The sequence below is a fragment of the Nomascus leucogenys genome, chromosome 8, assembly GCF_006542625.1.
Source record: "Nomascus leucogenys isolate Asia chromosome 8, Asia_NLE_v1, whole genome shotgun sequence".
NCBI classification, from domain to species: domain Eukaryota; kingdom Metazoa; phylum Chordata; class Mammalia; order Primates; family Hylobatidae; genus Nomascus; species Nomascus leucogenys.
In genome coordinates this window covers 43967781-44170375 of record NC_044388.1, presented here as the reverse complement: position 1 = coordinate 44170375, position 202595 = coordinate 43967781, and the positions used below count along the sequence as shown (strand labels likewise).

At 37.7% G+C, this 202595-nt stretch overlaps 1 protein-coding gene and 1 pseudogene across 6 annotated transcripts; one reads left to right on the top strand and one right to left on the bottom strand.

Moving 5' to 3' along the window:
- Positions 1-34831: 34831 nt before the first annotated feature.
- Positions 34832-201075, bottom strand: LOC100607260 (disintegrin and metalloproteinase domain-containing protein 32). Of its 6 annotated transcripts, none has more exons than XM_030817161.1 (23): positions 200810-201075; positions 179051-179112; positions 168536-168611; positions 165883-165959; positions 164681-164852; positions 155279-155347; positions 151404-151475; positions 151043-151209; positions 146246-146327; positions 130864-131000; positions 114743-114923; positions 104354-104446; positions 102816-103014; positions 87702-87810; positions 85764-85947; positions 73695-73778; positions 65337-65439; positions 62484-62640; positions 45100-45138; positions 43579-43617; positions 38565-38603; positions 36074-36112; positions 34832-34950 (listed from the first exon to the last, which is right to left on the bottom strand). In XM_030817161.1, exons 1-23 carry the CDS (start codon positions 201065-201067, stop codon positions 34944-34946), a joined length of 2445 nt encoding a protein of 814 aa, XP_030673021.1. In that variant the 5' UTR covers positions 201068-201075; the 3' UTR covers positions 34832-34943. The 6 variants fall into 6 exon arrangements, with proteins under 6 accessions (XP_030673021.1, XP_030673026.1, XP_030673022.1 ...); XM_030817166.1 differs by having other exon boundaries at positions 164681-164729; XM_030817162.1 differs by lacking the exon at positions 43579-43617.
- Positions 157538-158723, top strand: LOC100607611 (annotated as a pseudogene).
- Positions 201076-202595: the final 1520 nt, after the last annotated feature.

Below are 202595 nucleotides of genomic sequence, written 5' to 3'. Positions count from 1 at the left end.
CAAAAAAGAGAAAAATCAAAATAGGAGGAAATATTTAAAGAAATAATGGAAAAAGTTTCTGTACATTTAAAAAGTTAGAGAATGACCTTAGATTGAAAGAACCCAGAGATTGCAACTGGGCATTGAAGAGGAAAACACACACACACACACACACACACACACACCCCTGAAATTTAAAATGATACCAAAGAGAAAATCCTAGAATCTTCTAAAGGAAAAGAACAGGTTGCCTACCAGGGAACAAGAATCAAATCAACATTCATAGCCATACTGAACACATGAAATCGATAGGTTGATATTATTAAATTGTTAACTGAAAAGAAATCTGAAATATTATTCAAATGTGAGGGCATGAGTTTTAAAATTTTCTTCAATATATAAATTCAAATAAAATTTGATGTAAAGATACATATCAGAAAGGCATTTCATAGAAGAAACCACATGATAAGGAAAACAAAAGATTATATTAAATGATGTCACAGTAACAGCAATCAAATATCTTTCCAGAGTTTGCTTTTATGTGAGAGAAAAATACTACATCGAATAATGAAAACATATATATCTAATAACCTAGAAGCATATTTTTAGACAATATCTATGATGGGAAGAATGGAGAGGGGCAATGTCAACATGATAATGTTCTCAATTTGAAACATTCTAACATGTATTTATATAGCTAAATAGCTTTAAAATATATCAACAAAAATTGATAGGAATATAGGGGAAAGCTGGCAAAAGTATCATCAGGATTGGAGATTGAAACACATCTCTTATAATTATTGATAGATCAAGCAGGCAAAATTTAACAAAAATATATGAGAGTTAGATGACTCAAATAAGCATGATCTAATAAACATTTGTACAATTCTAGATCAACTATAGAGAACACACATTCTTCCCAACCACCCACGAAATATTTACAAAATGATCATGTCCTAGGTTTTATAATATTTCACCAATTTTAAAGAATAAGCATGTAATTGAGTTTATATGTTTTCAATTATATTGATAATCACTATATATTAAGTGAACCATTTAGTCAATTTAATATTAAGGAATTATTGATATAGTTGGATCGTAATTAACATTAACTTTCCATTTGCCCTATCCTTTTTTTTCTCTCCTTTCTTTCCTTCTTTTGGATTGATCATTATTATTTTATTTTCCTACTTTATTGACATGACAGCTATGTAGTTTTTAAATTTTTCTTTTAGTGGTTACCTTAGAATTATAGCATTTACTCAAGATAATGTCCCTATCTTAATGTCTACTGATTATCAACCTTAATTACATTCACAAAGTTCCCTCACAGAAATACCTAGTTTTGTGTTTGATTGAATGAATAACTAGGGAACAGGAATTTTGAAGGAACATCTTTAGAACTCTGCCTGCAATAATGTCTTCCAGTCCTTCGGATCCTTATCAACCAGGTTTAGATGTGATTCTTCAGGTGTCATTCTTTGAGGATGAGGTGGTATGGTGTTTTAACAGATCTTTTAGGTGGTAAAAAGGTACAGTCCCCCCGAAACTGCCATAATGTATACAAACTTTGAATTTCTGTTGCTAGGTGTTGCTAGAGTGGCAAACAAATTTTACCGAGTCTTTCCACAACCCAAGATGCCTAACCTGAATTAGGTCACCTGCAACCTGAAAACCCCTAAAGTTATACAGGGAAATGAGAGTGACGTTGAAATGATGCATAAGGTTTATCTCTCCATACAAGAAGTCGCTGGTATCCTGGAACCTCACCTCTTATGAAATGCTTTCCTAGGACCTTAAAGCTGCTATATGATTTATGGCTGGCTCCATCACCCTCACATCCAAATGCATAAGGATGGCAAGCACATAGAACACAGTCTGTTGGTACAGATTTAAAGAGAAAGGTGAAGGAGCCTAGTCAAGTAGGTAGAACTGTCAAGTACAGTACTCATGAAATGTACCTGGATGCTAAAGTTTCATCAGGCTGCTCCTTATAATTTCTGTTACTTGTCTGTGCCAAATAGTTTAGCTAACCTGTCTGGCATTCTAATGGTTGGAGAAATTTGATCAGCATTGAGCTGGTCTAATTCCTATACATTCAAGTTTCTGACATTTCTAATAGAATTGAAAAACTAATTTCCTATATGGATGCCCACCACATTTCTAGAATATATTGACCTTGAACAATACTGTTGATGTGCAGACAAAACCTATAGACTCTCTGACACGACAAACACACTGAAAACAATGAAGAAAAGGAGTGAATAAAATGGACATGAAGAAAAGAATATTGCCTTTTGTGGGGCCCAGCCAAGATGATTCCTATGGCAGCTTGAGAACACCTTCAAGTAGCTCATGAGTGTGAAGTTAGCTACAAATTAGTTCTTGTTCCAGACATCCTCTGTTTCCTAAAATTATTGACCCATACTATCACTGACAGATAGATTGCAATGGGTCACTCTTTGTTATATCCATAAAGCAGAAAGTGTGTTATCACTTTAGCTAATTCTAATTTGGTTTATGCAGAAAGCAAATTCTTCAGCAGCTAATTATCCATGATTCCACAACGCCTGTTCAGAAAACACATTTTTGCACCTGTTGTCTGTCTTTGGAGAAGGCATATGTATGCCTGAGGTTGGCAGGGCTAGACGAAGGGTCTAGGCAGTTCATCTGGATTCAGGAAAGTGAACCTGCATGGCTAGGCCAATAAATTGGAGAGAGAGACTTGCAAATGTAGTGGTTGGAAAAAACAAAATTCCTCTCTTTAATTCCTCCTGGAGTTAACCTACTGCATGCAAATAGCTGTCATTCTAGCTGAAATGTATTCTAGACCAGCACTAGCTGGTTATAATGTTGGGTGTGAAATCTCTCTTCATCTGTGTCCACAGAGAACAACACGCCAGCAAATAAAACATAAATACATGGAAACATCTCATGCTCACAGATTGGAAGATTTAATATTGTTAAGGTGACAGTACTACCAAAAACTATCTACAAGTTCAATACAGTCCCTATCCAAATCCCAAAATGGTTTTGTTGTTGTCTTTTCTTGTTTCTTTTTTGGGGTTTTGTTTTTTGTTTATTATTTTTGTTTCTTGCAAAAATAGGAAAATCCATCCTAAAATCCAATTGGATATTTCAGGATTCCTTCAAAGAAGTTAAAATTTATACCAAATATGTTTGACTCCATTAAATGTTGTGAAGAAGCTACTTCTAAAATACATTAGTTAAATATTCAGCTCCCATAAACGGAATCTTCTATCACCATTAACTTACAGAGGGAAATAATTAGAAAACCGATAGAAATGTAAAAGACTGGGATCTGAAAAGCTTACCTTAGATTTTCATCACTTAAAGATAGGATTGGACACATTCTTACAGAAAGCATTTCTGAAATGAGAGACACCAGCAGGAAACTGAATGGAAAGGATGCCTTCAGCCTCACGGCCTCCTCCGGAGCATCCAGCAACACATAAGAAGCCCGTGAGACTCTTGGCCTTTTCTTGAACTTATGAAAAAAAGAAAAGTTCTTGGATATTATGAAATGATGAGGCTCACTAAATATCCGGATTTCCAGAAACCATAAGCAAACACCTTCATGTATGTGTCAAAGAAGTTACTCATGACAGTCTTTACCAATTGCAAAGAATATAATCCTCCTGAGAATGAATCCTGCAAATGATAAATGCTTCACTGAAATTAAGGAAGATAGATTGACAATCTGTTATTTTCTTATCTTTCTTCAAAACTAACTCGTGTACTTACTGAATGGTGGCTTCATTTTAAAACAAAATTGGATACATAAAAGGAAGATCATTGCACGCTGTTACAGTTATCACTTTAAAAAAGAAATGTATTCTAGATTTTCAGATATACATTCAAATTAAAGCCATAGAATATTTTTATTAAATAGATTAAAATACACTTACTATTACTATAAATTTTCTATGGCATATCCATTAGCTGAATATTTAATACAAAATGATCATTGAATAATAGATTATAAAACCACAATCTGAGAGACTGAGACAAAATTACCATACCAGGAATGTTTTCTAATGGAGTGTGCACGTTTATTTCTATTCTATTCTAGAAGAATTCAGGTAAAAAAAATTAAAAGTCCTCAAAAACATGAGATAGGTACATTTGAAGTATTATTGTATATATTTTATAAATACTTGTACAGTTGAGGTCCTTTGAGCAATTCTCAATTATTCAATTCCCAGAAGTCAACTGCTTTGGTTACTAATACATCCTGAAAAAAATGCAGAATTTCATAAATACCCCGGGTCTTTTTTTAATTTCGTTTTTTTCTTATTATACTTTAAGTTCTAGGGTACATGTGCAAAACATGCAGGTTTGATACATAGGTATACATGTGCCATGTTGGTTTGCTGTACCCATCAACTCATCATTTACATTTGGTATTTCTCCTAATGCTATCACTCCTCCCTCCCCCCTCCCCCCAACCCACGACAGGCCCTGGTGTGTGATGTTCCCCGCTCTGTGTCCAAGTGTTCTCATTGTTCAATTCCCACCTATAAGTGAGAACATGTGGTGTTTGGTTTTCTGACCTTGTGATAGTTTGCTGAGAATGATGGTTTCCAGCTTCATCCATGTCCCTGCAAAGGACATGAACTCATCCTTTTTTACAGCTGCATAGTATTCCATGGTGTATCTGTACCGCATTTTCTTAATCCAGTCTATCATTGATAGACACATAAATACCCATTTTTTACAATGTTATATAACATCAATTTGTGGATGTATAACCATTATGTTAACATAAGTTTTTCTCTAGATAAATATGTAATATATTTGATTTTGCTTCTGCAAGATATGATTTCAAAAATTAACTTCCAAGTCCATACAGCTGTAAATCTGAGTCTGAAATATAATCACATGCTTTAATAGAAAGGTGTACATTATCTATAGGTGAGTTCTTATTTATTTTTCCAATAAATAAGGAACAGTTTTGACATTCTTAAATATAAGAAACATCTTAATGGCATCTAAATTCCCAATGAAGAATGACAACATGACTTCTATTAAGTATGTTGGAAATGGTTTCTAAAGATGTATCACATCAGATCTGCTTTTTATCCTCTGAAGTTCGTTTGTTTAATTTTTAATTGTCTTATTGAAGTGGCATCGTTGTCTGGGGTAAATACCTGAGGTTCACCGTCTTGCACCAAGGAAATTGAGTATGCAGACACAAGAAGCAGGTTTAGGAGTGGAGGTTTAATAGGAAAAAGGAAGAGAAAGGAGAACAGCTCGCTCTCTCTTTTTTTTTTTTTTTTTTTTTGAGACGGAGTCTCGCTCTGTCACCCAGGCTGGAGTGCAGCCGCGCAGTCGCGGCCCACTGCAAGCTCTGCCTCCCGGGTTCACGCCATTCTCCAGCCTCAGCCTCTCCGAGTAGCTGGGACTACAGGCGCCCGCCACCACACCTGGCTAATTTTTTTGTATTTTTAGTAGAGACGGGGTTTCACCGTGGTCTCGATCTCCTGACCTCGTGATCCGCCCGCCTCAGCCTCCCAAAGTGCTGGGATTACAAGCGTGAGCCACCGCGCCCGGCCCCAGCTCTCTCTCTTATGAGGCGGGGGAAGCCAGAATGGGACTTCCGACCCACTTTGGAGTGCGCAGCGTTTTATAAACAGGTTTGAGGTGGTGTGTCTGATTTACATAGGGCCCAAAGATTGGTTGGACCAGGTGTGATGTTTACATAATGCACTGGGAAGCTAGCCACCCCACCCTAATCTTTTATTATGCAAGTGGAGTCTCTACTTGGCCTGTGCTATGTTGCCTGCTCCTTACTGTGCACGTGGCTGACAAGGAAAGGGGAAGATGGAGCCACCATTTTGAACATGCCTAGTGCCCAGTTAGCCCCTTTCCTATTGGCACATCTGACAGCATTCACCTGTGCAAGCTTCTAGCTTGCCTTTTTATGTTTGCATTTCGATTTTACAGGCTGCTCTTTGTTAGAAAAGAAAATGATCTGGGGGCTGCTTTTCGTTAAAAGGAAAATCTTACTGAGGACTTCCTTACCGTTACTATTTGCCTAAATAATTTCTTCTTTTTTTCTTTTTCTTTTTTTTTTTTCTTTTTTTGAGACAGAGTCTCGCTCTGTTGCCCAGGCTGGAGTGCAGTGGTGTGATCTTGGCTCACTGCAACCTCCGCCTCCCAGGTTCACGCCATTCTCCTGCCTCAGCCTCCCAAGTAGCTGGGACTACAGGCACCCACCACAATGCCCAGCTAATTTTTTGTATTTTTTAGTAGAGATGGGGTTTCACCATGTTAGCCAGGATGGTCTTGATCACTTGACCTCATGATCCGCCTGCCTAATAATTTCTTCTTAACTCCTATGTCACTATGACCTGATTGTGTCCTCCCCAAATTCACATGTTAGAGACTCAATTCCCAATGCAATAGTCTTGGAGAGGGGGAGACCTTTTGGAGCTGTTTAGGTCATGAGGGCAGCCCTCAAGAATGGGTTAATGCCATTATAAAAGGGCTTGTAATAGAGACGGTTTGCTCCTTTTATCACTCCTTTCATCCCTTCTGCTAAATGAGGACACAGCATTTCTCCCACTCAGAAGCTGCAGCAACAAGGCATCATCTTGGAAGCAGAGAACAGCCCTCACCAGACACCTAAACCTTCCAGTCTTGGTCTTGCACTTCCCAGCCTCGAGAACTGTGAAAAAAATACATTTCTGTTCTTTATAAATTACCCAGTATCTGATATTTTGTTACAGAAGCACTAAGGGACAAAGACAGAAATTGGTACCAGATAAGTGGGGCGTTGTATAACAAGTGCCTAAAACTGGGGGAGCAGCTTTGAAACTGGGTAATGGGTAGAGGTTAGAACAGTTTTGAAGTGAAAAATATATAAGCTAGAAAATATAGCCTACATTATTGTAAATGGAGCATTAAAAACATTCTAGTGAGAGTTCGAAAGAGAAGAGAGGTAGGAAAAAATCTCGTTCTTCATAGGTAGTACTTAAATTGTCATGAACAAACTGCTGATAGAAATAAGGATAGTAAAGACTATTCTGATGAGGTCTCAGATGGAAATGAGAAACAAGGTATTAGAAACTAGAGGAAAAGCCATCATTGCTCTAAAGTGGCAAAGAATTTGGCTGAATAGTGTCTGTAACCTAGGACTTTGTGGAAGGCAGAACTGGAGAGTGATAAACTAGGATTTGTGCTGGAAGAAATCACAAAGCAGCAAAGTTTTGAAGGTTGCTATGTGTCTTCTGGTAGGTTGTAGTAAAATGCCAGAGGAGATAAATGAGTTAAAGGTGAAATATATAATCAATAGGGAAGCAGGACATAAAGATTTGGAAAATTCTCAGCCTGACCATATAAAGAACAAAGGCTTATTTGGGAGAAAATATCAAGGGTGTGGCCAAATGAAATGCTTGATAAGGAGATTATCGAGGATAGAAGGAAGCAAGATGCTATCCATTGAAACAATGGAAAATTCTTGTAGAAATTCATAAATGGCTCTGAAAGCATTTTGGAGATCTTTGACGCTGCTTTGCTCATCACAGGCCCAGAGTGCCAGGGTTTTGAAGGCAGGATGGTTTTAAGGGAGAAGCCTAGGACACCCATGGGACCTCAGGGCTGGATACCCAGGGCCACCTCAAATTTCCACTCCCTGCATTCTGGTGCAATGCTCCATGGCCACCTCAGCTATGACACAAATGGGCCCGGGTGGAGCTTCAACCACTTGTCTGGAGGATGCACATAGTAAAATCCGGCAGCCTCCACATGGTGGTAATTCTGTAGGTGCACAGCGTGTATGAGCTGTGGGAGCATGGCCATCTGCACCTGTATTTCAAAGGATGCCTCAGAGATCCTTGGGGCCCAGGCAGAGAACTGTCACAGAACCAGGGGTGCTGAATAAAGTCCCTACTAGGGCAATGTCTAGCAGAGCCATGGATTTAGGGCCACTGCAGAGGGTCTTTGCTAGGGCAATGTCCAATGGAGCAATGGGTATGAGGCCACTCTAGAGAGCCCCCACTAAGCAATGTCTAGTGTAGCTGTGGGGACTGGGTCACCCTCAGGCCTCCAGCACTGTAGAGTCACCAGTGTACAGCATCAGCCTGGGAAGCTGCGGGAATGCACCTTCAGTGTGTGAGAGCTGAAACATGGGCTGCACCCAGCAAAGTCAGAGAGATGGGACTTCCCAAGTCCTTGGAGGCCCAACCCCCCACACCAGTGTATCCACAAGGCAGGAAATGGAGTCAAAAAGATTATTCTCAAGCCTTAAGATTTTATTATGTTTGTCCTTTGGACTTGTATTTGTATTGTATTTGAGCTTTGGACTTACTTGGGACTTGCTACCACTTTCTTCTTGCCTATTTCTCTCTTTTGGAATGGGAATGTCTATCCTATGCCTGTCCTACTATTGTATTTTGAAGGCAGGTAACTTGTTTAATTTAAACAGGCTCACAGCTGCGGGTAAATTTTCCTCAGGCTGAATCATGCCTTGAGTCTTATTCATTTCTGATTAAGATGAGACTCTGAACCTTAAACTTTTGAGTTGATACCTCAAAGAGTTAAAACTTTTGGGCCAGCACGGTGGCTCATGCCTGTGATCTCAGCACTTTGGGAGGATGAGGCAGGCAGATCGCCTAAGATCAAGAATTCAAGACCAGCCTGGACAACATGGTGAAACCCTGTCTCTACTAAAAATAAAAAATTAGCTGGGTGTGGTGGTGCATGCCTCTAGTCCCAGCTACTGGGGAGGCTGAGACAGGAGAATCGTTTGAACCCGGGAGGCAGAAGTTGCAGTGAGCCGAGATCACACCACTGCACTCCAGCCTGGGTAACAGAGCGAGACACCAGCACAAAAAAAAAAAAAAAAAAAACACTTTCAGAGCTATTGAGATGGAATACATGTATTTTGCATGTGATAAGAACATACATTTTGGGGGTTAAGAGCAGAATGCTACAGTCTGAATGTGTCCCCCAAAATCCATGTGTTGCAAACTTAATCCCCAATGCAACAGTGTTTAAAGGTGGGGGCTTTTGAGAGGCATTTAGGTCATGAAGGTGCCCCTCTCATTAATGGATTAATACCTTAATAAAAGGGCTTGACAGAGGGAGTGTGGTCCCTTTTTGCCCCTTCTGTCCCTTCCACCATGTACGGACACAGCATTCCTCCTCTCCAGAAGATGGAGCAACAAGGTGCCATTGGAAAAAACTGAGACTGGGCCCTCACCAACCAGCACCTTGATCTTGTTGGATTTCTCAGCTTCCAGAACGATGAGAAATAAATTTATTTTGTTGATATGTACAAATTTTCCAGCTGGTGACATTTTGTTGTAGCAGCACAAGTGGATTAAAACAAATGGATTTTACTATAGAGTATTATCTTTAAAATCACATTGGCTCTTCTATGTCAAACGCATTGTTTTCTAATTTTAAAAGTAATATTTTCATATAAATATTGTGCAGTAAAGTTGAAGTAGTTCTTTTTTTTTGAGACAGAGTCTCACTCTGTTGCCTAGGCTGGAGTGCAGTGGCGTGATCTTGGCTCACTGCAATCTCCACCTCCCAGTTTCAAGCGATTCTCCTGACTCAGCCTCCTGAGTAGCTGGGATTACAGGTGCCCACTACCACGCCTGGCTAATTTTTCTATTTTTAGTACAGACGGGGTTTCACCATGTTGGCCAGGCTGGTCTCAAACTCCTGGCCTCAGGTGATCCACCTGCCTTGGCCTCCCAAAGTGCTAGGAATACAAGTGTGAGCCACCATGCCTGGCTGAAGTAGTTCTTTATCACTGTTTAACACATTACCCTAATACTAGTATCTGAAAACATTAACAGTTATTATCTTAATTTTTGTAAATCAGGAAGTGATATATCACTTAACTGGATCCTCCAATTTACAGTCTCTCATAGGCAGGAATCAAGGTGCCAGCTAGGACTGCAGTTTTCTCAAAGTTTGACTGGGAAAGTATCCACTACCCACTTATTCTGGCATTGCTGGAAAGATTCTGTTTTGCAAGAGCCTTCAGTTTCTTCCTGGCTGTTAAAAGAAGGCCAACCTGAGATTCTTCCCACATGGACTACTCTATGGGATATGTCACAGCTTATGGTTCCAAAAGAGACCCCTTCCCTCCACTTTAGGAGAGGAAAGAAAATAGTTGGGAGGGCTTTGTCTTGCATCTTGGATACCAGTTCATCCATAGCAGGATAGGACACTGGTCAAAGTCGTGAGGGCCCCTTTCCAGGTCATGGCTCCTGATGACATTTCTAGAGACACCCTGGACCCTAAGGGAATCCACTACCTTAAGGGAAGGATCCAGTTCTGGCAAGATTCATCACCTTCTAACTGAAGAGCCTTTGGACCCTGAATAATCAGCAGTGATACCAGGTACTACATTGAAGGCCTTGGGTGAACCTCTGAGACCTCCTGGCTTCATTTGAAACTCAGCACATTGCCAGCTGTGGTGACTATAGGATGAGATTTTGTCTGCTTGAGAAATGTGGAGGGAAAAGTAAAAAGGACTTTGTCATGCACCTTAGGTACCAGCTTGACCACAGCAGGTAAAGCATCAGATGGGCTCCTGGAGTCCCCAGTTCCAGGACTTGCATCTTGGATAGCATTTTTGGACCTGCCCTGAGGCAGTCAGGGGGCATTGCCCTAAAGGATAAATCCCAGGCCAGGTAGCATTCACCACAAGCTGATGGGAGAGCCCTTGGACCTTAAGGAAACACTGGCAGTATTCTGGCAGTACTTCCTGTGGGCCTGTGGTGGAGTAGCCATGGAATGAGGCTCCTCTGCCTTTGGAAAGGGGAGAGAAGAGTTGGAAGGACTGTGTCTTGTGATTTGAGTCTCAGTTCAGTCACAGTGCAATAGAGCACCAGCTGGACTTGTAATATTTTTGACTCTAGTGCCCGGCTTCAAAACAGCACCTCTGAACTTGCCTGGAGTCTAAGGAAACTCACCGCCCTGAAGGGAAGGGCAAAGATCTGGCTGCTATGCCACTTGCTGATTGTAGAGTCCCAGGGCATTGAGCAAACATAGGTGGAAGCCAGGGAGTAGTTACTGAAAACATTGGATGAGGCTCAGTGCTGTGCTGGCCTCAGGTCTGACCCAGCACAGTTGTACTGGTGATGTCCAAAGGAATGCTTGTGTCACTCCACCACTAGCTCCAGCTGGCTCAGAACAGAAAGAGAAACTCTATTTGGGAGAAATTAAAGGAAGCAACAAAAGTCTCTGCCTTTTAATCCAGAGAATTCTCTCAATCTTGTCCAAAGCCATCAAGATGGTACCTCTACGAGTCTGCAAGAACTACAGCATTATTGGGCCCCTTGAAGCAGATACAGCTTAGATTACAATACCCAAGTTCTTTAGAATATCTGGAAAGCCTTCCCAAGAAGGAATGGTACAAACGAGTCCAGACTGAGTAGCCTACAATAAATACCTAATTCTTCAATGCCCAAACACAGATGAACATCTGCAAGTATCAAGACCATCCAGGAAAACATGACCTCCCCAAATGAACTAAATAAGGCACCATGAACAAATCCTGGAGAAACAGAGATATGTGACCTTTTATAAAGAGAACTCAAAATAGCTATTTGTGGAAACTCAAAGAAATTCAAGAGAACACAGAGAAGGAATTCAGAGTTCCATCAGACAAATTTATTATAATGAAGAGATTCAAATAATTAAAAAGAATCAAGCAGAAATTCTGGAGCTGAAAAATGCAACTGGCCTACTCAAGAATGCATCTTTTAGTCTTTTAGTAAAAACTGATCAAGAAAAAAAATAATTAGTGAACTTGAAGACAAGCTATTTGAAAATACAGCCAGAGGAGGCAAAGGAAAAAGAATTAAATAAAGAAGCAGGCCTACATGATCTATTATAGAAAATAGCCTCAAAAAAGCAAATCTAAGAGTTATTGGCCTTAAAGAGGAGGTAGAGAAAGAGATAGGGGTAGAAAGTTTATTCAAAGGGATAATGGAGAACTTCCCAAACCTAGAGAACAATCCCAATATCCAAGTATGAGAAGATTAGACAACAACAAGCAGATTTAAGTCAAGGAAACTGCCTCAAGGCATTTTATAATCCCTTAAACTCCCAAGGTTCTAAGATGAAGAAAGGATTCTAAAAGCAGCAAGAGGAAAGAAACAAATGACATATAATGGAGCTCCAATATGCCTGATAGCAGACTTCTCAGTAGAAACCTTCCATGACAGGAGAGAGTGGCATGACATATTTAAAGTACCAAAGGAAAAAAGCTTTTACCCTAGAATAGCATATCCAATGAAAATATCCTTCAAATGTAAAAAAGAAATAAAGGCTTTTCCAGGCAAACAGAATCTGAGAAATTTTAATAACACTAGAACTGTCCTAATAGAAATCATAAAGGGAGTAGTACTTCAATCAGAAAGAAAAGGATGTTGAGGCAGTTCCAAGATGGCCAAATAAGAACAGCTCCAGTATAAAGGTCCCAGCATGAGCGACACAGAAGATGGGTGATTTCTGCATTTCCAGCTGAGCCTTGAAGAGAGTAGTTCTCCCAGCACAGAGTTTGAGATCTGAGAATGGACAGACTGCCTCCTCAAGTGGGTCCCTGACCCCCAAGTAGCCTAACTGTGAGGCACCTCCCTGTAGGGGCTGATTGACACCTCACACGGCCAGGTACCCCTCCGAGGTAGGAATATTTGCTGTTCAGCAACATTCACTCTTCTGCAGCCTTGGCTGCTGATACCCAGGCAAACAGGGTCTGGAGTGGACCTCCAGCAAACTCCAACAGACCTGTAGCTGAGGGTCCTGACTCTTAGAAGTAAAACTAACAAACAGAAAGAAAATCCACACCAAAACCCCATCTGTACATCACCATCATCAAAGACCAAAGGTAGATAAAACCACAAAGAAAAAAGAGAGAAAAGCTAAAATCAAAAAAAACCACCAAAAAGATGGGGAAAAAGCAGGAGGCCAGAGAAAAGGCTGAAAAATTCCCAGCAAAGAAGCTAAAAACCTTGAAAAAAGATTAGACAAATGGCTAACTAGAATAACCAGTGTAGACCTGATGGAGCTGAAAACCATGGCACAACAACTACATGACAAATGCACAAGCTTCAGTAGCCAATTCAATCAACTGGAATAAAGGGTATCATGATTGAAGATCAAATGAATGAAATGAAGTGAGAAGAGAAGTTTAGAGAAAAAAGGGTAAAAAGAAACAAACAAAGCCTCCAAGAAATATGGTACTATGTGAAAAGACCAAATCCATGTCTGACTGGTGTACCTGAAAGTGACGGGGAGAATGGAACCATGTTGGAAAACACTCTGCAGGATATTATCCAGGAGAACTTCCCCAACCTAGCAAGGCAGACCAACATTCAAATTCAGGAAATACAGAGAACACCACAAAGATACTCCTCGAGAAGAGTAACTCCAAGACACATAATTGTCAGATTCACCAAGGTTGAAATGAAGGAAAAAATGTTAAGGGCAGCCAGAGAGAAAGGTTGGCTTACCCACAAAGGGAAACTCATCAGACTAACAGCAGATCTCTTGTCAGAAACTCTACAAGCCAGAAGAGAGTGGGGGCCAATATTCAACATTCTTAAAGAAAAGAATTTTCAACCCAGAATTTCATATCCAGCCAAACTAAGCTTCATAAGTGAAGGAGAAATAAAATCCTTTACAGACAAGCAAATGCTGAGTGATTTTGTCACCACCAGGCCTGCCCTGTAAGAGCTCCTGAAGGAAGCACTAAACATGGAAAGGAACAATCAGTACCAGTCACTGCAAAAACATGACAAATTGTGAAGATCATCGATGTTAGGAAGAAACTGCATCAACTAATGAGCAAAATAACCAGCTAACTTCATAATGACAGGATCAAATTCACACACAACAATATTAACCTTAAATGTAAATGGGCTAAATGCTCCAATTAAAAGACACAGACTGGCAAATTGGATAAAGAGTCAAGACCCATCAGTGTGCTGTATTGAGGAGACCCATCTCACGTGCGGAGACACACATACACTCAAAATAAAGGGATAGAGGAAGATCTACCAAGCAAATGGGGAAAAAAAAAAAAGGCAGGGGTTGCAATCCTAGTCTCTGATAAAACAGACTTTAAACCAACAAAGATCTAAAAAGACAAGAAGGCCATTACATAATGGTAAAGGGATCAATTCAACAAGAGGAGCTAACTATCCTAAATATATATGCACCCAATACAGGAGCACCCAGATTCATAAAGCAAGTCCTTAGAGATCTACAAAGAGACTTAGACTCCCACACAATACTAATGGGAGACTTTAACACCCCACTTTCAACATTAGACAGATCAACGAGACAGAAAGTTAACAAGCATACAAAAAATCCAATCCAGGAATGGAACTCAGCTCTGCACCAAGTGGACCTAATAGACATCTACAGAACTCTCCACCCCAAATCAACAGAATATACATTCTTTTCAGCACCACGTCGCACTTATTCCAAAATTGACCACATAGTTGGAAGTAAAGCACTCTTCAGCAAATGTAAAATAACAGAAATTATAACAAACTGTCTCTCAGACCACAGTGTAATCAAACTAGAATTCAGGATTAAGAAACCCACTCAAAACCACTCAACTACTTGGAAACTGAACAACCTGCTCCTGAATGACTACTGGGTACATAACGAAATGAAGGCAGAAATAAAGATGTTTTTTGAAACCAATGAGAACAAAGACACAACATACCAGAATCTCTGGGACACATTTAACGCAGTGTGTAGAGGGAAATTTATAGCACTAAATGCCCACAAGAGAAAGCAGGAAAGATCTAAAATTGACACCCTAACATCACAATTAAAAGAACTAGAAAAGCAAGAGCAAACACATTCAAAAGCTAGCAGAAGGCAAGAAATAACTAAGATCAGAGAAGGACTGAAGGAGATAGAGACATAAAAAACCCTTCAAAAAATCAATGAATCCAGGAGCTGGTTTTTTGAAAAGATCAACAAAATTGATAGACTACTAGCAAGACTAGTAAAGAAGAAAAGAGAGAAGAATCAATAGACGCAATAAAAAATGGTAAAGGGGATATCACCACCGATCCCACAGAAATGCAAACTACCGCCAGCGAATACTATAAACACCTCTAGGCAAATAAACCAGAAAATCTAGAAGAAATGGATAAATTCCTGGACACATACAGTCTCCCAAGACTAAACCAGGAAGAAGTTGAATCCCTGAATAGAACAATAACAGCCTCTGAAATTCAGGCAATAATTAAGAGCCTACCAACCAAAAAAAGTCCAGGACCAGATGTATTCACAGCCGAATTCTACCAGAGGTACAAGGAGGAGCTGGTATCTTTCCTTCTGAAACTATTCCAATCAATAGAAAAAGAGGGAATCCTCCCTAACTCATTTTATGAGGCCAGCATCATCCTGATACCAAAGCCTGGCAGAGACACAACAAAAAAAGAGAATTTAAGACCAATATCCCTGATGAACATCGACGCAAAAATCCTTAATAAAATGCTGGCAAACCGAATCCAGCAGCACATCAAAAAGCTTATCCACCATGATCAAGTGGGCTTCATCTTTGGGATGCAAGGCTGGTTCAACATATGCAAATCAATAAATGTAATCCAGCATATAAACAGAACCAAAGACAAAAACCGCATGATTATTTCAATAGATGCAGAAAAGGCCTTTGACAAAATTCAACAGCCCTTCATGCTAAAAACTCTCAAAAAATTAGGTATTGATGGGATGTATCTCAAAATAATAAGAGCTATTTATGACAAACCCACAGCCGATATTATACTGAATGGGCAAAAACTGGAAGCATTCCCTTTGAAAACTGGCACAAGACAGGGTTGCCCTCTCTCACCACTCCTATTCAACATACTGTTGGAAGTTCTGGCCAGGGCAATCAAGCAGGAGAAAGAAATAAATGGTATTCAATTAGGAAAAGAGGAAGTCAAATTGTCCCTGTTTGCAGATGACATGATTGTATATTTAGAAAATCCCATCATCTCAGCCCAAAATCTCCTTAAGCTGATAAGTAACTTCAGCAAAGTCTCAGGAAACAAAATCAACGTGTGAAAATCACAAGCATTCTTATACACCAATAACAGACAAACAGAGAGCCAAATCATGAGTGAACTCCCATTCACAATTGCTTCGAAAAGAATAAAATGCCTAGGAATCCAACTTACAAGGGATGTGAAGGACCTCTTCAAAAAGAACTACAAACCACTGCTCAACAAAATAAAAGAGGACACAAACAAATGGAAGAACATTCCATGCTAATGGATAGGAAGAATCAATATCATGAAAATGGCCATTCTGCCCAAGGTAATTTATAGATTCAATGCCATCCCCATCAAGCTACCAATGACTTTCTTCAAAAATTTGGAAAAAACTACTTAAAGTTCATATGGAACCAAAAAAGAGCTCACATTGCCAAGTCAATCCTAAGCCAAAAGAACAAAGCTGGAGGCATCACGTTACTGGACTTCAAACTATACTACAAAGCTACAGTAACCAAAACAGCATGGTACTGGTACCAAAACAGAGATATAGACCAATGGAACAGAACAGAGCCCTCAGAAATAATACCACACATCTACAACCATCTGATCTTTGACAACCCTGACAAAAACAAGAAATGGGCAAAGGATTCCCTATTTAATAAATGGTGCTGGGAAAACTGGCTAGCCATATGTAGAAAGCTGAAACTGGATCCCTTCCTTACATCTTATACAAAAATTAATTCAAGATGGATTAAAGACTTACATGTTAGACCTAAAACCATAAAAACCCTAGAAGAAAACCTAGGCAATACCATTCAGGACACAGGCATGGGCAAGGACTTCATGTCTGAAACACCAGAAGCAATGGCAACAAAAGCCAAAATTGACAAATGGGATCTAATTAAACTAAAGAGCTTCTGCACAGAAAAAGAAACTACCATCAGAGTGAACAGGCAACCTACAGAATGGGAGAAAATTTTTGCAATCTGCTCATCAGACAAAGGGCTAATACTCAGAATCTACAAAGAACTCAAACAAATTTACAAGAAAAAACAAACAACCCCTCAAAAAGTGGGTGAAGGAGATGAACAGACACTTCTCAAAAGAAGACATTTATGCAGCCAACAGACACATGAAAAAATGCTCATCATCACTGGCCATCAGAGAAATGCAAATCAAAACCACAATGAGATACCATCTCACATCAGTTAGAATGGTGATCATTAAAAAGTCAGAAAACAACAGGTGCTGGAGAGGATGTGGAGAAATAGGAACACTTTTACACTGTTGGTGGGACTGTAAACTAGTTCAACCATTGTGGAAGACAGTGTGGCAATTCCTCAAGGATCTAGAACTAGAAATACCATTTGACCCAGCCATCCCATTACTGGGTATATACCCAAAGGATTATAAATCATGCTGCTATAAAGGCACATGCACACGTATGTTTATTGCGGCACTATTCACAATAGCAAAGACTTGGAACCAACCCAAATGTCCATCAATGATAGACACATATCTCTCACTGATGGACATCTACACCATGGAATACTATGCAGCCATAAAAATGATGAGTTCATGTCTTTGTAGGGACATGGATGAAGCTGGAAACCATCATTCTCAGCAAACTATCACAAGGACAAAAAACCAAACCCTGCATGTTCTCACTCATAGGTGAGAATTGAACAATGAGAACACTTGGACACAGGAAGGGGAACATCACACACCGGGGCCTGTTGTGGGGTAGGGGGAGGGGGGAGGGAAAGCATTAGGAGATATACCCAATGTAAATGACAAGTTAATGGGTGAAGCACACCAACATGGCACATGTATACATATGTAACAAACCTGCACATTGTGCACATGTACCCTAGAATTTAAAGTATAAAAAAAAGAAATAGAAAGCAAAAATAAATAAATAAATAAAAATAAGAAGGAATAATAAAAAAGAAAGAAAGAAAAGGATGTTAATGAACAATAAGAAATCATGTGAAGATACAAAACTCACTGGTAATAGTAAGTGGGCAAAAAAAGGATATTAGAACACTGAAATTGTGGTGTGTAAACTAATGGACTAAAAAATAAACCAACTGAAAATGAGAACTACAACTTTTCAAGAATAGACAGTGTGATAAGATATAAATAGAAACAATAAAAAGTTAAAAAACAGGTGAACAAAGTTAAGATGTAGAGTCTTTGCTTGTTTGTTTTCTTGTTTATGCAAACAGTGTTAAGTCATTATCAGATTAAAATAATGGGTTACAAGATAGCATTGGCAAGCCTTGTGGTCACCTCAAGGCAAAAGCATGTGAGCACAGAAAAAAATAAAAAGCAAAAGACTAAGTCATGTCACCAGAAGGAATCACTTTCACTAAAAGGAAAACAGGAAGGAAGGAAAGAAGGAAGAAAAGACCACAAAACAGCCAGAAAACAACAAAATGGCAGGAGTAGGTCCTTACTTATCAATAACAACATTAAATGTAAATGGACTAAACTCTCCAATCAAAAGACATAGAGTAACTGAGTGGATTAAAAATCATGACTGAATGATCTATTGCCTACAATATATACAATTCACCTATAAAGACACACCTAGACCAAAAATAAAGGTATGGAAAAGATATCCCATGCCAATGGAAACAAAAAAAGGGCAGAAGTCACTACACTGATATTCAGGAAAATAGACTTTAAGACAAAATGTGTAAGAAAAGGCCAAGAAGGTCACTATATAATGATAAAGGGGAAATTCTTCAAGAGGATACAACAATTTTAAATATATATGTACCCAATGCTGGAGCACCAAGATATATAAAGCAAATTTTATTAGAACTAAAGAGAGAGGCCCCAATATAATAATAGCTAGAGACTTCAACACCTCAATTTCAGCAATGGACAGATATTCCAAACAGAAAATCAACAACAACAAAAAAATCAGACTAAATCTGCATTATAGACCAAATGGATCTAATAGATATTTACAGAACATTCAAGCCAAGAGCTGCAGAATACACATTCTTTTCCTCAGCACATGGATTATTCTCAAGGAAAGACCATATGTTAGCACACAAAACATTCAAAATATTGGAATAATATCAAGCATCTTCTCTGACCACAATGGAATAAAACTAGAAACTAATAACAAGAGGAATTTTGGAAACTATAAAAATACATGAAAATTAGACAATATGCTCCCCAGTCACCAGTGGGTCTATGAAGAGATTAAAAAGGAAATTGAAAAATTTCTTAAAACAAATGATAATTGAAATACAACATACCAAAACCTATGAGATACAGCAAAAGCAGTACTAAGAGGGAAGTTTAGAGCTACAAGTCCATACATCAAAAAGGAAGAAAAATTTCAAATAAACAATCTGGCAATGCATCTTAAAGCACTAGAAAAGGAAGAGGAAACCAAATCCAAAATTAGCAGAAGAAAAGAAAAATAAAAATCAGAGCAAAAATAAATGAAATGAAAAAAAGACAAAACAAAAGATCAAAGAAACGAAAAGTTGGTTTTCTGAAAAGTTAAAATTGACAAACTTTTAGCTAGACAATTTTAAAAAATGGGAGATCTAAGTACATAAAATCAGAGATTAATAAAAGATATTAAAACTGATAGCTCAGAAGTTCTAAGGATCCTTAGTGGCCACTATGAGTAACTATATGCCAATAAATTAGAAAATCTAGAAAAAAAAATGGACAAATTCCTAGAAACATGCAACCTACTATGACTGAACTGTGAAGAAATTCAAACTCTGAACAGACCAAACAAATAATGGGATTAATACCATAGTGAAATGTCTCCCAGTAAAGAAAAGCCCAGGACCCAATAGCTTTACTGCTGAACTCTTCCAAACATGTAAAAAAAAAAAAAAGTTAATACCAATCCTACTCAAACTATTCAGAAAAATAGAAGACAAGGGAAGACTTCCAAATGCATTCTACAAGGCCAGTATTATCCTGATACCAAAACCAGACAGACACACTAAAAAAAAGACTACAAGAAAATACCTCTGATGAATATTTGTAGGAAAATCCTTGACAAAATACTAGCAAATGGTAAAGCAAAATACATTTAAAATATCATTTATTATAACTGAGATTTATCCCTGGGATGCAAGGATGGTTCAATATATGCAAGTCAATCAATGTGATACATCATATCAACAGAATGACAGATAAAAATCATATATTTCAATTGATACTGAAAAAGCATTTGATAAAATTCAACATCGCCTCATGATAGAAAACGTTAAAACATTGAGTATAGAAGGAACATACCTCAACATAATAAAAGCCATAGACAACAGACCTATAGCTAGTGGGAAACTGAATGGGAAAAACTGAAAGCCTTTTCTCTAAGATCTGGAAGATGACAAAGATGCCGCTGTCACCACTGTTATTCAACATGGTACTGAGAGTCCTAGCTAGAGCAATCAGACATGAAAAAGAAATAGTGGGCATCCAAATTGGAAAGGAAGAAATCAAATTATCCTCGCTTGCATATGATGTGATCTTACATTTGGAAAAACCTAGACTCCACAAAAAAACTACTAGAACTGATAAATTAAGTAAACTTGCAGTACACAAAATCAACATACAAAAATCAGTAGCATTTTTATATGCCAACAGTGAACAATGTGAAAAAGAAACAAAAAGAGTAATACCATTTACAATAGCCACAAATAAAATTAAATGCCTAGGAATTAACTTAACCAAAGAAGTGAAAGATCTCTATAATGAAAACTATAAACACTGATGAAAGAAAATGAGGAGTACACCAAAATTTGAAAGATATTCCATGTTCATGAACTGGGAAAATAAATATTGTTAACATGTCCACATTACCCAAAGCAATCCGCAGATTCAATGTAATTCCTATCAATATACCTATGACATTCTTCATAGAAATTGAAAAAAATCCTAAAATTTATATGGAACCACAAAGGACCCAGAATAGCCAAAGCTATTCTAAGTAAAAAGAACAAAACCGGAAGAATCACATTACCTGACTTCAGTCTATGCTACAGAGCTATAGTAACCAAAACAGCATGATACTGGAGTAAAAACAGACACATAAACACATAGACCAATGGAACAGAACAGAGAACCCAGAATCAAATCCACACAACTACAATGAACTCGTTTTTGAGAAAGGTGCCAAGAACATACACTGAGGAAAAGACAGTCTCTAATAAATGGTGCTGGAAAAACTGGATATTCATAGGCAAGAGAATGAAACTAGACCCCTAACCCTCACTATATACAAAAACCAAATCAAAATGGATTAAAGACTTAAATCTAAGGCCTCAAACTATGAAACTGCTACAAGAAAACATTGGGGAAACTCTTCAGGACATTGGTCTGTGCAAAGATTTTTGAGTAATGCCCCACAAGTACAGGCAACCAAAGCAAACATGGATAAATGGGATCACATTAAGTTAAAAATCTTCTGCACTGCAAAGAATATAATCAGTAAACAGTGAAGAGATAACCTCAAGGATGGATGGGAGAAAATATTTGCAAACTACCCCTCTGACAAGGGATAACCAGAATATATAAGAAGCTCAACACATGACAAACATCACATGTTCTCACTTATTTATGGAATCTAAAAGTCAGAACAATTGAGCTCATGGAGACAGAGAGTAGAAGGATGGTTAACAGAAGCTAGGAAGGGAATGGAGTGTTGTGGGGAAGTTGAGGATCATTAATTAGTACAAAAATAGAACAAATGAATAAGACCTACTATATGATAGCACAACAAAATGACTATAGTAAATAATAATTTAATTGTACATTTTTAAATGACTAAAAGAGTATAATTGGATTGTTTGTAACACAAAGGATAAATACTGGAGGGGATGGATACCCCATTTTACATTATGTTATTCCATGCCTGTATCAAAATATTTTATGTATCCTATAAATATATAAACCACTATGTATCCACATATTTTTTTAAACTTGATAAAAATTAAAATGGAAACACTACATACCAAATCTATTGAGGTGGAGGAAAATCACTTATAAAAGGAACATTTATCCAATCAATGCCTACATATAAAGAAGAAAAATATGAAATAAAATTTAACGACATTTCTCAAGGACATAGAAAAATCAAGAATAAACTAAGCTGGAAGTTAGGAAAAGAAAAGAAATAATAAAGATCATAGCAGAAATAACTGAAATAGAGAATAGAAAAATAACACAAACCATAAACAAAACTGAGTTAATATTTCAAAAGGAAAAACAAAATTAATAAACCTTTACCTATATTAAGAGAAAAAGAAAGAAATCTCAAATGAATAAAATCATAAATAAAAGAGGGTACATTACAACTGATACCACAGAAATAAAAAAGATCATAAGGGACTACTATGAACAATTATATGTCAACAAATTGGATTACCTAGAAAAAAATGGATAAATTCCTAGACACATACACCTACTCAAGACTAAATCAAAAAGAAATAGAAAATCTGAGCAGACTAATAATGAGTACAGAGATTGACAGTAGCAAAAAGTTTCTCATTAAAGGATAGCCCTGGACCTGATGGCTTCACTACTGAATTCTACCAAACTTTTAAACAAAAATTAATACCACTGCTTCTCAAACTCTTCCAAAAAAAAATCGAAGAGAATACTTCCAAACTCTTTCAATGAGGCCAGCATTATTCTGATACAAAAGCCAAACAAGTATATTATAACACATAAAAATTATAGGCCAATATTTTTTATGAACGTGGATGCAAAATTTTTCAACATTAAGGGATGTCAAAAATCATAGAAAATGGAATTAAATATTAATAATAAAAATAAAAAATGTAAACTTTATTTCTCAAGAAAAATTCCTTCAAGCTCAAGACATTTTTGTTAAGTGATGATACCAATCATTTAGTCTATCCCTAAAGAACTGAGAATCCTGGGAATTTAACCATGGTAATACACTCTTTTTAGCATTACTAACTGAACAAAAATTATTACATTTTAAAGAGTTTTTAAAATTAGGGAAAAAAGAGGTCAGAAAAATCCAAGTCAAAACTGTAAGGTGGATATCCAATTATTTCTCTTCTCACAGAATTGCCCTTATTTGATTAGAAGAATGAGCAGAAGCATTGTCACAGTGAAGAAGGACCCTCTACTGAAGCTTTCCTGGGCATTTTTCTGCTTAGTCTTTGGCTGAGTTTCTCAAAACACACTTATAATAAGCAAATGTTATTCTCTGGCCTCCTAGGAAGTCAGCAAACAAAATGCCTTGAAGATCCCCCCAAAACATTGTTGTTGTAACATTTGCTGTTGATGGGAATATTTCCACCTCTTGGTAGTCATTGCTTTTATTGTGCTTTATCTTCAGTATTGCACTGGTAAATCCATGTTTTATCTTCTGTTAAAATATTTGGAATAAATATTTCAGGATCTTGATCCTACTTGTTTAAAATTTCCATTGTAAGCTCTGCTCTTGTCTGCAGCTGATCTGGGAATAATTGTTTTGGCACCCGCTGAGTGGAAAGTTTTGCTGAACTTTAATTTTTCAGTCAGAATTGTGTAAGCTGAACTAATTGAGATGGCTATTATTTCTGCTGTTAATTATCAGACGTCTTCAATAAGGACACAAACAAGATGCATTTTTTTCTTCCAAATTGATGTGGATAGTCTGCTGCTACATGCTTTATCTTCAACATCATCTTGTTCTTTCTTAAAATGAGTTATCCGGCCGGGCACGGTGGCTCAAGCCTGTAATCTCAGCACTTTGGGAGGCTGATGCAGGTGGATCACGAGGTCAGGAGATTGAGACCATCCTGGCTAACACGGTGAAACCACGTCTCTACTAAAAATACAAAAAAAAAATTAGCTGGGCGTGGTGGCAGGCGCCTGCAGTCCCAGGTACTCGGGAGGCTGAAGGAGGAGAATGGCGTGAACCCAGGAGGCGGAGCTTACAGTGAGCCTAGATCACGCCACTGCACTCTAGCCTGGGCGACAGAACGACTCCATCTCAAAAAAAAAAAAAGAATGAGTTATCCATTTGTAAATTGATTATTTCTTTTGGGAATTGCACCCCAACATTTTTCATAAGTATCAATTATTCATCATTCTTTCCATCCAAGCTTTACTATAAGTTGATGTTTGTTCTTGCTTCAATTATAGCAGATTTCATGCTACTTTGATAGGGGCTTTAAAAAAAACTAATGTCTTCTCCTTCTTAGTGCCTCAAATTTGCTCCTGTTGAAATATGTTATAACAAGTTAGTATGAGTTTAATTTGATGCAAAAAAATTGGAAATCCATGTAGAGCTATTTCATAATACACATTTTCCATAAACTTCTTGAAGTTCCCTCATACTAGCAAACTGAATTCAAAAACATCCTAAAAGAATCATCCACTATAATCAAATGAGATTTACCTGAGTGGTGCAAGATGGTTTAACATATGTAAATCAATAAATGTGATATATCACATCAACAAAATGATAGACAAAAAACCATATGATCATATCTTCAGATGCAGAGAAAGCATGTGAAAAAATTCAACATCCTTTTATTATTAAAAAACTTTCACCAAATTAGGTATACAAGGAATACACCTCAACATAATAAAGACCATGTATGAGAAGATCACAGCTAACATTATACTCGATGGTGAAAACTGAAAGCCTTTATCTAAGATCTGGAAAAAGTAGACAAGAATGGCCACTTGCATCACTTCTATACAATATAGCATTAGAAGTCCACATGAGGGCAATTAGGCAACAGAAAGAAATAAAAGGTAAGGCATCCAAATAGGAAAAATGAAGTAAAATTGTCAGTTTGCTGATGGTTTGATCTTTTACATAGAAAACGCTAAATAATCCACGAGAAAACTGTTAGAACTAATAAATGAATACAGTCAAGTTGCAGGATACAAAATCAACGTTCAAAAATAAGTAGCATTTCTGTATACTAACAACTTTTCAGAAATAAAATCAAGAGAACAATTCCATTTACAATAGCTACAAAAAATAAAATATTTAGAAATAAATTTAACCAAGGAGATGAAAAACCTATACACTAAAAACTATAAAATGTAGGTGTAAGAAATTGAAGAAGACACAAATAAATGAAAAGAATCCTGTATTTATGAACTGGAAGAATTAATATTGTTAGAATGTCCATACTACCAAAATCAATCTAAAAATTCAATGCAACCTCCATACAAATTCCAATGTCATTTTTCACAGAAACAAAAGAACAATCTGAAAATTCATACGGAATTAGGAAGAAAAAAGCCAAATAGCCAAGGTAGTAATGAGCAAAATGAACAAAGATGGAAGTATCACACTATTTGACTTCAAATGATATTACAAAGTTATAGTAATTAAAATAGCATGGTACTGGCAAAAAAAATAGACACATCAATTTATAAAAATTGATATAGCTCAGAGAATAGCTCAGAACTGAACCCATGTATTGGATTCATTGCTTTTCAACAAAATTGTCAACAATGTACACTGGGGAAAAATAATCTCTTCAGTAAATAGTAGTGGGAAAACTGGATATCCACATGCAGAATAATATTAGACACTTATACTGTATACAAAAATCAACTCAAAATATATTAAAGAGTTAAACACAAGATGAGAAACTATAAAACTAATAAAAGAAAGCATAGGGAAAAATTCCAAAACATTGGTCTGGGCAATGATTTTTTGATTTGACCCCAAATGTACAGGCAACAAGAGCAAAAATAAATTAATGAGGTTACATCAAACTAAAAAGCTTCTTCACAGCAAGAACATATAACAGTGTGAAGAGATAATCTAAGGATTTGGAGAAAATATTTGTAAGCCATGAATCTGAAAAATAGTTAATATTCAAAATACAGAAGGAATTCAAAGAACTTACAAAGAAACAAATAAAAACTGGTTTTAAAATGGGCAAGGGATCTGAAAAGACATTCTCAAAAGAAGACATACAAATAGCCAACAAATATAATTTAAAATGCTCAACATCATTAATAATTAGGAAAATGCAAATTAAAACCACAATGAGATATCATCTCACACCTGTCAGAATGGTTATTATCAAAAAGACAAAAAATAACAAGTATTGGCAAAGATGTAAAGAAAACGGAACACTTGTCTGGCGAAAATGTAAACGTGTACAGCCTTATGGAAAACTGCATAGAGTTACCTCAATATAGTAAAAATCAAATTACCATATGATATAGCAATCCCACTTCTGGGTATTTACCCAAAAGATTTGAAATCAGCTTGTTGACGAGATGTCTGCACTTCCGTGTTCACTGCAGCACTGTTCACAATAGCCAAGGTATGGAATCAACCTAAATGTTTATTAACAAATCAATGGATAAATAAAATGTGCTACAATTGAATGCTATTCAGCCCTAAAAAAGAAGAATTCTGTCATTTGTGACAATATGGGTAGAATTGGAAAGCGTTATGCTAAGGGAAATAATGAAGGCACAGAAAGACAAACATTGCACCTTCTCACTTATATGTGGAATCTAAAACAATCAAACTCATAGAAGCAGGGAGTAGAATGGTGGTTACAGAGGCTGGGGGTGGGGGAATGGGGATATGATGTCAAAGGATACAAAATCTCAGTTACACAAAAGGAATAAGGATTTTTTTGAGATCTATTGCACAGTATGGGAAATTAACAATAGTGTGTTGTACATTTAAAAAATTGCTAAGAGAATAAAGTTCAAACATTCTAACTACAAAAAAATGATAAATATAGGTGACAGACATGTTTTTTTGTTTGTTTGTTTGTTTTTTGAGACAGAGTCTCGCTCTGTCGCCCAGGCTGGAGTGCAGTGGTGCGATCTCGGCTCACTACAAGCTCCACCTCCCAAGTTCACGCCATTCTCCGGCCTCAGCCTGGTGATGGACATGTTAATTGGATTTATTTATTGCACATTGTATTCATGAGTCATAACATTACTCTGTATCCCATAAATATACAAAATTATAAGTTGTCAATTTACAGTTAAATACATAAATTCATAATCAGTGAACTTGAGACAGGTCAACAAAACTTATTCAAACTAAGTAGCAAAGGGAAAAATTAATGAAAAATAAAAAATAAAACAGAGCAAGACTTCAGAGACACATGAAACAATACTGAATGAACAAGAAGTTGTATAATTTTAGTTCCTTAAGGAGAATGAGGCAAAAGAAAGATTCTTAATGGCTGAGAATTTTCCATAATTATGGAGAGGCGTTAAGCAACAGATCAAAGAAGTTAGGTAAACACAAAGAAGGATAAATTAAAAGAAAACCATACATAAGCATATCATGATCAAATTTTCAGAAGCCACAGCAAAGGGAAAACATTTTATAAGCACCTGAAGGGGTGTGATGGAAGGTATATTACAATCCAACATACAAAAACAAGAATAATAACTCATTCTAAGCAGCAATAATGAAACCAAGAATAAATAAAGTGTCAAAGGAAAAAAATGCCAATTTAAAATTCTATGCACAATGGGGAGTGACAGGTGAGGGCACTATAGTTGAGTGCTCACCTCTAGGAGGAAACATTTGAGTGGGACATGAATTATGAGAGGAAGACAGGCATGACAGGAACTGGTGAAGAACATTCCACAGTGAAGAAACAGCAAGTGGAAAAGGCCTCAGATGGGCATAGAGGCCAGTGTGACTGGTTGTTATAGAACAGAAAGAAGACTAGGAGACATGCAGGAGACAGGGTGGGCCTCACAGGCCATGGGAAGGCACAAGAGGGAGCAAGAAAGCAAAATAAAAATGGTGTGAAATACTATCAATGAAAGGAATGTTGCCATTTGAGTGTCAGGTAGAGGATTTTCCTGAAAATGTGCAGATGTGGCCTTCCTGTCCTACAATTTCCCCTTCTAGAGGCACTTGTCTTAATCCATAAGGCCACAGGCAATAATTGGAAAAACATGGGTTTGAGTAAGTTGTTGTTCTTTTTATAAATCTCTTATCTATCTTTAAAATAAAAGTGGTGCAAGATTGGATTACAAATTATAATAACTGTATCTTACCAAGATGAAAGTAAATAAAATTTTTCTAACAGAATAAAAGTGTACAGAATTTGCCACCATCCAAAATACACTGCACAGAATACCAAAAAAAGTTATTCAGGGTGAGGAAAGTGATTCCAGATGGAAGCACAAAGGTACAAGAAGAAATCAACAACACCAGAAAGAATAAACATGGAGTAAATGTAAAAGACTATTGAAGCTTTTTCAAAGCACTACTGACTGTTTCAAGTAAAAATAATAGCAGTATGTCAGAATTTATAACACACATACAATTAAATGTAATAATACAAAGGGTAGAAGGAAGTAATAGGAATCATACTGATATAAAATTCTTTTGTTGTTTGTTAAGTAGGATAATATTAATTCAAGGTAGACTTTGATACATTAAGAATCCATACTGTAATCTCTGGAGTAAACACCAAATATTATTAATAATGAGCTACAAAGCCCATAGAACAGAAAAAAGTCAGATTAGCACTCAATTAACCTGAAATAAGTACAGAAGGAAAAAGCAAAAGAACAAAAAAGATGAGAGAAATAGAAAAATAGAAACTGGTAGACTTAAAATCAATGATACCAGAAATTAATTTAAATATAAATGCTAGAAGTGATGTCAGCAAGATGGCTGATGAAGTAAGAAGTCTTGAGCTCCACTACCCACTAGCCCCACAACAAAATTTAACCAGCAACATCCATAGATTGGAAAACCCCAACACCTGAAAACAAGCTGGAGACACCTGCATGATAAGTAAAACTGAACAAAGTCTGAATTAGAAGGGTAAGAGGAACAGTCTCACTCTGACTATGCCGCCACCTCGCCCCCCAAATTGGCATAGCACCAGACAGAGAGGGTTTCCCTAAGCTCACAGTTTCTACAGGAGAAAAAAGAGAATAGGAGGCAGACATCCAGCTTCTCTAGCATACCAAGACACTTCTCAAAACACCCACTTGGGACTCACTTCAGAGGGAACACTAAAGGAAATTACATGACTTGAATGCCTGGGAGTCATTTAGAAAAAAAGAAAGCAACCAGCACATGGATCCTGGTGGTACCTCTGCATTCTTGCCAACTGCAGTGCTCCATCAGATATCTGCCAGTCCCATAGCACATGTGCAAAACTGAGTTAGTCACCTTTAGAGGCATGGAAGGAAGCACAATCTAGCTTCAGCTCCTAGACTGGTTGTTTCCCTGCCCAGCCTCAGCACCCATCCCAATAACCCCACCAAGGCAGAGAGACTGCCACTGCCATGGATCTCAGAAGCAAAAAGACTACACTGGCTTGGCCCAGGAAGGCAGGCAGTAGCTCCACACAGCCAAAAATCCAGAGCAATTATCCCACCCAATCCAACAGACTCATACTTTTACAGATCTCAGAAAAATAAAGAGGTTACACCACTTTGACCTACGAAGGTAAGCAGTGGCTCCATGCAGCCAAACAGCTTGCCCAATAACCACACCAAGGCAGGAAGACTCCCACCTCCAAGGACCTCAGGCAAGCAAAACAGCTACACTGGCTTTAACCAGGAAGGCAAGCAGTGGCTTCACACAACCAAAAAGCCTACCCAAAGACCCTGCTTCAGCAGGGATATTTCCACCTCCGTGGTTCTCAGAGAAGCATAGAGGCTATAACAGCTTGACCCAGGAAGGCAAGCAGTGGCTCCACAAAGCCAAAAAATCCTCCCAAAGACATCACCCATGCAGGGAGACTCCCACCTGTATGTATGCATTTGGAGAAATGTAGGAGCTAGTCCTGCTTGAGGTTGAACAGCCACTCAACTCAGCTAAAGGTTCATCCCACAGCTCCAGCCAAAGAGGGAAGCATATCCCCCCCAGTCACACATTGTTAGGGACCATAGCCTCAGATCCTTCCTCTCCAGAGCAGCAACACCACCTAACCTCAAAACACACCTGTAGCCCTGTCCAAATACAGATAGCAAATAGCAAAATTGCCCAGCCAGGGAATACATCTTGTGACCAGCCTGATCAGAAGCCATCAGAGTACCTGGCCAGCAGCTCTGCCTAATAGCAGAGCCCAGCCAGTGGTCTCACCAGTCACTGGAGCTCAGATAGTAGCCACCTCTGATATTGGAGCAACAGCAGTAGCCCAGGCAACTTGAAAACCTACAACAAGTCTTACCTCTCTGGTGTCACCACCAGCTAGCCCTTTCAGAATCACAGACTAGATAATTAGTGGAGCTGTATGCCTGGCAAAGAACACATGTAAGGCCAGAAGATATGAATCTCTCCTCAAAGGTACAGAAAACAATGTAAGGATAAGAGAAGTACAAAAAAATCATGGAATCATAACACCTTTAAAAGAAACTAATAAAGCTCCAATGACAAACCCCAAAGATATGGACAGCTATTAAATGAATGCCAATTCATAGTAACACTCATAAAGAAGTTCGGTGAACTACAGGAATATATATAGAGAAAAATTAAATGAAATTTGGAAAACAATAACATGGAAAAAGCAAGACTGACAAATAAATAAAAAACAAAAAAAAAGAAATCCTAGAGATAGAGAATAGAAGCACTGAGCTGAAAAATTTAAAACAAATCTTTAATAGCAGAATTGATCAAGTAGAAGATAGAATCAGTGAGATGGAAGGCAGAGCTTTTGAAATTATCCATTCAAATGAGCAAAAAGAATAAAGAAAGTATATGGACATATGGGACCAAGCTTTTGCACAATAGGAGTTGCAGAAAGAGAATAAAGAGAAAAGGGGCCAGAATGCATATATGAAGAAAAATGGCTGAAAACTTCCCTAATCTAGAGAAGATACAAATACCCAGATGCAAGAAGCACAGACATCTCGGTCAAATTCAGACCAACGAGGAATTCATCAAGACATATAATAATTAAGCTATCAAAAATCAAAGATGAAGAAAAATTCTAGAACATCAAGAGATAAAAACCAGATTAAATACAAAGAAGTTCCAATACGACTATCAGCAGATTTCTCAGCAGAAACGAGCCAGGAGAGAATTGAATAATATATTCAAAGTGCTGAAGAAAAAAACCAAAATGTCAACTAATGCTTTATACTGCAAAGCTTTTCTTCAGAAATGAAGGTGAAAGATTTTCCCAGACAAAAAGAAGCTGAGGGTATGTATCACCACTAGATATGCCTTACAAGAAACACATAGGGAGTTCTTCAAGTCAAAAGAAAACGACACTAATAGTAACACAAAAGCATATGAAAGTATAAAACTCACTGGTAAAATAAGTACACAGTCAAGTTCAGAATACTCTAATACTGTAATGATGGATTGTAAATCACACTTATACATTTAGTATAAAAGTTAAAAGTCAAAACTATCAAAAATAATTATAATAATTTGTTAAGGGACATGCAATATAAAAAGATGTAAATTGTGACATCAGAAATTCAGAATGTAATGTAAGGGGGGTAGGTTTAAAATATACAGTCTTCGTTTTATTTAGATCAAAGTTAAGTTGTTTTCAGCTTGAAATAATTTATTATATCTCCAAGATTTTTTTTTTCAGCCTCCTGGTAACCACAAAGTAAATACACACAAAAATAAAAAGCATGAAATCAAAACATTCTCTTAGAGAAAATCATTCAATCACAAAGGAAGACTGTAAGAGAGGAAGGAAGGAAGGAACTATAAAACCATTTGAAAAAATTGACAAAATGGCAGTAGTAGGACCTTACCTTGAATGTAAATGGATTACATTCTCCAATTAAAGACACAGAATGGCTGAATAGATTAAAAAAGAAGATGCAACTATATGCTGCCTACAAGAGACTCACTTCACTGATAAGGACACAAACAACCGAAAGTGAAGGGATGGAGAAAGATATTCCCTGCAAATGGAAATCAAAAGAGAGAAGGAGTAGCTATACTTAGATAAAACAGAATTGGAATTTAAAACCATAAAAAAGGACACACAGAAGGTCATTACATAATAAAGGGGTCAATACAGCAAGAGGATATACAATCACAAATATATAAGCACATAAAATTGGAGCACCAAAATATGTAAAGCAAATATTAATTAATTTAAGGGGAGAAATTGACTGCAATACATTAATAGTAAAGGATTTTGAAATCCTACTTATGTCAAAGGACAGATCAGCCAAACAGAAAGTCAACAAAGAAACACTGAATTTAAACTGTAACTCTAGACCAACAGACCAACTCTGGACCTAACACACATTTACAGAACATTCCCTCCAATAGCTGCGGAATACACATTCTTATCAGCACATAAAACATTCTCCAGGTGGATAATATATTAGGCCACAAAACAAGTCTTAACAAATTTACAACTGAAATCATGTCAAGTAATGTTTTCTGACCATGACGGTATAAAACTAGGAAACTTTACAAATTATGCAAATTAATCAAAATGCTCCTGAACAACCAATGAGTCAATGAAGAAGAGACACCTGCACTCCTATGTTTATTGAAACACTATTCAAGACAGCCAAGATATAGAGTAAACCTAAGTGTTTATCAATGGATGGAAGGATAGAGAAAATGTCATATATATACATAATGGAATACTACTCAGCCACAAAAAAGAAATCTGTCATTTATGGCAAAACATAGAAACCCGGAAACCCATGGATGTGGAACCTGTAGATATGGAGGACCAATTGTATTTGCAAACAGCTAGATGAGAGGATTTTGAATGTTCTCACTGCAAAGAAATGATAAATGTATAAGGACATAAATACGCTAAATATACTCTTTTTTTATGAAATGTGCATACGTATTAAAATGCCACACTTATGCCATAAATATGTACAATTATTATGTGTCAATTAAAAACAAAAATAAACAGATATGAATGCTTTTAAGCACTCCAATTTAAAAACATTGTCAGACTGGATTTTTTTAAAAATAAAAGAACCAACTGCATACTCTGTACATCAGATACACCTTAAATATAAGAAAATATGCAATGGAAGTAAAAGAATGAAAAAGATACCCCGTGCAAAGACTAACTTTAAAAAGCTGCTGATAAAAAAAAAAAGCTGCACAGCAATACTCCTATCACAAAATCAGAATTTGAAATCAAGAGTATTACTAGAGACAACGAGAATTGCATAATGATAAACAGCCAATTCATTAGGAAAACATAATAGTCCTAAAGATGCATGCACTAAAATATAACTCCAAAATATATGAAATACAATTAACATGTCTAAAACAAGTAACATAACAACAATAATAAAAAACGATAGTTGGCACTTCCAACACATCTCTCTCAAGAATTGATAGAACAAGAGGAAAAAACAAGATTTCAAGAACACTGTCAACAAATGACTTAATTAACATTTATATACTAAGCAACTGCAAAATACACTTGTACATATTTAGTACACACAGAACATTCAACAGAATATATCATAGGCTAAACCAACTCAAGAAAATAATTTCAAAAAATTGAGATTATATAAATATGTTCTCTGGTCACCATTGAGAAAATAATAAGGAAAATATGAGCTAAAAAATACCAATATTTGGATTTAAACAGGCTTGTACATAACCTATAACTCAAAAGAGAAATCAAAATAAAAATTTGAAAATATTGTGACCTGAACTATAATGAGGACACAACATAAAATATGTGGAATGCAGCTAAAAATGTACATAGGACAAACCTTTAAATGCGTTAGAAAAGAAGATTTAAAATCAATGATCGAAACTTTCACCTGAAGAAGGTAGAAGAAAAGCAAATTAATAAAACGTGTAGTCAATGAAATAGAAAACAGAGATGTAATAGAGAAAAATAAGAAAGTCAAGAGCAGTTCTAGAGACAGTCTTAAATTAATTAACTAGATAGACTCTTCACAAGACTGATGAGAGGAAAAACAATCTTAATATTACAAGGAATGAAAGAGGGGACATAACTATAGACCCTATAGACATAAAGAAGAATATCATGAACAACATTAGGCCACAAGTCTAATCATTAAATAAAACGGATAAACTTTTTTTAAAAATACAGTACCTGAAAAAAACCTATCACAAAAATAAATGGAAAATTTGAATAGTTCTCTATTTAATAAATTGAATCTGTAATTTAAAATCGTCCCCCCACCAAAAAAAAAAAAATCTCCAGTCCCAGAGAGCTTCACTGGTGAATTTTGACAAACATTTAACTGAAAATCTAAACAAGTTTTTCAGATTATTTCAGAAAATGGAAAATGAGAGAACCTTTCTCTAATTCATTTTATCAAGCCTCATACCAAACTCTAATCAGGGTTTAATATTTGCCTTTAAGACCCATGCCTAAGGGTCCTTCAGAAGCTGCCTCTCTGTCTTCTGGGCTTGACCCTGTGGGTCACTTGGCCAAGGGACAAGAGAAAGGTTGGGGGTAGAGGGAAAGGCCTGGATGGGAAGTTACAACCCCTGAAAACAGTCCTCCCTCAGAAACCCAGGCTGGGGTCATGGGGAGGATGAGGTGGGCAAATATCTGGATATATTGGACCTGTGTGCAATCAGCCAAATCGCATGAGAAGGACCAACCAGAAGGAGGAACACAGTACACTGCCCAGATCCTGTCATGGGTAAGACTGAGTAGGTGATGTATCTGGGGCCCCAGGCAGCACATCAGAGGGGGTGGCATGGGGCATGGGGCAGGGGGCACAGGGGCAAGAGTCGTGGAAGAGCTACAGAGAAGACAATGGGAAGAGCTCACGCGGAGTCAGGTGGGGATGGGGACAGCTGAGATGAGTTTGGAAGACTGTTTTCAATTAAGGGCCCTGCAGCTGCAAAACTGCGGTCCCGGGGGTAAACGAAAGGGAAGAAAAAAAAAATGAACACGTTGGCATGCAAATTGATTCACACTCAATTTATTGTTTCTTTCAGCTGTGACCACAGAAGGAAAGATAGAATTTTCATTTCTTGGCAAGACTCTCGATGTTATCTGTTGCCTTCTGAAGGAATCACTAGTTACTGTGGAAGAGAACAAAAAACACGTGTTCAAAGTACTGACAGCAAACTACCTCCCACTGTACAAGCAGCTGGGGTACTGCCAAGTGGAAAATTCATGTGGCACGAAAAAAAGAATTATTGAAAAGGATGTTGACAATTTTGCCTGTGAAATTATTTGATCATGAGCCACTTATTTACTTTATGCTTTTCTTTGATTTCTGAGGAACCATCATATTTAATCAGCAGTACTTGCAAATGAAAAGCTTAAAATGTTTTCATATAAAATGAAATGTTTATGAATTTAACAATTAAGTTAATGTCTTTATATTTTTTAGAAATTTAAGTTCACATTAATTTTCCTTTTTTCATACCTTGCAGCCAATTATTTTGTGTGTGTGTGTGTGTAACAGTATTTTGGCCTTTTGGTCTTTGAAAATTCATAGACCTGAAGCATTGTAGCCTATGCTGCCTAATGAATAGAATGGTCCTGATTACAGATTTGTTTTATAAACAAATTTACAGATCTTACATCTTGTTAGGTACAACTCTTTAATTCTATTCTATCAACAAGAGCCAGTTCTCAACAAACTTAAGAGAACTTTACTAAACTGAAAAAAAAAACCAGACTAAGTTATTTAAATACTCATTAGTAACAAGATTAGTAAAGATTGGTCATTTGAAGCTAGGTCATTTAGGCTGGACATGATGGCTCACGCCTGTAATCCCAGCACTTTGGGAGGCTGAGGGGGGCAGATCACCTGAGGTTAGGATTTCAAGACCAGCCTGGCCAACATGGCATAACCCTGTCTCTACCAAAAATACAAAAATTAGGCAGGCATGGTGGCACATGCCTGTAATCCCAGCTACTCAGGAGGCTGAGGCAGGAGAATCGCTTGAACGCAGGAGTCTGAGGTTGCAGTGAGCTGAGATCGCACCATTGCACTCCAGCCTGGTCAACAGAGCAAGACTCTGTCTTAAAAAAAAAAAAAAAAAAAAAGAATAAAAGAAAGATAGGTTATTTATTGGTGCAGTACTTTACCAATTCATCTACCCAATCCATACTTAGGAATTAATAGTGGATTATGAATTTTATTTTAATTTCATACGTGTATTCATTTTAAGAAACACCTTCTAATATACTTACCTACTGCTTTGTGTTTGGGTACTTTCCTGTGATTTGGATCTAAGGAAATAAGGAAATAACATTTTTAGGCTGATATAATACAACCTGTCAAAGTTATGTATTTATTTGTTATGGCAATTTCTTCCTCTTTCCCTTCAAAGTTGTACTAAAAAAGAAATATTTGCCAAATTTCTACATCTTTTCCATTTTTTTTTTTTTAGAGATGGAGTTTCACTTTGTCACCCAGGTTAGAGGGCAGCAATATGATTGTGGCTCACTGCAGCTTCAACCTCCTGGGGGCTCAAATGTCCTCCTGTCTCAGGCTCCCAAATATCTAAGGCTACAAGCATGCACCAACATGCCCAGCCAATTTTTTATATTTCTTTGTAGAAATGGGATTTCACTTTGCTGCCCAGGCTGGTCTTGAACTCCTGACCTCAAGCAATCCTCCCACCTTGGCTTCCCAAAATGCTGGGATTACAGCATTTTGTAATGTGAGCCACCACACCCAGTCTTTTCCATTTTTATATCCACAGATTCCTTATTTCTAATCCCCCAACTAAAAGAATGGGAGAGAAAAAGAATGAACTGGAGACAAATTAATCAAGATTAATTCACAGAGAAGATAATACAACATGAGTGAGAGTATTCAGTGATAATGTATAATTTTACTTCTCTCGTCCTTTCCCTTTGCTATTTTATATCTTCAAAACTTACTGTTGATTTTTCCTACTACTCTGACCATGAAACATTCTTATTTAATATAATTAGTTATCTCCCAAACCAATAAAAAGATCTGTATTTATAGACATATGGGTCTACTGACATGTACACCCATTAGATTTCTGGCTTAAAAAATATATTGTTTCACTGTGTTTACCCAAGGAATTGGCTTTACCAACATCTCCCACTGGCTTCCCAATGGCAACAAAAATACTAAAAATATAAATGTAAAAGGAACAGAAATACAAGAAAATACAGTAAATGCTACAACAGTAAAGGACAGCAACTGTCTCTGCTTAGCTTACTAAGTTTAAATGAAAGAATAATCACAGAATACCTTTCTGGGTATGCTAAACACAAAGTTAGAATAATGGGTTAACATTCCAAATTATACTCCCCAAATCCAGTGTATATTATCCTATAGATGATGTCCTTGTCTATCCCTCAATCTAGTTGAATTTATTACTTTTAAAGAGCATGATTTTGATATGATTACGGCATATTTTATGAGGAGAGATAATGTAAGGGGACAATTAGAGTAGTTACACCACTAAGAATTATACGTGCATATGTGAACTTCAAGAGTAACCACTCATTTGTTAAGCAAGTATTTATTGAATGTTAACCCTGCAAGATGCCACCTATAAATAGGTAAGGAAAATAAACAGGGACATGACCCTCAAGTGATTTCAGAGCCTAAAAGGAGAGTAATGCTTCCAGGTGAGCAGAAGATTGGGAGGATTACAGTGTTTGAGCACTCTATCCCAACTCCCTTGGTGACAGTGACAGAGAGTGGAGACAACAAAGAAAATCAGCTTTTTTCTCAAACATAGCTTAGAGAAAGTAACTGATTCTGTAAAAGGGTGCTTATGTTAGGAGACAACCAAGAACAACAGAAAGGATAAAGGAGACAGAAATACTGTAGCTTTCCTAATGGATGGGGTGCCTTCATTGGGGAAAATAGAAATTATAATGTTGTGGTGTAGCCTAGAAAATTTAATCTGTATGTATAAAGGATATTTTGGAATAGCAGTGGGTTGAATGTAACTCAAAGAGGTCACTTTAAGGAAAAATACTAGGCAATACAAGAAAATGAAAACTCCACAATGGAAAAACATTTTATATAATTTTTTTTTTTTTTTTTTTTTTTTTTTAAAAAAAAATTCTCCACAATGGAGAAACCATGACAAACATAGTAAATATTTGATAACTTCAGAAGGATCACAAAGCCACAACTGTGGGGTGTAGGAAACTAAAAGCTTCTCTAAACGAGTTCAGAGAACCCTTGTTAACACAGGTGTGGGACATTGAGGATCTGTGGGAAATATAGAATTTTAGTGTGTTTATAATACTGTCTCCTAAACTCTTCCTAAGTGGAAATAATCATTCACTCAGTTGTTCACATTGAGATTTTGTGGGCGTAAATGCAACCTGAAAAAGTACTATTTCCCCTTTGTGTATCCCAGAATAAAGGATGCAAAATATTCAGCTTATGATTTAGTTTCACAAAGTAATCATAAATATTTGTCTCATTAAATTTCACTAGCTTATTTCTTATGTACCACAAGAGTAGGCAATCAACAAAAATTTAGTCAACTGAAGAAAAAAGATTAATGGAATTAACTAATAGTTGTTCCAGAATGGGAAATATTAATAAGTTGGGTTTGGTGTAGACTTTATCCATTGTGGCTGCTCAAAAAATGTTGAGCAATTATTTGTGAATTATCAATTTTTTCATTCTGAATTTTCAACATACTTATTTATAAGTAACACTTTCTATCCTGCTTACCTGCTAGTATATGCTTCGGCACTATCTTCTGATTTGGATCTAAAAATAAATTAAAAACAAAAACAATATCTATTAAATATCTATTATTAAAAATAAATTAAAAACAATACCTGAAAGTTAATACTAAGAGCTTGCCTACTTTGAGAATGAAAAGCAGGCCATTTTATAGCCCCAAAACTGATTATTTAAATATTTGGGGCATGCAAATAAATAGCAATCTTTTTTACTCAAACACCAAATGCAACATATAGTACAAAATGTGAATTCTCTAGTAGAGAATCAAGAGTATCAAGATAGCAGAGGTTTTTCAAATTACTTCAAAGTTAATATAAATTTAACTGTAAATGTCTAAACCTGTCCTTCAGCCTCCAAGTTAGTTTTGTATTTGTTAATATATAAATTGCAGCAGTTTGTAAATTAAAACTTACATTTACTTCTGACCAGTTTGGCAGACTAGGCTAATAGGAAAACTTATCCTTTCTATTAGATACATAGAGAAAAACTGAAGAAAACAAAAAACGTATGCATAACTAAGATTGACAGTCACAAAGTGTTTTCCTTCTATCATTTAAAAAAAATAGAGAAATTAGAAGCTCAGAGGGAAAACAAGAGCTAAAGCTGAATTACTTATACCCTAAAAGATGTGGTTTTCATAACCCTAGCTTGGAAGGAGTTGAGGGCATGGATCTTCACGTGTTAGAAAGCTGGAATGGAGCAGTTTCCCAAGCCTGGTAGTCTTTAATGGAAATATTATAAGCTATGACCACTGCACTTCAGAACACACAAATTTTGTCAGCCAAGTGAAAAGAAAAGGATCATCTAGAGATGCAGAAATCACAGGCCTGCACCATGCAGTGCAGACCTCAGCTGCTCAGTTCCACTACCCACAAATCTGAAAGGACAAGCATGGAAAACATTACAACATTCATGCCCCAGGAAAGGCAAACCTGAAATACCCTCATCCTCCCAATGCATGCCTCTACAACTCAGGGCATGCAGAATTCCCAGGAGAACAATCACTGCCCTTGAGGGTGGGCTTATCAATCTAAATTGCAAAACAAAAATTCACACATCAAGATAAACAGATAATATAAAAATCTTCAAAATTGAAATATTTAGGATCTCCACACAAATCAAGGCAGGAATGAGGCAAAAAAAAAAAAAATAGCTATTAAGAAAATGGAGGATTTGGAAACTGATATAAGGAAGTGAAACAATGTCAGATAGAGAGGTAGAAAGGCATAATACGTGAAGACTCCCGTTAAGAAACATGGATGCTAGGCTGGGCGTGGTGGCTCACGCCTGTAATCACAGTACTTTGGGAGGCCGAGGCGAGTGGATCACCAGGTCAGGAGTTCAAGAAGAGCCTGGCCAAGATGGTGAAACCCCCATCTCTACTAAAACTACAAAAATTAGCCAGGCGTGGTGGCAGGTGCCTGTAATCCCAGCTACTTGGTAGGCTGAGGCAGAGAATTGCTTGAACCCAGGAGATGAAAGTTGCAGTGAGCTGAGGTCGTGCCACTGCATTCCAGCCTGGGCAACAGAGCAAGACTCCGCTTCAAAAAAAAATAAAAAAGGAAAGAAACATGGAGGCTAAAATGAGAAGACCCTCCTAAATATAATCATTTCCAATGGAGAAAAGAGAAAGAATGAGAAAGAGTCAATAATTGAAGACATAATGACTGAATTAATTTTTTAGATTTAATGGCCGGAGTCCTGATATCTAAAGACTATATTGAATCCAGAGCTAGACAAATAAAAACAAATTCTATCAGAATATATAATCATAAAATAACAAAACATTCGAGACAAAAAGGAAATCTTAGAAGCCACCTAGAAAAAGCACATTAATTGAGGGGGGAATAAATAATGATACAACTAAGGTCTCATCAATGACAGTACATGGCACATTACAACAACAGAATATTACAAAACGCTTTCAGAAAAGTCCTTCTCAGCTAGGAGTAACCATTTAAGCTATCATTCAAAATTGAGCGTGGAATAAAAAAAGCATGTTCAGGCATTTAACACAAATGTTGATAATACAGAATCACTAAACTGAAACTAAAAGGGTTGTACTTGAGAAAAAAGGAAACTAAACCCATAATGAAAAAATCAATGGATTCAACAATAAATAGTGAGAGCAAAGCAATTGATAAATACGTTTTAAGCTCTTAGCAGGTATTAATTTAATATAAAAATGATTATAATAATAGTAATAATAATAATGGAGGGTAGGGTTCTGTAGGTAAAAACCTGGAAGAAGCTAAAAGCCAAATGACAATAATATGGGAGAGTCATGTTTAGAGTTTGCTGATAAATTGTCAAAGATTCCTCTGTTGCTTAGGAAAAGACTGGAAATATTGAAAGAATTTAGACATTTAAAATAATTACACTAAAGTAGTACTAATGTGACCCATACTGGTGATGGGAACAGGTGGCAGAGAAATTATAGGCAGAAAAGGGTGCGTCTCTGGCGAAAGCACCACCCTCAAGCCGAAAAGCCTGAAACCACATTCCAAAGAGAGAATTTCTATCACTGTTTTCCTGCTCAAATGTTGCCTTTTCCTAAACTACCCATGGCCCTGCCCCATCCCATTCTGTGCCTATAAAGACCCCAGACTCAGTTGGCAGAGCGGAGAGGCAGCTGGACGTCGGGGACTATGGCTGGATGTTGGAGAGAAGTGGCTAGACTTCAGAGGGACAGCTTGATGGCATAACTTCAGAGAAGAGTCCAGCCCGAGGTGGTTGGACTTGAGGGAAAGATTTCCTGTCCATCCCCTTTTCAGCTACCCTTCCCGCTGAGAGTCACTTTCATTATTCAATAAAATTCCTCACATTTATCATCTTTCAATTCATTCATGCAATCTCATTTTTCCTGGATGCCAGACAAGAGTTTGGGAGCCGCAAGTGTAGATTCAAAAGGCTGTCACACTGTCCCTTTGCCCTCCCTGGCGGAGAGCAGCAGCCTCACTCGAAAAGGCAGAGGGCCTACTGAGCTGTTAACACTTTAGCCATCCAAGCTAAAAGAGCACTGTAACACGCCCTCTGGGGTTTTCGGAGTCACAGGCACCCCGCCTGGATGCCGCTGCAGGGCCTGCACAGAGTTCACTCCTGCCGGCGCCCAAAAGTGCTGGCTCTGGCTCCTGCACCTCCTCACCTGCATGCTCCCTCCCGAGTGGTGGAATGCAGTGGGTCCCAGTGAGTGGAGTTTGATCTCGCCCAGCCAGGGCTGAAATGGCTGGTTCCAGCGCTCCTGCACTCCAGCAGTTCCCACCTCGTTCACCCATGCGCTCCCTCCGATAAGGAGTCAGAGGGCTGAGTAAACGAGGCACCCCTGTCATGAGTCCCCTGAAGGGGTCAGGGAAATATCCTGCTTCACTGGAATTCATTCCACTTCTCTGCTTTCTTTGGCTTCAACACCCTTTCCACTGACTTCCCAACAGTTAAAGATTACTCCAAAGATAAATGACATGAAAACTATGGTGGATGTTATATCACTAAAGCACAGCCACCATGTCAAATGATGTCACTAAAATTCAAATGAATAATTATTCTAAAACGATTCCCTGGTGCACGCTAAACCAGATGGCTAGTCCAGTGGTTTAGCATTCCAAATTAAACGATGTCTATTGAAATGTACATTTTCCTATGGGTGACGCTATCACCCCTCACTGAATGGAGGTAAATAATCCTGGGAGACATGAATTATGTTAACAGGGTTTCAGGATGAGAGATGATATATTGAGCAAAGAAGAAATGGAGGAAGCGACAACATCATCATGGATATATGAATGTGTGTGCATGCATGCATGTGCACACATGTATATAGATTTGTCTATGTACCTTTGTGTTTGTGTTTTTGTTGGTTTGGCTGCCTCTGTGTGAAGATCAAAGGTAATCATTCATTCATTCCTTCAACAAATATTTATTGATCACTTATAATACAAGCCGAGCACTCTGCTACATGCTAGCTATACAATGCTGAGCAAGATAGACATAGCCTTTATTATCTGAGATGACAGAATATAATAAGAGAAAAAGGTCACTGAGGCTCGCTGGGCCTGATCCCTATACGGTAACTCCCTTGGTCACAATAGTAAGAACAGACATGATAATAAAAATCAAAATTTTAAAGATAAACTCATGACTCCAAAGTGTCACTGTAAGGAAGAAAAATAATGAGACAGATTAAAAATGAGCAACGCAGGCATTCTTATTGAAGAGGTAAATTTCTTCTGGAACAAAGGAAATCATACAACCTTGTTGTGCAGCTTAGAGAGTTTGCCCTGTGGATTTGGATGTGTTTGGGAACAGCAGTGGGCTTGGAGGAACCTAGAAAGAATAACACCAGCCCCCTATAAATGTATATAAAAACGGTAACTCAGAGAGGGAGCAGTAAAAACTTCAAAGCATTTTATATCTGCAGAAGGACCCAAAACCCACAATTGCTGAGTGTGAGGAACTAAATACTTACTGGATTATTATAAAAAGACATCACCTTTCAGGAAATGGAGGGGGACATAGTAATGCTGAGAACAATAAAAGATGTGGAATTTTTGTTCCTTTGTGATTTTTTTTTTTCAACAAATTCTTCCCAAGTGATCTATACGAGCATTCACTCAGTTATTCATCAGCATACATGTTAGTTTCTAGTTGTGCCATCTCCAAATAAAAAAGTAAACTTCCCCTTTGTGTACTCCAAGAAAAAGAATACAAAAAGATCCTTTTTATGAATTAGCTCCTTAAACATTTCACTAAAAATGTTTTCCTTTGTTTCCCAAAAATAAACTCCCAACACATATTAACTAAACTGCAGGAAAGAAGATATTGTCTTGTTTAGACAAATACTTGCAAGTTACTAGATCAGCAAATAGGTTGTTTTAAGGTATAGTACTTTACTAATTGTGGCTACTCAGTTAATAGTTAGCAAGTAATTGTTAATTATCAATTTGTTCATCTCAATTTTTAACATATACTTATTATATAAAAAAATGCCTCCTAATTCACTTACTTGCTAGTATCAGCTTGACTGCTGCTTTCTGATCTGGTTCTAAAAGAAAGCGAAAAAATAATGCTTCCATATTAATACTAAACACAAATGTGCCTCCATAATGAATGAATGTCGGATCATTTTATAACCTGTGTTAATTCTTCTATACCAAGAATCACCACCGAAGAATAATTTCAAAGGCTACTAAATTAGCATATGCAAACAAGTAAAGTTTTTATTTATTCATATACAATGTCCATAAAAAGTTTAAATTTCAAATCTTCAACTAAACAGAGGAACAAGAAAACTGATTTGTTTTTCTCCTTTCACTTTCTGGCACAGAATATATGCTTTATTTTAAACCCCTGATTCTGGCCTTCAGAGTCTATCCGTTGATAAATACATTGCTGTAGGTTGTGATTCAAAATCCACACTAATGTCAAGAAGACTGAACTGATGGGGAGGGGTGGTAATTTCCCCTCCTATCCCACACATAGAGAAATAGTGCAAAAACAACACATACTATTTACTAAAACTTTATGAAAGAAAAGGCCATTTCTAGTGACAGTAAAAGAGAGAGAGAGAATTGAAAATGTGAAAGGTAAATTCAAACTAAATCTGAATGACTTTGGGGGTACATAAGTCAGTTTCATAAGCCACATCAGCTTAGCAAGAGTTGAGACTTCCTAGAAAGATGAAGCTGACCTCCTTCTCTAAACCTGGAAGCCCTGAAAGGCTGTACCACCCATGAAATGGGGATAGTAAAAGCTGTGGCCACTAGACACAGAGATGCATCAGGGAAATTGCTTCAGAAGTAGAGATGAAAAATGAACACCAGGAGGCACGGGAACCCTGAGCACTTAAATTGGCTTAGGAATTTGGATGGAAAAATCACCACACAGAGAAACAGTAGCCTTAATTCTTTACACGTATAGGATAAGGACACCACTCCATGCTTCCCATGAATTCCAGTGTAACAGTTAATGTAAAAATTTATCACACGGGAGGGTAAAACATGACCTCCACAAGGAGTCTTCTGCAAAGCACAGTAGGTTTGTTTACACCAGCATCACCACAAACAAGTGAGTAATGCATTGCTCTCTGATGTTGTGATGGCTACAACATCACTAGGCTGTAGGAATTTCCACCTTCATTATAATCTTGTGAAACTACTGGCATACATGTGGTTTCTCATTTACCAAAACATTGTTATGAAGCACATGGCTCTCCGTGTAACACCAGCTGGGTAACGTCTAGGCACTATACATTCTTTTTCTTTACTAATTATACTTGTCCTGTCTCATTTTAGAATCAGCTATTTTATTCCTTGTTTCCTCAGAAGAGACCTCCAGTAAATATTTATTAAATAAAGAAATGACTAATTTATTAGAAACTAAATTCGACTGTATATTAGCAGTCTGGATTTGAGTGTGTTGCTTTACCGATTGACATTGTTCAAAAATATTTAGAAATAAATTGTGAATAATCAGTAAATTCTTAATTTTCAACATGTATCTTAAAAACATCTTCCAAACTACTTACTGGCTGGCATATGTCTGAGTGCTGCCTTCTGAGCTGGATCTAAAAAAAAAATTGAAAGCAATGTCTCAAGTTAGTACTAAGAAAACTTGCCAACTTCATGAATGAAAATCAGGCCATTTTATAATTAGTATTATCTCTTTAAAAGACTAATTACTAATAAATAAAATGATGTCCAAAGGTCACTGAACATAGATGCAAATAAATAACATTTTCATTTACCCGTATACCTCATCTATAAGAAGGGCACATTTCGAATCCTGCAATGAGGAGAGTATCTAAAAAACACAGATTTGCTTTTTCTGAACATAGAATATAGATCTGTTCAGAAAAAAATGCAGATTAGCTATTTCTAAACATAGAACATAGGTTTGACTTTGAATGATTCTCACCTTCATACCCCAACTTTTGGTTTTTTATTCATTGTTTAAAAAAAGACAATATTTTGTAAATTAAAACCTATACTGCCTCGCAGGCAATCTAGCAGAGTGAGCTGGCAAAACAATTTTCCCTTTCCATTCCTCACAAAGAGGAGTGCTGAAAAAAAAATCACACACACAAACATTTGATACACAACTGAGGCTCACAGCAAGGAAAGACTTCTCCTGTTGCCAATAAAAACGATAAAACTGAGAGCTCACAGGGTCAACAGGAGCTGAGGCTGAATGACTTCAGAAGTATCTAAACCTACAGTGCTGCCAGTCATATGAAAGTACATCACATACAATTATGTACAGTACAGAATACATGATAATGATAATAATAACTGATTTTGGTTTATGTGTTTACTATCCTATCCTTTGTTTGTTTGTTTGTTTTTTGAGGTGGAGTCTCGCTCTCTCTCCCAGGCTGGAGTGCAATGTCAAGATCTCGTCTCACTGCAACCTCTGCATCCTGGGCTCAAGCGATTCTCCTGCCTCAGCCTCCTGAGTAGCTGGGATTACAGGCACGTGCCACCATGCCTGGCTAATTTCATTTATTTATTTATTTTTGTATTTTTAGTAGAGACGGAGTTTCACCATGTTGGCTAGGCTAGTTTCGAACTCCTGACCTCAGGTGATCCTCCCGCCTCAGCCTCCCAAAGTGCTGGGATTACAGGAGTGAGCCACCACGCCAGGCCTATACTGTCTTTTTTATCGTTATTTTAGAGTGTACTCCTTTTGCTTATTTAAAGAAAAAAAAGTTAACTGTGAAACAACCTCAAGCAGGTCCTTCAAGATATATCCAGAAGGTGGCATTGTTATCCTGGCCGATGACAGCTCCAGGTATGTCATTGCTTCTGAAGACCTCCCAGCAGGAAAAGATGTGGAGATGGAAGGCAGTGATATTGGCTGCCTTGACCCTGCATAGGCCAAGGCTAATGTGTTTGTGTTTTAGTTTTTAACAAAAAAGTTTAAAAAGAAAAAAAAATTAAGACAAAAAAGCCGATAAAGATATAAAGAAAAATTTGTACAATGTGTTTGTTTTTGAGCTAAGTGTTATTACAAGAGTCAAAAAGTTTTATAAAATTAAAAAGTGTATCAATCTGAAAAGTTATAGTAAAACATAAGGTTAATTTGTTATTGAAGAAATAAATTTTTAAGTAAATTCAGTGTAGCCTAAGTGCACAGTGTTTACACAGTGTATAGTAGGACTCAGTAACGCCCTAGGCCTGCACATTCACTCACCACTCACTCACTGACTCACCCGGAGCAACTTCCAGTCCTGCAAGTTCCATTCATGGCAAGTGCCCTACACAGACATATCATTTTTTATCTTTTATATCATATTTTTACAGTACCTTTTCTATGTTTCAATACATAAATATTTAATCAGTTACAGTTGCTTACAGTATTCCATACTGTAACATGCTGTACAGGCTTATATATATAAGGTTATAGGATATAACCTAGGTATATAATAGGCTATACGATCTAGGTTTTTTTAAGTACACTCTGTGATGTTCGCACAATAACACAATCACCTAACAGTGCATTTCTCAGAACGTATCCTTGTGTTAAGCGACTCATGACTGAATTAGTATACTGCTTGGGTAAACAAACAAATGGATGGAATTTTATAGATTGTGACAGAAGTCATGAATCTAGATGTATACATTCCTATAATAATTATGGGTTGGGGAGAGCTAATTACATTGACCTAATTGTTCTGTTCTTTTAAACATCAATAAATTGCATTTTGTCCCTATTCATCCTACTTATGTTTCTTTTATTTCTTTTTCTTTCTTTCTTTTTTTTTTTTTTTTTTTTCTGGAGCTCATGGCTCACTGCAGTCTTGAACTCCTAAGCTAAAGGAATCCTCCCACCTCAGCCTCCCAAGTAGCTGGGACCACAGACTCATGCCACCATGCCTGGCTAATTTTTTAATTTTTAATTTTTCAGGTGCTCCTCACACCTCAGTCTCCCAAAGTGCTGAGATTACAGGCATGACCCAATACACACAGCCCCTATTCATATTTTTTAACCATAACTTCAGTTCTCGCTATTTTCTAACAGTCTGTGAACTGGACTCCATATTCTCTTTCAGTGTCAAGACACTTAACTGCCCATCTTCAATTTTGTAAAAGTCCAAGACCTTATTTCTTCAAATATTGACTCTTCCCCACTCTAAATTTTCTGTCTCTGAATTCTTTTGTTTCTTAACTGGTCTTTTATATGTTATTATTCTGTTTATGTTGTATTCTGAGTGATTTCCCTAAACAACTTAAAAATAAGAAAATCTTTTTTCAGCTCCTTTATTTCTTGTTTAATGGATTCTATTTGTTTTTTAACCTCTATGCAGATCCTAAGCATTTTTTTGAGGTTTTTCAATTACCTGTATTTCTTTAGATTGCTTTGGCTGTTGGCATTACCACCTTTAGTAGCTTTTTTTTTTTGTAAGGTTAAGTAGCATTGATTGTCTCATGAGAATTCTGCATATTTTGCTTTGCGCAGTAGGTTTGCTTACACCACCACCACCACAAACAAGTAAGTAACGCATTGCTCTCTGATGTTGTGTTGATTACAATATCACTAAGCTACAGGAATTTTTCACCTTCATTATAATCTTATGGAACCACCATTATACATGTGGTTTATCATTTACCAAAACATTATTATGCAGCACATGGCTCTATAACACAAGCTGGGTAACTTCTAAGCACTATATATTCTTTTTCTTTACTAATTATACATGTCCTATCTTATTTTAGAATCAGCTATTTTATTCTTTGTTTCCTCAGAAGAGACTTCCAGTAAACATTTATCAAATGAAGAAGACTAATTTATTAGAAACTAAATTAGACTCTATATTAGCAGTCTGGATTTCAGTGCATTGCTTTACCAATTGATGTTCAAAAAAATATTTAGAAATAAATTGTGAATTATCAATTAATTATTAATTTTCAATATGTGTCTTAAAAACACCTTCTAACCTACTTACTGGCTGGCATATGTCTGAGTGCTACCTTCCGATTTAGATTTTAAAAAAAAATTGAAAATGTCTCATGTTAGTACTAAGAAAACTTGCTAACTTCATTAATGAAAATCAGTCCATTTTATAATCAGTATTATCTCCTTATAAGACTAATTATTAATAAATAAAATATTGTCCAAAGGTCAATGAACACAGATGCAAATAAATAACATTTTTATTTACCCATATACCTCATCCATAAGAAGGGCACATTTCAAATCCTGCAATGAGGAGAGTATCAAAAACACCTAAATTTGCTTTTTCTGATCCCTTCTAAATATATAGATTTGAAGAATATAGATTTGACTTTGAATGTCTGATTCTGACCTTCATAATCCAACTTTTGGTTTTTTATTCATTTTTAAAGAAAAGACTACCTCTGAGGCCAGAGTTTTAATAGCACTGACCTAGAAGGAGCTGAAGCCCCAGGCCTTCGGATGCAGAGATGCTGTAAGTGAACTCTTTAACTAAACCAGGAGCCAGAAGGGGCCATCTCACCCGTGAAACAGGAATAATAAAATTTCTGACCAGTGGTTTTTGGAATGCAAGAGGGAAATATGCATAAATAGAGAGAAAAATGCATCAAGAAGAGAAGTAGGACTCCCAAGTGTCCAAAAAGTGCAGTTTCAGGACCCCAGTTCACATTCCCACAAATTCTTGAACACCATGCATGGTAAATTTTAAAAAATATTTTTTCTTTAAGAAAGGAAAAATTAAACAACTGGTATGGTTAGGCTTCATGTCCCCACCCAAATCTCATCTTAAATTATAATCCCCATAATCCCCACGAGTCAAGAGAGAGACCAGGTGGAAGTAATTGAATCATGGTAGTGGTTTCCCCCATGCGTTTCTCGTGATAGTGAGTGAGTTCTCACGAGATCTGATGGTTTTATAAGAGGTTCTTCCCCCTCTGCTCGGCACTTCTCCCTCCTGCCGCCTTGTGAAGAAGGTGCCTTGCTTCCCCTTCGCCTTCCGCCATGATTTAGGTTTCCTGAGGCCTTCCCAGCCATGCTAAACTGTGAGTCAATTAAACCTCTTTCCTTTATGAATTACCCAGTCTTGGGCAGTTCTGTATAGCAGTATGAAAACGGACTAATACAACAACCTACATATATGTCTCCGTAACACAGCACACACAGAATTCTCATGGGAAACATCAAACACACTGAAGATAAAAGAGTCTATCGTTATAAACCACTAAGAGTTAATGTCAACACTACACTAAAGCATGAATTCACGCAGCAAGAGCTACAAATGATTTGCTTAAAAAATGCTTTAATCTGAGAATATTTAGACTCCTCATAAAGATCTTTGCAGGAATAGAATCCATAAGTCTAAATCAGGACAGAGAGGAATGAAAAATTAGAGAAATGAAAGAGTGAACTAAGAAAATTAATCAGAATGTGAGATGCAGAGATTAAAAATATGTGAAAGTTGCAAATACTAAAAGCATACTTCTAATTCTGGCCAAGATGGAGTAAGACTAAATTTACCCTCCTGCCAGAATGTCTAAAAATACAGACAAAATGTATGAAACAATTGATTTCACACATTGGCTACTACACAGCACAGTGCAGTGAACTTTGAGAGAAAGAAACAAGGTGAGCTCTATGATTGACTCTTCTTACTGCCTAGGGAGAGTTTTCAGGCTGTAGTGCAGTGAGGGAAACTGAGGCAAATCCCAGTAGTATCTCTGAGTTGAGGTGATAGAATTGGGGGCCTAGGAAGGGCAAGGCAGCTAGGGTTCTCAGGGCAGAACACCACAGAAAAAAAGAAAATGCTTAGAAGAAATCCTGAGATTGGCAGAGGGCCCCCCCTCCCCCTTGCATCTTCTGCAGAGTATTGATGAATGCTTGCCAGTGAGGGAACTGCCTGAGCCAGAGTAAAACTATTTATCCAAAATGAACAAAGGGAATAATTTCTTGTGCTCACAGAAGGACAGGAATAGTTTGAGTTCCCACTACCTGAGTTGAATATATAGTAATTCAGAGTAAGATGGATAGAGTTACTCAGAATGGTACTGTCTTTTTATGGGTGACTATTCTGATCCTACTTAACAAAGTTTAAAATCAATGGTGTAAGAATAATTAAAAATTTTTATGCAAAATATACTATTTCCATACTTCTTAACATATATAAAAATTAATTCAAATTAGATATAGATCTAAAGGCAAAAGCTAAAACTGTGAAACTTTTAGAAGAAATCATAGGAGAAAATCTGTGAACTTGGGTTAGGCAATTATTTCTTAGCTACAGCACCAAAATTATGATCTATAAAAAAAAGAAATTGATACACTGGTTTTGTTAAACATTTAAAACATTTGCTGTTTAAAAGATTGCTAAAAGTATTAAAAGACAAGCCTTAGACTGAGATAACATGTTTGCAAATTACATATATAATGATGGACTTATATATTCAGAACACTCAAAATACAACAAACCCATTTCAAAAATCATCAAAAGATTAGAAAAATATGATAAAAAGGAAAATAACCCCATAATTTGAATAGACATTTCTCCAAAGAAAGTATACAGATGGCAAATAACCATATAAAACAATTGTCAACATGATTAAACATTAGAGAAATTCAAATTAAAATTATAATGAGATACCACTACACAATATCAGAATTGGTAAAGTTAAAAAAAAAGAGACCACATATTGACAAGAATGTGGAGAAACTACAACTCTTATACACTAGTGGCTGGAATATAAGATGACAAAACCACTTTGGAAAACATAGCTCTTTCTTTAGAATTTAAACATACACTTACTTTATTACCCAATTATTCTATTCCTGAGTATTAACCAAGAGAAGGAAAGCAGATATTCACATAGAGACTTGTACCTGAATATTCATGTTAAATACAGTAAGAAATTCATCTTTGAAGGTTTAGTTGACTTAAGTTTGCTTGTCCTTTGTTCCCTGCTTTCAAGGCCAGACTTTACTCACTGTGTCCCCCTGCCCTGGTAAACAACCTTCCTGCCAGTCCTTAACTATAGAGCCCACATTCCACATCTGCTACCCACTCTGTAAATTACCTCTCCCATCGCAATGGCTACTCTTGCCAAAACTGATCTTCCCACCTTCCCACCAGTGTAACCTCATTCCTGCACTTTTCAAGTTAGCCAACCGGATTCAGCTTAGATTGTGCGGTCCAACTCCAGCCAATGGAGGCAGGACAGAGTAGCAGGGACAAGCTGCGTTAGAAATAAAAACCCCTGCTTTCCTTTGTTCGGGGTGCTCTCATGGCAACCAGACCTATGAGAAGCACCCTTCTGCAGAAGTAAATTTGCCTTGCTGAGAGATCCTTTGTCTCAGTGCCGGTTCTTCTTTGCGGCACCGAGCATTTGTTTCCAGCGGTTCACAACAGCTTCATTTATAACACCTATAAACTGGAAATAACCCAAATATTCATCAACAGATCAATAGATTTAAAAAAATTCAGGTATATTCATACAGCTGAGTAATTCTCAGCAATAAAAAGGAACAAACTATTGACACACACAAAAGCATGGATAAATATCAAAATAATTATGGTGATGTAAATAATCCAGACAAAGTATATACAATCATATGATATGATTTCATTTATATAAAATTCTAGAAAAGGAACCGTAAATTGTAGTGACAGAAGAAGATTAGTAGTAGTCTGGGACACCAGACTGCAGCCTTTCCCCACCAGCACAGCCTCTCTCCACCCCCTTACCAGTGTGCATGGGCACATAGAACCCTCACCACCCTGCCAACATGCACAAATGGGAGAACCCCGACCTACCCTGCCTGCATGCACATATACATGGACCCACCACTGGCCCACCCCAGTGCTTTTGCTGGCAGCCCCCATTGGAGGGTTGTTGCCAGCAGACCGCGAACACGTTGGCCTCTCCAGTGCAGCAGGGGTTTAACCTTAAGGGGACAGAGAACAAAGACACAGGCCAGGTCCCAACCCCCCAGGGATAGAGCACATGGCCCAGGAATGCTAATTTGAGCCTTGGCCCCCTGAAAGTATCCAGAAATGAAGCCAATTGCCTGAACCTAACTTATACCACAGTGAAACCCTTAAGGCATCAGAGAATATAAAAGCAGAAAGCTCCATACAAAAGACAGCAATTTCAAAGATTAAGGGAACATCAGCACACACAAATGAGAAAGAACCAATGCAAGAACTCCGACAACTCAAAAAGACACAGTGTCTTCTTACCACCAAATAACCACAGTGGCTCTCCAGCTATCATTCTTAACTAGACTGAAATGGCTATAATGACAGACATATAATGCTAAATCTGGATGGCAAGGAAGATCATCGACATACAGAAGGTCAAAACTCAAGCTAAGGAACACAGCAACATGGTCTAAGAGTTAAAAGATGACATAGCCATTTTAAGAGAAAAATAAACTGAACTTCTGGAAATGAAAAATTCACTACAGTAATTTCATAAAGCAATTGAAAGCATTATAACAGAATAGACTATGCTGAGGGAAGAATCTCAGAGCTTGAAGACCATTTCTTTGAAACAACACAGGCAGACTAGAAAAAAGAAAAAATAATTTTTTAAATGAACAAAATATCAGAGCAATATGTGATTACATAGAGACCAAACCTGGGACTCGTTGGCATTCCTGAAAGAGATGAAGAGAAAGCAAGCAAATTGAAAAACATATTGGAGGATATTTCCACGAAAATTTTCCCAACCTCACTAGAGATGTTGACATGCAAATTCAAGATATTCAGGGAACCTCTGTGAGATACCATAGAAGATGACCATCCCCAAGACGGTCATCAGATTCTCCAAAGGCAATGTGAAAGAATAAATCTTAAAGGCAGCTTGGGAGAAGGGGCAGGTCACCTACAAAGGGAACCCCAACAGGCTAACAGCAGAATTTTCTGCAGAAACCTTACAAGTCAGAAGAGACTGGGGATCTATATTCAGCATCCTTAAAGAAAAGAAATTTCAACCCAAAATTTTATATACAGCCAAACTAAGCTTCACAAGCAGAGGAAAAATAAAATCTTTTTCAAACAAGCCAATGCTAAGGGAATTTGTTACCACCATACCTACCTTATAACAGGTCCTTAAGGGAGAGCAAAACATGGAAAGGGAAGACCATTACCTGCCACCACAAAATCATACTTACATGCATAGCCCCCTGATACTATAAAGCAAATATCTAATCAAATCTATATAACAACCAGCTACCTGCCACCACAAAATCATACTTACATGCACAGCCCTGACATTATAAAGCAAATATATAATCAAATCTATATAACAACCAGCTACCTGCCACCACAAAATTGTACTTACATGCATAGCCCCCTGACACTATAAAGCAAATATATAATCAAATCTACGTAACAACCAGCTAACAACATGATGACAGGATCAAATCTTCACATAACAATATTAACATTGAATGTAAATGGGATAAATGCCCCACTTAAAGACACAGAGTGGCAAAGTGTATAAAGAAGCAAGATCCAACTACATGCTGTCTTCAAAAGACCATCTCACCTGCAATGACGCCCATAAGCTCAAAGTAAAGGGAAGGAGAAAGATCCATCAAGCAAACAAAGTAGAAAAAAGAGCAGAAGTTGCTTTCTTATTTAAGATAAAACAAACTTTAAACCAAAAACAATAAAAAGGACAAAGAAGAGCATTTCATAATGATAAAGGGTTCAATTCAACAAGAAGACTTAATGATCCTAAATATATATGGGCCCAACAGTGTAACACCTGGATTCATAAAACAAGTTCCTAGAGACCTACGAAGAGATGTTGAGAACCACACAATAATAGTGTGGGAGACTATTTCAGTGGGAGACTTCAACACCCCACTGAAAGTGTTATGCAGATCATTGAGGCAGAAAACTAACAAAGGTATTTGGGACCGAAACGCGGCACTTGACCAAGTAGACCTAACAGACATCTACAAAATACTCCACCCAACAACACTACAATATAAATTCTTCACATCGGCACATAGCACATACTCTCTAAGAAAGACCACATGTTCAGTCATAAAGCACTTCTCAAAAAATTCTTAGAAACCTAAATCATACCAATGACAGTCTCAGACCACGGAGCAATAAAAACAGAAATCAATGCCAAGAAATTTCAAAACCATACAATCACATAGAAATTAAACAACCTGCTCCTGAATGACTTTTTGGTAAATAATGAAATTAAGGCAGAAACAAAAAAATTCTTTGAAACTAATATAAACAAACATATAACAGAAACTCTGGGACACAGCTAAAGTAGTATTAGGAGGAAAGTTTATAGTGCTAAATGCATACATCAAAAAGTTAGAAAGATCTCAGGTTAACAACCTAACATCGCACCTAGAAGACCTAGAAAAACAAGAGCAAACCAACCCCAAAGCTAGAAGAAAATAAATAGCAAAATCCAAACTGAACTGAATGAAATTGAGACACAATAATCCAGAGAAAAGATCAATAAAACTGAAAGTTACTTTTTTAAGGAACAAATAAGATTGACAGACCACTAGCTACATTAATTTAAAAAGAGATGATCCAAATAAACACACTAGGAAAGGACCAAAGTGACTTTACCTCTGACCCCACAGAAATTTTTAAAAATCTTCAGAAACTATTACAAACACCTCTATACATACAAACTAGAAAATCTAGAAGAAACAGATAAATACCTAGAAACACACAACCTACCATGATTGAACCATGAAGAAATTGAAACCTTACACAGATAAGTTACAAGTATTATGCTTACTACCTGGGGGATGAAATCATTTATATACCAAACCCCAGTGATACACAATTTAACCCTGTAACAAACATGCACATGTACCCCCTGAACCTAAATTAAAATTTGAAAAAGAAAAACAAAGTGGTAAGCTGAGGATAGACAGGAAATAGGAGGGAAAGGCCAAGGAAAGGAATTACAAAGGGAAATAAGAAATTTCTTGAGGGTTACAGATACCTTTACATCTTGATTATGTCGATGGTTTAATGGGTGTTACCTTTCAAACTATCAAAACATCAAATTATACACTGAAAATATGTGCAAATTATTGTATATCAACATATATCAATAAAACAATATATTTAAAAGAGAGCAAACTATTGATACACATAACATGGATGGATTTCAAATATATTAGCTATGGTATAGAAACCAGACTGGAAAGACTGCATAATGTATTAATCCATTTATACAAAGTTCTGATGGGCAAAACTGCAGGCACAGAAAACAGATCCACCAGTGCCCAGAGCTGGAGTGGGGTGAGACAAAATTTTTTGGATGACAGAACTGCTCTATATTTTACTGAGCTAGTGGTATGTGTATATATTTGCTAAACTCGTAACACTGCACACAATAAAAAATAATGAATTTCATGATATGTAAATTATACCCCAGTTTTTAAAAGCCCTATTCCAGTCGCAAAAGAAAAACAATGAAAAGGAAGAAAAGAAGATGAAGAAAAAGGAGGAAATAGAGAACATCCACCACCACGACCATGGGGGCTAGAATGGGGACACTGAAGTACAGGAAGTTCAGAAGGAGAAAAAAAGGCAGAATAGGGAAGTCAATTATTGCAGAGATAAGGGCTGAAAACTTTCATAACTTATAGAAAAATAAAGTTTAGGTATGAAGATAAAAATGAATTGATTAGACTGATAGCAGACATCCCATAAACAGTACATGCTAAAATTTAAAGGCATATCCTTAAAAGGCTTACAAAAATAACTGTTCACCTAAAGTTCCATACCAATATAACCCATAATTAAATATTGAACATAAAACAAAAAAATTCAGTAATAAACATCAGATTATTACACATAGAACATCACTGTAATGTACTTCCTCCAGAATAAAATGGAACCTATAGCAAATATATGCAAACTGAATAAATAGAAGAAATGGATAAATTCCAAGAAAGATACAACATATCAAGACTGAATCGTAAACAGAACACCTCACCAAACCTGGTGCCTCACACCTGTAATCCCAACACTTTGCAAAGCCAAGATGGGCAGATCACTTGAGGCCAGGAGTTTGAGACCAGCCTGGCCAACATGGTGAAACTCCATCTGTATTAAAAATTAAAAAAAAATAGCCAGGCATGGTGGGGCACACCTGTTGTCCCAGCTACTCTGGAGGCTGAGGCCCGAGAATCACTTGAACCTAGGAGGGGGAGGTTGCAGTGAGTCTAAAACACACTACTGCACTCCAGCCTGGGCAACAGAGCAAGAGAAAAAGAAAGGATGGTAGGAAAGAGAGAAGGAGAGAGAGGGAGTGAAAGAGAGAGAGGGAGAAAGAGGGGAAGAGAGAAAGAGGGGAAGGGAGGGAGGGATGGAGGGAAGGAGGGAGGTAGGAAGGGAGGGGAACATCTGAACATATCAAATAAGAGGTAGAAGATTGCATGAATAATCAAAAATTCCCAACTACAAAAGGCCCTGAATAGCCAAACAATCCTGAGAAAAAAAGAGTAAAGCTGGAAGAATTGTACTACCAGACTCAAAATATACTACAAAGCTGAGAAACCAAAACAGCATGATACTGGCATGAAAACAGACACTTACACTAATGGAACAGAAAAGAGTATCCAGAAATTAATCCACATATCTACAGCCAGTTGAATTTTGACAAGGTGCCAAGAATATTCATTGGAGAAAGGGCAGTCTCTTCATTAAATAGCCCTGGGGAAAACTGGATATCCACATGCATAGGAATGAAACTGGACCCCTACCTCGCAATCTATACCAAAACCAACAACAACAACAACAACTCATAATGGGTCAAAGGCCTACATATAAAATCCAAAATAATGAAACTCATAGAAGAAAACATAGGGGAAATGATAGGGACATTGATCTGGGAAAAGATTTTATAAATAAGGCTTCAAAAGCACAGGTGACAAAAGCAAAAATAAACAAATGGGATTATATCAAATTAAAAAGCGTCTGCACAGCAAAAGAAACAATCGGCATAGTGAAAAGACAACCCTCAGAATATGAGAATATATTTGAAAACTGCTGGATTAATACCAAGAATATACAATGATTTCAAATAGCTCAACAGGAAAAAGCAAACAATTAGATTTAAAAATGGGTAGATAAACTGAACAGACATTTCTCAAAAGAAGACACACAAATGGCCAACAAATATGAGAAAAAATGTTCAACATCACTAATAATCATAGAAATGCAAATCAAAACCACAATGAGGTAATCTCTCACCCCAGTTAGTATGGCTTTTATCAAAAAGACAAAAAAAAATAACAAATGCTGGCAAGAATGCAGAGAAAAGGGACACTGTTGATGGGAATGTAAACTAGGATAGCCACTATGGAGAACAGCAGGGCAGCTCCTCAAAAAACAACAAATACAACTACTATATGAACCAGCAATCCCACCACTGGGTATTTATCCAAAGGAAAGGAAACCATTGTATCGAAGAGACATTTGCACCGCCATGTCTACTGCAGCACTATTTATAATAGTCAAGATACGGAATCAACCTGTTTCCAACAACAGATGGATAAAGAAAATGTGGTGTAGATACACAATGGAATATCATTTAGCCATGAAAATAAAATCCTGTCATTCACCACAACACAGATGGAACAGAAGTATATTGTTAAGTGAAATAAGCCAGGAACAGAAAGTTAAACACTGCATGTTGTCACTCATATGTGGAAGCTAAAAAAAAGTTGATCTCAGAAGTAAAATGTAGAATAGAAGATACTAGAGGCTGTGAAGGTTAGGGGGAAGGGAGGAATAAGGAAAGATTTGTTAAAGTCTACAAAGTTACAGTGAGATATGAGAAAAAAGTTCTAATTCTTTATATCACTGTAGGATGACTATAGTTAGCAATAATATATAGTTTCAAATAGCTAGAAGGAGGACACTGACTCCTCCCAATACAAAGAAATATTTAAGATGATATATCTGCTAATTACCTTGATCTGATCACTATACATTATATGTACTGAAACATCCCTGTGTGCCCCATGGATATGTACAATTATTATTTGGAAAATTTAAAAATACATGAAAAATAAAACTTGCAATTAAAAAAAATCTCCCAGCAAAGAAAAAAAACAGAACCAGATGGTTTAACTGGTAAATTCTACCAAACTTTTATAATAGAATTAATACTAATCCTTCTCAGACTTCTCCAAAAAACTGAAGAGTAGGGAACAATTTCAAATACATTTTATAAGGCCAGCATTACTCTGATACCAAAGTTAGACAAGGACATTACAAGAAAAGAAAATAATAGGCCAATATCCTTGATTAACATAGATATAAAAATCCTCAACAAAATACTAGTGAACTGACTTTAACAGAACATTATAAGGATCATATACCATGATCAAGTGGGATTTATATTTGTGATGCAAGGATGGCTGAAAATACACTCAATAGATACAGGAAACAAAATTCAACATACTTAATTAAAACTCGCAACAGTTCGTCATGGAAAAAATATACCTCAACATAACAAAAGCCATGTATTACAAGCCCACAGCTACATTAAACTTAACAATGAAAAGCTATCAATAAAAGTTTTGGTCTAAGATCAAGAATAAAACAAGAAGCCCCTCTCGTCATTTCTATTCAGCATAGTACTAGAAGGCCTAGCCACAGAAATTAGGCAAGAAATAAGAAAAAAAGGACATCCAAATTGAATAGGAAGAAGTTGTCCCTGTTTTCAGATGACATGACCTTATATGTAAAAAACTTGACATTTGCTAAGGGAGTAGATCTTAAGTGTTGTCACTACATACACAAAAAGAGGTAATTATATGAGGTGATGGATGTGTTAATTACAGTAATTGTGATAATCATTTTACAGCATATACATATATCAGGCAAATCATCAATTTTTATTTGTCAATCATACCACAATAAATCTAAGGGAAAAAAAGATAATTGAACCTAGAATGAAAAAGTAGGATTCCAAAAGGAATTATGATTGTGGTGCTGGTAAACAAATCACATGATAAAATGTGGTAATACTATACACACACATAATGAATGCATACAAACACTAGCAAATCTGAATAAGATCTTTAGTTGTATTAAAAATATTGTACCAATACCATTATACTGGCTGTGGAAATGCAGTGTGTAAGATGTTATCATTGGAAAAAGCTGGGCAAAGTGTACATGAGAGCCCCATGCAATTTTCACAACTTTTTGTCCTTAAATTATTTCAAGACAAAACAATTTTTAGAAAAGGAATAGTGAGGCCGGGCGCGGTGGCACATGCTTGTAATCCCAGCACTTTGGGAGGCCGAGGCAGGCGGATCACAAGGTCAGGAGATCGAGACCACGGTGAAACCCTGTCTCTACTAAAAATACAAAAAAATTAGCCAGGTGTGGTGGCGGGCGCCTGTAGTCCCAGCTACTCGGAGAGGCTGAGGCAGAATGGCGTGAACCTGGGAGGCGGAGCTTGCAGTGAGCCGAGATTGCGCCACTGCACTCCAGCCTGGGCAACAGAGCCAGACTCCGACTCAAAAAAAAAAAAAAGAAAAGGAATGGTGAGTAAGACTGAGAAACATACTGGAAAATCCTAGTATTCACTGACTAAACATAAAGATGATAATAACAAAAATAACACTGACTTATTTGGGAGAAATTTGAAACTCAAATGACAAACATTGAAAATGGAAGGAGTTAAATGACTAAAGTCCTTGGGTTATTTCCAAGAAGACTATACGTAATGATTAAATTTAGACATTATATAATATTAACCACAAATACTAAAATTTAAAGAAAATCACTAAAACAAAAACAGAATACAAAAATATCCAAAGAGTTAAAGAAAAAAAAGAGAACAGAAAAATGAAACCATTTGAGACCAGCCTGGATGACAAGGAGAAACCCCGTCTCTACTAAAAATACAAAAAATTAGCCAGGCATGGTGGTGCACGCCTGTAATACCAGCTTCTGGGGAGGCTGGGGCAGGAGAAGCACTTGAACCCGGGGAGCTAAGGTTGCAACGAGCCGAGATCGAGCCTCTGCACTCCAGCCTGAGCAACAAGAGTGAAGCTTTGTCTCAAAAAAAAAAAAAAAAAAAAGAGAGAAAAATGAAACCAAGAAAATAGATTATAGAAAAAGAAAAAAATACCAAAAAACATGGTAAATAGGAAAAAAATAGGATGGCAAATTTCAGCCTAAACATATGTCATCATGGATTAAGCATATGAGCATAACAAACTCCATTAGTGCATTTCATATAAAGGCTGTTTATAAGACACCAGCTAAATGCAAACACAGATTGAGAAAAAAAACGAAAAAAGATGTACCAGGTAAACGTCATTTTTAAAGAGAAAGTTGATATAGCAATCTAAAACAGTGAAAATTGTATTTAAGATATGATTAGTAACGATGAAAGGAAAATACACTAAGAAAATTTAACTAAAATAAACATTATGCATTTAGTCACTGCCTCAGAATATCTAAAGCGAAAATTTCAACAATCAGAGGGAAAGCTATAACCCAGTGAAAATTTTACTTTTCCTCTCAACAGAAGACAAAGTATCAAATGGACAGGAAAAAAAACCCAGTATATATAAAAATGATTTGAAACAACACAATTTAAAAGTTTGTCCTAAAAACATTGGAGGACACATATCAAGCTTACACATTTATAAAAATTTACTTCATTTTTTGTTTCAACATTTAAGAGAATCACATAGACAAGTTGCTCAAAATAAGCTAATAAAATTAGAAAATTATTTTTAAAACAATGAAAATAAATCATATAATTGAAAACTAAAGACTACAATTGATTCATCACTTAAACAGAAATCCTGCTAGATTTTTCAAATTGTTTTTAACTGAATGTCGACTATAATTTAAAAACTGCAGAGTGTAAAGAAAATGACATATATAAGGAGAAGGTTTTTGCTATTAAAGTATTTCTTATTTTAGAAAATAAGAAAAGTTGAAAATTAATAAAGAAAGCCTTAAAATCAAGAAATCTAGAGTTACAACAGAGCAAAGGTAAAAAGACCAGAAAGGAGGAAAAAGAGCAAAACTTGATATAAAAAAACAATAGAAATAGAGACCTCAATGAAACCAAAAGTTATATATTTCAAATTACTAATAAAATAAAAACACCTCTGAGCAGACTGCTCATGAAAAAGAAAAAAAAAGACAAAACAAACAAACCAAAATTGAAAAGGAAATGCATCTGCAGAGAAAGTATAGCTATTTAAAATTATACATAAAACAATACTAGGTAGGTTATGGGATATGGATAATGCCACATGTATTAAAAACATGTAAGATACGCAAACACTCAGTGTAGACATCCTCTACAGGGAGGGAAGGGGATCATACCAGAAGGAATTGCAGCTGCAAATACAGTGGCTTATTTTATAAGAGAAACAAGAAAAATATTAACATCTGTTTATTTCCCATGGTGGGCAAGAGGATGTTTGTCATGTTGTTCTCTGTCTTAGTGTTTGAATTATTTCTTGAAAAATAAAAATGTAATAATCTAAATTATAAACTTCCCTTCTGAAAATTTAACCCAAAGAATATTTTTAAAATTATTTCTTGTATGAGCCAGCAATGTGAATTAAAATATTTAGTCTGTAGTAAGGCCCAGAAATCTGCATTTTTAATATTTATGTTGTAGATGATACAGATCATCCCCTTTGATAAGAAAAGAACAGATATTACATATTTGACTTCTTCCTCTCTCAACTAACAGTTCAACGACTTTGGCAAACTATGTAAACTACACTTCCAAATCTTTGTGTCTTAAAAACAGGTATCCATGGCTACCACATAAAATTAAATGACATATTGATGTAATACTCAAAATCCCAGTGATATGTAAAGTATTGCTGCTGCTCGTGATATTGTCTTACATATAACTAGATTCTAATGGTACTAATGTTTAACTTCAGAATACAAATGCAATTTACTCGCTACTTGGGAATTCCTCTTCCTTGGTGAACCACTTTTTCAACTGTTTCCTTGCCAAAACTATTGCGGTTGTTACAATGAGAATAGGAAGAGCAATGAGGAAACCTAGAAGCCAGGTGTTTTCAGTCTTCGCAGATGCTCTTTCCATGATTGAACCTAAAAACAGAAATACAAAAAAAAATCAAAATAAAAAATTAAACTATCTACTTTTACTTTCAAGTTGCAACACATTCATTAAAATGTTCTGAATTTGTATTGTTATTCAAGGAACATGGAAAAAATCATTATAGAATTGTAATCATAATCCTTGGGGCTATCTCTACAACCTTTCACTCTAAAAGCATGGAAACCAAGTTTTGGAAAGTTCAAAAGTATTCAAGTCTCACAGCAGCTACAGCAAAATCTCACTATAACCCTCTAAGTAGGGATAAAAAAATTCAGTGATACACAACGTGGGATTGTGTAATTGCATGGTTATCCAAAAATGCAATCTTACAAGGTGCATTATCAAAGGAATTCAGTGTATTTGTGTATATCCTATTTTTCTTTGGTAGATTGTTGGCTTTTGGCCTTGGGGATCATGTTTATAAATGGGGTCATTGCAATGCTACTAAAAGGGCACTGGCATAAAAATTAGAAGAATTGATTCCTAATCCTAATTCTGTCCCTTGCTATCACTGGATACATAGACCTAAACATATTCTCTAAACTCCATGAGGAGAAGAACTTCATTTTGCTCACTGTACATCCCCAGTGTGTAGACTAGCACCTGGACCTGGTGTATATTAAGAGTTCAATAAACATTTGCTAACTCAATAAATGAATTAATGACAGAAATGGAAGCTGTGGGGCACAAATAGAATAACATGCCAGCATCACTTCTGTCATCTCCTAAGCAGAAATTGATGGATTTTTCTGATTTAAATGATAAACTCCTTCAGAGTGAAATCTTGTCTTCTATTTCATTTCTTCTATAACAGAAACACAGTAACAGTACTAGACACAGAGCAAATGTCATTTGTTTAGAGCTGAGGTCACAGGATCGGTCATAAAGCTGAGGAAGAGAGGTTGAAAATATTCTAAAAGATAAAGTCAATGACATCAGTAAAGAGAAATTTTAAAAAGTATTCAGCTTGAATTATGCTATTTTAATGTTAGAAAAAAAGAGCAAGACAAGATCGGGCACATTCAGGCTGGTATGGCCTTAGACAATAAGGCTGTAGTCACCAAAACAGCATGGTACTGATAGAAAAATAGACACAGAGACCAGTGGAATGGAATAGGGAATCCAGAAATAAAGCCAAGTACGTACAGCCAACTGATCTTCAACAAAGCAAACAAAAACATAAAATGGGGAAAGGACACCCTATTCAACAAATGGCACTGGGATAACTGGCAAGCCATATGTAGAAGAATTAAACTGGATCCTCATATCTCACCTTATACAAACACCAACTCAAGAGGGATCAAAGACTTCAATTTAAGACCTGAAACCATAAAATTTCTAGAATATAACATCAGAAAACTATTCTAGACATTGGCTTAGGCAAAGCGTTCATGAGCAAGAACCCAAAAGCAAATGCAACAAAAACAAAGATAAATAGAAGGGACTTAATTTAAAAGCTTCTGCGAAGCAAAAGATATAATCAGCAGAGTAAACAGACAACCCACAGAGTGGGAGAAATCTTCACAAACTGTGCATCTTCCAAAGAACTAATATCCAGAATCTATAAGGAACTCAAATCAGCAAGAAAAAAAGGAATTCCATCAAAAAATGGGCTAAGGACATGAATAGGTAACTCTCAAAGAAGATATACAAATGGCCAACAAACATATGAAAAAATGCTCAACATCACTAATGATCAGGGAAATGCAAATCAAAACCACAATGCAATACCACCTTACTCCTGCAAGAATGGTCATAATTTAAAAATCAAAAAATAATAGATGTTGGCATGGATGTGCTTAAAGGGGAGCGCTTTTACGCTGTTGGTGGGAATGCAAGCTAGCACAACCACTACGAAAAACAGTATGGCAATTTCTTGAAGAACCAAAAGTAGATCTACCATTTGATCCAGCAATCCCACTATTGGAAATCTAACCAGAGGAAGTCATTATATAAAAGTCATTACAAAAAAAGACACTCACACAAATGTTTATAGCAGCACAATTTGCAATTGCAAAAATATGGAACCAGCCCAAATGCCCATCAATCAGTGAGTGGATAAAGAAAGTGTGATATATATATATATATATATATATATATATATATATATATATATACACCATGGAATACTACTCAGCCATTAAAAGGAACAAAATAATAGCATTTGCAGCAACCTGGATGGAGTTTGAGACCATTATTCTGAGTGAAGTAACTCTTCACTTGGAGAATGGAAAACCAAATATCCTATGTTCTCACTCATAAGTGGGAGCTAAGCTATGAGGACACAAAGGCATAAGAATGATACAATGGACTTTGGGGTATTGAGGGGAAGGATGGGAGTAGGTGAGGTATAAAAGACTACACATTGGGTACAGTATACACTGCTCAGGTGATGGCTGCACCAAAATCTCAGAAATCACCACTAAAGAACTTATCCATGTTACCAAAATCCACCTGTTCCTCAAAAACCTATTGAAATAAAAAAAATTAATTGATTAGTTAATTATAAAGAAAAGAGAGCAAGACTAAGATGGCATGTTTGGTTTCCATTCCTTGAGAGAATTCTGATAACCTTTTCATTACAAATATCAGTTGTGTTGTAAGTGGCAAAATCGAACTTTGTTTTAGTGAAGATAAGCAATTCGAGAATTTTATTAAATGGATATTTAAAGAGACAGATACTTCCCCATATCTTCCTCCGGAAATATGGAAAATCCTTTGGAACGTGTTTGGCAGTTTGGAGGCTTATAGCCTGGCGAACAATGGCACTTGTTTCTGGAATCACACACCTAGGATCATTTTGAAAAATTAGATTGTTTTAAAATATTTTCTCAGAGAAGGTGATCATCAAGCTTACTTTTGTACCATAATCTAGTGTAATTTTGTTTATTTAGAGTGACAGTCTCACATATCAAATGTTTGGTTTCTTAGACTAAAACACAGACACACACACACACAAAGCAAAAAAAAAAAAAAACTATAAAGTGAGGCTCTCCATATTTGCATCAAGAAAATTTGACACCTTGAAATGTTTACCTACAAATTTACCATGCAATTTCAAAAATGCATACTTAAATTCTAATGAAAATGTGACCCCTCCAGTGACATGCTGGAGCCAGCATATATGAGTCTTATCTTTGAGCTATTTTCATCCATTGCTTTATATGTCTCTATTTTATGACAGTAACATACTGTTCTGGTTACTGTACATTTGCACTATATTTTGAAAAGCTTTGTTCTTCTTTTTAAAAATTGCTTCTAATTATCTGGATTTTTTTCATCTTATATAATTTTTTTATTTTCTATTTCTTTGAAAAATAACATGGAGATTCTGATAAGGATTGCATTGAATCTGTAGATAATTTTGACTATTAGGGATAGTTTAACAATATTAATTTCTTCAATCCATGGAATATCTTTCAATTTTTTGTGTCTCCTTTAATTTTTTTCATGTTTTATAGTTTTCAGTGTACAAGTCTTTCACTTCCTTGGTTTGTTTTAAACCTAAGTATTTTATTCTTTTTGATGCTGTTGTAAATGGGATTGTTTAACTAATCTCCTTTCCTGACCGTCTGTTTTTGATGTATAAAAATGTAACTGATTTTTGAGTGTTGTTTTTGTGTCCTGCAACTTTACTGAATTCATTATTTCTTCTACTAGTTTTATGGAACCTTTATGGCTTCCTATGTATACAATCATGGCATTTGCAAACAGAAGCTACTTTATTTCTGCTTTCTCATTTGGATGCCCTTTATTTCTTTTCCTTGCCTCATTGCTTCATCTAGGAATTCCAGTACTAAGTTGAGTAGAAGTGCAGAGACTGAGTATCCTTGCATTGTTATAGATCTTAAAGTAAAGGCTTTCATTATTTCACCATTGAGTATAATTTTAGCTATGGACTTTTTACATATAGGCTTTCTGCTATTCCTAATGTATTGAGTTTTTATAATGAAAGGGTGCTGGATTTTGTCAAATGCTTTTTCTGCATCTTAATGTCATAAAGTAAATTTATCTTTCATCTTCTTAATGTGGCATACCACATTAATTGATCTGTGTATTTTGAACCATGCTTGCATCCCAGGAATAAATCCCATTTGGTCATAGTGTATGATTCTTTTAGTGTGCGGCAAATATAGTTTGTTAATGTCTTGCTGTAAATTTTTGCATGCATGTTTGTAAATATATTAGCCTGCAATTTTATTTTCTTGTTTAATTCTTCTGTAAATGTTTAACAGAATTCATTTGTGAAGCCCCCTAGTCCTGAGATTTTCTTTGCTAGAAAGTTTTGTTTACTGATTCAATCTCTTTATTTGCTGTTGTTCTGTTCAGGCTATTTATTCTTGATTCAGTCTTGGCAAGTTGTATCATCCTAGGAATGTATCAATTTCTTCTAGGTTATCCAGTGTGTTGGTGTATAAATATACACCACAGTATCTTCTTAAAAAATTTCTGTAATATCAGTTGTAATATCTGCTCCTTCATTTCTGATTTTGAGTCTTATTTCTTTTTTTCCTTGCTATTTTACCTAAGAGTTTGTCCATTTTTTTATCTTTTCGAAAACTCAACTCTTAATTTCCTTGATTTTGTCTATTATTTTTCTATTCTCTATCTTATTTGTGCTCTAATCTTCATAACTTCCTACTGCAAACTTGGAGTTTGTTTGTTCAATTTTTTTCTAGTTTCTTGAGGTGTAAAGTTAGAATGTTTTTTTGAAATCTTTATTCTTTTTAATGTAAGAATTTATCACTATAAATTTCCCTTTAGTACTGTTTTTGCCACATCCAATTATTTTTTTCATTTTTTGTTTGTCTTGAGATATTTTCTAATTTACCTTTTGATTTGCTGTTTAGCCCAATGGTTGTTCAATTGTGTGTTATTTAATTTTCATGTACTTTTTAAGTTTTTCCACTTTCTTTTAATATTAACTTCTAGCTTCAATCTAATGTGATCAGAAAATATACTTGGAGTGATGTCAGTCTTCTTAAATTTGTTGAGACTTGTCTTGTGACTTAATATGTGGTCAGCAATTCTGAGCAAAAAGAACAAAGCCAAATGCATAACATTATCTGACTTCAAGTTATACTAGAGCTATAGTAACCAAATCACCATGATACTGGCATAAAATCAAACACATAGACCAATGGAACAGAAAAAAGAATCCGGCTACAAATACATGCATTTACACCAATTCATTTTCAACAAAGGCACCAATAATGTACAACAGAGAAAGAACACTCTCTTCAATAGATGGTGCTGGAAAAATTCGATAACCATATGCAGAAGGATAAAACTTGATCATTATCTTTCACTGTGTACACAAAATCAAAATGTATTCAAGACTTAAATCTAAGAACCAAAACTATAAAACTACCAGGAGAAAATGTAGGAAAATAGTTCTAAGACATTGATTATGTAATTTTTTTTTGGATATAACCTCAAAAGCACAGGAAACACAAGCAAAAATAAACAAATGGGATTACACCAAGCTAAAAAGCTTCTACACAGCAAAAGAAGCAATCAACAAAGTGAAGAGACAACCCACAGAATAAGAGAAAATATTTCCAAACTATCCATCTGACAAGGGACTGACAATCAGAATATATAAGGAGCTCAAATAACTCAATAGGAAAAATCTCCACAAATTATATGATTAAATAAACGGGCAAAAGATCTGAATAGACATTTCTCAAAATAAAACATACAAATGGCCAATAGTTATATGAAAAAATGTTCAACATCACTAATTATGAGAGAGATGGAAATCAAAATTATGAGATATAATCTCAATCCAGTTAAAATGGCTTATAAAAGCCATTTTTTTTTTTTTGGATAACAAAAAGACGGAAGAGCCAATGCTGGTGAGGCTGTGGAGAAAAGGAAAGCCTCACACACTATAGGTGGGAATGTAAATTAGTACAGCCACTATAAAAAATTGTGTGGAGATTCCTCAAAAAAACTAAAAATAGAACTACTATATGACCCAGCAATTCTACTACTGAGTAAATAACCAAAAGAATGGAAATCAATACTTCAAAATGCTATCTGCACTCCCATGTTTATTGTAGTACTATTCACAATAGCCAAAATATAGAATCAACATAAGTGTCCATGAATAGATGAATAAATAAAGAAAATGTGGGATACATACACAATGTAAAACATAGGCTACAAAAATAATGAAATCCCATCACTCGTAGCAACATGGATGGAACTGGAAGTCATTATGTTAAATGAAATAGGCTAAGCACAGAAAGATAAATATCACATGTTCTCACTCTTATGTGGAAGCTAAAAAAGTGGATTCATGATGATACGGAGTAGGTGGGTGGTTACCAGAGGCCAGAATGTGTAATGGGAGGAAAGGATGAAGAGAGGTTGATTAATAGGTACAAATATCCAATTTGAAAGAATAAGTAAGACCAAGTGTTTGACAGATCAGTAGGATGACCAGAGTTTAAAATAACCTATTGTATATTTCAAAAATAGCTAGAAAAATAAATTCAAATGTTTTAGCATAAAGACAAATATATAAAGTGATGGATATCTTAATTATACTGATTTGATTTTTATGAATTATATGAATGTATTATCATTTATACCCCCACAACAGGTACAACTATTGCCAATAAAAAATAAAATTAAAATAAATAAATAAAACAATTATACTTCATATGCTGAAAGCTCTAATGGATAAAGGAAACTGCATGTAAGAACAGATGGGCAGTGTAGGCAGAGAGATAAAAATTCTAAGAAAGAATCAAAAAGAAGTACTAGAGATCAAAAACACTGCAACAGAAATGAAGAATGCTTTTGATGGGCCCGTAAATAGAATAATTATGGCTGAGATGAGAAAAGATCTCTGAGCTTGAGGATACCTCAGTAGAAACTTCTAAAACTAAAAAGTCAAAAAAAAAAAAGGTTGAAAAAACAGAACAGAATATCCAAGAACTGTGGGAAAACTAAAAAAATGTATAACATACATGTAACGAGGATACCAAGAGGACAAAAAAGAATGGAATAGAAGAAATATTTGAATGAATAATAGCTGATAATTTTCCAAAATTAATGTCTTGCAACAAAGCACAGATCAAGCAACCCCTGCCACAAAAAAATCAGGACAAATGCCAAAAATTTATACCTAGACATAATAACTTTCAAACTACAGAAAATCAAAGATAAAGAACAAATTTGGAAAGAAGGCAGAGGGAGAAAATACCATATCTATAGAGGCAGAAAGATAAAAATTATACTGGACTTCTCTTCAGCAACCACGCAAGCAAAAAGAGTGAGGAGTGAAATATTTAATCCTTTGAAATTATCTTGCAAAAGTGGAAATGAAATAGAGAGTCTCAGACAAGCAAAAATTGAGAGTATATATCACCAGTAGACATGCCTTTGAAATAAATGTGTCAGAAGAGATTCTTCAGAGAGAATGAAAATCACAAAGGTCAGCAAATGTTATTTACATAAAAAGAATAGTATTAGAGAAGGAATTAAGTGAAAGTAAACTAAAAATTTTTATTTTTCTCATTCTTAATTGATGTTACAGATAATTGTTTGCTGAGATGGGTTCACTATTAAATTCTACCAAACACTTAAGGGAGAAATTATACCAATTTTCTATAATCTCTTACAATCTCTTTCAGAAGACAGAAGCAGAGGGGATGCTTCCTCACGCATTCTATCAGGCCATCCTTACCCTAATATCAAAACCAGAGAAAAATATTACAAGAAATGGAAACTACAGAAAAATGTCTGTAGATGCAAAGATGCAAAAAACTCTCACTATACATTAGTAAATCAAATTCAACAACGCATAAAAAGAATTATACACCACAACCAAGATTTATCGCAGGCATGTAACTGGTTCAACATTAGAAAATTAGCTGATGTACTTCATCTCACATCAATAAGCTAAAGAAGAAAAATCACATTATCATATCAATAAATACAGAAAAAGCATTTAACATTAAAAAGCCGACACTCGGGCGGGGCATGGTGGCTCATGCCTGAAATCCCAGCACTTTGGGAGGCCAAGACGGGCAGATCACGAGGTCAGGAGATCGAGACCATCCAGGCTAACACGATGAAACCCCTTCTCTACCAAAAATATAAAAAAATTAGCCGGGCATGGTGGTAGGCGCCTGTAGCCCCACCTACTCGGGAGGCTGGGGCATGAGAATGGCGTGAACCTGGGAGGCGGAGCTTGCAGTGAGCCGAGATTGTGCCACTGCACTCCAGCCCGGGCAACACAGTGAGACTCCCTCTCAAAAAAAAAAAAAAAAAAAAGCCAACACTCATTTGTGATTTAAAAGTAAACTAACAGCAAACTAGGAATAGAGGGAAATTTTTTCATCTAACAAAATATCAAACAAAAAAACCTACAGCTGACATCATACCTAATGGTGAGATATTAGACACTTTCCCACTAAGATAAGGAGCAATGCAAGGACGTCTCCTCTCACCACTCCTATTTCAATATCATACGGGAAGTTCTAACTAATACAATAGAATAAGAAAAAAAGGTATACTGATTGGGAAGGAAGAAATAAAACTGTCTTTGTTCATATATGACATAAACATCAATTTAGAAAATCTAAAAAGAATTGAAGAACCCTTGGAACTAACAAGTGATTGTAGCATGGTTGCAATATACAAGATTAATGCACAAAAGCCAATAATTTTCCTATACACCAGCAATGAACAAATGAAACTTGAAATTAAAGACATAATACTATTTGCATTAGCCCCCCAAAAAAATGAAGTACTTGGTATAAATCTAACAAAATATATATAAGATCAATATGAGAAAAACTACAAAACACTGATGAAGGAAATAAAAAAGGACTAAATAAATGAAAATGCATTACATGTGCATGGATAGAAAGACTCAATATTGTCAAGATATCAGTTCTTACTAACTTGATCTATAGATGGAACACAATCCCTGTTAAAATCCCAGCAAGGTGTTTTGTGGAAATCAACAAACTGATTCTAAAGTTTCTATGGAGGCACAAAAGATCAAGAATAGTCAAGTTACCATTGAAAGAAAAAGAACAACATCACAAGACTAACACTACCCAACTTCAACATACTGTAAGTCTGTAGTAATCAAGGCAATATGATATAGGAGAAAGAATAATCAAATGGATCAATGAAATAGAATAAGGAGCCCAGAAACTGACAAACATAAATCTAGTCAGCTGATCTCTGACAAAGGAGCAAAAGCAATATAGTAGAGAAAAGAAAGACTTCAACAATTGGTACTAGCTAGACATCAAAATGCAGGAAAAAAAAGGAATCTAGACACAAACTTATCACCCTTCAAAAAGTTAATCCAGAATGGGTCATAGGCCTAAATGTAAAATGCAAAGCTAAAAAACTCCTAGAAGATAACTCAGGAAAAAAAAAAACATGGATGACCTTGGGTATTGCATAGACTTTTTAGATACAATACCGAAGGCACAATCTATGAAAGAAATAATTAAGAAGCTGGGCCTCATAAAATCAAAATATCTCTGTGAAAAGCACTGTCAAGAGAATAGAAAGATAAGCCACAGAATGGAAGAAAATATTTGCAAAAGACACATCGAATATGTGACTGTTATTCAAAATATGAAGAGAAAACTTAAAACTCAACAAGAAAACAAATAACTTGATTTAAAAATGGGCAAAAGACTTTAAAAGGCCCCTCACCAAAAAAAATATATAGATGGAAAATAAGTATATGAAATATGCCTCACATATGTCATCAGTAAAATGCAAATTAAAACAGCAATGAAATACCACTACACACCCATTAGAACTGCCAAAATCCAAAACACTGACAACAAAAAATGTTGGCTTGGATGTAGAGCAACAGGGACTCTCATTCACTGCTGGTGGGAATGCAAACTGGTACAGCCACTTTCGAAGATGTTTTGTCAGTTTCTAACAAAACTAAGCATACTCTTACAATATGATACAGCAACCACAATCCTTGGTATTTACTCAAAATAGGTGAAAATTTATGTCCACACAAAAACCTGCAGAAGGATGGTTATAGCAGCTTTATTTGTAATTACCAAACTTGGAAGCAACCAAAGTGTCCTTCAGTAGATGAGTGGATAAATAACTATGGTACATTCAGACAATGGAATATTATTTAGCACTAAAAAGAAATAAGCTATCAAGCCATAGAAAAACACGGAGAAACATTAAATGCATATTACTAAGTGAAAGAAACCAATCTGAAAAGGCTACATACTATATGATTCCAATAAAATGACATTCTGGAAAAGAAAAACCTAGGAAAACAGTAATAAGATCAGTGGTTGCCAAGGATTAGTGGAGAGAGAAGGATGAACTGATGGAGCACAGAGAATTTTTAGAGTAATGAAAATACTCTCTGTATATCATAATGATGTATGTATATCATTACACATTTGTCAAAACCCATAGAATGTACTATGGGTTAGTGAGACACTAACAGTGAATCCTAATGTAAACTGGACTTTGGGTGATAATGATATGTCCTTGTAGGTCATCAGTTATAACAAACAGACCACTCTGGTATGTGATGTTAAAATTGGGAAAGATTGTGCCTCTGTAAGATGAGTGGATATATGGAAAATCTCTGTACTTTCTACTTTCCAAAGTTTCTGTGAACCTGAAGCTCCTCTAAAAAATAAAGTCTATTTTTAAAAGTAGATAAATAAAACAATAGATTTTTATGATCCCTGTATATTCACAGACACAGGAATTACAGCATAATTATCTTTCCTTTGAGAACCAGGTTAATGTATTTATCAGAAAATTTAACACCCTCTGAAAAGTACCCAATTATAACAATATATATTTAGGTCATTAGCAATTTAATTCTACTCAAAATATCTTCTGTAACTAATTATGGCTGCTGAATTCAATGACTTAATTCAGCTCTCAACTGAAGCTAGATGCAACACAGTCTGGCACATGGTAGTGACCCAAAAAATGTCAGTAAATTAATGAGTGATGCAAAAAAGTGTCCAAGAAATGTGATTCAGGGAAACATGTGGTTACTTACTCCATGTCCAGAACACTGTTGTGAACAAAGATGTGCTGAAGCCTTAATTATCCTTGATTCTACACATTCACGATTTACACAAACCTAAAGAAAAACACATACAAAAAAAGTTCCCATGTCAGAGGGGTACAGTCATCATAACATTACAGTAAATAATTATATAATATAAAAGCATAGCCATTCAATGATACAAATTTTCCTCTAAGTACTGTTTTTGCTGCATTCCAGAAGGGTTTTTTTTTTTTTTGCAAGAAAAGACATTTGTGATTTATTTGCATTTTAAATTGACATTATTATTACTATGTTTCTTCATGTAGTTCTAAAGCAGAATAATTTAAAAAATAACAAAAAGCCCAGTGTTTAAATAATAAGAGAGTTTTAGCAAACATCTAAATAAGGATATTATATTGTCTGCTTAGGCTGACATCACAAAGTACCATAGCTTAAGTGGCTTCAACAACAGTGATTTATTTTCTAACAGTTCTAGAGGCTGGAAGTCCAAGATCAAGGTGTCTGCAGGGTTGGTTTCTCCTGAAGCCTCTCTTCTAGACTTGCCTTCTCCCTATGTCCTCATATGGCCTTTCCTCTACATGCACAAGCCCCTGGTGTCTCTTTGTGTATCCAAATCTATTTTTTATAAGGATGCAAGTCAGATTGGAACAAGGCCGTGGTTTCATTTAACCTTAACTACTTCTTCTTTTTTTAATTTTTATTTCAATAGATTTTGGGGAACAGGTGGTGTTTGGTTACATGAATAAGATTTTTAGTAGTGATTTCTGAGATTTTGGTGCAGCCATCATCCTAACAGTGCACACTGTACCCAATGTGTAGCCTTTCATTCCTTACGCCCTCCCACCCTTCCCCCCAAGTCCCCAAAATCTATTGTATCGTTCTCGTGCCTTTGTGTCTTTGGAGATTAGCTCCCACTTGTGAGTGAGAACATATGATATTACGTTTTCCATGCCTGAGTTACTTCACTTAGAATAATGGACTCCAATTCCATCCAGGTTGCTGTAAATGTCATTATTTTGTTCCTTTTTAAGGCTGAGTAGGATTCCATGGTATTTATATACCACATTTTCTTAGCCACTGTGGGTTGTCTGTTTACTCTGCTGATTATATTTTTGCTATGCAGAAGCTTTTTAGTTTAAATAAGTCCCATCTATTTATCTTTGTTTTTATTGCATTTGCTTTTGGGTTCTTGTTCATGAACTCTTTACCTAAGACAATATCTAGAAGGGTTTTTCTGATGTTATCTTCTAGGATTTTTATAGCTTCAGGTGTTATATTTAAGTCTTTGACACATCTTTTTTTTATTATTATACTTTAAGTTTTAGGGTACATGTGCACAACGCACAGTTTTGTTACATATGTATACATGTGCCATGTTGGTGTGCTGCACCCATTAACTCGTCATTTAACATTATCCCTCCCCACTCCCCACAACAGGCCCCAGTGTGTGATGTTCCCCTTCCTGGTCTTTGACACATCTTGAGTTGATGTTTGTATAAGGTGAGAGATGAGGATCCAGTGTCATTTTTCTACATGTGGCTTGCCAGTCATCCTACCACCATTTGTTGAATAGGGTGTCCTTTCCCCATTTTATGTTTTTGTTTGCTTTGTCAAAGATCAGTTGACTGTAAGTACTTGGCTTTATTTCTGGGAGCTCTATTCTGTTCCATTGGTCTGTGTGTCTATTTTTATAGTGGTACCATGCTGTTCTGGTGATTGTAGCCTGGTAGCATAGTTTGAAGTCAGGTAATGTGATGCTTCCAAATTTGTTTTTTGGGTTTTCTTATTTTGTTTTGTTTTTTGTTTTTTGTTTTTGCTTAGTCTTGCTTTGCCCATGCAGCTCTTTTTTGGTTCCGTATGAATTTTAGGATTGTTTTTTCCAGTTCTCTGAAGAATGATGATGGTATTTTGATGGGAATTATATTGAATTTATATATTGCTTTTAACAGTATGGTCATTTCCACAATATTGATTCTACCCAACCATGAGCATGGTATGTGTTTTCATTTGTTTGTGTCATCTATAATTTCTTTCAGCAATGTTTCACAGTTTTCCTTTGTCAGGTATATTCCTAAGTATATTGGGGGGTTTTGTTGCACCTACTGTAAAAGGGGTTGAACTCTTTATTTGATTCTCAGCTTGGTCACTGTTGGTGTATAGCAGTGCTACTGATTTGTGTACATTACTTTTGTATCCTGAAACTTTACTGAATTCATTTATCAAATCTTGGAGCTTTTTAGATGAGTCTTTAGGGTTTCCAAGGTATATGATCATATCATTGGCAAGCAGTGACAGTTTGACTTCCTCATCATCAATTTGAATACTCTTTCTTTCTTTCTTTGTTTGATTGCTCTGGCTAGGACCTCCAGTACTATGTTGAATAGAAGTGATGAAAATGCACATCCTTATCTTCTTCCTGTTCTCAGGGAAAATGCTTTCAACTTTTCCCTATTCAGTACAATGTTGTCTGTGGCTTTGTCATATACAGCCTTTATTACCTTAAGGTATGTCCCTTCTGTGCCAATTTTTCTGAGGGTTTTAATCATAAAGGGATGTTGGATTTTGTCAAATGCTTTTTCTGTGTCTATTGAAATGATCATATGATTCTTGTTTTAAATTCTGCTTATGTGTTGTATTACACTTATTTACTTGTATATGCTAAACTTGCATCTCTGGTATGATACCAATTTGATCATGGTGGAATATCTTTTTGATATGCTGTTGTCTTCAGTTAGCTAGTATTTAGTTGAGAAAATTTGCATTTTTGTTTACTAGAGATATTGGTCTGTAGTTTTCCTTTTTTGTTCTTTTCTGTCCTTGATATTAGGGTGATATTGGTTCCATAGAACAATTTAGGAAAAATTCCCTCTTTCTCTATCTTTGAAATATTTTCAGTAGGATTGGTACCAGTTCTTTTATTAATCTCTGACAGAATTCCGGTAGGAATCCATCCAATTCTAGACTTTTTTTCCGTTGGTAATGGTTTTTATTACCATTTCAATCTCGCTGCTTGTTATTAGTCTGTTCAGAGTTTCTATTTCTTCCTGATTTTTTTTAGGAGGGTTGTATATTTCCAGGAATTTATTTATCTCCCCTAGGTGATCTATTTTGTGTTCATAAAGGTGTTCATAGTAGCCTTCAATGATCTTGTGTGTTTCTACGCCATAAGTTGTAATATCTCCCATTTCATTTCTAATTGAGCTTATTTAGACCTTTCTCTTCTTTTCTTGGTTAATATCACTAATGGTCTATCCGTTTTGTTTATCTTTTCAAAGAACCAGCTTTTGTTTCATCTATTTTTCCTTTGATTGTTTCCATTTTATTTACTTCTGCTCTGATCTTTGTTACTTATTTTCTTCTGCTGGATATGGGTTTGGTTTGTTCCTGCTTCTCTAGTTCCTTGAGGTATGACGGTTATGGTTTGGCTGTGTTTCCAGCCAAATTTCATTCTGAATTCTCACATATTGTGAGAGGGAACCAGTGGGAGGTAATTGAATCATGGAGGCAGGTCTTTCCTGTGTTGTTCTTGTGATAGGGAATAAATCTCATGAGATCTGATGGTTTTCTAAAAGGGGGATTCACTGCACAAGCTCTCTTCTCTTGTCTGCTAATATGTACCTTTCACTTTCCACCATGACTTTGAGGCTTTCCCAGCCATGTGGAACTGTAAGTCCATTAAACTTCTTTCTTTTGTAAATTGCCCAGTCTCAGGTATGTCTTTATCAGCAGCATGAATAAAACTAATACAGTAAATTGGTACCAGTAGAGTGGGGTGCTGCTGAAAAGAAACCCAAAAATGTGAAAATGACTTAGGAACTGGGTAACAGGCAGAGGTTGGAACAGTTTGGAGGGCTCAGAAGAAAACAGGAACATGTGGGAAAGTTTGGAACATCCTAGAGACTTGTCAAATGGTTTGGACCAAAATGCTGATAATGATATTAACAATACAATCCAGGCTGAGGTGGTCTCAGATGGAGATCAGGAACTTGTTGGGAACTGGAGCAAATGTGGCTCTTATTATGTTTTAGCAGAGGCTGGCAGCATTTTGTCCCTGCCCTAGAGATTTGTGGAATTTTTGAACTTGAGAGAGATGATTTAGAGTATCTGGTGGAAGAAATTTCTAAGCAGCAAAGCATTCAAGAGGTGACTTGGGTGCTATTAAAGGCATTCAGTTTTAAAAGGGAAACAGATCACAAAAGTTTGGAAAATTTACAGCCTGATAGCACAATAGAAAAGAAAATCCCATTTTCTGAAGAGAAATTCAAGCCAGCTACAGAAACTTACATGAGTAATGGGGACCCAAATGTTAATCACTGAGACAATGGGGAAATTGTCTCCAGGGCATGTCAGAGGCTTTGGTGGCAGCCTCTGCAGTCATAGGCCTGGAGGTTTAGGAGGGAAAAAATGACTTTGTGGGCCAGGGCCAGGGTCCCTCTGCTGTGTGCAGTCTAGGGACTTGGTGCCCTGCATCCAGCCACCCAAGCTGTGACTGAAAGGGACCAAGGTATAGCTCAGCCTGTGGCTTCAGAGGGTGGAAGCCCAAGCCTTGGCAGCTTCCATGTGGTGTTGAGGCTGTGGATGCACAGAAGCCAAGAATCAAGATTTGGGAACCTCTGCCTAGATTTCAAAGGATGTATGAGTGTCCAGGCAGAAGTTTGCTGCAGGAACAGGGCCCTCATGGAGAACCTCTGCTAGAGCAGTGTGGAAGGGAAATGTGAGACTGAAGCCCCCACATAGACCCTACTGGGGCACTGCCTAGCGTAGTTGTGAGAAGAGGGCCACCATCCTCCAGACCCCAGAATGGTAGATCCACTTACAGTTTACACTGTTTCCCTGGAAAAGCTGCAGACATTCAGTGCCAGCCTGTGAAAGCAGCCAGGAGGCTATACCCTGCAAAGCCACAGGGGCAGAGCTGTTAAAGGCTGTGGGAGCTCACCTCTTGCATCAGCATGACCTGGATGTGAGACATGGAGTCAAAGGAGATCATTTTGGAGCTTTAGATTTCACTGCCCCACTGGATTTCAGACTTGAATGGGACCTGTAGCCCCTTTATTTTGGCCAATTTCTCCCATTTGGAATGGCTGCATTTATCAATGCCTATACCCCTATTGTATCTAGGAAGTAACTAACTTGCTTCTGATTTTATAGGCTCATAGGTGGAAGGGACTTGCCTTGTCTTGGATAAGACTTTGGATTATAGACTTTTGAGTTTATGTTGAAATGAGTTAAGACTTCAGGGGACTGTAAGGACAGCATGATTGGTTTTGAAATGTGAGGACATGAGATTGGGCTGAATGATATGGTTAGGCTGTGTCCCCACCCAAATCTCATCTTGAATTCCCATGTGTTGGAAGGTAATTGCATCATGAGGGCAGATCTTTCCCGTGCTGTTCTCATGACAGTGAATAAGTCTCACAAGATCTGATGGTTTTACAAAGGGGAGTTTCCTTGCACAAGCTCTCTTCTCCTGTTTGCCTCCATGTGAAACATGCCTTTCACCTTCTGCCATGATTGTGAGGCCTCCCCAGCCACATGGAATTTTAAGTTCATTAAGCCTCTTTCTTTCGTAAATTGCCCAGTCTCAGGTATGTCTTTATTAGCAACATGAAAGCAGACTAATACAATGACAATGACCTTAGGTTGTCTATTTTTGCCTTTTCAGACTTTTCAATGTAGGCATTTAATGCTATAAACTTTCCTTTTAGCACTGCTTTTGCTGTATCCCAGAGGATTGGATGGGTTGTGTCACTATTATCATTCAGTTCAAAGAAGTTTTTAGTTTCCACTGATTTCACTGTTTACCAAAAGATCATTCAGGAGCAGACTACTTAATTTCCATGTATTTGGATGGTTTTGAGGGTTTCTTTTGGAGCTATTTCCAATTTTATTCTGCTGTGGTCTGAGAGAGTACTTGATATGATTTCAATTTTCTTAAGTTTATTGAGGCTTATTTTATGGTCTATTATATTGTCAGTCTTGGAATATGTTCCATGTGCTGATGAATAGAAATATATATTCTGCATTTTGGGGCAGAATGTTCTGTAAATATCTGTTAAGTCTATTTGTTCTAGGGTATACTTTAAGTACCGTGTTTCTTTGTTGACTTTCTGTCTTGATGACCTGTCCAGTGCTGTCATGAAGTATTGAAATCCCCCACTATTATTGTGTTGCCATCTATCTCATTTCTTAGGTCTATCAAGAATTGTTTTATAAATTTGGGAGCTCTAGTGTTAGGTGTATATGTATTTAGAATTGTGATTTTTTTCCTGTTGGACTAGTCCCTCTATCATTATGTAAGGCCCCTCTTTGTCTTTTTTAAGAGTTTTTGCTTTAAAATCTGTTTTGTCTAATATAAGAATAAGTACTCCTGCTCACTTTACACGTCCATTTGCATGGAATATCTTTTTCCACCCCTTTACCTTAAGTTTATGTGAATCCTTATGTGTTAGGTGAGTCTTTTAAAGACAGCAGATACCTGTTTGGTGAATTATTATCCATTCTGCCATTCTGAATCTTTTAAGTGAAGAATTTAGGCCATTTATTCTCAATGTTAGTATTGAGATATGAGGTACTATTCTATTTATCATGCTGGTTGTTGCCTGAATATCTTGATTATTTTTTCATTGTGTTATTGTTTTAGAGACCCTCTGAAATTTATGCTTTAAGGAGGTTCTATTTTGGTGTATTTCAAGGTTTTGTTTCAAGATTTAGAACTCCTTTTAGCAGTTTTTGTAGTGCTGGCTTGGTAGTAGCAAATTTTCTCAGCTTTTTTTAGTCTGAAAAAGACTTTATCTTTCCCTCATTTATGAAGCTTAGTTTCACTGCACACAAAATTCCTAGCTGATAATTGTTTTGTTTAAAGAGACTAAAGATAGGATCTCCATCCCTTGTAGCTTGTAGAGTTTCTGCTGAGAGATCTGCTGTTAATCTGATAGGTTTTCCTTTATACGTTACCTGGTGCTTTTGCCTCACAGCTCTTAAGATTCTTTCCTTCATCTTTACTTTAGATAACCTGATGACCATGTGCCTAGATGATGATCTTCTTGTGATAAATTTTCCAGGTGTTCTTTGAAGTTCTTGTATTTGGAAGTTGAGATCTCTAGCAAGGCCAGGAAAGTTTTCCTTGATTATTCCCTCAAATAAGCTTTCCAAACTTTAGGATTTCTCTTCTTCCTCAGGAATACAAATTATTCTTAGGTTTGGTTATTTAACATAATCCCAAACTTCATGGAGGTTTTGTTCACTTTTTTATTCTTTTTTTTTTTTTGTCTGTGTCAGATTGGGTTCATTCCAAAGCCTTGTCTTAAAGCTCTTAAATTCTTCTACTTGTTCAATTCTATTGTTGAAACTTTCCAGTGTATTTTGCATTTCTCGAAGTGTGTCTTTTATTTCCAGAAGTTGTGATTTTTTTTTATTTATGATATCTATTTCTCTGGAGATTTTTTGTCCATATTCTGTACTTTAAAAAATTTCTTTAGGTAGTTTTTCACCTTTCTCTGGTGCCTCCTTGAGTAGCTTAATAATCAAATTTCTGAATTCTTTTTCTGGCAGTTCAGAAATTTCTCCTTGGTTTGGATCCATTGCTGGTAAGCTAGTGTGATCTTTTGGTAGTGTTATAGAACCATGTTTTTGTCATATTACCAGAATTGTTTTTCTGGTTCCTTCTGATTTGGGTAGACTATGTTAGAGGAAAGATCTGGGAATCAAGTGCTGCTGTTCAGACTCTTTTGTCCCACAGGATAATCCTTTGATGTTGTGCTCTATCCCTTCCCTTAGCGATGGGGCTTCCTGAGAGCCAGACTGCAGTGATCGTTACTGCTCTTCTGGGTCTAGCCACCCAGTGGAGCTACTGGGCTTTGGGTTGGTACTTGGGAATGTTTGCAAAGAATCCTGTGATGTGGTCCATCTTTAGGTCTCTCAGCCATCGATACTAGCACCTGCTCTGGTGGAAGTAGCAGGGGAGTGAAGTGGATTCTGTGAGAGTCCTTGGTTATAGTCTTGTTTAGTGCACTGGTTTTCTCCAAGGCTGGTTATGCTAGCAATGAAGTTGTTACGTGGACAGACTCAGGACCTCTGGTTAGCCAGAATGTTGTAGGCAGTGGAATTAGCTGTTGTTTTTTCCTTCCTTGGAGCAGAGTCGTTCTGTTATGAATTGCTGTAATGGCTTGAGTTGGCTGGCCTCCCGCCAAGAGATAGCACTTTCAAGAGAGCATCAGCTGTAGTAGTATAGGGGGGATACAAGCTTGCCCTAAGGTCACCCAGGTAAGTATTCAAGTTTTTCAGGTGATGGGTGGGCCCTAGAGCTCCCATGAGTTACTGTCATTTTTGTCTTCGGCTACCAGGGCAGGTAGAGAAAGACCATCAGGTGAGGGCAGAGTTGGGCATGTCTGAGCTCAAACTCTCCTTAGGTAGGGCTTGCTATGGCAGTTGTGGTGGATTGGGGGAGGTGGTTCTCAGGCCAATGGAGTTACCTTCCAAGGGGGATCATGGCTGCCTCTGCTGCTTCATACAGGTTATCAGGGAAGTGGGGGAAAGCCGGCAGTGACAGGTCTCACCCAGCTCCTATGCAGCCAGTAAGGCCAGTGTCACTCCCACCATGCTCCCCAAACAGCCAACAGAGCCCAGTGTATATCCAGGCCTCTGGTGCACAGGGCTGAGACCTTGCTCCAGGCTACAAGCCTCCCCACTGAGAAAGCATACAGAGCTCTCAGGCCTTGCTCCTACCTGCCTGCCATGGCTTCTGTGCTCATATTTGCACTTCTCGTTCACCCCACCACATTCTGCCCAGGAAAATTCACACTAAGTCGAAATTTTTACAAGGTTGAGCTGGAAGTCTCCTTATCCTTGTGGCCCTTCCCCAATTCCACTGGCTGTCCTCCCCAGGGACCACTGTGAGATTAAATCAGAAATGGCTTCCCAGGGCTTCCCTGAGAACTGGGAGTGCCTACACAGCTCTTCCTGCTGCTGCTTCTACTTTTATGGTTTGCTCAGCTCTCTAAATTCATTTCAGCTCTAGGTAAGGTTAAATTCTTCTCCTGTGATCTGGATTTTCAGGTTCTCCAGTAAGGATGTGTGTCCAGAGCCAGAATTTCCCCCATTCAAATATTGGGCATTTACAGTTTTATGGGTGTTTCACGAAGTTTGCAGTGGCAAGCTTCTTCTTTCGAAGGGTCTCTGAATTCTTTAAGTTTTCCTGGTATGTTCCTGCAGTGGTTCTTGGAGCAAAAGTTCATAATGTGAATCTTCACACGCTGTCCATCCAAGTGGGAGCTGCAAGTTAGTCCTGCCTCCTATCTGCCATTTTTCTCCCTGTGTCCTCCACAAGTTTTGATAAGTTATATTTTCATTTTCACTTAGTCCAAAATATTTTAAATTTTTTCTTGAGAATTTTTCTTTGACCCATGCGTTATCTAGCCTCAAAGAGTATGGGGATTTTCCAGGTAACCATAATGTAAACTATGAATTTTGGGTGATAATGATGTGTCAATATAAGCTCATCAATTATTACAAATGTACCACGCTGATGTGGGTTATGCATAGTGGTACAGGTTTTGTGGGGGAGTAGGGGATAAGAGTATATGAATACTTTTTTGTATTTTTCACTCAATTTTTGCTGTGAACCTAAAATGGCACTGAAATATAAAGTATATTTTTTAAAATAATTTTTTTAATGATTCAGGGCAGAAAAGTAGAGGATAAAATAAGATTGGCTATTAAATAAATAATTATAATCAAAGAACCACTTTTCATTATAATACCATGAAATCTAACAAGACTATCCCTGAGTACACAGTTCAAAGAATATCTTGTATTAATTGTACATATAAAAGTTTTACATAGTAAAAAATTAACTCCATATAATAATGGCATATATTGTTTTCATAAAATATGAACTATCATTAGAGTCTCATAAGTAGTTAATGAAGATAATAGAAATTTTTGTTAAAATGTACCAGAGGTGTCTATTATTATATTATGGAATGTATAAAAAATTCTGACATAATTCTTCTAACTTTAAAGTATAATAATCAGAGGGCTGAAGATACATTCCCAACTCCATTATTTATGGCAATCTCAGTTTCCTTAAGTTGCAGTTTTTACACGAGTACAATAATACTTTTTTAAAAAATGTTATTTTAGAAAAAGCAAATAACATTAGAGATTGTTTTTAGTTTAAAATGAGATGACATATGTGAAAATCATTTCCTGTTAAACATTAAAGCACAGCATAACCTTCTTCAAATAAGTGGCCTCATAAACCTCTTCTAAATACAAACAGTCTAACCCTTTTAAACTTTTGATATGTTGAGCCTTCTCGCTGGTCCTTGGCCACGATGATGTGTCTAACAAGTCTTTTTGTAATATAGTATCTATTGTCTGCCTGGCTTAGTTGAAATTGAGATAGATCCCCACTGAATAAGGACACTAACTTACAGAAACAATACTAAGAATGTTTCATCATATATAATTTATACTATCATTAAAAACTGCCTGGTAAAATTTGTTTTTACACATTATTTCTGAGAAGAATTGTCTGGGTTATTAAAAAGATTATATTCTTATTAAATTACTTATCAAATCATCTCAAAGAATTTATTGGTTGTGTTGCATTTTTTAGGTTTTTTCTTTTCTGCTCCATGACCTAAATATATCTACTGAGCTCCCTGGCCTAAACCTCCATCAAAAGGGCACTTATGACTCGAAGGCATGAAAATAAATCAACATTAATGAGTCTATATACTTTACCTACAGTAAACTTTATTTATACTATAAAACCACTAAAAGTGGCTATTAAAATATACATTTCATATCTAAGGATATCACGGCTTAATAATATTAAATTATTTCTTAAAGATCATCTATCAAGTAAGTGGCAGAATCAGAATTCAAATCTATGAACATCTATCTTTAAAGCCTACACTTTACACTTTTTATATTTCCCTATGAGCAAAGATCTGGTCAGGAATTAAATAAGATTTTATTTTAATTACTAAATATTTATTTATTTATTTTATACATTCAGAGATTTATTATTTACAGATCCTGGGCAGGGAGAGCACACTGTACCAGGAGGGCAGTCCTCCATCCCCAGGTCACAGGACACAGGAATGAAGAGTCAGACAGAGAGGGGCGGGGGGAAGGAGAGAAAGAACTAACAGTATACACATATATGGAAGAATAGGGTATGGATTGCTTTAGGTTTGCAGACAAATTTCCTGAATGGTCCACTTAAGAAATGCATGGGGAAAGTTGACAGCCCAGTTCCCCAGGAAGGAGAAATGCCTTTAAGTTCTTATCTCTGGCTGGCTTGAGCTATTTGGATGTTGTGTTCTACTTCCAATGCCTAAGCAGGAACCTTTGCTATGTTATTCCCTCTAAATGACATGTTAAAGTAAATTTATTTGCTCTGTCTTCTCCAGATTTGGGTTAGTTTCAAAGATGACAAAATATAATGATAACAGTCGACAATAATAGCCAAACTATATTTAGTTATTACTATGTTCTGAGCATTGTGCTAAGCACTTACACTATTATCTCATTTAATCTTCACAGTACCCTGTAGAGTAAATGCTATTATTATCCCTACTTTATGTACAGTTGAGATATCTCAGACTAGCCAGATAACTTGCAAAATGTTAAACAATATTTGATTCTATCTAAGCAGCCTGATCTAAGTTGTGCTGTTATTCATGGGGCCACAAAGAGATATATGTTACTAAGTGAGATTTCTTCTTTCTTCTCCCAGAAGAAAAGCAAGTTCCCATGCTATGAGGTTCTTAACTACAATATATTCCCAAGACTCTCTCCCAAGGAAAGCTCCAAATATTTGGAGTTTCCTTGCTCAGAACACTGAAATTCTAACAGGCGGTGGGAGGGGGTGGGGTGCGATGTTCCCATTTCCCTCTTACTATTTGGAGACTAATTTAAGATTATTCATTTTGCCTGCAAACATTTAAGATTACTGAATACTAGAACTAAATTAAAATTTGATACTTAAATAAAAAGATGAAAACAATGAATAAAACTATATTTTTAAATAGATTTTAAATTATTTACCCTCCCAGTATCACACTGAGAGCCATTTTTGACAGCCAGTGGATCTGGAACTGTTCGAGGCAATTTGTAGTCTACAGTTATGCATACAGAATCTCGTACGAAAGCATAAATCACATCACCATTTTCTTGATGGAAAGGCTTTCGAGTAGGGTAGGTACAAACTAATCTTCCACATATAAGATTCCTGAAAACATAAAAAATATATATGATTATTATACATTAGGAATGCTTTGGATTTGCTTTCTGTGATGAAAAAAGAATGGTTTTCCACTTAAGGCAATGTACCTACAGAAAACGTTAATGTTTTCACGGTAACATTTAAAGTAAAAAGTAAAAAAGTATAAATCCACTGATGCTAGCTTAACTTTCAAAGGTACTGCCAGAGGCATTTGAACAAGAATGACTCTATCTTGAATAGAGTCTAGGTAAAATAAAACTAAGACCTACTGGGCTGCATTCCCAGGAGGTTACGGCATTCTTAGTCACAGGATGAGATAGGAGATCGGCATAAGATACAGGTCATAAGCTGATAAAACAGCATAAGATAAAGAAGCCACTCAAATTTTACCAAAACCAAGATGGCGACGAAAGTGACCTCTGGTCATCCTCATTGCTCATTATACTCTAATTATAATGCATTAGCATGCTAAAAGATACTGCCACCAGCACCATGACAGTTTACAAATGCCACAGCAACATCAGGAAGTTACCCGATATGGTCTACAAAGGAGAGGAACCCTCAGTTCTGGGAATTGCCCACCCCTTTCCTGGAAAACTCATGAATAACCCACCCCTTGCTTGGCATATAATGAAGAAGTAACAATAAGTATAAGCAGCTGAGCAGTCCCTGCTGCTTTGCCTGTTGAGTAGTCATTCTTTTATTCCTTTACTTTCTTAATAAATTTGCTTTCACTTTACTGTATGGATTTGCCTCAAATTCTCTCTTCCACAAGATCCAAGAACCCTCTCTTGGGGTCCGTATTCAGACCCCTTTCTAGTAACAATACTAGCGATCTGTTATTTACTGGGCAGATTATATATTTACTGTCAAATAATCAACTCACTACAGTATTTTATATCACCCCTTAGAAGGAAAGAAAGATGAAAAAGTTGTAACCCCTACACTCTAAGGACTTTACAGTCTAATACTCTTACTATGGCTTATGATACTAATATGATTCAAATTCCATTAAAAATGTTACAAGTGAAATAAATCATTACAGAGGTTTAAGATTCTCTTAAAAGCTCTATGAAGTTTTCCTTAACTGTGAGGTTAGAGGGCACATTCTAACTTCACGGTTAAGGAAAACTTCATAGAGGAGACACCATCTGAGTCAAAGCTCACAAATTAGTAAGCTTTCAACAGAAACAGTGAAGTATTTCTAAATAAAAGTAACAGCATAAGCTAGTCAAGGAAGCATAAAACTTCATGGCGTGTTTATAAGTCTACAAATTCCATGAGTGTATGAGTATGATTTGCTAACTAGGATTTAGCCCAGTGTCTGGCATATAGTAGGTTCCTAAGAGATGTTTTGTAAAAATAAACTCATGATCAAAATATCAAAAACCTGGCTCTTCAGATTCAGGAGGAATTGAGCTGCATTTTATAGACACTGAGCAGTCTTCCTCTTAGGCAAGTAACCAAGTGGGATGGAAAGGAAAAATGAGCAGGAAAGGTACAGTGGGTATCATGAATTTCAACTTTGGATTGGATTTAGAAACATAATGGCAATTCACGTATAAATGTTTAGAAATAAGATGAAATTTTAGCCTGCAGCATAAAAGAGGTGTCAGGGCTGGAGATTTTGATTTGAGGTTCACTCCCATGCACATGTAATACTTTAAAGCACTGGAATCAATGACATAGGAGAAGGGGGCAAAGTTTTTAAAAATCTAATAGAATACAAGAAAAGTATGATTTATACTTGTAGAGCATACCTCCATCCACAGAACACATATTTGTTATTTCTATCCCTACCACAGTTCCCAAATCTGTCTGATTGAGATTGTATTTCTTCATAGCAGGCAAATGGAGCATTTCTTGAACCTGTTAAAGTTAGAAATACATTCGCATTAAAATGTTTATTGGTTTTTCATCTTCCGCCATTTCTTCATATAATATTCCCTTTATCTCTCCATTAATATCTAATTGAAACATTTTTCCTAGTGAGGTTGTAAGGAAAGAGTAAAAAGTAAAGTGAAAGGCAATGCCCACTGTTACTGCTCCTTTTGCTTCATTTTCATCAATTTCCATCACAAAAGATAATATAGGTGGAAGGGAGATGTTATAGAAGTGTCAACTAGAAGAGGGCTCTGTGAAAGAAAGCAATAGAGAGATAAACCAAGAAAACTATACCATTCTTCTAGATTCTGAGTGTGAACTCATAAAAAACCAAGTCTATAACAAAATCAATCAAATTCCTTCAATGAGAAGAAACTTCATTGTATCTTCAGGTAGTCTAAATTGAAGGGACTGAAATTAGCAACCTATGTATTTATCTATTTTTTCCTTCATTATATTGGATTTTTTATTTCTCTGTAAAAAAATTAGAAAAGATTTGGCAGCTTAAAACAACACCCATTTATTGTCATGGACTCAGTAGGTTAGTTCAGCAAGGCATACGGGTTTTCTCTGCATATTTTCTCTATGCTGAGATCAAAATACTGGCAGGGGCTGCAGTGTCATCTGAGGTTTAAATCCCCTTCAGAGGTCACTGGTTGTTAGTAGCTCAGTTTTTTGCAGTTGTAGGTTTACTAGCTGTCTGCTAGGGATTGCTCTTGGCTCTTAGAAGTTCCTCACAGGTCCTAGTCACATGGCACTCTCAGAACACAGCAGCTTTCTTCTCCAAACCCACAGGAGAATCTTTCTGACATTTCCTGTATTTTAAGGGCTCACATGATTAGTTCAGGTGCACTCAGAGTGACCTCCCTTTTGATTAACTCAAAACTGACTGATTGTAGACCTTAACTACATCTTCAAAATTCCTTGACCTTTAGTATAGAAGCTAATCACAGGATTGATATTCAATCATATATTCACTGGTTCTACCCCAACTCAAAGAGAGGGAATTATCCAAGGTGTGTCTACACCAGAAAAATTTTGGGAGTCACTTTAGGATTCTACCTAGCACAGTTACCTTCTCCAAAATGAACCTCTCTAAATCTCCTTTATTGACAAAAGTAGCTAATAATATATATGTCAATTAATTGTTATAAGAATTAATATTATGGCTATTTAGTCACTCTTAATTCCCATCTAATCCCTCTCCATTCTCTTTCAAGATCAAGAAAGTTTCTCCTGTTTACCTGCGCCTTCTATGATACACATTTTTTTTCGTTCTGCTGTTCTTTTTTGGTTTTTTGCTTTCCCCTCATCTTATCCCTTTCCACCATCTTTGATATTGGCCCAACACAGGAGACTGTATAGATTCCATGAGGATAGGCAATGCTGGTTCAGATTATTCACAGTGTTTAACCAGTTCAATAGTGAATGTGAGATACCAGGTTAGGAATCCCAATGCAGGGCTTGTTAAACACTGAGAGATTATCCAGAGAAAGAAATCTGAAAATTCAGTTTAGTTTAGAAAGATAATATAAAGAATACGTTTGGTCACCAAGCAGTCAGATGAATTCTGCTGAAAGTATAGTCTCCAACCAACTCGATTTTATTAGTCTACGTATGGCATCTAAAGTTACCAATAACCCCCTATCATTAATTTCTCCCTTAAACACTCTCTCCCATTAGTATTAGATGATCACTTTCTCTCAGACTTGTCTTGGTTTTCAAAAGTGAAATGAAAATACTAATAAAAAGGGCAGCACTTTGCGAATGTGAAGTCATATGTTAAATATTCCCTATAATCCAGTATATTGACTAAGTTTAGTAAGCAATAGAATTTGCTCTTCCACGGTCCAAATGGTGTAATTAGATCCCCAGTACCCTATTATCAAATGCTTTGATGTGCAGTAGCCTATTATCAAATGCTTTGATGTGCAGTAGCCTATTATCAAATGCTTTGATGTGCATTAAAATAGTGGATGCATTTTCATAGATAGTTGTGCATGGATGGCACCAGGGCAATAAATGTGGGTGTCTGAGATAAATGTGGTCTGAGAGAGTGCTTGACATAATTTCAATTTTATTAAATTTATTGAGGCTCGTTTTATGGCTTGTCATTGGGTCTATCCTGGAGTGAGTTCCATGCATTGTTGAATAGAATGTATATTCTGCAGCTGTTGGATGAAATGTTCTGTATATATCTGTTAAGTCCATTTGTTCCAAGGTATAGTTTAAATCCATTGTTTGTTTGTTGACTTTCTGTCTCGATGACTGTCTAGTGCTGTGAGTGAAGTATTGAAGTCCCCCACTATTATTATGTTGTTGTCTATCTCATTTCTTAGATCTATTAGTAATTGTTTTATAAATTTGGGAGCTCCAGTGATAGGTGCATATATGTTTAGGATTGTGATATTTTCCTCTTGGACAAGGCCTTTTATCATTATATAATGTCCCTCTGTCTCTTTTAACTGCTGTTGCTTTAAAGTTTGTTTTGTCTGATATAAGAATAGCTACCCCTGCTCGCTTTTGGTGTCCATTTGCATGAAATGCCTTTTCCCACCCCTTTACTTTAAGTGTATATGAGTCCTTATGTGTTAGATGAGTCTCCTAACGGCAGCAAACAGTTGATTGATGAATTTTTATACATTCTGCGGTTCTGTATCTTTTAAGTGCAGCATTTAGGCCATTTACATTCACTGTTAGTATTGAAATGTGAGGTACCATTGCATTCATCATCCTCTTTGTTGCCTGTGTGTGCATTGGGTTTTTTGTTTTTGCTTTTTAACTTGTATTTTTGTTTTATAGGTCCTGTGTGATTTATTCTTTAAAGAGGTTTTGTTCTGATATGTTTCCAGGATCTGTTTCAAGATTTAGAGCTCCTTTTAGCAGTTCTTGTAGTGGTGGCTTGGTAATGGCGAATTCTCTCAGCATTTGTGTGTCTGAAAAAGACTGTTTCTTTCCTTCACATATGATACTTAGTTTCACTGGATACAAAATTCTTGGCTGATAATTGTTTTGTCTGAGGAGGCCGAAGATAGGGCCCCAATGCCTTCTAGCTTGTAGGGTTTCTGCTGAGAAATCTGCTGATAATCTGATAGGTTTTCTTTATAGGTTACCTGGTGCTTCTGTCTCACAGCTCTTAAGATTCTTTCCTTCATCTTAACTTCAGAAAACCTAATGACAATGTGCCTAGGCAATGATCTTTTTGCAATGAATTTCCCAGATGTTCCTTGTGCTTCCTGTATTTGGATGTCTAGGTCTCTAGCAAGGCCGGGGAAGTTTTCCTCCATTATTCCCCCAAATATGTTTTCCAAGCTTTTAGAATTCTCTTCTTACTCAGGAGCACCAATTCTTAGGCTTGGTCGTTTAACATAATCCCAGACTTCTTGGAGGCTTTGTTCATATTTTCTTATTCTTTTTCCCTTGTCTTTGTTGGATTAGGTTACTTCAAAGACCATATCTTTGAGCTCTGAACTTCTTTCTTCTACTTGTTCAGTTCTATTGCTAAGACTTTCCAGAGCATTTTGCATTTCTAACAGTGTGTCCAAAATTCTCAGAATTTTTTATTGTTTTTTCTTTAAGCTATCTATTTCCTTGAATAATTCTCCTTTCACTTCTTGTACCATTTTTTGGATTTCCTTGCATTAGGCTTCTCCTTTCTCCATTGCCTCCCGGATTAGCTTAATAGCTAACCTCCTGATTTCTTTTTCAGGTAAATTAAGGGTTTCTTCTTGGTTTTAATCCACTGCTCGGGAACTAGTGTGATTTTGGGGGGATGTTAAAGAGCCTTGTTTTGTCATATTACCAGGATTGGTTTTCTGGTTCCTTCTCATTTGGGTAGGCTCTGTCAGAGGGAAGGTCTAGGGCTGAAGGCTTTTGTTCAGATTCTTTTGTCCCATGGGGTATTCCCTTGATGTAGTACTCTCCCCCTTTTCCTATGGATGTGGCTTCCTATGAGCCGAACTGCAGTGATTGTTGTCTCTCTTCTGGGTCTAGCCATCCAGCGAGTCTACTCAGCTCCAGGCTGGTACTAGTGGTTGCCTGCATAGAGTCCTGCAATATGAACTGTCTATGGGTCTCTCAGCCATGGATACCAGCGACTGTTCTGGTGGAGGCAGCGGAGGGTGTAATGGACTCCAGGAGGGTTCTTAGCTTTGGTGGCTTAATGCCCTATTTTTGTGCTGGTTGGCCTCCTGCCAGGAGGTGGTCCTTTCCAGAGAGCATCAGCTGTGGTAGTATGGAGAGGGACCAGTGGTGGGTGGGGCCCTAGAACTCCCAAGAATATATGCCCTTTGTCTTCAGTGACCAGAATGGGTAAGGAAGACCATCAAGTGGGGGCAGAGCTAGGCATGTCTGAGCTCAGACTCTCCTTAGTTGGGTCCTGCTGCGGCTGCTATGTGGGGTGGGGGTGAGATTCCCAGGTCACTGGAGTTGTGTACCTAGGAGGATTATGGCTGCCTCTGCTGAGTCATGCAGGTTGTCAGGGAAGTGGGGGAAAGCTGACAGTCAGAGGCCTCAGCCAGCTCCCATGCAAACTGAAGGGCCTGTCTCACTCCCACTGTGCCCCACTTCAACAGCCCTGAATCTGTTTCCTTCTCCCTGTGAAGTTTTACCCCATGCCCCTCTGGCCATCCTCCAGATAGATCCCTGTGGTGCCAGACAGGAATGGTCTGCTTGGGGACCCAGCGAACTCCCAGGGTCTTTCTCCTGCTGCATCTACCCCTGTATTTTGCCCAGCTCTCTAAATTGACTCAGCTCCAGGTAAGGTCGGAAACTTCTCCCTCAAACAGACCTTCAGTTTCTCCAGTAGGGGTGTGTGTTCAGGAGAGGAGGAAGGGAGGGTCCCCCTTTCCCACTTCGACAGTTGGGGCATTCACAGTATTTGGGTATCTCCCAGGTCCTGCAGGAGCAGTCCACTTCCTTTAGAGGGTCTGTGGGTCCTCTGAGGATTGTTGGTTTGTTCTTGCAGTTGATTTGGAGCTAAAATTCACAACGTGAGCCACCACACACTGTCCCATCCGGAGCTGTAATCTAGTCCTGCCTCCCATCCGCCATGATGATCCATCTCAATTTATAACTTTTTACGTTGCATATTCCTTAACAAATTATTACAGTAATAATTATTTCAGTAGTTTTGTCTTTTAACCTTTATACTAGAGACACATCGCCATTTCAGTATTTGGTATTCTGAATTTGACTATATACTTACTTTTACCAGTGAATGTTATATTTTTATATATTTCCATACTACATATTAGTCTTTTTGTTTCACATGGAAGAACTCCCATTGACATTTGTTGTGAGATAGATCTAGTGGCAATGAACTCCTTGAGCTTTTGTTTGTCTTGGAAAGTTTTATCTTTCCTTTATTTCTGAAGAAGAGCTTTGCCAGATAAAGTATTCTTGATTGACATTTTTTTTTCTTTCAGCACTGTATCATTCTACTCTCCTCACTGGCAAAGCATCTGCTGAGAAAATCCAACTTATATGTTGGATTATGTTACTTAATCTTTTTTTTTTCTCTTTCTTGTTTCAAAATGTCATTATATTTATTGATGGTTTTATTATAGTATGTTTTGGTGTAGTCTTGTTTGAATTAAACCTGATTGAAGAATTTTGAGCTTGGTATAATCTTCTTTGGATTAAACCTGACTGAAGGATTTTGAGCTTCCTGTACCTGCACATTTATATCTTTCCTAAGATTTTGGAAGTTTTCAGTTATTATTATTTTAAATAAGCTTTCTGTCCTTGTCTCTCTTCTCCTTTCTTACCTCTTATAATGAGAATGTTAGCTTTCTTGATGCTGTTTCAAAATCCCATAGTGGTTGTTTCTTCATTCCTTTTCATTCTTTTTTCTTATGTCTCCTCTAGTTGTATATATACAATTAATCTGTTTGCAAGTTCACAGATCTTTCTTTTGCTTTGTGAATTCTGTTGTTTATGTTATCTATTGCATTTTAATGTTATTCATTGTGTTCTTCAGCCCAATAATTTGATTATTTCTTATAAAAATATATGTTGTTTCTCTGTGTTCTTTTGAAGTTTGCTGAGTATCCTTAGAAGAATTATTTTGAGTCTTGTTCAGGCAATTTGAAGATCTTTATTTCTCTGGGATCAGTTATTAGAAAATTATTGTGTCATTTAATGGTGATAAGTTTCCCCAGTTTTTCATGTTTCTTATTGTATTGCATTGATACCTTCAAATTTGATGGAGCAGTCACCATTTTGAAACTTTACAGAATGCTTTCACTGATTTAAAAAAAATCTTACTCTATGGGTGGGAAAAAGCCTGTTAGAAGGGTAGAGTTGGATGGTTCTGGCTTTGGTGAAGACACAGCAGTGTACCCTCCATGCATTTCTGTCAGCTGAGGTCAACATTAACAAAGATTCCAGGGGGGTCCTGAGCAGCTAAAGCTGTGGTATCTGCAGGGGCAATGAGACTGTTGGGTTTTCAATGGTGAAAGATCCTGGGGTCCTCAATCTCTTTTTCTCCCACCAGGGAGGTCATGGCCCCAGGCAATTTCATTTGGCACAAGGTCTGGTTTGAGGGCATTCTCTCACTGGTGTCTGATGCACAGTGCCCATGCAGTAGCCACAGAGCCAGGGTCTGAATCACAAACACACATGAAGAGACCAAAGGGTACAGGGAAGCAGTGACACTGGTGCCTAGGGTGAAGACAGCCCTGCTTCCACATAAGTAATGATGTACGAAGTAGAGTGGGTGTTTGTGGAGCAGATGGAGAGTCAGCGTCTCAAGCACACATGGGTGTAGAGCAACAAAAGTTCCTAGGTTCAGTGTGAAGACTCACACATAGCTGCACTATCTCTGAGCCTGAGGTGTGAATGCACACAGTGCAGACAAGAGCCACAGCTCCAGGGTCAGGGGTGTGCACAGGGTTGGGAGAGGTAGTCGCTCAAGTCCCAGAGCTATAAAACAGTAGCTGATTCTTGGAGGAAAGGCACATTTGGATCTCATTTTCCATGGAGTCAGAGGCAGGGATGACTGTTGGTTACCTCAGTGATAAAAGACGCCACTGTCCTCTGCAGAAGCCACTGGAGATGACAATGGCACATGCTGAGCGGCTAATACTGATAGCCTCCTCCCTTCTTTGTTCATAACCATCTCCATATATCTCAGATGTGCTGCTGTAATCAGCAATCCTTCTTTACAGTTTTTTCCCATTTTTTTCTCTGCTGTGCTGCTAGAGGGTTCTTAGATGGACCTTGGAGCCTTCACAAGACTATTATCCTTCAAAAATAGTTGCCTATTTTTTGTTTTTTGTGAGGGGATGAAGACCAGCATCCTAAAAATCTTTTGCACAACAAAGGAAAAAATCAACATAGTGAAAAGCCAACTTTTATAAAATAAGATAAAGTATTTGCAGATCATATATATAATAAGGAATTCATTTCCAAAATATATCAGTAACTCATAAAACTCAGTAGCAAAAAATAAATAGCCCGATCAAAAATGGAGAAAAGATTGAATAAACATTTCTCCAAAGAATACATTCAATTCATCAAGACATATATGAAAAGATGCTCATCACTAATCACAGAACCACAATGAGATACCACTTCACATCTGTTAGAATGATTATTGTCAAAAAGATAAAAGATAACAAATGTTGGTGAAGATGTGGAGAAAAGAAACCCTCATACACTGTCGGTGGGAATATAGGTTGGTACAGCTGCTAAGGAAAACAATATGGAACGTCCTTAGAAATCAAAAGTAGAACTGCCTTATGATTCACCAATCCCAACTGAATATAGATTCAAAGGAAATGAATCAATATTGCAAAAGAGATATCTGCACCCCCATGATTATTGCTACATTATTCACAATAACCAAGATTTGGAAACAACCAGTGTTTATTTGACTGAAAAAGTACAACACAATCTGATGGAATGAAAGTCAGAGTTTTATTTGTGTTCTGAGTATAAGAGAAGAAAGTTCACTTTTAGCTTAGGTAAACAGATAAATGTATTAAAAATGTGATATATATATGTCTGTGTTTATATAGATATATACATATACACAAACACACAAAATGCAATATTATTCAGTCAGAGTAAGGAGGAAAATCCTGTCATTTGCAATAACACAGATGAACCTGGAGGCCATTACGCTAAGTGAAATAAGCTAGATACAGAGAGGTAAATAACGCATGATCTCACTTATATATGCAATCTAAAATTGTCAAACTCAAAAATGCAGAGAGTAGAATGATGGTTGCAAGAGGCTGAGGTAAGGGGAGAAATGGCAAAATGATAGTCAAGGGGTACAAAGTTTCAGTTATGCAAAATAAATAAGTTCAAGAGATGTAATGTACAACAATGTGACTTTAGTAAACGACATTGTATTATATATTCAAAATCTGCAAAAAGGATAGATATAAAAATTCTTTTAAAGGATAAAAAAGAAAATGGTAACTATATGAGATGATGGACATGTTAATCAGCTTAACTGTGGCAAATATTTCACAATGTATACATATATCAAAACAAAATCATACACCTAAAAATATACATACAATTTTTGTCAATTATACGTCAGCAAAGACGGAAAAAATATAAACATTAAAAAGAAGAATTAGTTTTCCTTCTTGCAAGATGGCCAAATAGGAATAGCTCCGGTCTACAGCTCCCAGCGTGAGCGACGCAGAAGACGGGTGATTTCTGCATTTCCATCTGAGGTACCTGGTTCATCTCACCAGGGAGTGCCAAACAGTGGGTGCAGGACAGTCGGTGCAGTGCACTGTGCATGAGCCAAAGCAGGGCAAGGCATTGCCTCACTAGGGAAGCGCAAGGGGTCAGGGAGTTCCCTTTCCTAGTCAAAGAAAGGGGTGACAGATGGCACCTGGAAAATCGGGTCACTCCCACCCTAATACTGTGCTTTTCCGACAGGCTTGGAAAACGGCACACCAAGAGATTGTGTCCCGCACCTGGCTAGGAGGGTCCTATGCCCACGGAGTCTCGCTGATTGCTAGCACAGCAGTCTGAGATCAAATTGCAAGGCAGCAGCGAGGCTGGGGGAGGGGCGCCTGCCATTGCCCAGGCTTGCTTACTTAAACAAACCAGCCAGGAAGCTCAAACTGGGTGGAGCCCACCACAGCTCAAGGAGGCCTGCCTGCCTCTGTAGGCTCCACCTCTGGTGGCAGGGCACAGACAAACAAAAAGTCAGCAGTAACCTCTGCAGACTTAAATGTCCCTATTTGACAGCTTTGAAGAGAGTAGTGGTTCTCCCAGCACACAGCTGGAGATCTGAGAATGGGCAGACTGCCTCCTAAAGTGGGACCCTGACCCCTGAGCAGCCTAACTGGGAGGCACCCCCTCCTAGGGACATACTGACACCTCACTTGGCTGGGTACTCCTCTGAGACAAAACTTCCGGAGGAACGATCAGACAGCTGAATTTGCGGTTCACAAAAATCCGCTGTTCTGCAGCCACCGCTGCTGACACCCAGCCAAACAGGGTCTGGAGTGGACCTCTAGCAAACTCCAACAGACCCGCAGCTGAGGGTCCTGTCTGGTAGAAGGAAAACTAACAAACAGAAAGGACACCCACACCAAAAACCCATCTGTACATCACCATCATCAAAGACCAAAAGTAGAAAAAACTACAAAGATGGGGAGAAAACAGAGCAGAAAAACTGGAAACTCTAAAAAGCAGAGCGCCTCTCCTCCTCCAAAGGAATGCAGTTACTCACCAGCAACGGAACAAAGCTGGACGGAGAATGACTTTGACGAGTTGAGACAAGAAGGCTTCAGACGATCAAACTACTCCAAGCTACAGGAGGAAATTCAAACCAATGGCAAAGAAGTTAAAAACTTTGAAAAAAAATTAGACGAATGTTTAACTAAAATAACCAATGCAGAGAAGTGCTTAAAGGAGCTGATGGAGCTGAAAGCCAAGTTTCGAGAACTACGTGAAGACTGCAAAAGCCTCAGTAGCCGATGCGATCAACTGGAAGAAAGGGTATCAGTGATGGAAGATGAAATGAATGAAATGAAGTGAGAAGGGAAGTTTAGAGAAAAAAGAATAAAAAGAAATGAACAAAGCCTCCAAGAAATATGGGACTATGTGAAAAGACCAAACCTACATCTGATGGGTGTACCTGAAAGTGACAGGGAGAATGGAACCAAGTTGGAAAACACTCTGCAAGATATTATCCAGGAGAACGTCCCCAATCTAGCAAGGCAGGCCAACATTCAGATTCAGGAAATACAGAGAACGCCACAAAGATACTCCTCGAGAAGAGCAACTCCAAGACACATAATTGTCAGATTCACCAAAGTTGAAATGAAGGAAAAAATGTTAAGGGCAGCCAGAGAGAAAGGTCAGGTCACCCACAAAGGGAAGCCCATCAGACTAACAGCTGATCTCTCGGCAGAAACTCTACAAGTCAGAAGAGAGTGGGGACCGATAGTCAACATTCTTAAAGAAAAGAATTTTCAACCCAGAATTTCATATCCAGCCAAACTAAGCTTCATAAGTGAAGGAGAAATAAAATACTTCACAGACAAGCAAATGCTGAGTGATTTTATCACCACCAGGCCTGCCCTAAAAGAGCTCCTGAAGGAAGCACTAAACATGGAAAGGAACAACCAGTACCAGGCACTGCAAAAACATGCCAAATTGTAAAGACCATCAAGGCTAGGAAGAAACTGCATCAACTAACGAGCAAAATAACCAGATAACATCATAATGACAGGATCAAATTCACACATAACAATATTAACTTTAAATGTAAATGGGGTAAATGCTCCAATTAAAAGACACAGACTGGCAAATTGGATAAGGAGTCAAGACCCATCAGTGTGCTGTATTCAGGAAACCCATCTCACGTGCAGAGACACACATAGACTCAAAATAAAGGGATGGAGGAAGATCTACCAAGCCAATGGAAAACAAAAAAAAGGCAGGGGTTGCAATCCTAGTCTCTGATAAAATAGACTTTAAACCAACAAAGATCAAAAGAGACAAAGAAGGCCATTACATAATGGTAAAGGGATCAATTCAACAAGAAGAGCTAACTATCCTAAATATATATGCACCCAATACAGGAGCACCCAGATTCATAAAGCAAGTCCTGAGTGACCTACAAAGAGACTTAGACTCCCACACAATAATAATAGGAGATTTTAACACCCCATTGTCAACATTAGACAGATCAACGACACAGAAAGTTAACAAGGATACCCAGGAATTGAACTCAGCTCTGCACCAAATGGACCTAATAGACATCTACAGAACTCTCCACCACAAATCAACAGAATATACATTTTTTTCAGCACCACACCACACCTATTCCAAAATTGACCACATAGTTGGAAGTAAAGCTCTCCTCAGCAAATGTAAAAGAACAGAAATTATAACAAACTGTCTCTCAGACCACAGTGAAATCAAACTAGAACTCAGGATTAAGAAACTCACTCAAAACTGCTCAACTACATGGAAACTGAACAACCTGCTCCTGAATGACTACTGGGTACATAACGAAATGAAGGCAGAAATAAAGATTTTCTTTGAAACCAATGAGAACAAAGACACAACATACCAGAATCTCTGGGACACATTCAAAGCAGTGTGTAGAGGGAAATTTATAGCACTAAATGCCCACAAGAGAAAGCAGGAAAGATCCAAAATTGACACCCTAACATCACAATTAAAAGACCTAGAAAAGCAAGAGCAAACACATTCAAAAGCTAGCAGAAGGCTAGAAATAACTAAAATCAGAGCAGAACTGAAGGAAATAGAGACACAAAAAACCCTTCAAAAAATTAATGAATCCAGGAGCTGGTTTTTTGAAAAGATCGACAAAATTCATAGACTGCTAGCAAGACTAATAAAGAAGAAAAGAGAGAAGAATCAAATAGATGCAATAAAAAATGATAAAGGGGATATCACCACTGATCCCACAGAAATACAATCTACCATCAGAGAATACTACAAACACCTCTACGCAAATAAACTAGAAAATCTAGAAGAAATGGATAAATTCCTTGACAAATACACCCTCCCAAGACTAAACCAGGAAGAAGTTGAATCTCTGAATAGACCAATAACAGGCTCTGAAATTGTGGCAATAATCAATAGCTTACCAACCAAAAAGAGTCCAGGACCTGATGGATTCACAGCCAAATTCTACCAGAGGTACAAGGAGGAACTGGTACCATTCCTTCTGAAATTATTCCAATCAATAGAAAAAGAGGGAATCCTCCCTAACACATTTTATGAGGCCAGCATCATCCTGATACCAAAGCCTGGCAGAGACACAACCAAAAAAAGAGAATTTCAGACCAATATCCTTGATGAACATTGATGCAAAAATCCTCAATAAAATACTGGCAAACCGAATCCAGCAGCACATCAAAAAGCTTATCCACCATGATCAAGTGGGCTTCATCCCTGGGATGCAAGGCTGGTTCAACATATGCAAATCAATAAATGTAATCCAGCATATAAACAGAACCAAAGACAAAAACCACATGATTATCTCAATAGATGCAGAAAAGGCCTTTGACAAAATTCAACAACCTTCATGCTAAAAACTCTCAATAAATTAGGTATTGATGGGACATATCTCAAAATAATAAGAGCTATCTATGACAAACCCACAGCCAATATCATACTGAATAGGCAAAAACTGGAAGCATTCCCTTTGAAAACTGCCACAAGACAGGGATGCCCTCTCTCACCACTCCTATTCAACATAGTGCTGGAAGTTCTGGCCAGGGCAATCAGGCAGGAGAAGGAAATAAAGGGTATTCAATTAGGAAAAGAGGAAGTCAAACTGTCCCTGTTTGCAGATGACATGATTGTATATCTCGGAAACCCCATTGTCTCAGCCCAAAATCTCCTCAAGCTGATAAGAAACTTCAGCAAAGTCTCAGGATACAAAATCAATGTACAAAAATCACAAGCATTCTTGTACACCAATCACAGACAAACAGAGAGCCAAATCATGAGTGAACTCCCATTCACAATTGTTTCAAAGAGAATAAAATACCTAGGAATCCAACTTACAAGGGACATGAAGGACCTCTTCAAGGAGAACTACAAACCACTGCTCAATGAAATAAAAGAGGATACAAACAAATGGAAGAACATTCCATGCTCATGGGTTGGAAGAATCAATATCGTGAAAATGGCCATACTGCCCAAGGTAATTTACAGATTCAATGCCATCCCCATCAAGCTACCAATGACTTTCTTCACAGAATTGGAAAAAACTACTTTAAAGTTCATATGGAACCAAAAAAGAGCCCGCATTGCCAAGTCAATTCTAAGCCAAAAGAACAAAGCTGGAGGCATCACTCTACCTGACTTGAAACTATACTACAAGCCTACAGTAACCAAAACAGCATGGTACTGGTACCAAAACAGAGACATAGATCAATGGAACAAAACAGAGCCCTCAGAAATAATGCCACATATCTACAACTATCTGATCTTTGACAAACCTGACAAAAACAAGCAATGGGAAAAGGATTCCCATTTAATAAATGGTGCTGGGAAAACTGGCTAGCCATATGTAGAAAGCTGAAACTGGATCCCTTCCTTACACCTTATACAAAAATTAATTCAAGATGGATTAAAGACTTACATGTTAGGCCTAAAACCATTAAAATCCTACAAGAAAACCTAGGCAATACCATTCAGGACATAGGCGTGGGCAAGGACTTCATGTCTAAAACATCAAAAGCAATGGCAACAAAAGCCAAAATTGTCAAATGGGATCTAATTAAACTAAAGAGCTTCTGCACAGCAAAAGAAACTACCATCAGAGTGAACAGGCAACCTAAAAAATGGGAGAAAATTTTCGCAACCTACTCATCTGAGAAAGGGCTAATATCCAGAATCTACAATGAACTCAAACAAATTTACAAGAAAAAAACAAACAACCCCATCAAAAAGTGGGCAAAGGACATGAACAGACACTTCTCAAAAGAAGACATTTATGCAGCCAAAAAACACATGAAAAAATGCTCATCATCACTGGCCATCAGAGAAATGCAAATCAAAACCACAATGAGATACCATCTCACACCAGTTAGAATGGCCATCATTAAAAAGTCAGGAAACAACAGGTGCTGGAGAGGATGTGGAGAAATAGGAACACTTTTACACTGTTGGTGGGACTGTAAACTAGTTCAACCATTGTGGAAGTCAGTGTGGCAATTCCTCAGGGATCTAGAACTAAAAATACCATTTGACCCAGCCATCCCATTACTGGGTATATACCCAAAGGACTATAAATCATGCTGCTATAAAGTCACATGCACACATGTTTATTGCGGCACTATTCACAATAGCAAAGACTTGGAACCAACCAAATGTCCAACAACAATAGACTGGATTAAGAAAATGTGGCACATATACACCATGGAATACTATGCAGCCATAAAAAATGATGAGTTCATGTCCTTTGTAGGGACATGGATGAAACTGGAAACCATCATTCTCAGTAAACTATCGCAAGGACAAAAAACCAAACACTGCATGTTCTCACTCATAGGTGGGAATTGAACAATGAGAACACATGGACACAGGAAGGGGAACATCACACTCCGGGGACTGTTGTGGGGTTGGGGGAGGGGGGAGGGACAGCATTAGGAGATATACCTAATGCTAAATGGCGAGTTAATGGGTGCAGCACACCAACATGGCACACACATACATATGTAACAAACCTGCACATTGTGCACATGTACCCTAAAACTTAAAGTATAATAATAATAATAATAAAAAAGAATTAGTGTGTATATGTTTGCTTATACATATAATAAAATATATTTATATAATATTCCACATTTTATAATATATAAAACATTCTGCTTATATATATAATAAAATATATATAAACAATATTCCACATTTTATACTCTATAAAACATTCCACATTTTATATATATGAAAATATTCCCCATTATCCTGGTAATGTTAATAACAATGTTAAGGGCTATTGAGATGTAACGAAAAGATATTACCTTTTCCAAATACACTCTCACAACGTGCATCGAGATCATGGCAGTCTCCGTCATAACAAATAAACTTATTATTTTTGCATGAAAGTCCATTGATTAAAGTTATGTCAGGACCACATTCTGGTGAGCTTCCATTACAATTTTCAGCGATGTCACATTCAGGATGTGCTTTCGGCCTACATTCAACGCCTGATTGTAAAATCTAAGAGAAATTAGAATATAAAAAATAAAGCATTACAAATAGGATTACTGTGTTTATTAATATTTACTTCAAAATTGTGTTAATCATTTTCACTTTAGTCTATCCATTAATGTATATTAATACTTTTTTGTACAAATTACTATGCTGATAATACAAAAATAAAAATGGAATGTTATTGACTAAAATAGGAGATAAAACATGTACAAGAAAATGCAAAACAAAAATCTGATGTGATGAAAGTCAAAGTTTTATTTGTAGTCTCAATGTTAGAGAAGAATGTTCACTTTAAGCTTAGGAAATTTATTTCTTTTGGGTGAAAATAATGTAATTTAGTCCATTTCTAAATGAAATATACTTTTTCAAGCCATGGTTTGTAAGTGTGGAATACTTTAAAATTCTATGACAAATGTGAAACATAAATAACTGCAGAGGGAAACAGAAGTGTTATTTAAAACACAGTTCAACTATGAGAGTCTTTGGAGAGGAAGGAACCCAACTGTAATCTTTCTCTCAAATCATGGAAATATGTAGACTCTTTCATACATAGAACTGTGGAAATGTACAAAAAGAATCTCAAATAAAACATCTATCTCATAATTCTTAATTGATGACTTCCAGCTGACACTAAAAAGATTACAGAAGAAAGAATGCAATCAGATAATAACATCCTAAGGAAAGAATACATAAAACTGCATCAGTCCAGGACAGTCATGAAGGTAGACTGCATTACAGATAATTCAACAGAGGTATTCTCATATGAGAAACTTGTTAATAATATTTTAGAAGAGCTGAAAAGAAAAACAGAAAACAGGAGTCAATGTCTTCACTGTATAAACTAAAACATAATCTTTAAGTCAAATGATCTTTGAATAATAAGTTCAAAGTTTAAATGTTATGCTACATGTACCATGTGGAAAATGTTACTTCTAGTGAGTTTCATTCCTTATACATTTAAGGAAATCTGCTATATCTTTCAATTACATATAAATAGATACTTATTCACAACCCATAAAAACATTTTTATTTACAATAATATAAATATTGTATCATGCAAATAAATAATTGTTCCATTCAATGGAGGTCTTCTGTATTGAAGAATCCTATAATATCTCTAAATCAAGGCTTAAAAAAACAGCACCAACTTAGTGAAAATATTGGCATATAGAATACCTAAGAAAAGTTAATAAAAATCAGAAATCTGATTCTGAATTTATTATCTTTCTCTTTATCTGAAAAGTAACTTAATTGATGTAATTACAGCTGTAGGTCTAAGTGTTGTAAAGTACCCTGCACATGATTTGTTATATATTTGAAAGATGTTCATAAGCTTAAATCTTACTTGACAGTCTTTGCAGCACAGTCCTTTATAACATTTTGCTCCGTCTTTCAGTACACAAGTTCGAAAATCACAACAGCTTGCAGGTCCACATTGCTATGAATTAGTGAAATGTACAAGTAAAAATACATCATGACAATAGTAAAATCTTTACTAGGAGTTATATTTTGATGGGCTTACTGTTTGAATTTGGAAAGGATATGAATGCTGCTGATAGTTACAGGTTTTAACATCTCTAAACATTTAAAACACTAATGTAGGACTTTTACTACCAGTCACAAGAGAGTAACTAGTAACCTACTTACCTTCCTCTGGACTATATTCTCTACTTAAAAGACATGGAGAATGTCAGAATGGATAAAAAGCAAGACCTCACTATATGCTGCCTATAAAAATACATCATGTATGAAGACACATAGACTGAAAATAAAGGCATGGAAAAATATATTACATGCACATGGAAACACAAAAGAGCAGGAATAGCTATATTTATATTAGATAAAATAGACTTCAAGTCAAAGACTGTAAAAAGAAACAAAGGTGGTCCCCATATAATACTAAAGTAGTCCATTTAGCAAGAGAATATAATAAGTCTAAATATAGTGCACCCAACACTGGTGAACCCAAATATATAAAGTAAACATTAATAGACATAAAGAGAAAGAAAGAATAAATTACAATAATACTTGGACAATTAATTCAACACCTCACTCAGTAATGGAAAGATCACCCAGGCAAAAAAATAAAATAAAATAAATCAAGAGACATCAGAGTTAAACCACACTCTAGACCAAATGGACCTAACACAACATTTCATCAAACAGCTATAGAATACATATTATTTTCATTAGCAAGTGAAACATTCTTCAGAACAGACCATATGCTAAGCTAAAAAACAGATCTCAACAAATTCAAAAAACAATTAAAATCATATGAAGTATCTTTTCTGACCATAAGGGAATAAAACTAGAAATCAATAATGAGAACTTAGAAAACTACACAAACACACAGAAATTAAATAACATGCTCCTGAATGATCAAGTCAATGAAGAAATAAAGAATAAAAATAAAAAATTGTTTGAAACAAATGAAATAGAAACACAGCATAACAAAACCTAAGAGATACAGCAAAAGCAATACTAAGATGGTAGTTTATAAGAATAAATGCCTACATCAAAAAAGGAGAAAATTTTCAAATTAGCAACCTAACGATGCACCTCAAGGAACTAGAAAGGCAAGAAGAAATCAAACCTAAAATTTGTGGAACAAAAGAAATAATACAGATCCGAGCAGAAATAAGTAAAAGAGACTCTAAGTGCAAGTTGAATAAAAAACAAAACCCATCCATCTGCTGTCTTCAAGAGATCCATCTTATATGTAACAAAGCCAGTAGGCTAATAGTAAAGAGTTGGAGAAAGATCTATCATGCAAATGGAAAACAAAAAAGAGCAGAAGTCAATATTTTTATAGTAGAAAACACAAACTTTGGACCAAAAACAGTAATAAAAGATAAATAATGACATCACATAATGTTAAACAGTTCAATTCAACAAGAAGACTTAATGGTACCAAATATATATGCACTCAACACTGTAGAACCCAGATTCTAACTACTTCTAAACCTACAAAAACACTTAGTCACACAATAATAGTGGAGAACTTTAATACCCCACTGACAGTGTTAGACAGACCACCAAGACAGAAAACTAAAAAAGAAATTCTGAATGCAATTCAACACTTGACCAACTGGACCTAATACACACTTACAAAGTACTCCACATGTCAACAACAGAATATACATTTTTCTTATCCATGCACAGAACATACTCTAAGATCAACCACACGCTCAACCATAAACCGTCTAAATAAATTTTTTTAAAATTGAAATTATACCAACCATACACTCAAGCCACAGTGAAATAAAAATAGAAATCGATACCAAGAAGATATCTCAAAAACCACACAATTACATGGAAATTAAACAACTTGCTCTTGAATGACTTCATGTTGCTGAAAGAGGCACCAAAAAGGGTGGGAAAGAACGTCTTGAATTGCCAACAGCAACCATCCCTTATCTCCCAGCAGCAGCTTCATGGTGCGGAGAATCTGTGTGATTTAGGGAGGAGAGCACAGTGACTATGAGGCTTTGCATTGAATTCAATGTTGCCCTGACACAGTGTAAAGCAGAATCAGGCTATACTCAGCTGACGCCCATCCATAGAGGGGGTTTATAAAACAGCCCTAGCCAGAGGGGAATCATCCATCTGATCAGTCAGAGCTTGAGTTCCAGCAAGCCTCACCACCATGGGCTGGAGTACTCTGGGGCCCTAAGTGAACTTGAGGGGCAATCTATGACACAAGGACTGCAATAACTAGACAAGTCCTAGTGGTGAGCTGGGCTGCTCACCTAGAGGTGAGCCAGACTGCAGGGGCAAGTGACCTGTAGAGACACCAGCCAGGGAAGCTAAGAGAATGCTTGTGCCATTCTTCCCCCAGCCTCAGGTAGCAGAGTGCACAGCTCCAAAAAGACCCCATCCTTCTGGTTGAGAGAAAAGGGAAGAGTAAAGAAGACTTTGTCTTGCATCCTGGATACCAGATCAGCCACAATAGGATAGGGCACTGATCAGGGTGGTGAAGTCCCCATTCCAGGTCCTAGTTCCTAGACATTTCTAAACACACCCTCACCAGAAGTGAACCTCCTGCCTTGAATGGAAGGACCCAGTCCAGGAAGGCTCAATCACCTACTCACTAAACAGCCCTTGGGCCCTAAAGAATGAAGTGATATCCAGGTAGTATGCTGTAGGCCTTGAGTAAAACTTAGTCATGCTGACTTCAGGTACACGCTCTACCACAGTGGGCTCTTGGGTTCCCTGATTCCAGGCCTTTTCTCTTAGATAGCACTTCTGGACCTGTCCTGGGACAGAGGGGAGCCCACTGCCCTGAAGAGTGAGTCCCAGGCCTTGCACACCCACAACAAGCTGACTAAGGAGTTACTGGGCCTAAACTCAACATCAGTAGTGGCCTGGCATTACTCCCTGTGGACCTGTGGTGGTAGAGGCCATAGGGTGAGGCTCCTCAGCCTATGGGAAAAAAAGTAAGAGTAGGAAGGACTGTGTCAAGTGGTTGGAATGCCAGATCAGCCACAGTAGAACAGAACACCAGGTATATTTCTAAGGTTTCTGACTCCAGTCCCTGGCTCCAGGATGGCATCTCTGCACCTGCCCAGGGGCTGTGAGAACTTGCTCTCTAAAGGGGAGGACACAAGCCTGGTTGGCTTTGCCACCTGCTGATCATGGAGCTCCAGGGCCTTGAGTGAACATAGGCAGTAGTCAGGTAGTGGTTTCAGCAAGCCTTGCGTGAGACCCAGTGCCATGCTGACTTCAGGTCTGATCCAGCACAATCTAAGTGGTGGTGGCCACAGGAATGTGTCTCTCCAACCCCAGCTCCAGACAGTCAGCACAGAAAGAAAGAGAAATTCCATTTGTTTGAGAGAAAGTAAGGAAAGAAAACAAGTGTCTCTGCCTGGTAATCCAGAGAATTCTTCTGGATATTATCCAAGACCACCAAGACAGTACCTCTAAGAGTCTGCAAAAAACCATACCATTACTGAGGTTGGGGTGACCCCTAATGCAAATATGGCTTAAATCACAACACCTAAGTCCTTTCAGATACTCTGGAAAACCTTCCCAAGGAGGATGGCTACAAATAAGCCTAGATGGCAAAGACTATAATAAACACCTAACTCTTCAATGCCCAGAAACCAAAGAACATCCACAAGCATCAAGACCATCCAAGAAAATCTGACTTCACCAAATGAACTAAATAAAACATCAAGGACCAATCCTGGAGAAACAGAGTTATGTGACCTTTCAGACAGAGAATTCAACATAGCTATTTTGAGGAAACTCAAAGACAGTCAAGATAACACAGAGAAGGAATTCAAAATTTTATCAGATAAATTTTAAAAGTAAATTGAAATTATTTAAAAAATCAAGCAGAAATTCTGCAGTTGAAAGATGCAATTGACATACTGAAGAATGCATCAGAGTCTCTTAATAGCAGAATTGACCAAGCAGAAGAAAGAATTAGTGAGCTTGAAGAAAGGCTATTTGAAAATCCACAGAGGAGACAAATAAAAAAAGAATAAAAAAGAATGAAGCATATCTACAAGATCTACGAAATAGCCTCAAAGGGACCAATCTAGGAGTTATTGGCCTTAAAGAGGAGGTATATAAAGAGATGGGGGTAGAAAGCTTTTTTCAAAAATATAATAACAGAACTACCCAAACCTAGAGAAAGATATCAATATCCAAGTACAAGAAGGTTATAGAACACCAAGCAGATTTAACCCAAAGAAAACTACCTCAAAGCATTTAATAATCAAACTCCTAAAGGTCTAAGATAAAGGATCCTAAAAGCAGCAAGAGAAAAGGAACAAATAATATACAATGGAGATTCAATATGTCTGGCAGCAGACTTTTCAGCAGAAACTTTACAGGTCAGGAGAGAGTGGCAAGACATATTTAAAAGTTCTGGAAAAAAAAAACTTTTGCGTTAAGATAGCATATCTGGTAAAAAAAAAAAAAAATATATATATATATACTTTAAACATAATGGAGAAATAAAGACTTTCCCAGAGAAACAAAAGCTGAGGGATTTCATCAACACCAGACCTGTCCTGCAAGAAATGCACAAGGGAATTATTTAATCAGAAAGAAAAGGATGTTAATGAGTGATAATAAATCATCTGAAGGTACAAAACTCACTGGTAAGAGTACCTATAAAGAAAAACACAGAATATTATAACACTTTAACTGGGGTGCATAAAACTACTCTTATTCTAAGCAGAAAGACTAGATGATGAACCAATCAAAATAATAACTACAACTTTTCAAGACATAGTCAGTACAATATATATAAATAGAAAAAACAAAAAGTTGAAAAGCAGGGGGAGGAAGTAAAAGCAGAGTTTTTATTAGCCTTCTTTTTGCTTGTTTGTTTGTGCACAGTGTTAAATTGTTGTCAGCTTAAAATAATGGGCTATAAGATAGTATTTGCTAGTCTCATGCTAACCTCAAATCTAAAAACATATAACAGATACACAGAAGATAAAAAGCAAGAAATTAAATCATATCACCAGAGGAAAATCACCTTTACTAAAACAAAGATGAAGGAAAGAGGAAGATGAAGGAAACGGAAAGGGAAGGGAAGGGAAAGAAAGAGGAGAAAGGAGAAAGGAAAGGAAGAAGAAAGACAAATAACAAAAGGGCAGGAGAAAGTTCTTATTTATCAATAATAACATGGAATGTAAATCAACTAAATGCTCCAATCAAAAATCAAAGAGTGGCTGAATGAATTTTAAAAACAAAAGAAATTAATGATCTGTTGCCTACAATAAATACACTTCACCTATAAAGGCATACACAGACTGAAAATAAACGGATGGAAAGGGATCCTTTGCCAATGGAAACTAAACAAAGAGCAGGAGTAGCTAGACTCATATCAGACAAAACACATTTCAAGACAAAAACTATAAGATACAAAGAAGGTCATTATATAATGATAAAAGGGTCATTTCAGCAAGAGTATATAACAATTGTAAATACATATGCACCCAACACTGGAGCACCCAGATATATAAAGCAAATATTATTAGAGCTAAAGACAGAGCTAGACCCCAATACAATAACAGCTGGAGACTTTGACACCCCACTTTTAGCACTCAGCAGACCTTCCAGACAGAAAATCAATAAAATCAATAAAGAAACATCAAACTTAATCTGCACTATAGATCAAATGGATCTAATAGATATTTATAGAACATTTCATCCAACAGCTGAAGAATACACATTCTTTTCTTCAAAACATGAATCATTCTCAAGTATAGACAGACCATATGTTAGGTCACAAAATAAGCCTTTAAGATTCAAAAAAATTAAATAATATCAAGCATCTTCTCTGACCACAATGGAATAAAACAAGAAACCAATAACAAGAGGAATTTTGGAAACTATTACAAATACATGGAAATTAAACAATATGCTCCTGAATTAACAGTGGGTCAATGAGGAGATTAAGAAGGAAATTTAAAAATTTCTTGAAACAAATGATAATGGAAATACAACATACCAAAACCTATGGGATAGAGCAAAACAGTACTAAAAGGTATGTTTATAGCTCTATGCACTTATATCAAAAAAGAAGAAAAACATTTCTATATGGTAACAGTGAACAATCTGAAAATCAAGAAAGTAATCCCATTTACAATAACTATAAATGAAATAAAATGTCTAGGAATTAGTTTAATCAAATAAGTGAAAGAGCTCTACAATGAAAACTATAAAACATTGATGCAAGAAATTGAGAATGCCAAAAATGAAAAAATATTCCATGTTCATGGATTAGAAGAACCAATATTGTTGAAATAGCCACACTACCCAAAGCAATCTACAAATTCAATGCAATCTCTATCAAAATACCAGTGACATTCCTCATAAAAATAGAAAAAAAAATCCTAAAATTTATATGGAACCACAAAAGACCCAGAATAGCTAAAGCTATCCTGAGCAAAAAGAACAAAACTGGAGGAATCACATTACTTGATTTCAAATTATACTACAGAGGTATACTAATCAAAATGATATGGTACAGAAACATAGACCAGTGGAACAGAATAGAGAACCCAGAAATAAATCCATTAATCTACAGTGAACTCATTTTTGACAAAGGTGCCCAGAACATACACTTGGGAAAGAACAGTCTCTTTAATAAGTGATGCTGAGAAAACTGGATATCCATATGCATGGCAATGAAACTAGACTCCTCTTTCTCACCACATACAAAAATCAAATGAAAATGTATTAAAGACTTAAATCTAAGACCTCAAACTATGAAACTACTACAAGAAAACATTAGAGAAATTCTCCAGGACATGGGACTGGACAAAGATTTCTTGAGTAATACCCCACAAGCACACAAAACCAAACGAAACATGAATAAATGGGATCACATCAAGTTAAAAGGCTTCTGCATAGCAAAGAAAGCAATCAACAAAGTGAAGACACAACCCACAGAATGGGAGGAAATATCTGCAAACTACCAATCCAACAAGGGATTAATATCCAGAACACAAAGGAGCTCAAACAACTCTATAGGAAAAAATCTAATAATCTGATTTAAAGGTGGGCAAAAGATCTGAATAGACATTTGTCAAAAGAAGACATACAAATGGCAAACAAGTATATGAAAAGGGGTTCAACATCAATGAGTATCAGAGAATTGCAAATCAAAACTACAATGAGATATCATCTCATCTCATTTAAAATGGCTTTTATTCAAAAGGCAGGCAATAACAAATGCTAGTGAAGATGTGGAGAAAAGGGAATCCTTGTACACTGTTGGTGGGAGTGTAAATTAGTACAATCACTATGTAGAACAGTTTGGAGGTTCCTCAGAAAACTAAAAACAGAGCTACCATATGATCCAGCAATTCCACTCCTAGGTATATACCCAAAAGAAAGGAAATCATTACGTCGAAGAGATATCTGCATGCCCATGTCTACTGCAGCACTATTCTCAATAGCCAAGATTTGGAAGCAGTCTAACTGTCCATCTACAGATGAATAGATAAAGAAAATGTGGTACATATACACAATGGAGAACTATTCACCCATAAAAAAGAATGAGATTCAGTCATTCGCAACATGGATGGAACTAGAGGTCATTATATTAAGTGAAATAAGCCAGGCAGAGAAAGACAAACACTGCATGTTCCCACTTATTTGTGGGAGCTAAAAATTAAAACAATTGAACTCATGGAGATAGACAGTAAAAGGATGGTTACCAGAGGCTGGGAAGGGTAGTTGGGCAGGTGGGGAGGGGGCAAGGGAGTAAGGATGGTTAATGGGTATGACAAATTAGTTTGAAAGAATGAATAAGAGCTAGCATTTCATAGCACAACAAAGTGTCTGCAGTCAAAAATAATCTAGTTGTACATTTTTAAATGAGTAAAAGAGTATAATTGGATTGTTTGTAACACAAAAAAATAAAGTTTGAGGGAATGAATACCTCATTTACCTTCATGTGATTATTATGCATAGCATGCCTGTATCAAAATATCTCATGTAACCCATAATACCATAAATATATGGTAGATGTATGTGCAATAGATGTATGTATAAAATACACACATCTACTACCCACAAAAATTAGAAAATTTTTAAAAAGATATAATATAGACAAAAGAAAAGAAAAGTTGGTTAAGGGATCTAAAATACAGGTAAATGGAAGGGATTAGTGCTAGCACTCAATAGTACAGTAGGGAAATTGTAGTTAATAATTTATTGTATACTTCAAAATAGCTAGAAGGGAAGAATTATAATATTCCCAGCACAAAGAAAATATAAATATATGGGGTGGTACATATTCAAATTACCCTGATTTGATCATTATGCATTCTATACAGATATCAAAATATAACATGTACCCCAAAATATATACAACTATTATATATCAAAAAATTGCTTAAAAAGTAAATTTCAAATGTTTTCTCCACAAAAAAATAATAAGTATGTGAGGCAATGGATTTGTTAATAACCTTGACTTAATCATTACAGAAAGTAAATGTATATCCAAACTGCACTGTATCCCAGAAATATATACAATTATTTTTTGTCCATTGAAAATAATTGTTTTTAAAAAATCGCCAGTAAGAGCATGCTCAACACCATTAGAGTAATCAAGAAAATGCAAATTTAAACCACTACAAAACCACTGGAATAGCTAAAATTTAAGAAGTGGATAATAACAAGTTCTAATGCAGATATGAAGGAACTCAAAGTTTCATATGCTGCTGACAGGAGTGTAAAAAGATACAACCACTTTGGAAAATATTTTGGCAATTTCTTATAAACATACACGTATCATATGACCTAGCAGTTGTACTTTTACAAATTAAGAATAATGGACCAATGGTTTAACAACTTAAATGTCCATTAGCAGGTGAATGGTTAAAACAGATTGTGATATACCCACACAATTAAATATTACTCAAAATTAAAAGGGAGAAACTATTGTGATATGAAATAAATGGATGAATCTCAAAAACACTATGCTGAAAGGAAAAAGCCAGACACAAAAAAATATGTGCTGTCTCATTTCATTTATATGACTTTCTAGACCAGGCAAAGGTAACAGAATCAGAAATTGCCTGGAGACAGGTGGAGGTAGAAATGACTGCAAATATGAATAAGCTTTTGGGGATGATGAAAATATATATCTTAATTATACCAATAGTTATATACATTTGTTGAAACTCATCAAGCCATACACTTAAAATGGGTGCATTTTATTGTATGTGGATTATACCCCAATAAAATTGATTTTTTTAAAAAAATCAAGAACCAGGTGTGGTAGCTCATGCCTGCAATCCCAGCACTTTGGGAGGCCAAGGCAGGTGGATTACTTGAGGTCAGGAGTTTGAGACCAGCCTGACCAACATGATGAAACCCTGTCTCTACTAAAAATACAAACTTAGCCAGGCATGATGGCGGGTGCCTGTAATCCCAGCTACTAGGGAGGCTGAGGCAGGAGAATCACTTGAACCGAGGAGGCGGAGGTTGAAGTGAGCCGAGATCGCTCCATTGCACTCCAGCCTGGGCAACAAGAGCAAAACTCCATCTCAAAAAATAAATTAATTAAAATAAAATAAAAAATAAAGAAAGATGACTTGTTCTACCAAATAGTTAAACATAATACAAAAACATAGTAATTAAAATAATGTGATATGGTACAAGTAATTGAGACCTATGGATGTAACAAACCCTAATAAATTTCTGTCTACCTTGTAACCAAGGAAATTTATAACATTTGCAGTACTGCTACAAATACTGAATTATATAAAAGCATTAAACCCTAGGCCTCTTGAATTCATTATATTTTCAGGATTTCCCTATCAAGTGAATAATCAAAATATCTAGTGTTCATATTACAATATCGATACAGATTCCTGTACTACCGATTCCATTGTGAAGTAATAACCTAAAGGACACATTGGGCTGCTTAATCAATCTTCATTAAGACATCTGTAAAATGTCCAAAGATTAAGCAGAGATTTGTAAAGAACCCCATATATTCAGTCTGAAACTCAAAAGTTTATTCTAGACTCTCCTGTTTCCCATTACCACTAATTTTTTGCAGTACATTGTAAACTTGTTCAAAATTCTTCAACCTACAAAATCTAGACAGTATTTTCTTGTATGTATTTCAACCTAACTTCACTTACTGTCAACATTCTGCATGGTCCTCATTCACATTTGAGATATATGACATTTATGAAAAAGATAAACTAAAACAATACATTTATTAATCAATTTTCCTAGTTATCATACTTACAGCCTCAGTACCACAATCACAGATTTCACTTCCCTCCAGTCTGCCGTTGCCACAGACTGGTTTTGGAGATTTTTTTTGCATTTGTGGCTTATTCTGAAGACATTTGACACCCACGTTTGAAATGAAATTTTGAAAGCTCCTCAAACTGCAACTGCTAAAAGTCTTCACACCATTGGATTGCCTAAAGATGAATCCATATAATGTCATTGGCAATATACTTCTGAAAACACATTTCTGTATGATATAAATTAATTTCAAAATGTTAAATTCAATTGGCTATTACAAATGTTTATAATAAGTGCTTAGAGGCCAAAATCATACTTGAGGATGTCATGTGATTTTATTCATTGGAATACATGTTCTTAATAAAACAAAATTAAGTACAATTCAATAGCAACACACACATATAGTAATCCAATTTTAAAATAGGCAAAAGATTTGAGCAGATATTATTCCAAATAAAAATCAGCATCCAGATTTGGACAGACATCACTTCACATAAAAATTAGCACCCAATTAACAACAAAATTTTATTAAACAAATGAGAATGTGCTTAGTCCTGAACTTCCTCAAAGATCTCAGAAAAAAATTGTATATTTATCAAAATTATATATTATTATGTCCATATACCAGTAATAAAGGGAATTCATTGAATAGTTCCATAGGAAGTCCATTTTTACTATATTTGTATGTAGTAAACATCTGTAAGGCAAGGAAGAAACTGAGATTTATTGAGTACCTATTATGTGCCAGATTTCATTACTGATTTGTCTGTGCACATTGTCTTGAAAGTGAGGATTTAAGATATGAGATGTGGAAGAGGAGACAGAGTAAGCTCATGGAATAGAACCCTCCAGTGATCATCCCTCTGTAGGGACACTGAAGTGAACAATTATCCATGCAAGAAAACACCTTCACAAGAGCGAAAAGAATGAGGTAAAAGATCACAGTAACTGGTTTTGGCATAACAAGAAAAGACACATTGAAGAGGGTAGGAATGACAGTTTTGCACTGCCTGCACCATCACTTCCCCAATCTGGAGCAATGCACATAGAGAGTGAATTTGTCTTTTTAGGAGAGGGAGAAGGAAGTGTGCATGGGACTTTGCCTGAGAAGCCTGTACCAACCCCACTACCGTAAAACACAGCACCAGGCTGAAACCCCATGGTCCCTGATTCCAGGCTGGTGCCCACAGACTTCTAGACCTGCCCCAGCTAAGAAGAAAATTCACCACCCAGCAGGATGGAGCCAAGCCTTGACCAGCTTCACCACTGGCTGACAAAAGAAGCTTTAGGCCATGCATAAATATCAGCGGCAGTCAGGTAATAGTGACTGTGGGTGTTAGGTAAGCAAACACTAACCATTACTGTGCTGGTCTATGAGGCTATGGGCTTCAGGTGTGAGCCAGTATGCTGCCAGTTGCAGTGGCCATGAAAGTGCATGTATCACCTCTTCTGCAACTCCAGACAGTGCAGTGTAGAGAGCGACTGCTTCTGCTAGGGGAAGAAAAAGGAAGTGAGCAAGAGACTTTGGGCTTGGAAACCCACAGAACTGTCTCTGATATTTCCCAAGTCCATCAGGGTTGGATACATAGGAATCTTCAAGAGAGCTACAGCATAATTGAGCTTAAGGTGCTATCTAGTGCTGAAATGGCAGCAGTGACCATGGTCTTAACTCATCAGTCAGTACTCTTGGAATTTCTGTAAGGTCCTCTGAAGAAGGACTAGTACAAACAAGGCCAGACTGTGAAGATAAGAATAAATACTTAATTCTTTAATGCCCAGATACATCCACAAGCATTAATAACATTCAGGAAAATATGATCCCATCAAGTATAATAAATAAGGCACCAATAACCAAACCTGGAGAAATATGTGTAAACTCTTACACAGAGAATGCAAAATAAATGTTTTGAGGAAGCTCAAATAACATCAAGAAAACACAGAGAAACAATTCAGAAAATTAATTATCAGAGATACTTAACAAAGAGATTGAAATAAGTTTAAAAATCAAGCAGAATTCCTGGAGCAATAACAGATAAACTGAAAAATGTATTAGAGGGTCTCAAAAGCAGAAGTGATCAAACAAAAGGAAGAATTCATGAGCACAAAAACAGGCTATTTGAAAATATGTCAAGAAGAAAAAAGAAAAATGAATTTAAAAGAACAAATAACACTTACTGGATCAGTGAGATACCAAATGTAAGAGTCATTGACCTTCAAAGGGAGTAGAGGAAGAGAAAGGGGGTAGAAAGGTTATTTAAAAGAACAAAGAACAGTTATTGGATCAGTGAGATAGCAAATGTAAGAGTCATTGACCTTCAAAGGGAGTAGAGAAAGAGAAAGGGGGGTAGGAAGGTTATTCGAATAAATAATAATGGAAAATTGTCCAAACCTCAATATAAATATCCAGTTACAAGAACATCAAAGATCACCAAGAAGAGTCAACCCAAATAAAACTACCTCAATGCATATAATAATCAAACTCTCATAGGTCAAGGACAAGAGAGACTCCTAAAAGCAGTAAGAGAAAAGAAGCAAATAACACATGAAGGAGTACCAGTACATCTGGCAGCAGAATTCTCTATGGAAACCTTAAAGACCAGGAAGGAGTGGAATGACATACTCCAAGTCCTGAAGGAAAAAACTTTCAACCAAGAATATTGTACCCAGGAAAACTATCCTTAAAAATGAAGCAGTGATTCAAAACTCTTAGACCAATGAAAGTGGAGGGAATTCATTCACCACCAAACCATAAGAAATGCTAAAAGAAGTTTTTCAGTCTGACAGAAAAGGATGCTAATGTGCAACAAGAAAACATGTGAAGGTATAAAAGTAAACAAACAAATTTAGAACACTCTAACACTGTAACTATGGTGTGTAAACCATTCATATCTTTGGTATAAAGATTAAAAGCCAAAGATATTGAAAACAATAACTATAACAATTTTTAAGAGATAGGTAATATAAAAATATGTAAATTTTGAGATCAAAAAGTCAAAATTGGGGAGAAGGGAGTTAAAGTGTAGAGTTTTTTAGGTTGTGTTTGTTTCATTCTTTGTGATCAAAAAGTGGGTATTATCGAAAAGACAAGAAATTACACACTATAAAAGATGAGGATAAAGGCAATATCTTGAACATTCTTAGTGAAAATGTAAATTACACAACCATTATGAAAAACAATATGAATCTTCCTCAAAAAAACTAAAAATAGGACTACTATATGATCTAGCAATCCACTACTGGGTATATATATGTAAAAAAAAAATCAGAATGTCACAGAGATATTTGCACTCCCATGTTTACTGCAGCACTATTCACAATAGCCAACACACAAAATTAATCTAAATGCCCATCTACAGATAAACGGATTTTTAAAATGTGGTATATATATAAATGGAATATTATTCCACCATGAAAAGGAATGGAATCTTATCATTTCTGACAATATAAATGGAGCAGGAGGACATTATGTTAAGTGAAATAAGCCAGACACAGAGACAAACACCACATGATCACACTCACGTGTGAAATTTTTAAAAAGTTGATTTCATAAAAATAGAAAGTAGAATAGTGGTTACCAGAGGCTGGTGAGGGAAAGAGAGAGAGGAAGACTGGGAGAGGTTGGTTAATGTGTACAAAGTTAGTTAAACAGGAAGAATAAGTTCTGGTATTTTATTACACAGTAGGGTGACTATATCAAATGACAATGTAGTGCATATTCCAAGATAGCTAGAAGAGCAGATTTTGAATGTTATTGTCATGCTGAAATGATAAATGTTTAAAGTGATGGATATGGGAATTACCTTAATTTCATCATTATACAATATATGCATATGTTGAAACATTACACTGTACCCCCACATACACATAAAAATTTTGGTCGATTATAAATTTTTAAAATGTATGAATAAAAAAAGACATGAGTTGTCACTTTTAAAAAGTATATATAAATTAAATTATCAAAATGATATATCAGGAATAGGAGGGGGCTACAAAATGGCTGACTAGGGGAGCCTGGCACTTTTCTCATGCACAAAAAAGACCAAAAGAGCAAGCAGACAACCAGACATTAAATAGAGGTTCTAAGAGCAAGCACTGGAATTCACTGGAGAAGTAACAAAAAAAACTTCTGAGATGTAGAAAGACAGAGGAGCAAAGAAGCCAGCCTGGCCATAATAAGCTCAAATCCAGAAGCAACTCCTCACTGCAAGAAAAGGTAAACAAGATCCCCAGCCATCCACATTCTTATTGTTGACAGCTGCAGTCCTAGTGATGGGACAGTGCCTCAGCCCACACACGCTCTGAGATTAGTATAGGCAGGTACTTCAAGTCCACAAGTTGGTATTGTTCCACAGAGAGCGTTTGTGCTGGGTCCCAAACACCCCCATCCCCCACCCACCAAGACCCAAGCTGACCCAGCACTACACCATTTTGAGAGCCCAGCCCCACCAAACCACCAGATTCAGGTTCAGATCCTAAACTGAATCCCAACAGTTCCAGCATCTCCACATCCCTATCATCCCATTGACATACCCCACATCCACCCAGAGGGCTGCAGTGTCACAAAACAGGATTGACCCAGGAATGTAGTTGTGTCTCCAGCCCTCTAGCTGATTCAGTGTCTATAGCCCAGGAAATGAGTGGTGCAGTGCACCAAGAAGGCGACCTCCAGGATGAAGGGAACCAAACAAATGCTCCCCAGAGCCTGAAAGCTTCCTACCCAGGGCTGCTGCAACTGACAGCAACCCAGAACCCTCCAATGTCAAGATCACTTGTATCTGCATCTACCTTCAGAGGGACTTAGGACTGGCCTAATAACATGCTGTCCTGGGGCCTGAAGACAAGCTTGCCCCACCTGCTGACTTCAGTGCCCATGCACACCATCTGGAGACCTGAGAATAGGCCCATTCTACCAACTGCCGCCACTGCTGGCACCTGAGCATGTCACTTGGATGCCAGAAGAACAATCCACTCAAAACCACCACCACTGGTGCCTCTGTATGCCACCTGAAGGCTCCAGCAAGTCCTGCCTACTACCACCACCACTGGTGCTGAAGGACCAATAAACCTGGCAACCTTGTCCTTAGCAGAACCTCACCACAGCCTCCACTAACAAACACAGACCAAGCTACTGGGGAACTCATAAACACCACTGATGCTGCTGACAGACAAAGAAATCCTATGGAGACTACAATTCTGTGCTCACCAAGAAATAAGGCCAAAATATCCTATCCAACCAATACTATAAATACATCTATAGGGAAAAGTATTTCCCCATGAAAGTCAACTCATAAAATTGTAAGAAGCAACTGATACACCAGATGTGCTGATATTAATGTAAAGACACAAAAATATGCATGAAACAAGAAAGAAAAAATATACCTCTAAAGGAATATAAAAATTATGCAGTAACAGAGCCAAAACAAAAAGAAATCTATGAAATGTCTGAAAATGAATTCAAAATAATGATAGTAAAGAAACTTAATGAGACAAAACAGAGAACAGATAAATAATACAAAGAAATCAGGAAATATAATTTTAAGGCAGTTCTAAGATGACCGCATAGGAACAGCTCCAGTCTACAGCTCACAGCGTGAGCGACGCAGAAGACAGGTGATTTCTGCATTTCCAACCGAGGTACTGGGTTCATCTCACTAGGGCTTGTCGGACAGTGGGTGCAGGACAGTGGGTGTGGTGCACCAAGCGTGAGCCAAAGCAGGGCAAGGTACCACCTCAGCCGGGAAGCGCAAGGGGTCAGGGACTTCCCTTTCCTAGCCTAGCGAAGCTGTGACAGATGGCACCTGGAAAACTGGGTTATTCCCACCCTAATACTGTGCTTTTCCAACGGTCTTAGCAAACAGCACACCAGGAGATTATATCCCGCGCCTGGCTCGGAGGGTCCCACGCCCACGGAGCCTCACTCATTGCTAGCAAAGCAGTCTGAGATCAAACTGCAAGGCGGCAGTGAGGCTGGGGGAGGGGTGCCCACCATTGCTGAGGCTTGAGTAGGTAAAGAAAGCTGCTGAGAAGCTTTAACTGGGTGGAGCCCACCACAGCTCAAGGAGACCTGCCTGCCTGCCTCTGTAGACTCCACCTCTGGGGGCAGGGCACAGTCGAAAAAAAGGCAGCAGAAACCTCTGCAGACTTAAATGTCCCTGTCTGACAGCTTTGAAGAGAGTAGTGGTTCTCCCAGCACGGAGTTTGAGATCTGAGAACAGACAGACTGCCTCCTCAAGTGGGTCCCTGACCCCCGTGTAGCCTAACTGGGAGGCACCCCCAAGTAGGGGCAGACTGACACCTCACAGGGCTGGGTACCCCTTTGAGACAAAACTTCCAGAGGAATGATCAGGCAGCAACGTTTGCTGTTCAGCAATATTCGCTGTTCTACAGCCTCCACTGCTGATACCCAGGCAAACAGGGTCTGGAGTGGACCTCCAGCAAACCCCAACAGACCTGCAGTGAGGGTCCTGACTGCTAGAAGGAAAACTAACAGAAAGGACATCCACACCAAAACCCCATATGTACATCACCATCATCAAAGACCAAAGGTAGATAAAACCACAAAGATGGGGATAAAACAGAGCAGAAAAGCTGAAAATTCTAAAAATCAGAGTGCCTCTCCCCCTCCAAAGGAACACAGCTCCTTGCCAGCAATGGAACAAAGCTGGATGGAGAATGACTTTGACGAGTAGAGAGAAGAAGGCTTCAGATGATCAAACTTCCCCGAGCTAAAGGAGGAAGTTCAAACCCATCACAAAGAAGCTAAAAAGCTTGAGAAAAAATTAGAAGACTGGCTAATTCCAGTGTAGAGAAGTCCTTAAATGACCTGATGGAGCTGAAAACCCTGGCATGAGAACTACGTGAAAAATGCACAAGCTTCAGTAGCTGATTCAATCAACTGGAAGAAAGGGTATCAGTGATTGAAGATCAAATGAATGAAATGAAACGAGAGAGAAGTTTAGAGAAAAAAGAGTAAAAAGAAATGAACAAAGTCTCCAAGAAATATGGGACTATGTGAAAAGACAAAATCTACGTCTGATTGGTGTACCTGAAAGTGACGGGGAGAATGGAACCAAGTTGGAAAACATGCTGATAGATATTATCCAGGAGAACTTCCCCAATCTAGCAAGGCAGGCCAACATTCAAATTCAGGAAATACAGAGAACGCCACACAGATACTCCTTGAGAACAGCAACTCCAAGACACATAATTGTCAGATTCACCAAGGTTGAAATGAAGGAAAAAAATATTAAGGGCAGCCAGAGAGAAAGGTCGGGTTACCCACAAAGGGAAGCCCATCAGACTAACAGCTGATCTCTTGGCAGAAACTCTACAAGCCAGAAGAGAATGGGGGCGAATATTCAACATTCTTCAAGAAAAGAATTTTCAAACCAGAATTTCATATCCAGCCAAACTAAGCTTCATAAGTGAAGGAGAAATAAAATCCTTTACAGACAAGCAAATGCTGAGAGATTTTGTCACCACCAGGCCTGCCCTACAAGAGCTCCTAAAGGAAGCACTAAACATGGAAAGGAACAATCAGTACCAGCCACTGAAAAAACATGCCAAATTTTAAAGACCATCAATGCTAGGAAGAAACTGCATCAACTAAAGAACAAAATAACCAGATAACATCATAATGACAGGATCAAATTCACACATAACAATATTAACCTTAATTGTAAATGGGCTAAATGCTCCAATTAAAAGACACAGACTGGCAAATTGGATAAGGAGTCAAGACCCATCAGTGTGCTGTATTCAGGAAACCCATCTCACGTGCAGAGACACACATAGACTCAAAATAAAGGGATGGAGGAAGATCTACCAAGCAAATGGAAAACAAAAAAAAGGCAGGGGTTGCAATCCTAGTCTCTGATAAAATAGACTTTAAACCAACAAAGATCAAAAGAGACAAAGAAGGCCATTACATAATGGTAAAGGGATCAATTCAACAAGAAGAGCTAACTATCCTAAATATATATGCACCCAATACAGGAGCACCCAGATTCATAAAGCAAGTCCTGAGTGACCTACAAAGAGACTTAGACTCCCACACAATAATAATAGGAGATTTTAACACCCCATTGTCAACATTAGACAGATCAACGACACAGAAAGTTAACAAGGATACCCAGGAATTGAACTCAGCTCTGCACCAAACGGACCTAATAGACATCTACAGAACTCTCCACCACAAATCAACAGAATATACATTTTTTTCAGCACCACACCACACCTATTCCAAAATTGACCACATAGTTGGAAGTAAAGCTCTCCTCAGCAAATGTAAAAGAACAGAAATTATAACAAACTGTCTCTCAGACCACAGTGAAATCAAACTAGAACTCAGGATTAAGAAACTCACTCAAAACTGCTCAACTACATGGAAACTGAACAACCTGCTCCTGAATGACTACTGGGTACATAACGAAATGAAGGCAGAAATAAAGATGTTCTTTGAAACCAATGAGAACAAAGACACAACATACCAGAATCTCTGGGACACATTCAAAGCAGTGTGTAAAGGGAAATTTATAGCACTAAATGCCCACAAGAGAAAGCAGGAAAGATCCAAAATTGACACCCTAACATCACAATTAAAAGACCTAGAAAAGCAAGAGCAAACACATTCAAAAGCTAGCAGAAGGCTAGAAATAACTAAAATCAGAGCAGAACTGAAGGAAATAGAGACACAAAAAACCCTTCAAAAAATTAATGAATCCAGGAGCTGGTTTTTTGAAAAGATCGACAAAATTCATAGACTGCTAGCAAGACTAATAAAGAAGAAAAGAGAGAAGAATCAAATAGATGCAATAAAAAATGATAAAGGGGATATCACCACTGATCCCACAGAAATACAATCTACCATCAGAGAATACTACAAACACCTCTACGCAAATAAACTAGAAAATCTAGAAGAAATGGATAAATTCCTTGACAAATACACCCTCCCAAGACTAAACCAGGAAGAAGTTGAATCTCTGAATAGACCAATAACAGGCTCTGAAATTGTGGCAATAATCAATAGCTTACCAACCAAAAAGAGTCCAGGACCTGATGGATTCACAGCCAAATTCTACCAGAGGTACAAGGAGGAACTGGTACCATTCCTTCTGAAATTATTCCAATCAATAGAAAAAGAGGGAATCCTCCCTAACACATTTTATGAGGCCAGCATCATCCTGATACCAAAGCCTGGCAGAGACACAACCAAAAAAAGAGAATTTCAGACCAATATCCTTGATGAACATTGATGCAAAAATCCTCAATAAAATACTGGCATACCGAATCCAGCACCACATCAAAAAGCTTATCCACCATGATCAAGTGGGCTTCATCCCTGGGATGCAAGGCTGGTTCAACATATGCAAATCAATAAATGTAATCCAGCATATAAACAGAACCAAAGACAAAAACCACATGATTATCTCAATAGATGCAGAAAAGGCCTTTGACAAAATTCAACAACCTTCATGCTAAAAACTCTCAATAAATTAGGTATTGATGGGACATATCTCAAAATAATAAGACCTATCTATGACAAACCCACAGCCAATATCATACTGAATAGGCAAAAACTGGAAGCATTCCCTTTGAAAACTGCCACAAGACAGGGATGCCCTCTCTCACCACTCCTATTCAACATAGTGTTGGAAGTTCTGGCCAGAGCAATCAGGCAGGAGAAGGAAATAAAGGGTATTCAATTAGGAAAAGAGGAAGTCAAATTGTCCCTGTTTGCAGATGACATGACTGTATATCTAGAAAACCCCATCGTCTCAGCCCAAAATCTCCTCAAGCTGATAAGAAACTTCAGCAAAGTCTCAGGATACAAAATCAATGTACAAAAATCACAAGCATTCTTGTACACCAATAACAGACAAACAGAGAGCCAAATCATGAGTGAACTCCCGTTCACAATTGCTTCAAAGAGAATAAAATACCTAGGAATCCAACTTACAAGGGATGTGAAGGACCTCTTCAAGGAGAACTACAAACCACTGCTCAGTGAAATAAAAGAGGATACAAACAGATGGAAGAACATTCCATGCTCATGGGTTGGAAGAATCAATATTGTGAAAATGGCCATACTGCCCAAGGTAATTTATAGATTCAGTGCCATCCCCATCAAGCTACCAGTGACTTTCTTCACAGAATAGGAAAAAACTACTTTAAAGTTCATATGGAACCAAAAAAGAGCCCGCATCGCCAAGTCAATCCTAAGCCAAAAGAACAAAGCTGGAGGCATCACGCTACCTGACTTCAAACTATACTACAAGGCTACAGTAACCAAAACAGCATGGTACTGGTACCACAACAGAGACATAGATCAATGGAACAGAACAGAGCCCTCAGAAATGATGCCGCATATCTACAACTATCTGATCTTTGACAAACCTGACAAAAACAAGAAATGGTGAAAGGATTCTCTATTTAATAAATGGTGCTGGGAAAACTGGCTAGCCATATGTAGAAAGCTGAAACTGGATCCCTTCCTTACACCTTAAACAAAAATTAATTCAAGATGGATTAAAGACTTACATGTTAGACCTAAAACCATAAAAACCCTAGAAGACAACCTAGGCAATACCATTCAGGACATACGCATGGGCAAGGCCTTCATGTCTAACACACCAAAAGCAATGGCAACAAAAGCCAGAATTGACAAATGGGATCTAATTAAACTAAAGAGCTTCTGCACAGCAAAAGAAACTACCATCAGAGTGAACAGGCAACCTACAGAATGGGAGAAAATTTTTACAATCTATTCATCTGACAAAGGGCTACTATCCAGAATCTACAACGAACTCAAACAAATTTACAAGAAAAAAAACAAACAATCCCATCAAAAAGTGGGCAAAGGAGATGAACAGACACTTCTTAAAAGAAGACACTTATGAAGCCAACAGACACATGAAAAAATGCTCATCAGCACTGGCCGTCAGAGAAATGCAAATCAAAACCACAATGAGATACCATCTCACACCAGTTAGAATGGCGATCATTAAAAAGTCAAGAAATAACAGGTGCTGGACAGGATGTGGAGAAATAGGAACATTTTTCCACTGTTGGTGGGACTGTAAACTAGTTCAACCATTGTGGAAGACAGTGTGGCGATTCCTCAAGTACCTAGAACTAGAAATACCATTTGACCCAGCCACCCCATTACTGGGTATATACCCAAAGATTATAAATCATGCTGCTATAAAGACACATGCACACGTATATTTACTGCAGCACTATTCACAATAGCAAAGACTTGGAACCAACCCAAATGTCCATCAGTGATAGAGTGGATTAAGAAAATGTGGCACATATACACCATGGAATACTATGCAGCCATAAAAAATGATGAGTTCATGTCCTTTGTAGGGACATGGATGAAGCTGGAAACCATCATTCTCAGCAAACTATCGCAAGGACAAAAAACCAACACCACGTGTTCTCACTCATAGGTGGGAATTGAACAATGAGAACATTTGGACATACGAAGGGGAACATACACCAGTGCCTGTCGTGGGGTGGGAGTGGGGGGTGGGATAGCATTAGGAGATATACCTAATGTAAATGACGAGTTAATGGGTGCAGCACACCAACATGGCACATGTATACATATGTAACAAACCTACACATTGTTCACATGTACCCTAGAACTTAAAGTATAATTTTAAAAAGTTAAAAAAAAAGAAATCAGGAAAACAATTCATAATTTCAATGAGAAATTTAACAAAGAGATAGATATCATAAAAAAGAACCAAACAGAAACCTTGAAAGTGATTATTTCAATAAATAAAATTAAAAATACAAATGAGAGTTTCCATAATAGACCAGATTAATCAGAAGAAAGAATTTCTGAACTTGAAGACAGAGCTTTATCAGACAAATTATATACATATATGACAGAAAGCCTATATGACACATGAAACACCATACAGGAACAAAATATTCACATTTTGGGACTAGAAGGAGAAGAGATGTAAAGGCATAGATGACTTATGTAAGGAATAATACCTGAAACTCTCCAAAGTTTTGCAAGAGATATAGACATCAAGATACAGGTAACTAAAAATCTTGAAATATATTCAACCCAAAAAGGTCTTGTTCAAGGCACATATAGTCAAACTATCAAAAGTCAAAAACAAAGAGAGAATTCTAAAAGCAGAAAGAGAAAAATGTCAAGTCACGTATAAAGGAATACCCATGAGAATAACAGTAGATTTCTCAGCAGAAACCTTAGAGGGAGAGGATCAGAAAAAAACAACTATTGGGTACTAGGCTTAGTACATGGGTGGCAAAATAATCTGTACAACAAACCCCCATGACTCAAGTGTACCTACATAACAAACCTGCACAGGTACACCTGAACCTAAAATAAAAATTTAAAAACACACACACAGGTAAATCCCACTTAAAAGTGGGCAAAGGATTTGAATAGACATTTCTCAAAGGAAGACACACAAATTGCCAACCTGCTGTCTTTTCTGACATGAAAAAATATTCAGCATCAGTAATCACTGGAAATTTTTAAATCAACACCACCATGAGATATCATCTCGCCCCAGTTAGAATGGTTATTATCAAACAACATAAAAACTAACAAATACTGGTGATGATGTTGAGAAAAGGCAACTCATACGCTGTTAGTGGGAATGTAAATTCATACAGCCATGATAGAAGTATTGTGGAGGTTTCTCAAAAAACTAGAACTAGAACTACCATGCAAACTAGCAATCTTTGTACTTGGTATTTATCCAAAGTAAAAGAAATCAGTATATTAGAAAGATACCTGAACCTTCATGTTTATTGCAGCACTATTCACAATAGCCAAAACATGGAATAAACCTAAGTGTGAATCAATGGATGAACGGATAAAGAAAATGTGGTATACATCACAACGGAATACTATTCAGCCATGGAAAAGAAGTAAACTTTTTCATTTGTAACAACATGAATGGAACAGAAGGTCATTATGTTAAGTGAAAAAAGCCAGGCACAGAAAGGCAAATATCACAATTCTCAATCATGTGCGGGACTTTAAAAGTTTAACTCATAAAGATATAGAGTAGACACTTTGGGAGGCCGAGGCAGGCGGATCACGAGGTCAGGAGATCAAGACCATCCTGGCTAACACAGTGAAATCCCGTCTCTACTAAAAATACAAAAACAAAATTAGCCAGGCGTGGTGGTGGGCGCCTATAGTTCCAGGCTGAGGCAGGAGAATGGCGTGAACCCGGGAGGCGGAGCTTGCAGTGAGCCGAGATCGCACCACTGCACTCCAGCCTGGGCGACAGAGCGAGACTCCATCTCAAAAAGAAAAAAAAAAAAAAAAATAGATACAGAGTAGAATGATGCTTTCCAGAGACTGGGAAGAGTGGGCAGGGGAATGAAGAGAGGTTAGTTAATAAGTAGACACAGTTAGATAGAAAGAATAAGTTCTAGAGTTCAATAGCAAAGTAGGGTGACTGTAATTAATGGTAATTTATTGTATATTTCAAAATAGCTAGAAGAGGAGATTTGATGTTTTCAACACAAAGAAATGATAAATGTTTGAGAGGACGGATATTCTAAATACCCTGATTTGATCATCACACGTATACAGATATGAAAATATCACGTGTACCCAATAAATATGTACAATTATTATATATCAATAGAATTTTTTCAATAATAACAATACATTTAGACACAGTTTTACCCAAAAAAAGATATAATGGAAGAAGCACTTTGAACAAATACATACGAATATTCTCTTGCTACTTAGTTTAAGCGAATGCCAATATATTAAGTCTTCTATATGAAGGAAGTGTAGACTATAGAATGAAACAAGGCTTTGAAATTAGATAAACTTGTTGACTAATACCAACCTTATGACTTATGAGGCCTTAGGCAAAGTGATTAAATTATCTAAGTCTTAGTATTTTCATCTGCATAATAGGGATAATGCCTATCTACCTCATAGATAGATGAGGCTGTGAGAATTCAGTATAATTAAATAAGTGAAGTGTCTAATTCAATTATCTTTTGGCTTTTAATAGGTACACAATAAATCACTGCTAGTATTACTGACACCTGCTAAAGTGTGTCCACTAATTAACTGTATATCTAGTAAATGTAGATCACTTCAGCTACTTATACTCCAGGGCTTTTTACTAAACACATTAAATTGAAATATGTAATTAATTACATGCTTTCTTTGAGAATTAACATAGAATAATGTGTGAGATGTACTGTGGATATGCAAAAGAGTTACACATGTGTGCTATTATTAGATTTTGTAAAAATTAATATAATACTCTACTCATACACAAGAGATTTGTAAGAAATTGGAGATTATATATGAAAGCATTTTAAACATAAAGTACCACATGAACTTAAAGGTTTACTAATACAGGCTCAAAACCCAAGTCTGCCACAAACTAGCCATCTGACCATGAGTAATTATCCTTTTTATAACTTAGCCTCTCATCTGTAAAAATGGGAATAATAGGAACTGCCCTGTAGAGATATTGTGAGAATCAAGTAAGTTAATATATGTAAAGTGCTTGGAATGGTCTCTAGAACATAGTAAGTACAATGTAAATATTTGTTCATCTTACTATCATTAATCTTAGGCTCTGGGTGACCTACACAAAACATATTGTCCTAGCATACTTGAGAATAGCTGGCCATATGAACAATGAGCCCAAAATAATTATTCTCATATTGTTGTGATAGATGGATGGATAGATAGATAGATAGATGATTGATAGATAGATAGATAGATAGATAGATGATAGATAGATAGATAGGTAGATTCCATTTATCCATCTATATGGACATATGCATATCAATTATATGTCTATACATATATGGATATGTGTGATTATGTGTGTTTGTGTGTGTATATATACATATACATATACACACATTCCTTTCAGAGCTAATTTGTAATATAATTGCATGTGTACATACATATGAAATATGTTGAGTTTGAGCTATTTTTGTGGGTATATATGTTGAGTTTGAGTTGTTTTTAGAACATAAGAGTTAACCCTTAAAACATTTTTAGGAGTACCCATAAAAATAATATGTTTTCAAAATTTAATGTCTTATTTTCACTTTTGACCTTTGACCTTTTAACCTATGATAGGTTACCCACGTCATAGGCCATATTTGCAAACAGAAAAACTACAAAATGCTAATGACACCTGCTGTAGTTCTTGTCTGATATATCCTCTGGGGAAGATTAATAAGTTTAGAAATCACTGTAGCTAATCAATCACATACTTATAGAATTCTACAGTTTAGAAAACCCTTTCCTATTTCACTTTTTTCCTTTTATTCTTACATCACCCTGTGAAATAAAAGAATAGGCATAATTATTCCCATTTAAAGATGAGAAAAGTAAACTTAGGCAAAGTCAAGTAATTTATCCAAAGTCACACAAATATATATATATAATGTTGGTCTCCAACTAGGACTTCTTACTCTTTTGGATGTTAGAGGTTTTTTTCATAAAATCAAACAATTCTAAAACCAAAACCAAAAATACGTTGTCTAAAACAAAGGCCACTTATTATGTTCTGCTGATGTATTTTTTTAAAGATCCTGGCCGGGCGCGGTGGCTCATGCCTGTAATCCCAGCACTTTGGGAGGCCGAGGCGGGTGGATCATGAGGTCAGGAGATCGAGACCATCCTGGCTAACACGGTGAAACCCTGTCTCTACTAAAAATACAAAAAATTAGCCAGGCATGGTGGTGGGCGCCTGCAGTCCCAGCTGAGGCAGGAGAATGGCATGAACCCGGGAGTCAGAGCTTGCAGTGGGCCGAGATAGCGCCACTGCAGTCTGGCCTGGGCGAAAGAGCGAGACTCCGTCTCAAAAAAAAAAAAAAAAAAAATCCTTACTAAGTGCTTTCACATTCTTTTGCTAATATATCTTGCAGATTGGATTTGTTATCCTTGACTATCTTTAATTTACACTTTATACTACTTTTACATTTAAAATTACATGTTTATACTTGGTGAACTTGGTCCATTGATAGCTAATTTGTGCTTTAAGTAAATACTAAATTTTCACACTCTGAATATTTAAAATGAAATAAACATAAGCAATAAATAAATACTTTGTTAAAACTTACGTAGCTTCTGGATTCATTATACAGGTGGATTCTGAACACTGACATTTCTTTGGGTCATCATATGATATTCCCAGACTGAGTGCCAGCATCTGGGTGACAATAACTGAAAATGCCTCCAGAGTTATCTCCTTGGGGTACTATAATAACAACAAAGAAAATTCTAAGGAAAGATAATTCTCTAAAGGGTGGTAAAAATAATTTTCTAATTATGAATATTTTATTATTTTATCAAATGCTAAAGAATTAGGGAGATATGGATCCTTGAACAGGTGAGAAGCTGAAGTTCTTCTTATGAAGTTTTACTGAGATAGAAGCACATTGAGTGTATGCCAAGCTTTGTGATAATTTAACAATTGAACACCTAACATAATTCTTAGGTAGTTACTATTAATATATAAAAGAATTGTTTTGATAAAGAAAATCTACATTACACTGTTGGTTATATGGACCATAATCTTCAACTCATCTAACTTTTTACAAGAGCTCTAATCCTCATTTTGGATAATCCATATCATCTCCCCCAACCCCCAGCTCATGAAATGGCCACTAACCAAATTACCCAATTTAAGTGCTCACCCTGCTGCCTACTAGGAACCTCACTGACACAGTGACTGGTATCAAAAGAAGCCACAGAAAACAGATCCTTCAGATTGCACTATTGGATTAGGCTGTTTATATCTTTAACACAGATAACTTCCTTGCAAAAAAGAAATGGGGCATTGGTAATTCATGGTATGCAATGACATCATGATTTCTCAAATTATCGCCAAAGCTGGCATAGGATATGATGCAGGAGGAGGAAGATAAAGACATTTAATTGCTATGGTGACAATAGGGATAATAAAGATTTTGGAGTCAATTAATTTCTTATAACAGCCCTAAAGCATGCACATAATGAAGAATAGAAAGGAAACGCTGCAAATGAGCAATGGAAAATGCAAACGGAATCAGAAAGCCTCTGCAGCAGCAATGATGTAACTCATCTGTAGTCATGGATTGACATGGCTGAGGACCAAGCTGGAACCTACCAGATTTGGTGGGAAAAGCATTAGAATCTGAAACTTGGGAGGCGAACAATTGGAATAACATCTCTTTACTTCCCTTGCCAGCAGAGGAAGCCCTCTCCAAACAATGAGAGAGCCCCTGCATTTAAAAAAAAAAAAAAAAGTTTTAATGACGATAGCTGGAACATTAGTCTCACTACCCCACATTGCCTCTAGGTCCAAATCAAGAATTAATTCTCAACATGGTCTTGAAGGAGAAGCATCAATGTACTGCTCTGGAAGGAGATAATTTATACTTTGAAAGGGATTGATCAGACAGTATGAAATAGAAGGCTGGACTAGAACAAATTTATTGTAATTCATGACTCACCTGGGATTTTGTATTTAATGTGCCAAGTAAAAGCAGGAGTCATGTTAACTGAAGTTAGACTTAATGGGAGCCTACTGTCAGTAAGGTCAAAATACTGGAGCTTTCCTGGCATACTGTATGGTGAAGAAGTGCTAAGTTTCAGGAATATGGTAATATTGAATGAATCTACTGTGTGAAACCTGTTGGGTAACTACCCTTGATCAAACATTCAAAGAGAGCTGGGAGGATATTTCCTTCAAGACACTTGAAAATGCTTTGCTGAAAGACACACCAATATCGTCAAAAATCTCTGCTGTTTTTTTTTGTTGTTGTTTTTTGTGTTTTTGTTTTTGTAGACTGGAGATGATGGTAGCATAGTGCAATGGATCTTCGTTCTCTGAAACCAATTGGAATTTTTTTTTTGAGATGGAGTTTCACTCTTGTTGCCTAGGTTGGAGTGCAATGGCATGATCTTGGCTCACTGCAACCTCCACCTCCTGGGTTCAAGTGATTCTCCTGCCTCAGCCTCTCGAATAGCTGAGATTACAGGCACCCGCCACTATGCCTGGCTAATTTTTGTATTTTTAGTAGACACTGGGTTTTGCCATGTTGCCCAGGCTGGTCTCGAACTCCTGACCCTCAAGTGATCCACCTGCCTCAGCCTCCCAAAGTGCTGGGATTATAGGCATGAGCCACCACGCCCAGCCCCAACAGGAACATTGGGACCAGGAGTGTTACAGGCCATGCGGCACAGCTTAACTGAGACAAGGTGGGTGCAATTACCATCACAAGCTAAAGGGACTTACATATTATCAAAGCTGTTTTGACCTACAGGTATTATGGTAATTATTTCAGGGACCCTAAAAATAAAATATATGAGCATCATACTGAAGGTTTTCTTGACATTCTAGGTCTGGTGGCAAAAACTTACCATGAGTTGCTGTGATGCAGATTCCCAGACCTAAACCAATTCACAACCTCAGGGATTCTCAACTAAGTCAGGAACCTGCCATACAGAGGAAACTGACTATTCCCCCAAGCCTTCCACAGAGAGACCTGTAGCTATTCACTAGAATAACTGTGTACACAGGAAAAGAAAACAGCTAGGACTTCTGGGGCTTATTGGATTCTGAGTCAGAACTAAAGTTACCCTGAAAAACTGAATACCACCTTAGTCTACTGGTCTAAGTGCAGGCTTATGGAGGTCAGGTAGTCAGAAGAAACTTGTTTCAAGTTCATCTAACAGTAAATCCAAAAGAACTTCAGATATGTCCTACTATTATTTTCCAAATCCCAGAATTATGGCTGGAATAGAAATACTAGCACATATTGTCTGCTGACCAATGGAGTGAGACATATTATGATAGGGAGGGCCAAGAGGAAGTGCCTGGAACTGCTCCCAAGATGATAAATCAAGAATAATATGGCATCCCTTGGGAAACTGCATACTGCTTATATTAGTGTCACCATTAACGTTTGAAATTGTAGGAGTAATGATACATGTCACATAATCATTTAACTTGTTTGTTTGCCTGGTGCAAAAGCGAAAGATAGATAATGACTGTAAATTATCCTCTGAAACTGATCTGCCTTTCTATACAGCTAGAGCACTCTACCTGCCATCAACAGAAGCCAGTGATGAGCCTCCACCATAGCACTATGCCCCTGTTGGATTAGCCAGTCAACTGGAGATAGGTTTATTACAGTGGACTACTGAAGGATCAATGATTTGTCCTCGTGTATCCCAGGTATGGATTTTCCTTGCCTGTCTGCAGTGATTCTAAAGCACCACATTCCTGTGCTTAAAGAAGGTCTTCTACATCACCACACGATATTGTTTCTGACCAGGGTCGCATCTTGTGGCCTAGTATTTATAGAAATGGGTTCATTTACTTATCGCATGTCCTGTAACACAGAAGCAACTGGCTTAATACAAGACTGTAATGGCTGGCTAAAGATTCAGTTGTGGCACCAGCTAAGGAACAACATCCAGAGAGGTAGGAAGGATATCACTAATGATTTTTTAAATATCCTAAAGCAGCAGCCAAAACTTGGTGCCATTTCCCCCATAGTCATTAGGCTTGAGTCTGAGAACAGAGTGAGTGATGATGAGGAAAAATGGGATGAGAATTGCTAGATAAGTTGCTGCATACTAGCTGGCAGAGGCTGTGGTGACTTACTATACTATATTGGGAATATACTATATTGGGAATAGCCCCAGGCTGGTGCGGCACTGCATGCAGACTTACTCTGGGCCTATGGTTTCTGGTATGGTAGGGGTGAATTAGAGGCAGACATTTAACTTCCCCACCATTCTGGGACCATTTGTGAGAGGCTCACTCCTGTCTCATCACACAGGAACCACTGGGAGTGCTGGTAGGGCTAAGCCATCTGGGGTCAGTTGGAGATGAAAAATAGCGGTGGGGCTCACAGTGATCAGCACGTGATTCTTCGGCGTTGCTCTTCATTCTGGCCAACGGAGGTGCCACGCCACAGAGACTAGCCAACAGCATCATGCTGCAGGAAACACGATACAGATTCCAAACATACAAAAATACTGCCTAGCCAGGAAGACAACCTACAATCCTACTCCATCAGAAACAATCCAGAACCCAGCCAGTATCCCCACCTGATGTTAGAGTCCAGCCAGTGGTCTCACTAGACCATGGAGCACAGCCAGCTATACCATTTGACCTCAGAGTACAGGAAGCAACCAAGCCCAACTAGAGAACCCAACACCAAGGTCTGCCTGTCCACGGTTGTAACCAATGGCATCCAGAATCCCAGGTTACAGTAAAAGTAAAGGTCTTTTACCAGAAAAGAACACCTGAAAAAGCTAGAAGACGTGAACATCTCCTCAAATGCATAGGGACACAAGGATTACGAAAAATCAGGAAAATATGACATCACAGAAAGAAACTAATAAAGCTCCTGCAGTGTACCCAGAAGAAAGGAGATTTATGAAATGACTGACAAAGAATTCAAAATAATCCTCTTCTGGGAGATGTTGGTCAAAGAACGGATATTTAAAGATAGATAGGAAGAATACATTCAGGAGTTCTATTGTACCACTTGGTAACTACATTTAATGATGATAAATTGTATTCTTGAAAAATGCTAAGAGAGTGGATGTTAAGCATTTTCACCATAAAAATGGTAAGTATGTGAGGCAATGCATTTGTTAGCTAGATTTAACCATTCTATAATGGATATAGTCTTCAAAACATCATGTTGTGCATGGTAAAGGCAGACAATTTTATATGTCAATTTAAAAAATAAATGAATTTGAAATAAAAGAAAAAACAATCTTTCTCTACTCACAGTCATGAATATGTTCCTTTTTTTATCTTCCAGAGCTTTATTGTTTAACTTTCAAATATAGAGCTATAATCTATTTATATTTTATCTTTCAAATAGCATCAAGTCAGAGTAGAGTTTCTTTTATCAAAAAGCCCATCTGCTAACCAGTGCACTACAGTGTCGCCTTTGTAAAACCTTTAGTGTATGCCTATACATTTTTTTGTTTCTGAACTCTCTGGTCTATTGGTCTGTTTGTCTATCTCTGCACCTGTCTCTGTCTTAATTACTAAGTGTTTATAATGTCTTGATATAAACTATAATATGTCCCTCAACTTTGTCGTTCTTCAAAATTATTGTGGCTTTGTAAAAGTGTAAGTATAAAAATTGTGTTTTACACTTCCTTGAATTTATCTCCTCCCACAATTTTATCCTATGCCTTGGCTCAGCCACTCATTCCTATGTTTCACACTCTAGCCCTTGTCAACAGATCTTTATCAATAACGGCCACCCCTCCATCATCTTAGTAACTGCATCTCACAGACTGATCATCTGCATTTTTTCCTGATTACTCCTCTAGCACCTCAACTCCAACAATCCATGAACCAGCCAGCACATCTAACTCATGGTTCCAACCACATTTTCACTGTACCTAACTTCCTTACTAACTTCTCTCTTTCACTCATCAGTTCAAATTCCTTTACATACACCCTGAATTTCTTTGCCATCTTTTCACTTCATAATGACTTCACAAAAATATGATACATTGGTCTTCAAAATGCTGAGGTAGGAAGATGTTAGGACAAAGATTCTATACCTAGCCCGATTATCAATCAAATGTTAAGACAAAATAAAAGTGTTTTCATTGAAGGGGGTAGGGCCAAGATGGCTGATTAGAGGCAGCTACAGTCCCCAGCTCTCATGGAAAGGAATGAAAACAGCAAGCAAATTCTACACTTTCAACTGAGGTATCCAGGTTCTTACACTGGCACTGACTAGGCAGACGGCTTGACCCACGGAGAGGAAGGAAAAGCAAGGTGAGGTGATGGCCCACCCAGGAGTGGCATGGAGCCAGGGAAGCCCCCATCCCCAGCGAAGGGAAGTGATGAATGATTGTGCAGCCCCACCCTGAAAACCGTGCTTTTCCCATGGCTCTTTGCAACCCATGGATCAGAAGATCCCCTCATGAGCCCATGTCACCAGGGCCTTGGGTCCAAAGCATAGAGAGTGTGGAGACTCAGGGAAGCAGCCATTTGGGCCCACATGGACACCCAGGAGTTTTGAATACCCTAGCCCCAGGAATTCCTGCCAGGCGGGAGATCCATTCATGCATTCCCGTAGGAAGGGGGCTGAATCCAGGGAGCCAAGTGTGTCGTTTTGCAGGCCCCACTTCCACAGCACCACGCAAGTTAAGACCCACTGGCTTGGAATTCGAGCCAGCCAGTAGCAGCAGGCTGGAGACTGACTGAAACGGACTAAGTTCCTTGGGGAAGGAGCAGTCACATCTCTGTGCTTCAAGTTGGCCATTCTAGCCTGCTGTCTCTGGAGACTCCAGGTAGTCCAGACCAGAACTCTGATCTCTCCCTGGGATGGAGCTTCCAGGGGGAAGGGATGGCCATAGTCTCTGTGGTTCAGCTGACTATGCCTTTCCAGCCTGCTGGCTCTAGAGAGTCTGGGTGGTCTAGACGAGGAGGGCTCCCCCAAACACAGCACATCTGCTCTGTGAAGGGACAGCCAGACTGCTTCTTTAAGCAGGTCCCTGATCCCATTCCTCCTGACTGGGTGAGACCTCCTACAGACATCACCTACAGGAGTATATGGGCTAGTATAAGGTCAGTGCCCTGCTCGCATGGAGCTCACAGAGGAAGAACCAGGTTGCCATCTTTGCTGTTTCCTAGCCTTCACTGGTGATACCTCCAGGTGTAGGAGAGACTGAGGCAACTAGGGTCTGGAGTGAACCCCCAGCAAACTGCAGCAGCCCTATGAAAGAGTGGCCTGACTGTTAAAAGGAAAAACAAACAGAAAGCAACAACAACAACATCAACAAAAAAGGCCCCACAAAAACCCCATTCAAAGGTCAGCAACCTCAAAGATCAAAGGTAGATAGCCCACAAAGATGAGAAAAATCAATGCCAAAACACTGAAAACTCAAAAAGCCAGAATGTCTCTGCTCCTCCAAATGACCCCAATATCTCCCAGCAAGGGCACAGAACTGGGCTGAGGCAGAGATGGCTGAAATGACAGAAGTAGTCTTCAGAAGGTGGGTAATAACAAACTTTGTTGAGCTAAAGGAGAATGTTCTAACCCAATGCAAAGAAGCTAACAATCATAATAAAACAATACAGGAGCAGATAACCAGAATAGCCAGTTTATAAAGGATCATAACTGACCTGATGAAGGTGAAAAACACAACACAAGAAATTCACAATGCAATCACAAGTATCAATAGCAGAACAGACCAAGAGGAGGAAAAAATATCAGAGCTTGAAGGCTGTCTTTCTGCAATAAGACATTCAGGCAAGAACAGAGAAAAAAGAAGGAAAATGAATTAACAAAACCTCTGAGAAATATGGGATTATATTAAAAGACTGAACCTACAACTGATTAAGGTACCTGAAACAGACAGGGAGAACAGAACCAAGTTGGAAAACATACTTCAGGACATCATCCAGAACTTCCTCAACCTAGCAAGACAGACCAACATTCAAATTCAGGAAATCCAGAGAACCCCAGTAAGATACTCCATAAGAAGTTCAGCCCCAAGACACCCAATCATCAGATTCTCCAAGGTCAAACTGAAAGTAAAAAAAAAAAAATGTTAAGGCAGTCAGATGGAAAGGCCAGGTCACCTACAAAAGGAAGCCCATCAGAATAACAGCAGACTTTTCAGTGGAAACCTTGCAAGCCAGAAGAGATTGGGGGCCAATATTCAATATTCTTATAGAAAAGAATTTTCAGCCTAGAATTTCATATTCAGCCAAACTAAGCTTCATAAGCAAAAGAGAAATAAGATCCTTTTCAGCAAATGCTGAGGGAATACATTACCACCAGGCCTGCCTTACAAGAGCTCCTGAAGGAAGCACTAAATATGGAAACAAAAAACAATTATCAGCCACTACCAAAACACATTGAAGTACACAGATCAGTAACACTATGAAGCAACCACATAAAAAAGTCTGCAAAATAACCAGCTAGAATCATGATGACAGGATCAAATTCACACAGAACAATATTAACTTTAAATGTAAATAGGCTGAATGTAAACAGGCTAAATGCCCAAATTAAAAGACACAAATGACAAGATGAATAAAGAGTCAAAACCCATTGGTATACTGCCTTCGAGATACCCATCTCTCATGCAAAGACACATAGGCTCAAAATAAAGGGATGGCTGGGAGCAATCACTCAAGCCTGTAATTCCAGCACTTTGGGAGGCCAATGAGGGCAGATCACTTGAGGTCAAGAGTTCAAGACCAGCCTGGCCAACATGGTGAAATCCTGTCTCTACTAAAAATACAAAAAATTAGCCAAGCATGGTGATGTGTGCCTGTAATCCCAGCTACTTGGGAGGCTGAGGCAAGAAAATCTCTTGAACCTGGGAGGCAGAGGTTGCAGTGAGCTGAGATCATACCATGGCACTCCGGCCTGGGCAACAGAGTGAGACTCCTGTCTCCAAAAAAAAAAGGAGGAAATGAAGAAAAATTTACCAAGCAAATGAAAAACAGAAAAGAGTTGGAGTTGCAATCCTAGTTTCTTACAAAACAGACTTCAAACCAACAAAGATCAAAAAAGACAAAGAAGGGCATTACATAATGGTAAAGGGTTCAATTCAATAAGAAGAGCTAACTATCCTAAATATATAAGCACCTGATACAGGAGTACCCAGATTCATAAAGCAGGTTCTTAGAGACCTACAAAGAGACTTAGACTCCCACACAATAATAGTGGGAGACTTTAACACCCCACTGACAATATTAGACAAATCATTGAGACAGAAAATTAACAAAGATATATAGGACTTAAACTCAGCTCTGGATCAAGTGTACCTGATAGATATCTACAGAAATCTCCACCCAAAATCAAGAGAATATACATTCTTCTCATCACCACATGGTACTTACTCTAAAATCAATCACATAATCAAAAGTAAAACACTCCTCTGCAAATGCAAAAGAACTGGAATCATAACAGTCTCTCAAACCACAGCACAATCAAATTAGAACTCAAAATTCAGAAACTCACTTAAAACCACACAACTACATAGACATTAAACAACATGCTCCCAAAGGACTCCTGGGTAAATAATGAAATTAAGGCAGATATCAAGAAGTTCTTTGAAACTAATGAGAACAAAGAGACAATGTACCAGAATCTATGGGATGCAGGTAAAGCCATGTTAAGAGAGAATTCATAGGATTAAATGGCCACATCAAAAAGCTAGAAATATCTCAAAACAACAACCTAATATGCCAACTAAAAGAACAAAAGAACCAAGAGCAACCGAACCCCAAAGCTAGCGGAAGACAAGAAATAACCAAGATCAGAGCAGAACTGAAGGAGATAGAGACACAAAAAAAAACCTTCAAAAAATCAATGAATCCAGGAGCTGCTTTTTTGGAAAAATTAATATAATAGATAAACCACTAGCTAGATTAGTAAAGAAGAAAAGAGAGAAGAATCAAATAGATACAATCAGAAATGATAAGGGGGATATCACCACTGACCCCACAGAAATACAAACAAACATCAGAGAATACTGTAAACACCTCTATGCATATAAACTAGAAAATCTAGAAGAAATGGATAAATACCTGGACACATAACACCCTCCCAAGACTGAACCAGGAAGAAATTGAATCCCTGAATAAACAAATAATGAGTTCTGAAATGGAGGCAGAACTAATGAATAGCCTACCAACCAAAAAGAGCCTAGGACCATATGAATTTACAGTTAACATTCTACCAGAGGTAGAAAGAAGAGTTGGTACCATTTTTACTGAAACTATTCCAAACAATTGAAAAGAAGGGACTCCTCCCCGATTCATTTTATGAACCCAGCATCATCCTGATACCAAAATCTGGCAGAGATACAGCAAAAAAAGAAAACTTCAGGCCAATATCTCTGATGAACATCGATGCAAAAATCCTCAATAAAATACTGGCAAACTGAATCCAGCTGCACATCAAAAAGCTTATCCACTATGATCAAGTTGGCTTCGTCCCCGGGATGCAAGGTTGGTTCAACACACACAAATCAATAAATGTGATTCATCACATAAACAGAACTAAAGACAAAAACCACATGATTATCTCAATAGATGCAGAAAAATCCTTTGAAAAAATTTTCATGTTAAAATCCCTCAGTAAACTAGGTAGAAAGAATGAACATACCTCAAAATAATAAGAACCATCTATGGAAAACCCAAAGCCAATGTCATAGTGAATGGGCAAAAGCTGGAAGCATTCCCCTTATAAACTGGCACAAGACAAGGATGCCCTCTCTCACCATTCCTAGTCAACATAGTATTGGAAGTTCTGGCCAGGACAATAAGGCAAAATTTAAAAAAAGGGAATTCAAATGGAAAGAGAGGAAGTCAAATTGTCTTTGTTTGCAGATGACATGATCCTATACCTAGAAAACCTCATCCTCTCAGCCCAAAAGCTCCTTAAGCTAATATGCAACTTCAGCAATGTCTCAGGATACAAAATCAATGTGCAAAAATAACTAGCATTCCTATACCAACAACAGAAAAGCAGAGAGTGAAATCATGAATGAACTCCCACTCACAGTTGCTACAAAGAGAATAAAATACCTAGGAATACAGCTAACAAGGGAAGTGAAGGACCTCTTCAAGGAGTACTACAAATCACAGCTCAAGAAAATTAGGGAGGACACAAACAATTGAAAAATATTCCATGTTCATAAATAAAAAGAATATCATGAAAATGGCCATACTGCCCAAAGCAATTTATAGATTGATTCAATGCTATTTCCATTAAACTACCATTGACATTCTTCACAGAATTAGAAAAAAAACTATTTTAAAAATCATATGAAACCAAAAAAGAGTTCAAACAGCCACAACCATCCTAAGAAAAATGAACAAAGCTGGAAGCATCACGCTAGCCAACTTCAAACTATACTACAAGGCTACAGTAACCAAAACAGTGTGGTACTGGTACAAGAACAGACACATAGACCAATAGAACAGAATAGAGAACTCAGAAACAAGACCACGCACCTACAACCATCTGATCTTCAACAAACCTGACAAAAACAAGCAATGGGGAAGGGATTCCCTATTTAATAAATGGACCTGAGAGAACTGGCTAGCCATATGCAGAAAATTGAAACTGGACTCCTTCCTTACACCTTATACAAAACTTAAGTTGATTGGGCATGGTGGCTAATGCCTGTAACCTCAACAGTTTGGGAGGCCAGGGCAGGTGCATCACATGAGGACAGGAGTTCGAGACCAGCCTGACCAACACAGTGAAACCTTGTCGCTATTAAAAATACAACAATTAGCCAGGTGTGGCGGTGCACAGCTGTAATCCCAGCTACTGGCAAGTCTGAAGCAAGAGAATCGCTTGACCCTTGGAGGCAGAGGTTGCAGTGAGCCTAGATTGTGCCACTGCACTCCAGCCTGGGCTACAGAGTGAGACCCTGTTTCAAAAAAAAAAAAAATTAACCCAATATGGATTAAAAACTGAAATGTAAAACCCAAAACTATCAAAACCTTTGAAGAAAATCTAGGCAATGTCATTCAGGACAGAGGCATGGGAAAAGATTTCATGACAAAAATGCCAAAAGCAATGATAATAAAAGCAAAAATTGACAAATGGGATCTAATTAAACTGAAGAGCTTCTGCAGAGCAAAAGAAACTATCATCTGAGTGAACAGACAACTTACAGAATGGGAGAAAATTTTTGCAATCCATCCATCTGATAAAGGTCTAATCTACAGAGTCTACAAGGAACTTAAACATATTTACAAGAAAAAGAAATTAGAAAGTGGACAAAGGACATGAACAGACACTTCTCAAAAGAAGACATTCATGTGGGCAAAAAACATGAAAAAAAAAATTCAACAGCCCCGATCATTAAAGAAATGCAAATTAAAACCACAGTGAGATACCATCTCACGCCAGTCAGAATGGCGATTATTAAAAAGTCAAAAAACAACAGATGCTGGCAAAGTTATGGAGAAATAGGAATATGTTTGTTTGGTTTGTTTGGTTTGTTTGTTTGTTTGTTTTTGAGACAGAGTCTCGCTCTTGCTGCCCAGGCTGGAGTGCAGTGGCACGATCTCGGCTCACTGCAACCTCTGCCTCCCGGGTTCAAGCAATTCTCCTGCCTCAGCCTCCTGAGTAGCTGGGATTACAGGTGCCTGCCACCACGCCCGGCTAATTTTTGTATTGTTAGTAGCGACAAGGTTTCACCATGTTGGTCAGGCTGGTCTCAAACTCCTGACCTCATGATCCGCCCGCCTCGGCCTCCCAGAATGCTGGGATTGTAGGCGTGAGCCACCGCGGCCAGCCTGGAACATGTTTATACTGTTGGTGGGAATGTAAATTAGTTCAGCCACTGTAGAAAACACTGTGGCAATTCCTCAAAGACCTAGAGGCAGAAACACCATTTAGCCCAGCAATCCCATTACTGGGTATATACTCAAAGGAATATAAATCATTCTATTATAAAGACACATGCACCTGTATGTTCATTGCAGCACTAGTCACAATAGCAAAGACATGGAATCAACCCAAATGCCCATCAATAATAGACTGGATGAAGAAAATGTGATACATATACAAATGTGATACATATACACCATGGAATACTATGTATGCAGTCGAAAAAAGGAACGACTTTGCAGGGACATGGATGGAACTAGAAGCCATTATCCTCAGCAAACTAACACAGGAACAGAAAACTAAACACTGCATGTTCTCACTTATAAGTGAGAGCTGAACAATAAGAACACATGGACACAGGGAGGGGAACAACACACACTGGGGCCTGTCAGGGGGGCCGGGGAAGGGAGAGCACAAGGATAAACAGCTAATGTATGTGGGGCTTAATACTTAGGTGATGGGTTGATAGGTGCAGAAAACCACCATGGCACACATTTACCTATGTAACAAACCTACAATCCTGCATATGTACCCCAGAACTTAAACGCTGAAGAAAAAAAGTGCTTTCATTGATAAAATAGCTTAATGTTTGCGATTCATACACACTGCGTTAAAAAAAAATCTAGAGTTATTCCAGAAAAGTAGTAAAAGATTCCAAGAAAAGGAAGATGGGATTTCATTTTCTGTGGCAGTTGGTTTCACCCATAACAAGTAAAAGAAGTTAGAAAAAAATTCAGTGCTCCATTAGATTCTGATGCCTAAAATATCCTCCTTTGACCATCAAAGCTTTACTGTCATAAGAAATATTTATTTCTTTATTCAATAGTTAATATTATTTATATATTTATAATACTATAAAATGCTGTTTATTTAATTCTTACATCAATCTCTAGACAAAGTGCAAAAGCCCTACAGAATTAGTTATAAATTATCTAAATCTTGACAATGGGTATAAGAAACATACAACTACATTACACCTCTTACTGTTCACAGCAAGCAAACAGTGGACATTGTTTAACATATATATAGATATTACATAAAATTAAAAATAAGAACCAATATTTAAATATATATATTTAAACATAAGCAACAAGTAGAGAGAGTGGACTCAACATATCAAATATAATATTACCAATATTGTCTACAGTTTATAAATTAAAATAGAGGTAAGGGCATATATATTTTTAAGTAAATAAATTTAACCAACAGAAGAACTTAAATGGAAATTATTAAATTCCTAAATAGGACTAAATGAAGGGGTAGACAGTTTTACTATCATTTTTTGCTTTGTATATCTATTTTTACCATGTGCATTCATTATTTCAGTAATAAAAAATGTTTAAGTATTAGAAATAAAAACAGGTGCTGCAAAATCACATTTTGCAAAACAATATATAGAGAGAAAGAGCTACAGTAACAGATAAACAGAGAAACACACGAAGTAGAAGATATACATGCAGGTGATGTGTAATGATCAAATCAGGGTAACTGGGCTATCCATAACCGCAAACATATACCATTTATTTGTTTTGAGAACAATCCAAATCTTGTCCTCTAGCTATTTTGAAATATACTATAAATTATTGTTAATTATAGTCACCCTATTGTGCTACCGAATACTAGAACTGGCCAGGCCTGGTGGCTCATGCCTGTAATCCCAGCACCCTGGGAGGCAGGCAGCACCAAGGCAGGCAGATCACTTTAGGCCAGGAGTTCGAGACTGTCATGGCCAACATGTTGAAAACCCTTCTTTACTAAAAATACAAAAAAGTTAGCTGGTTGTTGTGGGTCACCTCTGTAATCTCAGCTACTCGGGAGACTGAGACATGAGAATCACTTGAACCCTGGAGGCTGAGGTTGCAACGAGCCAAGATCGGGCTGCTGCACTCCAGCCTGGCACAAAAGCAAGACTCTGTCAAAATATATATATATATACTAGAACTTATTCCTTCTACCTAACTGTAATTTTGTACCCATTACTCAACTTCTCTTCATCTCCTCTTCCCCCTACCCTTCCCAACCTCTGGTAACCACCATTCTGCTCACTGCCTTTACATACAACTATTATGTGTCAATAAAAAAATGAATAAAAGTTTCTAAAAACATGTTCTAAAAATTTTTTTATTTAAAACTCTTTTAAGAAAACAAGAAGATACATATATCAATCAAAATGTTAATAGTGGTTCTCTCCACCTGGTGGCAAAATGCAAAATTATATGGACAGTACTAAGGTCTTAGCCCACACCTAAACGCTCTACATAATTCAATTTTTTTTTTTTTTTTTTTGAGACAAGATCTTGTCCTGTTGCCCATGCTGGAGTGCAATGGCAGGATCACGGCTCACTGCAGACTTGAACTCCTGGGATCAAGCAGTCCTCCCACCTCAGCCCCCCAGGAAGGCGAAACTGCAGGTGGCCGCCACCAAGCCTGGCAAAATTATATGAATTTTCTTATATGTTCCTATATATATACTTAACAAATTTGACATCATTAACATAAATTACTTTGTAAGTTAAAAAAATAGTACTTAAACTTGTTTTCTTAAAAGTGAGTAGGGTGAGAAAATGGCACAAAAAGATGCATCAACTTTTCAATAATGCATTTATTTTTACCCATTATATATATGAAATCACATTTATCCATATTATAAATGCTTAAAATACACATAAAAGTTTATTTTACTGTCTTTCAGAGTTCTGAAACATCTTATGGAATCCTTAATCTGGTTTTTGTTTTGATTTTGAATCTATTTTATCTACAAGAATATTTCTCCAATTTTATGTCTGCAAGCAAAAATCTATTTTAGGTTATAGAAATTTTATTGCAGATAATTTTTCACAATGCATTATTCTATATATCAAGAACAGCATGTGTATTTATGATATTTTTATTCCAACTTCCAAACATAATTAATTGCAACAAGATATTGATCTACAAAATATTCTTCCTTCTACACACTTAAAAATTTTAACAGGTAATGGAAAAAAATGCAATCTGTAAATGTAAACATGCACATAAATTGTACAAAACATATACTATCATGTTAAATAATTTTTAAACGTGTTAATTAAAAAAATAAGATTAAATAGTTACATACCCATGCAACTCCTGCAGAATAACGAGTAGTACACATTGTTCCAGGAAACACTGCTCCCAAATAATCAGGATAATCTGTATAACTAAATAAATAAATTTACACTTATAATTGATTTTAACAGACAATTTAAAAATGAGAATTCCTGCTAATAATTTAAGTCTGCAGTTCATAAAATCCAAATCTGAAGCAAATTGAGGTATGATCTTTCCATATGTCCTTAATTGTTTCAAATTTGGACTATTCTTTAGTATGACATATTAGTATTAATTAGATTAAATACTCTTGATATCTGAAACATATCCAGTGGATCAAAGTTTTTAATGCCTTTAGTGTTCTCATCACATCTGGCTATGTTTACCAAAGGCTTTGCTCCAATATTCTGATAAAAAATACTTTGTTGAGTGACAGTGACAAATTGTTTCAATGTATAGATTAAAATATGTTGCTCCCAGGTAGTAAAGTTCAACAGTTTCCAATAGGAGTGCTTTATTGTTTCACACCCAAACATTATTATTTCAGCCTTGAGTAAGGGGCCATTTAAACTGTCATATAATAATAGCACCATTCTCAGAACTTTACATTAACTAATCCATTTAATACTCAAAACAAACTAGTGAAGTAGATATTATTTTTGTCCCCATTAAGCAAATCAAGTATCAGATGGGAAGTATAAGTAACTCTCTCAAGGTAGCATGATTAATACATCCTACTGAAGGATCTGAACTTAGGCAGTCTGAATCCGAGCCATATTCTCAACTACTAAGGTATAGATGCTCCAAGCATTTACTGCCTTATTTAGAGCCCCCACCAAAACGAATAAGCCAGGATGTGAGTAAAGAAGCCTAAGAAGCTTGGTATTCAATTCTCAATTTGAAATGCCCCTTCTGTCTCAATTGCACTTCCCTTCACAATCGCACTACCTCTCCACTACTTTTATTCTGTCTCTCTGATATTGTTTATACCTAACCCTTCCAGTATTTGTTTCCAAGTATTTGTTCCTAATGCCCAACATTAGTTTTATGTTCCAACGTCTAAGTATTATTTACTCTCTTTCTCCCTCCCACAGATACTTTAATAAGCCCTTTTTTTACAACTTAGACTTCCCCTAAAATTCTATGCATACTCCTGACAAGCTCAGTAATATATTTTTTACTTCACACTGACACCTTTTGACGTGCCCACTCCACATCAAATCAGTTGTCAAGATCTACCACCTTGCTTTGTCAGTGTTTCTTTCCTTTCCCTCCTTCAAAGGTTCAGCTCCAGTTCTAACTACGAATTCCATACTCTATAAAAGGTAATAATATTAATCCTAAAGAAAAATCTAGCAGACTAAAATTTGGGGGTGGGAGAGACCTTCTATACTATACAGGAAACCCAAAAGTAAGAAGAAAACATTAACAAATTTGGCTGTATGAAATGTAAAAGTTTTCATGTAGTGTTGGGAGCTGAAAGCCTGAGGGTCATGACCAACTCAGCATTCCTATATGATTAAACAACAAACTGTTTATCATGAATGCAGAATGTGGGCAAACTCACATCTGTGCCTGCCACCGGAAGGTATGCTGAGGGCACTCACTCCCTGGTGCCATGCTCCCTGAGGGTATCTACTGGAACATCTGGAGCCTACTGTCCAAAGAATGCAGTCATGCAGGCCTGCACTAAGTCAAGCGGCTGACCACAACCACCCCCTTCTCCCTATCTCCTTTACTCAATAAATATGAAGGGCTGTAGAAGCTCAGGGCCCCTGTTCACTAAAAGCAAGGAGCCTCCGACCCCTTCTTGCAAATATACTCTTTTCTCTTTGTCTTTATTCCTGCGTTCGTCCTCCTTTGTTCAGTCCAGCAAGGTCTGCCACAATGTAGCAGAGAAAAAGAAGTTTATAGAAAAATTATAGATATGGAAAAAGTATTTGTCATAAAGATAAACAATAAGTTAGTATCTAAGCTTTCAAAAAGCCCTTACAGGCATCCAGATTGGTAAAGAGGAAGTCAAACTGTCACTGTTTGCTGATGATACAATCATTTACCTTGAAAATTCTAGACTCCTCCAGAAAGCTCCTAGATCTAATAAAAGAATTCAGCAAAGTTTCCGGATACAAGATTAATGTACACAAATCAGTAGTTTTTCTATAACACCAACAGTGATCAAGCAGAGAATCAAATCAAGAACTCAAACCCTTTCACAATAGCTGCAAAAAAATAAAATACTTAGGAATATACTTAACCAAGGAGTAGAAAGACCTCTACAAGGAAAACTACAAAACAATGCTGAAAGAAATCATAGATGACACAAACAAATTGAAACATATCCCATGCTCATGGATGGATAGAATCAATATTGTGAAAATGATCATATTGCCAAAAGCAGTCTAAAAATTCAATTCAATCCCCATCAAAATACCACCATCATTCTTCACAGAATTAGGAAAAAAAAATTCTAAAATTCATATGGAACCTTAAAAGAGCCTGCATAGCCAAAGCAAGACTAAGCAAAAAGAACAAATCTGGAGCCATCATACCAACTGATTTGAAACTATACTGTAAGGCCATAGTCACCAAAACAGCATGATACTGGTATAAAAATAGGCACGTAGATCAACGGAACAGAATAGAGAACCCAGAAATAAACCCAAATACTCACAGCCAACTGATCTTCAGCAAAGCAAACAAAAACATAAAGTGGGGAGAGGACACCCTATTCAACAAATGGTGCTTGGATAATTGGCAAGCCACATGTAGGAGAATGAAACTGGATCCTCATCTCTCACCTGATACAAAAATCAACTCAAGATGGATTTAACCTAAGGGCTTAAACCTAAGACCTGAAACTATAAAAATTCTAGAAGATAACATTGGAAAACCCCTTCCAGACATTGGCTTAGGCAAGAATTTCATGACAAAGACCTCAAAAGCAAATGCAATAAAAACAAAGATAAATAGTTGGGACTTAATTAAACTAAAGAGCTTTCACACAGCAAAAGGAACAGTCAGCACAGTAAACAGACAACCCACAGAGTGAGAGAACATCTTCACAATCTATACATCTGACAAAGGACTAATATCCAGAACCTACAATGAACTCAAACAAATCAGTAAGAAAAAAACAAACAATCCCATCAAAAAGTGGGCTAAGGACATGAATAGACAATTCTCAAAAGAAGATATACAAATGGCCAACAAACATATGAAAAAAATGCTCAACATTACTAATGAGCAGGGAAATGCAAATCAAAACCACAATGCAAAACCACCTTACTCCTCCAATAAAGGGCATAATCAAAAAATCAAAAAACAGTAGATGTTGGTGTGGATGCAGTGATCATGGAACATTTCTACACTGCTGGTGGGAATGTAAACTAGTACAGCCACTATGGAAAACAGTGTGAAGATTCCTTAAAGATCTAAAAGCAGAACTACCATTTGATCCAGCAATCCCACTACTGGGTATCTACCCAGAGGAAAAGAAATCATTAATTGAAAAAGATACGTACACACGCATGTTTATAGCTGCACAATTCACAATTGCAAAATCATGGAACCAACCCAAATGCCCATCAATCAACCAGTGGATAAAAAACTGGCAAATATTTATGATAGAATACTACTCAGCCATAAAAAGGAATGAATTAACTGCATTTGCAGCGACCTGGATGAGATTGGAGACTATTATTCGAAGTAACTCAAGAATGGAAAACCAAACATCGTATGTTCTCACCAATATGTGGGAGCTAAGCTACGAGGCAAAGGCGTAAGAATGATACAATGGACTGTGGGGACTCGGGGGAAGAGTGGGAGGTGGGGCGAGGGATGAAAGACTACAAATATGGTGCAATGTATACTGCTCAGGTGATGGGTGCACCAAAATCTCACAAATCACCACTAAAGAACTTACTCATGTAACCAAATATCACCTGTACCCCAATAACTTATGGGGAAAAATATAAATATTAAAGATATTGAAATTATTTTTTAAAAACCCTTACAAATTATAGAGAAGTAGTCAAATGACAAGAAAAGGCAATTACAGAAGGACAGATACAAATGATCAACAAGCATTTGAAAAGATGCTCAAATCCACCAGTCATCAGAAAAAAAGCAAATGACAATGACAATGACATTAAGTTATATCCATCAGACTACCAAAAATTAAAAGAGCAGTAACATTTACGACGGCAGAGATGTGAGGGAAAGATTAGTCTCACACAAGCAAAAGAAAACACTGACATACCAAACTTAAATACATATATAGACACGTATAGTTTCATTGAAAGATACTTGCTGACTATTGCTAATAAATTTAATATGAATACAATTATAAATATATAGCTATAATTTGTAATTAGAAAACTAACATTTTAAAATTATTCAGAAAATTCATTAGGGTAAAGTCTTTGTAGCCACATTTACCAAGTCTTTGGTCAAAGCTTATATAAGAATGCAAACCTCTCAAGATAAATCCCATCTCTTTAAGTAGTGGTTAAGAGTTTTGGCTCTAGAGTTACAAACTGTGGGTTCAAACCTTAGTAGTACCACCAGATCCAAGAGTCCTGAGACAGCTTAACCTCTTGAAACTCTCAGTGTCTTCATTTATAAAAGCTTTATTAGCATAGAAATAAATGTTAGTAATGTTTTTTATTGCCTGACAACTAGAAATTGAGCATAAAGCCTGAATAAAGCACATACTAAATAATCAAAGCATGGATATTCCGAAATGAATAATAATTCCTTATATTAAGCCACATAATTATCACAGATCTTTGTTTTCTTTCTAGGAATAATGAAACATTATTCTTACATTAGTAGATATGCAATATCATGAGGCCTTAGGTTAAGATAAGACTGTTTCCATTCTAAAAATTTTTGCAATAATTCATCTGCCTCACCAACTGTAGAAATCTTATTTTCATCTGACCATAACTCCAATGATGACAGCACAATAGTAACTTTAAACTGGGTGAACATCTAAAAACAGAATAGATAAATATATGCATAATTAATATTTATGTTATCTTATAAAAACCCAGAAATTCAAAGTTTTTGCAATCCCACACTCAGTTTATATGGGTGGGTTAATTATCCAGGAATACTACATCAAGTTTAGGCAAATTATTATTTCAAAACAAAAATTATTTTAATATGAAAAGGAAAACACTTACTGAATTTGCAAGGCCAACAATTTCGATGACTTTATTTGTTACTATCATGCTATCAGAGCCCCAGTAATCATACTGAAAAACAGAATTAATTTTATACTTAAGTACAATTTATTATGTAGTATTTTTAAGATTCTTTTCCATCTACTGTCAGAGGTGTAAGGCTGCTTTGGGGTTCAACAGTTCAAAATAAAACATTAATAAGTAAAAACTGAATATAAACTTGATCCCTCATGCATTGCTGACGGGAATGTAAAACAGTACAGCCACTCTGGAAAATAATTTGGTAACTTCAACTTCTTTGAAATCAAAACAAAGAATGGATTTACTATATGGCCCAGCAATCTCACTTCTGAGCATTTATCTCAAAAATCTGACCCTCATGCAAATACTTGTACATGAATGTCCATAACAGCTTTACTCATAATAGCTAAAAACTAGAAATAACTCATATCCTTCAATGGTTAAATGGTTAAATAAACTGTAGTACATTCCTACCATAAACTCAGCAATAAAAAGAAACAAATGTTGATATATGGAACTGCCTGGATAAATCTCAAGAAAATTATGCTCAGCATAAAAACATAATCCCAAAAGAATACAGACTGCTTAATAACTTTATGCAATGTGTGTGAAATCACAAAGAAGGAGAACAGCTTAGTGGACACCAAAGGCTCAGAAGCGGGCAGGGGATCAGTGTGGCTCTAATGGAATCACACAGGAGAGTGCTGTGGTGATGGTACTGTTGAGTATCTCAATTGTGGCAACGGTTATGGAAGGCTACCTATGTAATATCATTGCATAAAACTGCACATAAATGCACACACACAAATGAGTGTGTGTGTATGTATACATACATATACATCACTCTCGAAATCTGAAAAACTGGATTGTAACTATGTCAAACTGTATATATCCATAGACAAACTCTCTATAGTACATCACCTTGGATGTTCCACAGGATCCTCAAATTATCCCAAAGTAAACTCATATCCAAAACTAAAATAAATGTATTCAAAACTAAACTCATCATCTTCCTTCAAAAATCTGTTCCCACTTATATTTTCGCTACTTTAGTGAATGGTATTATTATCTAACACATCCTGCATTTATTACACTACATGATCCATGAGAGCGGAAATTGTTCTGTTTTATTCATTGCTATATCCCCAATGGCTAGAACAGCAACTGTTATCTAGATGATGCTCAATGAGTTTGTTAAGTAAACGAACAAATCAATCAAATCAAGTTCTTCTAATTCAACCCAATCAGTAACTTTTAAATTGTTCCTTTATTTTTATTCTTGATGCCACTAATTTATAAGTTATCACCCTGATTACTAGAATAGTCTCTTAAATGATTCCTTCTTCCCCAATTTTCCCACCAGCAATCTGGTCCCTACGCTATTACCAAAATGATTATTCTAAGGTAAAATAGAAATATGTCACTCCCCTATTTAAAATATTTCAGTGACACCTTCCCTCCTTCCCTTTGTGGGCCCTGAATGATGGAGAGTGCCCCCTACCATTGGAAACTGAGTAAACAGCCTGCCTTTTCAATAGCAACCATCTACTGATCTGTTGGCTTCAATATACCTGAGTAATAATAAAACATACATTTTAAAACATCCACTTGGATGCTCTTATAGTATAACAACTTACAGTTGTGTTTCCGTGTCTGTCTCCATTATTAAACTGTGTATATATAGAACCATATGCTTTCTACAATCATGGCAATGAATTCACTATGCCATAATCATGGATTTACAAATTATAAAGTCACTGAAGAGAATATGAATACTATGACTGTTTGTTTGTTTGTTTGTTTGTTTGTTTGTTTGTTTGTTTTTGAGAAGGAGTCTTCCTCTGTTTTCTAGGCGGGAGGGCAGTGGTGCAATCTCAGCTCACTGCACCCTCCACCTCCCTTGTTCAAGCAGTTCTCCTGCCTCAGTCTCCTGAGTAGCTGAGACTATATGTGTGCACCACCACGCCTGGCTAATTTTTGTATTTTTAGTAGAGACAAGGTTTCACAATGTTGGCCAGGCTGGTCTGGAACTCCTGACCTCAGGTGATCCACCCACCTCAGCTTCCCAAAGTACTGGGATTACAGGCATGCACTGTGCCCGACCAAGGGTTTTTTTTAACTAAAGAATATGTAAACATGTATAAGAACATAAAGAAGAAATGTTTAATCAGCATTATATGACTTGAAAACCTGGCAATTTGGAATCGCCACACTGTCTTCCACAATGGTTGAACTAGTTTATAGTCCCACAACAGTGTAAAAGAACTAGAAATACCATTTGACCCAGCCATCCCATTACTGGGTATATACCCAAAGGAATATAAATCATGCTGCTATAAAGACACATGCACACGTATATTTACTGCAGCACTATTCACAATAGCAAAGACTTGGAACCAACCCAAATGTCCATCAGTGATAGAGTGGATTAAGAAAATGTGGCACATATACACCATGGAATACTATGCAGCCATTAAAAAATGATGAGTTCATGTCCTTTGTAGGGACATGGATGAAGCTGGAAACCATCATCCTCAGCAAACTATCGCAAGGACAAAAAACCAAACACCGCATGTTCTCACTCATAGGTGGGAATTGAACAACGAGAAAACTTGGACACAGGAAGGGGAACATCACACACCAAGGCCTGTTGTGGGGTGGGGGGAGGGGGGAGGGATAGCATTAGGAGATATCTCTAATGTAAATGACGAGTTAATGGGTGCAGCACACCAACATGGCACATGTATACATATGTGACAAACCTGCACTTTGTGCACATGTACCCTAGAACTTAAAGTATAATAAAAATATATATATATTAGAAATAAAATAAAAAAGAAAACCTGGCAATTTGGAGAAGCTTTTGAAACTACTCTCAAGATATATAACATAATCCAAAAACAAAAGGAGTTTCAAAATCCAAAATATTCCCTGGAAACTTAGTCATATTTACCAGGAATACTTCAATTTTCTCTCAACTATCTCAATGTCTCAATGATCTCTTAAATGTTCCCTTTGCCCTTTTCCCTGTACTCTAATAAATCAAGTTATGTTCATCTCTTTCTCCAAATCCCCCCTGGTCCCTGACCTTAACTCTGGCTTCCTGACAAGCTCTAAACCCTAGGAATAGAATTGGTAATGAGTATTAGTCATACCCACTGTGGTGTTCCATAGGTATACACAAACAAAGGCTTATCATCAGAATAAAACCTAGAAAGTATATTTTTAGTCTCTATTTCCTGAAATCTTTCAACTATTAAAAGAAATAAAGACATACCTAGTTGACTGCAAACTAAATTGTCACCCCAAGGTTCTGAAATTCAGAGGCCTCAGACTGTTTATGGAAATTAGGAATCTCGAGGTACTCTTTTAATCAGGTAAACAATGGACTTAGAATGGGTGCCCCACCAAAAACTGCTAAAAACCATCTTGACACATTAGTGAAAGTCATTCTAATAGATAGTTATACTATCATCACTTTTGTCCCAATAAATATTCTAGGGTGGAATGTTCCCTACATTCTGCTCTTCAAACTTCCCTAAAATAGAATTTCACTTCTAACAAAATCACCATTAAATGGTAGTATGGATTGAGAGGGACTCTAGAAATGTGAAGTGCCAGGGAAAAAAATACATTTTGTTCTGCAGTACCGTTGTGTAAGTATTTCAAATAAAACATTTCTGATAAAACTAGTATCATTTTGACTTAGTTTCTCAGTTTGCACATTTTTCCACTATTGTCTCTATGACATGTGAGTAAGAACATTAGAATCTTTTAGTTTCTGTCTAGCTAGCTAGGGATAATCACACATTTGGATCAAATATTTCAAAGCAAACAAAAAGCAAAACACATACCAAAGTTTTGTCCACCACAATATGCATTTCTAGATAAAGAGGAAATAAATCAGGAACAGCTGGTTCTGACTAGAAAAAAGGAAAACAGCATATAATACATGAAAAATTTCATAATTTTTTTACTTGAACTCTTCTTTAAAGCTCATACCATAGCACTTACAAGATATGCAGAGGAGTTTGCTTTATCAAATTGGTTAAAATCAATAAATAAAGCTTTAAGTTTTACGGCAATGTACTCAAGTAGTTAGAAGATTGCCCATGAAGTTGTAACATCTATCTCAATGTAGCTACAACTTTCAATTTATGAACTAAGAAAAAATACCTAGTATTTCCATCTACTTCATCTGCATATCAGAAATAAACTTTTGCTTTAAAAACCATATGTGTGTTGAGGATTTTTTATTTATTTATTTATTTTTATTTTTTTTGAGAGGGAGTCTCGCCCTGTCATCCAGGCTGGAGTGCAGTGGTGCGATCTCGGTTCACTGAAAGCTCCACCTCCTGGGTTCACGCCATTCTCCTGCCTCAGCCTCCGGAGTAGCTGGGACTACAGGCGCCCGCCACCACGCCGGGCTAATTTTTTGTATTTTTAGTAGAGGCAGGGTTTCACTGTGTTAACCAAGATGGTCTCCATCTCCTGACCTCGCGATCCGCCCACCTTGGCCTCCCAAAATGCTGGGATTACAGGCGTGAGCCACTGTGCTCCTTTCTGTATTTGTGTCCTTTGCAATATGACTTTTCAGTGCCTCCCATCAAGAGGTGAGTTCATTTTTCCTCTCTCTCAATCTGGGCTGGGCTTTGTAACTTGCTTGAGCCAATAAAGGCAATAGAAGTGTTGTTTTGCCAATCTTGAGCCTAAGTCGCCTTTCATACTGCCATTCCTGATCTTGGAATCCCTGCCTGTACACATCTGGCCAGACTGCCAGATGATAAGAGCAAATGGCCTATTCATGCAATTGCCCCAGAAAAAAACATAAAAATAAAAAACAGGACAATGCTTGAAGGGGGAAAAAGCTGCTGGGTTTCTATAAGGGAGTATTGTGGTCCTTGAACTGACCCACCTACCATCCCATCTCACACATCCAGCTCATTGGCATCCATTAAGATAGAGGCTCATATTCCTGGTGTGGCTTTCCTGTGCCAGAGGAAGAAATACCAAATTTGTTCTCAAAGAATTATGGTTATGTGTTTTGAGCTGTCCAGTGGCTCCCTAAAGGTTTTGCTCAAGAGCTTTCCTTTGTTTCCTCCACCATGAAATTTCACAGGGTTGGAGTGGACTCCAAGGCAGTGTTTATAAAAAGCATTTCAAGGCAAATACACTGGCTGGAGCCACCTGGAGCAAGGAAAAACGGACAAGAAAAGCAGCAAGCACACTAAAAAGTCTAGGAAGAAGGAGGCTGGGGAAGGAAATGGGTGGAGAAATGAAGGCTTTGAAAACCTCAGGTATATACTGGGAAATCTAGAGGGCCACCCACATGTCCAAGGCTGGACACGTGCTCAGAATAGACTTGAAAAGACACTAAGCATTCTCCTCTGCCTGGCTTTCAGACATTATACAAGAAAGAGTCAAGGACAAGGGTGAGTTCTCAACATCTGGAATAAGTGTTGCATGTATATCCAAACCCAGAGTCAATCTGTAAAAACCAAGGAAGTCTTTTCTCTTTTTTGGCTCCAGTAATTTAAAGAAATCTCTATCAAATCACTAGGTGACTACTAAATAATATTGCTCACAAAATATTTCTTTACTTTAGAAAAGTCAGTAAACAAGCAAACAACTACAACCCACAACAAGCAGTAACAACACAGCTTGCTGGGGAGTGAGGAAGAATCTGATTTCCAGTATTACCACATCAAAATATTCAAAATGTTCAAATTTCAGCAACAACAAGAAAGTAGTATGGCCCATCCTCAGAAAATAAAGAAACAGAAATGGTACCTCTGGAAGCCCAGACATTGTACTTACTAGACAAATAATGCAAATTAATTGTTTTAAAATATGTTCAAAAAGCTATGAAAAACTATGTAAAAAAACTAAAGGAAACCAGAAGAATGATACTTCACCAAATAGAGAGTATCCATAAAAATATAGAAATTATAAAAAGGAAATTGTGGAGCTAAAAAGTAAAACACATGAAAATTCACTAGGATTCAGTAACATAGTTGAGCAAGCAGAAAAAAGGAATCAGCAAACTTCAAATCAATCAAGATTATTCAATCTGAGGAGCACAATACAAGAATAAAGCAGGATTTGATGGCATAATGTCTCACAGGAAATCCTTTGCTCCAAGACATGGGTCCCTGGGCTTCCTGCCTTGGAAACACAGCAGTAGGCATTATGGCAAGGTGAAGAGCTTCCCCAGTGATGACCCTTCTAAACTGGTCCACCTCACAGCTTTCCTGGGATACAAGGCTAGCATGACACATCATGTGGGAAGCTGGCCGGCTAGGACCCAAGGTGAACAAGAAGGAAGTGGTAGAGGCTATGACCATTGTGGAGACACTGCCCATGGTGGTTGTAGGCATCCTGGGCTATATGGAAACCCCTCAAGGCCTCTGAATTTCCAAGACCATCTTTGTTGAGCACAGTAGCAATGAGTGCAAAAGGCACTTCTATAGGAACTGGCATAAAGCTAAGTAGAAGGCCTTTACCAAGTACTGCAAGAAATGGCAGGGTGAGGATGACAAGAAGCAGCTGAAGAAGGACTTCAACAGCATGAAAAAGTACTGCCAAGTCATCCACATCAATATCTACACCCAGATGCACCTGCTTCCTCTGTGTCTGAAGAAGACCCACCTCATGGAGATCCAGGTGAACAGAGGCACTGTGATCGAGAAACCGGACTGGTCCCTGGAGAGGCTAGAGGACCAGGTACCTGTGAAACAAGTGTTTGGGCAGGACAAGATGATTGACATCAAACGGGTGACCAAGGGCAAAAGCTACAAAGAGGTCACCAGTCATTGGCATACCAAGAAGCTGCCCTACAAGACCCACTGAGGGCTGTGCAAGGTTGCCTATATTGGGGCATGGCATCCTGCCCATATGACCTTCTCTGTGGCATGTACTGGACACAAACCATCACTGCACTGAGATCAACAAGAAGACCTATAATATCAGTCAGGGCTACTTCATCAAGGATGGCAAATGATCAATGCCTCCACTGACTATGACCTGACAAGATCATCAACCCTCTGGGTGGCTTTGTCCACTATGGTGAAGTGACCAATGACTTTGTCATGCTGAAGGGCTGTGTGGTGGGAACTAAGAAGCAAGTGCTCATCCTCCACAAGTCTTGATGCAGACCAGGCAGCAGGCTCTGGAGAAGACTGACCTTAATTTCATTGACACTACCTTTAAATTTGGCCATGGCCACTTCCAAACCATGGAGAAGAAGCATTCATGGGACCACTCAAGAAAGACCAGATTGCAAAGGAAGAAGGAGCTTAATGCCAGGAACAGATTGTGCAGCTGATGGGATCTCAATAAAAGTTATCTGACACTGAAAAAAAAAGAATGAAGAAAAATGAGCAGAGCCTAAGAGACCTGTGGGACACCATCAAGCACATATACAAGAAAGAGTTCCTAGCAGAAGAGAAGAAAGGGGCAGAAAGAAAATTTGAAAAATAATGGGTGAAAACCTCCCCAATTTGATGAAAGATATGAATCTACACATCCAAGAAGCTTAACAAACTCCAAGTAGAATAAACTCAAAAGAATTCACACCAAATCAAAGTGTCCAAAGTTAATGATAAAAAGAGAACCTCGAAAACAGCAAGATAAAAGCAATTCCTCACAAATGAGAGATCTTCAATAACAGTAATATCGAATTTCTCATTAGAAACCAGGGAGGCCAGAGGCAGTGGGATGACATTTAAAGTGCTGGAGGGAAAAAAACTGTCAAACAAGAATTCTATATCTGACAAAACTATCCTTCAAAAATGAAGGAGAAATTAAGACATTCCCAGATAAATAAAAACTGAAAAAGCTCATTGCTAGTAGACCTGCCTGTTTATTACAGGCCAAATGGTATCCAGTAAAATTCATATGTTAAAGATCTAACCCCAGTATGTCACAGAATGAGGCTGTATTTTGAGACAGGGCCTTTAAAGAGGTAATTAGATTGAAAATTAGGTCATTAGGATGGGCTCTGATACAACGTAACTGGTATCCTTATAAGAGAAAATTAGAACACAAACACAGAAGGAAGAACTTGTGCAGATACAGGGAGAGGGTGGTTACTTATATGCCAAGCAGAGGGGCCTCAGAAGAAACCACAACTTAGTTAACACCTTGATCTCAAACTTCCAGGCTCCAGAATTGTGAAAAAATACATATTCTTGTTTAAGCTACCCAGTCCATGGTAAATTGTTATGGCAGCTGTAGTAAACTAATACACTGCCCTACAAGCAATGCCAAAGGTAGTCCTTCAGTTTAAAATGAAAGTACACAAAACAGTAACAAGAAGCAATAAAAGAAATTAAAAACACGGTAAAGGTAAATACATTGGTAACTATAGAAAATATTATTATAGCTGGGTGCAGTGGCTCACACTTATACTCCTGGCACTCTGGAAGGCCAAAATGGGAGGACTGCTTGAGTCCAGGAGTTTGAGACTAGCCAGGGCAACAAAGGAAGACCCAGTCTCTACAAATAAACAAATTAGCTGGGCATGGTGGCACATGCCTGTGGTTCCAGCTAATTGGGAGGCAGAGGCAGGAGGATCACCTGTGCTTAGGAGGTAAAGGATGCAGTAAGCTGTGATCACAGCACCAGCACCACACTCCAGCCTGGATGACAGAGTAAGACCCTGCCTCCAAAAAAAAAATACTATTATTATATTTTTGTTTTGTTATTCCTCACTTTTCCCCCAAATTATTTAAGAGAAAATGTATCAAACAATAATTATTAAGCTATTGTATTACTATACAATAGCTTGTACATTGTATTATCATTAACATAGCTTCATGTTGTTAGATAATTTGTGATAATAAAAACATAAAGAAGACAAAGCTGTATAGAAGCAGCGTTTTGTATACTATAGAGGCCAAGTTGGTATTAATTCAAACTATGATTGTTATAAATTTGTTATTGTAATATCCAGAGTAATCACTAAGAAAATAACCAAAATTACATAAAGAAAAATAAATGAGAAGGGAATCAAAATGACATACTAGAAAAAAAATCAACTAAACAAAAGAAGGCAGTAATAGAGAAATTGAGACAAAAAAGATATAAGACATATAGAAAACAATTAGCAAATGTCAAATTAAGTCTTTATTGAGCCCAGGAGGCAGAGGTTGCAGTGAGTCGAGATCCACAACTGGTGCTCTGTACGGCTTAGACATCTCTTTTCCAGAATCTACTGCCACACTGCTCTTTATATTTATCGTGTCATCTTGCTTCTGCACATCAAGGAAAACCCTGCTACTTCAGAAATTAATCCATCCATTGACTCTTTTACTGGTATAAGCAACTACATCTTGAGTCTCTCAGTTCAGGAAGCCTCACGTTTGGCCTCTCTCAATGTCATGCTATTGTCACATAAAGGGAGAGCTCTACTGCCTCTGTTACTACCATTATTGCCACTTTGCTCTATGCATCCATCCAGGCTATTGAAATTCTTGACACAGATTACCATAAATTACAATGACATGCAGCAACTAAGAAAGCATACGAGGACAATTTGATTTCCTCTCTTCCAATTCGAATATCCTTTATTTCTTTCTCTTGTCTAATTGCCCTGGCTGGAATTTCCAATACTATGTTGAACAGGAGTGATGCCAGAGGGCATCTTTGTCTTGTGCCAGTTTTCAAAGAGAATGCTTCCAGTTTTTGCCCATTCAGTATGATATTGGCTGTGGGTTTGTCATAAATAGCTCTTATTATTTTGAGATACGTTCAATCAATACCTAGTTTATTGAGTGCTTTTAGCATGAAGGAGTGTTGAATTTTATCAAAGGCCTTTTCTGCATCTATTGAGATAATCAGAATGGGAGAAAATTTTTGCAATCTACCCATCTGACAAAGGGCTAATATCCAGAATCTACAAAGAACTTGAACAAATTTACAAGAAAAAAAAACAACCCCATCAAAAAGTGGGTGAAGGGTTTGAAGAGACACTTCTCTTCTCAAAAGAAGACATTTATGCAACCAACAAACATAAGAAAAAAAAGCTCATCATCCCTGGTCATTAAGAGAAATGCAAATCAAAACCACAATGAGATACCATCTCATGCCAGTTAGAATGGCAATCATTAAAAAGTCAGGAAACAACACATGCTAGAAAGGATGTGGAGAAATAGGAACGCTTTTACACTGTTGGTGGGAGTGTAAATTAGTTCAACCATTGTGAAAGACAGTGTGACAATTCCTCAAGGATCTAGAACCAAAAATACCATTTGACTCAGCAATCCTATTACTGGGTATATACCCAAAGGATTATAAATCATTCTACTGTAAAGACACATGCACGCATATGTTTATTGCAGCATTGTTCACAATAGCAAAGACTTGGAACCAACCCAAATGCCCATCAATGATAGACTGGATAAAGAAAATGTGGCACATGTACACCACGGAATACTATGCAGCCATAAAAAACGATGAGTTCGTGTCCTTTGCAGGGACATGGATAAATCTGGAAACCATAATTCTCAGCAAACTAACACAAGAACAGAAAACCACACAACACATGTTCTCATTCATAAGTGGGAGATGAACAATGAGAACACATGGACACAGGGAGGGGAACATCACACACTGGGGCCTGTCAGGGAGATGGGGGGTAGGGGAGGGATAGCACCAGGAGAAATACCTAATGTAGATGATGGGTTGATAGGTGCAGCAAACCACCATGGCACGTGTATACCTATGTAACAAACCTGCATGTTCTGCACATGTACCCCAGAACTTAAAGTATAATTTTATATATATATATATATATATATATATAACTTTCTGTTTGTCTTTTACTTGGCTGTTTTTCTTTCCTCCAACACTTGTCCAGACAAACGATGATATCTGTGGGGATCCAGAGCTTCCCAGCTTTCCAGATCATGCCACTTTCCAAATGATACATACAAATGCAATTTGGCTGACATATGTGCTCAAATAACTTTATTGTAGTAATTATCACTTCATTGTAAAATAAGTATGTGAAAACTTCCTGATTTTCGAAGTAAACCCGAAGACAAATCTGAGACAGAATTTATATGTGGATAATTTACTAAGGAAGTTCTCCCAGGAGAGACCAGCTAACGAGTGGGAGAAGCAGGATTAGGATCAGGAGGAATCCACACAAGAGTGTGCTCTCAGACACAGTCCCACAGAGAAAATCTGGTGTGTAAGTTGTGCTACAGAGTTGTCCTGACCTGTAACAAGAAGCCGAGCTCACCCTTGCCCACACTGGTGAGGTGCCGGCTAAGGACCACCCTGGGGAAATGTAAATCTCCAGTACTTATATTTACCTTGCCATCTGGGCAAAGCAGTTTCAGTTGGCTGAAGGGCAGCCCACATAAAAAAGAGTTACAAGTGGCACATGTTCAAAGCAAAGGCATAAACAAAGACATGGTGTCCCACCCTCCTGCACCACCCCCACAAAAATATACTAGAAAGGAATCTGAGGGGATCTGGGCAGGGCACCGACATGGTTCGCTACACTGGGTCATCTCAGTCATTGTAAATTAGAAATTTTTACAAAGCAATAAAAAAAAACTCAGCATCTAGTTCACAAACATTATTTGAAATTATACACATATATTTGCTAGCATTGAAAACTCTGGTGCTGCACTCTCATTTGGACCCTGTATTATTTAAGATATAGGATTGCCGTCTACACAGAGACAGAAAATAATAGTGAATTAAGCAAACTTAGAGTCTATTTCTCTCTCACATCAATTTGTGAAGAGGTATGGTAGTTCCATTCTGAAAATTCTTCAAAAGCAAGGCTCATTTTACCTTGTTTCTCTGCTACCTGTATGGCATCAGCCTCATCCTTGTGGACTATGATATGTCAGTATGTCCACACTCCACCCAGCAGAAAAGGGAAAGAAGATAAAACCCCTCCTTTTAATATTCAAGCCAGAAGTAACACATATTATGCTTGCTCGCATGTCATTGGCCATAATTTTATCACATGGCCCTACCTAGAGGTAAAGGAGGTTGAGAAATATAGTCTTTGTTTATACGCCCAGCTAAATTCTGAGGTTTGGTGTTTTATTCTTTTTCTTTCTTTTTTTTTTTTTTTTTTTTTTTTTTGAGATGGTCCGCCCAGGCTGGAGTGCAGTGGTGTGATCTCGGCTCACTGCAACCTCCACCTCTCAGGTTCAAGCAATTCTTTGGCCTCAGCCTCTCAAGTAGCTGGGATTACAGGCATCTGCCACCACGCCTGACTAATTTTTGTGTTTTTAGTGGAGACAGGGTTTCGGCATGTTGGCAAGGCTGGTCTTGAACTCCTGACCTCAGGTGATCCACCCACCTTGGGCTCCCAAAGTGCCGGGATTACAGGCATGAGCCACCATGCCTGGCCTGGTGTTTTTTTCTTTACTAACAAAAAACAGGGAGAGCGTATACTGGAAACAATGAATACTGCCACGTACTCTTGTATAAACTATGCATACTTACGCCAATGTTACTTGGCATAAAAATTTTCTCTTTCACAATTGCTTGTGTAAGCACCAACACATGCAGTTACATAGTGTGTTCACTGAACAATTTACATGACCATAACCGGCAATTCTGCTTATGACATTTTATCTATGATTTAATTAATGCTGACTCCTTGGTCATGAATATAACCTTTAAAATTATTGACTTTATTGAGTAACTTCCAGGAATGTAGGAGCAAAAGCAGGGACTGAGTTTTTAAAGTTTATATTGCATATATAAGAGGGAATTTTTGGAAAGTAGTAAGAATGTAACAAGCAAAATAAGAACAAAAATAAAGTGGATCATAAAAAGTACGGTTTCAAGGAAATTGTTAGGTAACAGAAAGATGAACAGCCAGGCACGGTGGCTCATGCCTGTAATCTCAACATTTTGGGAGATTGAGGCGGGTGGATCATTTGAACCTAGGAGTTTGAGACCAACATGGTGAGACTCTGCCTCTACAAAAAAATTAGTCTGGTGTGGTGGTACATGTCTGTGGTCCCAGCTACTCAGGAGATTGAGGTGGGAGGGTTGCTTGAGCCCAGAAGGCAGAGGCTGCAGCAAGCCATGATCAGTCCACTGCACTCCAACCTGAGTGACAGAGTGAGAAAAAAAAAAAAAAAAAAAAAAAAAGAAGATGTTCACAAGGAAAGGATATTTGCTACAATTCTACAGTGGGCTCATAAATTTATTTTTTAAATAAATTAAATGGAAGTAATAACTGCTTTAAAAGTAGTAATAAAACATATACAACTCACTTTTTTACTTATAAAAATGTTGTCATCCATTGGTTGTTCTTCCAGGCTTCTGTCAATAAAAATTGCAGTATCATTGTCTTCATTCTTTAATTTGTAAAGAACATGCTGAAATTCAACTGCAGATTCCAGAGGCTCAATTCCATAAGAAACATTTTCAAATTGCAGTATTCCTCTGGGAAATTATGAATACAATTTTAAGTGTTTTTAATCAAATCTATATAATGAATTTCTGACAAAATCCAAAAGAAAAAAAATAAAACATTTTGAGTCCAGTATTTTGATCTGAATTCTGTCTTAGAGTTGACTCTGAAGAGACAAAAGATTTCCCAAATCCACAAAACCCATTTTCTATTTTGTTTTTGTATAGTTGTAAGAGCAGCAGAAGTTACTTAATCAATTGCTAGGTGCACAAGTATATAGCATAACAGTAATTGAGTAATTCTATTGTTTTCCAAGTCAGTGTCTCAGAATGGAAAACTCCCTAAGCCCTAAGGAGGAAACCCAATAATTCTTGAAGAGCTCAAGATAATAATATCATTAGAAAAATGAGTATTTTTATGAGTATTAAAAATTATTTGTTTATATATAATTTGCCTCCTCAGTCTGAAGATGATTTCCTTGAGAAAAAGCATCTCTTGTTTATCTTCATATCTCCAACATTAAAACACATGGTGGGTAACATAAATACATTTTCAGTCTAGTATTTTCACCCAAACCTGTCTTAGAGATGACTCTGAGAAGACAAAAGATTTCCCTAATCTACAAAACCAGCTCTCCATTTCACTTTTTTATAGTTATAAAAGCAACAGAAATTACCTAATCAATTGCTAAGTGTGCAAGTATACAGCATTACAGTGATTAATTTCCCTGTTGTCCAAGACAGTGACTGAGCTGTCCTAAACTTAGCTCCTACAACACTTGTAGTCAAACATGTTCAATTGTCTTTTCTGTGATTAAGGAAACATAAGACATAGAGCAAGGTGACTAGGAAATCTAAGCCTTTGGAAAGGTTAGAAATGTCTCTGGTCACTGAGGAAAGTGAGGAGAAATAAGAGAATTGGAAACATGTTCAGAGGGGGATATCATTAAATAATCTCCACATAGGAATCCTCCTTCAGCCCCACACTTAACACAAAGAGAACGAATTCACTGCAGCCAAATATCATAACTAAGGTGTTCTGTAATCAACAATAGAAAACAACCTCAGTCCAGAGCACGTGCTGAGTGTGACCATGGAATCTGGATATCCTTCAATATTTCCTTGATAGTAGCATTGAGTCTAGGAAAGAAAAAAAGTAAAGTAGTTACTTAGGAAGTAACAAAACTTTCTAGTGATTTCCTACTTCTATACTTGATAGAACCTTCTGAATATTTTTCACAGGCTCCGTGATTTATATCAGTACAAGTAAAGTGAAATTCAGAAAAAAAATCTCCCCATAATTGCCACTTACACTATGTTAACTACACTTTATAATAGATTATGACTTGAGATTACTATTTTACACCCTGCTTCCAAAATGTTGTCTCATGTTTTAGGTAAAAATATCTTCCAGTACATAAATTTAGATCCTCAATTAAAAGACAAAGATGATGAATCTGGATTTCTTTAAAAACTCAATTAATATGATGCTAAAAAAGAGTCATAAAAATGCAATGACACAGAAAGATTGAAGGGCTAGATGCCAACACAAACCAAAAGGATCATTCTGAATTTGCACTAAGAGAGGAAATGTGGGCTTTAAGGCCAGAAACATTACTAGAGATAAACAGGGACATTTGGTAATGATAAGCATTTCAATTTGCCAGGAAGACACAAATATTCCAAATTGGCATTCACTTAATAACACAGCTTCAAAATATATAAAGTCACAATTGAAAGAATAGTAAAAATTTAAAAATCTACAGTTATAAAAAAGTTTTTTAAAGTTAATTTCTCTTAGTAACTGATAGATCAAGTGTTCAGAATCTACAGAAGGTTTGGACAACGTGGTTAGTATGACCTAGTTAACATATGCAAAATACTATACCTAAAAACTTTAGAATATATGCTTTCTAAACACTCATGGAACATCTATAAAATAGAAACCATACTCCAGGCCATAAAGCAGGACACAACAGATTACAAAGGAATTAAATTGTATAGAGTTGGTCTCTGAGCACAGTACAATCAAGCTAGAGACACACAGAGTCACAAACATTGTCACAGATGTGAAAATTATATAATTTCCAATATTCAATGGTGCTATAAATTTTATTATAAAGTTAAGATTTCTTATTAACACACTGCTTTATGATGGAATTAAGGGAAGGAAAAGGGAGCAATAAAGCAAAATGATGATCCCATCCAATGTAAGTGAAGCAACATATCTAATTTTTCAGCAAATTTTTATTATATTCCAAGTATGTGCTAGGCACTTTTCTAGGCACTGCTGTTACATCAGTAAATAAAACAGACCAAAAGCCCTGCCCTCGGGATGATTATATTGCACTGGGGAGACAGAAAATAAAGTAAATAAATAAAATATATATGATACATCATATATTGATAACTGCCATGGGAAAAAGGCAAAAAAAGGTAAAGGAAATAGAGTATTAAGAGTAAGAGACCAACTTAAAGTAGGGGTTAGTCAAGGACTAATAGGGTGATTTTCAGTAAAGACCTGAAGGAAATGAGGATGTAAAACATATGGGTCTGTTGGGAAAGAACAAGCATTTGGATACCAGGAGATAGAAAGTATTAAGTCTTTGAAAGGAGAACATAGCTGCTATATTTGTAGAACAACAACGCTGGAACAAAGTGAATGAGGTAGAGAATAACAGGAAATGAGGCCAGAGAGGTAAAATGGAACTAGGTGACTCTGGCTTTCACTCTGTAAGCGGTGGGAGGCCATCCATGGAGGGTTCTGAGCAGAGAAGCAGGGTAATCTGACTATGTCTCAACAGGATCAATATGGTCACCATGTTGACAACTGACTGAGGCTGGGCGCGGTGGCTCACACCTGTAATCCTAGCACTTTGGGAGGCCAAGGCAGGTGGATCACCTGAGGTCAGGGTTTCGAGACAAGCCTGGCCAACATGGTGAAACCCTATCTCTTGATAGCGTTTAGATAGAAAATTAGCTGGGCATGGTGGTGCATGCCTGTAATCCCAAATACTCGGGAGGCTGAGGCAGGAGAATCGCTTGAACCCAGGAGGTGGAGGTTTCAGTGAGCCGAGATTGCACCATTGCACTCTAGCCTGGGCAAAATAAACAAATAAAAACAAAAATAAGTGAATAAAATAAAGGGATAAATAAATAAAATGAAGGGATGGACAAGGTGAGGAAGCAGGGAGATTATTCAGGAAATTATGGCAATGATCCAAACTAGAGATGATGTCTACTTGGAAATGGGTGGTCTCAGTGGATGGAGGCAGAGGAAGAAGGTGGATGCTGGACACTTAGTTTGAAGGGCAGGGTCAATAGGATTTACGGATGTATAAATGACGGATGAGATGAGGAAGAGTTAAGAAAAAAACAAAGAGTTTTTGATCTGTGATTTGTGTTTCATAACATTCGTGTCCACTTTTCTTGTTATTTAATATATATTCTTACAAACAAAATATAAATAAATAATAAATATTTTATTTAACAAAACGTCAATTAAATAAAAAAATAGTGACTATGTTCTTAGCAATGGGAAAGGTGCTAAGTCAATCTAATTTGTCTTTACCAAAACTTCAGGAAACCCTGATCATTAATCAATAAATGTCTTAAATATATCCCCTGTGAATCCTGAGAGCCTTCTGTATAATAAAGCATTTATTTAATGTAAAAAAAATTTTTAAAAACTATAAAACACAGAATTTAAATCTTACCTGAATATCTGAAGAATGAGCATTCATGGATCCTTGATTGTACAAATAAATCATAAAATTATCTGCTAAAAAGTATCTGAATATAAAAAAGAGGAAATTTTTTTAATTATTGTTTTTGAAACATACAAAAACACAGTAAACTTAACACTCTCAGCCAAAATCTGACCCACCCTCTGTTTTGTAAATAAAGGTTTATTGAAACACAGACACACCCATTCACCCACATATTGTCATGGCTCTTTTCATGCTATAAGATGAGAGGTTAACTAGTTTTGACAAAGAACATATGGCCTTCAAAGTCTAAAACATTTACTATCTGAATCTTTAGAGAAAATGTCTGTCAACCTGATATAAAGGTAGTATTTTCTTTTGACATATATTTAATGTTTACTTAAAGCAATATACATTTACTCAAAATAGTTTTCCTACCTTAATGGACTCCTTTTAAGAAGAAAAGAAGAGACTGAAAGAAGAGCATTCTAAAATGTAAAAGACGGCTGGACATGGTGGCTCACACCTGTAATCCCAACACTTTGGGAGGCCAAGGTGGACAGATCACCTGAGGTCAGGAGTTTGAGACCAGCCTGGCCAACATGGTGAAACCCCGTCTCTACTAAAAATACAAAAATTAGTCGGGTGTGGTGGCAGGTGCCTATAATCCTAGCTACTCAGGAGGCTGAGGCGGGAGAATTGCTTGAACCCAAGAGGCAGAGGTTGCAGTGAGTCAAGATCACACCACTGCACTCCAGCCTGGGAGACAGAGCAAGACTCCATCTCAAAAAAAAAAAAAAAAAATTTAATAGACATAAACTGGATGTTGGATTGTAAGAGTTTTCTGTTCTTACATTCTTTCTAAAGCTTTATTACTATGCACATATATTACTTTTATAATGAATTGGAAGAGTATTGCATAAAGGTCATATTCATCTGAGCATATGTACTGAAACGTCCAGTCTAAGTTCAACTTTGGTATTAATCCCTGTACTCATGATGCTATTTTAGTTGTGCTTCCTCACTTCATGTTCACTCTTCAACCCACCATCACTTAATTAGGCCACCCACACTAGCTTCTGTTGGAAAGCCTCCACTCAAACTGATCTCACAAAAATTACTAATGACCTCCTGACTGTCCAATCCAAAAGACAGTATGACATCAAGTAAAAATGCTCTGAAGCAGCCAGGCGGGGTGGCTCACTCCTGTAATCCCAAAACTTAGGGAGGCCGAGGTGGAGGGATTGCTTTGGGCTCAGGAGTTCGAGACCAGCCTGGGTAACAAGGCGAAACCTCATCTCTACCAAAAATACCAAAATTAGCCAGGTGTGGTGGTATGCTCACATGGTCCCAGCTACTTGGGAGGCTGAGGCAACAGGATCACTTGAGCCAGGAGTTCAAGGCTGCAGTGAGCTGAGATCCCACCACTGCTTTCCAACCTGGGTGACAGAGACCCTGTCTCAAAAATAAATAAATAATAAAAATAATTTTAAAATAAATAAAACAAAAAAATAAATAAATAAAATACTCTCAAGTACTTCATACTGTGGACCACATTCCCCTTCTTGAAACCATCTCTTCTTCAGCGATGATAGATACCACTTCCTCCTGATTCTTCTGTCTTTCTACGTTTCTAAGTCCCTTTATTTGGATCCTTCTTTCATCCCTTAAATGTTTCCACGGCATTCAATTCTAGGCTGTTTCTCTTTCTTACCTTTAACATTCACCCCCAGCTGTATAGATTTATCTTGTTCATTTCTGTGGTTTAATTTACTACTTATATAAAAAGGTTGCTTTGAGTATTATAGCTTTGCAATATATTTGAAGTCAGGTAGTGTGATGCCACCAGCTTTGTTCTTTTTGTTCAGTAGTGCTTTGGCTATTCAGGGCCTTTTGGGGTTCCATAGGAATTTTACTATTTCTGTGAAAAATGTCATTGGAATTTTGGTAGGGCTTGCATTGAATTTGTGGATCATTTTGGACAGTATGGACATTTTAACAATATTAACTCTTCCAATCCATGTTCTTTCTATTTATTTGTGTCTTCCTCAATTCCTTTCATCATGTTTTCTAGCTCTCAGTATACAGATTTTTCACCTCCTTGGTTAACTTACTCCTAAGTATTTTATTTTTTGTAGCTATTGTACACGGGGTTGTTTTCTTGATTTCATTTCTGGAAAATTTGTTATTAATGTATAGAAATGCTATGATTTTTGTATGTTGATTTTATATCCCACAACTTCACTGAACTTGTCTATTGGTTCTAACAAATTTTGGTGGAGTCTTTAGGGTCTTCTATAAGTAATCTACATATAAGATCATGTCACCTACAACAGGAACAATTTAACATCTCTCTTTTCCATTAGGATGCCTTTTATTCATTGTTCTTGCCTAATTGCTCTGGCTAGGACTTCCAATACTATGTTAAATAGAAGAGGTGAAAGAAAATAGGCATCCTAATCTTGTTCCTGATATTAGATGAAAAACTTTCAACTTTTTACCACTGAGTATGATGTTAGCTATGGCTTTGTCATATATGACCTTTATTGTGTTAAGGTATATCTCTTCTAGGCCTAATTTGCAAAGAATTTACATCATGAAAGAATGTGGATACTCACACTTCTCTCCCCCATTCTAAACTAAATTAACTGCCATCAGGACATTTCCCCCTGTGGGATATCCCACAAGCACTTCATATCCAGCATCTCCAACAGGGAGCCATAATACCTGACTCAGGTCTGTTCTCATCCTCCCTCTACCCTACCAAATCCCTGCCACCACTATAGTCAATCTGTTACTACATCTTTTTTCTGCCACATCACCATTTCTCAAAAACAGAAAAAGGAAGGCTTGCTTCCAAGATGGCAGAATAGGAACAGCTCTGGTCTGCAGTTCCTAGCAAGATCAACACACAAGAGTGGTGATTTCTGCATTTCCAATGGAGGTACCTGGTTCACCTCACTGGGACTGGATGGACAGTGGGTGCAGCCCACGGAGGGCAAGCTGAACCAGGGCGGGGTGTCATCTCACCTGGGAAGCACAAGGTGTCAGGGGATTTACCTTTCCTAGCCAAGGGAAGCTGTGACAGACTGTACCTGGAGAAACAGTACACTCCTGACCAAATACTGCACTTTTCCCACAGTCTTAGCAACCAGAAGACCAGGAGATACCCTCCCGTGCCTGGCTCAGCAGGTCCCATGCCTATGGAGCCTTTCTCACTGCTAGTGCAGCAGTCTGAGATTGACCTGCAACACTGCAGCTTAATGGGGGGAGGGTCATCTGCCATAACTGAGGCTTGAATAGCCTACAGTGTAAACAAAGTGGCCAGGAAGCACAAACTGGGCAGACCCCACCACAGCTCAGCGAGGCCTACTACCTTTATAGATTCCACCTCTGAGGGCAGGGCATAGTAGAACAAAAGGCAGCAGACAGCTTCTGCAGACTTAAACATCCTGTCTGACAGCTCTGAAGAGAGCAGCAGTTCTCTTAGCACAGCGTTTGAGCTCCAAGAATAGACAGACTGCCTCCTCAAGTGGGTCCCTGATCCCCATGTAGCCTGATGGGGAAACACCTCCCAGTAGGGGCTGACAGACACCTCAAACAAGCAGGTGCCCCTCTGGGATGAAGCTTCCAGAGGAAGGATCGGGCAGCAATATTTGCTGTTCTGCAGCCTCCACTGGTGATACCCAGGCAAACAGGGTCTGGAGTGGACCTACAGCAAACTACAACAGACCTGCAGCTGAGGGGTCTGACTATTAAAAGGAACTAACAAACAGAAAGGAATAGCATCAACATCAACAAAAAGGACATCCACACCAAAACCCCATTTGTAGGTCACCAACATTGAAGACTAAAGGTAGATAAAACCACAAAGATGGGGAGAAACCAGAGCAGAAAAGCTGAAAATTCCAAAAAAACAGAATGCCTCTTCTCCTCCAAAGAATCACAGCTCCTCACCAGCAAGGGAACAAAATTGGACAGAGAATGAGTTTGACAAGTTAACAGAAGTAGGCTTCAGAAGGTCGGTAATAACAAACTTCTCCAAGCTAAAGGAGCATGTTGTAACCCATTGCAAGGAAGCTAAAAACCTTGAAAAAAGGTTAGATGAATGGCTAACTAGAATACACAGTGTAGAGAAGACCTTAAATGACCTGATGGAGCTGAAAACCATGGCACGAGAGCTTCATGATGCATGCACAAGCTTCAATAGCCGATTCGATCAAGTGGAAGAAACCATATCAGTGATTAAAGATCAAATTAATGAAATAAAGTAAGAAGACAAGATTAGAGAAAAAAAGAGTGAAAAGAAACTAACAAAGCCTCCAAGAAATATAGGGACTACGTGAAAAGACCAAATATATGTTTGATTGGTGTACCAGAAAGTGACAGGGAGAATGGAACCAAGATAGAAAACACTCTTCAGGATATTATCCAGGAGAGCTTCCCTAACCTAGCAAGGCAGGCCAACATTCAAATTCAGAAAATACAGAGAACACCACAAAGATATTCCTCAAGAAGAGCAACCCCAAGACACATAATTGTCAGATTCACCAAGGTTGAAATGAAGGAAAAAATGTTAAGGGCAGACAGAGGGAAAGGTCGGCTTACCAGCAAAGGGAAGCCCATCAGACTAACAGCAGATCTCTCGGCAGAAACCCTACAAGCCAGAAGGGAGTGGGGGCCAATATTCAACATTCGTAAAGAAAAGAATTTTCAACCCAGAATCTCATATCCAGCCAAATTGAGCTTCATACGTGAAGGAGAAATAAAATACTCTACAGACAAGCAAATGCTGAGAGATTTTGTCACCACCAGGCCTGCCTTACAAGAGCTCCTGAAGTAAACACTAAACATGGAAAGGAACAGCCGGTACCAACCAATGCAAAAACATGCCAAATGGTAAACATCATCAATGCTATGAAGAAACTGCACCAATTAATGGGAAAAATAACCAGCTAACATCATAATGACAGGATCAAATTGACACATAACAATATTAACCATAAATGTAAATGGACTAAATGCCCCAATTAAAAGACACAGACTGGCAAATTGGATTTAAAGAGTCAAGACCCATCGGTGTGCTGTATTCAGGAAATCCATCTCACACGCCACTTAAAAATGCACATAGGCTCAAAATAAAGGGATGGAGGAAGATCTACCAAGCAAATGGAAAGCAAAAAAAAAGAAAAAGCAGGGGTTGCAATCCTAGTCTCTGATAAAATAGACTTTAAACCAACAAAGATCAAAAGAGACAAAGAAGGCCACTACATAATATTAAAGGGATCAATTCAACAAGAAGAGCTAACTATCCTAAATATATATGCACCCAATACAGGAGCACCCAGATTCATAAAGCAAGTCCTTAGAGACCTACAAAGAGACTTAGACTCCCACACAATAATAATGGGAGACTTTAACACCCCACTGTCAATATTAGACAGATCAAGACAGAAGGTTAACAAGGATATCCAGGACTTGAACTCAGCTCTGGACAAAGCGGACCTAATAGACATCGACAGAACTCTCCACCCCAAATCAACAGTATATACGTTCTTCTCAGCACCACATCGCACTTACTCTAAAATTGACCACATCATTGGTAGTAAAACACTCCTCAGCAAATGTAAAAGAACAGAAATCACAACAAACTGTCTCTCAGACCACAGTGCAATCAAATTAGAACTCAGGATTAAGAAGCTCACTCAAAACCACACAACTACATGAAAACTGAACAATCTGCTCCTGAATGACTACTGGGTTCATAATGAAATGAAGGGAGAAATAAAGATGTTCTTTGAAACCAATGAGAACAAAGACACAACGTACCAGAATCTCTGGAACACATTTAAAGCAGTGTGTAGAGGGAAATTTATAGCACTAAATGCCCACAAGAGAAAGCAGGAAAGATCTAAAATCGACACCCTAACATCACAATTAAAAGAACTAGAGAAGCAAGAGCAAACAAACTCAAAAGCTAGCAGAAGGCAAGAAATAACTAAGATCAGAGCAGAACTGATGGAGATGGAGACACAAAATCCCTTCAAAAAATTAATGAATTCAGGAGCTGGTTTTTTGAAAAGATCAACAAAATTGATAGACCACTAGCAAGACTAATAAAGAAGAAAAGAGAGAAGAATCAAATAGATGCAATAAAAAAGGTGGTAAAGGGGATATCTCCACCAATCCCACAGAAATACAAACTAACATCAGAGAATACTATAAACACCTCTATGCAAATAAACTAGAAAATCTAGAAGAAATGGATAAATTCTATGCAAATAAACTAGAAAATCTAGAAGAAATGGATAAATTCCTGGACACCTGCACCCTCCCAAGACTAAACCAGGAAGAAGTTGAATCTCTGAATAGACCAATAACAGGTTCTGAAATTGAGGCAATAATTAATAGCCTACCAACCAAAAAAAGTCCAGGACCAGACAGATTCATAGCCAAATTCTACCAGAGGTACAAAGAGTAGCTGGTACCATTCCTTATGAAATTATTTCAATCAATAGAAAAAGAGGGAATCCTCCCTGACTCATTTTATGAGGCCAGCATCATCCTGATACCAAAGCCTGGTAGAGACACAACAAAAAAAGGGAATTTTAGGCCAATATCCCTGATGAACATCGATGCGAAAATCCTCAATAAAATACTGGCAAACAGAATCCAGCAGCACATCAAAAAGCTTATCCACCACGATCAACTCAGCTTCATCCCTGGGCTGCAAGGCTGGTTCAACATATGCAAATCAATAAACATAATCCATCATATAAACAGAACCAATGATAAAAACCACATGATGATCTCAATAGATGCAGAAAAGGCCTTTGACAAAATTCAACAGCCCTTCATGCTAAAAACTCTCAATAAACTAAGTATTGATGGAACGTATCTCAAAATAATAAGAGCTATTTATGACAAACCCACAGCCAATATCATAGTGAATGGGCAAAAACGGGAAGCATTCCCTTTGAAAACCCGCACAAGACAAGGATGCCCTCTCTCACCACTCCTATTCAACATACTGTTGGAAGTTCTGGCCAGGGCAATCAGGCAAGAGAAAGAAATAAAGGACATTCAATTAGGAAATGAGGAAGTCAAATTGTCCCTGTTTGCAGATGACATGATTGTATATTTAGAAAACCCCATTGTCTCAGCCCAAAATCTCCTTAAGCTAATAAGTAACTTCAGCAAAGTCTCAGGATACAAAATCAATGTGCGAAAATCACAAGCATTCCTATACACTAATGACAGACAGAGAGCCAAATCATGAGTGAACTCCCATTCACAACCACTACAAAGAGAATAAAATACCCAGGAATCCAACTTACAAGGGATGTGAAGGACCTCTTCAAGGAAAACTACAAACCACTCTTCAACGAAATAAAAGAGGACACAAACAAATGGAAGAACATTCCATGCTCATAGATAGGAAGAATCAATATCGTGAAAATGGCCATACTGCCCAAGGTAATTTATAGATGCAATGCCATCCCCATCAAGCTACAATGACTTTCTTCACAGAATTGGAAAAAACTACTTTAAAGTTCATATGGAACCAAAAAAGAGCCCGCATTGCCAAGACAATCCTAAGCAAAAAGAACAAAGCTGGAGGCATCACACTACCTGACTTCAAACTATACTACAAGGCTACAGTAACCAAAACGGCATGATACTGGTACCAAAACAGAGATATAGACCAATGGAACAGAACAGAGGCCTCAGAAATAACACCACACATCTACAACCATCTGATCTTTGACAAACCTGACAAAAACAAGAAATGGGGAAAGGATTCCCTATTTAATAAATGGTGCTGGGAAAGCTGGCTAGCCGTATGTAGAAAGTTGAAACTCTATCCTTTCCTTACACCATACAAAAAATTAACTCAGGATGGATTAAAGACTTAAATGTAAGACCTAACACCATAAAAACCCTAGAAGAAAACCTAGGCAATACCATTCAGGACATAGGCATGGGCAAAGACTTCACGACTACAACACCAAAAGCAATGGCAACAAAAGCCAAAATAGACAAATGGAATCTAACTAAACTAAAGAGCTTCTGCACAGCAAAAGAAACTATCATCAGAGTGAACAGACAACCTACAGAATGGGAGAAAATCTTTGCAATCTACCCATCTGACAAAGGGCTAATATCCAGAATCTACAAATAACTTAAACAAATTTACAAGAAAAAAAGCAAACAACCCCATGAAAAAGTGGGCAAAGGATATGAACAGACACTTCTCAAAAGAAGACATTTATGCAGCCAACAGACATACGAAAAAATGCTCATCATCACTGGTCATCAGAGAAATGCAAATGAAAACCACAGTGAGATACCATCTCACGCCACTTAGAATGGCAATCTTTAAACAGTCAGGAAACAACAGATGCTGGAGAGGATATGGAGAAATAGCAACCCTTTTACACTGTTGGTGGGAGTGTAAATTAGTTCAACCATTGTGGAAGACAGTGTGGTGATTCCTCAAGGATCTAGAACTAGAAATACCATTTGACCCAGCCATCCCATTACTTGGTATATACCCAAAGGAGTATAAATCATGCTACGATAAAGGCATATGCACACATATGTTTATTGTGGCACTATTCACAATAGTAAAGACTTGGAACCAACCCAAAAGTCCATCAATGCTAGAATAGATAAAGAAAATATGGCATATATACACCATGGAATACTATGCAGCCATAAAAAAGGATGAGTTTATGTCCTTTGCAGGGACATGGATGAAGCTGGAAACCATCATTCTAAGCAAACTATCACAAGGACAGAAAACCAAACACTACATGTTCTCACTCATAGGTCGGAGTTGAACAATGAGAACACATGGACACAGGGCAGGGGACATCACACACCAGGGCCTGTTGGAGGGTGGGGGGCTGGGGGAGGGATAGCTTTAGGAGAAATACCTAATGTAAATGACAAGTTGATGGGCGCAGCAAACCAACATGGCACATGTATACCTATGTAACAAACCTGCACGTTGTGCACATGTACCCTAGAACTTAAAGTGTAATAAAAAAAAAAGAACTAAAAAACACACACACACACACACAAAAAGGAAACTCCCTATCTCTATGTAGTCATAGTTCTGCTTCTCATTATTTTTCATATAAACTACTTGCAGTAGCTTCCTAATGGTCATTAGGCTATCATAATCATTAAGCAGTTAATTTCTCAAAACGATATACACATGCCCTATCCCTCTCCCAAGCTCTGGTCCCTCAATTTCTCAACACTGCTTATAGTCTTAGTAAGATGTTCAAATGCAATGTGAGCTCTCTAACTTTCCTTCATACTCTTCACAAAGATCTTTGCATTATCGTCCACCATATTCTTTTCTCTTCTGCCTAAAAGAGTAAGTTAACCTTTTCTTTGGGAAAATTATTTAGTATCTTACACACAGTAAACCACTTGTTTACACTTTTTTTTTTTTTTTTTGAGACAGTGTCTCACTCTGTCACCCAGGCTGGCGTGCAGTGGCACCATCTCAGCTCACTGCAACCTCTGCCTCCCAGGTTCAAGTGATTCTCCTGCCTCAGCCTCCCGAGTAGCTGGGATTACAGGCACACGCCATCATGCCTGGCTAATTTTTGTATTTTTTAGTAGAGCCGGGGTTTCACCATGTTGGGCAGGCTGGTCTCAAACTCCTGACCTCAGGAGTTTGATCCACCAGCCGCAGCATCCCTAAGTGCTGGGATTACAGACGAGAGCCACCGCGCCCAGCTTGTTTACATCTTTCATCTCTCTTTTCTTCTCCTTAAGAAATTTTCCATCGACCAAAATACTTTGTTTTCTCTTTCTTCAAAAATATTCATGTAAGCCTCTTTTTTCTCTGAGGGATGTTTTTGAAAAAGTCTATAATTGCTACCTCTAGTTTCTCATAATCCACCTCTCTCCAATGCCATGTAGTCTAGTTTTACTAGTTTAGCTGAAGCTGTCCTCTTGAATGCTGCAAATTACTTCCAAGCCAGCCTTTCCCAACTGGGTTTGCATCAGAGAATTAAACCCTATAGAAAATTATTTCAATTATTTAATAATTCCCTGAAGAGTGGCATATAGCTAGGACTATTTTCCATAAACTATTCGCCAGCTCTGCAACACTCTAAGGTCTGTATTAAATCCCTATCCCATATTCCTCATGGTCATCCCACTTCTCTGATAAAACCCTAACTGATATAAACCAGCTACAGATTTACTTATTTTTGTGACATCTGCCCTGATGATATAGGTCCTGCTGGTCCTGCCAACTTAATATCATAAATCAGTCTTCAGGAGATAAGTCCCTGTTTTTTGTCCTAACTCCCATTTACCAAAGAATACTCGAGACATTAAAACCAAAAGTTTAATTAAGTCACAGGAGAGCATCTGTTTACTTAAGACAATTTAAAAAATTAATAACTCCCTGTATTTTTCTCATACTCCATTTTCTATTGCAAGTAAACAGCTTCATAGAAATAAAATAAAATCCAAAACTAAAGAATAAAAATTTACCTTTGTTTAAGGTGCACAGTGTACAGTTTCTCATCTATTGGAATAATATAGGATATTTGTTCCTAGAGAATTCAAAACAACTGAGAGTGAAGACAAATTTAATACAAGAAGCAAAACAACAGTTTTATATCAATTAATCTCTCCAAACAATGCTTAAAACATCTTCATTACATTTCTCAGACTACATGTGATTTAAAATCTGCAACAAAACATCAAAAAATTTAATATTTACTTATTTTATAATGGATTTTTACTATTTCCACACAAATAAACCCAGTCTAAGGATTTACATAGGGTTAACAATCTACCTGTAACTAACCTGTAACCTCTTATGAATGAATAGGTCATGTGCTACACTAAAATACCTATTTAGGTGGCATCATTGGGATAAGAGGATATTCTACATCAGTGAAGCTTACTCTGTCCATCATAAAAATTATTTAACCATTTTCTTAAAAACCCCCTAAGATGTATTGCCTGTTCCCTATATTTTAAACAGAAGATTATGGAACAAAATTTAACATTGTCTTTGATTTTATCTCTACTATTTTCAAGTTAGAATATGAATGACAATAGGTTGGAATATCTGTAGGTCAGTGAACCTCAGTGATGAGATTTTATACAGCAAAAGGGAACACGTGAAAAGCAAGAGTTAGAGAAACAGAGAAAAAATTAGTTAAAACATGTAGAAATGAAAAGGACACAAATATCAAAACACAGAAAAAGGATAAGCATTCCAGGATCTCCGAAAATAAGAAGCAACCAGGGTACCATACAGATCAAAGAAGAATGAGGCAGGTTGTTTCTAGGTCAGAAATGAAACCAGATCGTTAACATTATTGGTGATAACTCAACTTGATATCATGTACCCCACGATATGGTGTCATGAGGAGGGCACCTCATCTCTATGTTAATCTTCCCTAAAATTCACTGAACATGAGAAAATATCAAACAAATCCAAATCAAGGGGTGTTCTACAAAGTACCTGACCTCCCCAGACTGTCAAGGTCATGAAATTCAAGGAAAGACTGAGAAACAGAGCAAAGGAGCCTGGGACGGGGGCATGCTGGGTAGTATCCTGGATTGGATCCCGGAACAAACTGGACAGTAGAAGACAAACTAGTTGAAATCCAGAAATCCAAATAAAGTAGTTTCCTTACTAGTAATGTATCAATATTAATTTCTTGCATTTAATAAATATAATGTATCCATGTGGCTATATAAGAGCTAACATTACAGGAAACTGAGTGAACAGTATATATAGGAATTCTGTAGTCTTTTAGCAATTTTTCTGTATATCTAAAATTATTCCAAATTTTCAGAAGTTTATTTTTAAAAAAGAAAAACCAGACATAAATCGAGAAAAGAAAAGAAGCATAACAGGCATATGGCAAATATAAGGCAGAAGGACCAAAAAGAAAACCCTAATCCTGAAACAACAGGGCATCCTACTTTTTAAATTTGCATTGGCGACACTAGCTCCTTAGTGAGCCTGATCTGAATGTGATAACTGAACACAGATGCTTGAGCATCTTTATCTTTTTTTTTTTTTTTTTTTTTGCGACGGAGTTTCGCTCTTGTTGCTCAGGCTGGGGTGCAATGGCGCCATCTCAGCTCACTGCAACTTCTGCCTCCTGGGTTCAAGTGATTCTCCTGCCTCAGCCTCCCGAGGAGCTGGGATTACAGGCATGCGCCACCACGCCTGGCTAATCTTGTATTTTTAGAAGAGACAGTGTTTCTCCATGCTGGTCAGGCTGGTCTCAAACTCCCAACCTCAGGTGATCTGCCCACCTCGGCCTCCCAAAGTGCTGGGATTACAGGCTTGAGCCACCACACCAGGCCCCATCTTTATCTTTTTTTAAGGTGGATTTGATGTGCAAGCAGTTCTTGGATGAATATTTTTCTCAAACCCAAAACTTAGTAATTATTATTAGTGTCCCAGATAATACTTCGTTTAGCTGTACTTTCACTACAGGAGTTATCATGAAATAGCTTTTATTTGCAGACTATATAGAGAAGTTTAGGTAGATCTTTAAAGAGTGTACAGGAGTTGATTAATGGAGGCCATGAGATAATTTACTAAACAATAATGATAAATTTGTGTTTGCCTCCTCAACAAAGAGGTACCAAAACAGTGAGCACATGTCAAACAGAGAATCTAGGAGAGAAAACTAGAATTCAGCAGGGAAGTGACAGGGAACCTCTGAGGCCTGGAAGGAAAGAGAAGCAAATAAGCAGCTGGCCTAGCCAGGATGGGCTGAGAGCCAGGAGGAAGTCCCCATTCCAGGGAAGAAGCAAGCGAGAGATCTTCCACGGTCCAGGGTCCCACCACGAATGCTCTGCAATACAAGCCACAGGAGAGCCCCTGAGCCTTCACAGACCCTGCCTACCTGCACTCCTGGTGACTGAATTGTTTCAGAGTGGGAATTCACAATGAGTCCCACCCACCCTTCGATACCCAAGCAGAGGCAGCACAGCACCATGTTGAAAGCCCAGCCCCAACAGATTACATCCTGCCCTGGGACCCAACAGCCCCATTTCCACAGCTCTGGAGCCCTGCTGACATCCCCCCATGTCCACCCAGAGGGCTGCAGCAGCGCAATGTCAGCTGGAACAAGTGGGGGAGCTGGGTCCCCAGCACTCTAGCCCACACAATGTCCTACACCCCAGAGAAGGGGCGATGTAGCACATTGGGAAGGCTGCCCCCTGGACAAAGGGAGATGAAGCATGCACTCCCCAGAGCCTGAGAGCCACCTGCCTGGGGCTGCCAGCACTGACAGCAACCTCACGCGCTCCTAGCAGCAGGGACACAGCACAATTGCATGGGCCTTCAGTAAGCCTGAGGACTGGCCCGCCCAAACACAGTCCTTGGGCCTGAGGGCAAGCTCAGGCTACCCAACACCACTGGTGCCTACATGCACTATCCGGGGATCTGATATCTGGCCAGCCCCACCTGCTATCAGCACCAGTGCCCATGCATGCCTCCCAGGAGCCTGGAAAATGGCCCGCCTAGTCTGCCACAACCCCGACCAGTGCCCACCCACGTGCACCAGCCAGGAGCCTGGGAACTGGCTGACCCAGCCTACTGCCACCCCTAATGGTGTTCACATGCACCACCAGACAGCCTGAGGACTGGCCCACTACTGCTACTGCCACTGCTGGTGTCACACACTGCCCAGGGCCCAAGGCCCCATCCACCTGACCTGCCACTGCCACCACTGTGGACTGGCTTGCCTGGTTTCCCCATCCCCAGTAAAGCATCACCACAGTCCCCAGTCACAAACATAGCCTAATCCACTGGGAAACTCACAGACATCACTGATGTTGATTATAGTTGAAGAAATCATATAGATACTACATCTCTGCACATGACAACAATATCTGCTTCTGATGTGAGTCTCAAGAAGCTTCCATCCATGGTGGAAGGAAAAGGGGAGCAGATCACATGGTGAGAGAGGAAGAAAGAGAGATGGAGAGGCACCAGGTCTCAACTAACAGATCAAGAATTCACTAATTACCATGAGGATGGCACCAAGCCATTCATGAGGGACATCATGACCCAAACACCTCCCATGAGGCCCCACCTCCAACACTGGGGTCAAATTTCAACATGAGGTTTGGGAGAACAAACATCCAAACAATAGCATGGTCCGAAAAAAATATTTGAACAAATAATGGCCAAAACCATTCAAAATTTGAGGGAAAACATTAGTCTACACATCTAAAATTTCAGCCAACCTCAAGTAGAAAAAAATACAAGAAGATATACACCAAGATACATCATATTTAATATGTTGAAAGTCAAACATAAAGAGAAAATCTTGAAAATATCAAGAAAAAACTCATCACATACAAGGAAGCTGCATTAATACAATTAGTGGCAGATTGTTCATTTGAAATAATGCAGGCCAGAAGGCAGTGAAGACATAAAAAGTGCTGAAAGAAAAAAAAATCTATCAACTAACAATTTTATATCCAGCAAAATCCGCTTTTAAAATGGTGAAATAAAAGTCCTGTCTTACAAGAAATACTGAAGAAATTAATTTAGGCTAATAGGAAATAACACCAGATGGTAACTCAAAAAGCAGAAATGGTAAATGTGTGAGTTAACATAAAAAGACTTTAATAGTTTTTCTAATTTCTCCTTTCAATGTCTTTAAAAGATATAGCATTGTGAAAAAGCAATAATTATGATGATATATAGTTGGGTTTTAAAAATATGGATGTAATAATGTGACAAGAACAGTACAGAGAAGAAAGAATTCCATTATATTGGAGCAAAGTTTGTATATTTTACCAGAAATAAGTATTAATCTAAAGTAAATCATGATAGTTAAGATATATTGTAATACCTGGATCACCACAAAGAAAATAAGTAGTAAAAATAGCAAAATATTGAGTATAAATTCAACCATATAAATACCTATATTTGATGCAAATGATCTAGAAATCCAAACCAAAAAGCAGAAATAGACTGGTACAATCTATCTATCTCAAAAATAACCTCCAATTGGGCCAGGCGCAGTGGCTCATGCCTGTAATCCCAGCACTTTGGGAGGCCAAGACAGGCGGATCACCTGAGGTTGGGAGTTCGAGATCAGCCTGACCAACATGCAGAAACCCTGTCTCTACTAAAAATACAAAATTAGCCAGGCGTGGTGTTACATGCCTGTAATCCCAGCTACTCAGGAGGCTGAGGCAGGAGAATCGTTTGAACTCGGGAGATGGAGGTTGAGGTGAGCCGAGATCGTGCCACTACACTCCAGCCTGGGCAACAAGAGCGAAACTCCATCTCAAAAAATAAAAAACAAAAACCCTCCAATTACATGATGTCTACAAGGGAAACACCTTAGATTCAATACACAAATAGGTTGAAAATAAAATAATGGAAATATATATATTGTAAATAGTAACCATAAAAAGAAGTTATACTAATATCAGACAATATAGGCTTAAAGACAAGAAATATTATCAGAAAGAAAGAAGGACGTTTCACAACAGTAAAATCATCACTGCATCCCAAAGACATAAAAATTATAAGTGCACACACATTAAATACCAAGCCTCAAAATACGTGAAAGAACAACTGACAGAGCTGAAAGAAGAAATAGACAATTCAATAATCATATTTGGAAACTTAAGTACTCCACTCACAATAATGGAGAGAACAACTAGACAAAAAATCAACAAGCACAAAAAAATCTTTGAATGAAACTACTGACAGTCTCATTCTGTCACCCAGACTGGAGTGCTGTGGCACAATCTCAGCTCACTGCAGGCTCTACCTTCTGGACTCAAGTGATACTCCCACCTCAGCCTCCCAGGTAGCTGGGACTACAGGCATGTGCCACCATGGCTGGCTATTTTTTTTTTTTTTTGTAGCAATGAGATCTCACTATGTTGCCCAGGCTGGTCTCAAACTCCTGGCCTCAAGAGATCCTCCTGGCCAGGCACGGTGGCTCACGCCTGTAATCCCAGCACTTTGGGAGGCTGAGGCGGGAGGATCATGAGTTCAGGAGATCAAGACCATCCTGGCTAACACGGTGAAACCCCGTCTCTACTAAAAATACAAAAAATTAGCTGGATGTGGTGGCGGGCGCCTGTAGTCCCAGCTACTCGGGAGGCTGAGGCAGGAGAATGGTGTGAACTCGGGAGGTGGAGCTTGCAGTGAGCCGAGAGCACACCACTGAACTCCAGCCTGGGAGACAGAGTGAGAATCCGTCTCAAACAAAAAAAAAAAGGAAAGAAAATTACCAAACTTTAATGACAGAAATTAAAGATCTAAATAAATGAAGATATCATACATGTTCATAGATCAGAGCACTCAATATTGTAAAAAGAGCAATTCTCCCAAATTAATCTATATATATTAAATGTAATCTCTATCAAAATCCAAGCAGTCTTTCTTGTAAAAATGGGCATGCAATATGGGAAATGAATTTGGAGGGAACCATAGGGAAGAATGTTATGGATTGAATTGTGCCCCCCACCAAATCCATATGTTGAAAACCAAACCCCCAGTGTGGAGACAGGACCTTTAAGGAGAGAGAGTTAAATGTGATCATAGAGGTATTTTTAGTTGTTCTAAAAACATATATGGAAATAAAAAGGACTTAGAATAGTCAAAGCAATTTTGGAAAAGATGAATAAAGAATGAAGGATTTACACCACCCAATTCCAAATCTTGCCCTAAAATGCACAGTAATCAAAGCAATGAGATCTTGGTGCAAAGAAAGCCAGCTAGATAAATGGCAAAGACATAAAAGTCCAGAAATAAACCTTTACATTTTTATTTACTTGATCTACAAAGGTATCAAAACAATTCAGTGGGGAAAGTATAGTCTTTTCTACAAACGGTGCTGGGAAAGTTGGATCCACAGGCAAAAAAAACTGAACTTATATCCTGACCTCACACCATATACAAAAGTTTACTCAAATTGGCTCATAGACTTATGAGCTAGTAGAAAACACAGAAGAAAATCTTTATGAGCTTATATAAAGACCTTATATTAGTCTACTTAGGCTGCCATAATAAAATACTACAGGCACGGTGACATTAACAACAGAAATTTTAGGACCAGGTGTGGTGGCTCATGCCTGTAATCCCAATACTTTGGGAGGCCAAGGTAGGCAGACCGCTTGAGGTCAGGAGTTCAAGACTAGCCTGGCCAACATGGCAAAACCCCATCTCTACCAAAAAATAGCCAAGCATGGTGGCACATGCCTGTAATTCCAGCTACTTGGGAGGCAATGCATGAGAATTGCTTGAACCTGGGAGTCAGAGGTTGCAGTGAGCCAAGATAGCGCCACTGAACTCCAGCCTAGACAACAGAGGAAGACTCTGTCTCAAAACAAAAACAAAAACAGAAATGTTATTTTCTCACAGTTCTGGATGTTAGAAGTCCAAGATAAATATGCCAGCAGGTTGGTTTCTGGTGAGGCCTCTCTTTATGGCTTGTAGATAGCTCTTTTCTCACTATGTTCTCACATGGCCTTTTGTCTGTGTATGCATGGAGACAGACAAGGATCTCTCGTATCTCTTCCTCTTCTTATAAGGACACCAGTCCAATCAGATTAAGGTCACGCCTCTATGTTCACATTTAACTCTATCTCCTTAAAGGTCCTATCTCCATACTGGGAGTTTGGTTTTCAACATATGGATTTGCGGGGGGACACAATTCAATTCATAACATTCTTCACTATGGTGCCCCCCAAACTCATTTCCTTCTTGCATGGAAAAGCCCCAAAGCCTTAACTCATTCTAGCAGCAATTCCAAGTTCAAAATTCCATCTAAATATCACTTAAATCAGGTATGGTTGAGATTCAAGTTATGATTCATCCTGAGGCAAAATTCCTCTCCAGTTGTGAACCTGTGAAACCAGACAAGTTATGGGTTTCCAAAATACAATAGTAGAACAGGCATAGAATAGCTATTCCCATGCCAACAAGGAGAAACCAGAAAAAAAGAAAGGGGTGACAATCCCAACAAAATCCAAAACCTAGCAAGACAAATTCCGTTAGATCTTAAGGTTCAAGAGTACTCTTCTTTGACAGGATGCTCTACCCCGCTGGGCCCACTTGGACAGCAATTCTCCCATGGCCCTAGGGACTGGCCCCATCCCCTCAGCTCTGTAAAGCGGCTCTGCCCCCACAGCTCTGGGTGACAGCCTTGTTCCTGGGGTAATAAACAGTGACATCCTAGACTACTGAAACCAAGGAGGTGGCCCCACTCTCTGAAACCAAAGAGAATGCAGCCTTGCCTCCTGGGCCTGTAGCAGGAGTGGCAGGACTGATGATCTCTGAATTGCTTTCAGGTCATTCTTCTCTTTTTCTTTTTTTATTATACTTTAAGTTCTGGAGTACATGTGCAGAACGTGCAGGTTTGTTACATAGGTATACACGTGCCATGGTGGTTTGCTGCACCCATCAACCCGTCATCTACATTAGGTATTTCTCCTAATGCTCTCCCTCCCCTAGCCCCCCACCCCCCGACCGGCCCCGGTGTGTGATGTTCCCCTTCCTGTGTCCATGTGTTCTCATTGTTCAACTCCTACTTATGAGTGAGAACATGCGGTGTTTGTGAAGAATGATGCATGTTTGAAGCCAGACAACTCTATTGTCCTATCCTATAGAATCCCAGAAGTTAAACAGCCTTCCTTCATTCTATCCAATTTTCTCTGTTCCCTTTAGTTCCAGCTGGCAGTGTTTCTGCTGATGTAATCCCATCTCTGATCCTGGTGACATGGCGGATTAAATCATGAGGAATCTTTTTATTTCTGATTGTCCAGCTACACCTTTGGTGTTCTTTCTAAAACATCATTTCTCATTTTAAAAAATACAAAGTAGGCTGAAAATTTCTCAAATCTTCAAGTTCTTGTTCCTTTTTGCTAAATAATTCCTTCCATTTACCTCTCTTCTCTTGCATTTTGCATTTTCTATAAGCAGTGATGACAAAACAAGCCACATCTTCAGCATTTTTCTTAGAAATCTCCCCAGCTAAATACCCAAGGTTGTCCCCCACAATTTCTACCTTCCACAAAAGACTAGAACACAATTCAGCCAAGTTCTTTGCCACTTTTTAACAAGGATCTCCTTTCCTCCAGTCTCCAATAACATTTCTCATTTCCATCTGTGACCTCACTAGAAACACTTTTTTTTTGAGACGGAGTCTCGCTCTGTCACCTAGGCTAAAGTGCAGTGGCCCAATCTCGGCTCACTGCAACCTCTGCCTCCTGGGTTCAAGCAATTCTCCTGCCTCAGCCTCCTGAGTAGCTGGGACTACAGGTGCCTGCCACCACGTCCAGCTAATTATTGTATTTTTAGTAGAGACAGGGTTTCACCATGTTAGCCAGGTTGGTCTTGAACTCCAGACCTTAGGTAATCTGCCCACCTCAGCCTCCCAAAGTGCTGGGATTACAAGTGTGAGCCATTGTGCAGAAACACCTTTAATGTTCATATTTCTACCAGTTCTATTCTGTTCATAATGATATGTATATTCCCTAAGACTATAAAAGCTTTCTCTATAAGTCTTTTCTTTCTGATCCTTCATTAGAATTACCTTTAGCATCCATATTTCTACCAACAGTCCCTTCAAGGCAATCTAGGCTTCTTCTTAGCATGTACTTCACCAGTCTTCTAGCCCATTCCCTTCACTCAGTTCCACATCCACTTCAACATTTTTAGGTATTTGTTACAGCAGCACCCCACTTCACAATACCAAAATCGGATTACTCTGCTCAGGCTACTCAAACAAAATGCCACAGACAAGGTGGCTTAACCAACAAAAATGTATTTTCTCACAGTTCTGGAGGCTGGAAGTCCAAGATCGAGGTGCCAACAGGACTGATTTCTGGTGAGGCCTCTCCTCTTGGCTTGCAGACCGCTGCCTTCTTGTTGTATCCTTTCATGACCTTCACTTTGTATGCATGAATCCCTAGTATATTTCCTCTTCTTATAAGTACATCAGTCCTATTAGATTAATTAAAGCCCTACCCTTATGACCTCATCTAACCTTAATTACCTCCATAAGGCCCTTGACCTCATGTAACCTTAATTACCTCCATAAGGCCCTATCTCCACATATAGTCACATTAGGGGTTAGGGATTCAACATATGAATTTTGAGGGGCCACAATTCAGTCCATAACAGAGTTCGTAGATACAAAACCAAAAACAAGATCCATAAAAAGAAAATTTGATAAACTGAATGTCATCAAAATTGAAAATGTTTGTGTTTCAAAAAACACCACTGAGAAAAATGAAAAAGCAAGCCAGAAATTGGGAGAAAATAATTCCAAATAGAGAACTTGTGTCCAGAATATATAATGAATTCATAGAACTCAAAAATAAATAAACAACTAAATTTTAAAAATAGGAGAATAATTTGAGTAGACATTCCACAGAAAAGGCATATAAATGGCTATTAGGCTCAAGAAAAATACTCAACATAATTATTCATTAAAGAAATGCAAATTGAAGCCACAATTACATACCACTACACTCCCACTACAATAGCTTTAATCTGAAAGACAGAAAACGTCAAATGTTCACAAGTATGTGAAAAAACTGGAACATTCAAAAATTGCTGATGTGACATGTAAATTGGTACAGTCACTATAGAAAACAGTGTAGCAGTTTCTAAAAATGTTAAACACAAACTTATCATGTGCCCAGCAATTTCACTCCTAAGAATCTACCCAAGGGAAAATATATGTCCATACATGAATGTTCATAAAAGAATTATTCATAATACTCAATATCGGAAAACAATCCAAAGTCCATCAGCTGGAGAATGAGAATGGATAAGCAAACGTGGTATATCCAAATTTAAGAAATAAAAATTAATAACCTGATAAATGCTACAAAATGGATAATCCTAAGCGAAAAAAGTCTAAACAAAAGCTTACATATTGCACGTTGCCATTTATATAAAATGCCCCTAAAGATGCAAATACATAGAGATAGACAACAGATCAGCGGTTGCCAAGGGCTGGAGAAGAACTACAAATGTGCATGAGGGATCTTTTTAGGATTGATAGCAACATTCTACAGCTGGACTGTGGTAATGTTTGCACAATTCTATTTATGTACTGCTGTTAATAATTGTTGAGTTGTACACTTAAAATGGGTGAATTCTGTGGTGTTGTAAGTTGCACCTCAACAAAACTGTTAAAAATAGAATGTTATCAAAAGACTGGTCACTTATAAACAAAGCTTGCTTAATTATATTTCTTTTTTTTAAATCTCCTAAGACACCTAGCATATAGGTATGCACATGGCAAGTCTAGAGAAATAGTTGCTAAATAAATCAATGAACAAAATTAAGTATTTTCCTTTCTAATAAAAATAGTAGAATGAAATGTTTCTTCTTGTCTGAGAATTGCTAGGTGTAGGGGTGGAGATTGAGAAACAGGCTTTAGTTAAAAGAAAGTGTCTTAGACATTTTGGAGAAAATTATTCTGTTTGTGCTAATGTCCTAGATATCACACAGATAAAACACTTAATTCTACATTCTCTTCTATATGTAAACTTTTAAAAATAATTTACCATAAGAAAATGACAAACATTAAAAAAATACAGAACATTCTAATTCACCTATTTGCTTTTACCATCAAAGCTTTTAATTCCTATCAGTAGAAATACGAGAGACATTATATTCATATTAAAATGGGCTTGACATATTTCATAGCTATATAATAAAAATAAGAAATTTCATATAAACATTTAGATTGTGAAAAACTATCTCTTACGTATTCTATTTCTGAACTGTCATTTGTATTTGTTTGGATTTTCTCTGGAATTACGATTTGTAGAAGTGAATTTTGAAAACCTGAAGAGATAAAAAAAAAAAAAGTTAGTAACCTTGCCTTAAATTTGACTAAATATCTGTTCAGTTTCTTTCATAAAGTTTACTTGTGCAGGTATGGGTGGCTCATCACTGTGTACTTCTATAAAAAGCTTGAAAACACTTAATTTGAAAAACAGACAAGACACTTATGAAAGAACAAAAAAGGAGAAGGGAAGAGGTATGCAGCTCACACAAAATGTGTGGTTCCTGAAGAAAATAGAAAATATACACCAAAAAAATCAAAGACATACTTCAAAAAATTTTTCCTGAAATAAAAGATTCAAAACAATAGACTAGAAAGTATACTGTATTTCAGGAATAACTGATCATTACTTTAAACTAAAACATATTCTACTGAAATTGTTGGGTTTCCAAGATAAAGAATTCCTTGAAAATATGATAGAAAGAAAAAAAAAGAAAATCATGTTATGTATAAGGGGAGATAAGCAGGCTGGCTTGAGAATTTTTACCACAGTATTTAATGTTAAAAGACTAAAGAGCAATGTCTAAAAAAGAACTTTAAGAAAAGACAGTGAAGACCCTGTAAATGTATACCCAGCAAGAAGGCCATTAAATATAAAGGCAGAAGATAGATATTTACAGGAAAACTCAAAAAAAAAAAAGTTCACATGTGTCTACCACAAAAGTCAGAGACATTTCTCCCAATAAAAATATCAGCAGAGTTGTGGCAAAATGCCTAACAGTGAGAAAAAAAAAAATCTTAAATATAGACTAAAGGCTAAAACAACTGTGGGAATCACAGTTATATAACAGATGCAAATGTTAAAAGCTCTGGTTACATAAACATAATATATACAACTTTAGGAACTGTAGCAGAAGAAGAGGAAGATCATATAAGCATACTGATTTCCTTAAATCTGCTTAACAGGGCTGGGCACGGTGGCTCACGCCTGTAATCCCAGCACTTTGGGAGGCCGAGGCAGGTGGATCACGAGGTCAGGAGTTCCAGATCAGCTTGGCCAACATGGTGAAACCCCGTCTCTACTGAAAATACAAAAATTGGCCAGGCGTGGTGGCATGTGCCTGTAGTCCCAGCTACTCCGGAGGCTGAGGCAGGAGAGTTGCTTGAACCTGGGAGGTGGAGCTTTCAGTGAGCCAAGATCACGCCACTGCACTCCAGCCTGGGCGCCAAAGTGATACTCCGTCTCAAAAAAAAAAAAAAAAAAAGCAAAGGAAAAAGAAAAAAAAATCTGCTTAACAGTGTGATCCAAAAAATGTGACTTAAACCTAAAAACAAGCAGTATAAGTAGAAACTGTTCAATGACATACAGGTACCGAAAAATTAAGATTAAAAGTAACCACAGTCAGCCAGACAAGGTGGCTCGCGCCTGTAATTCCAGCACTTAAGGAGGCCAAGGCAGCCGGATCATCTGATGTCAAGAGTTCAGTTTGGCCAACATGGTGAAACCCCCTCTCTACTAAAAATACAAAAATTAGCAGGGCGTGGTCGCGCATGCTTGTAATCCCAGCTACTCGGAAGGCTGAGGCAGGAGAATCGCTTGAAACCAGGAGGCAGAGATTATAGTGAGCCAAGATCTGCACTCCAGCCTGGGCAACAGAGAAAGACTCGGTCTCAAAAAAAAAGTAACCATGATTATTAAATGCCACAACTAACATCATACTGAATGGGGAAAAGTTGAAAGCCTTTTCTCTAAGAACTGGAACAAAACAAGGATGCCCACTCTCACCACTCCCATTCAACATAGCACTAGAAGCCCTAGCCAGAGCAATCAGGCAAGAGAAGGAAATAAAAGGCATCCAAATAGGAAGAGAGGAAGTCAAACTCTCTCTCTTCACAGACGATATGATTCTATAACTAGAAAACCCTATAGTTTCTGCCCAAAGGCTCCTAGATCTGATAAGCAACTCCAGTAAAGTTTCAGAATACAAAATCAATGTACAAAAATCACTAGCATTTCTATACACCAGCAACAGCCAAGCCGAGAGCCAAATTAAGAACAGGATTCCATCCAAAATAGCCACAAAAAGAACAAAATACCTAGGAATACAGCTAACCATGGAGGTGAAAGATCTCTACAAGGAGAACTACAAAACACTGCTCAAAGAAATCAGAGATGACACAAATGAAAAAACATTCCATACTCATGGATAGGAAGAATCGACATTGTTAAAAGGCCCATACTGCTCAAAGCAATTTACAGATTCAGTGCTATGTCTATCAAACCACCAAAGTCAGTTTTTCACAGAATTAGAATAAACTATTCTAAAATTCATATGGAACCATAAAAGAGCCCAAAGAACCAAAGCAATCCTAAGCAAAAAGAAGAAAGCAAGAGGCCTCACACTCCCTGTCTTCAAACTATACTACAAGGCTACAGTAACCAAAACAGCATGGTACTGGTACAAAAACAAACACATAGACCAATGGAACAGGTTAGAAAACTCAGAAATAAAGCCACACACCTGTAACCATCTGATCTTTGACAGTCAACAATAACAAGCAATGGAGAAAGGACTCTCTATCCAATAAATGGTGCCGGGATAACTGGCTACTCATATGCAGAAGACTGAAACTGAACCTTTTGCCATATTCAATAATCAATGCAAGATGGATTAAAGACCTAAATGTAAAACTTAAAACTATAAATACCTTAGAAGAAAACCCAGGACATGCCATTCTAGACATCTTTGCCTTGGCAAAGGTTTCATGATGAAGACTCCAAAAGCAATTGCAACAAAAACAAAAATTGAGAAGTGGGACTTCATTAAACTAAAGAGCTTCTGCACAGCAAAAGAAATTACCAACCAAGTAAACAGGCAACCTGCAGAATGCAGAAAATATCAACAAACTATGCCAACAAAGGTCTAATGTCTGGACTCTATAAGGAGCTTAAACAATTCAACAAGCAAAAAAAAACCCCATTAAAAAATGGGCCAATGACATGAACAGACACTTCTCAAAATAAAACATACATGTGGCATATGAAAAAGTTACCATTAGAAAAATGAAAGTCAAAACAACAGTGACATATCATCTCACACCAATCAGAGTGACTTATTAAAAAGTCAAAAATAATAGGTGTTGGCAAGGTTGCAGAGGAAAGAGAATGCTTATACACTGCTGGTGAGAATGTAAGTTAGTTCAACCACTGTGGAAAGCAGTGTGATTTCTCAAGGAACCTAAAACAGAACTCCCATTTGACCCAGCAGTCCCATTACTGAGTATATACCCAAGGGAATATAAATCATTCTACCATAAAGACACAAGCACACGTATATTCATTGCAGCACTTTTCACAATAGCAAAGACATGGAATCAACCTAGATATCCATCAGTGGTGGACTGGATAAAGAAAATGTTGTGTATATACACCATGCAATACTACACAGCCATAAAAAAATGAAATCACGTCCTTTGCAGCCACATGGTTGCAGCTGGAGGCTACTATCCTAAACAAATTGATGCAGGAACAGAAAACCAAATACCACATATTCTCACTTATGAGCAGAGGCTAAACATTGAGTACACATGGATGCAAAGAGGGGCACAATAGAACCAGAACTTACTTGAAGGTGGAGGATGGGAGGAGGGAGAGCACTGAAAAACTACTTCTCAGATACTATGCTCACTACCTGGGTAATGAAATCATTTGTACATAGAATCCCAGTGACACGCAATTCACCCATGTAACAAACCTGCACATGTACCTCCAAACCTAAAATTAAAGTTGGAAGAAAATATAAAACTCATGAAAAAAATTTTTAAACATGATTTCTTGCTTTGGGAATCAGGGAATTCTGAAGTGGCAGACAATGGATGGTAACAGTTGACTCTCAGAGACAGGTGAGCACAATTACCAGAAGAAGCCACAAGGACAGAGTGAAAAACAAAATCTTTCACCTACAGAGATCCTTGGTAGTATCTAACTGATCACAGAGTCCCTAAGAATGAACTAGATGAGCAGTCTAGTCAAGAAAATTCTAGCTTGTGGTGCGCAGAAACTGATGCAATCACCACGAGGACTCACAGCCTCTTCCCTGGTTCCTACACCTGACCCAGTTCAGAGGCTTGGAGCCTTTTCATTAAGGATTGAGAGAGTCCTCTTTAGGAAGGACCTTGCCATGCAACCACAGGAATGTGCTGCGAATCTTCCCCTGCAGACTCCTCCACAGTGTCCTGTGTCCTTTTACCATGATGACTATGCCCAGGGGAGGGGAAATAGCCAGACTTTCAGGGAGTATTATTTACTGACTCTGAACTGACACTAATCCTGAGGACTCAAAATACCAGCATGGTCCATTGATCAGAATAGGGACTTATATAGATCAAGGGATAAATTGTGACCTGGATCCATCAATGGTGAACGAAATTATAGTTTTTCTGAAATGAACTAGCTCGTTAAAATTAAAGTCTCATTAGTTAGTTCATGTGAAATTATAGTTGATTAGTGAAAAAAATATAGATTCCAATGTGTTGATTTGTTGAAACAAGGGACACTGACCATTTTGATTTCCGATTAGAACATCATGCTGGTCAAGTTGCACGATGTGAAAGACATCATGCTAATATATTTCATGAGCAAGAAGTAGCAAGTGCCCGAGATGTTTCAGTAAGATACATGCATGCCAGAATGTGGTAGAAGAACCTATGGAGGTTTAAGGGATAGTTATAGCCCCAAAGTTTCTTGGGGTCCAGTGGTTGCAGCATGCTGAGATATCCTGTACAAAGTGAGATGTTAGTGGCTACACCTTGCATAGCCCACCACAAAAAAAAGAGTCACAACGAGTGGCAGGCCTTTTTGAGTTTTTGAATTCAGAGATAATACATACTGTTTTGGGGTGTGAGAGCCTGAATCATTCATCGGGTGACTGGTAGAACTGTCAAAACTGACTTGGACCCAGCACAAGAGAAGACTCTGCAGCAAGTTCAAGATATAGATGGCACTGCCCTGCTTCAGTGTTATGACACAGGACACCCTGCAGTACCCGCTGTACTGACACTCATAATGTTACTCATGTGGCTGCAGTCATCTGGCAGCTCGCCTAGGCCTGGAGAGACTAAGACGACCCCATTCATGTCTTTTGACTGAACAGCCTAGGTTGAGTCATCTCCGTTTCACACATCCTTTTATCGTCCTAGTCTAGGATTCTTCTTGTAGCAGTCAAGACAGTGCTTCAAGATAGCAGAGAGGAAGCTGCAAGGCCTCTTGAGGCATAGACTTGGAAGTCTCACAACTCCTTTCTACCACATTCAAATGGCCAGAGCAAGTAATTAAGCCAACCAGATTCAGAGAATGAAGAAATACATTCTACCTCTCAATGGGAGGAATGACGAAGAAATGTTGCAAAACGGAAGCACACACAGGGATGAAGTGTTAAGGCCATCGCCGTCTTTGCAAACAATCAATTCAAAACATGTGATATGGCTTTCTACTGTTACTAGTCTGTGCATTTCATCGTTAATTATTGGTGACCACATCTCTATAAATAGTCCCATAGCTAAACTCTCTTTATTTAAACCCTTTCAGTGTATCCTCAGTCTCATGACAGGTCTCTAACTGAGACCTACCTGTGTACTTTGGGGGCGAGGGGGCGGTGATAGTTTAACGTCTACTAAATGTGGCATTTCAAATGAATGGGGGAATGATGTAGTATCAGTATTCATTATCCATTTGGAAAAATACAAATATCGTTTCCTATCTAGCACCACAATGTGGATTACAAGACTTCATGTACAAAGTTACAAAACTATTAGAAAGACTGAAAGGTTAAATTTTCTAAAGTTGTAAAATAACTTTAAGAAAGTATGGGAACCTATTTGTTTTAATCATTGTACCAAGGGAAGCCTTAATACGGAAAATAAAATGCAGAAGCCATAAGAAAGTGTCAATAAACTTAGTACAAAAATCAGGATATCACAAATAAAAAGATAAATAACACATTGAAGAAAACTTGTGCAAGATATAGAAAAAATAAAATTATTAATATCCAAAATATATAAAAATAGATGACATATATAAATGTATACAATATGCTTTCATCATTTATAATTTACTTCAAAAGGACCATATGTGTCTATATTTACACATATTTATCTCTAAGTGTCTAGAGAAAAGTCCAGAAGAGTACCATCAAAGAAAACATAGTCGTTTTCTTTAAAAGTATAGTAAAATTGACAATCAGGAAAGATGGTAACATATAGGGTAGCCTCTTTTACTTCATTTTGAATGTAATCACATATTACTAAATAAAAATTATTAACAAGTTTATAATTATTTTTAAAGTTCCAGGATTTGGATCCAGAAGTCTATATGTTTAGAAATATCCAGAGATTATTCTGATGCAAAGCCAAATTTGGCCTCAACTATCCCACCTTAGGAAAAGACTGATACATAAATGCGTATGTCACTTCAAAAATCTAGCAGGTATCATAGTTTTTACATTAAATTTAGGCAAAGCCTCAGAATCATTTTCAACAAAACATTGTAAGTAGTCACTGCCACTCCATCAGATGTCAGCTTTTCCCAACTTGTTCTTTTTTTTTTTCTTTTTTGAGACAGAGTCTTGCTCTGTCGCCCAGGCTGCAGTGCAGAGGCACGATATTGGCTCACTGCAACCTCCGCCTCCCAGGTTCAAGCAATTCTCCTGCCTCAGCTGGGATTACAAGCATGTGCCACCACGACCAGCTAATTTTTGTATTTTTTTAGTAGTGATGGGTTTCACCATGGCCAGGCTGGTCCTGAACTCCTGTCCTCAAGTGATCCACCCGCCTTGGCCTCCCAAAGTGCTGGGATTACAAGCGTAAGCCACCATTCCCAGCCTCTTCCCAATTTGTTCTATGTCAAGGCAATCCCAATCAAAATTCCAGCAAGCTATTTTGTGGATATCAACCAACATATTCTACTGTTTACATGAGGAGGTAAAAGACCCAGAATAGCCAACTCATTATTGGGGGATAACAAAGTCCAGAAGAGGAAATGGACATACCTATATCATTGGGCCTAACAGTTTCCTTTGTAAGTACATATCCAAGAGAAATGAAAACATATGTCCACACAAAAACTGGTACATGAAGGTTCCTAGCAGCATTATTCCTAACAGCCAAAAGTTGGAAACAACCAAATGTCCATCAACTGATGAATTGGTAAACAAACAGGTGAATATATACAATGAAATATTATTCAGTCACGAAAAGGAATGAAGTTCTACTGCATTCCACAACAGAGATGAACCTTGAAAACATTATGCAAGTGAAATAAGCCAGACAAAAAAGGTCGTATTTTGTATGATTCCATTTATATGAAATATCCAGAATAAGTAAATCCAAAGGGACAGTGGCTGCCAGATAAATCCAAAGCAGATCAGTGGCTGCCAGAGGCTGGAAGGAGGAGGACATGAGGAGTGACTGCTCAATGTGAAAATGCCATCCCCAAATTGCTGAGCAAGATCCCTCAGCTGACGGGACCAACAGCAGTTTGGAGCTGGCATTTTCATTTGAAAGTTTAAATTCTCTCTTCTGAGTTATAATAAAAAAGACAGCCAGGATTTCTTGCACTTGTAGTTAGGCATATAATTTATAATATGACAGCATTAATAACAGAAGTTCTCATTCATTGCTGGGGGGAATACAAATGGTACAGCCACTTTGGAAGACAGCTCGGCAGTTTCTTTAAAAACTAAATATACTCTTATCATATGATCCGGCAATAGCATTTCTTGGTATTTACCCAAATGAGTTGAAAACTTATGTCCACACAAAAACGTGCACATAGATGTTTATAGCAGCTTTATTCATAACTGCCAAAGCTTAGAAGCAACCAAGATGTCATTTGGTAGGTAAATGGATAAATAAACTGTGGTAGATCCAGACAATTGAATATTATTCAGCACTAAAAATAAATAAGCAGCCGGGTGCAGTGGCTCATGCCTGTAATCCTAGCACTTTGGGAGGCCAAGGTGGGTGGATCACTTGAAGTCAGGAGTTCGAAACCAGCCTGGTCAACATAGTGAAACCCCATCTCTACTAAAAATACAAAAAAAATAGCTGTGCATGGTGGCAGGCACCTGTAATCCCAGATATTTGGGAGGCTGAGGCAGGAAAATTGCTTGAACCCGGGAGGTGGAGGTTGCAGTGAACCAAGATCCTGCCACTGCTCTCCAGCCTGGGCAACAGAGTAAGACACCATCTCAAAAAAACAATTAAATAAGTAAATAAGCTATCAAGCCATGAAAAGGCATGGGAGAACCTTAAATGCATATTATTAAGTAAAAAAAAGTCCATCCAAAATGGCTACATATGATTTCAAATACATGACATTCTGGAAAAGGCAAAACTATGAAGACTAAGGAGATGAGTTGTTGCCAGGGGCAGTGGGGAGGGAGGGATAAATAAGCAGAACACACGGGATTTGTAGGGCAGTGAAACTATTCTGTATAATACTACAATGGTGGATGCATGTCACTGTACATTTGTCAAAACCATAGAATGGGCAACGTGGAGAATGAACCCTAATGCAAACTGTGGACTTTGGATGACAACGATGTGTCAGTGTAGGCTCAATTGTAACAAATGGATCCCATGGTGCCAGATGTTGATAGTGGGAGAAGTTGTGCATATTTGGGAACAGAGGCTATATGGGAACTCTTTCAGTTCAATTTTGCTGTGAACCTAAACCTGCTCTAAAAAATAAAGTTTATTAATATTTTTTACTTATTTTATTTTTTGAGACAGAGTTTTGCTCTTGTCACCCAGGCTGGAGTGCAATGGTGCCATCTCAGCTCACTGCAACTCCTGCCTCGTGGGTTCAACCGATTCTCCTGCCTCAGCCTCCCGAGTAGCTGGGATTACAGGCACGCACCACCATGCTCAGCTAATTTTTTTGTATTTTAGTAGTGATGGGGTTTCACCATGTTGGCCAGGCTGATCTCGAACTCCTGACCTCACTCAGGTGATCCACCTGCCTCAGCCTCCCAAAGTGCTGGGATTACAGGCATGAGCACTGCGCCTGGCCATTACTTTTATTTTTAATGAATGAAATACACATTCTTACATTTCTATTTTAATTTCTAATATGTTAAACATTGATATAAATCCACATAAACAAAAGCTCTTTGAGAATCTCAGTAATTGTTCATGTATAAGGGAGTTCTGAACCCCAAAACTTTGACAACCACTGCATTAAAATTTTGTACGTGTTATGAACTAAATGTATCCCACAAAATTCTATGTTGAATCCCTAACCCCCAATGTGACAGTATTTGGTTATGGCTTTTGGGAGGTAATCAGGGTTTTAGGCATAGAGTGGGACCCTCATGATGAGATTCATGCCCTTATGAGACATCAGAGAATTTGCTCCTCCTGTCTTTCCCTGTACACAAAGAAAAGGTCCTGTGAGTACGCAGGGAGAAGGTAGCTGTTTACAAGCCAGGAAGAGAACACTCACCCCAATCTAACCAGGCTGACACCCTGGCCTTGACCACACCTCTGCTATGCTGCAGAGGTAATTATGGCAGGATAGGAAGAAGAGTAGGAAGAGTTCTCAAAAATTTACAGTATCACCAGGGAGGCTTACATGCAAGTAAAATGTTTGGATATGCCCTTATTTTCCTTCTCTTATTACATACTATTCTGAATCTTGTCAGCCAGAGTCAGTACATAGCATGTCTTACTTCCTCCCTCTCCTCAGTGGTCCATTTGCATTGTTTGGAGGTAACCACAGTTTATTTAGCAGTTCTCTTATTAATGAACTTTTACAGTTTTTCAATCATTTTGCTGTTAAGTACTATGTTAGTCAGTTCCCACTGCCATAACAAAATAGTGTAGACTGCATGGCTTAAACAACAGAAATTTATTTTCCTCATAGTTCTGGAGAACTATGAGCTGGAGTCTCCCTCTGTTGCCCACTGTTGCCCACTGCACTCCAGCCTGGGCGGCAGAAGGGACTCGGTCACACACAAAAATAATTTTTTTAATTTTTAAAAAGAAGACAGGATCTCTGTCGCCCAGGCTGGAGTCCAGTGGGGGTGATCTTGGCTCACTGCAGCCTCCACCTCCTGGATTCACGTGGTCCTCCTCCCTCAGCCTCCCGGGTAGCTGGGACCACAGGTGCACACCACCACCTCGGAACATTTTTTAAAATTTTTTTGTAGAGATGGGGTCTTGCTGTGTTGCCCAGGCTGGTCTCCAACTCCGAGGTCAAACAATCAGCTCACCTCCGCCTCCCAAAGCCCTGGGATTACAGGCGTGAGCCCCGGTGCTGGGCCCTGAGTCGCTTCTCCATCCGGACGGGGCGCCTAATCCCCTGGAAAAGGCCCCGTTACCAGGCTGACAGGACCAAAGGGACCCAGGCAGGGAGGGCCCCAGGCTTTGCAGGGAGTCGGGCCGCAGTGTGACGAGCGCCCGGACTAGCGTCAGGGTATGGCTGGCTCACCGGGTCTTGACGCCAGGAGGCCGCAGAGCCCGGCCAGCAGCAACCAGAGGCGGAACATGGTGCGGCTTCGGGGCTGCCAGCGGGAAGCCGTTGGGACGCCGGGAGTTGCTGGGGATGCGGGGACGCGCGGACGCCGGGGGCCGCTCCTCGCGCGTTCATGGGACAGCGTTCTCCGGAGGCTCGGGGACCCGGGGTGCTCTCGGTGTTTAGCGTCCGGAACACGAAGGGCCCGCAGCGTGCGCCCCGCGGATAAAACATCCAGCTCCCTTCCCGGCGCACCACAGCCGCGTGGTTGCTGGAGCCACTGACCACCCAGCGCCCTCTGTCGAGATCGCGGTCGTAGTCCTCCACTAACTTTTCGCTTTGCGTTGATGGACCTTAAGAGCTGACACACTTATTCACAGTCAGCGTGTGCTCTCCTGCACCAGACACGTCCCAGTTGCTTTTTTGTGTTTTTGAGACGGGGGTGCTCACTATTCTGCCCAGGCTGGTCTCGAACTCCTGGGTTCAAGCGATCCTCCCTCCTCAACTTCCTGAGTAGCTGGGATTACAGGCATCCGTCACCGTTCGGGGCTTCCTAGGTCCTTTCAAAAGCGAATGTGTAATACTTTCTGAATTAAAATCTATATACACACCCAAATATTTGCCAAATCTGTTTCTAGTATTTTTTCAAAACTATTTAGCCAGATGTGTGAATATTCCAAAGGGAAGAGTGAGCCGCTTTTCAGTATGAAACGCCAGCTCTTCATATTTTTGAAGAGCACCAGCTGCATTTTTTCCCCACTGACGCTGCCCAAATGGACTTCATAACCAGGCTTTTTCCTCCAATCTGGTTCTCCACGGACCATTGGCTAAAACTCATGTGATGTCATTCTATTGTTCAGAAACTTCTCAGTGCAATAAATACTCATTTCATGTAGTGAAAGAGATAGAGAAGATTCTTGCCCACAATTACAGTACTTACATTCCAGTAGAAAATTCTAGCCTCAGCATAGTAATTTTTCTGAACTCAGACCAGAACCTGCCACTTAATTTCTCCTATCCCCAGTGCTTTAGCAGCTCTGACTTTGGGTCTTTCCTAAACACTGTTTTATTTCCTGGAACTGCAATGCCTCCTCCTTCCCAGCCTCACACCAGGTCTCCATCTGTATGCATTAGCTTTTCATTCTTTTCAAATCCGAAAGAATGGATTAATTTCTCATACTACATAATAGGCCAACACATAAACTAAAAGGCCTCATGGGAACAGAGAAAAATCTCATTTGGGGAACTAACACATTTAAAGTGAAGATGTGATTTTTATGGATGCGCACAATTTCAACAGGGCAATCTACACCTGAAATTAATAGCATGAACAAAAACAAGGCAACAGGCCAGGTGAGGTGGCTCACGCCTGTAATCCCAGCACTTAGGGAGGCCAAGGTGGTTGGATCACCAGAGGTCAGGAGTTGGAAACCAGCCTGGTCAACATGGTGAAACTCCATCTCTACTAAAAAACACAAACATTAGCCGGGCATGGTGGTGGGCGCCTGTAATCCCAGCACTTGGGGAGGCTGAGGAAGGAGAATCGCTTGAGCCCAGGAAGTGGAGGTTGCAGTGAGCCGAGATTGTGCCATTGCACTCCAGCCTGGGTGACAAAAGCAAAACTCCATCTGGGGCGGGTGGGGCGGGGAACAAGTCAACAAAAAAATACACTGAGCTTGAATCTCAATAGGAACAGCCAATGCTAAGCTAACATTGTTTTTAGGCAGCTGCTGAGCCACAGCTAGTTTCACCTTCCTTTTAA

What these genes read in the sequence shown, in the direction of transcription:
- LOC100607260 (XM_030817161.1), bottom strand. Translation starts at nt 201,067, where the DNA reads ATGTTTTATCCGCGGGGCGCACGCTGCGGGCCCTTCGTGTTCCGGACG. An exon ending in TTGTGGTGGACAAAACTTTG is followed by an intron (nt 151,476 to 155,278) that starts GTATGTGTTTTG and finishes TCTGTTTTTCAG; the next exon opens with TATGATTACTGGGGCTCTGA. An exon ending in ACTCAGACATATGCCAGCCA is followed by an intron (nt 43,618 to 45,099) that starts GTAAGTAGTTTG and finishes GCTTTCTTTTAG; the next exon opens with AACCAGATCAGAAAGCAGCA.